Source organism: Cupressus sempervirens, chromosome 11 (genome assembly GCF_028749045.1).
Source record: "Cupressus sempervirens isolate cs-2001-9-10 chromosome 11, ASM2874904v1, whole genome shotgun sequence".
Classification (NCBI taxonomy): Eukaryota; Viridiplantae; Streptophyta; class Pinopsida; order Cupressales; family Cupressaceae; genus Cupressus; species Cupressus sempervirens.
In genome coordinates, this window is record NC_143128.1 from 399,107,352 (window position 1) to 399,395,709 (window position 288,358).

General features: G+C 35.7%; 1 protein-coding gene across 1 annotated transcript; it reads right to left on the reverse strand.

Annotated features, from left to right (window-relative positions):
- Positions 1-28,803: 28,803 nt before the first annotated feature.
- Positions 28,804-197,830, reverse strand: LOC149529866 (Protein kinase superfamily protein). Its single transcript, XM_089810115.1, has 9 exons — positions 197,594-197,830; positions 134,084-134,237; positions 86,095-86,185; positions 85,894-85,968; positions 85,715-85,803; positions 85,139-85,257; positions 84,361-84,501; positions 47,335-47,411; positions 28,804-29,202 (listed from the first exon to the last, which is right to left on the reverse strand). The coding sequence occupies exons 1-9, from the start codon at positions 197,706-197,708 to the stop codon at positions 29,056-29,058; spliced, it is 1,008 nt and encodes a 335-aa protein (XP_089666241.1). The 5' UTR covers positions 197,709-197,830; the 3' UTR covers positions 28,804-29,055.
- Positions 197,831-288,358: the final 90,528 nt, after the last annotated feature.

Here is a 288,358-nt window from a genome sequence, read left to right on the forward strand (position 1 = left end):
TTGGATTTCTAGATCAAATTCTTGAATTATTTCCATCCATTTCCCTCATCTTTCACCAAGTTCATTTTGCATCAACAATGTCTTGACTACTAGATCAGGTACAATTGCATATACCTTGCTTCTCAGTATATAATGGTGGAATTTCTTTACCACCTTAATCAAAGTAAATGACTATTTATTGAGGATGGAATAATTTAACTCAGCATTTTTTAAAGGGCAACTCATAAAGGCAATAGGTCTTTCATCTTCCTTTTCCTTCTTCTATGTTAGAATCCTAGCGCACAAGTGTTTTGAAGAAAAAGAGTATATTTTGAAAGGTATCCCATAGTAAGGACTCACCATTACTGGGGCTATAGAAATGGCCACTTTGATATCCTCAAATTATTTCTTAATCTCTGGAACCCATTCTATTTTAGCTCCCGTTTTGAGTAAATCATTAAGGGGACGAACTATCTCTACAAATCCGCTTATGAAATTTCCCACAAAATTTATCTTCCCAAAGAAAAACTTGAGTTCTTTTCGACTATGAGGAGGCATTAGCTTCAGAATAGCCTCAATTCTATCAAGATCAATGGAAATTCCATCTTCAGAGATGATATGGCCTAGCAGCTTTCCTTTAGTAACCCCAAAGGAACATCTCTTGGGATTGAGTGATATGTCATATTTATGACATCTATTAAATACCTGTCTTAAATCAGCAATATGAGTGCTTCAATCCTTAGAAAAGACAGTTAAATCATCCATATAGATAACTATACACTTGTTTATTAATCCTTTAAAAGCTTCGTCCATGGCTAGTTGAAATGTAGCCTTTGTATTAATCAGCCCAAAAGGCATTCTTCTGTATGCAAAAGTCCCCCATTTAGTTGTAAAGACCATCTTTAGCATGTCTTCTTCATCAACTATTACCTGATTATATCACAAATATCCATCCAAGAAAGACATCATTTTTGAACCATTTACAAATTTCAAAACCTCATCTAATGAAGGTAGAGGATAGTTATCCTTTTGAGATGCAAGGTTCAAGTTATGAAAATCCATGCAAAGACAAATCTCTCCAGTCTTTTTCCGTACAGGAACCAAATTAGCCACCCATGTAGAATGGAAAATGGGGAAGATGATCTTGGCATCAAGTAACCTTTTAACTTCTTTCACTATCAACGGTTCAATGATAGGTTTAATAGGTCTTTTCCTTTGATGAAAAGGTTTAGCATTTGGTTTCGATGGAATGTCATGCGTAATAATCTTGGGATCATATGTCTTTAGCTCTTCATAGCTCCAAGCAATAACGTCCTTATATTCTACAAATAATTTAAACATGTCTTCCCTTTCTTGTGCATTGCACACTTTTCCTATTCTTAACATTCTAGGATCTTCATCAGTACCTAAGTTGTAAGAGTCACATTCCTTGATCCCCTTTTCTTGGGTCATTCTTCTATTAAGTGTTGATTCATCACAATCAAAAATATGTTCTAATTCAACCATTCCCTTAGGAATAGTGCTGGTCTTTAAATTTAGGATCTCATCTTCATCTTTCAGGTTCATCATTCTCAGGTTTGTCATCTAGAGTGTCATCAATCTCTTGTCCTTTAAAATAACCATTGCACATGATAAATTTGAGTATATGTTGATCGTCTTGAAAGACTTGAAAGTTTGTAATATTGCTCAGAATAGATGGAGCAACAACCAATTCTACCAAAAAAAAATTCAATTTGGTTCTCTCTATTGATTGTAATGCACTTGCTGAAATCGTGAGAGCATTTGCTACCACATTTTTCCTTCTTGGAATTGACTTTATATTCAAAACTTCAAAATGATCCATTAGATCCCATATTCTTTTTCTGTAAGAAAGAAACCTCTTATCATTGCAAGAGTATACAGATTTCACTTGTCGTATAACCAATGGAGAATCTCCCTCAATTATGAGAGCTATGATTCCTTTCTCCAATGCGAAAAGAAGTCCTCGGATCAATACTTCATATTTTGCAACATTATTGGTATATCTAAATTGTAATCGATATGCTACATAGAAAGACTTACCTTTTGGGTTGATCATCTCAATACATATGTTGGCTCCTAATTTTCATTTGGAACCATCGAAGTGAAGAATCCAAATTGGATCTTCCTTAGGTTTTCTAACCTTATGCTTATTCGTCCTTATTTTCTCGTTCACTTGGGCCTGACAGGATTGTTTCTTGGGAACCCACTGTAATTTCTCACAAGGTGGACATGGTGATTCTCCATTGTGACCCCTTGATAGAGGAAGTGTATGTTTTTCTTATCTTTCATGAATTTCCCCTATCAATTCTTTAATTTAATCCACTTTGGGTTTAGGATAAATGACTATTGAAGTCCATCCTTGACCTTTCACACATCGTCTTCTTCTCTGAAATTTGATCATTCCTGGTGGAGGAGAAGACAAACCTCAACCATCTGAAGAGATATCACTATATGAAACATTTAGGTCTTCCATTTCCTCTCCAACCTTTTCCATAGATTCAGATATGTTCATGGGACCTAGGTTTTCTATGGGTCCATCTTTTGGGATGTTATCGCCTTTTATTCCCATCATCTACATTAATACCTTAGTGACTTCTTCTTGGCACAATGAGCATTCAAACTCTGAGTGGCTAAATTTATGTAATTGGTAAAATACTAGGAGAAGTAGGATATTGGGTTCATCTTCTTCTCCTAAACATTGTAAAATAGCCACCATGTTATCTATGAATTGTGTCTTGATCTCATCCTTTGGAATCAGAATCTCAGATTTTCCATCTCGATCATCTAATATTTTAGTTGAAATTGTATCAGATGCCATCAATTTGTAAGATCCTAGATTTGATTATAAGAATTCCACCTCATTTGGAACATTATATTTCGTAATCATTATTTTTAACTTTGGCTCTACATCTATCTTGATTTGATTGTTCAACCCTTTCCATGGTAACCATAACTGAGTGAAATCTATAGAAACCCATCCTCTTAGGCATTTCGTCCATTCTCTACTTAGAAGTAATCCATATATTTCGAGAATATCAACCACATGTATATCAATGACATCTTGAATTTGGGGGTCAATTGTCAACTATATCCGAACATCTGTCAACACACCAATGAGTTTCACCTTTGTTTTATCCAACTATGTCACTATTTGATTAGAAGGTTAAGGAATGACTCCCAACCTTTTCCCTATTGATAGTGGCATGACATTACACGAGGATCCTGAATCAATTAGGAAACTATGAAGATTTTCCCATATATCCTTATGCCAAGTAGAAACAGGGGCACCTTGACATTGTCTTTAAACATAGTTGGCATTACCTCTGAAGTGCTAACTTGTTGAGATGTTGTCTTTTGAGGGAAAATATTTGTGTTATGGGGTACCTTTGTATGAACCAAAGTATTCATGAGTGCCTCTCGCTGATCTGGGCAATTTTGCAACATGTCAAACATGGACACATTGGCCTTTGTTCATTTCAAATCTTCTACTACACTATACTTTTCAGTAGACCAAACATGATTTTTCAATATTGTTGGCACATTCTCATGGTTTTGATTTTGGTGTCCTCCATATGGTGGCCTAATTGGTACTGAACTGCTGCTTGCTCTTGGATCGGGAAGAGTCGGTTATAGTGTTGGAGGAATTCCACCTGTCTTAGGTTCTTTTCTACTTTGTAGATTGTAAGTATTTTGATTGCCATTGTGAAAGGAAAACATCTCTTCAGGCTGAAGGTCTAGTTCCTGACTAAATGGAAAAGAGAATTCTTCATTGGGCGATTATTCCACCTATATGTTCTGTGTAGAATTGTAAGATTCTAGTAACATAGCATAAAAATGTAGAGGAGGAGCATTTTCATTCACTTGTTAATTTTGATTCATCTCTTGGTTTCTATTATAGTATGAACCATCATTGTTAGATGTATTTTGACCATTTTCATACTGATTGATATCTGTATACTAAACATTTTTGTTGTTATTGTCTACAGGAATGCTTCCATTATTTGAACGAGTGTTCCACTATCAATTATGTCTTTGGAAGCCATTATTATGATAAGGAGGATTGAAGTTATTTCCTCCATTATTGTTTTGTGCATTGTTGTTCCCAATATTGTTGTTTCCACTATAATTCTTGTTATAGTTCTGACCATAATTATTGTTGTAAGGACTAGCATTGTTTCTTTGAAAGTTGTTATTTTTTCCTTGTGACAACCTCAAATGAGTCAGTTTGTTGTTCATCTATGACATGGTCTTCTTCATTTGGCCAAAATTGGAGGCAAATTTGTTTTCTGCCTCAATAGAAACTGTTGCTTTTTGTTCAAAGAAGACAGCTTTTGGAGGTTCATACCCTTGATATGTTAGAGTGGAGTTTTGTGGAGCATGTGCCTATTGTAATGGAATTGGATTCATAGGTATGAATTGGCTAGGCATCATAGTTGCTTCAATAGGGTATGTTGACATCATTGTGATAGCTTGAGTTGGAAGCATCAATCTCCTCCATTAGGATTGGCTTGCTTACTGAAGGTAATCGCTTCTACAAAAACTTTATCCAATGTGTTGATATCTATTGTAGGAAGTCTTCTTAGAAAGATAACAGTAAGATGGTCCATAGCATTCAGATAAATTTGAATAGTAGATTCAACTGGTATAGTGTATGGCATTTATAGCTTGTGATATGTCATATGAAAGCGATGGTTGAAGCATGAAACTATCTCAGCTAGGTCCTTTTTGATTGATATGAATTGTTGATGTATTATAGTTGGGTTGATGAAAGTTTTTAATTGTTCCAAGAAAAATCTTTCGAAAGTATCCCAGTCTTCAATACATCTAGGTGGAAAATTAACATACCAATTAAAAGCAACCTCCCCCAAAGAGTAGGGAAATAAAAAAAGAACTAGATTCTCATTAGCAATCTTCTTTCAGTTGCAAATTTATTTCAATACTTTGATTTGATCTTCAGTAGTTTGTGTCTCTCCATAGGTGAACCTTGGGCAAAACATCTCTGGATTCTTAGGAAGGTCATTGGGTACACCTACCAGGTTGATGGGTGAGTCAACAACATTTGCAAAAAAGGCCATTGGAGGATTTGGTGGAATGAAAGGTGGTTTTTGTAGAGGTGGAACTGAAGAAGATGATGAAATATTGAATGGAAGTGGTTGTATTTGAGGTATTCCTTTGTCACTGTTGGGCTTGCGAAAATGGCTAAGCTCAAGGAACTCATGTGCACTTGGTGAAGATCTTGAAGCTCATTGAAATGGGAATTCTATATCAAAATCCTCCAGTTTGCATCAACTCTGGAAAAAGTGCACCTTTGTAGAAGTACACTTTCTCGCAAAATAAGGTGCACCTCAGAATTTAGTGCACTAGCGCACCTAGCGTAGCAGCACACCTCAAAATCTCAAAAACTTATAAAAATTTTGAACTTGTAAAAAGTGCAGAATTTTGAATTTTTGCAAAAATTTTCTTCTATTTTGAAAGTCAAGAGGCCCTCCTTCTAGGGCCACTTCTATTGAGCTATCATTTTGCTACGATGCTTAATGGCAAGAATTCTTTCAAACTCCTCTCTTGAAAAGTTAATCTTGGGGATCGACTCCAAGGTTCTAGGAAATCTTGTAACCTACTAGAACCAAGATTAAATTTTCAAGAGAGGAGTTTGAAAGAATTCCTTCCATTAAGCATCGCGCAAAACGACAGCTCAGTAATAACCAACAGAGAGAAAACACCACTTGGCATAATCTTAGTAAAAAGCCATAAAAAAAAATTGGTTGCTGACAAAGGAACAATAGCATACAAACCTTGAGAAGGCAACTAGGTCACATAGGGTCCTAGAGGAACCCTAGAAGACCCAACATATATGAACCATCACGAATGGAAACCACATGACAAAGAAAAATCACGTCTGTGTTCATGCATACACTCACTTTTAATGGTCAAAAAGAGAAACTATTATTAAAAATGATTTTTTTAATATTGGAAGTTGTCGATCTAGTGCCTTTAAATGGGATCTTAATGTGATTAATGATGAGATATTAACCTTACTAAACCCTCACTAGCTCACTATGAATAATGTTCCATTATTATTGTGGGCATTAATTCCTCAAATTCTTGCTTTTATTGGCAATATTGTCAAAAAGGATAGCCTTGGTGTTACCCTTCCCCCCATCGAAATGATAGAATTTTTTTAATTTTTAATCAATCATAGTCTACAGAGATGAGATAAAATTGATATTTCCCTCCTTGACAATGTCTATGCCTATGAAATTGAAACCTTAGGCAACGTCAAGATTTCTTTCCTTTGTAGAAGAGAAGGGGACAACAAGAGAAATCTCCCTATTCTTGGTTCTAAAAAATGCAATGACCATATGCAAAATGTTGAAGCTCATCCTCTTCCCAAGCACCTACCTCCTTCATTAAAATACCTTGTCCACACTTTGCCTAGGAAACTACAATCCATGGATGTCACCTTACCCTCTCCTATTGTTCAAGTCACTTCATTGTCCTCCCTTCTTCCTCTAATACAATGAGGGCACACCACTAAAACCCAATTTTGATCCTAACTTAGCACATGAATCACATCCTAAACTAGGATCAAAACTTGTCAGCTAAACCCCTTTTCTGTCCTTCTAAATTATTGATTATCCTTGGAGTGTCAGGTTTTAAATGCTCCCTAGAAGACCAATTTGGTGAAGCTCTTTCCAACACACTCTTCTCTTAGAGAACAATCCTAGTGTTGAAGAAGCATATAGCTTGGTGATACATACAAATGAAGTTCATATCGATAGCTCCACTTGAGCTCCAAAGGGAAAGAAATAGAAACCACCCTTCCCAAATGCTTTAAAAGCTTCAGGGTGAACATGGAGATCACACATTTATTTTCCTTATGGGTATGTAGTGGATATCCTAGAACGTTAGAGGGCTTGAGTCCCTTGACATAAAATACAATTTTAAAAGATTAATCAATAATATGAGCAATAGAGATTTTGAATTCTTACAAGAAGTCAAGTCTACTCAGTTTGTGCTAGACATTAACCTCAAATGCATCTAGTGTCATGCCACCAATTCACCACAGACCACTTAAAGAAATAGGTGGATCTTGTTGGAATCAAGGAACACTAGGGAGTGAATCAATTCTCTACACTTTTTTAACTTTATTAACCTAATTCTCTAACTAATTAACACTTATGATGAAAAGTAAAATACTAAAGTATAATTCAAACATATAGAATACCAAGGATTTTTACTATGCAAACCAAGCCAAGGGGGAAACTGGAGTAGGGATGGACCCATAAATTAAAAAATACTCTGTAGAAATATTATACATTATTAGGAGCTAACAAAATGGAATGCACATGCATTAAAGTAGACTACTTAGAGGTCACTACACAAATACAATAAGGTTTATTTCCTATATGAAAACTACAATGTCACAATAAGATTGAACTTAGAAATTGTATCTGCAAGATGCAAAAATATAGTTTCAGTTATGTAGAAAATATTAATTTCATACACTTCATAACACTATTGACCTACTCTGATCTGGACCTCAAATTATCATATTGTGCACATGAACTACACATCATTGATAGATCCACACATTATATACATCAATGTTAGGAAATATCGATCTTATATATCCACAACAAAAGATTTTAATCATTTACATCTCGACTAATAAGCACTTATCAAAATGATGAAGTGTGTATGATTAGTCGGCTAGATCTTACTATAGATCATAATGTGAACCAAAATAATTCAACACACATTATCCCGCATGTTGGCTAATCATCCTCGTTCATAAAAACAATCACCACAATTTCTCTAGTAGATCGATACGAGGATCTACCAAAACCTAGTTGTTCTTCTCTATAAGTCAAAAACTAACATATGAAACCTTGTAATGCACACACCTAATAAGAACGAACTACCAAAATCTAGGATATGGTAGATTGGACATCCATGAATCTTCCCTAAGATCTACACTAAAAGGTATTGACCTGAGAGCTCATACCAGACCAAATACCAAATATTGTAACGTACTCTGTTCACTATCATACTTAGAAAAAATCCACGATCTGACTTCTAGTTTGAACAAATAGCATCATGCAGATGGGTGGAATGATATGAGTTGCCATTAATGGAAACATCTAAGCACTTGAGTAGTTCCCTTGCCAACATATCTTCTATCGTAATTACAAATATATGGTCTAATAAAGTCCAAGAATGGGGCATGTATCCATATACCAAAGATGTTTGGATCATTATTGTGTTAATAAAATAGATATTGGTCTCTACTCAATCTATGCCCCAAATGATTATAAAGAAAGGATTGATGGAAAAATCTCACCAATCTGAAATATGTTCCCTAGATATTGGATGGGTATTTCAATATGATTGAGAGGCATGAAGATAAGAGGAGTGAAAACAAGATGGAGTGGAAGGGGAATGAGCAATTCTCAAGTCCAAAGTAATGGCCAAACCTAATAAATTTAATCCAATGGAAAAGAGAAATAATGAACAAAGTAATATTTGGTTCATATGGTGTGATTTCAACAAGGCCATAGAGAATATGTGGAGAACTTGACAGATTTTATGTCAATAAAGACCTTTTCAACTTTATTAACAAAAATGGTAATTATGTTATCTAAGCACACCTATCTATATTGTTTGATCATTACCCAATTGTGGTAAGTATTCAAATTTTTAACCAGAATACTCATATCCATGGAAGATTTGAAATTTATTTTGAATACAAACCTATTAAAACAAAAGAATTAATGTGATGCTAATATTGTGATTTGGCAAATTAATAATTGGATTCTTAAATATACTAATGTTATTGAGAGACGGACCCAAAATATAAATGGTTGGAAGATCATTTTCAAATTATTGGTAAGAAAAAGGCCCTAGATCATAGGTCATAATCCACCCTTAATGATAACATTTGTGACTTAGAGGAAAAATTTACGATCATTTTATTGATTAATCTATTAACTATGACTCGGTAGAAACAAAAAAATGTACCGATAAGACAACAATATTATAAAAGCCTACCTTGTATTGGGTTTTAGGGTCCCTTCAAAACCTATTGTCACTTAATAAAAAACAAAATCATAAAAGAAATTATATGAAAATAAAATCCTAACTTAATTGGATGAATCATGTACATAAGGGGTCTCAGCACTTCTTCAATATGTTGAATAGAAAGCAAGCTAGAGATAATATATGTAAGATATCTAACAAGAAAATTATAGTATAGGATCAAGATGGTATCAAGAAGTTGCTTACATGTTTCTATAAAAAGAAATCACATGTGAACACAAAAGCGATCAATGTGGGCATGCTAGAAAATTTTGTGAATTTATCATTCCTAGTAAATTTGACAAAGGAAACTGGAAGGAGCTTGACAATGACATATCCCTCTTTTAGGTTCAAAAAGTCATTTGTGCTCTCAAGAACGATAAGTCCTTGGGTGATGATGGGCTCCCAATTGAGTATTACAAAGCCAATAAGGCTTGGATATCAAAAGATCGGTTCACTGCGTACAAGAATGTCAAGCTTAGAGGCACCTTAGGAAGAGATATAAATAGGGGAATATCAAGTTGTTTCCCAAATATGGGAACCAAACACTCATTAAGAACTAGTGTCCCATCATGTCATTGAGTGCATTTTACATGATGCTTTCGAAAGAGTTAACTATGAGGCTTATAAACATGCTGACAAAATTTGTGAGTAATACTCAAACAAGATTCATTGAGGGTAGATACATCCTATAGAAACTCATTATAAACTAGTGTCTCATCATGTCATTGAGTGTATTTTACACTATGCTTTCCAAAGTGTTAACTATGAGGCTTATAAACATGCTGACAAAATTTGTGAGTAATACTCAAACAAGATTCATTGAGCATATACATCCTATAGAAACTCATCACACATTTGGAAGCCATTAACTAGGCTAATCAAGACAAACAAGTAGATATCTTCCTATTGGACTTCAAAAACTACATTTGATAGAATTGAATGGGGATTCTTAATGATGGTCTTGAGAGCCTCTAACTTTCTAACCTAGCTACTTTGAATGGCTAAATGTATTATTAAAAATGGTAAAACTCAAATTAAAATTAATGGGGAGAGGATTTTTATCTTCAATTTTGAAAGGTTCATAAGGAAAGAGTGCACACTAGCACCTTCTCTATTTATCATTACTACAAATGCCTTATATCCTTAGAAATAATAGTATCTCCCCTAAATTAGACCATATGAATCTGCCCAACAATGAAGAGCATAACAATCCACAATTTGCACATGATACTGCTATTTTTGTCAAGTTGAAATAATCCAATATGCATTACCTAGCGCTCAAGATGAACACATTTTATTTGGCATTTGGTGCCAAATTGTCGTTCTCTAGATATATCATGTTGGTCTATAATCAATGCCTCCTTTGTCTCCAACCATGAATCTAAATGGGGTGGCCCAACCAAATTGGTCAGCTACTTGGGCATTCCATTTGCAGTCAACTCATATCTCAAGGATCCATGAGAGTGGATTAGAAACAAAATGATGAATAAACTTAACAGATGGGATAAGTAACAACTCTGCCTTGCAGTTAGGTTGCAAGTATGTCAAAAAATTACTTCATCGTGTAACATCTACTATTCCTTTATTTATCTTTTTAGTGGATATAAAAATGGATGATATTGACAAAACAACAAAAATATTATTATGTTGAGATGGAAAAGGAAATATAAAGTAGCATGCTATCAAATGGAAGTCATGTATTATACAAAAAAGTTGGGGAGGACTTAACTTGAAAGATATAAGAAATGAGGGCATGGTCTTTGTTTTAAATTGGGTTGTTATGACTATTATTGGTAACAAACCATGGAAAACACCCATTAGACATATTGAAGGTTATATGTGAGTTGCTTTTTTATTTGATTGTGTGGGTTGTTTTCTCAAATCCAAAAGAAACTCACATGTCATCTTATGGATTGTTGAAATCTACTTGCTTTTATATTGAAAGTTGTTCCTAAAAGAGAAAATAAATGGAAGGACCTCCCCTTATTAGCCTCCTAATATGATCTTTCCATGTTTCCCTCGATGGGTCATGTGCCTTTAGGATCATATGAAAAGCTTGGGAGTGTTTTAAACCACTCATCTTCAATGGTTATTCAGACTCTAAGATACCCAAGGATGCATCTACATGGTGGATTTTGCATTATAGAGGGAAAACCCTTGCTCAACTACAAGGTTGCTCAATTAAATGGTGGTGTTAATGTTTGGTAGCTTTAGTTGGATAAATTATAGTGAAAATATACATATTATATCTATAAGTGTCAGATATAATTATTGAAACAATTGATTAATTGTATATTGTATTTGATGTTACACAAAATGAAATATCATTATCGGTCAGTGTATGTCGAGGTCACTCAAGTATTGATGATGGTTTTCTATAGCTACCGATCGTTCCAGAGTTTGTTTAATTCAGATGGTAGTTTCTACTGAGTCAACTTAGGCACCATAGGAAAGTTTGAGGAAGATGAATGTTAATCGAGCTCACTTGGTTAATGAAGGAAATGTTGGATGGAACCAGTGTTAAACAAGCTCACTCAGTTACCAAAGGAAATTTGCAAGTATCCAATGTTGACCGAGTTCACTTGGTTAACACAGGAAAATCATTTCTGAGTTACTGTATACTAAGCAGGGTCGACTAACAAAGGATTTTCTTGTTTTGGCATATTAATTTCAATTGATTTATCTGTTGGTTCTAGCCGACTAAGGAGATGAATACTAATTATTGTAAGTTATATTTGAGCTGACTTGACAATATGAAAGATATAAATAAAAGATCAAATTGAGTGTTAGAGTGTGTGTGAAGTGTGAATACATGGAAAATAATTGAAGATTTGATGATGCTAAGAGGAAGCGAATTAGAAGGATAAAGAAAAATATCCTTGTGAAGCTAAAAAGATATATTTAATCAAGAAGGATCAAGTATACAAGCCAGAATTGAGATCTGTAATCAACAATTCAGTTGCATCCAAATTAGGTCATGTCATTGATACTCTCTAACTATTATAGTAGTGATCAAAATCTCTTAACAGAGTTGGCTTGAAAATTATTTGTAAATCCTCTAACAAGATGACATTTCTATTGAAGTGTCTAAAGACCTCTAACAAGGTCACTCCTAATCGGGTGATTCAATCCTCTAATAGGGTCACACCTAACAATGTGTTTTGTAACTTTTAGCGGGGTTGGCTCCTAACATAGCTCACTTCTAAAGAGTGAAAAATGGTAACTAGTTGCAATTGGTGGTTTTTCCCAAATTGGAATCCACATTAAATCTTGGTGTTAAATATGTTCATGGAATGTTATTTCTTTCATGTGTTTGTAGCTAAGTTAAAATATTAAGTAATCACAGATAACATCTTAATATTTTCATGTTAAGTGTTTGTCGAGCATTCTTAGTATTTATCGAGTTACATCATTTTTAGTGTGTTTACCAAGCATCAACATAGTTCAGTTTTAGAGATTATTTTGTACTGACATCTAAGGGATCTAGGATTTATTTTTATGGTAACTGATTCACCCCTCCCCTCTCTTTTACTCCTCTTAATTTCCAACAATTGTCATCAGATCTTTTAGTGCTTGCAGTGAAGGTTTCAAGGACCTGTGCTAAAGATCAGGATGTCTTACATAAGAGAAATTCTCAAGTTGAACAGAGACAACTTTGCAACATGACAAGGACTTATGAGGTTACATCTAGCAACTATCTGTGATTCAGGTTGTATATATCTTGATACCGAATACAAGACTCCTTCTGAAACATTGTTAGTAGAAGATATTGTTGAAAAGAAAAATCATAACATCTTGATGATTGATATTGCATCTGCTCTTAGTTATGTTGAATTTGATGAAGTAAAAGATTGCACTACATCTCATGCAATGTCGATCAAACTAAAAGACATTCATGGAGGAGATGACAATGTAAGAAGAGCTAAAGCAAAAAGTCTCAGAGATCAATTTGATCAAATGAAAATGATGGAAGATGAAAACATTGCAAAATATGTGAAAAGAATCAAAGCAAGTGTGAGCGCAATCAAAGCATCTGGAGGAGACATTGATGACAAAATAGTTGTAAGAAAGGTACTTAGAACTCTTCTTCCTATTTATGAAATTAGAGTGTCTGTTATTCAAGAGATGAGATGTGATCTAAATAAATAAAAAACTTTGGATGCTCTAGTTGGAAGATTGACATCTTTTGAGTTGGATAACTATGATAACTATGTTCCTATTTCAAAAGGTATTGAGTCTACACTCGAAGCCAAACTCTCACTCAAGAAAAAGAGTAAGAAATTAAAGGCCAATCAATCAAGAAGTGAAGGAGAAATAGAAGAAAGATGTGGCAGTGATCTTGAATTTGTTGAAGCCCTACTTGCAAGAAAATATTCCAAAGGATGAAGAAATTACAAATGTAAAATTCCTCTAATTTTTTTTTGTTGTGAAGAAGTTGGTCACATTGTTGCTAGATGCTCAAATAGAGAAAACAAGGATGAAAAGAAAAGAAATAAGCACAAAAGGCAAGAAAGAATTCAAAAACTTCAAGGAATACAATGACAAAGGTAATAAATCTTGTTTTATAGCTAAAGATTCTGATAATAGTGAAGATGAAATGGTATATATTGTTGTAAAAGATGAATCTAATCATGAAAGAGATGAGATGGCACTTATATCTTATATTAGCAAAAATAATATATAGATTATTGATAGTGGCTACTCACATCATATAATTGGAGATAAAACAAAATTTGAGCATATGGAATATTATGATGGTGGTAGTGTGAGACTTGGAAAAAATGAACCTTGTTGCATAAAAGGAAAATGATGTATTTCATTAACCAATGAACTTCTATGTGATAATGCTTATTGGGTTGAAGGACTAAAACACAATCTACTGAGTGTGGCCCAATTGAACAACATTGGATTCAAGGTAGAATTTATGAATGAGAAGGCCAAACTATTGGATGGAAACAGAAATCTAGTTGGATCTAGCAAACAAACAAAAGGTAACCTTTTTTATCTTGATCTTAGTGAAAGTTCATGTTTTATTGTTCAAATAGAAGAAAGTTGGTTATGGCACACAAGATTATGTCATGTAAACTTTAATAATCTAGTTAAGATAAGAAAAGACAAATGAGTAAGAGATATTCCTAGCTTGAGGAAACTTGATATGGATCTATGCAAAAATTGTCAAATTGGTAAGATGGGAAAGACTAGTTTCAAAAGCAAGAACTATCATTCTGAGGAAGTATAAGAACTTGTGCATACAAACTTATGTCAACCTATTGGAATAGAGAGTTACAATGGAGAAAAAAATTGCATTCTTTTTTATTGATGACTATTCTAGAATGATGACTATAATGTATCTAAAAGAAAAATCAAAAGCTTTTCAAAAATTCATGTGGTATTTGGCAAGAGTAGAAAAAGAAACTAGAAAATAGTTAAAATGCTTGAGATCAAATGGAGGTGGTGAATTCATCTCCAATGAATTCAATGAATTGTGCATAAAAAAAAGAATTAAAAGACAAGTATCAACTTCTGGTATGCCTGAACAGAATGCCATAGCTAAAAGAAGGAACAAATCCATCATGGATTGTGCAAAAACATTGATGATAAAAAAGAATGTTGCAATCAAATACTAGAAAGAAGCTATTAGAACTGCAGTCCATACTTTGAACAGAGTATAGCTGAAGGAAGACTCAAATCAAACTCTTTATGAACTATGGTATGACTACAAACCTAATGTAAGTTACTTTAGAGCATTTGGTAGAAAATGTTACATCTTGAATGAACCTAGGAAAGGAAAATTTGATGTCAAAGGTGATGAAGGCATATTTCTAGGGTATTCCTGTAGAAGTAAAGCATACAAATGTTTGAATTTGTCTACTCATAAAATCATAGAAACTACACGTGAGAATTGATGAGTTCATAGAAAAAAGTGAGGAAGAAACAAACAAACAACTTGAGGATTACATAAGATTTGTTTATTATGAACCCGATACCCTACCAAATCTCCTTTGAGGAAGAAAAGCAACAAAGAGCCTGAGGATTATAGAAGATTTGTTTACTATGAACTCGATACCCTACCAAATCTATCTTGAAGAAAAGAGACTTCACCTTTCGAGTCAGCTACCGAGTTGTAAACATGCAACCCAAGTCACAGTCTAAAGGACCCTAGTCGCAGTCACAAGCTACTGAGCTAGTTCAAACTGAGTCTGAAGGACCCGAGTCACAAATAGTGGGACTTGAGCTTGATATTGAAGTTCATGATGGAATTAGTGAAACTTATTCCAAATCCAAAGAACCTGCGTTAGCAAAATATGTCAAAAGGCATCATGCACCTGATCAAATCATTGGAGACAAATCAGATGGAACAATGACAAGAAGCAAATTGAAAGGTACATGTTTACTTGCTGAATTTGAACGTAGAAATGTTAAAGATGCATTGGATAATGAAAGTTGGATTGAAGCAATAAATGAAGAAATAGAATAGATAGAAAAGAACAAAACTCGGACTCTTGTTCCTAGACCTAAGAATAAAAAAGTAATTGGCACAAAGTGGGTATTCAGAAATAAGCTGAATGAAGATGAAAAAGTTTCTAGAAACAAAGCAAAGTTGGTATGTAAAGGCTATTCTCAAGAAGATGGTATTGACTATGGTGAAACTTTTGCTCCTATTGCAAGATTAGAAGGTGTTAGAACTTTACTAGCATATGCAATTCATAGAGGATCTAAAGTTTATCAAATGGATGTAAAAAATGCATTCTTGAATAGAATTCTTAATGAGGAAGTCTACATTGAACAGCTTGAAGGTTTTGTAGATCTTAGCAAAACGGACATGGTCTGCAAATTACACAAGACATTATACGGACTCAAGCAAGCTCCCAAAGCTTGGTATGCAAGACTTCATAACTACTTAATACATATTGGTTTTTAAAGAACTAATGATAACAATAATTTGTATATCAAAGAAGGATCAGACAAGAAGATTGTGTTGGCAAAAATATTTGTTGATGATACCTTATTCACAGGAAATGATGACTTGTGCAAAGCATTTTTAGAAGAAATGAGTAAAGAATTTGAGATGTCTATGCTTGGTGAGTTAAAATTCTTTGTTAGATTGTAGATTCAATAGAAGAAAGATGGTATCTACATTACTCAATCTAAATATATCGAGGGGATACTAAAGAAAATTGGAAAGGAAGATTCAAGACCAGTTGAAACCCCTATATCTACTAGACATAAACTTTCCAAGAATGATGATTCCAAAGAGGTAGATCAAACCACATATAGATCAATAATTGAAAAATTGCAGTATGTAGTGCACACAAGGCTTGATATTGCATTAGTAGTTGGTATAGTGGCAAGATTCTCAACAAATTCCAAAGAAAATCACATGATGACAATTAAAAGAATCATGAGATATATGAATGGCATTGAAGAATATGGTTTATAGTACAAAATAGGAGGCAATTTGAATTTAAAAGTATTCACAGATCCTGATTGGGCAGGAAGTATTGATGATAATAAAAATACTAATGGTGGAGCATTCATTCTTGGCAAAAGACTAGTGTCTTGGACTAGCAAGAAATAGAATTGTATCTCTCAGTCCACAACAGAGGCAGAATATGTGGCAACAACACTTAATTGTTCTAATATTTTTTGATTCAAACAATTGTTGGTAAGTATGAAGATAGAGATCAAGGATCCAGTAGTTATATATTGTGATAAGACTAGTGCAATCAATATATCAAAGAATCCAGTGATGCACACCAAAACAAAACACATTGCTATAAAATATCATTTCTTGAAAAAATTGATCAAGATATTTTTATTTTTATTTTAAAGTCAAATTGGAATATGTGAATACAAAAGAACAAATTGCAAACATATTCACCAAACTATTACATAAGAATGCATTTCTATATCTAAGAGGTAAGCTATGGGTCATTCCCCTATCTAAAGCTCACTAAATGAATTTTAGTGGTGCATCAATCAGAGCATATTGAAAATCAATCAGTTGGTGCAATATTCACAAAGGCATATTGCAAATGAATCAGTACTTGAGGTACATTGATATTCACCGAGTATTGTCTTTGGCATGAGATGTCAAAGAGGGAGAATTTTGCTATCATATCTCAATTTTTTTGTAAAAAGATGTCAAAGCGGGAGAATGAACTTGGCAGAAGTTCTAGTAGACAAAAGTGTTTTGACATAGGGAGAAACTGAAGACAGAAAGAGTTCACACTAATAGAGGGAGTTCTCATGGATGAGAATCAGAATGAAACTAAGGATATGTTCATTACTTTATTCTCGCTTCAAAATTTTATTATGTTATGACATGTTATGGTGCCATCAATGCCAAAGAGGGAGATTGTTGAAACAATTGTTTAATTGTGTATTCTCTTTGATGCTACACAAAATGTCATATCATTATTAGTCAATGTATGTCGAGAGCACTCAGGCATTGATGACAGTTTTCTGTGGCTACCGAGCATTTTAGAGTTTGTTCAATTCAGATGACGATTTCTACTGAGTCAACTTGAGCGCCATAGGAAAGTATGAGGAAAATGAGTGTTAATAGAGCTCACTAGGTTAATGAAGGAAATGTTGGATGGAACTAGTGTTAACTGAGATCACTTGGTTACCAAAGGAACTTTGTGAGTATCCAGTGTTGACCAAGTTCACTTGGTTAACACAGGAAAATCATTTCTAAGTTAGTGTCTACCGAGCAAGATCAGCTAACGAAGGATTTTCTTCTTTTGGCATATTGAGTTCAATTGATTTATCTGTTGGTTCTAGCCGACTGAGGAGATGAATATTAATTATTGTAAGTTATATTTGAGCTGACTTGACAATTTGATACATATAAATAAAAGTTGAGGGTTTGAGTGTGTGTGAAGTGTGAATACATAGAAGATAATTGAAGATTTGATGATGCTAAGAGGAAGCAAATTAGAAGGATAAAGAAAAATATCCTTGTGAAGTTGAAAAGATATATTCGATCAAGAAGGATCAAGTATACAAGCCAGAATTGAGATCTGTAATCAGTAATTCAATTGCATTTAATTCAAGTCATGTCATTGTTACTCTCTAACTATTGTAGCAGTGACCAAAATCTCTTAACGGAGTTGGCTTAACAGCTATTTGTAAATCCTCTAACAAGGTGGCATTTCTATTGAAGTGTCTAAAGACCTCTAACAAGGCCACTCCTAACAGAGTGATTAAATCCTCTAACAGAGTCACATCTAATAGTATATTTTGTAACCTTTAACAGGTTGGCTCCTAACAGGTCTCACTTCAGAAGAGTGAAAAACAATAACTAGTTTCAATTGGTGGTTTTTCCCAAATTGGGTTTCCACATTAAATCTTGGTGTCAAATGTGTTCATGCTATTTCTTTTATCTATTTGCAACTAAGTTAAAATATTAAGTAATCATAGAATAACATCTTAAGATTTTCATGTTAAGTGTTTGCCGAGCATTCTCAATATTTACCGAGTTACAATATTTTCAATGTGTTTACTGAGCATCAACAGAGTTCAATTTTAGAGATTACTTTTTACTGACATTTAAGGGATCTAAGATTTATTTTTGTGATAACCGATTCACCCCTCCCTTCTCAGTTACTCCTCTTATATTTCTAACAATAATATATACATATTATATATATAAGAGATATTTATTTGTCGTTATATTGATTAAATACCAATGAATAGGCATGTCCTATAAAGAGACATGTCTATCCATACTTCATCCTATATTAGAGAGATGGCTACAATTTGGAAAGACTATACCAAAATAGCAATGCAACTACATTTGCAGTGATCTCTGGAAAAAATAACATGGTATCAGAGCCAAGTTGCAAGTGCAAAAAATGAGATGAAAATATAGAGATTATAATTTTCTAGAGAATTTCAAGATAATATTTTGAAGAGATGAATTTATAAGAAGATTCTATCCAACAAGAAGTCATTCTTTGATATTTACATCCAATTTGGAAGGATCAAACTGTAGTGATGTATCCAAACGTTGTAAGCAGTTCATGTCATGACTATTTGTCAAGAGGTATTGTATTGGGCCCAATAGTGTGTCATCAAATAAACAAACAAAAGGAAGAATGATAGTAATATTGGTTGTGGAAAATTAAATTAAATTTTGTTGGTGAATTCTAAATGGACTAGGCCTAGTTGACTATGGTGGTAGTCGCTTAGAGACTATGTTGTTATAGTCCATATTATCTCGATGATGCGGTAGATTTGACTACATTTGTAAGTTTGAATTATTAAATAAGTAAAAACTTGCAGTGCAGAGATGCAATATAGGCCAAATCTAAGAGATTACATACAGATACTAGTGCTACCTCCATCAACAAAATAGAAAACAACCAATCATTTTGAAACCATAGATCATTGTATATAATTATATGTAGACTAATAACCGCACGAAGTGAGAAAGGGGTCAAGGATCAAATAATGAAATTGAAGAGTGAAAAACATGATAAGGAAATACATATAGGATAATTTTTGCCTAACTATGGAAAGACTTTGAATATTTATTTGTTTGATTCATTATTGAAACCTATTTTCCTCATTGCTTGATTAATAACCATTTACACTAGTGCACAAAAGAATGAATGAAGACAAATAAATAGTAATGTGGTTATCAAAGAGAGGTAGAGTGAAGTAAAGGAACTTATTGGATATTACAAAAGGAGTATCGAGTCCATCATTCATTTGGATCATTTATTTGATTGGTCTTAAGGATGTTACTTATAATTATTGGCACAGATGTTAAGTAATTTTATTTTATTTTTAATTTTGGAGGAATCAATCAATGGGGAAGAAGAGTATGGGTAGTGACTAAGATTGGTCAACATCCAAGGCCATTGCACAATATAATAAACTATAAACTACTACCTATAATATGAGCCACATAAGGAATATAGTGATATGTGATTCTCATGCAATGGAGAAGGGATCAATCCTTGGTAATAGTTAATTATCTTGGAAACAATGACTTAATAAAAGAAGTCATCTGGAGGGCACTATCTTTTGACTACATAAGATAAGTATTCTCTTTTTAGTACAATTTCTAAGTATTGTATTTCTAATATTGTAAATCTCTTTTATTTATTTTTAAACATGCTATAAGAGTTTTTTTTATCTTGACCTTCTCTCGAGAATGTTATTGCAGGAAAAAAGGAAGATTGATTTCTGACTCAGAGGAAGATTGAGATTCAGAGGGAGCTTGACATTTCATTAGATGCAACCTTGAAAGAGAGGGAGGAAATAGAGGATATGGTTTCTTCAAACTTCAGTGATCTCGTACATATTAACTCAGAGGGAGTAGATCATGTTGAGCAGGATTCTCCAATTATCAATTAATTGTAAATAGTTAAGCAGACTACAATTTATGAATATTGTTCATAACCATATGGGCCTATCCCATGTCTACATCATGGGGAAGTGAGGACTTCCAAATGATTATCACTTGTATTTGCAAAAGTTATTGTATGTTGGTCTTACAATGACTTCATTCAAATGTTAAATGAGTGGACATTCAAATGTTGAAAGAGTTGACATTCAAATATCAAATGAGTTGACATTTAAATGTCAAATGAGTTGGCATTTAATAGATCGAGAAGTCAAATAAGTTGACATTCTAGAAACCATTTCTACGTTGAGGTAATATGGTATTCATATTGTGTATGAATCTTGTTTATCCTCCCTAGCTAATAGGGAGTGTTAATGTTTGCCAGCTTTAGTTAGATAAACTATATGCAAATATACATATTATATATATAAGTATGAGATATATATATATATATATATGAGATATTTATTTTTCATTATATTAATTAAATACCAATGAATAGACATGTCCCTTGAAGTGACATGTCTATCCATACTTCATCCTATATTAAAGAGATGGTTGCCATTTGGAAAGCAAATACCAAAATGGCAATGCAACTACATTTGTAGTGATCTTTTTAAAAATAACAAGGGGCATTAAAAGACTCAAAGACATCATAAACAATGATTACCTTAAAGGTTAGGCTAGCCTCAATAAGCATACCATGTACACATTTTTGGACTTATACCACCACGAAAAACATCCTTACTACTGCAAACTCTCCTAATTTTGTCCATTCTAAGAATATACTATAGAAAAGTATGATAACAAGATGATGCCAAATTGATCAATGTTTCTTCTAAAAGGATTTATAATTTCTTATGTACCAATGAAATGTTTGAATATCTCAATCAGAAATGGAATATCAGTCTATCTAATAGTGGTTGGCAGGATATATTAAATGACTTATGGCAAAACAAAGTTTCACCAAAGGCAACCTTCATATGGCTTTCACTTCTGAAAAGGTTCCATTCTGAATCTTAATATAGGAGGACAATCTTTGTAATATTTGTAGACTTCTTGACATAATCAAACACATATTCTTTGATTATTACTTTTCTAGATAAATGAAGGAACATTTTATGCTCTAATTTTTATATGTGGCATGGTAATACTAATTGGTTTGATGCATTGGTTGGAAAATTTACTCATATTACTAAACATATGAATTTGTTCTTTGTATTGAGATATTATGGCATATTTGACAACTTAGAAAATAAAGAAAAATATCAAGGAAAATGAAGATCAGTTACTAATATTTATTTTAAAAACTCACTTTTTAAAAACATTTATGTGCAGGTCATTGTAACAGTAAAGATTTCAATGAGATGGACTAGTCATGGTGAATGCCTCAAAGATTCTATATGGATAGACATGGGTGAACAACAAGAAGGAAGATCAACCCTTCTTGTAAGGTCTTCTTAAGCTTGTCAAGTAGTACAAGAGAGAGAATCAAGGCAAGAAACGAAAGAAGAAGCATGCCGAGGAGGGAAACAATAGTGGTCACTAGAATAGATGAAATACATTGAATTAGCAAGACTAGTAGTTTGATATGATACTAGAAATAATAAATTATATGCCACTTTGAATGCTCTATCATGTTAAAAATTGTGATACAAATCCTATTTAGATATTTGTTGTTGGTTACATGTCTAATCAAACCTCAAATTGATAATATTGTTGAATCTTTTTTATAATTAAGATTATAAAAATATGATTAAAAACCAAAACTTTGTTGGGTCATAAAAGGTGGCCCAAACAATGTACAAGGAAACTAGACAATCAAATAAATACACTTGAGATGGTCTTTGAACTTGTCTATCCTCTAAATCCAACTAGAGATGAAATTGACTATATAACATCATTGTGAGAAAAAGAAACTCATATCTTCTTAGCCATTCTTGAATCGAAGGAAGAACTTAACATAAAATAGGAAAGGTGTAAAGCTTAGCTGTAAAAATCACATCTTGTAGGCCCGCACTAGACGTGGATGCAAGTTGGATGTGCATAAGATGCATGCTTAGCCTTGCACATGTACATTTGGATCCAACTACATGGTAAGGCATGCATTCTATCCATACCCAACTCACATCTGAGAGTATTATCAAACATCAAAAGGAAAACTCAACGAAAAAAACACTTAAAAAGAGTTATTTATTTTATTTTTCTTCTTGGCCTTAAAATGGCCCTTTATGAGGTCTTTCAGCGAAAAACATATCATTTTGCTTCTTGTTTCTCTCAACCTATTTTGTCTCTATTTTGGCATTCCAAAGGGTTTAGGATTGTATTATAAGGGGATCATTTCGACAGTGACAAATAGTTCCAAAAAAAAGAGATTTGAGCATCTAGGATAAGTATTTATATCCTACTTTTTAGTCATTTGATGAACTTTTTCAAGATTTTATTGGATTTTTTCAAGTTTGTGGAGAGATTTCCAAGTTTTCTTTTTATTTCTATATATTTTTAGATTACAAAAATGGTTAGAAGACAAAGTTCAATGGGTGTGGAAGGAAACCAAAAATTCATAATTGACAAAGGATCTCCTTTATGGACACCACAAGGATTTCACAAGATACAATAGGTGGGCAATACATATTTGATAGTGTAAGTTTTGTAATATACAATATAATAGCTCTTATTCTTGAGTGAAAATTCATTTTATCAACCCCAGTGGTAAATGGATTAATATATGTAAGGGCCCAAATAAGAAGGGTTTGTCTCTTGTACAAATAGCAAGATTTATAAAAGAAGAAGAAGATGTTGGCAAATAGGTTGCAAAAGAAAAATAGAGTGCTTATACTTCTAAAAAGTAAAAAACAATGGATTTACTCTCTGATACAACAATGGCCTCCAAACATCCCTTCTTGCCTACAACCTCTTTTGAAGATGATGAAGAAGAAATTCCCACTAGAGGTACATTGGACAAGGTATTTAAAATGGAAGCAAGAGATCTTGTTCAATAAAAAATTGCATATTGCCTATATGTCAATGGTCTTCCATTCAACTTGGTGAGATTAACCATTCTAGCAAGATATGGTGTTAGGAATCAATAGTGTGCCTCTTGCTTTCAAAAGTCTCGAGTGTGAAAAAGTTTGTACCACTTTATTGCAAAGAGACAAGAAATGTGTAGCGACCTCACTAAAACCAATTAGTGATAATAGGATTAAAACATGTATTTATATTGTTTTTTTATGGATGGAAAGATTACAAGAATCATTCATTGATAAATGTTATTAGGGTGTCCCCTAAGGAGGCAATGTTTTTTAGGATAGTTGATTGTGAAGGGTTTTTCCCATGTGGTTTTCTCTATTTTTCCAGTTTACAGAGATTTTCTTGTATTGAGTACCTGATCAGGCCTTGTTGTCGGGACTCATTTTTTTGCTCTCATAGTTATGCTAGGTTAGCTTACCTCCTGAGCTTCGCTTAAGGGGGGTGTTAGAGTAATTAGTTGTTTACACTTATTAATTAAATCACTTTGATTTAATTTATTAAGTTGCCTATTATTCTAGTTTTCTTAAGCTATCTTGTAGGTACATATAATTAATATTTTATTAATTATAATGTGCAACCCTAGCTTTTTTAGGCTTTAGGTTACTCTTTTCGAGTTTCGATCTCCTTTATAAGGATTGATCTCTTTGTAAATTTATCAAGAATCCGTTGAATAATATTTTTCTTCTTCATCTGAGTTTTTCAAATCAAACCCTTGCCTCTTCTTGTCTTTTTCTTCTCCGTGACAGGTTTTCTGCATGCAGGTTTTCTTGGGCTTCATGGATTTGTTATGCGCTTTTGCTCAAATCCTACAAGGGGCCCTCACAGGAAGAATGACATCAAAACTAGCAACAATAGAAACAACATTAGAAACATTAAGAGATTTACTAGTAGACTCACTTAGAACAAATACAGCATAAGAGACACGTACTAACTATCCAACATCAAAACTACCAGCAACAATGCCAGTAGTAGCAGAACTATGAGGAGATTTACCAGTAGACCCAACAGGAACAGTTCCTACAGAAGAGAGACTTGCAGACTGTCCAATATTAGAAATACCAACAACAATGCCAGTAGACCCAAAAAGAATAGAACTAGTAGAAGGGACACCCTCAAAACCGACACTACCAAAAGACTCCTGTATTTTTTTAACAATAGTATAATGTTCAGAAGAAGCACCCTTCCACCAAGAAGCATACCTCTTTTCCTTAGCCTTCTATAATTCACATTGGGCCATCAAGTGACCCATTTTAAAGCACTTCTTACATCTGAAGGTAATTCTTTCACAGTCCAAAGTTTGTATCCAAAAACACTTAGGAGTTCTCTAACTTAATCATTTTTGGTAGCCCCCTAGATATGTCCATCTCAACCAAGATTCACACATACGTAGAGTGCATAATGTCAAATGACACATCATCCACCATCAATAAATATCCAAGAGACTTTCCCACCACTTTCGAAAGGGAGTCAACCCAAATACGAAGAAGAAGATAGGGGAGCCTCATCCAAATCAGAATATTATTAAAGATTTCGTAAGAGGGGGGAAAATCAAAGTACCCTGGTTTCTCCATTAGCACAAAACTATTTTCCTAGTGAAAGAATGATTGCACATGATCAATTTTCTATCATCATCATTATTAATTATAAAAATAAAAAATCCCCTAGCTATAAGGAACATGTAAACAATACCAAAAACTATAAGTTCCCAATTAGAAGATATCCACTATTGCAAATCAAGAAGGCTCAACCACAAACCTATGAAACAACAAATCACCACAGGAGGAAAACACAGAGAAAGAAAAATATCTTCCATCACCTCCTTATCTAGAAAGACCCAAATAGGGTTCAAAATAAGGAAAGGTCCCTTCACCTTCAAACCCGAGTCACCAGACCCCTAGAATGAATGGTTGAAGACCCAACCAAGACCATACTAGCATACGACAAGGTTCCCATAGATAGAAAAGCACCAACAAAAGGTGAGGGTCCATTTGACGACGAGCCCCTACAACCAAAAAACCAATCAAAGGCCGACCAATAGATAAAAGAGATCAATTAGAAAATAGTGCACCCGCAACTAAAAAAGCCCCAATCGAACTCCCATCAAACTGTAATCCTCTAGCTGTAGGTTGCAACAGCCCGGTCGGTAACAAACTGCCAATAGATGATAGATCCCTATTTGCACATGAAATAGTCTCAATGGACGAAGAAACCTCAACAGATGACAAACCTTATGACAAAATCCCATCTTTAGGCGACAAAACCCTAGTCGAAGCCAGTAGAATCCCAGTAAACAACAAAGCCCCAACAGGCAACAAAACCCTAGCTGAAGTACATTCAAACAGCAAAAACCCTTGAGCAAATGACAAAATCCTAACCGAAGCCTACGACCTATTAGACAACAAAGCTCTAGTGGAAGTCAAAACCCTAGCTGAAGCTCTTATAGCCAGTGAAGCACTAGCAAACAACTCCATGTCCAACAAGAAGATTTGTGATTACACTAAGATGAGTATTCTTCATGTTTCATAGTTGGAACAAGATGACCATGTCATTGCACCTCCTTACATTTGCCCTATCTCTGAGGTAGTGTAGCACTATAAATACTTTATATCCTAAGAAAAGTACCACAATAAGAGATTCTAAAGTTACAAATGGGTACAAGTGGGCATTTAGTACTCTTCCAAGATCTAGAAGCTGAGGAGAATGTTAGGGAATAATTTGACTTGTTTATCTCAAGAAGAAAGCATACTTTTTTTGTTAAGGATCTATCCAAAACATATGTTACTACATAGTGGTACCTCCATGTCAAGAATATATGTACCTCTAACCTCTTGCAATTTTTTCTTTTTACCACTTGTATCGTAGAACTTAGTACTTTAACATTCTTTAATTTATTTTGCATTTATTATTTTAATATTTTATTGTTTTCCTCTCCGAAATTGCATATTCTTCTATTGTTGAATGGAATTGGAGTACACACTCCTTTATTCACTTAGTGAAGTGTAACCAATTGGCTACAAAAAGAGTTGAAGACTTGTTGTATATTCATTCCAATTTGTATTATCTGCCACGTAAGGATCCCCAATACAAGGAAGGGACAATAAAGCTTTGGGATGTAACCTTGAGTGCACCACTTGGATGCAGTCGTTGAGGACCTTTCTAGAGCCTCTATGAATGACGGTGACGATGATGTCATACCTTTTTCATGTTGCATCTAATGCAAGTCCAACGACTATGGACTCAAATGATCTTGAACTTGTGGCGGTTGAGAATGAAAATCCAATAGATGATAAAAAAAAATTCAATAATATTTTTCATGATTGATGAATCATGAACTACATTCTATATTTGTAATGATTTTCATTGGAATTATGAATGTAGACATATATGATGCCATTGGTAAGCCTTATTTGAATATTTTTGAACTATGGAATTGCCATATTATACTTTTTGGCATTTGAGATTGATTAATGATGAGGTATCATACTATGAAATGATTTAACTTTATAATTGTATACGTTTATATATAAAAACTTCTCAATGCATTACCATATCAAATTCTCATACCTGCATCTAAATTGATAGCTAAGGTGTAAAGCCACCATACAATTTGATGTAAGTAGATCACATGGTTCTCACAATCCCTAAACTCCCCCTAAAAAGAGGAGAAAAAAACTTTTTTTGGAGTTTAAATCTCAAATGTTCCTAAAAAATAGTGGAACAGTCCTCCTGGATGGAATCTGAATACTTAAAATGATTGTGGAAACTAAAGGTGAATTTGTATTGTATTTGATATAACTTCCAAAAATTTGAGTTCATAATAAATGTACTTGGAATGAATATATTTGAGAGGTCTTATTATCCAGTAAATATAAAAAAATACAATGAGTTATAATAATTTTGTATTATGGCGGGTGCAAACTAACTAGCACATAGTCACACCAATTCTTGCAAAAGTATCAAACAGGGGAAATTAGAGAAAACACTTGATGTGCTTGTTGGAATGCAAAGGATAAAGTTAGATATAGCTGCAAATTGGAATAGTTGAGCATCAATATACATCATAAATGAGTTCAACCCCACTTGTGATCAACTCGAAAAAGTGTACATAGGAGCCAACATTTCTTGGAGAGCTAAAATTCTTATTGCTCAGCTGAGAACCAACTCTCACCAACTTTGTTGTGAGACCGGGCGCTGGAAGAGGCCAAAGGAGGCTTGGGAAGAGAGAATTTGCAGATTTTCTGGAAATTCTGGATAAGTTTACGGATAAGTTTGCAGATACTATATGTGACAGTTCCTGGCATAACCTATTCAACGAAGAGTACATTGAGCAATTGGGGGGGCTCATCATTAGTCTACACAAGAGGCGAACAGCGCTACTTAAGTCTGCTTGAGTTGTCTTGTTGTCCCATAGGCTTTTTTAGCCTCGTGGACGTTAAAATTTTATCTATCTATCAATCATACCCCATTGTCTAATGAAATTAAATGTTAAAAGTCTAACCACGACAATCCTACTTTTTAAGGTTGTGACTACTATTCTTTGAATTGCTTTACTTTATAAATTGTTGTCACTTTTTTTATGGTTGTTAATTCTAATAGCAAAAAGATCATAGATGCCCAAGGTAGTTTTATTATTCGAGCATCCACATCTATGCCCAGCTGTCCTATTTTCCCTCAAGAGAATCCACCTTATCATTGGTGAAGTACAGTATCAAAGATGCAGTGCGAAACATTGCCAAAATACACGCTTCATGCTTCAATAGAGCCTGAAATTTTGGACCATGATTGGAAAGTGAATTAGTTTCTTGAAAGTTTTTAAATTTGTGATCAACGAAGGATCTATGGTCTCACATGGAGCCGTCTATCAAATCATAAGGGCAGGGGTAGCCAGTTGAAACATAATTTGGGTAGGATCGATTTCTCATATCCCTGCCCATGAAATTAAATATAAATGCTAGCTGAGATAACTTAGATTTTGAAGACTGCATAAAGAAATAATTCTCAAGTGAGACTAAGTTACATTCAATCATAACATTCAGGCAGCTGTATAAGAAGTTCAGAACGTAGCAATCACTTTAATCCAATTTTAGACTAGGTAACATGTCTAAGATATAGGCAGCTGTATAAGAAGTTCAGAACGTAGCAATCACTTTCATCCAATTTTAGACTAGGTAACATGTCTAAGATATGTTTGATTGATATGTATTCTTATACGTTGCACTCGTCTCATTTAGCATGTTTATATTCTATAGAAGAGCTCAATGAAGCTTAGCAAACATGAGAAAGAGAGTAATTGATGGGGATCCTACTTAGTTGAAATTACAAGTGAAGAACAAAGAGAAGTTTAAGTAGGAGATTCTTAAAAATTAAGAAAGCTTTGTTAAAATGATAACAAGAGATTGCAAATAAAACATGCACCACAATTAACAACTTTGTGGTTTGTGCTGCACTACTATAACCATGAGTAAAACTAATCATTGATCATTTTTAGTCAATTTTAACACTCCAATAAAAAGTTTATGCTATTCACTTTTATGCTTTTCATCATATATAAAAGAGCAGCTTACATATATGATAGTACTTGAGGATTTTTAAACATTAAGCATTTGAAGATATCTATCCAAAATGGAAGCACAAGACGAACGATAACTAGAACCAAACATGTTGTAATGGTTCAAGTAATGATATAACATATACAAGTTCCTTCGCACCTCAAATCCTTCTTGCTTAGGCATCACCTACAAACACAAATATGATAATAATATATTGTCATGAAACTAACTTTTTTCTGTTCAGTACTCAACCAAGATAAAGGTAACTTGTATTGATATGGATTACCATAGTAAATTTTCATTTATGCATTACTGAACCACACAATTGCAATTGTGTAAATGTATTTCAATTACTCCATCTTAAAAAAAGGAAAAAGTTGAGCAACTTTTTAAAAAATAGTGTGAGAATGGAGAAAATAATATTTATTTCAATTGAAGTGAATTGAGATAAATAATAAACATTGTAAATTTAAAAAATGAGTACAATTTTCTTTAAAGAAAAACTAGTTTGAGTTTTAATTTTATCCAAGAGACTGTAAAAATTAGAAGGGTTACCATATAAGTGAATTGAGATAAATAATAAACATTGCAAATAAATAAAAATGCGTCGGATTTTCTTTTAACTTTTACTCAGGAGATGCGTAAAAATTGAAGAGGTTATCCTAAATACTAGGCTGTAACATAGCACAAAAGGGCCTACTATTTTAGCCTTGGCAGATACATGTGTTTTAGATAAAACGGTAAGCCTCATTAGGTGATCAGAAAACTCTCTAAATTAGTAGGCTTCTAGAAGCCAAAATTAGCACTGCAAACAACAGTGACAGAGAGGGAATAACAGATCAGACTAAGAATTCTACGAAAAAAGAATTCCACATAAAAGACTCCAGATTGTATCCTTCCTTCGATTGCATCCAGAAAAGCCCTCCATGCATCCGATAATGTTCTGGAAGGGGTTGATACAATAGAAATTATCATTAAAGGTGTAAAGCCACCTTGCATCCATGCAACCTTGAATAATAGGTATGGACTGTATTGTTATGCTGTGATCCTAACAGTTGATGTTCATTTCATGAAGTATGCAGGCACAACATAAAGACAAGTCGGGTATATAATTTATTTGTCTAACAAATCCCCAAGGTTCAGCAACACCTATTTACAAACATGCTCTCTGCCCTCGAGACAAATTTGGTCAAACATGAATGTAAACATTGTCAAACACTTTAAAAGAAGACAATAGCTATGCTCGATGGCATTTCTGGAAGAGGGACAGTGGGATGGTAGGATACATGTTTCCAACATGCCAATCCAAGGGAATATACAGACAGAGAGAGACAGGGAGTGTCTCCAATTTCTGCAAGTTAATGAACAACTGTATAACAGTAGCAATATAACATGATAGCATTAAACTGATGTTGGATGATGTCTGCAGAAGATTGCATGCTAACCACATTAAAAGAAAACTAACTGTTTGTATTTCTCAAGCAATCCCACACAGTACTAGAATATGCAAGTGTACCTTTCATCTCTTGTGCAACTGACAATAATAACCAACTCCAATACCATATCAATAATTTTGAAGTTTGATGCTTTTTTGAACAATAAAATCAGAAAACCATTTTGTTTATTAGTCAATTAATGACTTACATCACTAACTTTGAATCCAAAACACAATATATTTATCGTTGTTGTACTACAGTTGTTTCTATCACTGCTGTCATGATTAATTTGATTGTTGTTCCAATGCTGTAATGATATATTTAACAGTCTTTTGTTTAATGCTATGAATGGCATTTTTATAAAACATTATTTAGAATTGCATTTCAATACGGATGCTTGGCCATCTTTGAGTCAATCAAGGGGGATCTGAAACAACCCCAGTTGCTTCAAGGACAGTCCAGCACCCCTGTGTGTTTCATGTTGTCCCCAATTTATGGAGACACGTTCCAAGCTATGTTCCACGGGGATGCATCCCCTATTCTTAGCCCTCTAGGAAACATCCTAGAAACACATCCCCTTCTAACCCCCCATCACCATCCCCGAAATGTCGTTGAACATTTTAAAAACCAACAAGTGTCAATGTTTTTCTTAAGACAGCAAATTATAAACAAATCCAAGTGGACTTTGACATTAACTAATAGTTCTGAGCTGCATTAAGTTGTCTATATTTCATGCATGCACCAAAATGTTCGAGTTCCAGACTTATATTGTGTCTCAAAAAAGAAATTTTCTAATTTCACCATAAATGTTGTCATTAAAGTTATATAAAATATAAATAATATAATATATTAATATATTTTCAAATTTTCATAGGCACACACACACACATATACATTGATGTCCCCTACTTTACGCCCTCTAGAAAATGTCCCGAAAATGCATCCCCTACCATCCACTCGTCCCTATCCCCAAAATGGCATGGAACATAGGTTCTAGGACATTTTCACATCCAAAGGATGTCCCCCAAAAGGTCCCACATCCTTGAAATGCCAAGGAACCAACATGACAATGATGGCTTGATGGATAGGGACACATCCCCATGTAACACAACAACATAGCAGTAGACAAATCCTCAAAGTAAATAATAAATCACAACATGGCTACACTCTAATGAGTTACTGCATGTTTCACCAACTAGGGGGCACAATACTTCAATCCACAAACAATACTAAAAATCATTCATTGCCTCTAAAAAAGTCAAAAACCATTTATAAACATGGTGACACCCAAATTGAAAATCATCCATTGCCACTAAAAAAGTCAACAACCATTTATAAACATGGTGACACCCAAATTGAAAATCAGGTGGATCCAAATCTGATTCCCATTGTGTTTAATGGCAGAACTTCTCCTAATGCAAGTGGGCCTTTGACATCATCAATCCCTCTTACTGCTCCTGCCGTGAGTGCCGCTCCTACTAGGGTTTTATCTGCCTTTGGTGTGCCTGTCGGTAGTTTTAATGGATGCGTTTCTACACCTGTCGCACTGGGAAACACAAGGGTGTCAAGAATGGTGTGGCCCCCTTGCTTGCTAAGTCAACTAGGACTCCAGCGCCTAGGCTCTTGGCAAGGGTCTCCCCTACCTGAGGGTCGGTCTTGTAGTTGTTTGCTATTGCAGCATCTAAGCTGCCCGTCACTGATTCTTCATGGCCTTTGGTGGTGGGGGAAGATTCTAGTGGCCAGGCTGATTGTTGTTTGCCTTCTTCCATGGTGCCTCCTTCGATGTGTGTTGGTCCTTGTGTTTCATTTGCAGTTGGCTTTTGGTAGGGGTAAGGGTTATGATCTCGCTGATTCTAAGCCTTTCCCTATTCTCCAATCTATTGCTATTAATTTAGAAGTTGAGATTGAGTAGGTGTCTCTATCCTTTCTTACCATGCAATTATCTATCAATTTAAGAGTTTTTCGTTCAGGTGTCTCTAAAGAATCCTTTAGCCAAGGTGTCTCTAACCTTTCTTACCATGCGATTATCTATCTCCAAGGAAGCTCATCATTTCTGATTCAGTTCAGATTTTCACCTTGGCTAAAGGATTGTTTATTGCCAAGTTTGAAAATGTAATGAATAGAAAGATAATTCTTTGTGAGCATTTTTTCACATGGGAGAATCACTTACCTTTGATGATGAAACCTTGGTATGAGGACTTCAACCCTATGTCTATATCCTTCTGCAAGATGCCTATTTGGGTTAGACTCTCCTACCTCCCACTTCATCTTTAGGTTGACTCTCTACTAGAGGAAATAGGTCAGGCCTTGGGAGACTATATTATGGTGGATCTTTCTTATGGTGGATGTGGACTCTTCTAACATTCTTCATTCTACATAAACTCGTATTTCGGTAGGTATATACTTTTAAGGGGCTGCTTCTGGAGTTCAAACTCACATCTCCTAAGTGCTCTTAGACTCAACCACTAGACTACAAAGGGTTTCCCTTCAGATGCAAAAGATGCTTCAAGAGGGGGCATGTTAGCTACAAAATGTGATTTAAATAAAGTTAAATTGAAGAGGCCCTCCTGATGGTGGAAAGGTGTCTCTTCTCAACATTATACAGTACTCAAGTTTTCTTAGTCGGATAGACAAGGTAAATCTTTAGACCTGGATTTGGGTTTTGATAGTCCTACCCCCTGGTTCATGCTCCTGATTTATCTTCCATGCAGATTTGGCCTCCAAAACATGAAACTGAGTTTGTCACTTGCCTGTGATTGATGCTGGACAACCTAGGCCAAATGGCAATCTCAGATTTCGAGTCCAAGTCTTCAAAATCTGCATGCCCTTGTTGAAGTATAAGGGTAAGTCTGAGAAGTTCTTGGCAATTGTGCTGAAGTATATACTATTGGCCAACATTCTCCCACTATATTTTGTGTGCTAAGGAGAACAATCCTGATTATGACATTGAAATTTGTATTTTCTCATTGAGAATTATCGAAGTTGGGTTACAACTTGTTGCTGAGGTATAACAGGTTGTAAAAATCCTCCTACTGTTTTACTGTTCAAGAAGGTCAACAAAGTGGAGAGACATTGAGACTTCACCATTAAATTATTCTGGAAATTGAATTGGAGGTTGATATAGCTAGAAGGTAGAATTTTGAATCTGTTAGCATTGTGGATGAACATCAGAAATGTTTGTGATCTATAGCATTAGGCGGCTAATGTGGTAGGGTCTGCAATTACCAATCAGAGGGAAATCGAGCTAATGGAGAGCTAGTGGTTGGGGCAGGACATCACTCCTAAATTGTCCTACGATTTCTTGTGGCTTGCAATCTGCAAGGGAAAGGAACTACACCAACGAACAAAGGTGTTACTTGGCATTTAAGGTGGACGTTAATCATCATTGGGAGCTCTGCAAATTGTGACTGGGCCTGCATTACACTCTAGCAGCCATGTGGGAAGTATTTGGAAGCCACGTTTCAGCACCAACTATGCACGCCATTGTTCTCACAACCTTCCACATTGAAGACATAGGTGTATGTGGTTGGGTATTGGCAATAAGGAGCTAACGTGGATAGTAGGAGGGCAATTTGGTGAGACGGCCTATCAAATGTATATTGCAATCCGGGTGCCATTTAATAATATGTAATTTTGATTGATGATAATACCAAATAAAGTGCAATGTGGTTTTAATTCCCGATTACAGTCTGATTTCTCATATTGGCATTTTAAATTTCTTGAAGTTGTTGATACTATGGTTTCGAGAATCGCCATGAAATCGCCTGAATTGCCAGTTTGGTGATTCGATTCAACCTGGGCGATTTTTCATGAGCCGTGAATCATTTTAGACGATTTTTTCTCATGAATTGCCAATTCATGCAATTCATGGAAAAAATACTTGAATCAACCGCGTGGAAGCACATAAAGTGGACTTATTTTTTTAATAAAACACTTTTTTTTTGTTTTCTTTTTGGCCTGAGGTTTTAACCCTAAAGGGCCTTCTAATAGTTAAGCATGAGTAGAAGAGAGGGAAAGTGAGAGAGAAGAAGAGAAAAGAAAAACCACAGATTTCCAACCAACAAGAAGTAAGAGCACCAAAGAGATCAGAAGTCCCTCTGGGGAGGCCATAAATTGCATTAAGAGCATTAAGGAGTCAATAGCAACACTTCTAAACTCATTTGCAAGAGGTGAGTGCTGATTTTTTTTGTGCATGTTAGTGTACTATGCATTTTTTGTTAAATATTTTTAGTTTTCATTTGCAAATCTTAAATGTTTTTTAGTTTCACTAAATTGCAAATTAGGGTTTGTTGTTTTGTAGCTTTTGTTTATTAGTTTCAAACTTTGATGTTTTACTTAAATTTTCTTATTGCAGCAGCCCTTTGCTTTCATTTTCCGCAATAGGTAAAAAAGATGAATGTTGGAAATATACCAAAAAGTTTCTTGGAATAAACAAATTTCAAACGAAATGTATATTTTGTAAAGAAATAAATTCTGGTGGTATTTATAGATTCAAATACCACATTGCTACTATACTTGGACATGATATTACAATTTGCACTCAACAAACTGCTGAGGCAAAATGGACTTGTTTAGTGGCATTAAAAAAATATGAACAAGATAAATTGAATAAGAAAATGCAACTTGAAGGGTTAAGGGCTATTGGCTCCCATGCTTCCGTAGCCGCATTTGCATCTACATCAGCTTCCGCATTCGTAGGTTGTGTTGGAGAGGGTTCTCCCAAGCCTCTTTTTCGTCCTAGTTCTAGTGCTCATGCGAGTGCTAGTGCTAGTCGGTCTTATACTGAGATTGAGTGCAACTCCAACCTATTGTGGCCTAGAGTGCAGAAAAACAGATTGGATAGTTACTTTGTGCCTCACACTACTCCTAGCTCACAACCCAGGCTTGAGAGCATGGGTTTGAACAACGAGATTCATGATGCTTCCAGAAAATAGATTTACAAATTTTGGTACTTTTGCAACATTCCATTTGTTGCAGCCAGGTAATTGATTCTTTTTTCTTTGTTTTCTTTAAGGTTAAACTTAAAGTAAAAATTTAATTATATCTACTTATTTTATGATTCATTGATTAATCATTGATTCCCTTTACAAGCTTACATAATGATTTGACATCTAAATTTCTAATCATAATCTATTTGTGATAGGGCTCCTTATTGGGAAAACATGATAGATGCAGTTGCTATTTGTGGTCCGGGGTTTAAAGCCCCAACTGAGGTTGAGTTGAGTGGATACCTCTTGGATGAAATGGTAGAAGATATGAAGGTTGAGCTTGAGGAGCACCGAAAGGAATGGATCAAAAAGGGTTGCACCATCATGACTGATGGTTGTACAAATAGGAGGAATAGAACACTCCTCAATTTTCTTGTTTCCTATGAAGGTGATTGATTATTCTACTTTCCAACATACATAATTGTGAATAATGATTGAATATTTCAAATTTTAATTTGTTGATTGCTAATTTGTTGATGATCCATTATAATTCATTGTTTTGTAGGATATACCATGTTCCTCAAATCCATTGATGCTTTTGCTCATATAAAAAACACCACATGCTTATGTGAGGTTATTGAGGAAGTCATAGCAGAGGTGGGGAACAACATGTGGTGCAGGTGGTGACAGATAATGCAGCAAGTTATGTTGTTGCAAATAAACTTTTAACTTTTCAACGTTTGAAAATAAATTCATTTAAATTTTGAACTTTTTCTAATTCTAGCTTTCCTAAGTTCTAACATGTTTGAAATTTCAATTTCTAATTAACTTATAATTGTTGCAGGTAAAATTTTGATGGAGAGGCACCCGCCATATTTTGGTCTCCTTGTGGGGCACACTGCATTGACCTCATGTTGGAGGAAATTGGCAAGCTTGAGTGGGTCAAATCATGTGTCAAAAGGGCAAAAAATATATGCAAGTTTATTTATAATCATTCATTCATCCTTGGCACAATCAGGAAGTACACAAGAGGCAAGAAGTTAGCTCGTCCATGCATCACAAGGTTTGCCTCGAATTTCATCACATTGCAGTTCTTGTTGACATCAAGGGACGATTTGAGTAGCATGTTTGTTGGGCAGGAGTGGATTTCATCTTCCTATGCTACGACCACTGCAAGAGTAGATGTGGTGAATTGCATCTTAAATGATGATGGTTTTTGGAAACTTGCTAAAGAAATCCTTAAGGTAAATTTATTACAATTTAACATTTAGTATTTTACTATTTAATATTTATTATTTAGTATTTAATTGTTTAATGATTTAGTTTTACTTTAAGTTGTATTATTTTATATTTAAGTTTTGACTCAAATATATTTTTTACATTATATACAGGTCACTAAGCCCCTTGTATCTCTCCAACGAACTGTTGATGGGGAGAACTCGTCTATGAGCTACATATATGAGGGCATAGATAGGGCCAAGGAGACTATTAGAGCCCAGTATGCAGGAGTGCAGGAGAAGTATGCCCCTATTTGGGATATCATTGATAGGAGATGGCAGAATAAGCTCCACCAACCCATCCATGCAACAGCTTACTTTTTGAATCCGGCATTTCGTTTTCGTCCTAATTTCAAGGCGGATGAGGAGATTCTCACCGGCTTATATACAGTGATCCAGAGGTTGAGTAGTGATGAGGATAGCGCACCTGCAACCATTGAGCTTGACAAGTTCAATAATAAAGGAGGACCACTTTTCTCTGGCAGGATGGCCATAGATGCTTGGACAACAATACAGCCAGGTAAAAATTAAATAATATATTCATGACTTATAAGTTGTGCATTTTAATTGTTGATTATGTATCTTTAAAGTTGTAAATGAGACAAATTGTTTTTGTTTTCCCTTATTTCAGATAGATGGTGGTAAATGTTTGGGCCTACAAACCCAAAACTTCAAAAAATTGTGATCTGTATTCTGAGTCAGCCAAGCAGCGCTTCTGGATGTGAGCGCAGTTGGTCCATGTTCGAGCACATCCACTCGAAGAGGAGAAATAGGTTGATTGTGCAGAGGTTGAATGATCTTGTCTTTGTTTATTACAAACTTTGTCTTAGGATAAGACAAATTTTGGGCGTTGACTCCTCTCCAATCATTCTGGAGGAAATTGATCCAGAATCAGAGTGGCTCACTGAGGCTGTGGATCCAGTCTTCATTGAGGAAGACCGTGAGTGGGTTGACTAGGTGGATAGAGAGACTGAGATTGTGGCCATGGCAGAGAAGGCAACTAGAGCACGTTCAGGCACTGGTAGACGCACGTAGAGACGCAAGCCATAGTGATGATGTTCGTGAGCCCATCTTACATGCAGGGGATATGGCTCGACAATCCTCTAGGACCTACCTTAGACGCCTTTCTAATAGGAAGACTAGATACTCAGAGGCTGAGGCTGAGGCTGTGACCGAGCTTGAGGATGACAATGAAGATGATGATGAAGCTTGAGCTGGAGCCTTGTTTTTTCATTTTGTTTACAAATATTGATTGATGTACATTTCATGGATCTTCATCTTAGATTCTTACATACATTTATGATTTGATGTCTTATGGATCTTCATCTTACATACATTCTATGATTTGAATCATTATGATCATATGATTTCTATTTACTTCAGCTATAGCCTACAATTTACATTTTATGCAGTTACGTGTGTGATGGATTTATCATTTATGTTCCATGTTTATGTATGTTAACTTTTATTTGATGATGTTATAGTGTGTTTAAGTTATATTCAATAAAGGGTGCATGAAATAAGTTTTAAATTGTTAAAATCTCTAAATTTCAAAAAAAAAAAAAAAAAAAAAATTTGCCAATTCATGGGCGATTCATGGCCGATTTATGATTCGATTTGGCCTTTCCAATTTCGATCCAATTCTGATTCTAGTTACTTTGGTTGATTCATTTCCTATAAAGGATATTTAAAATTCACAAAATGTCAAAAAACATAAGTTGTGCATCAACATTCAAACTAGAAGTCAGTCAGGGTTTTTACACTGTTTGTGCTCCTTCCTTAAACCCTCTATATCCCATGCAATAAAAATCTCCAATAAACTTCCACTACTCCAGTGTGATTGAACGTTGCCATGTACAAAGTCATCAAGATCCCATTGAAACCAATCATCAAACACATTGATGCTCAAATCCCAAGCTTTCATGCTATCATGCCAATTAATCACTTCAAACAATAATGGTTTGGAACCTCAAAGTTGAGATGCAACTTGTTCTTCCCATGAGGAAGCCACTCACACAAAGAAATTACAATCATGCATGCCTCATGCCCAAACAAAGAGTAAACTCCATATTCAACCAAAGCTAGAGATTGCTCCTGCAAGGGATCATTAATAGAGTCTGTGTCTCCATGAAGTTGAACCATTCCTAGCTTGACAAAATTCATAGGAACATTAACTTCACTCTCCACTTGAAGGGACAATTTTTTTCTCTTGCTTGTGCATATCCTCCTGTGGTTCGAGTGAACATGTCAACTTGTCTCCATCTTCCTTTTGCTCATGATGTCACTAACTTTCTCACAACTATACATAGTTTGACCTTTCAATTTTGATTCAGTTCCTAAGAAGGTTCTTGCACCTGTGAAACTACAAACAAAGACTCAATTCCAACTAGAACAGCAAATAAACAAGAAATATAAAGTCCACCACAATGATTACCTAAGATGCTAGCCAATGAATCATAAAAGCCTCCAAGAAGTTTATGGAGAGTTACAATGGGCCAACATCATTTTATTATTTTGGCCCCTTTTATTAACAATTAATTTAATTAATTAAATAAGTCCTTATGATATGATTTAAATTTTAGAAACACTTAATTAATTTCTTTAATTAATTAAGTCACTTTATTAGAATTGGGGACATTACAGTCCTCTGGGACCAAAGATTGTTTTCCCTCAAGCAATCTGTACACTATTTGTCTTTTGACAAGCTCCAAGATCCCAAACCATGCGTGGACACCAATAGCTATATACATTGAGTATTCATTCCTCATCATGACCATTTGCGCTCCCTCCTTAAACCGTTTGTATCCAATGCCGTAAAACTTTCCAATAAACTTCCACTACTCCAGTGTGATATAAATGTTGCCATGTAAAAAGTCATCAAGATCCCACTGAAGCCAATCATCAAACACATCGATGCTCAAATCACAAGCTTTCATGCTATCATGCCAATTAATCACTTCAAACAATAATGGTTTGGAATCCCAAAGTTGAGGTGCAACTTGTTCTTCCTAGGAGGAATCCACAGTCCACTCATACGAAAAATGGCAATCATGCACACCTCATGCCCAACCAAAATTGAACTCCATATTCAACCAACTCTAGAGCAAATATAATTAAATCCAAACTTATAAAGCTGATCACAACCAATTAGAACACTGATGCACAACAATAAGTATTCATACACCATAACACAATGATTTTGTTGACTAGCGAAAACCTCGGTGGGGATGGCACCTACAAGATAGTGTACTAATATATGAGTTCCTTGTTAAAGCATGTGACCTTGTTAAGAGTCAAATATAGTTCACTTAGTAGAACAATCCCTATTAAAAGACTGATCCCTGTTAGGAAAACTTGAACCCTTGCTAGAAGGTTCTAACCTTGTTAAAGGTTGAAAAGAACTAGACATTGTTCAAATGTTCTGACAAAAGTGCAAGAAGGATCTTTTACGATAACATATCCAATAAGCATGAATTGATTGATTTGCAACTAACATGCTAAAACACTTCCTTTGAACTCTACTAACATCCAAACAACTTCTTTGCTTTGCTCTGATAATCCAACATCAAGGCTCGCATCATCCCATCACACTTTATACATCCAAACAAGGAAAACAACTTTCCTTTATACACAATACAAATAATTAATTAGGTTGGCCCATTAAAGCTTCCCCAATGTACAATTAATTGCATTGGACAATGTTAAGGCATACATGCCTTCATAAGCATCTATACAACTATTACATAAAGTGTCTCACACATTATAATAAGAATATAACATTTGCCAATGACAATTCATATGCTACAATAACCCAGTTAGCTACCAGTAAAATGCATCACACATTACACATCAAAGACCTTTCCAAAGTAAGCCAAATGACTCACAAATTTGAGCACACACACACAAACACGTCTTCTACCATCTTCCATGCTCATTAGCATTAATTCATGCTCACCATTAAGATATAGCAAAAACTTTGCAGCTGACTCTGTTACATTTTCCTGCACACTGATCTTCTTCCAATCTTCACAAAATATGTTCTAACTCAACTTGAATATGACATGAAGTACAACAAACATAGACACAATGTCTACACTTATTCTTCTATGGAAATGTAAGCTTGCATATCCAAATATGTCAACGATTGTCTACGCTGAACTGATAAGCAGCCTGTGATATACAAAATATGAGTTTGTCGTGAACCAAAGAATATATGTCAACATCAATGACATACCCTATCATTAATACATCTCTGCAACACTCCTAAGTGCCAACAATATCCTCTATTCCTAACAATATCCTTGTTTGGTATTGATGGAAACATATGGTGAAAAACTATCAATCCAAAAGTGATCATCAGAATACAATTTTTTGAATATCCTCAACATATACAGTCTTCAAGATTCTCATGCATGTACCTTTCAAGATGAAAGGTTTTTCATAGATTCTCTCCTCTGACACATACGGAAAAAGAGTCAATATTTCTGATCTCAATATCATAAGCAATCTCTCCTTAAGAAAGTCTTCTCCCCCTAAGGTAATAATTTCTCTTCAAAGTGTTTGGATTGGATCAAGCCATTTTGCACCAAAAATTAATGTCAAGTGCCAACAAACACTATTATATAAAAATCATTGCATAAGAGCTTTAGAACTAGATTTGCACCATGCGACCACTTCCCCTAAGGAACAATACCAAGCATCACATCCAGGTTAATGGATGTGCTCTCAATACACTGGAGTGATGCATTCCTCCATTAATTACTCTTCATAAAGAGGGGCCATCACCCCAAGCATACCTTAGAGATATTCAAAAGTGTCCTTAGTCAAAGATTTAGTAAAGATATTTACATACCTCGCACACCAAGCTCTTGGAGCTTGCTTCAATCCATCAATAAGTTTCTTTAGTTTACATACCATGTCTTCTTGTTGTGTTACTGGAAATCCATCTAGTTGCTCAATGCATACCTCTTCCTCCAATTCTTCATTCAAGAAAGCTGATTTAACATTCATTTGATACACTTTAAATTTCTTGTTAGCTGCATATGCCAAAAATAGTCTATCTACTTATAATCTAGCTACAAGAGCAAAGGTTTCTTCAAAATCAATACTCTCTTGTTGTGAGTAACCTTTACATACCAGTCTCGCTTTATTTCTTACCACTTCTCCTCATTCAATCATATCGTTCTGAATACCTATTTAGTTCGTATAACATTTTTGTCTTTAAGTCTAGGAACCAATTCCCATGTGTTTTTCTCAATCTGTTTCAATTCTTCCTTGAGAGCATTAATCCATTATTTATCTTTACATACTTCATCAGTATTTTTAGGTTCAAATTGTGAAATCAAGCATATATCATTCCTCATTCTACCTCTTTCCATTACTCCACTACTTGCATTTCCAATAATTTCTTAATCAAGATGATTTATAGCAACAAAACTTGGTGTTCTTTGTTCTTCTCTAGGTTCTTCAATCTGAAGATGAATTCCACGCTCAATTTCAAAGAATAGTTTATGTCCGCATTCTGATTTTGTACTATTCTATGACTTAGGCTTGCTCGGTTTGTATTCTCATTTGAATCATATTCAAGAGTTCTTTCTCGCACCTGAAATATTTCATCAATTCTTACATTTGCACTTTCAATGTAATGTCCCCTTTTTGGGACATTAGATAACTAAGGACATGTTCATGTAATAGTAAATTGACTTATGAGAACAAATGATTGAATAGATCATTATAAATAATTTGCAAGGTTACAAAAATTAATAGTTTCTAATAAGAAACTTAAGAAAGTTCTTATCTACAAAGATTTACAAATATTACATAGATGACCATTAAATAATATTCTAATACCCTACCTAAATGGTCAATCTATCAACAACACCAAGCTGACCCCCTAAATTTAGCAAACTCATCTGGACCAAGAGGGTTGGTGAGAATGTCAGCAACATGATCCGCTATTGGAAATTCTTGATTATCAAAGAGCAAGGGAGTCAAACTTACTTGAGATAAATTCATATTTGCAAGCATCTGACAAAATCAAACTGCTTCACAAGCTTCCTTAATAACTCTTCAATACTTTTCTTTTTTGGAGGAAAGTAAGACTGCACATTGCTTTTTAATAGTCAAGGTGAAAGCAACAGATCCCAAATTGAACACATATCTAAAGGTTGATGTCTTGTCGTCAACTGAACCTACCCAATCTGAATTTTTGAATCCACCGAGTCTGGAATCATGACACCTATTATAAAGAAGTCCATAATCAAAGGTTCCCTTCACATAATGCAACACACACTGTGTTGCTACCCAATTGTCAACCTTGGGGTCTATCATGAAGTGTGAAATGTAACTCACTGCGAATTTGAGATCAAATCTAGTGGTAGTGATATAGATGAGAGTGTCCTCTAGCTACTTGTAAGTGGTTTCATCAAAAGGAGGAGGATTAGACTTGGTTGAGAACTTTTCTTTCTCCATAGACATACGTGAAAGCAAATTTACAATCCTACATTTGAAACCTATCAAGAAAGTTTGTAGCATACTTAAATTGAGAAATAAATACGCTACCATTAATTTGCCAAACTTCAACACCTAAATAGTAATGGAGAGGCCCCAAATCTGTCACATCAAAATCCTTGCACGGGTCTTGTTTGATCTTTGCAATCAAATGTGCTAAACTATCAATAATGATCAAGTCATCCACACAAACAATAAGAAAGAGAATAGAGCATTTGATATACAGATTTCTATCATAAGGGCAATGCTAATACCCATGAGAAATTGAGTACCAATCAATCTTGATGTACCACAGTTGAGAGGCCTATTTGAGTCCATAGAGTGCTTTCTTAAGACAACATACTTGGAGGTCTTTGCCAACAACCTTGAAACCAAGTGGCTACGTCATGTAGACTTCTTCCTACAACTCACTATTAAGTAAGGCACTCTTTTGCCATCCATCTAATGGACTTTACATCCAAGGTGAGCTGCAATTGAGAGAAGTCGAGTTGTACCCATCTTGACAATAAGAGTGAAAGTCTCCTCATAGTCAATGCCCTAATGCCATGTGAGCCCTTGAGAAACTAATTTGGCCTTGTATTTATCAAAAGTGCCATTTGCATGATACATTGACCTTATACACCCATTTGCAACTAATGGGCTTCTTCCCTAGAAGAAGATTAGAGAGAACCCAAGTGTTCTTCATAAGACTAGTATTCTGCATGCATAGCCTATTCCTACTCTGGAATCCCTTTTGCCTCTTTAAATGTTTGAGGCTCATTAATACTATGATGGTTGGTCATGAAAGAAAAGTTAACTATATTTTGTTGCTTGCCCAAATTTCTAGAAGATCTACCCTCAATGAGCTTATCAAGACAAAAAGCACTAATGTTCTTAGCCTACCATTTAGGTTGGAGAGTAGATGTGCCAACATCAAATAGAGGGATAATATCTAGAGTTGGATGAAGAAGAGGATCAAGACAAGTGGAAGATTAGCATCATCAAGAGGAAACTCTTATAGTGCATCACCAAATACCCAATCTGCATCATCCCTCCCATCAAGTGAACCCAATCGCAAACAGATGCCCAAATTAGAAGCCTTGAGAGGCTAATCATCAATATTCTACTCAAATGAGGAAAGATTAAATGGCCCTCATTCTTCATTGAACACAACATCGCGACTGAAGATAAGATGATTAATGTCTACATCAATCAACTGGTAAGCTATATGGTTGTCATTGTATCCTGTAAACAAAAGCTTCAAACTCTTGGAATCCAACTTGGAGCATTCGGCATTTGAAATCCATACATATGCATAAAAGTAAAAAACTTTCCATTGGTTGATATTTGGTTTGCGACCAATCCAAGCTTTCTTAGGATTCTTCCCCTTAACAACAAGTATGTGAGACTAATTAAGGAGATAGACCACAATAAACACTTCTTCTACCCAATATTTCTTAGGAGCATTTTTGTGTTCCATCATAGACCTAACCATTTTTGTAGGTGCAATTGCAACATTCTACAACACCATTTTGTTAAAGAGTTGTGGCTAACTGACATTTGATGCCATGCATATCACAAAGAGTGAAGAAAGTAGTAGAATAGAGCTTCCCCCCCCCCCCCCCCCCCCCCCATTGTCAAACCTAAGAGATATAATAAAACCAAACTCTTTTTCTACTAAGACCTTAAATTTCTAAATACAGTAAAAATATATGATTTCTCTCTAAGAAAGTACACCCACATTTTACAACTAAAATCATCAACAAAAAGCAAGAATACTTGTACCCAGTAATAGGAGTATTCATTGGACCACATACATCAACATAACCAACTGTAGTACCTTAGAGGCTCTCAATGAATCACCATCCTTGAACGATGCCCTGTGCTGCTTTCCAACCTAGCAAGATCCACAAACTCACTAATTTTGAGTTTGAGTTTCAGGTAGGCAAGTACTAAATCATCCCAAACAAGTTGAGCAAGACAGTGTATGTTCAAGTGACCATATCGTTGATGCCATAGACTATTGATAGAAAACTGAGGCAAATGCAGGTACTGACTCCAAAAAATAATGTATGGAATACACTGAATTCAAGAAAAAATTCCAATTGACCTAGAAAAATATGATAAAGACCCAGAAAAGATCTTGAAAACCCAAAAAGAATCTGAAATTAAAATAAAAAATTCTGGCTGATACGGAATTTGAGACATAAAAACTAACGCACCCACAAAATTCTTACAACGACCCAATCGAGGTTTTGAAAAAACCCACAAGGAACCTACAACTAGATTTTTAATCCAATATGGAAAAAAAGAGTTTCGAATGAAACCCTAGTCGTCTATGAAAAACCTTCAAAAATAGCAGAACAAATCCCTTTCTCTAAATAAACAACAGTAAGAATGGTCAAAATGATGAAGGCAGTTAGATATTCCCATCACAAAAAAATGGTTAAACAACCGAATGAATGGTCGAAATGATGAAGGTAGTCAAATATGCCCATCACAAAAAAATGGTAGAAAAAAGAGTTCTCAAACTCATGTAAGTTGTAGACCCACAGGGGTTTTTGAGAAAAAGAAAGAACAATTTGCTAAAGAAATTGTTGACGTAAAAAAAAAACCATCACAGATCTATGGAAGAAAAAAAGCACCAAGAAAAAATGCAAGCAACCGTGGGAGTGCAAAAAAATGGTGATGAAAACCCTAGTCAATTTCAGAGAAAAGAGCCACATAAACCCTACACAGATTTGAAAGAAATTTAAGAACAAATTCCCTAAATGAATGGAAACCCTAGACATAAGAAATTAATTTCAAAAAATTTAATACAAAAAATTTCAAAAGAGATTAGAATTTTTTTGAAAAATGTTTAAGCCAGCTTTGATACCATATTACTAATAAGTGGCAAATTATTTGATGTATTAACAATTGATCAAATAGATCATCACACAGAACTTACAAGGTTACAACAATAGAAAGTTTCTAATAAGAAACTTAATAAAACGATCTTATCTACAAAGACCTACAAATATTACATAGATGACCATTAAAGTAATTAAATAATATTCTAATAGTTTACATCTGCTATTATATCTCACAATATTCATTGAATTCCTTAGATTTAACTCAATCACACAAACCCTTTTTCCCTTGAAAGGAGGTGACCTTTCATAAATCATGGGTCAGCCTTCATTACTAATCATGAAGACGGTGACCTTTCCCAAGAGAGGCATCCTATCATTACTAATCATGGGCCAGCCTTCTTTACATTTAATTACTTTATTGTTTAAGACTCCCTAACCAATTTGTTTAAGCCAAGATGGTCAATCTTTAAACAAGGTAATTCCACTCTTAACCCAAGTAAGGGCATGACATCATGCATAAAAAATCAAAGGATGTTATCCCTATGTCATTATCCATCTATTACTTACCATCACTTATCATTCCTTACCATTCAGAACCACTCATTTCTAGCATTGTGCCTCTAAGAACCTCTTGCCCATCACAACACCACTCTTCATTGGCTATTTGTCATCAAATTCCTAACCCCTAGCTCTTGCACTAAGTCATTGCACCACTCTTTTCACAAATTGTTCAAGTTTCTGTCACAAATTTCCATAGCCACATCATTGTCATTTTAAATGTCTTCCAACTTTGTCAAAAACAATTAGATCAGATCCAGCGGCTTGATTAAGGAGATCTTTGCGAACCGGAGCTCCAGATGGATCACTACCACTGGTTTTCATTGCAAGGTTAGACACACAATGCAAACATTTTCTGGTATGGAAGGTTGTAAAATATCAAGATTGAATCCATGGTCGAATGACATTTGCACAAGTCAAAGATTAGATCCATCGACTCAGAGATCACTTACACATTACAAAAGTGGCCCTAGTTGGCACACGATCAGAGAACTCACATGTCACAGTTTTCCCTATTTATTTGTGTCAAATCCAACATCAAATTATAGGTAGCAGCCATTTGTCAAAGTCAATTTATCTCATTTTTATCAATATCAAGGTATGCATTCATTCCTGTTATTCATTGTATTATATAGAGTTCTGAATTGGCTCCTATATCAAGGGTAATTTGATTATTATTGCACATTCATCATCATTCTCTAGATATTTTTGTGGCAAGCATTCACTTCTTTCCATTTTTTTACCAAGTAAATGGAGAAAAGTAAAACAAGTGTACCTCAAAGTAAGAATTGTAGAAGGATGCTCCAAATCCAGCACACCATGACATTCCAAATTCTGCCTCATTGTGGCCATCTACAAAAGCATGGGATGAAGAATTAAATGTAAAGGCATCCTAATAGCCTGATGGCAATAAAAATGATAATAAAATAGATACAAATTGGTTTTCTTGATGATAAATGTAATTTTCCTTTTAGCAAATAAAAAAATGAAATGAAATATTATTCTACAACAATGTAAATATTACTCATCCTTACTCAAATGAATCAAGTTCAGTTCAAGTGAAATCCTATTCCAAGATTAATGACGAGAAATGATAAGTTACATCCTGTAATATTCATTGAAGTCAACACCACTAGGGAGGGTACTTTTAACTATCAGAAAACCTTGAACAGAAGCATAATCCATATAACATGCAGTATCAAGTAATACATAAGGCCCTTGCATGGGAAGTGCTCACATTGTAGATTCATGAGTTGTATCATACTCCTATGAGTATATAATTCCATGCTGCATTTGTTACCTTGGTGACCCTAATCAACAGGTAAGATTAGAGTGTTAAAATAACAAGGTTGCTCCATGCCCATACCGAGATTTGTAACAAGCAATACTTTCTAAGAACCTAAAGCTTCCAGTTCAGAAATCGGAAGAATCGAAGGTACACAATTTTGTATAGATATATTTGGATGAATTCCAACTAAAACAAGAGCAACAATGATAAGACACATTGTGAAATAGTTCCGGATGCCATAATCACTAGGGAATGCATGATCATCATCATCAAACCTTGTACAAGCATCGAGCCCCTATATTCACTGCAACTTCATAACTGTTTATGCCTCTCTTATTGGAAATACCTCACTTTCTAGCTACCCTGTTCATTATCCTTCCGTGGGCCAATAATGAGTTTCTCAAGTGTTTAATTCTTAGAGCAGCAAATTAAACAGTGAATAGCTGGAATTTAAGACTTAAATTTTTTAATTGTAAGTGAAGACTGAAGATTTAATGTTTCTGCAACATTGACTTAAAGCTTTAATTATAAGAAGGTAGCTTTAAGAGGTGTCCTTTTCTTGACTTAAATGTTTGGTCAAGACAGACCTTTCTATCATGTGATTACCAAATTCTACACAATCATATACAGTATTTTTGCTTCAGCATACATGCCATGTGATTCTGTCTATCAATTGCTATATATGCATGTGCGTGAATGATCAAATATTGTGCATATATCAATCAATATCAATGCTCATTTGACAGTTCAAACCTTGAAGGACTTTACATTGGTCAACCAAAATTCACAATTGAGAAAGGTACATGTTAGTGTATGTTTCAGACCAACTAGAAAATTAAATTCAGAAGACAGTTTGTGGAATGTTCCAGACAATCTAGAGGGGTGAAAGATCCCTGATAAATTTCACAATGCAATATCCGAAGGTTTAAACAATATTTTTTCACTTTCTCCTGTGTATTGAAAGGAGTCTAAGTTTTACTATCTTTTTGGGATATTTGAATTTTGTTGTGTTTTTATATTTTCTGATTTATTACTTTGTATTTTTTCAATAATATGAATACACTTCACACGACTAAAACTGAGACAAAATTACTATAGACTAATTATGCACAAATCTGAGACAAATCTGAATTCTATTATTTTTATACAAAATGACAATATAGGAATCTGTACCAGGGATGATTTGTATGAGAATCGATATTGATAATTTCTACAATTCAGACAGTGATTGTTGATTGTTTCTGATAAAAAATGGAATGCAATATATTTTTTCCTGTCACAAACTTACTGCCAAATTTGCTGACATCAACTGCTGTCTCAGACTGTACAGCCAGCATACAGATGTAGTGTTTCAGCATACAGATGTAGTGTTTCAACTGGAAAATATAGCTAGCTGGTAATTATAAAACACTACAAAACTCTGCAGCAACCAACCTGAAACAATTCAGCAATTTCTGCACAACTCCCAATCTGAAACAAACAAATTTACCCTAGTTGGTGACATCAAATTCCAGTTCAAATCTCAAGGCTTAACTCATTTTCAGTCGAGAAATATTGATATGTTTCCAAAAGTACCACTAAGTTTTGAAAGGGAGAATATCAAATTATTTAATGAAATCATTTTTGATATTTTTAAGTAGTTAATTTAATATGATTCCCTTCGTGAGTTTGAAATTTAAACTTTTTTAAAAGCCGTATTCTTCCAAAAGCTATTTGTGCTTAATTATTCTCCCATTTTGTACAAATGTTTGAAATTCATCAACTTGCTAAATCAAAGAAAGATTAATTGACTCTTTGGAAACCCACAAAATGTAAAAGTTAGTTAACTCTTCTCAAATGCGCAAAAGATTAATCAACTTTCCCAGCTCCATGAAAAGGTCAATTAACCTTTCTATAATGCGAAAATATTTGTTGTTAATTAACCTCTTTGTATTTAAGTTCTTGCCCTCTCTTGTCCTCTTTATGCACAGGAACACACTTCTGCCGCAGCATTAGCATAGAAATAATATGTTGAAAAGGTTCTCAGAAACTCAGAGCCAATGTAATTAGTACTTGACAATGCTTCTGTACGCCAGCATGCATTGCAAGCTGAAACAGATAACATGACCATTTTAATCAATTTCTTAAAGAAATGTAGTTGCATGCGGTGCAAAGATTGTAAGATTTGTAGAAAATAGAGCTTTTGAGATAATTTCAGAGCAAAAGAGTTGGCATAAATGTATGTCAATATGGAATCACGAACAGTGAGCTTGAATTGGTGGGCATACCACCTCAAAAGGGCTAAGGAATGAAGTGATCACATGGTTTATAGAGCATGAGTTTGTTGATAAGAGTTTCCATCTCAAAGAACATAAGTTTTGCTTGATATGTTGAAGAGCGCAATCATACTCCTTGCTGCACTTGAAAGAGGACTTCGAACAAAGTATTGACATCCAAAAAGCATAAAGAGTAGAAGATTCTTGTCAAAATTTGTGATGGAACATTTTATGTTAACAGTTATCATTCATATAAAATCTGCAATCATGGACAACCAGCTGAGTGGATTGCAATGCTTGTGCCATTAATAATAGTTGTCTTCTCAATATTGAAAATAATCTTGAAGTCCTATCGATATATGAGCTCTGCAGGAGTATACTTTTGTGGGTCTGCGTCACTAGTGGTGTGAGAAGCACTAAGCCAGAAATCTAAACATTAGCATCTAGAAAAAATACCTCATAGCATGAATGATAACAGGTTTTGGGAGCTGCTATGCAGGTAATGGATTGTGCAAGCAGTGATTATTTCACTTGAGATGAATTTATGGACTAGTTTCTGGCCAATGTTGTCCTGGAGATTTTGCAGTAATAGAGGGTCGTGAGCTTTAATTCACATTAACGCCAAAGTTATTAGTGGAGCTTACATTGCTAATCTTTAGAATTTCAAATACTTATTGATGGTCGTGATCACTAATATTATTGGCTATTCATGAAAAGCAAAATTATATTCCATGTGGACAAATAAAAAGTTTGGAATATATTTTATATATCCTGAAAAGTTCATTTGTTTGACCATTGTTGTGAAGAAATAAATGTTTTTGTTGCTGAATTATTATCAACACTTTACAAGATTGCAATCACCCTGACTGGAAATTATTCATTGTGATTCAACATTTCTGTAGCCATACCTTGGAAATAATATAGTCTTGGGTGAAATAATTGTCTTTACTGGAGCGCTTGGAATATTGGTTGTTCAGAGGTGTTATTTAATCATTGCGAGAAGATTATTTTTTATTTTTGTCATTTCTCAGACTTCATGAGAGAGATTGCAGTCTGCCGGTAACAAAGAACATTCCGTTGACAAGACAGGGCAACTTGATTGGTGAAGTCGCTAACATATTCACATGCAATGGAAAGAGTTTTTCGAGCCATAACCATTCACAGAAAAATCAAGGTGCTCCAATATAAGGGTGGAAGGAATAGACTGCCCTAAAAGAGCAGTTCATGAACAAATTTTAAAAAACTACTTCTCAATGACTTTCATGGCTAATCTGTACTGCTGAATGGAACACACAGATATACATTCATCTAGCATGCAATATTCTAAAGTCAAAAAGTTCTAATCTATGTTAATGAAGGATTCAGGTCTGTTGGAAGTTGTTATGTGATAGGCGGAGATTGACTGTGTCATGATTTATCTCGGCATGTGTCTATGTCCATGAATGTTGTTTTGTTTTCATGTTAAGGGTCTGTATGCTGAAGATTACCAGGCTCATATTTGTCTATCAAGAAGAGTGGTGGGTGATCAACCACAAAGTGTCCTTTGGAAATCCCTAGTTAGCGTAGCTTTAGTAGCAAATGGTGCTGCTATGATCACTAGAGGTCAGAATAGCTCATACTCGAATGGATAGTCTATCAGGAGGGATTCGCAGTCTAGTCAGCTAGGTAGTTGACAACTCTAACACCAGGATGCTCAGGAGATGAAATGGTGTGCACGTGCCTTATCGTGTGCAGGGTAGGGCCATTCTCGGTTGAGAATGAGTGGGGATTACACTCGGTCCATGGTTGGGAGGTTAAACCTCTTTGAATGTTTTTCCTCTCCTTTGAATGCCAAGACTTTAAAAAGAAACAGATCAGATTCTAGTCCACTTTACATGGTGTGATTTGAACCTTGCTAGTATTGTTATCACTTGAAATTACACCCTTGCCAAATTCAACAATAACTTGACATTTCAAGACAACAACGGAAACACTCCTAAGTTGTGGGTGACCTATAAATGGAGTCAATCTCCGGATAAGGCCGGCTCCTAACTTGCTCACACTTTAAACTACTTAACTTTCCAGGAAAAGGGAAGAGAGAAAACTTAACTATTTACCATACAGGGTAAACGGTTTATTAATGCATGCAGACAATAGACAAGAACATGTAACAGAAAAGTATTCCTTTTATTATTCGCATGTATGCAGAAGACACTAGAATATTTGATATGATTGATATAATTATCATGATGATCCTTACAAAGTCCATTCCGGACAATGTACATATACCTTCCCGAAGGAGTGGCTCAACCATCACGCGCCCGTTTGGATACTATTCTACCCGTCAGCTACAATATAGATTTTACCGACATCATCATCCCCCCCCCCCCCCCCCCCAAAAGAAAAGTCATCTCTGGGTGACAATTACAAAATATCCGAGACAGATTAACAAAACCGAATACATGAACTGACTAACTATAACAAGATAGATTTGTTTCCGTCACATCACATTCACATTCCTCCCGTGCCTACACCAAACTAGTCTCCAAAAACGCATTGCATCTGTAGCCTCTGCTAACACAATATTGTCTCCCTAGCCAATCTGACCTTGATAGCCACTTGTGCCGCCTTCTCTGCTTCCACTCCTAGGTACGCTAAGCCAAGTGTTGCTCTACTGCCTCCAACTAGATGGTTAGCTCCTCCGAGCTCTCTATGCATCCATCAAGATAGCCTCCCGTCTAACACCTACTCCGAGTGCCTCAAACCGTAGCACCCTTCTCGAAAGGCTTGCTCCAGTGCTCTCTCCACCTCTAGCATACAAACACTCCATGCCTGCAACAGCTCCAGGTCTCATCAACTGGTCACACTTCCCACGATTGATAACTGCACTGACTGGGAGTAGCGAGGTCGAGGGGCAACGCCCCCGCGGGAACCAAATTAGCCACACAAAAGTCCATTGACCACACCATTTTTGTGATATTCTTCAAATCCCATACTCTTTTTGCGAACTACTTGTGTTTTACTACCAATTTATGTCTTTCCCTTCCCTTTAGTATCATACATTATTCATTCTCAACTCTTTTGATTTGTCGACTTTTTTTGAACCTCCTATCACCCTTCCTCTGTGTTTACTGGTGTACTACAATCTGCTTCCCTTAAAGAGAGACTGTACGGTGATCTCAGACTTCTGTGTTATTTTACAACCTTGCTGCCAATATCGTACGATGTATGAATACACAATGGATTGCTTCTACCATAGCCGTACCATCTTCTTGCTACCATACGGCCTCACCACTCCAACTATTGCTACCGTACGGTATAATTATCCTGTTGCCAATGTACGTATGAGTTCGCTGTATGGTCTCTCTCCTTCGCCATACAGTCACCCAACCTCCAAGTAATCTGGTCGTATGGTCGTACAGTGCTCTTACCTTTGCTGCAACTTTCCCAGCCATGGCCGTATGGTGTATCCTGATTTATTCCCCTATTCTCCAAGTCCGTACAGCATCTTCTACACTAGATGGTTGTACGATATGCCCTCCTTTCTACTTTCCTTAAGTCGTACGATCATGTTCATACGACTGTCATAGGGTGCAATGCTTAGACATGGCTTCCCCTACATTTGTTTGTCATAAGTCCATACAATACACCTCCAAGTTCTTGCAACTCCCCAACTGTACGGTGCACCTCCAGGTCTCTTCCTGCAGATTTCCAACCATACAGTGTATCATGTACAATATCTTCTCCTGTCTGGCCATACGATGGATCACCTGTGATTTCCTGCCGTCTTTTGCCTAATCATACGATGTCCTTCCTAGGTCGTACAACGTTTTGTTTTTCTTTACTGCCTTCCTTTCTTACTTACGCTCCTGATAGGTTGTGCAACCTTGTTTTATGGCAAACGTACTCCCTTCTACTCTCCTCCATACGTGCCAGTACGGCCGGAATTCCTTTTGACACTTGTCTATACAGTGTACTTGCTTTGCTTTCCTAAAAGGCCGTACTATTTTAAATGCAATTGTTTTTAATACTAGATTCCAGTTATCTCCCACCAGTATGTTCTTTGGTTCGGTATCATCTCCCAAATTCATGGTTTGTACTATGGCCTCTTCATATTTTATTGGCTTTTCCTTATTGAATGCATGTGTAGGTGTTTCATTCAGTTGTGCATTCCCTTCTTTTATTTCCCTAAATTCTTTTGGAAATCTGTCTCCATTGCTTTCTTCGTCTATCATTAGTATGTTGCAGCTTTGGAAGAGTTCATGATCCTCCATCTGCTAGTGAAATAGACCGTTCACCAAATCTAGATGGTCTTCCTTCGATCCATCTTCCAACCGTAGGACTCCTTCCTCATCTGGTTCCATTTGCTTCTTGCCTTTGTCTTCTCCTTCTGAATCGGAGGATCTGGCTTCTTCTCCCACCATCTGTGTGTGTAAATCAATAATAAATCTTCGTCCTCTACTCTCCATTGATAGTGTATTCTTCTTCCAGTCATGTTTAACCTTTGCTTGTACGAGCCATCCTCGTCCAAGAATGGTGTCATATACCCTTCTTTTTAGTGGGATGACTACAAAGTTGAGCAAGAACAACTGTGTTCCAATAGTTACAGGTTGTGCCATCAATATCCCTAAAGGCTTAATGCCATGTTGGTTTGCAATTAGCAATTGGAACATGAGTGGCCACAACATCGGCTGTCCCAACTTCTTATAGGTATCTTCTAGTAGGACATTTACCCCTGAACCTCCATCCATAATTGTGTTTGAGAGGATCATCCCAATATACCCATTTCTACGACCATCAGATGCCTTCCTGATGTGAGGGCTAGCAGCATTGGGTCTGCTACACTTGTTCCGCTTTCCTTCTCCTTCCAAGGTTCTTCTAGTAGTTTAGCAGCCGAAGCCATGTTCGTGAGTGTTGTTCATAGTTAGGGCATTGTGAGGATTAGATCATTTAATTTTACTGGCACTTCAATTTGTAATATACGCCTTATGATGTTTTGTTCTGTGAGGTTCCTCATTGAGGTACTCGCAGTGTCCCCCTTCTTTGTTTGTGATTTCTCTATCCGCATCCCTTTCTCAATTTCCGCCCATGCTTCTTCCAATCTCTTCTTTTCTTTTGTTGGGTCTGCGTACAACTTTACCCATTTACGTGTAATTGCCAGGACTTCCTCTTCGTCCATTCTCGATTTGATGCCGATCAAATTCACTCCTGATTTTGATTTCGGGCACTTGGCATCTTCATGGTCTCTAGGACCACACCATCTACATAACAACTACGGTGTGTTCGTCGTTGTACAGCTTCGTGCAAAGTGGCCCCACAAGTTGCATGCCCAACATTGAACCATCGGTCAGTTGTTGGCATCATACTGAATCCGACTGTGGCACCTGTTATTATTATTGTTGTTGTTGTTGGTGGTGTTGTTTTGTCCCCTTCTGTTGTTTCTGTACCCACCCGAGATGGCAACGTCATTGTTTATGTTTCTGTTCCCCCCTGACTTGGATGCTTCTGTGTTAGGAGCACTTGTTGATGCCCTCTTGTTTTCATATTGAACGGGCATTCCTTTGTAGAATGTCCCGCAATTTGGCAGATATCACAAAACTGATTCTTCGAACAGGATCCCTTAGTGTGACCTTCTGTCTTGCATTTTGTGTACCATAGCTCATTTTCTTTGGTCTAGCTATTCCCTTTCTGCATATTCTTAAACTCTTTCATCATCCTGATCATATCCTTCTAGAGGACTCGGACCTTCTTACTACTCTTTTCATTACTACTGCTATCCTCAGAAGAGGATTCATCTGAGTCGGATGATCTACTTTTCTTCTTTTTTTTGTTTTTTGTTCACTTTCTAAGTCCATCACTCGATTGTATGCTTCAGTATATGACGATGGCAGTACAATCTTCATTTTCCTTTTTAACTCCCAACGTAGTCCTTCTGTGAACACTCTTTTTTTTAGCCATCTGCTGGCTTACTTTCCATTTTATTTACTAATTCTTTTAGTTTTCTAGCATATACACGAACTATTTCATTTTTTCTTTGTTTTGTGGTGTAGATTTCTACTACTATCTCATTGTCGTCTCATAGAAGTTGAAACTCTGTAATAAATTCCTTCTTTATGTTTTCCCATGTGGTTAGCTTTGCCGGATTGGTGTCCAAAAACCAATCAATTGCTACACCTTGCAAGGTGGCTGGAAATAGCCTTGCCCATTCATCCTGGTCATTTTCTCCACTCGCTATCCAAATGGTCTCACAAGTTTTGCGGTGTATGATTGGGTCAGCCATGCCATGCCCGTCAAACTTTGATAACTTTTCCTTTGGATTGGTGATTGGTACCCTTTCTTTTGTTAAGCATTGCTATCAGTACCCGCATTGTTTTGTACTCTCGTATCGCTCTGAACACCCGCATTACAGACACCTACGTTCTCGAGTGGCGTGAAGGCTTCCTCAAGGACTTGGTTGTTTCAACCAAACTATATTTTCTCGTCAGGTGTCTCAGGGACGAAGAGTTCACCCCACACTCGTGTTCCTTCAACACTCCAAGCCGTGTTGGTCCTTTCCCTTCCGTCTGAATTCCCCCTTGGCATACACTAGTTTGCCAATTCTTCCTTTGTTCCTTTGATCACCCTTCGCCTTTCTTAGGCTTCTTCTATCAACCTCTCCCTTGATCGACTTGGTGACTGCACTCCGTTCGTCAGTGCTCCCATGGTACTGTGGTCACCTCCTATGACACCACTACCATACCCTTTAGTGGGTTTTTGGAGTCTGTGCCTCTGGCCGCTTTGCTGTGTGCGGTTTAATATTTCTTGTGCCACACGTATGTTGTCATCTTGTGGATTCTTATTTCTATCTTTATTCAATGTGTTCGGCATTCATAGCACCCGGTCCTTATAGGCAATGGCGCTAAATGTTTACTATACAGGGTAAACAATTTATTAATGCATGCAGATAATAGACAAGAACATGTAACACAAAAGTATTCCTTTTATTATTTGCATGTATGTAGAAGACACTACAATATTCGATATTATTGATATGATTATCATGATGATCCTTACAAAGTCCATTCCGGACGGTGTACATATACCTTCCCAAAGGGGTGACTCAACCATCACACGCCCATTCGGATACTATTCTACCCATCGGCTACAATATAGATTTTACTGGCAACATTAACTAAGATGCTAAAAACTAGGAAATACATAAAACGTAAAGCTTGAACTAACATTAATCTTAACAAAAAAAAACAACTATGAATGATAGTCTCAAATGCGAAAAAAAAGAAAATCACAACTTATTATGGACCCCAATGCATAAATATTTCATTAACTTGTCTGAACGATACAAATACTAACAAGGAAAGATGACTTCCACAAACTAGTACTTGAAAAACTTGTATGACACAGCGAAGAACTTGCACAAGAAAGCCACTTGCAATAAGATGAGGATGAAGAACTCTACAAATGAGATAAGACTTGCAAAATATATTCAATCTTCCACTGAAAATGAGTTACTGACAGATAATGCCAAAAAACCAAAAAAACTTAGTCTCTCCAAGTCACTACTTAGAACTGGATACAATATAAGTTCAAAAACTCACTTAGTACACATCAAAACAACCCTTGGGTCGGATGCCAGAAAATAGCCACCCAAAAAGGACATAGAAACCTCCAAAATAATGTCAAATTAATCCCTCAAGCCCACTAAGTCATAACAAGACCTATGACTCATTGTTAACTGTCCTTAAAAGGCTCAAATTGACCATAAAGACTTCTTAAATGACAAGAAAAAATCAAATTCGACCCTTAAACCCCTATATACTCTCCACATGTTCTCAAACGGAGACATAACTCATAAGTCAAACATAATATTCTAAAAAGCACTAAACTCCACATGTCATGTTTGATCTTTTAATGCATTTGGAAATAACAAATGTATTTAAATGGTTTATAAATACCATTAAATAATTTGTCTCACAAGATTGTAAATGCAATAAAACAACGACATAGGATGACTAGGATATGTGGAGAAGTTGTTTTTCATTACTTCTACCCCAATGAGAGCTTTCCCTTGCCCACTGGTTTGTGGGTTAATGTGTAATCCTCGCATAACTTCGAATGCTCTGTCTTGGGTCTTCCTCACTTTTTCCCCTGTTTCTTTGAGTCCCTCGTCAACTTCTTGAATCATCTCCAACTTAAATTGCATGCTTTGAAGCCATTCGAACAGAGGCTCAGTTCCTTTCTTCAAAATCTTTGCTTCAACTGCCTCTTTTGCCTTCATTTGGATGACCATTTTCAGGAGAGAAATGCATTCATCACATCTTGCCTTCTCTGTAGCCAAAGTGTTGTGATTAGATATGATATTATCCTTCTCAGTTTCCAATCGAAGGATAACATTTCCAATTTGATCGATCAAAGCAATTCCATCTGCATTGAGTTTCTCAATCCATTCTCTTCCAATCTGACCAAAATGCCTATCTTTCTGAAGCTGTGAGATGAAAGCTTGCACTTCCTCTATTGTGGGGTTCTCAGTAGCAGGCACACCAGTAATGGTTGCCAATGGAACAACTAACTGCCTGATAAATCTTTTCAATTCTTCAATCTCGGCCTTCATCTTGATTTTTGACAATTTGAGGCTCTCCAACTGTTCTTCTATCACCTCATTACTTGATCTCCATAGGCCTACCTTTGTATCATGTCTAGCCTCTCCAAGATCAATTGAATGCAAAGTGAAATCATCGGGTGTCATGTCTTCAATTCTCCCTGCTTTGTTTGGCTTTGCTATCTCCATTGTTAAGTGTCTTGTTTCTGGATCTTGCCCAAGTATTGATAAAGTCTTTTGCTTCTTGGCTTTCACTATTGTAGATCCAGAGCGAACTGCTTGAGACACAGTATCTTTTCCAGGGATGCTCTCCTCTTTCCTCTTTCTCTTCCTTTCTAAGGTGTCTTCTAGCCAGGACTGTATTAATCACCTTAGAAGCAGCCCCAAGTGACTCTATACTAAACATTTTCTTCCTCACCGGAGTCACTGCCACTGTAGCCACAGAAAAAGGATTCTTTGGATCTTGAAAAAGAAGCCTAGATGAACTCGGGGCTCTCTCTTCCTCTTGAGTTTTCCTCGTAGCTTCATCAGATTCAGTGGACTCGCTACTACCGCTCTGTTCATCCCCGATCTCTACTATCTGAATGGGGGAACCAGTTGGCCTCAAAAGGGGAGCGCTTGCAGATGGACCAAGGCTATGATGAGGAGATGGAGTTGAAGTAACGTGAGGAGATGAGACTGGAGCAGTAACATGAGGAGGTGAGACTAGAGCAGTAACATGAGGAGGTGAGACTGGAGTAGTAACACCATCTTTCGGCCCTTCAATCCTCTTTTCTTCGGCACTAGCTTGGGCTCCAATAACTAGTAGAGGACTGCCTTGGCAAGTTGGAGCTATTGAAATGTTTTTTTCCCGGGGTTGGTCACCTCCTCCTACAGATTGAGTAGGCCCTTGAGCGGCTGTAGTTGTAACACTTGGTGTGGCACTCTGAGAAGAAGTGGGAGTAGCAACGGCTAGAGAAGCTTGAGTAGTCTTGCCCTTACTCCGGCCCTTTTTTGCTGTCCACTCAAGCCATTTTCCAGTTCTCTTGATGATTCAAGCCATCATAATATCAAAATCTTCTTCTATATCCACATAAGGCTCAGAACTGATAGGAGTATTCCTTAATTTGGTCAAATATGTATTACTATACATATTTTGCCCATCATCTTCCAGTCCTTCTACATTGAGATCAATGCCATATGCCTTTCTCTATTCCACCGTGAGTCTGGCAAATGCACGATCACGACTCTCCAACTCATCTCTGCAATCTGCCCAATAATCTTCTTCAGTAGTAACATGCTTGATCATGCTTCCAATTTGAAGCACATCTCTGGCATACCCATTTGGGTCAAACATAGGCCTCACCACTTCATATTCTTCTAATTTGAACTTGTTCTTGAATGCCTTGAGCATGTTTTTGGCATCTGATCGGGACTCACAACTATAGGCCCCAACTTTTATGGGAAATTCGTATCCCTTTTTTCAGCACATTCACTTGGATTGTTTGTCTCACGATCTCAACGAGCACGATCATGTCATCCGGATATCTCGGCAACTTCAAGGGAAATCCATCAAAAGCCGCAAGACGTAAATATGAAAAGGATGAGAATTGGATGAAATAACTGCCAAATTGATTGATGACTGCCATTGCCTCTGGGTTGAATCTCCGCTCTAGACATCCTTGGAGCTCTGTGCATATTCTCGTTGTAAACACATCATTTACTCGGATATACTCCACATAACTATTCTACAGTTGCAGGCATGGATAAAATTCATAGCTTTTCACGTCATCAGGGAAATTCTCTAATCTGGGGAGTCCCGGCCACAATTGTAGGGAAGCCAACATATATATCAAGAAAGAAGACATATAAAATGAATTGTAGAACTTAGCCGCACTGAGAGCCCTAGATAGATGTTCACTTACCTCATATGCCCTGTCAATATATTGTGTATCCGAGCAAATAATTTGCACCAAAAAGAAGTATTGTTCTACAAAATTAAAGGCTTCTACCTCACCTTTAAGTCGATGCAAGAGGACCAGAATGTCCACAATCTCGAGCTTGAGATCAATGCCGAAAAGGGTTTTAGGGACCTTACTCTTAGCTCCCCTTGGTTTTTGGAACCAAGAATTCATGATCTCCTTTCGCCACACCATCTTCTTCAAAGAGAATTCATAGAAGGCTCCTCCAATCATTAATTCAGAGAACTCCTCTCATTTTGGAATACGCAGGCACTTGACTACTGCTTGCCTATCAATTGAGATTAACACCATTTGATCAGGCAGTAAGATTTTCTTCGTCTCTGGGTTATAGTGATTGATACATTCAATAATCAGCTCCGGGGCTTGTACTGCTATGGGAAATCATGCTACTTCTACCAGCCCATTTCCTCGAAGTTTCTCCGTTATGGGATGGATTGGTTTCGTCCTCAACCTTCTTTGAAAATCTTGCATGTCAAAGAAACGGAGTGAAGTGTCTGTAATATTCTGCCTTGTAGACTTGATTCCACCCAATCCATCAAATCCAGCAAACCTTGTTGCCATCTCGACTGAGGTAGAGATAAATTGGAAATCTTAAAACTCAAAATAGGATAGAGAGTAGAACTTTGTAACTGTGGGAATTTCGAAATCAATAGTCAACTCAACAGCATAACAGTTCAAATAAGTAAGTAGTAGTTTGAAAATCCGTTATGTTCATCTCTATATAGAAACTCCAATCCACCCGTTAATCTTTAAGATCCGCGCCACACAAACGAATTAAATGATAAATCCGTTAGATTAGTAAATGTGGAGGTTACAACGGATTCTTTCTTGTCTTTTCATTGTTTCCGTTGGCCCAACGGTTACTTTCCTTTATTACAGTTTTACTTTCCCATTTTTCACCAAGCTGCGAAGAAGAACGGAGTACTCCATGAGTAAAAATCCGCTCAGCCAAATTTTGAATAGAATACCTTCCTCAATGTGATCAACATGCTTCCCTTATCTTTTTTAGCCTCTTGTAATCGATTTGTCAAATAACCATGCTTGCAAGAGTGATTTTCTGTTGGATGCAAAAAATTGCCTTCAAGGGTAGAAACCCCACAGAGGAGAAGATGATTTCCACTTTTCCGCTTTTGCCCTCATTTTACCTTCTCTGCCCTAACCACTTTACTTTAAGCCTTCGGAAAATATAAAATTGGCTTCGCAAATGAAAGATGGGACCCACTGACTCACTTTATTCTTTCACAAATGCTCTTTCGGAAAACTGACTTCTTGTTTCGAAGCCCGCCTAGGAGAAGCTATTTCTGAGTTTTCCGCCGATGTCCCTTTTTTATCATCTTAGTGAGTTTTGAAGGGTTCCCGCAGTGAAAACATGGCGATACTTGAATGATCTATCCATAACATAATTCACTTCTCTTCATTTAAGCTCGCAAGTCGCATTTGTGAATCTCGGCGCAGTTTCACCTTTGAGGTGCGAAAACCCGCCAAGGAGAAGACGAAACTGGATTTTCCTCCAGTTCAACTTTCTATATATTCGGAACAAAATGAGCTGCAAGTAAGTTCATCTGAAGTAACATAATTTAAGAATCTCCATCAAGCAAGGTCCTAAACTACCCCAAAGACTCATGATGATAAATAAAACCCACCTGGCCATACAATGTGAGAGAAGAGAAAAGATGAAAACCCGATGGAGATACTTATCACTTGAGGAAGAAAGGACCAACTAATTCAACCAAACTAAACACAATACAAGTTATTTTCCATTTTGCAAAATTGGTATATGATGAAGTGGGGCAACAGGTTACAATGTTTGAACACATGCTATTAGGCACCATAGAAGATAATGGGCATATGGCTCCATTTACTCTTGCTTCTCTTCTCACTTCAACTTATACATGTTGCTTACCAGTGCAAATATGAGGTTTTTTCTTAAAAAACTTTTCCACTGTGATTTAAATTGATGCAGCCCACATACCATTTCTAGGCATATTCTTGTCAATTCCTAGCATAACTCTTTAAATTGTTGTTTACCAAGCCACTTTTCCAAATGCCCGACTGTGCAATAGTTTTTTGCTATTAACAAATACCTCATTGATGGAGAATGGAAATGTTGTCTTCAGAGGCACTTCTTTCAAAGAACCAATATTACTCCTATATTTTGTTTTTAACTACAAAACATTCTTGAACATATGGATTTTTTTTTTGTTCTTTGCAATCTCATGTGTTGATACAGCTCCTTGAACAAACTCCCCTTTTCCTTGATCAAACTTGGAATGAGACTTGTTGTTTGGTGTCAATTCAAGCATATCATTTCCAATTTGAGGCCCTGAAGTTTTCTTGTTATGTATGAACAAGTTGTAGTCCCTTTCATGTGATCTCAAATCCAGGTCCATTTTCTTTAAGACAGGGTTCTTACCATCTAGATGGGAAATTTTTTCTATTTGACCCCACAAATTTCCTTGATAAACATTGCTCCTCTAGCATAACTTGCTTTAAGGGTTTCTTCATCTTGTGTCTCATGAAAGTTTTCCTTTGCTTCTGTATTCTGAAACTAGCTATTGTTCCTTGCTTAATCACTTGGTTGTTGTTTATAATGCATATGAAGCAAAACAAACATGTGGTTCTTCCTTTCCTTTCCATAGCTGAAATGATAGATGAATCTTATCAAATCTGATCCTTTTGTTTTCTTGAGATGCTTGCATACATGTGACTTTAAAAGACACACTGCTTTTCATTAATTCTTTGTTTGTTACTATGGATGTACTTCATTTCCAAGCTGTTTTCAAACAAGAATGTACTTGTAACTGTTTGGCAAAAAGATATTGCAGCTCACTGTAAGCTTTCAAACTAATGTAAATCTGTCCCTTAAACAATTAGAAAATACTATGCTCTTTTCTCTTACTGATATAAATTGTTGTAGCACTCTTTGTTTTTTAAGAATAAAAGGTTTCATAAATGAATGCATCCCTTTGATATCCTTATTGCACTTTTGATCAGCTCTGATGATCCAACCTCTTACAAGCACGCCGGGCTCAATAACCCTTGTGGAAGCCTACAATTATATCCGTGTGCTTATTAAGAGATTGGATGCTATACAGGAAACAAACATGTTATTAAAAAAAAAATCAGTATCTTAGGATTTTTGGATGTAAATGCATATGCGGGGTAGGACGGTGAGTTTTTTGGCCATTGCTTAGATCATTTTGATCTAACTCATCTTTGCACTTGTAAGATTTGGAGCAGGAGCATGGTAAAGCAGGACAACGGAAGCGAGCGTGTGGACAACCAACAACAAGCCAGTCATTCTAGGCAGTGGCTGGCAACTATGAACCCCTTTGCTTTTCTGTTTTTCTTTTCTGCATTTGTATTTATATGGCAAAATCAGCCTCTGATTTATTTTTCTTTACTGGTCAGTTTCACGACCTGTGTGGAACACTATGGACATTTAATGAACAAAATTACCTTTTTGGAAAAGCTTATGATAATTGTTTTTACATTTGCTCTTTGGTAATGCTTTTCGTCATAAAATGTAATTTATAGGCATGGAATACCAAGTGTTTGATAACAAATCATTTCAGCAGTATGACCTTTCCATTTGAGCTGATAGGTTAAATAAATAACAAGTACTTCATTGTTCTGTTTTTTAATTACTTTATATGTCATTTTCAGCTATATATCTTATTGTAGTTACTTTTTTGTTTATATGAAGTGGTAGTTCGAATGTTACAGTTAGATATTGTTTTTACTTATCATGTGTGATATAAATGGTTAATCTATTTTGATCATTTCTTCTACAAATAGTTAATCTTTCAGTTGGTAGTTAAGGCCTTATCATGAATATGCAGCTGATCTGTTATAATTCATTATTCCTTTTCATTTGAATAGGTATCTAGCTTACTTTAGTTGATAAGATAAAGAGCATTTAAGGTTTAGAAATTTTAGTTGTTACAAACATGGTACAATGGCATTTCAAATTGTCCCTATCTAAATGAGGCATTCTATACAAGAGAAGGCCCTAAGGACCAACAAGAAGTCAACCACAAGAATTCTGATTTTTACATCAGCAGCTATATACCTTCACAATGTCATGAGGATAAAGATGAATCGAGTGATACTAGTTCTGAAATTTCGTGTGATGGCGATGTTTTCATTAATAGAGATAAAAACTTGATTGATAACACTTGTGATGAATTAGAAACTTTAGAGTTGTCCTCAATGCATACTGAGGGCTTCTACAGTTCAGCTAGAGACCTAACACTGAGTTTTTATAATATGGTGGCCCTCTATTTATTGATTGGTGACTTTATCTCTTACCCCTTTTTTAATTATTTGTGACTGTCTTGCTTGGTCTATTATGACATTTTCATATTTCACTTGGCCTATGGAAGTTATTGATTCGCATGGGCATTTGCAGAGATATGAATATGTTAGATAGTGCACAAAAGATAGAATTGTTTCCTATACATGGGAATAGTGATACCCTCAACATCTGTTTACCATACAGGGTAAACAGTTTACTAATGCATTTAGACAGTAGACAAGAACATGTAATACAGAGGTATTCCTTTTATTATTCGCATGTATGCAGAAGATACTACAATGATTCCAATGATTATGATGCTTCTTACAAAATCCATCACGGAGGTGTACATATAACTTTCCGAAGGGGTGACTCAACCATCACGCGCCCATTTGGATACTATTCTACCCATCGGCTACAATATAGATTTTACCAACAACATCATCCCCCACCCAAAAGAAAAGTCGTCTTCGGACGACAATTACAAAATATCCGAGACAGATTAACAAAATATAATACACTAACTGTAACAGGATAGATCTTTTTCCATCACACCACTTTCACATTCGTCCTATGCCTGCACCAAACTGGTCCCCAAGACACGTTGCATCTATAGCCTCTACTAATACAATATTGTTTCCTTAGCCAAGTTAGTCTTTGATAGCCACCTGTGCCGCCTTATCTACTTCTAATGCCTAAGTACGCTGAGCCAAGTGTCGCTATACTGCCTCCAACTAGATGATCAGCTCCTCTCGAGCTCTCTATGCATCCACCATGAGAGCCTCACGTCCAACACCTACTCCAAGTACCTCAAAGTGTAACACCCTTCTCGAAAGGCTTGCTCTAGTGCTCTCTCCACCTCTGGCATACACAAACACTCTATGCCTGCAACAGCTCCAAGTCTCATCAACTGGTCACACTTCCCACAACTGATAATTGCACTGACTAGGGGTCTCAGCGGGGTTGAAGGGCAGCACGGGGTCCTAAGGCAAAGCCTTGGGAGCGCTCCCTAATTAGCACTCTCAAACCCACACAAAAGTCCATGGAACACACCATTTTTGTGATTTTCTTCCGATTCCATACTCTTTCAGCCAACCGCTTACGTTTTACTACCTTTTATGTCTTTCCCTTCCTTTCGATATCATATATTACTCATTCTGAACTATTTCGATTTGTCGTCCTTTTTTTTTTTCTCTAGAACCTCTCCTATCACCCTTCTTCTATATCGTATGGTAGTCCGTCTTGTACTGCAATCCTTCCTTCCAATCCGTACGATATACTTATGTATCGGCCATATGACAAATAGCGTACGGTACTTAGCTACTCAATCTTCCAATATTCTGACCCAGTCCGTATGGCATATTTACCTCTTTTAACTGGCCGTGTCACGCTCTATCTAGGCCGTACGGTATTACTTCTTAGGCTGTATAGTGTCCTCAAGCCGTACTGTGGCCTCTTGAATCTGTACGGTGTCCTGTAGCCGTACGGTATCCTTCCAAGCCGTACAGTATCTCCCAAGCCGTACGTGCCTCTTCCAACCCTCTCTTGTCGTACTGTTGTCCATACAGTGTATTAATGTCGTTCACCATCTTCCTCCTATCTTAAATGGTGCAGCTGTACGGTTCAATTTCTTTCTCCGTTTGGTAATTTCACTTACTCCTTCAATCACCAGGCCATACAGGATTGATCTTTGTATGTGCCGTACAGTAATTATTTCACTTTATGCTCTTAATAGGCCATACTTGTTTTCATTTTCCTCCAGACATGGCCGTACACTGTCTACTTTTACATCATCTCCCAATTCGTACGGCGTTCTGCCTTTCGGCCTCGGAGGCCATACAGTCCTCAATAGTACTTCTTCCTATAGCCGCATGGGCTTCCGTATGGCAATTGTGTTACTCTCTTCAGCCATAAAATGCAGCTCCAAGTCTCTTCCTACAAATTTCCAACTGTACGGTGTATTCTTCTCTTCTCTGCGTGAGTCAAAGCTCTCGCTGGATTTTGGTACAATCTTTCTCGAACATGCAAATTGTCGTACGGTCTTTGTGATTTCTTTAAGGCCATACAGTGCATTAACTTGTGTTCTCCTTGAGTCCGTATGATCCAATTCACTAGTTGATTATCACTCGTACGGTGATACTTATTCCCCTCTTGAGCCATACGGTGTGTCATGTACAATATCTTCTCCTATCTGGCCGTACAATGGATCACCTATGATTTCTTTCCGTCTTTTGCCTATCCGTACGGCGTCCTTCCTAGGTCATACAACGTTTTGATTTTCTTTACTACCTTCCTTTCTTGCTTACGCTCCTGATAGGCCGTACAACCCTATTTTATGGCAAACGTACTCCCTTCTACTCTCCTTCACATTTGCCCATACGGCCAGAATTCCTTTTGACGCTTGTTCGTATAGTGTACTTGCTTTGCTCTCCTAAAAGCCCGTACTATTTTAAATGCAGCTATTTTTAATACTGGATTCCAGTTATCTCCCACCAGTTATGCCTCTTTGTATTTTATTGGCTTTTCCTCACTGAATACATGTGCAGGTGTTTCATCCAACTGTGCGTTCCCTTCCTTTACTTGCCTAAATTCTTTAGGAAATTTGTCTCTGTTTTGTTCTTCCTTTATCGTTAGTACGTTACAGCTCTAGAAAAGTTTATTATCCTCCATCTGCCAGTGAAATAGTTCGTTCATCGAATCCAGATCATCCTTCGATCCACCTTCCAACTGTAGGACTCCTTCCTCATCTGGTTCGATCTGCTTCTTCCCTTCGTCCTCTCCTAAATCGGACAATCCAGCTTCTTCTCCCACCATTTATGTATGCAAGTCAATTATGAGTCTTCTGTCTCCGCGCTCCATGAATAGGGTGTTTCGTTTCCAATTATGTTTTATCTTTGCTTGCACCAACCACCCCCGTCCAAGGATGGCGTCATACCCTCTTCTCTTCAGTGGGATGACCACAAAATTTAGTAAAAATGGTTGTCTCAATCGTTACCAGCTGTGCCGTCAAAGTTCCCAACGGTTTTATCCCATGCTGATCTGTCGTAACTGGAAAGTAGGTGGCCACAACGTGGGTTGTCCTAGCTTTTTCCAAATATCTTCCAGTAGCACATTCACACCCGATCCTCTGTCTACAATTGTATCTGTCAGCACAGTACCCAGAATGCCCATCTCCACTACTGTCAGATGTCTTCCTATCACAAGTGCCAGTAGCATCGGGTTTGCTGCCCTTGTTTCATTACTATCCCTTGTTTCTTCCATCATATTCATAATAGCCGTATGCAATTGTGGCATCGTGAGAAGGTAAATGCCTCATCATGTTTTGGGGACGGTGTCATATTCATAATAGCCGTATGCAATTGTGGCATCGTGAGAAGGTAAATGCCTCATCATGTTTTGTTCCGCCAAGTTCCTTTTCGAAGTTTCGGCTATGTCGTTTACTTGTGATTTCCTTGTTTTCATCTACCTTTCTATCTCTGTTTGTGCTTTTTGTAGCCTCTCCTCTTCTACATCAGGGTATTTCACTTTCTTCGCCTACTCCCATGTGACTGCCAATACCTTCTCATCACATGTTTCAATGCTTAATAGATTTACCCCTTGTTTTGGACATTTTGAATCTTCGTAGTACCCTAGACCACACCATCTACATAGTAGTTGTGGTGTCTCCTTCATAGTACAGTCCCTAGTGAAGTGGCCACAAAGATTGCATGCCTGGCACTGTATCATCGGCCATCCACTCGCATCGTACTGTATTCGACTCCAGCCTCCATTTTATTGTTGTTGTTATTGTCACCCCTTCCGGATCTATTATTGTTGCAATATCCCCCCGAAGTTGTATCGTTGTTTGTGCTATTCCTGGTAGACACTTCCTGCATTAATAACACCTGCTGGTGTCCTTTTGATTTCATGTTAAACGGGCACTCTTTTAGGGAATGTCCCGCAACCTAGTAGATGTCACAAAATTGTTTCTTCGAGCATGAGCCCTTCGTATGGCCATCCTCTTTACAGTCTGTGCACCACAGTTCTCCCTTCACTATGTCTGGATTCTTTTTCAAATTCTTAAATTCTTTCATCATTCAGAGCATATCTTTCTGTAATGCTCAAACCTTCTTGTTTGATTCCTCGTCACTACTGCTACTTTCAAATGATGAATCCTCTGAATTCGACGATTTATGTTTTTTCTTCTTACTTGTCTTTTGTTCACTTTTTAGATCCATAGCACGACCATACGCGTCGGCGTACGATGGGGGTGGTACAATCTTCATCTTCTTTTTCAGGGCCGGCCATAGCCCCTCCACAAACCATCGTTTTTTCAAACCGTCTGCTGGTTGACTTTCCATCTTTCCAACCAGCTCTTTCAGCCATCTGGCATAGGCCCAAATTGTTTCATTCTTTCCTTGCTTGGTACTATATATCTCCACTACTATTTCATTATCGTCCCATAGCAATCGGAACTCTGCTATAAACTCTTTTCTAACATCCGCCCATGTAGTTAGTTTCTGAGGGTCAACGTCCAAAAACCAATCAATTGCCACACCCCGTAGGGTTGTTGGAAATTGTCTGACCCAATCTTCTTCGTCCGTCACGCCATTTTCCGTCCATATGGTTTCACACGTTTTGCAATGTCTGATTGGATTTTTCGTACCATCACCATTAAACTTGGGTAATTTTTCTTTTGGACCAGCCATCGGTACCCTTCTTTTCCTTTGTTGTGTACTATTGTTTATACCTACGCTGTTCTGTACTCCCGTACCGCTCTAGACACCCGCGTTGTTCTATACTCGCGTGCCTCTCTGAACACCCGCGTTGTTCTATACTCCTGTGCTGCTCTGGACACCTACGTTCTCAAGTGGCGTGAAGGTTTCCTCAAGGACTTGGTTGTCTCAACAAAACTGTATTTTCTCGTTAGGTGTATCAGGGACGAAGAGTTCACTCCACGCTCGAGTTGTTTTGACACTCCGAGCTGCGCTGGTCCTTCCCCTTCCGTCCGGATTCCCCCTCAACGTATACAAGTTTGCCAATTCTTCCTTTGTTTCTTCGATCACCCTTCGCCTTTCTCAGGCTTCTTCTATCAACCTTTCTCTTGATCAACTTGGTGACCACTTCATTCGTTAGTACTCCCGTGGTACCGTGGTCACCTCCTGTGACACCATTGCCGTACCCTTCAGCGAGTTGTTGAAGTTTGTGCCTCTGGTCGCTTTGCTGTGTGCGGTTCAATATTTCCTATGCCACACGTATGTTGTCATCTTCTGGATTCTTATTTCTATCTTTATTCAATGTGTTTGGCATTCATAGCACCTGGTCCTTATAGGCAACGGTGCCAAATGTTTACCGTACAGGGTAAAAGGTTTACTAATGCATTTAGACAGTAGACAAGAACATGTAACAAAGAGGTATTCCTTTTATTATTCGCATGTATGCAAAAGATACTACAATGATTCCAATGATTATGATGCTTCTTAAAAAATCCATCTCGGAGGTGTACATATACCTTTCTGAAGGAGTGACTCAACCATCACACGCCCATTCGGATACTATTCTATCCGTCGGCTACAATATAGATTTTACTGACAACAACATCATTCTTGATGCTAGCATATCTTACAGCAGCAACATATAGTGGTCTTATGAGTTGATCTCAGTGCATATTCGTGATGTTTGTGGTATTAGTAGAGCGATCTACTTGTTTAGTTGGCTGATACAGGAGGATGGTAGATTTGTGAATATCTGTTTCTACTCCTAGGATCAAATTGGTAGGCTGATTTGGAGTCTAAGAGTTGGCAAGATTAGTGCTTTGCATTTTGTGGATTACAAAGAGTTGCTTTACAGCTTGGGGCATAGAGTTATCTTCAAAGTAACACAACAAGGTGAAGCAGAGTTTTTTAGGCTGACTTGGGTTCCAGGGATCTTATGGATGGATGATTTGCACTTGGACACCTTGCTTCACAATATGACAGAATTTAATTTCAATTGTTCTAGATTTGGTTGTAGAGCTACTAGCAGATTTATATGGGATCCTAGTATAATTGCAGGATTCATGATTGTTTGAGGACAAGTAATCTCAAAAGGGAGGGGATTGTAATGTCCCCTTTTTGGGACATTAGGAAATTACAATTCCACTTCATCAAATAATTAAAAAATGATTTATTTGGAGTTGAGTGCACATTATTTAAAAGGTCTTTTTAATTAAAATGGTGACAAAAGGGGAAGAGGATGAAAGACAAAGAAAGGGGAAACCAAAGAGTCACAACTAGATGCATTAAATGAAGGAACGGAGACTCATTTGGTATCCTTGATTATTGGTTTCGTTTTCATAATTCTTCTCTAGAAGAATTGGAGTGCAACTTTAGGCAGCTTTGACGACGGAAACCCTCTAGCTGGAAGACAATGGACAAAAACCCATTGTCTGTGGGAAACATCATATCAGGTGTCTCACTTGCACTTGAACTTATCTCTTGTTCTCCAATCTAGCTGCTAGGTTCTATATTTAGGATTGGGGCTAAATATCAATCTACTAAAGAAGTTGATTGTAATGTTCATTTTGGAAAAATCGTATCGTTTATGATATTTTTTATGTCCTGCTGAAAAGTGGAAATGGAATAGTAATTTTCTGAGATTATTGTTTGCTGGTTTAAATCTGAAAGTTGCATGAATAAATTGTTTGTATTTTGAGAATATTTGTGTGAAAAATTGGGAAAGAATACCCATCTAGGATATTTCCCAAAATTGGGTTGCATGAATTAGCAATAAAAATTCTGATAAATTTCCGTTATGTTTGTGATGCTCCAAAGTACGCAGGGCTGAGACTGTACTGAAAAGAACTGTTTGATGCCCATGTTTGATGCCTATACAAGGTGTCTTGGTAGGGGTCGTACAGTATACAAGGCACAGGAGTGACCATACGGAGTCTATGCTCTGGCCGTATGGTAGCAAGATGACAACAACGAGGGGTACGGTCAATGATGGCCGTAGAGTGGAGGGGGTCAATGATGGTCATACAATAGAGGGGGAGGGGTGACATACAGTATGGGAGTAGCAACCATGCGGGAGGGAGTTCAATGAGGCCATATGGGTTGATGGGTAACCGTACGGTGAGAAATAGCAAGGTCATGCAATATGGAGAGTTGTTGGTCGTACGATGTGGTGAGGCTATGAAGATTGACTAGCCGGTCGTACAAATGGGGGTAGAAATCCATATGAAGGGGTTATGCTGTGGAAGATGTGCTGCATGTTGCAGATAGCAAATGGAGTACGGTTGGAAAGGGGTTTCAGTCTCTCAAACATAAACTTGTAGTCCCAAATTCATCAGATAAACTCCAGAGAATAATGGAGATTGAATACGAATAATCCTTCAATATTAGTATATGTCAAAAGATGGTGCTCCGATTTACCAGATCTAAGCGAAGTGTTACAGGCAACGGAATAGGGTGAGGGTTGAATCACACCAAAATCGGAAAAAACCAAATAAGGAAGGTCTTTCACTTTCGAAATGGCGACCAACCGAGAACTCCAACAGGAATTCGCAATATAGAGAAAATAATCCAAATTGCATACCTAACTACTACCTACAAGCCGTGCTTAAATACCCATCGGGAAAGCCTTCCGAGGGTGTACAAAGATAGTCGACAACCAAACTACCTATGAAAACAATTAAACTAAAAATGGGTCCGAGATATATTAAATCAATCAGCCCATTGACAAGGTTCAATAAAATATATTTATTTTATGACGGGGACATTACAGTCCTCCCATTCCAAAATTTGCTTGTCCTCCGGCTATAAGAAACGTTCCATTATCAGCTTCTTCAATCTCGAGTCAGGTACTAAATAGATCTTCCCACCGAAGTAAATGATGTTAGCAATAATTTTGTATCTTTCATCGCGTACATAGCCATCCATCAACTAACATGCAAAAGTGTTCTTGGTATACTCGACCAATAGACGGCCTCGCCAATTATCCAAAGAATGGGGTAAGGTGTTGATTGTCATGTTTTTACTTGCAGTGTCTAGGATCCAATCATGATTAAAAATGAACTCCATCTTCTTGATTGTGACTTCCCTCGATCCTTTATTCAACATTCCTCTTAGCAATACCTTCTTGCAATCCGTCTTGAATCCATCCTTTTGAAACTTTGGGTGTACTGGTCAAGAGTTTTCAACCACTGGATGCCCAAAATGATGTCAATATTAACCAAATCTATGACAAAGAATTCATCTGTCATTGTATAGATTCCCATGGAAATTTGTAGCCGTGGGATCACATGAGTGCAAGGTAACAAGGTTCCTCCTACAACCTTAATCTCAAATCCTCTATGCTCAACTTTGTGCAAGCCTTTAGTAGTAACCAAAGGTGAATTGATGACATTGAGTGTGGCGCCAGCCGCGCCACTATCAATCATGATTGGGACTCATTTTCCGTGAAGTGTGCCACGAACTCTGAAGATACCACTTCCAGTTGTTTTTGTGAGGGTAGCAATGAAACCCCCTTTTTGTATCAGGGCATTTATTCTTTCCTACTAGGTAATTTCTTCATCAATTGTTGCAAGTATTTGTCCTTCATCGTCACCAGGAATCACCTCAATGTAATGAATATTTCCATTCCTAAGGCAGCGATGACCAGGTCCCCATGGTTCTTTGCACATGAAACAGATCTTTTTCCTTCGAAGCTCTTGCCGAGAATCTTCATCAAATTGAGGTTTTTTCTGAATTGGCTCCTTGTCTTTGTCTTCTTCTAGGGATGTTGGTGTAGGTGCGTGAGTTTTGGAAGAAGATGCAGCCATGTCAAGCGCCTTCTTAATAGCTTCGTTGAGTGCACATGAGTTGAACCCTTTGACCCAGGCTTTCAAGGGCTCTCTCAGCCCATCCATGAATAACACAATTCGACGTCTTTCAGAGATGTTTGTGACTAATATTGATAGCCTTTAGAACTCAGTGATGTAGTTGTCTATCGTGCCTATTTGCTTTAGCTAAGCTAGATCTATAAAGCTTAGCTTAGGATCCTTCCCATCAAAGAAATCAATGAGTCTCTTAATGAAATCGACATAAGAGGTTACTTGGTTGTGACCGAGAGTGACCAATCGATGATGCCACCACTCATACGCCACTCCTTCAAAATGAAGTGCTGCGAATTTGATTGCTTCCTCTTGGAGCATCACATTGAGTTGGAAATAGGTATCTGCCTTCAGAACCCATGACTATGCGGTAATGGCTCCAGATCCATCAAATGGCGATATGTTTACCTTTCTGATCTTTCTCCTGAGATCATCATTAAAATAATCGCGATTTCCCCCACCAGAATATCTCATTCTTGGATCAACATAGTCTCTATAAGATATATCACCTTCCATATTTGCGGTTCACCAATCTTCCCAAAGTTTTTATTGCAGTTCCTGAAAAGTGGGCTCTCTTTCTTTGTCTGGTGCTTTTGTCCTTGGAAGAAAGATGGGTATCGAGGGTCGAGAGCGAGAGGGTTGAAAGTTTGCCCTTCCTGAAACCAAGTCATCGCTATGCCCATTTTGTTCTCCTGTTGTCTTTCCCTCAAATAATTTCTATAGTGTTTGTTGCATCAGCCTTTGGGTTTCATTGATTTGTATTTGGTTTCTATTCAACTCTCTTAAAAGATTCATGAGTTCTGTCATAGGATCCTGATGATTTGACATTCTATCAATGGGGTTATTTTGCCTTCTCCTTCGAGTATAAACTTGCATTCACTTCCACAGGCTGGCAAAATCAAAAGCTCTGATACCACTGTGATGTTCCAGGAGGGCTGAGACTATACTGAAAAGAACTGCTTGATGTCTATACAAGGTGCCTTGGTAGGGGTCGTACAATATGCAAGGCACAAGAGTGATCGTATGGAGTCTATGCTCTGGCTGTACAATAGCAAGATGACAGCAAGGGGGGGTACAGTCAATGATGGCCGTATGGTGGAGGTGTCAATGATGGTCGTATGATGGAGGTGGAGGGGTGACTTACGGTAGGCGAGTAGAAACCATGCGGGAGGGAGTCTAATGAGGTCGTAGGGGTTGATGGGTTACCTTATGGTGAGGAACAGCAAGGCCATACAGTATGGAGAATCGATGGTCATACGATGTGGTGAGGGTGTGAAGATTGACTACCTAGCGGTACGGATGGGGGTAGAAAGTCGTACGGAGGGGTTATGCCGTGGAAGATGTGTTGCATGTTGTGGATAGCAAATGGAGTACGGTTTGAAAGTGGTTTCAGTCTCTCAAACATAAACTTGTAGTCCCAAATTCATTAGATAAAATCCAGACAATAATGGAGATCGAATACGAATAATCCTTCAATATTAATATATGCCAAAAGATGGTGCTTCGATTTGCCAGATCCGAGAAATGCATTACAAGCGACAAAATAGGGTGAGGGTCGAATCCCACCAAAATCGGAAAAAAAATCAAATAGGGAAGGTCTTTCACTTCTGAAATGGTGAACAACAGAGAACTTCAATAGGAATTCGAGTATAGATACCTAACTACTACCTACAAGCCGTGCTTAAATACTCGTCAGGAAAACCTTCCAAGGGTGTACAAAGATAGCCAATGACCAAACTACCTACATAAACAATTAAATTAAAAATGCGTCCGAGATATATTAAATCAATCGGCCCATTAACAAGGTTTAATTAAATACATTTATTTTATGACGAGGACATTACAATGTTTAGAACTTTGGCATATTTTTTATAAATCAAAATGTCAAAGCTAAGTTGTCTTTAATGCTCATCAATCACTTCCATTTGGAAACCCTAACATGACTAACCCTAAGTCACTTGAAACTTACAAATTCATAAAGGCTAGTTATTACTGCCTTCCAGAATCGTTTTTTGGTAAGTAAAATGCTAAGGTTTGGGAGCACATTGCAAACTAAAGTAAATCTGCAAGGTACTAAAAAGGTTTTAATCTTTGAAGTGAGAAATATTGGCTATAATAACTGAAACCTATATAGTTCATCTTAGACAAAAGCACTAATATTATTTTTAATATCCTATTATAGGAGGATTTTAATTCCTCCATTAACCACTCCTCTAAATAGATTGAATTTATCTTTTAGCAACTTGATACAAAACAGATATTCATATAACCACATGATATTTTAACAAACCCAATTATCATACTAACTACAAGAATGATGTAATTTTCTCAACAAACCCATGTAAGAACTAATTGCTAACACCCCTCCTCAAGGTGAACATGGGAAGCAAATACATCACTACAAAATCATATGCCTACGCATAGTTTAGGTTTGCATACTACAATATGGATCTTGCTGCATATAATGGCCTACATACAAGAACTTATCCCGCTTTCACTTCCAATGAAATTATCACTAGCTGACCATATTTATAAGATCTAGCAATTAGACAATCTCTATAGGCAACTACTCTCATATACAGTTGTTTACAATATTGATGATTAATATATTCTCTGTATTATATCAATATGAACAAAAGATGAAATACTACATGGACTAAACAAAACAGTCCTTTTGGAGACTTTGATGAAACACCTTCAACAATTCTCCTCACTGGCCTACAAAACCCCAAATAGAACTCATCAGGGGATCTCCTCCCCTCTAGCATGAAAAACTTTCATAAAACATGAGGGAAAATAAATATTCCCATCCTCCATGCACAAGGATAGAACAAATTTCCTCCAAAAATCCACATCTCCAAATGTGTCAAAATCCCTCCTCCAATGTGATGAGAATCAAATCCTTGTGTTCTACACAAAAGGAACACACCGAAGTTAATACATGAACTGCACCCATAAGTGTTGCTAAAATACCATGACCCCCTCACTTCATGAAGGGACAATGGACAGATGAAATGGGTGCTTCTTATATAATGCATCATCTCTACACAAGATGATATCTTGAGATGAAAATATACCTCTTGCCTTTGATGCTTCCAACTTCCAATTGGTTTGCTACTTAGAGATTTTGGCTTTGAAACTTAGTCTCATCAATTTTGAGGAAAAGAATTACCACCATAGTCCCACAATACATGGAACTCCATAAGGGAATGCCACTATCACCGTGCTCATCTAACATAGAAGTACCCTAACCAAATGTAGCCTACATCTGACAAGCTACATCAAAATGCTCTATTATCCAACTAGATCATGTCTCTGAAATTCATGATTCTCATGCAAGCTCTTTCAATCAAAGTCTTCACTATGATATGAGGTTGCATTATCATTGCTCACTATATGATAAGTAACGTCATGTGTGCTATTGACTTTGCACACAATATCATCAAAGGTATTGCTGCTATGGAACTCATAAGATGGCTCAAAAGACATTGTAGAAGTTGTTTTAATAGTACTTTAACGCACTTCTTCCATAGTAGCTATATGTCCATTTGAAAAACAATCCTGAGACTCATTGCTAATAAGTGAATTTTCTGATGCATTTTCTGGATGTTGTAGAAGCCTACATAAATTTTAATTATAGTTTTGAATGGCCAGCATGAGCTCTGGCATGAGATCCTGTGAAGACTTCATTTTACCTGTGCTGAAATGAGACAAAAGTGCTGGTCACTCTACTATCAACTGTGTGATCAGTATGAGTTTTTAATTTCGAACAAAACTGCTATATACCACTGTAAGAACCCCTAGAGGTTCTGACTCCACAAACCACTGATTTACTATGCAACTCATATGTTTGCCTTGGAATCCAATAATTATATGAATTTTCTTGAAATTCCTGGCTAAATCTGACTTGAAGTTTTCGTTTTGGGCTCTTAGGAATTTCGCCAAAAACTTGTCATGTGGATTCTATGCTTGCTGTTGTAGTTCCCTTTTGATGTTTTTGGTGTTGTCAATAAACATATGCATTCAAGAGGTTGAAGCAAATATATGCAGATGTCTAATGTGAAATGGAAGTGCAATGCAAGACTTTTTATTTGTATTTCCAATGGATTGTGATGACTGAAATAAAAAGAATTTCTACAAACACTTGGCATGCATACTAGAGATTCCATATGAGCTGAAAAGAATAGCTGCAGGAAAGGAATTTCGACAAACAATTGAGTCGTAACCTTGTAACTCCTTTATTTGATTACAATCTACTTTCAAAAATGCAAAAACTACTAAGCACATATTATATAAAACCTGGTAACAAACACACCAGATTAGAAAGACCAGCAACCATCAAAAATTGACTCCACAAATGTATTGCTATCATCAAATGCTCAAACCAAATTGATTGTGTCCCAAATGCCAATTGATATCTCTTAGATATCAAACGCTACCTCTAGAATGACTCACATGGGAACAGATATGGACCTCAGCTAGCATAAATATGAAATGGCAAGCAATAATGACACATAATACAGCTCCTCCAACCACATTCTTTGCAATAGCTGGTTACCAGATGCGATTTGCTGCTGATCCTTTCAAACTTGAACAATTTTTCATCAAATTCAATTAATTTAAACTCAATGACTCCAGGTTGAAGTCATTCTTTGTTGCACAATTCATTGGTTATCTGCGACCAAATTCGAAGTGTTGGAACTTTGAGAATTACTAATTCTTCAGGTTCTTGCAATCTGAAACCCTTGGTTCCAAACTCAACACACACAATCACCAAATTCTCAAATGCACAATGGATAAGTTTGATTTCTCTCCAAAGCTTTTAATAATATTTTCCTCTATAAACCTTCACTACCAAGGCTCACAAAACATTTGCATTTGTTCACATTGTAATACGTCATTAATAAAGCATACTTTTTCATTGAGTATTTATTACTGTCCAAGGGGTTTAGCTTAGTTGCTTGAAGCAATGAGTTCTCATTGTGGAGACCCTAGTTCAAATCCCAAGAGGGACATCTTTGTGGAATTCTAAGTTGTCATTGGTCTTCTATTGTGTAATGTCCCAAATTTTAAATCTAATAATTTAATTAAATTAATTAATTAACTGGTCCCAGAATTTAAATAATACAATAAAAGAACCTTTAATTAGTTACTTTAATTAATTAATATGGGGTCCAAGTTAATATTTCTATGTGTTGTTCTGATTGATTTAATATATCTTGGGCCCATTTTTGTTTTAGTTTCCATTGGTAGGTGTTGCCATCGGCTATCTTTGTACACCTCGTAAAGGTTTTCCTCAAAGGGTATTTAAGCATGGCATGTAGGTAGTTGTTAGGTATGCAATTTGGATTATTTTCTCTGTAATATGAATTCCTGCTGGAGTTCTCTATTGTTCGCCATTTCAGAAGTGAAAGACCTTCCCTATTTGGTTTGTTTGGTTTTGGTGAGATTTAACCCTCACCCTATTCCATCACCTGTAACACTTCGCTCGGATCTGGCAAATTAGAGCATCATCTTTCAGCATATATTAATTAAAGGATTATTCGTGTTCAGTCCCTATTATTGTGTTTGGATTTCATCTAAATCTATTGTGTTTATGTATGAATGAGATTGCATTCACAGTTGGCGGTTTATCATTTCTGGCTCAAACACCTAACCATATGGCTTCCAAAACATTCACGTGTTGCTTCCTCATTTTACCGTAAGACCTTCATTCTGTCTTTCATACATCATCCACCCACACCTCCATACGACCCTCTCACCATACTACATCTGCATACTATCTACCGTATGGACCCCATACCATACAACCTTCACCTCCAGTCTACTGTACGACCTGCTACATCATAGTACGGATTGAGCTCCAATTTATCGTATGGTTAGTTATCTTCCGTACGACCAAGACTTGGCCACCATACAAACACTTTCCCTAATACCATACAGCATCTGAACAACACTTTCCAGTAGATCGTACGCCATTGTTCTCTCGACGGTTTTTCCATACGGAGGGGAACCGGGTCATTATAGTGGTATCAAAGTTGGTGATTTTGCCAACCTATTGGGAGAATGGAGAGCTTTGACTTGGATGACGCTATGGCTCAATTTCCAACCGATTAGAGAGCACATTTGTTAGTCGAATACTGCAAGAATATTTTTGCGTGCCAACTATTGGATGGACAAGTGCAAGATGACAAAAAAAAGGTGGTTGGCGATATCATTTACCACAAAGATAGAAACTATTTGGAACCCGAGTCAAAGATGAAGGAATGGATTCTAGAGGAAGATACCGACACAAGTATTGTCAAACCAACACCCAATGATCATCTTGATGAAAATTTGGGTTCCGTCAGTGGCCCCCCAAATGAGAAGGTTCTATCCATGGTTGTTCAACCTCCTGGAGATGCTATGGTCGATTCCTTGATGGAGCAACCACAGTTGGTTGACTATGGAGTTTACCCTTCAGTGTTGCCTAAGTCATGCATGACTACAATATTTCTGTGTGAAGTGCTTCCACATAAAAATAATAGAATCTACATGTGTTGTGAAGTTCCTGAGGAGATTGATGATTACATGAAGATTATGGATCTAGACATCAATGTGTTTAATGATTGGTGCCCTTGGGATCCTAGTGGTTTTGGATATAACAATATTTCTATTAGAGTGGCATAGCAAAGCCCAAATGGCGATCTACTCATCTCAATTGAATTTAATTATGCACATGTGATCTTGAAGAAGCATGGAGTTTTCAGTAGATATAGCAATCTGCATCCGTGCATGATTTGGGATCCTAGAGTTTGCGTATTGCTTGAGGACAAGCAATCTTTGGCCGGCGAGGATTTGTGATGTCCCCAATTTTAAATGTAATACTTTAATTTAATTAATTAACTCACTAGTCCCAGAATTTAAATAATACAATAAAAAGACCTTTAATTAGTTACTTTAATTAATTAATATGGGGTCCAAGTTAATATTTGTATGTGTGGTTCCAATTGATTTAGTATATCTCGAACCCATTTTTATTTTAGTTTCCATTGCTAAGTGTTGTCATCGGCTATCCTCGAAAAGGTTTTCCCCGACGGGTATTTAAGTACGGCATGTAGGTAGTTGTTAGGTATGCAATTTGGATTATTTCTCTGTAGTGCGAATTCCTGTTGGAGTTCTATGTTGTTTGCCATTTTGGAAGTGAAAGACCTTCCCTATTTGGTTTGTCCGGCTTCGGTGGAATTTAACCCTCACCCTATTCTGTCGCCTGTAACACTTCGCTTGGATCTAGCAAAGTGAAGCATCATCTTTCAGCATATATTAACTGAAGGATTATTCGTGTTCAATCTCTATTATTGTGTTTGGATTTCATCTAAATCTATTGTGTTTATGTATGAACGAGATTGCATTCACACTTGGTGGTTTATCATTTCTAGCTTAGACACCTAACCGTACGGCTTCCAAAACATTCACTTGTTGCTTCCTCATTTTACCATATGACCTTCATTCTGTCTTCCATACATCATCTGCCCACACCTCCATACAGCGCTCTCATCATACTACATCTGCATACTCTCTACCATACGACCTTCACCTCCAGTCTATTGTACGGCCTGGTACATCACAATACGGATTGTCCTCCAATCTACCATACGGTCAAATATCTTCTGTACAACCAAGACTTGGCCACTATACAAACACTTTCCTTGATACTGTATGGCATCTGAACAACACTTCCAATAGACCGTATGCCATTGTTCTCTCGACGGTTTTTCCACACGGAGGGGAACCAGGTCATTACATATTGGTTGTATTTGTCTCCTTGTAAAAGGTGGATTCTAGGTTGTGACTCTTGGTCTTCCAATTGTTGTTTCTAGTGTGGTTGCTCATAAGGAGTTTGAATAAACTTGTAAGTCTCATGTTGTTGCTTGAATAAGCACAAGATTTGTAAACGATTTCAATATAATAAATGAGTATATATTACTCATTACCTCAACATCGCCCCCACTGTATTATAAAGTCAATTTATAAATTTATAATATAACTTAAATAATTAAACATCATTAAAGGCCACTAATATAAAAAAATCTCACTAAAAACTTATTATTTTGACAAGCTGTCTAAACTAGAGTCAATCATCACATCCACCATGCATCCAACTATGTTACTAAAATTAGGAAGGGTCCGCCTCTAACATCCACGAACTTACTATTAATAGTGCCACTCAAAACATAACCAGAAACCTCTGAATTTAATGCCTCCAAACAGAAGAATGATTCAGTGAGATAAACCCTTACAATGGCCACCTAAAGAGCTCCCAAAGTATCATCAAATGCTCAAAATGAATGGATTGTGTCTCAAATGCCAATTGATATCTCTTAGATATCAAATGCTACCTCTAGGATGACTCACATGGGAACAAATATGAACCTCATCTGGCATAAATATGAAACGACAAGCAATAATGATACATAATACAGCTCCTCCAACCACATTCTTTGCAATAGATAGTTACCAGATGCGATTTGCTGCTGATCCTGTCAAACCTGAACAATTTTTCATGAAATTCAATTAATTTAAACTCAATTACTCCAGCTTGAAGTCATTCTTTGTTGCACAATTCATTGGTTATCTACAACCAAGTCAAAGTGTTGGAACTCTGAGAATTACTAATTCTTCAGGTTCTTGTATTCTAAAACCCTTGGTTCCAAACTCAACACACACAATCACCAAATTCTCAAATGCACAATGGATAAGCTTGATTTCTCTCCAAGGCTTTTAATAATATTTTCCTCCATAAACCTTCACTAGCAAGGCTCTTTAATGAATAAAACATTTGCATTTGTTCATGTTGTAATACATCATTAATAAAGCGTACTTTTTCAATAAGTATTTATTACTCATTACCACAACATGGCCCACACTTAATTATAAAGTCAATTTATAATATAACTTTAATAATTAAACATCATTAAAGGCCACTACTATAAAAATATCTCACTAAATACTCATTATTTTGACAAGCCATCTAAACTAGAGAGTCAATCACTACATCCACTATGCATCCAACTGTCTAACTAAAATTAGTAAGAGTTCGTCTCTAACATCCATGACTTACTATTAATAGTGTCACTCAAAACATAACTAGAAACCTCTGAATTTAATACCTCAGAACAGATAAAGGATTTGGTGAGATACAATGGCCACCTAAAGAGCTCCAAAACTCCCAAACTAGACTTTATAAAAGTGTTCCCGGAGTCTGCGAGTCTGAACAAGACTCTGCGAGGCAAAGGCGGCCTTTCGGAGGCAAATGGCCTCTAGACTCTGACTCGGCCGAGTCCTGGCAGAGTCCACGTGGACTCACTGAGTCCCGAGCCCAAGACTCTCCCAAAAATTTCTTTTTAAATTTTTTTTTTTTTTTAAATAAATTATTTTTTAAAAAGAGATTTTTGGAAGGTGTTTTTTTTAGTCTATATTAATTCTGAAAATGATGTTGTGGTTACTATCTACACTATTTGGGTTTCATTATGAAAGTCGCTTTCAGCATTGTCTTTTAATAAAGTTATAAACTTTCAGACTTACATGTATATCTGTTGCTAGCTATGTCCTTGATCATTTTCTTGGCAAAAAATTGTAAGCCAACTATAATTGTTATTAAAAGACTTTTACCATTAAAGGTTGTGGTTCACCAAGTAAATTGATAGACATACTTGAGAGCCCTGTTGTTGTCTACAATGCGCACATAAGCTGTAACAAACATATTTCTCAATGTCTGAGTCTTCCATAACTTATCTTAGGCGTATTCGTAGGAGGGCATAGGCTACTATGAACCTTAGTCTTCTACACTCTAGCTGATATTTTGATATATGTTTTCAACTTTTGATTCCATGGATTTCATTCATTGTAGACATTTGACAGTGACACTATATTTAACTTTAGATTATGTTATTTAGTTTTTTTCCTTCAGAAATTCGCTGTTATACTTATGTGATCTATGCAAAATTGTTTATGAGTGTTAAGTAGCTTCTATTTATCTCAATTATTGTGTATTTGATGTTAATTGACTAGATGATGCATGAAAAAATCTTTAAATCCTTTGAAATCTTTCAATTTCATGGTTTTTTCGATTTTCCAAGTCCTAGCCGAGTCCGGTCGCCAAGTCCGAGTCCGAGTCGGATTTTAACTTTCCAAGTCGGAGGCGAGTCCAAGTCCCATAATATACTTTATTATCCACCATACTAGCATACAAGGGTCAATTAATAGGCTAATCACTCAAACTTTGATGCTCACAAAAATGGGGACATTACAGAAATAATTTCTAAAAACTAGCTAAATCTGCTAGACTATGAATCCTCAGCTCATGCACAAAGCAAGTTTATTATACAAATTTTCCATGCTTTTTTAGGAGACCTTCAAATAGATTTTTTATAGGTATAATTAAAATGCAATCTGGAAGAGCAGCAGTTCAATGATCATATGAAATCATTGAGGAACATAGTCATATTGTTCATTGGTTCCTTGTGACAAAAGTTATGGAATATAGAAAATCTCTAAGAAATGCCTATAATGCAATGTAAAGATACATACAAACAATTGCAAATTTATAAACTTACAATAACATGCAGGATCAAGTATAACAGGCTCATTGTTCTTATCAGAAGAAATATTCCCACTCCAAAGATCTCCATGAAGCAAACAGGGTTTTATCTCAATCCCCTTGAATAGCGTAGGCAGATTCTTTATTAACCTTTTCCCTGTCCAGGTAAGAAGTACACCATCATCACAGTCACTTGTCTCTATTCAAAGACATGAATATTTTGAACAAATAATACTCCCGATAATTACCTTGAATAAAATTAACGACATTACCAGTTTGGCAAACAATATTACTGTACATTTACTCTGGAAACGACTGAGAAAAAGAAATGAAAACTAGGAGAGAAAGAATTACGTGACAATAATTTATTATTTGAACTGCTCTATTTGAGCCATTATCAATTAGAATTTACCACTATTGTAAAATAACATTTAGCATCCAGCATATTCTGCGGCATGTCACTTCGAGGATTCCAGACATAAACAAAAACATAAGAAACCTTTACGGAACAAACTACGATAGAATACGAAATTATACACAGATATTGAATCCAATATATTATCTAAAATTTCAAGAAGACAAACACTTGAAAATATAGTAGCATAAAGAGACCATTGTCTCATTTCGCAGTCCATGACTGGATGATCTTATATACAGTATGTAATTTAATATAGAATGAGATTACAGGAGGTCTTTTCAATTAAGAATTCAACTTGGATCCATTTTTGTCATATCTTATGACCTGGTAAAATTGATCAAATTAGTTTTGGATTGTAAGTGTTTAAATTCACTACCTTTTGCATAGATATCATTATCCCTATATTGTTCTTGAGCCAGTTGAAGCTGATATCCTAACCGATGCTCACCATAAAATGTTACCCAATCTGATGTCCAAGAGTTTACTTGGGGAGTACTGCACAACATATAATATCTTTCACTATTTTGATGAAAATCATGAACTTGGCCAGAAATTTAAGGAAATCTACATCAAACTAACAATTCAGAGATAGTTTTAGCTTATCCAATGTCATAGAGTGGTATCATTCAGAGAATCCCTAAAGAAGAGAACACAGCCAATATTTAGCTGTTCTAGATATATATCAAAAAAGAAATTATCAGAAGACTACGATTTTGAATCCAAAAGAACCCCAGCAGATCCATTTTCTGTTTCTGGAATCATTTGCAGCTCTACTGTAACAAATAAAGCTGATCTACTTTTATTTACAATTTACAATTAGTCGTGTTAACTGAAAACTTTCTCACGTTGCTAGCCACAAATTCATTATACAATTATTTAAATAAATACAATCAAATTAAGGAATGATTTTTAATATTTTGTTCTCAATACTAATCAACGAAAAAATAAGTACCTGCCAATCGTATTGTCAACCATGAATCCAAATCCCTTATCAGATATACCAGCTTTATGCATTTCACCAAGCTTCCTTCCTAACTTTGCCTTCACAATAAAAATTTGACACCACTAACAATTCTTACATACAAACTAATTTGAGAATACAATTTATTAATGGAGTAGTATCAATCTAACCTGATCACTTCTGGATGACCCAAACTCAATGAATTCCATGATAATGTAGGAACCCCTTCCCAATAAAGGTCCAACCTATTAATAAAATGTTAGATTAGTACTTTTAGCATGCCCTTGTTCAAAATTTTACAGCCTGAAACACAAGAACACAACCAAATTCAACACCAAGAAAATTTTCCAAGATTGGATCTTTTACCAGACCTTAAATGGTTTAGGCACACGGATGGTATTAGTGGAATACATTGCATTCAAACCAATGGCCTCTGCTTCAAACATTGGGGGACCTACATCCCTGAAATTCGAAAAAAACATAGTTCCTTAAGAGCCAAAGCAACACTTGCAGAATAGACGAATTACATGCTTTTGGCACTTTTAACTTGCCCACATGCATGGAAGTACTGCATATGTAATGGCTTGCAGGTCAAATATGCATACAGACAACAGCATGTTTAGTTTATTACAATCAGATTTGCAACTGACTTAAGTAAATGAGATGTAAATGACAAAATTCATATATGTATATATGTATCAAAAGAAATGCATCGGTTGGATGATACAAAAATTATGTGTTCTTCATATAGGTGGTGTTTACATGTATCAAATTATGGGATAATGTACCAGGATTCAAATTTGTACTTTTTATTCAATTTCCTGCACTAGAAACTTTAGAGTCCATGTGAGTTTCTAATTTTAGCAAAACGATGCTTATAGGGAAAATCACATGTACTCTGGCAAAAATATCAACAGTATGGAAGCCTAAGTCATTGTGAAGCAGTTACTTCCATCAGTAATTGAATAACTCTTGATTAGTTCCCAACTCTGGAGATTTCAAAAAGGACCATCTAGTTTTTTGCTTTTATAAACATGACCTTCATATAATATATTATAATTAAACTTGTCATCACTGCTCTAAACTTTCATTTTTGGGGGGTTCAGAAATTTGTATGTAAGTGGAATTCTAATGAAATACAAAAAGTCAAAACCCAATAATGGCAAAATGTTTAAGAGGCTGATGGTTCATCTTGAATCAGAAAAGGAAACAATGGATGGGTGTGACAGAAACAAAGACCTTATTCTATGATAAAAGTTTTCCGCAGATGTATTTCATGAAAACAATTAAAGAAAGTGTATGTGGATACCATTGTTCTACCAACATTAAGTGCAAACTTGACAGTTATGGAAATTCAAACAAGTAGCTGATAGATCACTCAACTTGCATTTGAATCAAACATATGTGCAGAAAAGATATAAAAATTACCTGGTAAAATAGCTGTTAATGATTCAAAATGGATAAATGCAGGTTGGCTTCAAAAAACAAAGAGAAAAAGTAGGCAGTTCATGGAAAATCAAAGAACAAGTACCTGATAGATCACTCAATTTTTGACACTGGCATTTGAAAATAAAATGTGATGTGCAGAAAAGAGATGAGTCCTACCTCGTAAATTAGCTGAAAATGAAGCAACACAAATAAATGTGGTTTGGCCTCAAACAACAAACGTAAGAGATTTAACTTGTAACAGCACAAACAGATAGGTTATTGCAGTTATATTTTCACAACTACTAAGGATGTTTTTCCATTTGTATGAGAAGTTTCTCAAGAATCATATTGCAGTGCCCCTTCACAACTGTGATCAATTTGTGGAGACCGAACGTGATGTCCACTTTTCTGCATGAGAATTCAATAATTAAATAATAAAATTATGTAATTAAAATAATTATAGAAACATGTAAAATATATGTTGTGAGCTATTTTTAATATAATAATAATTCTTAACTAAGACAATATTATAATATAATAATGATAATATTATTATAATGTAATTCATCATATATTAACAAACGAATATATTAAAATAATAAATAAACAATACAAATTAATATAGTAAATGATGGCCAAAGATTACCATAAAATAAAGGAATTATCATATATGAGAACATGATACTCTATGTACATAACATATATCAGATGTCAAATAAAATATTTACCAAACAAATGATGGATTAAATATGGGAGGGGCAGATAGCCCCATAAACAGAATATACAAAGACATTACAGATTGACCCAGTCATGGGTGATAATGGCCACGTATTGAAAACAACGAATAGTCTTAAAAATAAAGACTGTGTTTACATATTTTCATCTTGGTCTACAATGACTCCAACCCCTAGCGATGTCTTATATTATACTGGTACTTGCAGCACGTTGCTCGCATCTTTTTTTTAATGTATAAGATGACAATGAAACCTAGAGAAGAAATACTACTTTAATAGACAGCATGGAGTCATCATTGTTCCAGTATGGAATTTTGTTGCACTTAACTCATGCCGAGTCGACACATTATCAATTACAGCAAGAAAATGATTAATCTGTAAAGAATACTGGAAGGTCAACTAAAATCAAATAATATTTCATTTAGTCAAAATGGCAGCGACCTCAATATTTAATTGGTGATTGAGGATTTGAAAGGATAATTGGTTATTTAAGTGAGGCCATTAACTTAAAATGGAATATGAATTAAGAAGCAACACATTCTCTTGAGTTTTCAAGAGGCGCAACCAATCTATAAGATATATATTGGAGAGTCAGCAATACATTGAGGGGATAGAAATTTATTGGATATATTACGGCATAAGAGCGCATACTGCAGAACACACAGTGATTACCTGCCATACATTCACACCAGCAGGAAGATACTTTACTATGACCACCCACACTTTGGGAAGACGTTGATGATAGGAGGGTATATATATATGGTCCTGAGTTTACAATATAGAGGGAGATATGTAAACAAGAAGTCCCAACATTCAGGCCATTAGATAGCAGCGAATGGACAAGGAATTTAGTTCATTCATAGGATTATAAGGAAAGAATTCAGAAAAAGAAAATCACAAGACTTAGGCAATTCCACATTAATCAGAATTAGAGCATAATTCAGAAAAATCAGAAGACTCGGGCAATTCCCTATCAATCAGATTTAGAGCATTTATGATCATCAAGATGGAATACAGTGACACAATAATCTTGGACTGATTTATACTTTCATAAATATTATATTTCAATCGACACTTTTAAGAAGTTATAAGATATACATCTCTTTGAATTTACTTAAATATCTCAATCAAATTCATTATACAATAATCATAAGTGACCCCAATGCATCTGCAAATCAATACAACAACTTAGCCAATAATAAGTGACAGTTATTAGAGAGCTCACAAGGGACATTACAGAAGGATAAAGAAAACAATAGAAGAAAGAATTATGATAGGCCTTTTGAGAAATTTATAAGAAAATATGTAAGGGAGAGTGAATGCAAAGTAAAAAGAATATTGTTAGATTTAAAAAGATCTTTTCTAAAATTTTATGATTGCAATATAAGGAGTTTGATATTTGTGAATATCCTATTGTTATCATTCCAACTCTTTTAATTGAATTTAAAGAAATCAGTCCTGAACTCCATAGATCAGGACTGGGATCATTACAACTAAATGTCCAATCCTGGTTTTGGTTCGAATTCTAAATCTGGGATTCAGCATAATTGTTTTGGAGGCAGGTTCCAGTACATATATTTATATATATATATATATATAGGGGCATCTTCAAAAATATATATATGTATGCAAGTATATCCATATAGTCATACATGTAAGATGTCAATGTTCATTCATCATTCGTTCAAAACCTCAAACATTTAAGAATAGTAATAAGTTAGAAGTGTGATTCTCATAGAAAGATAAATCCATAATTGCCAACATATAATTATATCATATTCATAATTTGTAAAAGTCTCAAAATGTCCTTACATGATGAACAAAGCAAAAATGGTGAAAAATGCTTGAGAAATGAATTAATGACCCTTCAATGACCAATTTTATGCTTTATTGGTCAAAGTAGGGTTTTTGAAGCCTTTTAGTTTCAAAGAAACAAATAAATAATTGGCATGTGGGCCCATTTTTGGGCACGCACATCCCTTGATTCCTATGAATTCTGCCAGCAATCCAATGGGAATCCAGATTCTCTATGGATTATGTGCTTCTCTATGGAATCCAATTTCATACCATCCATTATGGGATGGATTAGCACCATCTTTTGCAGATGGGATCAGCAGCTGCAAGTTAGATCACTTGCAGTATCGACATACCTAGGACAATTTAACAGAGGTTGGAGTTGATGATAGTATTTCAAGTACCTATGGTTGTTACCATCTCTTCAATGCAGTTGGGTGTCAATGTCAATTAGATGGGGACTCAGGTGCTGACGGAGATGGTGTATTAGTTGAGTTGAGTCTCGACGAGTTGTTGCCTCCATCACTGCCTACCGTCAATTTTTAGATGATTTTTTTATTGATGTCTATTATTTGGATGTTGGTGCTACAAGAGCCAGTTGTGTGCGACAAAGATATTGCATTGTTTCACCTCTAATCCAGGTGGACCATGGTGTATATCTTAGCTCTAGAATTGCTTTGGGACAAGGAGTCTTAGGGAGGGAGGACTGAAATGTCTTCATTTTTAGCAAGTTCCTATAGTTGGCTTGATTAGGTCATCATCGTTACCCTCGTGAGCTAACAATGGGATTTGAGGGTCTCCGATGTGGAGTTATTAGGCTTTCTAGTGGCCTATGGTGAGTTTTGGCTCTGTTTTGAGGGACTTACTATTTATAGTAAGTGAATAGTTGGTTCCTATGAATTCAGTTGCGTAGGAGATGAGTATTTTTGGCTTCTGGTTTGGGCTCCAAGAATCTTGAAGGGAATGACTATTTATAGTAAGTCTCATCATGTTCATTCATCGTTTTTCTTCATCAGGATCACTTTAGTGTTGTTAGATTTCAATTTTGATGCTTGTTCAGTCATTTTTGTAAGATGGGTGAATTATTATTATTATTCAACTAAATATGTGGAGGTTGTTATTTTTGTTGGTATCGTATTTGGCCACCTTAGTGTCATAGCCCGTTGAAACTAGGTGATAGAACATATTTGAAATTTTGTTCATAAGTATGCATTTTCCCTAATTTCGCCAAATCGGAATGAAAGAAAGTGCAAACCTCCAATTTCGCAATTCTGGTATACGGTTTAGGATCACTTTCCGATTTCACAATTTTGCAAGAACAAACTCCCTTGAAGAGAAAGGACGGCTCAATTCACCAATTTCGGAGTGACCTTTAAGTTATGATTCCGATGTTCCACAATTTCACAATTCCGAAGGAGAATCCAAAAGCTGACTCCGTAAGGGCGAAATTAATATTGAAAGATATGGAAAAATTAAAATATTAATGATCACACTTGAAACAAAAGGTTGAGTACTCGATGATGTGACATATGGAGCAAAGCATGAATTCTGAAATGCGCAAAAAGTCATGGGCATTAAATGAGGAATGTCTTGAAGCTGAAAAATCATTGAGAATGAGTTATTTTGCACAAACCAAAAAAAAGGTGGCACGAAGAAGAAGATGGCATTTTTGGAGTTCCCCTCTCCGAGCATTTAACTTCCAAAACAGTATGTTATATTTTCCTCCTGTCTGGCTACAATTCTCTCAAAATGCCGGTAAAGAAAGATGTTAGTAATAAGGAACATAAGGAGGAACAAGTAGAAAAATTGATTCTAAAAAATGATGTTAGAAGTTTTTTCCGGGTCTTCTTCGAGTGGTCAAATGTCTATATTTCAAGACGAAGTCAAAGAGTGGGGATGCAAAATTGCCTTTGCATGGTAGGTCCGGGTCTTCTTCGAGTGGTCAAATGTCTATATTTCAAGACGAATTCAAAGAGTGGGGATGCAAAATTGCCTTTGCATGGTAGGTCCTTGTTCTAGTATTTCTTTGCAAATAGAAACGAGAAGGAACCCTAAAACAATCCTTGGAGACTTGACCTAGGAAAAGTAATTGTTCCTAATGTTTTTGTGGATGTTAAACTTATAAACGGACTGGCAAAACATTATGAACCCGCCACCAGAACAGTGAGAAAACTGGATGTCATGCCCTTGTTAGTAATTACCATGTCATGTGTTGAAGAATGTCTTGGATTGAGCACCCAAGCCCTCACCCAAAATGGACAAAGAACATTTCAAGAATGAATATTAGAAAATCATGAAGTTTGGTAAATATAGGGAAATTGGTCACTTCATGTGTAGGGGTCATAACAATAAACTGATGTATATGGACAATATGGGCCCTCGTCTAGTTGATTCATTTCTGAACCTTTTTTAGAATACCTTCTATGCATGGCTTCAACCTTTCAGAGAAGATGAAAAGCAAAGGATTCCCTTGGACCACATGTACATGTGTATGAAGATTCAAAATCCACATACCTACCTAGAATTTGACTTTGCCAGTGAGATTGAGAAAATTTTGCACAATCAATTAGTCAGATAGAAAACTTCAAGGTCATTCAAGAATTATTTACTATTGTGTCACTTAATACTATACCAGAATGTTGACCAGTTCAGAAATTCTATGAAGGTAGTAATTACTGATGATGATGGTAGTCTTATGCCCATTCAAAGGTGGTGCCCACTTTGGGACACTCATGCTAGAGATGGGGACTTCACTGTTTTCAAAGATGTATTTGTGCAATTGATAATCAGGATGATCAGAGAACCCATTATGAGAATTCCTCAAGCAATAAAGAATATGTTGAGGCGTAAAGATTGTCAGCCTGGTAAAGGTTTTCTTTTCAATTTGGGAGATTGGATTGTGAAACCCAAGTATACATTGCTAAGGATATACGGATGTAGGCAACCTCCTCACAAATTTCCATTATTTGTTCCAGAGAGATTGGGTTTTTTGGAATTCATTTGGCAGATGATGTGGGTAGGAAAGGATATAACCCAACCGAGAACGAAGGGTAATATGCTCCCACATCTTATTCAATTTCATGGCTTTATTATTGGGTATAATATGATTCTGGAGGTATAGGAGTCTATTAAGAATGGTTACTGGTTGGCTAGTGAAAAGAATAGGGAATATAACCCTGAAAGGTACATCAAAAGCATTAAGGCTAGATACACCCATCAGCTGAATATAGAAGATGATGCTATCAGAAATTGTGATAATATGGCCCAAGTTTATCAGAGACTAAAGAGATGGCATGCCTTGTCCAAGATTGGGGAACAATAGTTAAGGGTATGCCCCGGTTTTACTCAAGTGCAGACTTAGAATTGATGAGAATTAAAAAGTGTATTCAAAACTTTGATGAACTATACCAAGAGTATGTGAAGCAAGAAGAGCCTAAAGATATTAAGGAAACATTAGTGTCCCATCAAGCTTAAAGGAGAAAAGTGGACACAATTGAGCGTAGCTCTAGCACTTTGACCTCCTTACCACAGCAAAAGGAGGAAGCCACCATATCATTATTTTCATATGATCATTCTGATGATGAAGCATCTGCATAAATGCTCAACTTCTTGAGAGCTTGAAGAATGATAAAGAGCTTAGACTCTCAGGGCCTTCACTCAAGTATTCAGAAGAAAAGCATGGATATCATGCCCAAACAATAGAGAATGATACAATAATAGATATTGAGGATGAGAGAGAAGCCATTTCTTTATGTTTCATTCAATAGGAAAATTTTATTCAATCATAGGAATTCAACGATTTTTGGATAAAATACAAAATGAAGGATTTTGACGAGAAAAAGGCCAAGAGACTTGAAGGGGTGGATGAGGCAGAACATGTTGCAATTATACAGCAGATGAAGGGTGAATTGAATCTGTATAATATCACTTGCACTAAGGAAGAAGCTGGAGAGATAGTTGAGTGATCTCCTAATTTAGCCAGGTTTGACTCTCAAGGAGTTGTTCTTACTTGACAAGATAAGGAAGCAGGAGGATTCTACTTTGGTGTCAGAATTTGAGTCACTAGATAAGGTGGAAGGAACAGGTTATGATCCAAGAATGGAAACATTGGCTGCCTGGGTAACATTCAAAGGAAACAAGCCAAAACTGATTGACATTTCACAAGGTGAAAAAGGAATGGCCCTAATCTAGACTGTGGAGAATACAGATCCAGAACTTACTACTGCAAGACTCACTCATGAGTCAATGTTCAACCAAGCTCAAATTAGGCATATGAAGGAAATGATTGAAGTGTTGCAACAAAGAGAAATGGACATGAATTCTATTATTAATAGAATGCATGTAAAGATTCGAAGGCTAGAAAAGGAATTGAGTGAAAAGGGTTCCAGTGAAGTTTCCAATGCAGTGGTTGTTCGGAAAGCTCCTGTCATTGCTAAAGAAGAAAGTCCTAGCATGGGATTGATTGATCATCATGATTGTGTTTTCAATAAACTGAAAGAAGTGCTCGTGTACAAAGCAAATGTTATTTTAGAAAAATGTAAAGAAGTTTTTGAGGGATTTAATAATATTTCAAACATGTTAGATTTCTTCAAGAAATGAATATAGAAGTTATCTGAATTGGAAAGAAAATGGGGTCTATCAAAGTTCAAATTAAATTAGTTGTTTGAAGTTACAAAAAGTGACCCTAATGCACCTATTCAGATTAGGAATACTATTGATTTCCTTGACACAAAAGCAAAAAATCTGGCTTATATGAATCAATTAAAGCAGAAATTCGAAGAGAAGCAAAAGGCAATCTCTGTTGTTGAGCATTCATGTATTCATTCAATTGTTGATAAAGATGGAAAGGTTAAATCACTCGAAGATTGGACACACGAACTCTAAATGTTTCCACAGTTAGTGATAAAAGGATACAAGGATGACAAGACCTTTCAGATGGATAAATTTCACAAATTACTTAACAAGTTGATTGCCATGGAGAATAAGTTTGCCAAATTCATCAATGAGATCAAAATAGCCCAGGGAAAGAGGTGGAGTGATCTACAGGCTTTCTCCCGAATTGTTTCTACTTTCATATGGCCCACTCATGCCCAGATAACCAAATCAATTGAAGTGTACATGAAGGTGCCTGAGGAGGTCGAGGATGTGATTGTTACTGCAGAAGAAGAGGCCAAAGAAGCCTGATGACAGTTGTACATTTATGTCTTTGTTTTTGCATTATTACGTAATTAGTTTTAGTTATGTAAAGGTCTGAAGCTTGTTTGCACCATTTCATTTTGCAAGGAAAAGGTACCAAGACCTACATTTATTAGAGTGGCATTTTGAAACTAAGAGGAGACAGGAATATATTGGAGACAGCAGTTACAATCTTCAATATGAATTAAATACTTTTATCTCTGTGTATTTATTGAATGGATCTTGAATCCGAACTTCTCTTCTCTATTTCCTTATCAAGAAATAGAAACAGTGATTGTTCCTTTGAATCTCTTTTGGCTTATGGTGTATTAAATATCTCATGTTCTTCATTATTTTCTTAGATTAATACCACTGCATCGATGAATGGAAATAATGCATGACCTTGTTCTACATTGATCTCCTTAAGTTAGGGTTTAATTCATCTAGGCATAGGATTGCATTTATCTCTCCTTTATCTGATGGTGGATGGGGTGTACACTATCTCTAAGGATTCAGATAATAAGATTATGTAGGAATTGACTCTGTTTGTCCAAAAGGACTAAGGACTGGTCATTGTATGTTTCTTATAAGTGTATATGTAGGGTTGTAGGCTAGTGAGATTCAATCCATCAGTATTGCACAGATTACCTCATAATACTTTCATTCTCTTCAAAGTCTTTCAAAGCACTCAGATTTCTCCTTGAGAACCTTTGCCAACTCAAGAGCATCATTAAGTCTGCACTTGCAACTATTAGCCACCTCTAGCATAGGTACTGTTGGTTCCCAAAACCGCAAATTGGAAATCCAAGAGCCTGCCACTTCTCTGGTAGGATCTCTCAATCAAATTTTGGCCAACGAACGGAAATCGCTTAGATTCCCCTGCACTTCGAGCTCCGCTACACCCAAGCGGGTAAACCTTCACCTTGAACACTGACTACTCAATTCAAGGGTTTTTTATAGCGAATTTAAACTTTGCGAGTTTTCTGGCTGGCAAGGTCCTCGAACTCAACGAAACTAAAATTGGATGCTGAATATTTGATAATTGAATGTTTTTTATATAAACTTTGTAAATACTGGAATTGATGCTTGCAGAAGGAATATATTGATTTTCTGACTTCAACAAAAAGACCAGTGCTTTTGCTCATCCGGGCGATAGAGTCAACTTCAGAGAATTTTTACATACAACTTCATAATGTTTAATGCACTTGTACTACCAATAATTTTGATAATCTAGATGCGACAGACCAATTATGATGCAATCTTAAATTAGTCCAGATTGAATTTGAACTCCACTAAGACAAACTGGACACAGCTGCGGAAACAATTAAATATTTCACAACACCTATGATGATCAAATTTAAAATGCTTAATTGACCACGTCCACTTATCTAATAACAAAATCATATACAGAATTTTAAAATATAATTATGAAGGACGATTCCCCTCAGTTTAAATCTCTATGCCATTAATAATAAACAAAGAACATTTATTTTATTATTAAAATAAAATAATTTTATAATAATAAAATAATGGAATTTTATTATAAAATCATATTGAACCCTTATTCCTCCTTACAATAAAATATAAATATGAAATGCCTCTTCTCAATCTGAATGTTCAGATATCTCCAGGCTTCTCATGGCGATGATGAAAGGTACCTTCTCCAAGAAAATGAACCAGTAAAAATAGAATGCAGGAAATCAATCCACCAAAATATTATTAAGTGACATAACTAGACAGCGAATCCTTGATAGGCAGAGAAATGCAATGTCACTAGCGCTGAAGACCTTGTCTTGCTCTTGACACTTTTATGGTTCTGCTATATTAGAATCTGTTGTTATAATATTTTGATCCTCTCATCCTAATCTCCTCAGCCACAATCCATAAAAACTTTCCATGTTTACACAATCTTAATAAAAATTGGAGACTCAAATTTTGAGCTCTACCAGGTACAACCACCTAGGTCTTGCAAAGCCTAAAGTGTGAAGGTTGAACGAACAAAGATTCAACCTTCTTCATTGACCAAAATTGTGTTGAATTTCCCAACATCTCGTAGGCAAGCTTGTAGGAAGTCAACCAACAATTTTGTGCACCAACACCAAGTTGAAAAGTTTAAAATCTTGGGCACAATAAACAAGACCTCGCATTTCAAAATATCTTGATATGGTTGAAAAAGTCAATTTTGGGAGCCAAAAGTAAATTCATAAATTATATTATGTGCCTAAGTATAAAGCAAAAAGGCTTTTAAGTGAAAGGTGTGTAGTTGAACCTAAGTTGCACAATGGAGATTATATATATGGCTCCCATTATGAGAATTGATCATCCAATTGTCTATTTGATTTTATTTGTCTTCATTAAAGTTTTTGAGGTTGGTTTCCTAGCTGAGGTATAAGGGTTTGAAGTTCAGTTGTGCATTTAATCCATAGCCAAGGTATTGTGGATTAAATTCTGAAAACCATTATTATCTTCTTGAAGCTATGATTACTGTGGTTGGAAGAATTAATTGAGCTGAGAATTATTGTGACTTCTTCCTATTCATGTTGTTGCTAAGAAGTCAATACTTGTGCTGGGAGTTAATTGAAGTTTGATTGCAAAATTGAGGAGTCTTCATTCAGTGTTATGCTGCATACTTCCTTGACACTGCTACTGGGTGTGTCTTATTGTGCAAAACGTTGTCCATACTGTGACAGCCGCGTGAACAAATTAGGGCCTGCAAGCTAGCATTTATGAATGTTGTTAAGAAACAACGATCTTGGAAGGTGAAATGTGAGCATTGGAGGCTTGGTTTGGAAGTGTAAAGTACCCTGCTGCTGATGCATGTGGCTTATCACAGGTTCATTGTGTATCAAATTGTAATTGTTGAATGTGTTGAAACAATCCGTCAATGTTATTAAAACTCCAAGTGGGCTCAAGACAATGTGTTATTTTTTGTTTGTCAGTAGTGTTGTTAGCTTTCAGCATTTTCCTTGTCGAGCCTCAACACCATACGACCAACAGACACTATACACCCCTTCCATCACATTCCTTGTACGCCCATCCACTCTCTCATCAACATACTCCACACTACACACCAATAACCAACAATACTGAACATCATCCTATTCGGCCTATTGCGTACGTACCCCCTTGAAGTTGTATGGCCTCAACCTCATACGGTCACCCTTGTACTCATACGTCCTCAACCCACTATATGGTCAACTCACAACCTACGCAGGTTTTCCATTGGCCGACCCACTTGGTCTGCAAATTTGACTTGGTCAAGGGTCCCAGACATTACAATGGTATTAGAGCTGGTGTTTTTTGCCAGCCTATCAGGTATTAAGATCAAATCATGGCGCTAAGTGATGGTTCAAGTGAAATATTGAGAGAGATAAGAAGTCAACAGAAGCTCCACAACCGGACAAAGGAAACACTCAGCCTCTTGGTGGGCACAAGGTTGTTGATGACGAGTTTCACTCCTAGGGTCGAGCATCAGGAACTATAAACGCCCACTTTGTCTAAGTCAAAGAAAATCAAGCAGGATTAGGTGACTGGTGGATGGGAGAGGGACATGTCTCTAAAAGAATATAGAATTGTGAATAAGTATCCGCCATCTAAGCATCGTAGTTTGAAGAGGGAGATTGATAGGTGGCTACAGGTTGAAGTCAAGTGACAAGCAACAGATTCTAATTGTCCCTTTAGATGCAGAACAACAAAAATCTTAAGACAATCAGAAGATTGAAGATGGAGAAATCATTAATGATTCAAACAAGGTTGATGCCAGAGAAATAGTTGAGGTCAAGGAACAAGACAAAATAGCAGATCGGAAGTAGGATGACGACCTAGCCAATGTTAAAGCGGACCCCCATAATACCGTCAATGTGTGGAAGGAGAGCAAGGCTACAAATCTTCGAAAGCATATGGGTAATGATTTGGAGTAACATAAATGGAATCATGAACCTAGGGGTGGAGGCATTACCGACAATCATTTGCAAGAACAATTGCTACCATTATTTGATTATGAAGTCTATCCTCCACTGGCAATCATGAAGGATTACATCGATGAATTTCAAGATTGGTGTCTTTGGGATCCTAGTGACTACGGACACGATAATGTTTATATTAGAGAGGCACAACGGAAGTTTGTCGACAGTGTGACACAACAAAGGTTTGATGCCAATTCACTCATTGCACATGCAAAATTAGTTTGGGACCCTAGAGCTAATAGCACTTCGTTCGATTACGGATAGCTTGAGGTAAAGCAATCTTTGGGTGGCAAGGATTTGTCATCTCCCCAATTTATTGTAATAATTAAATTAAAATATTTAATTGGTCCCAAAATCTAAGTAATGCAATAAAAGGATCTTTAATTAATTATCCTAATTAATAAATATTGGGTCCAAATTAATAAAGTAATAAAATAAATTAATAATGTCGACCTGGTGTAAATCTCTAGATGCTTCTTGGAGGTCTTTATAAGTAGATGGTTGGGGATTGTAAATCATCATGGATTGGATTCAATTTGTCTTTGTATTTTCAAAGACTGAAGGTTGAGGATGTCAGCTATTTTTGTACACCCTCGAAAAAATTTCCTCGACAAGTATTTAAGCACGGCTTGTAAGTAGTCATTAGGTATGCATTTTGGATTATTTCTTTGTACTACGAATTCCAATTGAGATTCTCTGTTGTTCGCCATTTTGGAAGTGAAAGATCTTCCCTTCTTGGCTAATCCAGTTTCGATGGGATTCAACACTCACCCTATTCCATCGTCTGTAACACTTTGCTCGGATCTAGCAAATCGAAGCACTATATTATTTGTTGATGCATTTATTTATCTCTGGTACAAATTGAATCAATTACTTTGGTATTAATTAGCAGATGTATGGTTCGGTTTTGGCACTAAGCATAGTTCAATTTCACATTCTGTACGAATCACTATCCACCCGTGAGCTCAATTAGTACCTACAGTGCAACCCAACTACTCTCTGTGGTACAACTGCTCTCCATGCACCATACGGCCTTCCATTGCCCTCTCGTGCATCATCTACACCAACTCCCTCTTTCCTTATACCATACAACCATCAGGTGGAGTCCATACGGCCTCTTCCTTCATCCTACCATACGGCTATCAAGTATACCATATGGCTCTGCTAGCATATATGACATCCTCCTTCACTCTCACCATACGGCCACCAAGTATACTGTACGGCCTTGATATCATCTGCTTACTGTCACCGTACGGTGCCAATATCACTCTTATGTCATAAAGAACCCAACCCATCCATTGTCATACACTGCATTCTATACAATATTGTTTGAGTTGCATCCAACTAGCATCCGGAGGTCAAGAACATTACAATATACTGAATCGAAGGGAAAACCAAAACCAAGGGATTGAACAAAACCAAAAGACCAAGGGCAAACAAACACACTAAAAAATGAGAAAAAGGACATTAAAGGCTTCAAAAATCAGGCATAGGCTTAAGAAAAAGAAAAAGAAAAATGAAAACGACTTGACAAAAGCCTTTAGTAAAAGAGTTCATTATACCAATTAGGGTTGATTAATTGATCAATGTTAGCCAATTAAATAATGAACTATCTAAGAGAAATACAAAACTAAGTCGAAAAATTTTCGTACTGTTACCTACATTTTGTGGTGACAAAATGCAAGACAACACACCATACACCCCTTCCATCATATTCCCCGTATGCCCATCCACTCTCTCATCAACACACTCCACACCACACGCCATCAACCAACAGCACCGAACATCAACCTGTATAGCCTATTATTTACAAACCCTCTTGAAATCGTATGGTCATGCTTGAAGTCGTACATCCTCAACCCACCGTACGTAGGTTTTTCATTTGGTGAACCACTTGATCTGCAAATTCAACTTGCTCATATGTTTGGAACATTACATCTAGATTTAATTGTTTACTTCATTTTAATGAATTATTTTGCTTGCATTAGGATTGGGGATTAAGAACTAGTGTTCCCCCTCATTTTCGTGCAATTTCATGACTTGATCGGACAAGTGTGTTTATTTATTTTCATGTTTGGAAAATGAAGTTTTTCCCTACTCTATTAGATTTTGCATGTGCCTGGAATGTAAATTTTATTTGATTTTTGGGATTTTGGATGGATTTTCGAAGTGGAATTTCCAATTTCATTGAATTTTGAGTTGTTTTATTTTTGGGTGTTTTCCCATGGCCTTATTTTGTGTGTTGTATAGAATTGAGCTAGGATTTTATTGTGAGAATTCAGATATTGGAAATGGGTTTTCCTCCATGTTTCCAATCATCCTATGGTTTTACTTTGTGGATTTTGGCTTCGTAGATGAATCCATACTCCCAAAAAAGTGTTTGGTTGAGTGTCTTTGTCCTTTTCTCGTCTTTTTTTGAATTCCTTGAATCTAGCCCCTTGCATGTTCTATGTTTCATTGACAACATGGAGTTGGTTGTTCCCACCAATGAGCACCTGATTGCAAATTCCTTGAATCTAGCCCCTTGCATGTTCTTTGTTTCACTGACAACATGGAGTTGGTTGTTCCCACCCATGAGCACCTGAGTGTGCCTTTGTCCAGAGCTTGTGAGACTTGAACTCTTAGATTTAGGCGAATTGACTATTTGAACATTGGGGTTGGATTGGGAATTAAATTGTCTTGTGGCACACGTATGAGAAGAAGGCTATGTAGGGTAGCGGGGTGGAGTGGCCTCCCACGAATATCTCAGCCCCAAAGTGGGCCAACAAGGTAATGTGAGGAGGTTCTAAAAAGTGATAACCAAATTAAAACACATGGGCTAATAAAAATTAATGTAAGATAAGTGATCTAACCACATGGACAACATCCGCGCATCTTGAGCGCGCTGGTGCAAGGGTAGTGTGTTTGACGATAGCCAATCTTTTGCGGAAGTTGGTGCAAGGGCATGGTATAAGGCCTCTCAAGGAAGTTAGATCCCACATACTACTTGGGCTAGTGTGAGCTAAGTGATGACACTCCCCAAAGTCCTTACACAGTAATCCTATAGTGTGACTTGGCATATGACATTGTACTTCATGAGTACATGTGTATCTATGAGTCATGCATTGGTTGGTGACTTATGAGGCCCAATTTCCCATTTGTATTTCGGTGGAGTTATGATCATTTGGGGTTGGGTTGGGAATATGCATGCCTACGAGCACTCATCATTGGATGAGCATGGGTAGGGTACGGTAGCATATGGAGGGGGCTTCTATCTCACAGCCTGATGACATTGCCCAAAGGGTTAGCAAAGGAAGTTTTAAGTAAGTGATAACTAAATAAAACATTGGGTGGTAATAAAACTTAAGCTAATAAAATGTTTAGTGTGAGATCCTTCCATTGGAGAGTTGAGTCCGCACGATCCGAGCTTGGGCTTTCCAATGCCAAGCAACTCTCCATGCTGTCAGCCCCTACATAGTAACCCTTTGAGTGTCTGACCAAGACCTGTAGTGCTTGCATTGTCTCATGATCTTGGTTTCAGTCATCATTAAAGCCTGGCGTGAGTGTTAGCCATGGACGTTTGCTTTATGTGTGTTTGTGGTTGGATCATTATCTCCATCCCATGGCAGGAGTGGACCTATGGGTTCTACGTGGTTGGGAAGCGTAGCTACCTTCACCATTGTTGGGGACTGGTGTACAGAGACGATCTATTGTCTTAGTGTGATCGTTACTGGATGTTTTCACTTGGTACTTCGGATTCCGAAGTATGCTTTCTTGTGATTTATTCTTTCATTGGAATGCTTCCATATCATGTTTAGATGATGTTAGTTTATTTGACGCATTCCTTTAATATGATGTTTAGTATATGATTAGATGATGTGATTTGCTTAGATGGAGAATCTTTTGCTTATTGGATTAGCATGTTAGATTTCTTGTTCTTATGATGTTATTACGCTTTAGTAGTGACGTCCTCATAAGACAACTCTGACTATCTAGTTGGTAGTTTGGGATGTTACGCACAGGGGATGGCTCGGACCTTTGAGGTCTCATGATGTTATTATGGTTGGAGGGAACTGCGCACAATTTTTGGTTGTGCAGGTGCTTTATTGTTTATGTTTTCCTTCTTATGATGTTTGGTTTATGAACCATGTTTGTAAATCGCGACGTTGCTTTCCGCATGTTCCTTCATATGCTATTATAGATTAGATGGATAGTTTTATTCTACTCCTTGTTGCATGGTGTTGTGTATTTCTTGTGTTCGAGTGTCCAAGCCTCGATTTGTGGATCCGGTACTCCCCAGTTTGAGGAATTGTCCTTTCTAGCTTTTATCCTTTGATTTTCTGGTGTGTTGTTATGGTTCCTCACACTAGATTGTACTTACTCACGCGAGATTGTGGAAGTTTTGCACAAGGCCTTGCATTTACTCACGTGACTCTTGGCACTTCCTCGTGCAAGATGGTGTTTCCTCGCATGGCTCAGCGTACTTTCTCGCGCAAAGAGGTACTTCCTTGCACGAGACTGTCAATTGTTAATTCTCTCGCACGAAAAACAGGGCATCTCTGTTGTTTTCCGAAGAACACAAATCGGACTTTTGAGTACCCTTTAGGAATGCTAGTGGTTCCATGCTTCGACAGATCGAAGATTTTGTGTTGTGATGTCGTCTTTGGTTTTTTGTTCTTCAATTTAGTAGTGTCAGTTAGGCAATGGCATTTGGAGATCCGTTGGTTGCTAGGATTGTTGGTGAAGTCTACCATTGCAATCTTTGTGATCCCTATATGATGTTGTCATGTGCATTCATACTTGTAAAAAAAATTATATCTTGGCTTGTATTGAGTCCTTGTTCCAAGGATCTTCGAGTGAGGCATTACAGACTTAGCCTCCATGTTTAAGGGTTGGTGCCTTGAGCTTGGTACGAAGGCTTAGACAACGTGGTGGATGACCCAATGTGTTTAAGAAGAGTGGCGGGGAGTGGGTGTTGAGGAGTTGTTTGTTAGAACGAGTACAAGGGAGGGATTAGTGTCCACAGAAGGAGACTAGCTACAAGTGGGTAATGTCATTCAACATTACGCCAATTCCTCATATGGATACCCATGGTGACAAAAAGATTCAACAAGTGGCAGCATAGATTGGCTCAAGTGCCATCAAGGATTTTCTCAAAATAAGAGAAGCTCATGCTCATAGAGGAAAATTAGTACCAACGTAGGAAGGGCTAAAGCAAAAATGTAGATGACCCCTTGGAAGCAAGAACACCAAAACACTGAGATGTTGAGGACATGCTTACCAAGGGTAGTAAAAGATAATGGACTTTTGGCATATATACAAGTTTTTGGTTTCAAGTTTATTTGGGGATTTGACTGTGAATAGTCCATATGTTTTTTTTTTTTGAAATTGTGACAATATATGTCTACTCATAGGTGCAAGAGGATCTGGTCCTTTTGTGAACATGTATAACATTTTTATGTATGCATTCTGGTCGAAAAGTAGCAGGAGTCAATAGTAGTGTCCATGCATGGGTTGAAAAGTAGCAGGGGTCAATAGCAGAGATCAAAAAGTTTTTTTTTTTAATCTATAACTATGCATATACTGTTATTTTAAAAAACTATATTAAAAAAATCACAGATCAAAACAAACTTGAATTTTGTTTCTTTTTCCCAAAAAATAGAATTCAACTTGAAAAAAAAATCATCAAATACTTGCAAAACTAAAAGATTCACTTAAAACACTTTCCTTGGATCTCTAGATCTCTTTTCTGCAAGTTATATTCACCCCTTTCGTACTTTGTGATAGATCTCCTTTGAAACAAAACTAACCACCTTTCAAAATGCAAAAATGGCTTAGGAAGGGTGTGGTTGAGTGAAATGAAATCGTGTTTAGAATAAGAAATACAAGTTTTAGGTTTAGGGAACCTTTTAGAGTTTTTGTTTTCTATCTTTTATTAAAGAGGTTTTTTTTTTTTACGAAATTGCTTCTATGGGTTTGGCACCTACGTGATAGATAGATAGATGAAATTTTAACATCCACGAGGCTAAGCATAGCCTATGGGACAGCCTTCCTACTAATAAACCAACTTAAGTAATTCGGTTCTTTTTCTGTGCAAGTTCATAATGAGCCCACCCAATTGTTTAGCGTTCCCCTTGTTTAATAAATCTATCTTGGAAGCATCTTGGCCACCCCAGGCTTCCTACAATTACATCAGCATTGTACCCACAAGGAATTGAGGCAGTCAAAATGCACCCTAACTTCTACTACCGCTCTCACTCCCAAATCATTTTGGCACTCTTCTGGATCCCAAAACCAATAACTTAGTTTCTATGTTAAAATTTATAGAAATATTTGCATAGAATTTTATTTTTTTGCAAAATGTAGCAGTCTCCTCTATTTTAAATTGCTGATTACATCATCAAAAAAGGCAAGCCATCATTGTATTTAGCATAGATATCAAACTTTTTATGAGAATGGCATAAATTAACAAGGTCATACCAATCTGAACTCTTGGGTGGATATTTTGCAACCGACAGTTTTGGGTGAAATCCAGTCGCAGAATAGGATGACCAACCACAACGTGTGAGACAGAGTCTCTCCTACCTTAAACGGAAGGCTCCCCCTTCTCAACATTCCTTAGATCAAGTCAAGGTAAGCAAGAAGTTGAGAGATTTTGTAAAGAGAAGTTACCAATATTCTTTCCTTTTAGCTTTTAGGAAACAATCCACTCATCCAGGGAGTGAATAATGGGCAAGATGAAACCTCAAGCCATACTTCTATCTAAAGTAGTAAAAGGTGATACCAATAAACCAACACTAACTCAAAGGCCAGCTAAAACTGTACTAGTTTGGCTCTAAGTTTTGTTTTAACCTATTATATAAGGATAACCTCTACCAATGGAGCACAAAAACTTCTAGAAGTAAGGAATTCTAACTATTTTTTGTGAATTTGAGATGGTAATACAAGCTACAGTCAAAGCTCCTAGTCTATGTATTGCTACAACCACTCCCAATCAAAGTTCCGGCTCCGATTGTTTCTTAAATCACTATGCTCTATTATTGAACACACAATAATAACATGAATCAAAGGCAATAGACACAAATTATGGTCAAAGCTTCTAATTTGCTCTATCACAATTGCTTCCAATCAAAGCTTTGAATCCAATCACAATCAAAGTTATGCTTGCACAAATGTGGCAAAGCTTTCTTACATACAACAAAAGATGATTTTTACAATGAGGGGGTACTCCTTTATATAGGCACAGGAGTTGAGAAAAATACGGAGGAAAAAGTGAGAGCAACTCAACCAACTTTGACCTGGTCTAACTAATGAGAGAAATTATTGGGTTACATGCAACTACATATGCAACTCACATTACATGTAATTACATCCTTTCATTCAGTGCATCCTCTCCAACTACAAACATGAAAGAAGAAGAAGAAAGACGGAAGAGCATTGAAAAAATCCTAGGGATTGTTCTGAATAGCCATGTACTTGGCGATGCATTCCTAGATGATAACAGGATCAAGAGTTCTTGTATTTTGTGCCACTGCATTCATCTTGATAACCATGATGTTGCAGCTTTTGATAGCTTGACTCTCTTTATTGAATTGTTTGTTGTCATTTGAGAACTTGATGTGATCAAGCTTTTCTCGCTCAAGTTGTCGTGAATTCTCCTTTGTAGATCAGCACAAACTGGACTCTCTGACACTTTGAAAACCTTCTCAATGGTGTCTAGATGTACACTCAAAACAAATTTCCATCAGCACCTTTAACTTTTTCTTTTTTCTTTTTTAAAGAAAGTGCTTGGAAGGATGGAAATGCTTTGAAACATGAAAGTCAAACGAATGGGAATGTGTGTGAATGAAGACTCTTGACATTAACAATTAACTTGGGCTTTCAAGATGTCATTGCACGGAAAGTGGATTACATGTACATGCAACATGTAATCAGGAATGAAAAGTGAGATGACATGCTAATGCATAATGACACGGCAAGTGGAATGACATGTATTTTTCACATGAAGGTATAAATGCATATGGAAAGATGGAAATGCAATGCAACTTGAGGCGAAGTGAACTTTATAGCCATCTTTGTGGAAAGGGGAAGTCAAAGTACATGAGAAAACATGCACATGACATTTTCAAGATGCAATTACATGTAAAAGAATTTTCATGTAATCATGTCATGCGAGTGGATACGGAAAATGAGATGAGTGGAAATGGAAATGGAAAATGAAATTACATATATGTGTGGATGATGAATGAGATAAAATGCATGTAATCACATTTGACAAATGAGGTGCGAAGTGTTGTGGCATGGAAAGATGGAAATGGAATGTGGTAATGCTTTTGCATGAAATCGAAGGTGAAGTGAAACATGACCAAGTTCTTGCAAAAGAATTTGCAACTTCTCCAAAATGAAAAAAAAACGAAAATGAAACAAGCAAAACACAAACACAAAAGAGAAACATACCTTTGGCAAAAGACTCAAGCATGTTAACAAGCAAACCACTTCAACATGAAAAAATGAATTTGGAGTTTGGGTAAAAAACCAAAAACAAGAAAATGAACCATTTCATCATTTTTAATGGAAAAATGCACTATTCATCGCATAAATTTGGACAAATGTGCAACAACAAGCCATAATATGCATGGAAATAACGAAATAAGTACGAATTGATGAGCAAGTTTGAAAATATCCACTTACTTGGAGGTCAACGAACCAAAATAGCAAGAATCATAGACTTTGAAGACCTAATGAGCAATGAAGGGTTGAATTGACATGAAAATGCCAAATACATGGTTTCCAAAGACAATTGCACGAATTAAAACTCAAAAAAGACCCCTCTTGATCCAAATGTATGGGCTGAAATGCCATTTTTTGAGATTTTTAAACAAAAATATGACTTTTTAATACAAAAATCTGGGCTATTTTTGCAGAAACATGGCCAAAAAATGCATGTTTTTAAGTGATTTTTGACTTATGAATGCAAAAACGACTTCCCCAAATGCTAATACATGGATCCAAATGCAAAAAAGTGACTTCAAAATGCATAAAAGTGGATAAAAACCCCAATTTTCTGAGTGATTTTAGCAAAAACGTGATTCATAAAAGGCATGAAACAAAAATGTTTTGACTTCCAAACACCAAAACGTAAGCCAAGATGCAATACAAACAACTAAAAATGTCAAAGCGTTTCCTCCTCTTGTAAAAATGTGACCCAAAAATGAAGATTTTTGGTGTTTTCCTCCAAAACGTGCTCTTGAATGGAGTTGAAAAAAATGATTTTTAGCAAGAAATTTCAACATTCAATGTTTGAAAACCCAAAGATTTGCAAACATGCCTCCAATAGAGAAGATTTCAAGAAAATCCATGGAGGAAATCAAGCAAAATCCTCAAAAACATGTTCTTGAGAGCTCTTTACATGTATTTTCTCCAAAAATGGGTTTTGGAAGGGCATGAATATGATTTTAATGCAAAACACACCTTTTAGAGGTGAATGCATATATTAAAAACTCACTTTTAGTTCAAAACTCACCTTTTGAATCTGAATGCATATTTTAAAAACTCACCTTTTGGGGGTGAATGCATATTTTAAAAACTTGTAAATACATATTAAGGCAAAAACATACCTTTTTTATGTGTATGCATATTTTAAGTGAAAATTCACCTTTTTGGTTCAATGGCATCTTTAAGTTATAAACTCATATTTTTGATGTTATTGCATGTTTTAAGTGAGTTTACATGCAATGCCATCAAAAAGGTCTACCTTAAGTGACTTTATACTCTAAGTTAACTTTTACATGCAATAGCATAAGAAAAGTCCACATTTGATGAAATTTTACATGTAATGACATATAAAAGGTCCACTTTTGTTGCCTTTAACTGATTTAATAAGCACATGTCAATTTAATTTCAATAAAATATTACTTAAGTGGGACATAAATCATATTTACATATCATGTTAACAATATAACATATAAATATCATTCAAAAAATTAATATTGATGGCCATAGATCTTTATGTGCAAGAACTATTGAGGGCCAAGAGAAGGTTGGAACTCCTAGAGGCTAAGAAACAAGAAAGTTATCGTAATAATCAGGTGTTAATTGCAGCAAATAAAACTCTTGCAGATAATAACAACATTTTAAAAGCTCAAATCTCAACGTTGCAAGAAACACTTTTAGCAGGGAAGCTTGAATGGCAGAACATGAAGGATGAATGGAAAAACCTGAATGCTACATTGGAAACAAACAAGGTCACAACATATATCGAGTCATCTCATTATAAGGAGAGACCGATTCTTCACACTAATTCGTTGGGAAAGGCAGGGGTTGGAGAGGAGAGGAGAAGTTTTTCAGAAGTCACCAAAACTTGGGACAAAAACAGCAAACACCTTGATATGGCAAGAGAAGAGGCAAAGATTCGTGTGAACACACAAGACAGAGAGGTCAAGGAAAGGCAGCGTAGGGCATCCAATATAATTATGAAAGGGATAAAAGATTATGGGGAAGGTGAACACACCCTCGACTTAACAAGGGATTTCCTACAAGATGTGTTGTTGTGACAAGGACAAATCTGTCAAGCTTGGAGGGTTGGCAAACCACAAGCTGAGAGAAATAGGCCAATCAAGGTAGTCATGCCCAGCATTAGCGACAAACAAAATCTACTTAACAAAAAACAGCTCTTGAGGGGTTCTCGCTTCATTATAGAGGAGGATTTAACCATGAGACAGCAAGTAGAAAGAAGAATGGAAATGGAAAAAATCAGAACAGCTAGAAATGAAGGCAAAAGAGCTTGGATGTTCAAGGGAAAAGCAATTATTGCTCATTTTGGCTACCGCTCCAGTGAAGGGCAGCAAGAAGGCAACAAAGGTGTGACAACAAACACATTAGCATGCAGCAATACAACAAGATCAGCAATCACGCTTAGCGATAATAACTCAACTTCGAGTCTTTCACATCAAAACAAATAGCAATCAAACTTAAACCAAGCGTCCTTAAGTTTAATTTGTTGGAATTGCAGAGGTCATCCATGGAGACGTGGGCCTGGGTTAGGACCTATTGCGGAAGGCAAAGACATTATTTGTCTCATAGAGACACATGAGCATGAGGGATGTAAGACCCCATTGTTTGAAGGCTACTGGAAGATGGCAGTGTGGAATGAGGTAGTGGGAAATGGTAAAGGTCATGGAGGTATAATGGTTCTAGTAAAAGAAAGGGAAGGTCATGTCATTCAGTTGGAAAAGACTGATTCTAATAAACAATTTATATGGCTCAAAATTGTGGAAAATAACACTCTTATCAGGATTGCAACTTGTTACTTTGCTCCACAAGTATCTAAAACTTATAAAAAGTGTGGCTTAAATCACAATGACCCCTATGCTACGTTAAAGAAAGATGTTGCTATTTTTTCGCAGCATGGGGATGTTCTTCTTGTTGGAGATTTCAATGCTAGGACAACAAATTGGCAAGCAAGTATTTTCAGCTCCAAAGTAAATGATAACCCTATTTGGCTCACAGAAGAAAGAAATCATCAATGGGAAAGAATATCCGAAGATGCTAAAGGCTGCAATCATTTTGGGGAAGAATTGATCACTCTATGTGGCACATTTGATCTCATAATTTGTAATGCTTTGGCTAGATGGGCTAAGTCAGGCACTTTCACTTGCAACACATACAACGGGGCAAGTGTGGTAGATTATGTAATTTGTTCGCAGAATTTGTATAAAAATATTAAAAAAGTTGAAATTGGAGAACACATTTGGAATCTCAAATCAGATCATAGACCGCTGTACGTAAATTTGTATTGGGCAAAGGATAGGCGGATTGGAGCAAAAACCCAAGGCCCTCAATACCCCCCTTCTCAAGGCAGAATTTTGTTAACTTCAGAAAAAGTAACACTTTCAGAACTACTCTTGAGGAACTTTGTATAGGACACCCTATGTATAAACATGGTGTTAACAGTTATGATTTATCAAATCTAATTCATGAGGCTCTTTCAAAATGCAAGAGAGCAAAAAATAGAAAATCTAAAACTAATTGTTTTCTAGCCAATGCTTGGTTTGATAAGGAATGCAAGAGGGCTAGGAGAAACCTAAGGGAGTCGAATAAAACTAACCTTGACATTAAGGCCTACAAACAGATCCTAAAGAAGAAAAAAACTGATTTTACGTTCACAAGGAGAGAGGAGCTAATTTTCTTGGGCAGAAATAACCCCAAACGTTTTTGGAAAGAACTCCAACCAAGGAGAAAACAAACTGAAAATAATAATATTACTGCCACCCAATGGTTTGAATATGCTAAGAAACTTTATGAACAAGAGGGTGGAGTGGGACAGCCACCTTTGGTCAATGATGATACAAATCTTTTCACTATGCAAGAGATAGAGGCAGGGATTAAGAAGTTAGGTGGAGGTAAAGCAAAAGACCTTGTTGCGCTCCAAGCAGGAATATCTAAAGTGGGGTATGAAAACTCTTGCACCGCACATCACTGAAATTTTCAACAAAATTTGCCAAGAAGGGTTTCCGAAAGATTGGACAATCAGCCTTGCAATACCACTTTTTAAGAGTGGTGATGTTAACAATCCCTCCAACTACAGGACTATAATGATCAATCCCCTCTTTGCTAAACTCTTTGGCAGCATGATAGAAACTAGGATCAGCAAATGGGCAGAAGAAAACCATAAACGTACTAAAGGGCAAGCTGGTTTTAGGCCAAAGCACTCAACAGTGGATCACTGTGTCACTTTGAGACTCATTACTGAAAAAGAATGTGAGAAAAAGGAAGAGGTATTTTGTTGCTTTGTCGACTTTAAAAAGGCTTTTGACACCGTCCAAAAAGACAAGCTTTGGTTTAGGATGGAAGAATTGGGGATTCCTATGCATCTCAGAGCTGTTGTTCATAGGATGTACAAAGAGGTGAAAGTTAAAATCAGAACTTCAGATGGCGTTTCAGAATGTTTTAGGAGCGATATCAGGGTCAAACAGGGCTGCCCTTTATCTCCTACTTTGTTTGGTTTATATATTGACAAACTGGAAGAGTGGTTAAACATGCAAAAGGGTGAAGGCATTCAACTAGGTGAATTTGTTATAAAGTTGCTCCTATATGCGGACGATCTCATTTTAATTGCCAAATCTGCCTATGGTTTGCAAGATCATCTATCTTCTCTTGAGCGCTTTTGCGAAATGGTGGGGATGCAGGTCAATATCAACAAGACTAAGGTTATGATTTTCTCTAATAATAAAAAACAACACCAACATGAATTTTATTACAATGGAAGTGTTCTTGAAGAAGTTGCGGAGTATAAATACCTTGGCATTGATTTCAACAAAAAACTAAGCTGGTCTAGCTGCAGGTATAAAAGTATATTAGGTGGGTGGAAGGCTTTTTATGCTCTTCAGAATAGGTGCCGTGAAGCATAGTTGTGGGATTGGAAAACTATTCAAACCTTGTTCTGTCTTCTTGTGCTGCCAGTTGTTCTTTACGGGTGTGAATTATGGGCCAGCAACACTACTATAGAACAATGGAAACAAATCGAAGGAATCCAAAAGTGCTTGATCACAAGCAAGTCTAAAATCAAAAGCACTGTTCCATATGATATCATGCTAAGTGAAATGGGGGCTGCTCCTATTGAGGCACTTGCTATGGTTCGCCTTCTAAGTTATCTAAAAAGAATCGAAAAAATGGAAGAGCATAGATGGCCTAAAGTGGTCTTTAGTGATGCACTATGTCAGCGAAAAAGGACATGGATGCAACAAAACATCAAATGGATGAGTAAATGGAATATTCAATTGACATGGATGCAACAAAACATCAAATGGATGAGTAAATGGAATATTCAATTCAATATGTGCCCCACAAATAATAAAGAAATAAAGGTCTTTGTCATGGAGAAATTCTACAAGAGAAATTGGGGAAGCGAGATCGGAAGGAAGAAATTATATTATATAAATGAGTTCAACCCCGCTTGTGATCAACTCCAAAAAGCATACATAGGAGCCAACATTTCTTGGAGGGCTAAAATTCTTATTGCTCAGCTGAGAACCAACTCTCACCAACTTCGTTGTGAAACCGGACGTTGGAAGAGGCCAAAGGAGGCTTGGGAAGAGAGAATTTGCAGATTCTGCAATTCTGGGAAAGTGGAAACTGAACAGCACTTTATTTTAGAATGTGAAACCTACAAGAGTAGTAGAGATAAATTTGCGGACACTATATGTGACAGTTCTTGGCATAACCTATTCAACGAAGAGTACATTGTGCAATTTGGTGGACTCATCATCATCCTACACAAGCAACTAACATTGTTACTTAAGTCTGTTTGAGTTGTCTTGCTGTCCCATAGGCTATTTTTAGCCTCGTGGACGTTAAAATTTTATCTATCTATCTATCTATTTACTAGAGCATTTGATTTAAATGTCAAAAATTAAATTGAACTATATAGTTAATATAGTCACTTAAGTGAAAAATCAAAAAGTAAACTCAACTTAGAAATATAACATAAAGTGCATTGTAGTTACTTTAAGTGAAAATTTAATTGATAAAATAACTTAAAAACATAAAGTGAATTTAAATTATATTTTTCACAAGTGAATGTCAAATTAAAAATATAACATCATATTTTTAATTTGTGTTGTTGTATCAAAAAGGTCCACTATTTTGGGCACTAAAATTGCCATATCTTTTGACTCACAACTCCGATTAAACTCTAGTTTAGATCAAATTGAAGGAGAAATCGAAAGCCATGACTTGAGCAAAACCAAATGACTAAAAACCAACAAACATACACTCAAAAGCAAAGAAAATGGTAATGAAAGCCTCAAAAATCAAGCATAGGCTCGAAAACAAAAAAACAAAAAAAGAGTTGATGAAAGTCTTCAGTAAAAGAGTTCATTATATCAATTGGTACTGATTGGTTGATCAATAATATCCAATTAAATAATGAACTAAACTCAGATAAATGCAAAACTTATTTTAAAAAGTTTCATACTCTTACCTACATTTTGTGGTGACAAAATGCAGGACAACATAAACTATACTGCAGCAGAGTAGAAATAACTTGAAATTTTAATAGTGCATCAATTTTAGATCAACACATCAGCCATTTGACAACATAGGGCAGTATTGACAACATCCTTTTCTGTGGCAAGCGTTTTGGGTAACATTTTATCTGGCTTTCAATTTATGTGACAACTGTCAAACAGAATGTTTCTATATCAATTGTTGGCTGAAGGTTAAAAACAATTGTACTTGTCATATTTTGATACGTGAATTGTGTTGGGTGGATATTTTGCAACCGACAGTTTTGGGTAAAATCCAATAACAAAAAGGTTATAAGACTCCTAAATCAAAGTCACCACTCAACTTCTTTAATGTTGGTTCAAGATACAAAGAGAAATAAAGAAAATAAAAGGGAAATTCTATATAAATCGCAGAAGACTGTCAACATGCTACTTATGATGATCATTGTCTTAAGAATTAAATGGACTATATACTTAGCCGGCAACAGTGAAACTTACATTCAAACAAAGGAAAGAATAAATCAAAGGGAATACTTCATGACTTGATATGTATAAAGATCGCAGCAACTTGGCTTATGTCCGACACCCTCTGAACTTGGTAGTCTAGCCGGAAATCTTGCTCAGTTCATTTGCAACCCACAAACCAACCAGGGTTTAATTCGAAAAACTCAGGGCGCTAGCGGATGTATGAAAATCACTATGAATTCTAGGACTTGGCTTATTGCAAAAGGAATTTGGGAATGGTGGCAGAAAAGATGGTAAGGAAAATGGGAATGGTCGTGTCCGACTCCCATCACGGCTTCTAGTAAAAAGACTAGTCGTGGCTTCTCAACTTCCATCGATTTCAAAGAAAGAAATCCATTTGAATTCCAATTATTAATTCGATTTAACATGCCATATGTTAATTGGTTAAAAACAAGAATATTAAAAAGAAAAGAATAGAATTGGAAGATTATAATACGAATATTATAATAATTCGAATGTTATTATAACTCAAATATTATTATAATCTTATATTTATATATGTACATGTAAATATATTAATAGGTTGACAACACTTTATTAAATTATTATAATATAATGATGCCATTTCAATTTTATATCTCTATGTACGTATATACATATATACATAATAATATGATGAAAGATCATCAAAAATCCTTTCAGGTACGTTTTATATTTTAACTCACTTATTTATGTCTCTCAAATTATTTATTTAAATAGCTCATGCGGGTACTACAGATGTATCCTATTTCAAGTCACTAGGTCCTCAACCCATCTACCCAGTGATGGTGATGCTCCTATGCCTAATTCTTTTGTGACAATGCTTCCACCCCTTCGACGTATTTCTTGCAAGGAAATTCTCCACAATTAGATCATATTATCATAACAAGTTATAATAATCATAACGGCTAGCTGCCTTTTTAATTCCATGAATTCGTGATAAATAATCCACTAGCATGTTATCTTCACATGAATTATAACGACTAACCATCTTATCATTTCACAAGATTATAACCAATTTAACTATCAACTGACTTCATGTGAACCTCAATGGCTATATTTTAAATTAGGTCAAAAATTGGGACGTAACATGACTGTTGAAGTTGGCGTTTGAGATTCCCATCAGCTTGACGCCAAGGTTGTGAATTGTTGAGGTTTATTTGTGCCACACGGAATTGTACCAAGTGGCATTCGGAATTAATAGCCTGCGACTTGTGAGTACTTGGACGTCTTTCCTCTTCCAGCCGCAATGTGCTATCGGGGCATTCTGCAATAACTACAAAGGGTCTGACAGTGTCTTCAACCTGCATTTGTGGATATCCTTAGAGACATGTGTTGAGGAGCTGCCGTGGGACTCATATTTTGGTCTTCACTTTCAGCTAGCAAGCACATCGAATTAAGCTATAAGGAAATCAGGTTCCTTACTCAATTAATTGGTGGAATTCGATATATGTTCTTTGTATTCCCTTTCAACATAAAATTATGTAAAATGTTGAAGTTGTCTTGTTAGCATTCCTTGTGCACTTTTAATGTATTCTGAAAATTAATTCTAATAAAAACAAGAAACCTAACAACATTATTCAATTGGCACTGAAATTTCTATTAGAGCATACATAGAGTTTTTACAGTGGTTTCCTGCCAACCTATAGGAATTGGGCTCAATTCTTATTTTATGCCGTGCTGACTTTGAAGATTTTCAGATCTAATTTCTAGAGTGACCAGCACTTTATTATCTCCAATTATGGACAGACATAGGACTTACAGTTCTAGAAGTCAATGGAATAATGAGGAAGTTAGCTAAAAATGAATGCCTTGCAGGAGAGTTTGGAGAAACTGAAGCTTCATCAACAAAGGTTGGCGGACAGCTTGTTAGATCCCACGACAATTGAGAGGGCAGCGAGGCATATGGTTTTCGCCTTCAAAAGGCCAACATCAAGATTGCAAGGAAGGAAGCCTGAGTTTTCTCCAATAGGTTGTCATGATGCTGATGTACCTATATTTAGTACAGCACCAGCTAGCCCCATCTGCAGTGTTGATGATGGACTCATTTCATAGAGATCAGTAGATTTGTCAATACCCTTGATGGATAGCAACACTGAGCTTCAGCAGGTTTGAGGCTCCCAAGGTAGTCGCTATGGTTAGTTCAGAGGTAGTTGATGATGTAGTTGCCACTAACTTTTCAGACTCACCGGAGGACGTAATTGTTTTTGGCAACTTATATGTCAACTACTATAGTGTTGCTCTAGTACAGGAGGCAGTGCCTTCCTTAGGTGGGACCGAGGCACGTATGGAGTCACCCAACTATTGTGTTGGTGATATAGGTGTTACAACGAAGTTGGGAGATGTGGATGCAAATGGTATGGACGCATCTGATGATACTATGAGTTGCACCAGGTATGATATTCCTTATCAAATATTACGTGATGACTTCGAGGAGGTTTTTGATGAGTCCCAGGATCGATGTTTACATGATCTTACGTTTGAGGTGGAAACTGAGACGTGAGGAGATTAATATTGCGAGGGCCTCCATTTCTTTTGATAAGGAGTTGTGCGAGGCACGTAGGAGTGATCTTGTGGTGGGCAATTCTAATTCAGTTTCCTATCATAGTGCAGTTAGTGAGACAAAGAGATTGCATAGGAGTTAGGGGTTACAGAGACATCATAAGACCAGTCAGTTGAAGGTGAGTGATAGTGACATTTCTTCAACTCTTGGGCATCATGATGTCCATCAGATGCTAGCTACATCTAGTTGGGGTGCTCCTATGTCTGATGAGCGCAGTGATAGTACTTTTTCTCTAGCAGAGGTTCATGTGCTTCAAGAGGTTGTCAAGAACTTGAAGTATAATTACTCGCAACTAGTTGTTGACTGGAACCTTCCGGAGTGGGGTAGCACCTATCATGAGACATTGTTAGAGAAAGAGGAGGTGGTGGAGCTCACCCAAGAGCTTGAGGTGATTGTGGACTTTCTTCAGTGTACTCAGTGGGCTCTTCAAGAGTCACAGTTACGATTGGATGAGGTGACCGTGGAGTTGGAGCATGTTCGGACCACACCAGCCCCAGATCCAGTTCAATTGCATATTGTGGTTGGTGGTGAGTTTACTTCTACAGTTGGGGATGATGGACACGATGATGTGGCCGATACATCCGTCTAGGATATGGGTGCAGTAGATATAGATGAGATGAGAGTATCAAGGGAGTTGGGCTCTCATGCTGATTTGCTTCCTTCTGCTGGACGCGAATCCATTTCTTCGTCTCATATAGCTGATAAACAGTTGGCAATGCCACATTTTCAGAGGGATCAGCTGTGGGTCGCAAGGGAGCAGGTTGATGCTTCCACATATAGGTTCATGGAGTATCTATTGGAGAGTTCAAATGCGAGGGAGGATTCATACAAAGTATCTGAGGGTACTCTCATCTGAGGCTCTCGTGCTATTCAAAGGTTGGTGGGAAGGATTACAGAGACTCTATCTACTATGCTTCCCCACAGGGATTTCGAGGTTGGGTTTGCTGAGAGGGTTGCCCAGGATCCTTCTTGACCAATAGTTTGGAGTCAAAGATTGAAGCCATCTTCTAATTCCCAGTTTGATGATCATGAGCCCTTGACAGAGATCGGAAATTTTTATCGGCATTATACTATGAGGAGTGCTCATCACTTTTCTTTCGACCCACAGGTGGAGGACTTGGTTTCATATCGTTGTAGGTTGGCTCCAATTTCATACCATCCATTATGAAATGGGTTCGCACCATCTTTTGCAGATGGGATTGACAGTTGCAAGTTAGACTCCTTGCAGTATCTACACACCCATGACAATTTGGCAAAGGTTGGAGTTTGTGGTAGTGTTTTAGTTACCTATGATTGTTACCATCTCCACAATGCAGTTGGGTGTGAGTATCAGTTTGATGGAGACTCAAGTGTGGACAGAGTTGGTATTTCAGTTGGATTGAGTTCTGATGGGTTGTCATCACCATCAACGACTACAATCAGTTTCCAAATGATTATGTCATTCATATCAGTTATCTAGGTGTTGATGCTACAGGAGTTTCGGGATAGTACGCAGTTCTACCTTTGGGATCCAAGGGAATTGTGATGTTTATTTTGCTTTGGGAGTGCTTGGGGACAAGCAATCTTAGCGAGGGAGGACTGTAATGTCCCCATTTTTAGCAGGTTCCTGCAATTGGCTAGGTCATTTCATCACCATGACCCTCGTGAGCTGACAGTGGGATTTAAGGGTCTCAGTTGTGTGGTTATAGGCTTTCTAGCAGCCTATGGTGTGTTTTGGCTCTGTTTGAGGGACTTTCTATTTATAGTAAGTCAATCTGTTGGTTCCGATGAGCTCAATTGAGTTAGAGTTGGAGGGTGCTCTCAATTTTTATTTCGAGCTTCCAGTTTGAGCTCCAAGAATCTTGGAGGGAGTGTCTATTTATAGTAAGTCACCTTGTCAAGTTCATCATCTTTCATCATCAGGATCACTTTGGTGTTGTCAGATTTTAATTTTGATGCCTCTTCAGTTGTTTTTGCAAGATGGGTGAATTATTATTATTATTCATATAAACACACTGAGGTTGCTATTTTTGATAGTATTGTTGGTTGGTCACCTCAGTATCATAGCTCGTTAGAACCGAGATGAAAAGTTTTAAATCAAGGGAACAAGAAACAGTGGCCTTACATGTCAGAATTTTAAGTTATGGTGGAAAAGGTCATTTTTGGAGCCATAAGCAATTAATAAACTAGTTTATAATGGCACTTTATTATATTTTAATTTTATATGTGGGAAGCTTGCTAAGTGAAGTTCGTTTGGGAAACTTTTTGCCATTTGGAGATTATAAATATGAGCTTATTTGATGACTAAAGCATCCGATTGATTATATATTTGGTTTTGTGCCTTTGTGGCTTTTTCCTGGCTACTTAATTGTATGCCCTTGCTGATGTATAAGGGTCTCTGAAGTTTGTAATGTTTGGAGTCACTATTGATGTATGGTGATTTCACTATCTAAATCTCCTATCTGTGTTTCCTATGTCTGGGAGATTGTTCTGGTAATTTAATTGTAAATTGTGCTGTTATAAACAATTTGCCAAGTCTCGTTATAGTAATCATTGTGGCTATGGAGATTGATCTTTTGAAGGAAATCGATTGTATTATGCTACATACTGGCAATCAACTTGATGAAGTTTTGAGGAATTTGGTGACTACTGAGGTTGGCGTTTGAGATTCCCATCAGCTTGATGTCAAGGTTGTTAATTGCTGAAGTTTATTTGTGCCAGGCGAAATTGTACTAGGCAGCACTCAAAATTAATAGCCTGCAATTTGTGAGTAGCTAGACGTTTTTCCTCTTCCAGCCGTAATGTGCTATGGGAGCATTCCGCAATAACTACGAAGGGTTTGACAGTGTCTTCGACCTGCATTTGTGGATATTCTTGGAGACGTATGTTGAGGAGCTGCCATGGGACTCATATTCAGGTCTTCCCTTTTAGCCGGCAAGCACATCGAATTAAGCTATAAGGAAATCAGGTTACTTACTAAATTAATTGGTGGAATTCGATATATGTTCTTTGTATTTCCTTTCTACATAAAATTATGTAAAATGCTGAAGTTGTGTTGTTAGCATTCCTCTTGCACTTTTAATGTATTCTGAAAATTAATTCTAATAAAAACAAGAACCCTAGCAACATTGTTCAATTAGCACTGAAATTTCTATCAAAGCATACATAGATTTTTTACAAAGAGGTAGGGAAATCCTAACTATTTTTCATGAATTTGAGATAGTAATACAAGCTATAGTCAAAGCTTCTAATCTATGTATCACCACAATTGTTGCCAATCAAAGCTTCGGCTCCGATTGTTTCTTAACTCACTATGCTCTATTATTAACACACAATAGTAACATGAATCAAAGACAATAGGCACAAATTACAATCAAAGCTTCTAATTTGCTCTATCGCAATTGCTTCTAGTCAAAGCTTTGAATCTAGTTTGCTTTTTTTATTCATTTTTCTCCCAAATTTGTACTACACAATCAAAGTTATGCTTGCACCAGTTCGATTGAGCTTTCTTGCATACAACAAAAGATGATTTTTACAATGAAGGGGGTAATCCTTATATAGGCGAAGGAGCTGAAAAAAAAGATGGAAGAAAAAGTGAGAGCAACTCAACCAACTTTGACCCAATCCAACTAACAAGAGAAATTATTGGATTACATGTCATTATACATGTAAGTCATATTACATGTAATTACACATTTTCATATAATACATCATCTTCAATTACAAACATGAAAGAAGAAGGAAGATGGAAGAGAATTGAAACAATCCTAAGGATTGTTTCGAAGAGCCTTGTACTTGGCAATGCAATCCCCAATGATAACAGGATCGAGAGTTCCTAGATTTTGTGCCACTACATTCACCTTGATAATCATGGTTTTACGTCTTTTGATAGCCTCTGACTCTCTTTGATGAATTGTCTGTTGTCATTTGAATACTTGATGTTATCAAGTTTTTCTTGTTCGAGTTGTCATGAAATATTCTTTGTAGATTGGTACATCCTAGAGTCTCTGACACTTTGAAAACCTTTTTGATGGTGTCTGGATGTAATCTTGGAATAACTTTCCATCAGCACCTTTAACTTTTTTCTTTTTTTTTGAAGCGAAATGCTTGAAGCATTCCCACACAAACTCAGGTTCTTAGACAACCATTGGGAAAATGGAGACCAAATAAATTACCGCTTCTTTGATTTGAAGCACGCCTTCTTTACTGGAAGTCATCATTCTTTATAGAAATCCTGGCATATTTTGACTTGCTGCAACATGAAAGTTTCAATGGGATTGAATTCATCATTAGAAGATAAGGATTCTAACTCCATGAGAATATTGGCAAAATGGATTTCTAAGCAACAGTATATGCAAAGCATTGATTAGATAATCATGGAACATATGTAATGAATTGGATGTGATATGGAAAGTACATGCAGAGCGCTAAAATGGGACTTAGGAAGATGAATGGCATGTAAATGCGTATGGCAGAAGGACGAGTTCTTATAAAGATACCTTGAGGAATGAAGGCTACGCACATTGGAAGGCGTGAAAATGATAACTTTTGACGTGATCTTTAGTTAAAAATGGGTTCTTTGGATGTCATTACACATAAAGTGGATTACATGTAAAACAAACATGCATTTAGGTTTGAAAGATGGAAAGACGTGTAAATGGGAACAAAGGATGAGATTGAATGTAAATGCAGATGGAGAATGAGATGTAGTGTCTCATGACATGAAAAATGGAATTACATATAATTGCTTGTGAGGTGTAATTGCATATGAAAGGAATGGATGCAATGTGCCTTGGCATGTAATGATGAATATGGAATGAAACAATGCACTTGCACAAAGAGGTGGAAGGAGCAGTGAAGTGAAACGTCCTCAAGTTCTTAGGAAAGAACTTGAAATTTCTTCCAAAAGAAGAAAAACGAGAAAACAAGCACAAAACAAACACATTCCTTTGGTCTTAGACTCGAACATGTCAACAAGCAAGTTGTTTTCATGTGCAAATTCAAAATTGGAAACTGAGGAAATTCCAATCACTTAAAATGAATGTTTTCATCCTATTTAATGTGAATTTACACTTTACATGTCATACATTTGGACAAATGTGCAATAACAAGCCATAATATGCATGGAAATAGCAAGATAAGCATGAATTGATGAGCAAGTTTGAAAATGTCCACTTACTTGGATGGATATCAAAGAACCAAAATAGCAAGTTTTATAGACTTGATGACCAATTCTCCCTCAAATCTAGATTTTCAAACAACTTTTTGACTTTCTCCACATTTGCAAGTAATAGACATTCAATGGTTGAATTTAACATGAGAATGCCAAAAACGTGGTCTCCAAAGGAAATAGTATGCATTAAAACTCAAGAACGACCCCTACTGATCCAAAGGTATGGGCTAGAAATGCAATTTTTTGTGTTTTTTTAACAAAAACGTGCCCTTTTCTTGCAAAAATCTGGGTCGCTTTCGCAAAAATGTAGCCAAAAAATGCAGCATGTAAATTGCTCATTTTTTATTTGAGAATGAAAAAACGTCTACCCAAAATGCATATACATGAACCCAAATGCAAAAAAGTGACTTCAAAACGCATAAAAGTGGATAAAAACCTCAATTTTCTGGGCATTTTTAGCAAAAACGTGATTCATAAAAGGCATGAAATGAAGCTTTTTTGACATCTAAAGGCAAAAACATATTCTTCAATAGCATATATATGGATTAAAACCTCAAAAAGACTTATATTTAAGCCAAAAAGCAATCAAAACTGCCCCAAATCTGGGCATTTTTCACAAAAACGTGACTAAAAAATGCTTATATTTGAGTAATTTTTGTCTTGAATATGCAAAATCATGACCCCCCAAATGCATGTATATGCATTAATACTCAAAACACCCCTCTTGTGATGGATTTCAAGCCATTCTATGGACAGATATAAGCATTTTTGATGAAAAATGTGTTCTCGGAAGAAGAAAACATTAAGTTTTTTTCCCTTGAATATTCAATTTCGGGTTTCTTGAAGACAAATGCATGCTCTTGGAGACAAAACACACCTTTTGGATGCCATTGCATGTAATAAAAGCTGCAAAAATGACATATTTATCAAAAATGCACCTTTTGGGTGCAAAGGCATGTTTTAATTTGAAGTTATTAAGCAAAAACGCACCTTTTAGGTGCTAATGCATGTTTTAAAAACTTCAAAAATGGCTCAATAGGCAAAAATGCATCTTTAAAATGCAATTGCATGTTAGCAATGAGAGCCACAAACAAAAACACACCTTTTAGGTGCAATTCCATGTTTTAAATTTTGCACAAAAATGAATGCACATTTTGGGTGCAACTGCATATTTTGAAAAACATACGTAATATGCACGTCTCACCTTTTGGGAGTCATTGCACATTTCAAAGCACATGTAATAACATGTTTTTTGTGTTTTTACATGACATTTGCATTCAAAATCACACCCTTTAGGTGCAATTGCATATTTTTTATGAAAATATGCTTGTAGACATATTACGCACAACTTAAGTGATGAATTAAGCACATGTCAATTTAATTTTTGAAGAAATATTACTTAATTGGGTCATAAATAATATTTACACTATATAGTTAATATAGCATGTGCAAATATCATCTTAAAAGTAATACTTACTAAAATGTTTTGATTTAAAACTCATAAATTAAATTAAACTATATAGTTAATATAACATAAAGTGTACTATAGTTACTTTAAGAGAAAAATTGAAATGATAAAGTCACTTAAAAACATAACATAAAATGAATTTATATTATATTTTTCAAAAAGTGAATGTCAACTTCAAAATATAACATGATATTTTTAATTCATGCAGTTGCACCTAAAAGGTCCACTTTTTGGGCACTAAAATGGTCATATCTTTTGACTGCCAACTCCGATTAAGTCCTAAGATAAATTGAATCAAAGGGAAAACCGAAAGCAATAACTTGAACAAAACCAAAGGCCAAAAACCAACAAATACATACTCAAAAATGAGGAAAATGATGTTGAAGGCTTCAAAAATCAAGCACAGCCTCACAAACAGAGAAACTAAAAAGACTTAACGAGAACCTTCAGTAAGAGGAATCATTATATCAATTGGGGTTGATTGATTGTTCAATACTGACCAATTAAATAATGAACTAAACTCAGAGAAATGCGAAATGAAGTTGAAAAAGTTTCGTACTGTTACCTACATTTTGTGGTGACAAAATGCAAGACAATAAATTGGTTAAAGTATATATGTATATCAACACTAGATGTATAAGAATATCAACTATAGCATATGCTTGCAAATTGTTTGTTAAATTGACTATGTATTGTTTAATGGATGCCAATTGTTTGTAAATTTACTATTATTATTAAATATTGTTGCAACCTTTCCTAAGCTCAACACTTGGAAAATTGAATCGTTTAATGTCTACCAACTGCTACACAAAGTACTTCTAAGTGGGAGATCAGCGAAATTTGCAAGTCAGTTGAAATATTTTGGTAGGAACATTATAGTGGCATTAGACAAGGTTTTCATGTTAACCTGTTGGGGAATTTAACAAATTGATGTAGACATTAAATTCATATGCAACCTAAACAAAGAGCTGATAGTTATTATCAAAGGAATCTCAAAAGAGAGGCGATACAATTTTCCTGAATTCTAAAGATAGATTTCCTTTTACAGATATGAAAGTAGATGAAAGCATGGCCGAATGAAAAAGGAGGAACAAAGGAAATAGCGCAAAGCAGATACTTGAGCATCTTGCTCAAGGATAGAAAAAATTGGCCAACTGATTGACAAAAAATTTACAAAATATGAATTGGCCTAGGGTTGTTCACAATAACAATGGTTAAGTAATTAATTCTGCAAACAACCAGACTAACAACATGAGAAAAGTTGATGGATGAACATCAAGACCATTAATGCCTAGTTTTTTCAATAGAGAAGAAGTTATGGAGGATAATGAGGGACAGAAAATGATATAAAGAGTTAAATAATTACTTACGTGAGTACTAATCCTAGGGGAGCAGATTCATACAAAATTCATCTAGAGACTAATTGACAAGTTTGACAAAAAAGGATTTGGAACTACATTTAAGGGACAGATAGAACCTAGTTGACAATTATGTAACTGAATTTTGGAGGCTGTTCATAATGGTTCCTAATATATCAAAAATGAGACTAGTTTTATTTATTGAGGGTTTTATCTAGCCACTTTGGGATTCAATGAACACATTTGAGCCAACTTCATTATAGGATGGAATAAAAATATGTTGTTTTCTACACCCAAGATAAACTCTAGCCTAAGGCATTCCTACCAAAGAAAAACAAGAAACCTTCTCAGAAGGAATGGCTTAAAAGTGAAAGCCTAGATAAGGAGACAAGGAATGAGTTGCGGAGAAAGAAATTATGTTTTTCATGCAAAGCGTTTTGGGGATTACATCACAAGTGCCTTGGAAGGGGCAAGGTTCAATATTTTGAAGTTGTCTTAAATAATGAAGAAGAAAAGGAGGAAGCTGGTCAAGAAGTGAACATGAGGAGAAAGATGCAACCTAGGGAACCAAATGGTTTGAGCAGTTACAGAAGGAACTTTTGCTATTCTTTTAGGTTGTGATGTTCCACCTCCCATAGAATGTCAAAACCTGTGAATATTTATTAGTAAATCATAAAAGAAGATTGGAAAGATTAAATATAAAGAAAAATTGCTATAAGATTAAATCTATATGTATATATTTCTTAAATTAATTTCTACCCAGCTACCCTTTTCTAATCCTCCGGAGGAGTCCTTCCTCAAATTATCTAATCCTCTGGTGAGAACTGCATCTTGATTAGGTGATTATCATAGGAAAGGGCATCCTCCTTAGGCCTCTTGGGATCTCTGATAATTCACTACTTGGTAGAGATCCCACCTCTAACCAAGTCTCTGGCATATGCATATGTTCAACCACTACAATATATATATTGCCTCTAAGAGATTCCCTATGAATCTCTCTCTGGGATCTTAATCCCGACATTCATTACTGAATGCCCTCTAATCTTCGAGTCCCTTTGTTAAGGAAACTCAACATTCCTAATGAATGTTCACTGATGCTCAGGTTGGGAATTTGATATCCATCACATGAATATCCTTCCTTCCCTGCGGAAACTTAATATATTCTCACTGTATTAACCATCCATTTTAGGTAGCTATATACCTCGGAGATCTGAATATTTGATGTGCTAACTGGATATTAGATTTGAATCATAATTAGGTTAGTGTATCCTTTACACTGATTCTTTTCGGCTTCAATGAGTATTGGCGGATGCGCAAATTGATTAGTCTTCTAAGCCTTCGAATTCCTTTCACTTGTTTGACCCGTCACAGAGGGGTGTTTCAAACTTTCGTTTATTACCTAGGTTATGTACAGAGTTTCGTTCCTTGCTACCCTTATGCTGTTACAGTGTAACTTCAAATTGTATTCCTATTTCTAGTGCGGATATGACTGGCTCGATTTTCGTTTGGTAGTGATTTGACCTCCATTTTCCTTCTTCTGCAAACACAGAGATTTCCCCGTCTTGTTTCCGCGTCTGATATTGGTGTTGATGTCGTCGGGTTTTGCGCTCAACACTTTAGTGATTTCCGAATCTGTCTTCCCTCATTTGTTTTTGGATTTGTTTGATATATACGTGTTTTACACCTTTTGGCACATGCCGTTTATGAGGTAGCGTTTGAAATTCGATGGCTTAATGAGTTGTAGTTTTAATAATCTATGATTTAATTATTCCTTTTTTATACATTATGCTATACTACGATTTACTTATTTGGAAATTTCTTTTATTTAATATAATGTGTATGCCAAGTTCTTCATTCATTAAGATCTTAATTCATATAAGTAATAAAAATAAATAAATAGATAAATGAATAAAATAAAATTATTTTCCTTTTATTAATTCATTTATGTACATATTTCTTAAAAATTTAATTTGTTGGGTTTATTACAGTCCTTCTATCTCAACATTACTTGTCCTCAAGCAATTTGAGGTGACCTTTTTCCCATGTGGCATCTTCAGTTGGTAAACCTTTCCATCTAATTAAGAACTCCCTTATAATTTTATTCCTTAGTACTTTCTCTCTGATATCCAGTATTACTTCAGGTTCTAAGATGAGTTGCCCTTCATCATCAAGAGGGGGTAGTTCTATGCAAGGGGTTGTTTGTTGGCCTAGGACCTTTTTTAGCCTGGATACGTGAAATACATTGTGAATTCGACTATTGTTAGGTAGCTCCAACTCATAAGCTACCTCGCCAATCTTCTTGAGTACTTTGTAGGGACTGTAGAACAGAGGTTTGAGTTTCTCCTTCCCATTTTTCTTAATAGTTGATTGCTTGAATGGTTGTAATCTCAAATGTACTAGGTCTCCTTTTGTGAATGAACATTCCACTCTGTTTCTATCTGCATAAAGTTTTTGCTGGTTCTAAGTGGTGTGTAGATTCTCCCTTAATTCCTTGATAATATCAATGCTTCTTTGGATAAATTCTTGCGCACTGGGTACCTTGCTTTCAGGAGTGAAGATGTCCCTGAATGTGGCAGCTTCATAACCATATAATGCTTTGAAAGGACTCATCTTTATGGACATGTGATGGGTGGTATTATAACAATACTCTCCTAGGTGTAGCCATCTGATCTAGGCAGTTTGGTGTCCCGTGACATAATTTCTTAGATATCCTTCTATTCACTTATTTACAATCTCAGTTTGACCATCAGTTTGAGGATGATAGTTGGTGCTAGGAGTGAGCGAGGTTCCTACCAATTTGAACAATTCTTGCCAGAATTTATTGAGAAATTTGTTGTCTCTGTCGCTTATAATGTTTCGTGGTAGTCCATGGGGACGAAAAAAAATTTAAAAATATATTTCTGCTATTGAGGCGCCTTGTACTCAGTTGAGATAGGGAAGAAATGTGCAAATTTTGTAAGCCTGTCTACTACTACATAGATGTTGTCCTTCCCTTGAACCTTTGGAAAACCTGTAATGAAGTCTATGGATATACTTTCCCATTTTTGATTTGGAATAGGTAATGGCTGTAATAATCCTGCTGAGTGTGATTGTTCGGTCTTGTTTTGTTGACACATTGTACATTCTTGTACATATTTTTGAACATCTTTCTTTAATCCTTTCCCTGAGTATCTTTCCCTGATACTTTTATATGTTTTGTAGTATCCGGGGTGTCCCGCTAACGTATTGTCATGGTATTCCTTCATAACTATTCCCTTTATCCTGGATTTTGGAGTCAAGTAGATTCTTCCTTTGTAGAATATGATGTCGTCCGCAATCTTGAAATCTCCACTAGGGGCCTTTCAATCTAGTACTTCAGTAGCCAATTGATCCTTTGCGTAATCCGCTCTTATTTCATCTTTCCAAACTTAAAATATACAAGAGATAGTGCTGATGTGGGGTCTTCTAGATAAGGCATCTGCGGCTCCGTTATTTACACCTTTAACATACTCTATGTCAAAGTCATAGGCTTGGACTCTGCTTACCCACTTTTGTTGTCAATCATTCAGGTCTTTCTGATTTAAGAAGAAACGTAGGCTGTTATGATCCGTTTTGACTATGAATTTCCCACAAACTAAGTATTGCCTGAATTTTGTCAAAGCATGCATTATTGCTAACATTTCTTTATCATAAATGGAGTAATTTTTTTCGGCTCCTATAAGTTTACGACTTCCAAAAGCTATAGGGTGTTTTCTTTGCATTAGTACTACCCCTATACCTTCTCCTGAAGCATCACATTGCAGCTCGAAGGGTAGAGAGAAATCTGGTATGGTTAATACCGGGCACAAACTCATAGCAATTTTAAGTTGTTCAAAAGCTTCTTGTGCCTTTTCATTCCAAGAAAAAGCTCCTTCCTTGGTCAAATCTGTAAGAGGGCCTGCAATTTTTGAGAAGCCTTTAACAAATCTTCGATAATAACTGCATAGTCCCACAAATCCCCTAATTTGTGTAAGGCTTCTTGGTTTTGGCCATTCCTTGATAGCTTTGATATTCTCCTCATCCACACTTACCCCTTCTTTATTGATTTTGTGTCCTAAGTAAAGTATTTCTTGGAGTCCGAATTCACATTTTGAGATTTTAGCATATAAGGATTCTCTTTCTAAAATACTTAAGATTTCCTGAATGTGTTCTAGATGCTCTTCCCAAGTCTTACTATAAATCAAGATGTCATCAAAAAATATGAGGAACTTCGGTAGCTGCTGCCTAAAGGTATGGTTCATACATGATTGGAAAGTTGTTGGTGCATTTGTGAGCCCAAAAGGAAGTACCAAGAATTCAAAATGTTCGTAATGGCATCTAAATGCTGTTTTGGGTACATCTTCTTTCATCCTGATTTGGTGGTATCTTGACCTCAAATCAATTTTTGAGAAATAACAAGCCCCATGAAGTTCATCCATTAGTTGATCGATCCTAGGGATGGGGTATCTATTTTTTATTGTCTTCTTGTTTAAGGCTCTATAATCGATGCAAATTCTCATAGTTCCATCTTTCTTTTTAACTAACACTACTAATGATGCAAATGGGCTGCAACTAGATTGTATATGTCCCATGTCCAAGAGCTCCTTGATAGTTTTTTATATTTCTTCCTTATATTTGTGAGGATGTCTATAAAGAGTAGTGATTACGAGTTTTGCTCCTTCTAATTCAATGGAGTGTTCAAAACCTCTTTTAGGGGGAAGCCCCCGGGGAATATCTTCGAACACCTTTCTATATCTTTCAAGAATGGGCTGAATCTCCATATGGACTGTTTTTTGTTTGTTGGGACTATTATCCAAAATCATACATTGAGCAATCATCTCCCCTTGGTCATGTTTTAAAATTCTCTCCATTTTATTACATGATACTACCCTTGCTGCCCAATCGGGCATCCCCTTCAAGGTTATGTCTTTCCCTTCATGTTTGAAACATATTTCTAAATCGGGACCATCCATGTTGAAACGTCCTAGGGAATTAATCCATGGCATCCCTAGTATGATATCATTTTGAATGTTGGCTACATAGAAGTTCCTTTTTATGACATGTCCTTTAGTAGTGGTTTCTACTTGTGTGACCATCTTTTTACAGCAATCTATTGTGCCATTTGCTAACTTGACTTTAAAACCTTCAAAGTCTTGAGTTTCCAGCCTTCTTTTTGCCACTAGGTGTTTGCTAATAAATTTGTGAGAGGCTCCGGTATCCACTCGTGCGATTACTTTCTATCCTTTAAGCACTCCTTTAATGCGAAAGGGTCTATTTTCAGCTTGCGATATAATTGCTAATGTCCCTTGTTCGGGTTCTTCCATCCTTGCTCTTTTCCTTGTTTCTTCGATTTGGTTTGCTTGTCCTCTTTTACATCAGTGACCCTTTTCCCCAGGGTTCCCTACATTTAAAACATAGATTTTTTTGCATTAATTCTTCTCTTTGGGGGCACTTGTGCCCACTACTCCATGGCTCGTTACACAAGTAGCACGGCTTGTCTTGGTTATCCCTTCTAGTGATTTCGATACGGCAAGAAGTTTTGGGAGGAAAATTTCGAGTTCTTTCTTTATTGTTAGATTTGACCATTTTTGCTTTTCTTATAGCTTCTTCTAGACTTTGTGGTTCGTGGGGTTTTACCATAGTTCTTGTAGATTCTTTAAGACCTTCTATAAACATAAGTGTGAGCCTCTTTTGGGATAGATCTGGAATCATGACAAAAATTTCTTGGAATTGTTTAACATAATCGGGTAAAGTCCCCATTTGCTTAAGGTGTGTTAGCTCTTGAAAATACCATTCGGTATCCTTCTCATCAAATCGGTTTATGAGTTTTTGGGAGAATTCCTCATAAGATTTAACATCTTTGTGCCCTAATGAGATGCGCCCCTAGGTCCACCAATCATGTGTTGCTCCCCCTAATAGGATTATGGCAAATTGGAGGGCCTCTTCTTCTGTCATCGGATTCAAGATGAAGTAGGTATTCAGCTTTTCTAACCATTGATGGGCTGAAATCTCTCCGAACCAGTTAAAAGTTGGAATTGCAACCTTGCTCACCTTCCGTCTGAGATCCTCATTCACATAACCCCTAGGCATTTCTCTCCTTTTGTCGGCACAAAATTCCCTAAAAGAGACTGCCTCTCTAATATGAGGTTCTAGGGCTGCATATGCTCTTGCGATTTCTTCTGTGCTAGATAAGGGTTGTTCTACTCCTTCCTCCTCTCTTAGGTTGGCCCTTCTAGGCAAAAATGTGGGTTGGGCAAGACTAGAATTTGAAGTTACATTATTATTTTTAGAATGGATTGAACTGGTTTCTCTTCCACCATTTGGTTGCCCCCTTATATTATTGATGGAGTTTCCCATATTCTGTAAGGCTTGTAGGAGGGCCTGATTTGATTTTTCCATTTGGTTTAAAATAGTTTGATTGGTTTAATTTGTTTGCTCCATGTATGATCTGACTTCATTTGTTAGGTCATTCATTGTGGTTTTTGTTCTTCTCTCATAAGTGTGCATAGGCTTTTACTCACAGGATGGCAAGATTAAGGCTCTGATACCACTGTGATGTTCCACCTCCCGTAGAATGTCAAAACCTGTGAATATTTGTTAGTAAACCATAAAAGAAGATTGGAAAGATTAAATATAAAGAAAAAATGCTATAAGATTAAATATATATGTATATATTTCTTAAATTAATTTCTACCCAACTACCCTTTTCTAATCCTCCGGAGGAGTCCTTCCTCAAATTATCTAATCCTCTAGTGAAAATTGCGTCTCGATTAGGTGATTATCATAGGAAAGGGCATCCTCCTTAGGCCTCTTGGGATCTCTGATAATTCACTACTTGGTAGAGATCCCACCTCTAACCAAGTCTCTGACATATGCATATGTTTAACCACTACAATATATATAGTGCCTCTAAGAGATTCCTTATGAATCTCTCTCTGGGATCTTAATCCCGACATTCATTACTGAATGCCCTCTGATCTTCGAGTCCCTTTGTTAAGGAAACTCAACATTCCTAATGAATGTTCTCTAATGCTCAAGTTGGGAATTTGATATCCATCACATGAATACCCTTCCTTCCTTGCGGAAACTTAATATATCCTCGCTGTATTAACCATCCATTTTAGGTAGCTATATACCTCGGAGATCTAAATATTTGATGTGCTGACTAGATATTAGATTTGAATCGTAATTAGGTTAGTGTATCCTTTACATTGATTCTTTTCAGCTTCAATGAGTATTGGCGGATGTGCAAATTGATTAGTCTTCTAAGCCTTTGAATTCCTTTCACCTATCTGACCTGTCACAGAGGGGCATTTCAAACTTTCGTTTATTGCCTAGGTTATGTGCAGAGTTTCGTTCCTTGCTACCCTTATGTTGTTACAGTGTAACTTCAAATTGTATTCCTATTTCTTCTAGTGCGGATATGACTGGCTCGATTTTCGTTTGGTAGTGATTTGACCTCTGTTTTCCTTCTTCCGCGAACACAGAGATTTCCCTGTCTTGTTTCCGTGTCTGATCTTGGTGTTGTTGTCGTCGGGTTCTGCGCTCAACACTTCAGTGATTTCTGAATCTGTCTTCCCTCATTTGTTTTTGGATTTGTTTGATATATACGTGTTTCACACCTTTTGGCACACGCCGTTTAGGAGGTAGCGTTTGAAATTCGATGGCTTAATGAGTTGTACTTTTAATAATCTATGATTTAATTATTTCTTTTTTATACATTATGCTATACTACAATTTACTTATTTGGAAATTTCTTTTATTTAATATAATGTGCATGCCAAGTTCTTCATTCATTAAGATCTTAATTCATTTAAGTAATAAAAATAAATAAATAGATAAATGAATTAAAAAAAATTATTTTCCTTTTATTAATTCATTTATGTACATATTTCTTAAAAATTTAATTTGTCGGGTTTATCACATAGGTACACCAATGTACAATTAAATTTTAGCACAAAAAAAGCCCTTTCCCAAAACCCCGTTGTTGGACCTATAGAGTATTATCTACCTGACCTGCTAGTAAGCATTTTTCGAGACTCCTAGCATGCACTTTCACAAAGCACCCATTATTCAAATTGAGGAACTCACCAATATTCAATGCCAATGAAGGATACCATAACTGGCCTAGATTTAAAAGTAAATGGCAGGAACCTCTCAACACATTTGGAGCCATGCTAAGCATTAATTTGTATATAAGGCAAGCCACCTTCAATTGACATCATTCTTTCATGACATGAACCATCCCGAAATCCTAGATGTAGCACTTGTGTTCAAAGATTGGATCTAAAGATGAGACCACTTGGATTTAGAAATCATACGATGATATCCCTTAAGTTTCTAGAGGGTAGCTTCATACAGAAGTTGCATCAACACTTCAGCCTGCAGAATTTTAGCAATAGTTGGATGATTCAGCAGTTTGATGATATTAAAAATATCTTTGTAATGATTGCAGTTTTGATTATCAACAAGGAATTGTAGTAGCAGACCCAAATAATCATATGAAAGAAATTGTTTGTTCCAACTGTTTTTGAAGTGCTCATATATTTATTCTATGTGGGTACATCAAATCCAAGTATTTTGCATGAATATTTGACGTTGATTTTCATTGCATTATTCCAAATCTGAGCAACTTATATAAATCTTTAGATACGAAGTCAAAGATGTTTCATACTGATTATTACATACTCTTTTAATGAAGCCTGGCTTAATTTGAATATATTATAACACAAGTTAGTTGTACTTTTTTCTAACACCTTTTCTAGGATAAAATAAATTACTCCTCTAAAAATAATTTGAAATTCGAATCACTGTACTAAATGTGATTTTAGTTTCTGCACTTGTAATTTTAGTTTTCTTTTCATTGCAATTATTATATGCACTTTGCAACATGAGGCAACAATTACATTAAACAAACTAGAGAATAAAAACAACTACTATTTCCAAGGATGAAATCTGACCTATGTCTATTGATCTGCTTAACTCTATGGATCTGCTAATGTATTTTCTCATCATTGGACTAATGTATTCCTTCGTCATTTTGAATATGCAATTATGCCCACAAAAAAGTAATATTAATTGAGATTTAAGCCAAAATGTAGTATTCATGATTTGCATATTTTGTCATTTTCTACTGTTTAACTATTTAATCTGCATTTATTAATCTAGAGGCCCGCATTATTAATTCGTATGTAATTAGGTGACGAGTGAGAAATTCTAAACCAAAAATTAGACTGACCCATTTGTCTTGACAAAGAAGGAGTTGACATCAGTATCATAACGCTTTGCAACACTTATGCACCCACCACCAATTGGAATGACCCGATTAATCTTTGTTGCACCGCCTTCCCCAAGAATCCATTCTCGAACAGGATCTTTCTCTGAAGTTGCCACTGTCATTTCAACATAGCACCAAGGTTACTATTAAGAAACACTTGTATCCAGTGCTCTAAGAAACAAGACATCGATGTGATCATTGTTTATAAATTTTATTTCAGAAACCATGAGAAACTTCCAATAATATTGGATAATATTTTTAGGATTGATGAAATATATTACATTTCCATAGATCAAAACACACAAATAATACATTCTATCATCTACATATAAAGAGAAAAGCTAATCCAGAAAGGATCCAAAGGATGTGAAGAACAAGAATTGAAACTCTTTCTGGACTTTTGATAAGTGCAAGTAATCCATATCTTGTGAGAGTCAAAATTGCCAGTTACCATTAAGAGGTGGTTTCAAATAGGAATGGTGGTATTGAAAATTAGGTTAGTCTAGTCATTTAAAGGAGGTCTTGCCACCACTACAGTAACTTTGACCATAGAACGTGGTGATTTCACCACAACAAAAACAGCAATTGGGAAAATAAATGGTTGTGACAGTTACAGCTCCAAATTACCAAAGAAAGCTTTAAAGACACAAGAGCTTTACAAACAAGCTCATACAATCATAAGAAAGTCAATGCAAGGTTCTAGGGTATTGGAAATACATTTGTATCAAACTTCCTAGGCTCAGACTCAGCAAGACTGACTTGACTCATGAATCGTGACTGCAAAAATCAGCAAAGTGAAAAAAAAATAAGACAGTTTCAAGGATTTAAAACTTGTTTCATGCACCCAATAGTAAATAAAGCTTAAAGACACAATAACATGATCAAATATAAGCTAATTTGATCACATATATTAATATGCATCGGTCACATAAGTACAACTGAAGGAAATGGCAAGTATAGATATATAAAACTATAAATATTGTCAATGTATATAAAGCTTGTGGAATATGAAATCCATGACATCAAATATTCCAAACATATGTGAAACAAAAACAAGTCTATAGCTTTGGCTCAGCCTTAGCCTCTAAGAAGCCTACATCCCTACTACAAAGGCATCTAAGGTAGATCCTAGATGACTATACAACCATAGTTTGTGCGTGTGAGACTCCACTTTGACCAACATCAAATGTTCATCGTGCTCTACCCTGTTATGTTATAGTCATGACCTCAACCTCTCTATCCACCTAGTCATTCCACTCAAGGTCCTCATTAGTAAAGACAAGATCAGTAGACTTAGTCATCTACTCGGATTTTGGATTGACCTCCTCTAGCACGATTGTGTCAAGGTTACTATCCAAGTTCTAGAATGAAGGTTGTAATGGAACATATACTAGATCGTTCAACCTCTACATGGATAGTATATTGTGCCTTTTCAAGTGAAGGTACTCAAACATGCTCTAGTTGCAATCACAACCCAAGGCATTGCATGGCTGGCTCAATATGTAACAAGCTATTTTTCTCATTCCTAATTAAACATTTGAGTATAAATAAAGGATACATTACTATTCATATTCACATAAATGAGAGATAGTTATAACAACTACTTTGCATACTCGCTTGAAAGAGTTTAACAAATAATCGAATTCTAGTTACACAAAAGAAACAACTTAATTAACTGCTTGTGCTGACACATCTGGAAAGAGAGAAACAGATGGATATTCAGGGACAAAGAAACTCCTTCATGGGTTGTGGGTCTTAAGATTATTAGGGCAGTTAAGGAGAACCTCAATTCCCATACTAGTGGCAAGGGGGACTTTAACATCTGCAACCCTTATGTGAACCTTTTTGTGCAGCCTCAGTCAAAAAGGGATCAGGCAATTTGGTTATCACCTCCCAATGGACGGATTAAAGCAAACTATAAGGTGTCTGCCAAAGGTAACCCCAATAAAGCTTGATGTGGTGGAGTTCAAAAGATCATTATGGTTGAGTAGTGGATGTTGTTGCAGTGCCCCTTGGTATTACTTCCAGTCACATTGTTGAGGCATCTAGTGCATTGTTTATGGTCAGAATGGCAGTGAAATTTGGTGATGCGAACCTTTGGCTGGAAGGAGATTCTCTTAATATTATTAATACTTTAATAATAAAAATGCTATATCTTGGACTACTAAATATATTATTTCGGAAATTAAGGAGCTCCTCAAAAACTTTAATAGAGTTCATATCTCCCATAGTTAAAGCGAAACTAACAGGGTGGCGGATTAGATTGCCAACGTGGCCATGAGCTCAAGTAAGCAGATGACGTGGGAGGATGACTTAAGCATCCGATCGGAGCTTAAAGAGTTAATTAACATTGATGTGATTAATGCAATTGTGGGGAGGAATTGTTAATTATTTTCTTTTATTTTGAGGGTGCTACTATAATTATGATGGGAAATTTCAAATTTTGAGGTGGTACCTTTTCATTATTCCATCTTAATTTGGCACGTATTCTGAGTGTCCTTGAAGGCTTTTTGTGGTCTAAAAAGATTATTACCTTTCTTGAACAACATTGCCTCTGGTTTTTTTATCTCTACTTAAGATCAATCTGAACCAGATTTCTATGATGAGGGTTGAGCCAAGGAAACAGGAACTGTCAAGCTGCAACTTCTGGAAGAAGAAGAAACCGATATGGGAACAACTTTCTAAAGGTAAGGTCACTTGTTACCTTGAGAAACTCCATGGATTCAAGCCACATGTTACAGAGGGGTTCTTTAGGAGCTGGACTAGGAGCTAATTCCATCAGAATGATCCTATCAGTAGCATACCTAGGTAAGGTATATAGCTCTCCTTTAAAGTATCCAACTCTCAAGTAAGTGAAGGTTGGAAACGGGATAAAGATAAAACCATACTGATTTACCTTTTTCCAAGCTTTATCAAATACCCATTTGATGGATAATTGTCTATCAAACAAACACTGTAAATGCCCAAAGAAAGCATCTTGAACTCTTCTGTAATATAACTTACTATTAGCCAGAGTGATCTGATTATAGTAATCCCAAACTCGAATCTGAAGATGATCTCCTTTGGTTGAGAGTCCAGAGAAAGAACCCATGGCAACAACAATATAATCAAGGTAGGAATTCATGTAGAAAGGCACTGAAGTCTCTACACTGAACAACTGTTGACAAAGTGCAGTGCTAATCAGTTCTCTCCAAAAGATATTCTCCATAATCTAGAAGATGAATTTGTACATCCACGGTTCAAAATCGATGGAATCTTTAAGGCCACAAATCCTGCTAAAAAGAATGATAAGATCTTTGTACTCTTGCTTGAAATTAAATTAGTGAACGGTCTTTGGCCATCTCGAGAAGTTGTTTCTCTTAGTATCTAAGTTTTAACCAATATTGATTTACATACTTCTGATAATCTCCCTTTTTCTCATTCCATATTTCCAAAGATGATTCTTTGGTCAGATCAATGCATTCTTCATTATGCTGTACTTTGAAAATTTACTCAATAACTTCCGGATCAAGACTAATAATAACTCTACCATCAACATCCTTGATCGTCTTTGACTTTGGGCTGAAACGTTTTGTGCATCCGAGAACAAACTCAGGTTCTATGGCAGCCATGGAAAATGTAGATACCAAGTGAATATGACTTCTCTTAATAGGTTTCATCTCATGACCAACGGAAGTTTCTACTCTCTGTATAAAATAAGTCATATCTACATGTTCAATCTTTGTGTCTAACACATTGTCAAGAATGGATGTGACATGAGATGGAGTTGCATGAGCCAACTCTTTATCAAACTGGTATTTCATTTTGCCCTTGGATTTAGATGGTGAGGGAATCTCTTGCACTTGTGCTGCAATACAAAAATCCCAAAACATAAACACATCATCAAAGGAAATTGCCATAAAGGTTGATTCTTGATCAGCAACAAAGGTTTGAGTATAGATTAGATACTTACGAGGACCCGATGAGATGATCTCAAAAAGAGATATCATACATATGTAGTGGATGAAAATAGAAGGTGGACTGAAAAATTATGAAAATAGAAATGGAAGGAGATGAATATGTGTGAAGGTGGAATGCATGGGAATGCGTGTGAATGAAAATTGCTTACTTGCAAAAAGTGACTTGAGCTTTCAAGATGTCATTGAACGGAAAATGAGTTGCATGTCTATGCAACATGTAATGAAGAATGGAAAGTGAGATGAGATGGGAATGCGGATGGAGAATGAGCTTACATGTAAGAGCGGATGATGGATGAGATGAAATGCGTAATGACACGAGAAGTGGAATAACATGTATTCGCTCACGGAGGTGTAAGTGCATATAAAAGATCGAAATACAATGTAACTTGAGGCAAAGTGAACTTTATAGTCATCTTTGTGGAAAGGTGAAGTTAAAGTTCATGGGAGAACATACACATAACATTTTTTACCTTTAAAAGTGTCTTTAAGTCAAAAACGGGTTTTAGAGATGCAATTACATGTAAGACTTTTTATGTAATCATATTGTACGATTGGATGCGGAAAGTGAGATGAGTAGAAATGGAAATGGAAAATGAGATGCGAAATGTTGTGGCATGGAGAAATGGAAATGGAATGTGATTATTCTTTTCCATGAAATGGAAGGTGGAGTGAAGTGAAACATGACCAAGTTCTTGGGAAAGAACTTGCAACTTCTCCAAAAATGAAGAAAAACTGAAAAGCAAACACACAAAACACAAAAACAAACTTCAAAAGAAAAACATATCTTTGGCAAAAGACTCAAACATGTCAACAAGAAAAGCACTTCAACATGCAATTTTGAATTTGGAGTTTGGGAAAAAACCAAAAACATGAAAATGAACCATTTCATCATTTTTAAAGGAAAAATACACTTTCCATGGCAAAAAAATCAACAAGTGTAAAACATCAAGTTAAAACATGCACAAAATCAGCAAGATAAGCACAAATTAATTAGCAAGAAGGCAAATGTCTACTTACATGATGATTGTATGCCAAAAAAGGAGGAAGAAGCTCCAATGTTGAAAAATTCTCCAACAAACTTGGATCTTTTCAAACTTTGCAAGAGGAATTCATAAGGGGCAGAAAATGAGGCATTTTGATGCACAATGCGAAAAAAGTGCCCTAAAAATGCTCCCAACTTCAATGTTTTTAGCAAAGCAAGCTCTTGGGACAGTTTTGGAAAAAATAAAACGTGGAGTTCCAAGTGCATTACATGTAATGTTTTTCACTTTAGAATGCAAAAACATGATCCTTAGTGCATTGAAAATGGTTAAATATGCCAAAACGCCTATCCTCCAAGCAAAAATCGTGATCCTCAGTCACTCTAAAACAGGTTTTTTTCAAAAAAGTGGGTCAATAAGAGCATGAGAAATAACGTTTTCAGCAAGGAGATTCAACATCTTTACCATGAGAACACTTAGATTTGCAAAAACGACCCTAAAGGAGAAGATTTGAAGATATTTCATGGAAGAATCTAAGCAAAATCATCAAAAATGTGTTCTTGAAGGCCAAATGCATGAAGTTTTTTCTTCAAACTCCAAAAAGGTGTCTTGAAGGGCAAATACATGTGTTTGAATGCAAAACACACCTTTTAGAGGTGTTTGCATGTATTAAAAATGCAGCATAGAGAAAAACTCACCTTCTAGAGGCCATTACATGTTTGTAATGAGCTCTCCCAAGGCAAAAACGCACCTTTTAGGTGCATATGCATGTTTTAAAAACATGTTTTTTGCCCAAAAACGGATTCTGGGAATGCAATTACATGTATTTGGTGCAAACAACACATTTTAGATGCAAAGACATATTTAAGTTATTTACACATGTAGCTTAAGGCAAAAACTCACCTTTTAGATGCATATGCATACCATTACACATTTAAGTTGAGTTTATATGCAATTGCATCAAAAAGGTCCACTTTTAAGATGTATTGCACATTTAAGTTATCCGTTTAAGCATATGTTAATTTGATTTTGATAAAATATTACTTAAGTAGGACATTAACTATATTTACAATATCATATTAACAATATAATGTGTGAATATCATTTAATAAGTAATATTTACTAGAGCATTTGATTTAAATATCAAAAATTAAATTGAACTATATAGTTAATATAGTCACTTAAGTTAAAGATCAAAAAGCAAACGCAACTTAAAAATATAACATTAAGTGCACAATAGTTACTTTTACTGAAATTTTAAATGATAAAGTAACTTAAAAACATAACATAAAGCAAATATAAGTTATATTTTTCTAAAAGTGAATGTCAAATTAAAAATATCATGATATTTTTTATTCATGTAGTTGCATCAAAAAGGTCCACTTTTTGGGCACTAAATTGGTCATATCTTTTGACTAACAACTTTGATTAAGCCCTAAGTTAGATCAAATCGAAAGGAAAGCCGAAAGCAGTGATTTGAGTAAAACCAAAGGACTAAAAACCAAGAAACACACACTAAAAAACAAAAGGACGATGAAGCCCTCAAAAATCAAGCACAGACTCGAAAAACAAGCCTTCAGAAAAAGAATTTGCTACGTGAATTGGAGTTGATTGATCTATCGACATTAACCAATTTAATAACAAACTCAACTTAGAGAAATGAGAAACTAGTTTGAAAAAGTTTTGTACTGTTACCTACATTTTGTGGTGACAAAATGTGGACAACAAGTGGGACTTAGGTAAATAAAATAGTCCATTCGGGCTAAGCTCTATCTATAATTCCACTATTTCTTATTCAAATTCCAAGCTAAAATTCCAGAGCCTTATCATATAGCAAATTGAAAATAAAAGTGCAGAAAGAATGCATGGCCTGGCAAAGGTATTATCACTCCCTTGTGCTAGTGACAATCTGAAAGGCTTGGCACAACTCCTTGCTTGTAGTTTATAGCACTCACTAGTAGTTGAGAAGCAAGATTTTTATTGAACCACAACACTATAGGTGAAATCATAGAACATAGGAATATAAAATGCAGTCTCCAAATAATGATTTATGCACTATATGAATGCAATTCTCAAGGATTAATGCACAGCACTATATGTGCCAATCACAGATAAAACAAGCCGACATGGAAGGTAACCTTAATATGAATCATGACACTTGTAAACGTAGTTGCAGATGGTGATGGAATTTGTATATGGAGATGCAAAAGCAATACTAAATGGAATGCAACGTACAAATAGAATATCATTGATAGCAAACGTGAGAGAGATCTCTAACATACAATGTGATCGATTGGTATCAAAATGCAATCGCAAGCTTGTCTCTGTGTTTCAAATGCATGCTCGGTTATGAGCAAGATGAGAAAAGGTGGTAACAAAATGAATTACAAACAAGAGCCATTAAAAGGCCAAAAATATATATGGCAGCACAAATATTATAAAGGTCCAATGAGAAAAAAAATATTATTAAAAAATTTGGCCGATGACATGAAATAATATTAAAATCATAGCGATGGATGGAAAAGAAAATAATAATGATAACTTCACTCTTAATGTGTTAATATAAGGACGTCATCTTGTATCTACCTATACTCGTATATGCACATACCCATGTACATGCGTAACATTCTAAGCATACGTGTCTTGTGTATACGTCATGTTTTAAGTAGGCGTATACGTTCATGTACGTCTTAATTGACTTAGACAAATATACATGTATATGTACATACAAGAACATATAGGTACGATGGTGTCGTTATATTAAGACATGTCTAACACGACAGGAAGTTCCAAGACAATCCCAACAAAATATAAAGGTAACCATTTGTTCTAGATCAATTAATTTATTATCTTATTAAATGCATAGACCAATCATTGTGATCACTTGGTATACCCTTGCTCGCATAGTCTAGTTTACCCTTGACCAAAGTAGTTTAGGTTCCATACATGTTAGCTCAATGGTAGGAAGTGCCCTCAAGCCCTTTCTTGTTCTAGCAATGCTTTCCCCCTTCGTCACATTCCTGCAAAATAAGTTTATCAAGGTAATTACATATATACATGTTGTTTAATCAAATCAAATAATCACATTAGCTGAACCACTTGTCGTTCATTTAATGTCATAATGAAAACCATTATTTCAATTTCTCCTGAAACATAACGATCAATGAACTCAAAATTTCACATGAAACCATAATGAACAACTAACACTTCATTTCACATGTAATCAAAAAAAGTAACAATTCAACCAGCCAACTCAATTTCATTTGAAGTCTCAACGATTATATCAACATTTTTTTAATTGAGCAAAATAGGGGATGTAACACAATATGTGGATGCCAATTCTTGAGGGCTTGGGGTTGTAGGCCCAAACATTTGCCACCATCTATCTTAAATAAGAAAAAAAAAAAAAACAGTCTCAATTACAACTTCAAGACTATATTATAAATCAAATTATGCACTCAACATATATTTTCACTTGGTTACAATTTTGTGCAAGCGGCTTTGCACATTTGATTACTGATACAACTCTCCTATTGCATTATCAAATGTCTATATTTCATGCAATGTAGCTCTAGTATCACTAGAAGATATTTGTTATATTGCAAAATAGAGCCCACCAAGAAACTCCTCGTCCACCTTTATATCATGGCGAAAATGGTATGTCAACTTAAGGTAATAAGAAGCAGCATGGATGGGTCGATGAAGCTGAAGATTCTATTTCTTGTCAATTATCTCCCAAATGGAATAATACCTATTCTCATCTCCTTCATATACAAACCTAATAGCCTCCTTCGCCCTATCCATGCACTCATATATGACGCCCATTGAGGGCTTCTCCCGATCAACAACTCATAGAACTCCAAGGGCTCGGTGACCTACAAATATCATGAAATAGTAACATTTAAATGTGCATGAAAACAAGCGAAACTACAAAGTTGCAAACAAAAGAAAAATATGTGTATAAATTAATAATAAATACTAAATATTAAGCTACATTACTTGTAAGAATTTGTCTTAGAGAAAAATTCACCCAAGATCAAGGAGCACAAACACAAGCACAACAGTAGATCAAGAGTATGATCAATATGAGAATGCTCACTATTATGTCGGAAGCATGTACATACACTCTAGGAGAGCCTGTATATAAAGGCCTCTAAGATGCATCTAGAATGTGTCTAGAATGTACTAGGAGATAAGCATGACAACTAAGCACATATCCTCCACAATAAGAGGATAAGCATGATGAGGTGTCTAGAATGTTGTAGACACCATGTGCTCAAATAAAGTGCTTACTCCTATGTGTAGACACCATGTGCAAAATTAGAGTGCTAACTCATGTGTTGTCAACGTGACAACTCACAAGAGTGCGCATACTCCTAGGTGACTAATAAATAAATAATTAAAATATGCATTAACCTAAGTAACCTTAAGTAAGTGTAAATAGTAAATACTTATTTACACCAACACCCTCCCTTAAGTACAACTTAGGGGAATGCACTTAAGCTCACATAATCTAGGATGAAATGCATGATGGGTCCCGGCTACTAAGCCATGTTAGGTACCCATGTACATAATGCAAATGCAATCTCTCATAAAGAGGAGAAAGAGGAAAAACCTCATGGGAAAAACCCTCCCCCAAAAAGAGAGATGAAAAAAACACGATGTATGGATGGATGGAGTAATTAAGACCCCCCCATTATGACATACATCCACTATATACAAAAGAGAATAATGAGAAGAAGAAGAGAGACAGGATAGTCTCCCCCCCCCCCAAAAAAGAAGAGTACCAACAAGTGATAGATGCTTCAATGAAGAAGTTGATCCAAAACTGCAGAATGGTGTTCCTCCCCTTTGGAAGAAACAATGCCATAGGTACAAATGAGATGCTTTTCCCGTGCATAGAAAGAATCACATAGATAAGTGTAGTCTCTAAAACCTGCTCAACTGTCCCTGTGAAGGATGAACGTCGAACCTGTCTCAAAGAACTGTTTGTCTCCTCTGCTGATGAAGAAACCCTCTATAACTGCTGGTCATAAGTATCCACAATCACTTCAACTTGTGACGATCGATCATGTAGAGAATGAACAAGAGGGTCAGATGGATCCCTTGTGACAACTGAAGAAGGTGTTGCTTCATCAAAAAGAAGAGGCAAATCATCAATATTGTCTCCCAAATCTGTCACTGATGCTAGACCTGGAAGACTAGGTGTACCCTGCTGTGTTGGACCTATCACTGTGGCGATATATGCATGTGGAGAATACTGATGTCGTGACCTCTCGCAGCAACTATTAATAGAACCCTATGTGTTTGAATCTATTGAAGTACTATCATTGGTGTCACTATCAATTTCCACATAGTATGATGTGCGGAGAGGATTAGAGGATAAGCTGGGTGAACTTTCCTCAAAGTGTACATCCTTCTCCACAAAGATCTGATGTGTCTCTGGATCCATGAGTCTGTATGCCTTCACACTGTCTTCATAACCAATGAAAGTACAAGGCCGAGGTGATGGTGCCTTGCAACCCCTAAACGATCTGTTTTCCCATGCCGAACAACCGAAGATTTTGGAGTGTGTCACAATTGGTTTTCTGCCGCACCATGCCTCAAAAGGAGTTTAAGCCATCTAAGGCTGGATGATGAGCCCGCTTAGAATGTGAGTGGCATTGCTGATTGCTTTGACTTCAAGTGATGAATCGAGAGACTTGGCCTGTATCATGCAGCTCGCCATGGACTTACGAGTGCGGATCTTCGATGCTGCAACATCTGTCTTGTGCGAACTGAATGCTGGTGGATTCTGAAGATCAATTCCCTCAAGTCTGCAAAAGTCTGTAAGTCTTCTGTTCACATATCTGCTTTCATTGTCCATTTGAAGAACTTTGATGGCTTTCCTCGATTTCTGTTCAACATGAGTCTTGAAGGAGAGAAACTTGTCCAACACTTCGTTCTTATGATGTAGAAAGTAGACCCAACCGTATCTTGAAAAGTCATCAATGAAAGTATGTAGCGACCCTGGCTGACTGATGTGACTGCAAAAGGTCTTGCTAATACCATATGAACCATCTGTAGAACAACTGGTGCTCTTGAAGACTTCCCTTTATGTAACTTCTCCTCTGGATGCATATCCACTATACCTGTTGAACATTCACCTGTGGAAAAATTGATTTTGCATAGACCTTTGACATTCTGTTTGTGCAAAGTTGCTGAAGATAGTGGAAGGAAAGATGTCCATACCGCTCATGCCATAATTGGATTGTTGAATTGGATTGAGATAACAAGGCTTGTGAAGGAGACTTGGGTACAAAATGGGGGAAAGAGTACAAACTTTTGTCATGATTAACTTTCCCCACTAAAACCACTGAATCATCTTGCAAACTATGCACCTATACTAAGTCAGGAAGGAACTCAACTCTATGACCATCTCCAAGGTAAGTGATTTGGTAAATCGATAGGAGATTAATACTTTAGGTCTGGAACATAGAGAACATCCTTGAACTCTCCATTTTGTATTTCCACAGTTCCTTTCCCTTCAACTTCCATTTTTGTATCATCTCCCACAAAGATGTGCAGTACCTTTGACTGCTTCAATGAAGAAAAATCCTCTTTTGAAGAACCCATGTGATATGAGGCATTGGAGTCAAGAATCCATTCTGTTGAAGAATTTGAATTGGCCATGAGTGCTTGCCCTTTGCCCTTTGAATCTAAAGAAGACCCTTTTTTCCTTATAAGCATTAGGCAGTGAAACATTATGTTTCTTCATGATATTGGTCAACTCATCAATCTTTTTATGATAACACTCATGTTCTTCATGACCCAATTTCTTGCAATAGGCACACTTTTTCTTCTCATTATTATTGTCCCCCTTCTTGTTGGAATTTGAGGAAGACTTGCCTTGTTGATTGGATGAAGGTGTTGTCTTTTCTGCATCCTCTGATTTGTTGTTCTTCCATTTCTTATTCTTGCCCTTTCCTTTATTTGAAGACTGTCCAGCTGAATTTTGAGAACCCTCATTATTGGCCACCAATGCTTTAGACTTAGGTGAATTGAGAATCCTCATTGATATCAATTTATTTTCTTCTTTCTCCAACAAATCAGCATAATCATCAAAGGAGACTTTCTAATAGGCAGACCCTAAGGTAGTCTTTGAGGTGTTATAAGAAGAAACAAATGTAGAATACTCCGATGGCGGCTTATTATGAATAAAATAGACCAACCTGTCATCTTTAATAGAGTTCCCACAATCAGTAAGTTTCATTCTTAATTCATTCACCTTTATGATGAAATCCTGTATGGAATCAAATGTCTTTGGATCTAAGGAGACTAGCTCATCTTCAATTTTGAAAACATCTTCCTCAGACACTTTACCATATAGGTTGTTGAGGGTATCCCAAGCTTGCTTGGATGAAGACTTCTGAATCTAATACATGATCTTGTCATCAACCCCAAAACATATATCACCTAGGGCTTTCCTATCCATTGCCTCCCAAGCTAAGATATCACTTGTTGATACATGATCACCTGCTGATTTAGGAAGGGTACCATCTACATATTGAGAAACTCCATTATGCATTAAGTGACACCACATTTTGATGGACTGTGTAGCATAGTTATGTGGAGTTAATTTTGGAGACTTAAAATTTTTCATGATGCAGAAAAAGAAGGAACACAACACCAAGAACACCCCCCATTTTCACTCAATCAAGAAACTCCCCAAAATAGATGCTTTCGGCACTTTATAAATAGTGCATTTACAATAGTCACTTGCCAATTTTGGCCTTCATGGACTTTTGATTTTGTTGTTTACAACCTCTTAATAGATTACAAGTCTGGAACTTTACAATGTACAACAATTTTGAAGTAATACAAAGCAAAGAAAGGCCCTATTTCTAAAAGTGACACTTTTGTCCACACAACCTTACAATCTGATTGCAGATCTAGAAAGCAGATGAAAAATAACGCACTTTCAAAAAAGAACGGAACCTATTTTTGAGTCTAGATGTGCCCGTACGGAGCAATTGAAGTTGCAAAATGCAAGATTGGACAAGTACATTCGCCAAAAGACGCAATTTCTGACAAATCTATGCACCAAAACTAGAAAAGAGCTGCACCACTGAAAAGTTTAGGAAATTCTAGCCAAAATCAAAAAAAATTGCACTTGAATTGGAGTCCAAATGACTGAGATATGGCCTCCCAAAGTCGGACTGCAAAATCAAAAATCAATCTAGAGAGGGGTTGCATCAGCCAAAAGAGAGGGTTAAATTTGACGGTCATACAGTCGTCGCAGCAATTCTATTTTGCCCCTGAATGACAGTCAGACGGCCGTCAATTTTGAGCTCATGAAATGATGATGTCAGTGTATCCGGGCCCTGGATGACCTTAGCATCATACGATACGGACTGTACGGGAATGGCATGTCCTGGTACGTACGCTGACGGGGATTGCTGAGTCGGATTGCCGTGTCAGTCCAGCTGGCTACTAACATGGAGCTGACGTACTAGCTAATGACGTGGGCGGCTGGGTCCGCTGTCAAGCTATCTTGCTAGCAAGTGCGACGTGGACTGCTGCAAATATCGCCGCGTGTCTTTTTTAAGCAGGTCGGAGCTTGTTTTAAACGTCGCCAAAAATAATTAATCTGTGCCAAAGAACAGGACACTAACGCCGAAAAATGATTTGGCGGGCCCAGGATTATTTTAACGGTGGTCGAGACTATTTGTTAGTCACACATTCGCAGTGGGTATGCCTGCGCATCAAAATAAATTGCAAGGCCTACACAAAAGAAATAAAACAGGCCGCTTGGATGTTGAAGCCGCCGTGGAATATAGTGATGGCTAGAAATGATAGAGCCGGATTTGGCCGTCGGTATCCTATGGCCGGTTGGTGGAATAGATTGTGATGCCGCCAAGAAAAATTTGTGCGGTCACCGGGAAATATGCAGTCGAGCCCAATGCTAGAATTATGATGAAGCCACCTGATAAATAATGAATATTCCACCCAAATTATAGGGTCGGGTGTGACTGCCCGGTTCTGCTAAAAAAAATTCTCTGCTAGCCCGACTAGGCATAAAAAAATTTCGAAAATAGAAATTCGAAAAAACAATGCAGAGAATTAATTAATTCAGAACTGAAAATAAATGCACAGATCGATTAAAATGACCATACCCAAATTGCAAATCAGTGCCTTCGGGTGCCGATTTGCAAAAAAAATCGCCTCACGATCGATTTTAGCCCAGCATAGGCGAATTTATAGCCAATTTTTATCGAATCGACATTCTAGACGCAATGGCGAGGTCCAATTTGGCTCTAGACACTCCCAATTTCTGTAGATTCTTCGGATTCGGGTCAAGGTGCTGAAGCAACAATAGTCTCGAACGGCTATGTGTAGAGAATCTCCCCGAGCTCTGATACCATGTAAAAATTTGCCTTAGAGCAAAATTCACCCAAGAACAAGGAGCACAAACACAAGCACAACAGTAGACCAAGAGTATGATCAATATGAGAATGCTCGCTATTATGTCACAAGCATGTACATACACTCTAAGAAAGCCTGTATATAAAGGCCTCTAAGATGCATCTAGAATGTGTCTAGAATGTACTAGGAGATAAGCATGACAACTAAGCATATATCCTCCATGATAAGAGGATAAGCATAATGAGGTGTCTAAAATATTGTAGACACCATGTGCTCAAATAAAGTGCTTACTCCTATGTGTAGACACCATGTGCAAAATTAGAGAGCTAACTCCTATGTTGTCAACATGACAACTCACAAGAGTGCGCATACTCCTAGAAGACTAATAAATAAATAATAAAAATATGCATTAACCTAAGTAAACTTAAGTGTAAATAGTAAATACTTATTTACACCAACAATACTAAAACATATTGTAAATTCTAAAATTTATAAAAAAATAACTATACAATCTCAATACAAGGGGTCCAAAAATCTATCTCATCAAAAATGCAATCTCCCACATCCATCCCTACAATGGTCGTAGCATAGGATGAGGAAGTCTACAACTCGCCAACAAACATGAGCCTCAAAAATGCCTTTGATTGCATCAAGGATTTGCATGTGATAAAATTTGAGGCGAACCTTGTGATCATGACGAGCCGACTCCTTATGCCATGTATATTGCCTCATTATGCTAAGGACTAATGCATAATTATCAAAAGGTTGCATGGGTACTCGTACCCACACCCTGGTACTCGTACCCACGTACCCAAGTACCGGGTACACGTATCCCACGTACCGGGTACTCGGTGGAGAGCATCATAGCTAAGGACCTTGATTAAGATTCTGATTTTTTTTTTTGGTTTTTTGCTTTTGTATTAGCTTGTTGTTTATCAAACTTAATTCAATACCAAATCAGTTTGAAACTTTGATACTCATTAACAATAAACTTTATCACTGTTCAAGTCAAAAGTTTATCATTTGCAATATGTCATTGTCATATGGTTTAGGATCTTCTTGTTCATGTTTAAAGTCTGCCTTCTTTGTTATGCATCTAAGCATTTATCATATGTTATTTTTTCAAACATATAGCAAATCTGAAACTGAAAACAGTACATTACATTTGCAAACTTTATCACTGTTCTTGTTTTGAAAAACCATTGTCATGACTCATAAAATCAGATTTTTTATAAATATAAAAGTGTAATTTTTAAATAAGTTTGACATACCCAAGTACCTTTGTCCCCTATTATGAAAAATACTTTAAACATTCAGCAATAGCATATATATATATATATATTTGACTTATGGCTTATATTTTCAAATTTCTTGTTTTGAATGCTCAATGTCATGACTCATGACAGATATTTTGATTTTTATATTTTCTATAAAATATTAATTATATAGAAAAAATTAGGCTTACACACGTACCCCTATCCCCTATTTTGAAAAATATGCGTACCCGTACCCGCTCCCGTACCCGTACCCGTTCACGTACCCACGTACCCATGCAACCTTGATAATTATAGATAAATTTGCTGATGTTTTGGCCTTATCAACGTATGTTTTTAACCATTCAAGCTCCAATACGAGGTCAAGGCAATGGGCCGCACATGGAGACCAAAAAGAATTGGGTGCTTCTCCATCAAAAGTCTATTTGTAGCAACATAACTTGCTACATTGTCTATCAACACCTGAACCACATCTTCTTCCCTCGCCTCAATATGACTTCCTCAATAGCCACACATAAGTATGTGGCATTTTTAACATGTGAGGAAGCATCAATGGACTTAAGAAACATGTAGGATCCTAAAAATAAAGAAAAACAATAATCAATCAATAAATCATAAATTACAAAATTCAAATACTAATCAAATATTAATCACTAAATCAAATTCAAATTATTCAACTAAGAAGCATGATGCAAAAGCAATGGGGTTTAGGGTTTTACTAGAGAAAGCAATGGCGATCATATAGGAAGATAGGCCAATGGCAGAATGATAATGGCAGGAGTGCTTTCAAACGTCATGACGGTTTTAATTATAGAGAACCTGACAAGAGGTTCTAGCCATATAATGGATGTGAAAGACAAGGTTTTGTCAGGCAAGGTAAGGCTCAAATGGAGCCACAAGGGCATTGCGGGATTCAGGGCACAGGTGGTGACAGAGAAGATCAGGGTCGTTTAGGGAAGGAACAGGTAAAGCATCCTATGACTAGATTTATTTCTACTAATTTGGGTGGAAAGGTTGATTTCAGTTCAATGGCTCAAAAGTTCTAGAGACCCAAGATAGTAAAGGATCAGGAGAAGGTAATGACTGAGGATCCAGTTCAAACAAGATGCATGGTGGTAGGTTTGGACTTGAATACAGTATGGGAAGATTCTGTTAGTTTCTTAAAAAGCCATGCCTTTTTTATGTGGAAAAAGTCAAAAGCTGGTGTGATAAACAATGGGGATGGGTTAATGGGTTTAAAACTCTAGAAAATGGCTTTTATATGGTGTCTATTGGTTGTGAGTATGAGAGGGATTTGATTTTGAACAAGGGGTCTTATATGCTTGAAGGTAAGGGTTTTTATATGAATCCTTGGGGCACAAACTTCGACCCCACAAAGGAGGCCATTCAAACTTACCCGATATGGGTAGGAATGAGAAATCTCCCGCAGGAATATTGGAATGAAGATTCTTACAAACTAATAGGAGATAAGTTGGCTGGATATGTGAAGACGTTAGAGATGGTTGACAAGGCTACTCTACAAATGTTCCAACAAATATGCATACAATGGAATGCTTGTCATCCACTTCCTAAGCTCCTAGAGATACACACCAAGGAAGGTGTGTGGAGGAAGTCGATGTCCACTGAGAAGAACCTAATATCTGTATGGAATGCCTTAGAGAAGATCAATGGCTGCGTGGTAAATGGGCCTGGAAAAGGCTTGGAGGATGATAAATTATTGCAAGGGCAATCCTTCTCTCAACCTTAGAAAAGGCGAAGAAAATCTCTTCTTGCAAGGAACTACTAGGCATAGCAGCAACATGGGAATGTGAGATGCTAACCAAGGAATTATACAGAACCAGTCTAAAGTCTTTTGGTTGTGGGTAGGATGAGAAAGAGATGGACCGGCATGAGTTTTTCACTACAAACTCGAGATTCTGAGCTCCCCTTAGGAATTTTTTCGAGAGAAGAAAGAACAAATTAAGGAATACTCATAGACAGAAAGGGTAGAAGACCTAATTAAAGCAGATGGGGTTAGAACTCAGATAGATTTTGATGATGGTTTGCTTGATAAAGATAGGGACCTAACTGATCTGTCTCTCACCCCTCAAAAGAATGGGGACCCCTCACCCACAAAAGGTGGGCAACAAAGCAATGACCATTGGTCATGCAGTGGAGAAACCTAAGGAGGATATGCAAGAGGTTAGGAGAGATGAATTCCAGGAGGTTGGTAATAACCGGGCAAAAAGAGCTTAATAGGAGGACAAAGGCATCAAGGATCCCCTTAGGAATTTTTCAGGAGAAGAAAAGACACATTGAGGAGTACTCACAGACAAAAAGGGTGGAAGACCTAATTAAGGAAAATGAGGTTAGAACTCAAATAGAGTTTGATGATGGTTTGCTTGATAAAGATAGGGACCTAAATGATCAGTGTCTCAGCCCTCAAAAGAATGGGGACCCCTCACCCACAAAAGGTGGGCAACAAAGCAATGACCATTGGTCATGCAGTGGAGAAACCTAAGGAGGATATGTAGGAGGTTAGGAGAGATGAATTCTAGGAGGTTGGTAATGACTGGGCAAAAGGAGCTTAACAGGAGGACGAAGGCATCAAGGATATTCAAATCTCTCCCATAAGAAATTTGGAAAGCTATTTTAACTCGGTCAGAGACTCAAGTGACCACATGATGGAAACTGACTCGGAGGGCGGCTCAAAGGAGAAAGGAAAAGACGATGTCCTTGGGCTAGATGAGGTTTGTGCTTTATGTGAAAAGAGATCCTTGTCTCAAATTGATGCAAATGATTGAAAGGTGAATGTAGGAGAGAAGAGAAAAAATGTGGGCAGAAAACCAAAAAAACTCTACTAACGGAGGTTGGAAATGCGATTGGATAGAGAAAACTGAGATCAAGAAGGGGTTATCCCTCTTCCCAAAAGCAATGAGGCTCATTTCGTAGAATGTCAAGGGCTACAATGCCCCTATAAAAATTTCCCTGATCAAACGAGGTCTTGATTGGGTGAAACCGGATATTGTTCTCTAGCAAGAAACTAAGATTAAGATGGTTGATGTTCCTTTCATGGCTAGATGTTTTAGCAAATGGAAAAGTTTATGGAGCGATGCTATGGAAGCCTCAGGTGGGTTGGGGTTTTTATGGAAAGAGGAATCAATGAAGGTAGAAGTTGTTCAAAAGGATTAGCATTGGCAATCAGTAAGTGTTTTCTCTAAACAGTTAGGTGCAGGTTTTAATCTTATAAATGTTTATGGTCCTATTCAAGACAAGCAGAAAGAGATCTTTGGAGGGCTTTAATAAGAGTGCTAAATGTGATTGAAGATGAAATTTCTCTTCTACAGGGAGATTTTAATGCAATTCTCATCCCGAATGAAAAAAAAGGGGGAAGGGGTTGGATATCAGCAAGCCAAGTTGATTTTAACAACTTTGTGATGGAGAATGGGTTGTTTGATATTCCCTTTAAAAAAGGGGAGTTCACATGGACTAATACATTTCCAAATTTTGTTAATATTGTTGAGAAGCTTGATAGATTCCTTATGTTTGGGATTGGTCTAGTTTCAGATGGACATGTGATGCTGATATCCTACCTATTCTTGGATTTGGTCACTTCCCAATTGGCCTAAGGTAATAGGAAGAGTGGTCTTCGGATAGGTGCCCTTTCAAATTTGAAGCTATGTGGCTGAGAGCGGAGGATTTTCAAGATAAGGTGAAAGAATGGTGGCAAAATGCCCCATATTTTGAAGGTAATAAAGCCTATTATTTTTTCAAGAAATTGCAATTCCTAAAAGAGAAGTTGAAAATATGGAATAGAGAGCACTTTCTTAATATTTTTTATAGGAAATTGGCTTTAGAAGCTTCCCTAAAAGTTTTAAATGATAAGGTAATCGGTTTGGGATGAGGGAGGAGGATTTGGAAGCTGAAAAATCCCTTAGCGAGGAGTATAAAAAGTGTTGTCAAGGGAAGAAGTTTTTTTGAGACAGAAATCGAGGGAAACATGGTTGAACGAAGGTGACGAGAATACAAAATTCTTCCATAACTCTGTTAAATTGAGAAGAGCTCTCAAGAAGATTTACTCCATAAAAGTTGATGATGGTAGGATGCTGCAAACTCCAAAGGGCATAAATCAGGAAGATGTTTTTTCCGAAATAAAGGTCAGAGAGGAGAGCAGAATTTAGAGGAGTTGGATGAGGTCTTGGATGTTATTCAAAGCCAGACTTCTAGTAGTCAAAATCATATGTTGATGGATAAGGTGACTATGGCAAAACTTAAAATTGCATTATGGGGCTTAGGTAAGGATAAAGCTCCAGGCCCAGATGGTTTCCCAACACTTTTCTTCCAAGAGTTTTGGGATGTGATTGGTAAAGAGGTTTGGAAGTTGGTGGAGGAATCCTAAAAGGGGGGTATGTTTAAAAGGATTTGAAAAACACTTTTATTGCTTTAGTCCCAATGAGAGAAGCTTTGAAAGAGCGATTGCTTTGTGTAACACTATTTACAAGGGCATTTCAAGGTGATGGAAAATAGGTTAAAGAAGGTTTTAGACTCTGTAATCTCGTCTGAACAAAGTGGTTTCACCTCAGGTAGATCGATTTATGAAGCTGTGATTATAGCTCATGAAATGATTCATTCTATAAGAGTGAGGAAATTGGAGAAAATGATGGTGAAACTTGATATAAAGAAAGCTTATGATGATAGAGATTTCTCCTTGAAAGTTCTTCCGAAGTTTGGGTTTGATGTGAAATGGGTGGAGTAGGTAAGGAGTTGTATTTCTACCCCTCGTTTTTCAGTTTTGGTAAATGTAAGTCCTCGAGGTTCTTTTGATTTGGAGAAATGTATTAGGCAAGGGGACCCCCTTTCCCCTTTTTTATTTATTATTATCACTAAGGTTTTAGGAAGGTTGATCACTAGGAAGAGAGTGTTAGGTTCATGGAAGGGGGTGAAGGTGGTAGGTGTAGAGGTTGTTTCTCAATTACAATTTGTAGATGATGAGTTTTTAGCAGGAGAGGGAAGCAAGGGTGATGAAAAGAACTTTGGACCATTATGGAAGGGTTTCAAGTAAGAATATTAACTGGAATAAGTCGTAAATCTTATTTTTCAATGTCTCGACTAGTAGGGAGAGAGCTATTGGTATGATTTTAAATATCAGGTGTGGCTCTCTCCCAAGTAAGTATTTGGGCATTCATCTCTTGCAAGGCCATAAGAAGGCTGATTTGTGGAAAAAATTAGTGGAAAAATGTGTGAAAAAGATGGAAGGGTGGAGAGGTAGGTGGCTTTCTTTGGTTGTGAGCATTTTGATATTAAAAATGGTGGTGTCAACAATCCCTATTTTTTCGATGATGTGTTTGAATATCCCTAATAATGTTTCCAAAGTCATAGGAAAAAAAATGAGGAAATTTTTTTGGAATGGGGCAAGTGAAGATGATAAACTTCCTCTATTAACATGGGAGAAAATTTGTCAATACAAAAAATATGGGGGTACAGGGTTAAGGGATTGGCAGTTGATGAACATAGCCTTGGGAGCAAAGTTGGTGTGAAATATGTATGTGCTCGGATCAGCTCTAGGTGAAAATTCTTCATGCAAAATATTTGGACTCCTAGGAGCCTAAGAGGATTTTAACTATTAGAAACCCCTCTCAAGATCGGCTATTTGGAATTTCCCATTATCATGCACATTTGTAATTACAAATCATGTTTCTTGGCTGGTGGGAGATGGGAAGGAATCTAAATTTTGGGAGGGCTCTCGGAAAGGCTATCCTACCCTTGCTGAAACCCAAGGTATGCGGAAGTGAAGGAGGTTTTGTCTAGACTTTGCAAGGGATAGGGTGGCTGATTATATGGAGAAAAGTTGTAGGGCCTTATGTCGAAGAGTGGCATTTGAAATGCTATGAAGGAGTTTATTTATTCATTCAGCAAAAGATCTTTTGAAAATTGTTGTTCAAACTAGAGAAGTATGCAGAACTAAAGGGGGACAAGGTCTTTTGGTGTGCCTCATCAACAAGGGATTATTCGGTGAAGTTGGGATATTGTTTGATTTCAACTAGAAGGGGGAATTGTTTTGAAGGAGGTGATTTATGCTGGAATAAGGGCTGCCTTCCAAGGGCAAAGGCTTTTGCATTGCTGGCTATGCAAGGCCGCATTCTAATTGACAATCAGAGAATGAAATTGGGTTTTCCATGGTCCAAGCATGTGTGTTATGTGCAAACAAGACGAGGAACCGGTGGACCACCTTCTTTTGCAATACCCGGTTGCACAGGATCGTTGGTATATGATAAGGATGAAGCTAGAATGTTAAGTATGTCATGTCGCCTATGACTAGCAGAGTTATGTGAATTAGCCTATCATGGTGATCTCGTAGGCTAGCAATTGTGAATAGAGACTCATACAAGATATTGAGTGACTGGGCTTGACTTTACATGCAATTGGGAGCCAGCTAGGTGCAGTTCCTTGATTTTAGGGGGTATCCCTACATTTTAGGAGGATGTGGCAATTTCCAAATGTGAGGTTCCAAGGGACCATTCCATGGTTTTAGTTACAAGATGATAGGGTGTGTTCCCCAGTTTCTAGGAGCATCCCTAGATTATAGGGAAGGGACTGCCAGTTGACCCATCTCGTCCAGTATCAGTCACAGACAGGTGACATGGTCAGTTTCACTTTTATTAGGTTGGTTTGGGCTTTCAGAGGCAAAATGGAGAATATTTTAATATATTTAAATATTTCTTAAATTAGCATTTAAATAATTTATAATAAGGCTATTTATATAGCCATTTCGGAGTAATAAGGGGAATATGGCTTCATTTGGTCAGATGTGCCCTTGTGTTATAGCTCATTGGAAAGGTCTTGAATTATTATAAACTATTTTTGCTATCCGAAGACCTTTTCGCACTTTGAATTATGACATTTTAATAAAGTAATGTTTTCCCTATAGCCTAGACGCCTTTATTTGGGAAAATGTTATTTTATTATAAAGTGCAAAATGTAATTCTCATTTAGGGTTCGATTTGCACTTGGAAGGAGTTATAAGGAGATGAAGACCTAATTCTTTTGACATTTGAAACTTGTGATATTGGACATCACTCTAGTGGAACGATTCAGAGGCTTGGGACAAAAACCCTAAGTCTAGAGTGTTGGGACACAAACCTCAACAAAGATTTGGTGATTCAATATTGGAGTTGGAAGGTACTATTCTTTTGTGGCAAGGATCGACATTCTTCATAGCACCATATATCAGAAGGAAACATCACATTCATCTAGGCAGCCAGACTATTTCAGCTTGGGCGTTTCTTCCAGAGGTAGCTCAGGCTTGTACTGTGGGCACCATTCCTTACTAGCAGTCACGTTTTGCAATTTGGAGATCATATAGGGGTTTGTGACAGCAAGCTCTCCATCTTTTGTGATTGTAAAACCCTTCTACATTTGGCGTCAGGCTCATTGTAGACATAAGGAAATCCATTTGATCTATTTATTTCTTTGGCTGGAAAAATCTGAATATGATGCCTGGTACGATTTGAATCATTTCCAAATTGTTAAGTGTTTTGAATATATGAATGCAGCTCATCATTCTTAGTTCGAAGTATTTGTTATTTGTTATTTACTTGCATCTATCTTCTGTTAAGTACCAGAATTTGCACCCAGTACTGAACTGAATGAGTTCTATAATTCTGGTATAACATGGGAATCACTTCGATGTGGGACGTGCAATTGAAGTGAGACCCACGGTTTCTAGGCCAGTTCCTATCGGATGCTTCACTTAAGACTTGAAAACTTATGAGGGAAAGGGATAGAAAGATAAAGGAAAACATAAACTAAACCTATGGTGATGCACCTAAAGTTTGAATCAATGATATTCAGAGAACTTTTACACTTGAAAATCTTGAAACAATTTTCAAACTCACACAACTTGCCTAACACATGCATGCACATAAATATTTTGCAGAAAGGTTGGAAAGGATATTTTCTTAGTAAAGGAAAATTAATCTTTCACAATAAAGAACACATTACATCAACTCTACACAACCTGCAACCTGTGCCATACATTTATCACAAAAAAGGTACAAAACTGAGCCTGAAAGGAAAATAAGGTTTTCAATAATAGTTTGATCAAATCACACGAACACAACTCTGCAAATGACAAGAAAATGATAAAATTATGCCAAAATAGTCTCCAAGGTAGCTTTCCAATATCACCGAGTTGCAAAATCATACTGAAATTCTACTCACAGGACCAAGAAATCATGAAGAGCCCAAAAAATGCATAAGAGAGAACTCCTTAAAATGAGTTGCCAAAACTCCTTAACTACAAACTCAAACTCCACTTCTTGTCGTCGAACCCAACCAGAAAGGCCAAAAAATAGGAGTCAAAACTCACTGAAAAGAAGCCCTCCTTTTGGAAAAGGTCAATACATCCAATAAACAACCTAACAGCTCATCAAAACTGACCTTAAAACACTGCAACTACTCTTAAATGGCCTTTAAAAACTGGGAGGAAGTCAAATCCGAACTTCTTAGAATGACTCCACAACTCTTAAATTTCCCTCCATTTGTTTTCAACAAATTGAACTTTTCCTTCAAACTAGGTCCCCTTATCAATGCAAATCCAACAAAATAGGAGTCGTCAACTCGAATTTGGAAGTAAGCAGTCAAAACTAGGACTCTCATGACTCCAAAAAGATGTCAAACGTCCTTCTGACTCACACTCTATCATGTGTCTATGATGACAAGTTAACTAACCCAAAATATTCTCCAAAGATGCCATCTATCTCTCAGTCAACAAATGTTTTTTGTTACCTATAATTTGAATTTTGAAAAATTCAAGACTCCTAATCATTATTTTGTTACATTAATATTTATTATTATATAATTGACTTATAAATCATCAACTAAAAAATAATAATTACATTTTTTTTAAAACATTTGCAACAAAATGACCACCCCTTTATTAATATAATAACACATAACTTTAATTGTATAAGATTATGCATTATCATATTAACAAAAAGAAATATTTTACAACATTTACATAAGGGCAGACCCGAAAAGAGTTTACAAAATGACTAAGGAATAAATAAAAGGTAAAAATAGTGTCATTTGTGTCATTTGAATGTCAAATAATTTTGAAGGAAGAAATAGCGGAGAAGTCTTGAAACCCTAGTTTTCGGCATTTTTTATGGGAACAACTACGAGTTTCTCCTTGATTTCGAGCTCGAATTGGGTCTTTGACCTCTTCTCTACTGGTGTCGGTTATGGGGTGAACTTCGGCATGACTATGGGTTCATCTTTAGTGTTAACTGGAGTTATCTGCAATATTTAGGATATGTTGTTGCATTATCAGTTTTCTTCTTTGTTGCCGTGCAATGTAATTGAGAATTCGATGATGTTTGCTTGGAGTTTTAAGCTCGAATTTTGGCATAAAATTGGGTCTTTGAACTGTTGAAGATTTCAGTGGTTGTTTGGCCCTATTTATGAGCTTGATTTCAAGGCATTTCTACCGCCACTTTAGAGTAACATTGGTTTTACAGTTTAGCCATGTTTATTTGTGAAGGAAAATTGTCTAAGTATTAGACAATATTACAACAGCATGACAAGATTTGTTGATAGTGGAATATTCTCTTGCGCAGTCAACCAGAGATGCATGAAATCATCTTGATGATGCATACCAATGCACATGTTCGTACGATCAACCAAATTCAAGTTATGGAAGAAATACTAATGCAGATACCTCATAGTGCAGAACAGAGCATATCAGCAAATTGACTTGTACAACTTGCAGAATGGTTTTGACTATTAATTCTTGTTGAGCCGACTCTAAGGATGATATGTGAGCCGACTAAGGAAGAAATTATCAATGTGTTTGGTATATGTAAAGAACTTCAATTGTGAAGTTAGTGTACAATATGTATGATAAAAAATGCTATGCAAAGTAATGTTATGTGATGAGAGATATGCTATAATTTGATATATGTGCAATTACCCCTTGTATGAAGAATTGACAATCAGAAGAATTGCGAAGTACAACAAGTAATTCAGTTATGCGCAATTACTGACAAACAGAAGATTTGCAAAGAACAGCAAGTGATCCAGTTTTGTATGTATATCTATTCTCTTGAAGAACTCAATTGTATAGTTGCATGTTAGGGCAGTGGGCTCTTCTTGCACACATTTGTATATGATCTACCAACTCCTAACAGGGTTGAGGCTTCTAATAAGGCCTAGGTCTCCTAACAGGGACTCGAGACACTATACACTTTTCATAGACTCCTAATAGGGTCAATATCCTTAACCGGATTCTTTATATAGTGAATCATCTTGTGGGTTCCATCCCCACTGGGGTATTCCCTTGGCCAGGGTTTCCCTAGTTAACAAAATATGGTGTTATGAGCTCTCTCTATGTATGGTTGTTTATTTTGTTTAGTACTATTGGTTCTCTTTCTTATGCTTGTGGAAAAGTAATTAATAATATTCAGTTTTGGGTAAAAATATTGAAAATAATGATTCACACCCCCTCCCCCCCCCAGTATTATCTATTTCTAACAATTGGTATCAGAGCCTACTTATTCAGAAAAGGCTTAACAACTTGAATAAGATCCCTATGGATATGGAACAATTGAAGAAGAATCTTGATTAAGCTCTTGAACAAATTGATCTCCTTATTGATGAAAGAGATGGCCTAAAAGATAGATACAAAGATGCAAAAGCTTACATTGGTGAATATAAGGACAAGATAGATACCCTAAAGCAAGAAGGACCTAGTGAGCAAACCAGTGATGACGATATTGAAGATCTAAAGAAAGAAAATGAGATCTTGAAACATGAGTTAAAAATAGTTGAACTCAAACTAAGTCTTAAGAAAAATGGAGGAAAGAATGACTCTGAATTGAAAGCTAAAAATGCAGATCTAAGATCCCAGTTAAGCAAGGTAACATCTGAATTGGAATCTATCAAATTAGAGCACGTAGAATTAGGAAAATACAACACTATTATAAAAGGTGAGTTGGTGCAAACCAAATAGCAGCTTGAGAAATTATATACTAGTAATGAAAAGATTGAAGAACAAATATCTGTACAAAGACCTAGTTATGACAAGACTGGACTTTGATTTTTCCTTGGACAATCTGCCAAGAAATCTATTGAGAGAAAAGAACCTGATACTCCGGAAGTTAAAAAGGATCTAAGCAAAACAGATGATACATCAAAAGACAAAGAATGTTACTCACTCTGAGAAATCTAAAGAATCCGATCAAGATGAGGATAACATAAAAAAGGAATCTCATGCCTGGTGTGATGAACTTGAACATACTAGAGACGATTGCAAAGGTAAGTCTTTCAAACCTATTTCTAATTTTTATTGTCATGGATATGGACATTATGCAGTAGATTGTAAGAAACCTAAATTTGATAGTAATAATGCAAATAGTAGAATGTTTAGGAACACTAACCATGCAGGAAACAGAAGAATATCTCATAGCAATGAAAGTGGAGAAAGAAGACAAATTGTTTGTTACAGATGCAACAATCTTGGACACATTGCAAGGAATTGCAGAGCACATGACGATCAGTAGAATGAACAAAGAAAAAATGCACCTGTATGCCAATTGTGTAATAAATTTGGACACACAGCAAAGTTCTGCAGAATGGATAGAAGAGACCTAAAAAGGAATCAGAATTACAGAAGGAACAATAGAAGAAATGATAATAGTATGAAGGAAGAAATGAAGGAGCAGACAGAAGAATTCAAGGAAACATTTGTAAAGGCAAAGGAACCTAAAAGCTCTCATACAGCTCTAGAAGATGTACCTAACAAGACAATAAAGTCACTTATTGTCTGTGACTCATCTTACCAGAATTAAGCATTCTTAGTGAAATAGCATGTTAGTTATTAATAACTGATGTTAGAGAGAATATCATAGGTTGTGCAATTAACAGCATGTACTAGACATTGAGAGGAGTCTACAATAAAGTGTGCATTGCTTAATGTGATCAGGATAAGGATATATAAGAAGAATAACCTTTCTGTTATACAAAGACAGTATACAGAACTAGTGGCAGATATGCATTTAATGCGAAGTACAGATTGTGAAAGATTTAAAGGACGCAAATTGATTTGCAAACATCATTTGCTTGTGCGAAGTCTTAAGTGCAAGATCGAAGCAAGATTTGGAGTGCTAAAGAAGTTTGTAGCTATGCGAATTCGCCGAAAGCCTAAAACGCGAAATCAAGGTATTTTCTGAATTGTTGAGTATATTTTCCAAAAATGGCAAGACAAGAAGTGTTTAATGTAAGCAATAGACCTAGGTATAATTTCAAGAAACACTAATTTGTCTCTCTGCTTGATGACCCTATTGGAGCATTTTCGCAAGTTCTGGAAAATGTTCTTCATGTCGAGGATATAAGAGGTTATATTCACAGCAAAATTGAAAGCTTAGGAGATACAGAGATTCATAAGGAATTGGAGAAAATGTGCAAAAACAATTTGTCACTAAAACCAGAACATGGATACCTAGAACAATTTAACCTAGTTAAGCATCCGTTCTACACGGACTTTGATAATCATGAATGGACAAGAATAATTCTAAGGAGAGTTTATGACGACCTTCTATGGTTGTGAGATTCTATCATATGTATTGATAATGACCTAATTCACAAGGTCACAGGTTTGAGTAATGAAGGATGCAATCCGGTAAACATAAAGAATGTGCGCAAGCTAGTTGAAACAAATCTCAACACATGTTTTGATGGAGGAAACATGAAAGTCAACACCATTCAAGATGATGGAGTGAGACTCATTAGTAAAATTTTGGGATACAAGTTCAACCATCGATCTAGAATAGATTCAATCCCTCTAAGATTTCTTCAAGCAGCTTACATGGCAATAAAGGGTGAAGAGGTTAATCTATGTGACATTATCAGAACACAGTTGTTGGATAACATATCAAGAATCAAGAAGTCTAGGAGCACAGTCTTTAGGTTTGAATCCTTGCTGACACATATATTCTTCTACGCAACAAAGAAGTTTCCTAGTATCACTAATTGGGATGAAAGTGAGTGCCCAATGCAGATTATCACTCATGCATACAGAACCAAACCAAGAATAATCAGAGACAATGATATTGTCAGAATGATGAAGTCTTTCCAAGCTGAAATGAAGCAAAGGTATAGGATACCTCTTGTGCTAGTGGAAAAATATAAGGATGAATTATGCTTCATGGTAGAAACAAATTTCACATGTATGGAGACAGTAGTTCCTCGAGTTAAGTTCATTGAACCTATGGTCTATGAAATGAGTTAGGAATTGATTGAAGGATATGCGCATATAATCCTACACTCAGAAGTTGATTCTGAATGTCCTAGATTGGGGACATATACTGAGAAGATGAGAGAAGTTAAAACAAGCCAGATAATCAACGACTCCAAGAAGAAGGTAGAAAAAGTGATTGATTCTATCTTGAAGGAATCAGGAATGACAAGAAAGGAATTTGAAGAGGTAAAAGGGATAACCATGGAAATGAAAGCCAATGGTCAATCTGAACTATTGACACCCACACCTATTGCAGTGGTCGGACCTACTGAAGAGGTCACAGTTGCCCAGACAAGTGGGCAAGCACCTACAGTGCCTTATGCAGTAGTTGCGCAGCAGCAACCTCAGAGGCATCCAAAGAAAACAAAAGAAGCACCCGTACCAAGGAATTCTACAAGGCTTGAAAAGACCAAACCCCCTCCTGAGAAGAGAGTCAAACAAACTACAAGTGGTCCAAGCAAGAGGAGAACCCTGCAAATTAGTTCCTCTGAATTTGAAGAAGAAACTGGTGATAGATCAATAGAACCAGCAGATCAGGAAGCGAAGACTTCAGCAGGAAGAAAAGCATGAAAACAAAAGGTAGAGAATCTTAACATACAAATTATTAATGACAACAATTTTGTGCAATTAAATAAGTACTATGACTTGTATAATGATATGGATAGGAGACAGCTATAGAATGTTGTAGTTAGGAATATGATCCTAAAAGATAGAAGGTTTGATAGCATAAGAGGTCAGATACCTGAAGATTTGTACAATAGACTATTAAACAGAAAAAGCAAAGTAATTGAGGAAGATAAGCAAATAAGGATTAATATGGTGAAAAAGTTATGCATTGTAAATTGTGAGGAAGAGATAACAGAAATTTTGAAGGGAATAGCACCATTATTGAGGAATAAAAAAAGATCCATTCGCCTCATGGGAGGAAATTATGAAGAAGTAAATTTGGAAACTCGAAAGGCAATAGTCACATATATGTCTAGCGTAGCTAGAGAAGGCAAGCCCTATGCCTAAGGAATCTGAGAAGAGTGCATAGATAGAGGAAAAAAGTCCTACTGTAGTCAGTCCACCTCACAGTTTTGAGCAACCAACTAAAACACCAGTTCCAAGTGATTCACCACATATTACCATTGGCAGTGAATCTATGCAAGTGGGTGACACCAATGTGACAGTGGATAAAATCCTTATTTCTCCATTCTTTTGCCTTACAGGAACGATATTTGCCACCCATGTTGAATGACGTATCGGATAAATTATACGAGCCTTCAACATCTTTTCCACTTCTCTGAAAATAGCTTCCGAAACTTTGGGGTTGTAATTCCTGAGCTTCTATCTGAAGGTGGTAGCCCCTGGTTTCAACGGTATATGATGCATAAATTCACCGTTTCTGAAATTTTTTAAATCACTGTAACCCCATGCAAAAAATCCTGATATCGAATTAAAAGCTCAGACAATTTCTCCTTCTCCCTTGCAGAACAAGTTCGTCCTATAGAAATCAATTTAGGGTTTTCTGCATTTCCAATGTTGATCTTGTCAGGTTCTTCCTCCTTTTCATTAGAACCATCATCTTTCTTTAGAGCGCTATCATCTTTCCTACCAAAAAGATGTTCTAGGGAAACCAAACCTTTAGGAATCCTGTTTCCTGAGAGTTGGATCACTTCCCTTGTTTCCATTGATTCTTCCCCGATTGGCTTACCACAATGCTCAGATCCTTCGAAGAAGGTTTTAGCAAAATCGCCAGCGCACGCTATAAATTCTTTTAATTGCGCATCATCATTAAAAACCTGCCAATGATTAACATTGTCTGGAACCCTGGGTCTATAAATCATCTCAATCCTATCAGTATCATTTTTGAATTCAGGATGTGGTAGCAGTAATGATGCTGAGACAACTAAAGAGTCAGCTTTTGTATTTTGAGCACGAGAAATGAATTCAATAGAAAATGCTTCAAATGACTCGATTTCATCCCACACTAAATTTCTATAATGCCTCAACCTATCATTTTTTACTGAAAATTGCTTTCTCACCTGCTTCACAATGAGTTCAGCGTCACCTTTCGCCTTGAGCCACTTTATTCCTTTAGCTTTGGCTTCTTGCAAACCTAGAAGCAATGCTTCATATTCTGCAGTGTTATTGGTATTATGGAAGTCTAGCTTAAAAGAAAAAGGAAAAACTTCCCCGGAAGGTGAAATGAGAACTACACCTGCACCTGAGCCCAAATTTGAACAACTTCCATCGAATTCTAGGGTCCATAAAGCGTCTTCAGAACTTACTCCCTCTTCTCTGCATGGCTCCATCTCTTCTCTGCATGGCTCCTCCGGCAAAATAATATAATTCCCAAACTGACACTCTTCATACAATATCTGTGCTTTAGGGTTATCAGAAGGTACTACAGTATATTTATGCTTGGGCTCAGGTTCTAGCTTTATTTTCTTCTTCCCCACAGGAATATATGCTTCTGACCAATCCATTTTAATTTCCCCACCCATATCTTTGCAAAAAGTTCTACTGAGTAGCATTCCATAGCTAGCTGGGATATCAGCTACTAGAATAGTAAGTTTTACTCTTTTTTCAAGACAAGCATAAAGAACAGCCTGCACATCTTTCACCTGACCAACCAAGGGTACCTGCTTCCCGTCCATAGCATAGCAACATCCAAAGGTCTTTGTGAGCTCCAAACCAAGGGCTTTTGCGACAGGTTGGGGCATAATGTTATCTGATGCTCCAGAGTCAATGATGCAATTACTAAGCTTTTGACCATTTAATAACAAAAATATATAAAATGGATTAGGCTTTTTCTCCTCTATTTCCTTCTGGACAGAATTAGTAGTGGCTTCAGTGCTTTTTGTGTTTCTCTTAGATACAAAGGTGGGTTTGTCGACAACTTTTGAATCCTCAGAAACCTCATCTGTAACATGTGCATTAGTGGCAAAACCTCCCTTCACATATTGAACCAACTTGTCCAATTCCTTTGGGTTAAGTTTTAGATATTCAGCTAGAGAAATTGATATGGAAGAAGTTTTGCAAAATTCAACAATATCAAAAGTTGAGGTACTAGCTTTCGTTTTTGTTCTGGACAAGATTTTCGGTTCTATAGTTTTTGTTGTATCAGCATGTGTATGTTCTTTACCTTTGGAATTTGATACATTGGGGGTAGTTCCTGGGTAGGATTTCTGATTCCGTTGGCGTCTAGTCATTATTGTGCAAGCAGGATCTTGAAGTGTTGTATAAACATCGCCTCCTCTTTCTGAATCAGACTCATATTCAAGGAAATAAGAACCAAACTCTCCCCTCTCTACATTTTCATTTTCGGTCATTTGATCTGCTGCAATGGCATTTTTCGCTAGTTGAATACAATTTAGCCAATCAGGACATTCTCGTTCATCATGGTCTGAAGTCATATGAAATGAACACATTGTTTCCTTTGGAGCTTCTTCAATTGGTAGTCTTGTTTGAGGAGCAGTTAATAGGGGTGTTTTACCAAAATTTTGAGGCTGTTGCCGTCTGTGAATGTCCTGGTAAGGGGTCTGATACGGGTTATGGATTTTGTTCTGTTGTCTCTTCATCATTGATATATCATTCATCAACTTCTGTAAAACTAGGTCTGTGGGGGTAGAAGATGAAGCAGTTCCGGGGGTATGTACATCTCTTTTCCACTTACCAGCATTAATGAATGCATCTTCCAATTGAATAGCCAACCTCTAAGCTGCGTCTAAATCAACACAAGCATCTTTAATGAGGTGAAAACTTATATCCGCTGGGACAGCATTAATAAAGAATGATTTCTGATTTTCGGCACTGGGCCTAGATGTTGTAGGAATTCTTTGGACCAGTCTATTAAATTTAGCCACAAACTCTCTCATGGGTTCATGCATATCTTTCTTCATTTGACTGAGTTGAGAGAACAGAGAACATTCGTTTTCAGGGGTTTTAAATCTACTTTCAAAGGCATTCTTCATATATGAATGTTCAATGCCCCAGCATTTATAGTTTTTCAAATCCGAAGGGCCTCCATCAAAACCCAGCCCTATCGGATTAATACAAGAAACCGTTATTAAACTAGAACGCAGTTATCAAAAAGAAAGAGTGCCAACAAGCGACGGTTCAGTTCCCAGTATCTGCGTCGATTTTCTCCTCCTCTCCGACAGTTTGGCGCACTAGCTTCCAACTCCGAAACGTGGATATGAATTCCTGTGTGGCATGGGAGTATGGGTTTTTCAAGCTCATCAACCGGGCTCTGCATGTGTCTTTCTGCCACCTATACTCCTTCACTTTCAGATTCTGACGTGGCATCAAGTTCTCATTAAGACGCAACATGGATTCGATGCTTGCCAATGAGGTGAAATCGTCGGCCTTTGGCGATTCCTTGTCTCTGATCTGTTCTACTGCTCCGATGAAACTCCTGGTTAATGCTTCAGTGTCCATATTTCCTTCCTCAAGTTGTAAGATGCCTGTAGGATTGACAATCTTCATGTCTTTTACCAGTTCCTCGTGCATTCCTGTGATCTTATTTTCGATGCCTTGTATTTCTTTGATGGTTTCTTTGTAGATGGACTCCTTCCAGTTCATATTATTTTTCAGAATAAAAAGCATGCAGGGGTCTACAGTCTTCATAGGATTTTCATTCAGGAATTTGAGAACCCCGAATTTTTCAACCTCTGATACCTGGAGAACCACAGCTTGGCAACGTGCTAATTCTGTTTCCCATACTGGGATCAAGGTTTGAATCTCCCCTAGCAGCGCTTCACCTTCAAAGTAGATACTAGTAACTTCAGAAATAAATTTATTTCCCTGGTCTACTATGTTATTCGCCCAATTTGTCATGGCATCAGTTAGCAGTTTTCCCCTTTGCATCTATTTCATCAATTGCTAGCTCTCAACAGAGTTTGGGTCAAAAGGCTATGGTACCTGGATTATGGGAGTAGCCCCTAGGTTGATCAGCGAATCGATGTATGCAGCCATTGTCACTACCATTGTTTTTAATTCTTTCTTTTCTCTGGAATCTTTCTTTGATTGTGTGAGCATGTGGTCAGCAGAAAACTTAAAGAAATTGTTGCCAGTATTCCTATTAATAGCACCTAGTTCAAAAGAAGTAACTTTGAACCCTTCATCATCGATCTCCCCAGACCCTTTCTTTTGTTTATAAGTGGCCACCTCTACTATGATTTTTCCTGTTACCAGGTCTTTGGTGAGACAAGCATCCGTTTTTACTTTCTTTGTCTTAGAACCCATGGCCGCGTATCTAGTGACTATGTCCTTTACCGGTGTGGATACTGGCTGTAGACTCCACTTCTTATTGATTGAATTCAACAACCACGAAGGAACAGTAGGAGTGGTTGACATTACCTGAGTGTCTCTAGTTGGAGTTAAGAACTTGGGTTGATCTACTCTCGGGGCTTCAATGAATTGAACCTCGCCGTCTGCTTCATCAAGGGAAACAAATTTATCATCTGAATCCTGCCCTTGAGATGTCATTTTCTGTTTCTGAATACTAGGTTGCTTTGAGGCTTTGGACTTGGACTGGGATCTCGTCCTAGGAGCCGTAGCTTGCGAATGGGGAGGGATCTCACTCTCTTATCTGGAATCGGTGCGTCGCCTGCAATATGAGAAAATGGAATGTCAGATTGAAGTGGCCTTGGGGAAGAAATCACCTTAGGAGAAGACTCATTGATATTTCCTCTTCTTTTCCTCTGTAACCAATCATCTGTATAGGTTAATATAGATCTAGTTCTCAAATTAACATCATCTTCCTCCTCTTTGCTCCAGTCTACTACTAGGAACTTTGCCTCATTTGACTCTTCCCAACCGGGCTCAATTAGATATGAACCGTCTTCAATAATTCCCTGTGTTTTGAACTTCAATCTGAAAGAACTGATTTGCAGTAAGGTTAATCTAGAATGGTCTTTCTTCAAGACTTCTTCTTCATTTCCACAATCTCTCCATAGGTCTTCTAGATGAGGAGCATCTGAAGGGTTGACTTCAAGGCCAAGGGTTAGAGCTGCATATCCCTTACTATCAAAATTTCTCCTACTGTGGTAGAAACCAAGATTGAATCCCAGCAAATTGTTTCCGAGGATGGAAGCATTATTCATATTAGTACAGACTAAGGAGCCCAATGTGATAGGGAAAGCCATTTTCCAATTCTCCTGAGGAAGATTATCTTTGATGACAGAGAAAAGCTGTCTACATAATTCGGCTAAAATGAAACAATCAAGGGCATATCGGGGTAACTTCAGAGGTTCATCTTCAAACCCTCCAACTCTCAAGTATGTGAACCTAGGAAATTGAATGAAGTGACTCCCATACTGTTGAACTAGTTTCTGCGATTTAGAAGAAAGTCGTGGCATCTGAACACCCTTTAGAGTCAAATAAACACTTCCATACAATACATAATGCACCTTACGGAAATCCTCCAAAACTCTGTCTTTCTGCAACAAGGGACAATACTAGAAGACGGTTATCTCTTCGTTCCATACCCCATGTGGAAGGGTAGTGAGATCACATGTATAGGCAATACAATAAGTCAAATACGAGGCCATATAGAAATCCTCGCGAGATTCTTTGACCCTTTTGAGTTGATTCCTCAAGGAATTGGCAATGATCTCCGCCCAATCCATCCATTGCTCGCCCTTCAAGATAATCTCAATATACCTATACATCCACTCTTCAAACAAATATACATCAGCTGAATCCTTCACCCTGTGCAATAATACAACCAGGTCATGTATATGAGGTTTCATGTGATCCTTAGTAATGACTTTGGGCAGCCTAGACCCACCTCCATAGTTAACTTCGGTCCACTTCCTAGCAAGGGTGTTTCGGAAAATGCTAGGGGTTTCTTGGTATTTGGCCAAAGCTTGAGTAGGTGAAAATGCGGAAAAGGTATTTGCTGTTAATTGTAAAACAGATGAAATGGTTTCCCTTGAGATGGAAAGTATTGTGTTGCCATTCTCACTTACTATGCTTCTACTCCTTACATCGTAATGGTCAATGCAAAGTAGCAGAAGCTCAGGGCTTACGACAGCAGGAGGAAAGGCAGCGGCTTCAATTAACCCACTTGTTAACACTTCCATGCATCCCTTAATCTCCTTGGTATTCTCAAGAAAATTTGTTTGCAGCTTTTCCACACTCACCCCTTCTAAGTTTGTATCACAGATCACTGGTCTCTTACATTCAAGGCTAGAAGCATTGCCGAAAAAGTGCAAGACTGACTTCATTTTCAACAAAACAAGCAAAACCTCTGGCAGACAATCCTTTGAAAACAACAGATTTGCAGAATAAAACAAAGATTTCTAAACTCTCACCTGCTTTCCACTGAAAACCAAATAACTTCTTCTATCTTCCTTAACAGCTCCTTCTCTTTGAAATCAGTTTTTTGCAAAGTAATTTACAAAGCTACTGAATGGTTTTATTAAAGGAGAGGTTTACATGCGAAAGTATTGGATAATTAATAGGCATGATGACATATCACCTCATATCAACCTTGGCACGTTCGAAGCATCGCTGCATGAGCTTTTCATTTAATGATTTCTCTTCTCACATAAATTAACAATGATTGATTTTGTACAATATCCGATCATTCCTCAAATCGAAGATCTATTCTCCCACTTCTAATGGTGACGACTTTCTCCTCGGAAAAAGAGCAAAATCTTTTCACTCTTGATATTCTGACAAGACCCTCAATTGATTGTGAAAAGGCGGCGCCCCGTATTTTAGAAATAAATTATCGCCGATCGTTCTAATCAAGAACTACTTTGAACTGCTTTGAACTTAGATTCAAAGTGCTTCAAAGTGCTTCAAAGAAAGCCACCGCATAAAGAAAATTTCTTGCCAAAGAAAAAGCATTAGTATGAAAATCTTAGGTTGAACTACTTTGAACTACTTTGAACCGAGGTTCAAAGTGGTTCAAAGCGGTTCAAAGGAAGGGATCACAACTGCGGAAGCTTGCAACTTCGACCAACTACTTCAAGGAGCGGTGAACACATAAATGGTGAGGAAAAGACTTCGAACAAAAATAGGTAATGGAGAAAAAGGAGGTCCTCAGAAAAAGAAAAGGCAACTCTACACACAACTAACACAGAGTTAGCCACAAATGCTCTATGTGCGCTAATCAGTGTGTCTGATGCACTGAAAGATAGTTGGAAGAAACACCTTGTGCTGTTAAAGACTAACTTCAGTAATTGTTTTTCCAAGTTTTGATGCAGCTATCAAATTTTGACAAATTTTTCCTTTTATTGGCACCTTTGTCATTAATGTTAAAGGGGGTGAAATAAGGAAAATTGTAAATTATATAGTTATATTTTGAAGTACAGTAGTAAGTTTTGCTTTAAGCAAACGTTGTAATCGGAGTTATAAGGGATGTAAACCTTTCAAAACATGAATACTATATTATACTGTGTTATGGTTATTTACTTTGATTGGTATGACAGCATGTTTGGGACTTAGCCAATTTTCCCAAAATGTTGCCATCAATGCCAAAGGGAGAGATTGTTGGCAATATGTCCATTCAATCAAATAAGGCGAGATATGTAGTTGTCATTTATGGCAACATTTGTTTTACAGTTTAGTCATGTTTATTTGTGAAGGAAAATTGTCTGAGTATTATCTGAGTATTAGACAGTATTACAGCAACATGACAAGATTTGTTGATAGCGGAATATTCCCTTGGAATATTCTCTTGCGCAATTAACCAAGGATGCATGATTCATCCTGATGATGCATACAAGTGCGCATGTCCGTACGATCAACCGAGTTCAAGTTATGGAAGAAATACTGATGACGATACCTCATAGTATAGAACAGAGCATATCAGCAAATTGACTTGTACGACTTGCAGAATTGTTTTGACTATTAATTCTTTTTGAGCCAACTCTAAGGATGATATGTGAGCCGACTAAGGAAGAAATTATCAATGCGTTTGGTAAATGTAAAGAACTTCAATTGCGAAGTTAGTGTGCAATATGTATGATGAAAAATGCTATGCGAAGTAATGTTATGTGATGCAAGATATGATGCAATTTGATATATATGCAGTTACCCCTTGTATGAAGAACTGACAATCAGAAGAATTGCGAAGTATAGCAAGTAATTCAGTTATTTGCAGTTACTGACAATCAGAAGATTTGCAAAGAAAGTGATCCAGTTTTGTATGTATATCTATTCTCTTGAAGAACTCAACTGTATAGTTGCATGTTAGGGCAGTGGGCTCTTCTTGCACACATTTGTATATGATCTAGCAACTCCTAACAGGGTTGAGGCTTCTGACAAGGCCTAAGTCTCCTAATAGGGACTTGAGACGCTATACACTTTTCATAGACTCCTAACAGGGTCAATATCCTTAACCGGATTCTTTATATAGTGAATCATATTGTGGGTTCCATCCCTACCAAGGTTTTTCCTTGGCCAAGGTTTCCCTAGTTAACAGAATATGATGTTATGAGCTCTCTCTATGTACGGTTGCTTATTTTGTTTAGTACTATTGGTTCTCTTTCTTATGCTTGTGGAAAAGTAAAATATAATATTCAGTTATGGGTAAAAAGATTGAAAATATTGATTCACACCCCCCTTCTCAGTATTATCTATTTCTAACACGACATTCTGTTTCCGTGATGATTTCAAGGCAGATGAGGTGGTTCTTAGTGGCCTATATACTCTTGATATCAAAGATGGCCACTAATCCCACAGATATATTGCATGAGATAGATGCCTATAATAATGCAAAAGGGTCTATTTTTCAAGCCAAATCTGCAAAGGTCGTACAAAATTGCAGCCAGGTAAAAATTGCAGCTTAAGCCTTATGCACATTGCATATTAATTGTATTATCTAGTTTCTAACTTTCTAGCATTAAAGGTCAAAACGAGACTAATGTTTTTTTTTCTTTTCCTTTTTTCAAATAGATGGTGGCAAATGTTTGGGCCATCAACCATGAGCCTTCAACAAATCACCATCCACATATTGAGCCAATCATGTAGCGCTTCTAGATGTGAGTGCAATTGGAGCATGTTCGAGCACATCTACTTGAAGAGGCATAACAGGTTGTCTGTGGAGAAAATGAATAAACTAGTCTTTGTGCATTAGGACTAGGGAGATTTTAGATAGTGACACCTCTCCTATTACTCTAGAGGAGGTTGATCCAGAGTCTGGGTGGAATACTGAGGCTACTGATCCTGTCTTCAATGATGAGGATCTAGAGTGGGTTGACAAGGTAGACAGAAAGGCCGAGGCTGTGGCTATGGCAGCAAAGGAGCAGAGAGCTATGGTTGATCCTAGTAGCACCTCACAGGCACTGGCAATTAATCCTATAGGCACCTCACAGGAAAAGGCTATGGCTAATCAGTCATTTAGGACCTACCTTAGACACCTTACTAGGAGGCATATTATAGATTATTCTGAGGATGGGGACTAGAAGCCATAGTTGTAGACTTGTTTTAACTTTTTGTTTAACTTAACATATGTTTGGAACATTTGATGATGACTATTGATGTGATGGATTTCATAGACTTTATATATCTATGTTTGCTATTTCCTTCAACTACTATTTAGTAATTTACCTTTTACTTATGTAATCAATGTATGTTTATGTATGTGATCAATTTACCTTCTATTTCATGATGATGTTGTGTCTTTAAGCTTTATGCAATTATGTGTAATGTCCCCAGTTTTAAATGTAATAATTTAATTTAATTAATTAATTAACCTGTCCCAGAATTTAAATAATCAATAAAAGGACCTTTAATTAGTTACTTTAATTAATTAATATGGGGTCCAAGTTAATATTTGTATGTGTGGTTCCCATTGATTTAGTATATCTCGGACCCATTTTTGTTTTAGTTTCCATTGGTAAGTGTTGTCGTCGGCTATCTTTGTACACCCTCGGAAAGGTTTTCCCCAACGGGTATTTAAGCAAGACATGTAGGTAGTTGTTACATATGCAATTTGGATTATTTTCTCTGTAATGTGAATTCCTGTTGGAGTTCTCTATTGTTCGCTATTTTGGAAGTGAAAGACCTTCCCTATTTTGTTTATCCGGTTTCGGTGGGATTTAACCCTCACCCTATTCTGTCGCCTGTAACATTTCACTCGGATCTAGCAAATTGGAATATCATCTTTCGGCATATATTAATTGAAAGATTATTTGTGTTTAGTCTCTATAGTTGTGTTCGGATTTCATCTAAATCTATTGTGTTGATGTATGAACGAGATTGCATTCACAGTTGGTGGTTTATCATTTATGGTTCAGACACCTAACCGTACGGCTTCCAAACATTCACATGTTGCTTCCTCATTTTACCATACGGCCTCTATACTTTCTTCCATACATCATCCACCCAAACCTCCATATGGCCCTCTCATCGTACTACATCTACATATTCTCTACCCTACGGACCCCATACTGTACAACCTTCACCTCTAGTCTACCATATGACCTGGTACATCACCGTACGGATTGTCCTCCAATCTACTGTACGGTCAGATATCTTTCATACGACCAAGACTTGGCCAACGTACAAACACTTTCCCTGATATCGTACGACTTGTGAACAACACCTTCCACTAGACCGTACGCCATTGTTCTCTCAACGGTTTTTCCACACGGAGGGGAATCAGATCATTACAATGGTATCAGAGCTAGTGATTCTGCCATCCTATTGGGAGAATGGCGAGCTTTGACTTGGATGACACTATGGCTCAATTTCCAACTGATTGGAGAGCACATTTGTTAGTCAAATACTCCAAGAATATTTTTGTGTGCCAACTATTGGATGGACAAGTGCAGGATGACAAATACAAGGTGGTTGGCGATATCATTTACCACAAAGACAGAATTTATTTGGTACCCGAGTCAAAGATGACGGAATGGATTATGGAGGAAGATATCGACACAAATATTGTCAAACCAACACCCAATGATCATCTTGATCAAAATTTGGGTTCTGTCAGTGGCCCCCCAAATAAGAAGGTTCCATCCATGGTTATTCAACCTCCTGGAGATGCTATGGTCGATTCCTTGACGGAGCAATCACAATTGGTTGAATATGGAGTTTACACTTCAATGTTGCCTAAGTCGTGCAAGACTGCAATTTTTCCGGTGTGAAGTGTTTCCTCATAAAAATAATAGAATCTACATGTGTTGTGAAGTTCTCGAGGAGATTGATGATTACATGAAGATTATGGATCTGGACATCAATGTGTTTAATGATTGGCGCCCTTAAGATCCTGGTGGTTTTGGATATAATAATGTTTATATCAGAGTGGTATAGAAAAGCTCAAATGGTGGTCTACTCATCTCAATTGAATTCAACTATGCACATGTGATCTTGAAGAAGCATGGAGTTTTCAGCAGATATAGGAATTTGCATCCGCGCATGGTTTGGGATCCTAGAGTTTGCGTATTGCTTGAGGACAAGCAATCCTTGGCCGGCGAGGATTTGTAATATCCCTAATTTTAAATGTAATAACTTAATTAAGATAATTAATTAACTGGTCCCAAAATTTAAATAATACAATAAAAGGTCCTTTAATTAGTTACTTTAATTAATTAATATGGGGTCCAAGTTAATATTTGTATGTGTGATTCCAATTGATTTAGTATATCTTGGACCCATTTTTGTTTTAGTTTCCATTGGTAAGTGTTGCCGTCGGCTATTTTTGTACACCCTCGAAAAGGTTTTCCCCAATGGGTATTTAAGCACGGCATGTAGGTAGTTGTTAGGTATGCAATTTGCATTATTTTCTCTCTAATACGAATTCCTATTGGAGTTCTTTGTTGTTCACCATTTCAAAAGTGAAAGACCTTCCCTATTTGGTTTGTCCAGTTTCAATGGGATTTAACCCTCACCCTATTTCGTCAACTGTAAGACTTTGCTCAGATCTAGCAAATCAGAGCATCATCTTTCAGCATATATTAATTGAAGGATTATTTGTGTTCGGTCTCTATTATTGTGTTTGGATTTCATCTAAATCTATTGTGTTTATGTATGAACAAGATTGCATTCACAGTTGGTGGTTTATCATTTCTGGCTTAGACACCTAACTGTATGACTTCCGAAACATTTAGGTGTTGCTTCCTCATTTTACCGTACGGCCTTCATGTTGTCTTCCGTACATCATCTACCAACACCTCCATACGGCCCTCTCACCGTACTACATCTACATACTCTACCGTACGGACCCCATACCGTACGACCTTCACCTCCAATCTATTGTACGGCCTACTACATCACCATACGGATTGTCCTCCAGTCTACCATATGGTCAGATATCTTCTGTACGACCAAGACTTGGCCACCATACAAACACTTTCCCTAATACCGTACGGCATCTGAACAACACTTTCCAGTAGACCGTACGCCATTGTTCTCTCATCAATTTTTCCACACACAGAGGAACCGGGTCATTACATTTTGTCACTTTACAGAGTCATTGCCAAGTCGCGAGCAAGTTGGAGTCAAGTCACAAGTCGAGTCACTCTTGCCGAGTCAAGGTCAGGTTTGAGTCTTGTTACTTTGTATGTTACTGACCAAAAAAAATTCAAATTATTCAATGCATTTAGGGAAGTAGAATGATCAATCACCTTATAAACAAGAAAATTTAGAAGGGTCTTATTCCTCCTATCGGTTCAATCTATTCCTTCTATCGATTTAACCATCTATCATGATGGGGCAACCCTTTTCACTCCAAGACACTCAGTGGTCCTCTAATTCAACTTTTATATCTTCAACCATTTCTAACAAAAGGGGGCCACTTAACTCAACATCAGTAGGGACTTCAAACCCTACCCCACAAACAGTCATGACATCAACTGCACCTTACCAATAAGGAAACCAGTTACAACAGATTAAATATATGCAATAAAATTATAAAATTTTCATTAGGCGAAACAAAGTTCAAACTATTAAATTTTAGTTTTTAAAACAATCAAATTAAAAAAATTACCCGACTGCAACAAATGGAATGCTGCAAAAGTACCAAAACTTCCAAATTGCTCTTTTTACAGCATCAAGGACCTCCCTATTCCATGGCATGCTCTCAAGTAAGGGTTATATAGTGTGAAATAGGAGTAGCGTGTGGCACAAAAAGTTGTCCAACCTAGATTTCTGAACTCTAGGGTCAATGCTAACAATGTCACTGGAAGGAGCAAAAGTAGAAGCACTAGCATTAGCAAAAGCACTAGGCCAAAATGGAGACAATGAAGAACCCTCTACAACACAACCTACAAATGCAAATGAACGAGAACCAATATTAGCTAACTCTTGCCTTTGCCTACTCTTTGTTTCCTTTAATTCTTCAAATGTTTCTAGTTGTGCATAACATGCACAAATAGCCTTAGGAGGTGCAAATTTACATGAATCAATATCATGGCCACATATCCTGGCAATAGGATATTTCAATCTATCAATGCCACCATTATTAATTTCATTACAAAATTTACAATTCACTTGTAATATTGCTCTTCTAGGAAGTTCTTCAGTATAATCAGTATTAAAGTATGAAATCTAAAATTTGAAAGGAAAACATTCAACTTCAAGTTATTAAAAAAAAGATCGTTTATTAGAAAAATATGAAAAAAACAAAAAAATCATAAAATTTAACACTTACCTCTTTCAAATGAGATGAGAGCTCTTTGCAATTGCCGGTATGGACTCTTTGATGCTCTAAATGCAAGTAATACACTGTACCAATGTGATTTGTTGAGGATTTTTTAGCTTTTCCTCCCTACTGGTTGCACTCCTACGGACTCTTATTTTCCTTCTAATCTCACACTTGTCTCTTCTTCTCAATACAATGAAATAAAACGCTTTTTAAGGTTGCAATGAATCAGTGCTAGTACTAACTTCTTGCCAACTCCACAAGTTTGCAAAAATCTGGGAATATCAAAATGGGCAATTGAACTATTGGAAAAAAGCCACAAATCTATAGACTCGACACTGACACATCAACTAAGGGAGACAACTTCAAATCGAACCTTTTATCAGCACATGGAGATATTTCTTCACCCCAAACTAGGAATCCCCTCAAGGTATCTCTACAACAACCTTGGAATGAAAAGGATCGACTTGTCAGTTTACAACATTAAATTAAGTGTTTTTCAACACTATATATTAATAAATAATAAAATATCAAATAACAATATTAGATAAAATATTAAAGATTTTTATAATGTGATTCAATATATAAATAATAATGATAAGTACGAGATATTTTCCACAACAAGCCAAATTATGATATTGCTATTAGGATTCAACTATGTAGTTTTTAAGTCAAACTCATTGACACATGATCCATGAGTCTCATTCTTATGAACTACGACTCATGAAATATGGGTCAATGAGTTTGACTCGAAAATGACACAGTTGAATCCTAATAGCAATATCACAATAAATAATAATACAAAAATTTAAGCTCTTTGGTCATCTGAGATGAAACTCTCAAGGACTCTACGAGGTATGACAAAATCCCTACTCTCACAAAACAAATTTACAAAGTAATAAAGTAGAACATTGATTTTGATTCATTTATTTGTAGAAGAAGAATATCAGAAGAGGGAAAGAAAGCAATGCACAACAATCAAAGGGAAAATTTCGAGTGCAAAGGCAGACTACAGCGAAAGTTGTCAAAGCCAAATTCACTCACACAAATTGTATTGGAATAGCATTTGATGGAGATATTGTCATTGATGTCAACGGGTTATGAACTAGAATATCATGATTGAAGTCAAGAAAGCAATCAAGAAGGTATCTATTAGGTCTACAATCCAATTCAATGATATTGGACCAGTTACAATAGAAGATATAATATGAACAATAGAAAAGATGATGACCTTAGGAAAGATGAGGAATACATATGGAAGATGAAGCTACAGTGGTCATGCACACGGTGATAGAATCGCAAGTCTTGAATGAACAAAAACATGCCTATATGAAGAAACAATGAGATGCATAGAGTGATACTTATATGGCAGCAACTATACCAAAGGGTATGTACAAAGTCCACTTACAGTTTAATCCTACAGCAGCAACTACTATGATTTAAATGATATATTTAAAGCAACGATAGCAAAAGAAAACAATGAATATCATATACAACATGCAGCTAGCAAATTAAGATGGGGCATGATGGAAAGGTCAAATTCTGAATGGGTGAGTGTCCAGCAGTAACATTCACAGCAATATAAAAAATGCCCTCCGGAGTTTTTAATACAGCACGATAGTTAGAAATAAAATTACTGAGATATTAAATGAATGGAAGTCATTGAAACATACAGGAGAATATGGAGAATGTGCCCGCATATTATCTAGTAAACATCTACATTGTAGAAGTCATAACCAAGCAAGTTGGATTCAACTTGTTCTGACACAGCATGTCATATAAGGACAGAAAATATCTAAGCAATGTCGATAGTAAGAAGACTATGATCAAATAATCATCCCGTCAGCTAATGTAGAAACAAACATTGTGGATTCCCAGTCAACAAATAAGGAGCGATTTTGTTTATAATTTTGTTTATAGTTGGTTCCCAGTCAGCAGCAGAGGTATATATTTGACCATCATAAGGTATCTATACTAACAAAGCATTGTCAGCAATATGAATGATGAATCAAAAACAGCAAAGGCCTCATATATATTGATGTTAAACAATGAACTGTATGTAACAAATGACAGAGTATGAAGTCAATATGGAAGAGTAGGATTCAGTACCACAGTCGGTGAAGACCACGATGATGTCGGGCGATGAGATGGAGTCAAATTATCATTATCGATTAAAAGTTATTTAATGTGTTCAAGTAGATTGAACAAACAATATAAAATACGAGGTGTGCAGGCTCAATAAGACATCAGCATACAAATATATATCAGTTTACATATACAACCAAGTACCGTCTAGAATAGAAGAGTGTATCGCATATGAAGAATAATACAAAGAAAACAATAGGGAATTGACAAGTGTAAAGGAGATATAAATGGCACAATAAAAAATGAATCAACCTGAGCAAAGAATCCTGAGTCTGACAGTGATATGGACTTCCATGTCATAGAATAGACAGGGAGAAATTGATATCTGAAGTTTTCAATTGATACATATTACTCCTGAAGTGATGTCATTAGCATGTATAAGATGAATCAGCATATATAGTGATACAAAATCAAACCACAGCATAAGAATCAGAAAGGAGTCACAGTGGAATTAATATGTTAATATAAAACAAAATGACAAGATATCAGGTGCAAATGAAGACGACATACCTACCTTAGTTTTGTCTCATATCGTTGCTATGGAATGAGGAATAAATAAAATAAAATCTGTTTAATATTAAAGTGCATGATCTGAATAAGGATGGACTGAAGTCAACAATAAACACAGAGAATTAAGAGGCAACATCAATATTGGATAAAGGAATATAGATTTAAGGAAGCCGTACAAGACAAAATTCTGCCAAGACATCATCCGTAAGAGGCAATACATGAAGACAGTGTTCTATATATTAAAGGCAAATATATGACCAATATACAACAAGATTCATGGTGTAAAGTCAGAATTTAATATTATGTTTAGAAAAATAGGAATTGCTTGTATTGTTTAATTTAGTTAAGAAAGGACATAACCATTTGTCAAAGGTCATGTCTTCTTATACTATCATATAAATAAGGAGTGTTCCTTTTGTCATAAGATTGGGCGAATAAGAAGCAGAAGAGAAAGTGCAGAAAAGAAGAGAATAAAATGGTGTGGAGTTAGTATGAAATAGGGAAGTCAGTAATAGGATATGAGAAGAGTATGTAAGAAGTTGAAGAAGTAAGCAACAGGAAGTTGAAGAATATGTATGAAGTGCAATGAATAAGTGAACTCAGCATAGACGAATAAAAGGAGCAATTGAAGAATAAAAAGAAAGAATTGATTAAATATATATTCAGAATATAAATCTGATATATAAATATATAAGGAAGTAAGAGCCAAGGGGAAAGAGAGTCGGAGGAGTAATATAAAAGTATAATAAGAAGAATATATTCAAATGTATTGAATCTAATATATCAATATATATATTTGAATAGAAGTAAAAAAATAATGGTATTAAAATATATAATCAGAGATATATATATATATATTGGGATTGAGTTTTTGGATATAAAGGTGAAATGGTTGTGCCAGGGAGATATTTAGATTGATTCCAAGCCAATGGTGCAATCAGAATAGAGAAGTTCATGCGAAATGAGGACGTGTCAGAAATGTATCATTTCAAGTTTCAACTGCGCATCCGCCAAAGGAGCACTTCATAAGGCTTTTATCTGATGAGGTGTAGTTGATGGCAAAATGACTTATCTATAAAGCGGAATATTTGTCGCAAATTCCCAATTTGCATTATGCTCAAGAAAGTGACTAAGATGTGAGGAAGTAAAAGAAAAGTAAATATTGTCTTCTCGAGTTTTGAAAAAGAAGCTAAAGTGTTATGCTCCTGATCCAAAGGAAAATGGCCAGTTTTTAAAGCCATCGAGAAATCACCAAAACAACTATGCTCCTGAAATGACTAAGAGGATTGTTGCGGAAAGTAAAGATGAACTACTCTGACCTAATGAAGAGATAGTTCTTGTTTTCTCATGCTAGAATCTCACCTGAGGAGCTTATAAGCCAGGATATAGGTGACAGAAAATGTCATTTCTGCTACGTCGAAGCTTAAAGGTAAAACTTTATGAAATTTATTGTATGGATTACTCTTAAAGCCAAGATTTGATGTGAATAGAGTCATTTACCCACCACATTAATGAAAAAAAAGTCATTATGCTCCTGAAAGCCATAATTTGCCTAACTCCCCGTGCCTCACTCGTGTGGCGCGGGAAATCCAAGAAATAATGATCAGATTCGAATTGAATAAAATGGGATTGGTGGTGTTTCCATTTTCATCTTGCAACAGTACTATTTCTTCTTGTGGGCGAATTGCTTGTTTTAGATTACAGTAAAAGCAGGTTTTGAAGGGACCCCGAAACCCTTTAACAAAAAGCAGAAAGATAAAGCATTACAGCCCAACAGGAAAAAGAAACCTGCAACAAACTGTAGAACAGTTTCAAAATCAGGTTTTACAGGGACCTGAAACCACTAGAAAAGTCCAAAAACAAACCAAACCAGGTTTTACAGGGACCTGGAACCACTAACAGTCTAAACGAGAAAACCCAAAAACCAAGACCATAGACCCCAACCAGTAACCAGCACCAGACAGGAACAAAACCAGAGAACCCGACCCAAAGCCACTATTGCAGCTCTAAGATCATTTTAGCAGCTTCCTTACCAATTGCTACAGTCTCTTGAATGGTATCAGCAGCCGAAGCAACAGCAACTTTCATTGCACTCTTCCTCGAGCTCTGCCTTGTTCTTTTGCTCGGACTCTCAGCCGAAGTGATTTCTTCATTAGCCCTTTTGCCCAGGCTTGCAGCGGCCGCACATATACTCAAGGTGACCTGCTCCATCTTAGTGCCACTCTCCTTGATTAACATTCTGAGGTTCTGCTCATAGTTGTTAAGTTTGTTAGGGATGTCTCCCATCTGCCCTTCCAGTTGGCTAAGTTTGGCATTGATAGTGTCGTGGTTTTGTTGCAGAATTTCCACCTTTTTCTTCAAACCCATCATTTCATTATAGATCCAAGAATCTACTTTGAGCATGGTGTCGGCTTTAACCTTTGCAGAATGCAGGAAGGTGAGCATGGTATCCCTCTGTGTTGAATCGCTATCATCTTCAGCAATCTCGTGTGGGGGGGAGCGGACATTGTCATTTTTATCCTCCATTTCCGTTTAATCCTCCTTTCGAGCCCCGGTAGAGTCCTCTATGTAAGCAGAGTCCTTCCTTTTTTCTTCCTCTATCCCCTTGACAGGAGAAGCAGTCTTAGCCGTATGGTCCTCCTTACTCTTCTCAATAGGGTTCCCGATAGTGTTATCTTCCGCTTTATCACCCCCACTAGATATAGCCTAGTTACCCTCATTAACAGATTTACTCTGTTCAGAATTATCTTCACTATTAGCTTCCTCTTTCCCTTTTTCATTATTACCTTCAGTCTCCGGGTACCCGTCCAAATTAGAGCTTAAATCCCCGACATCAGTATCATCCTCATCCTCAGGGTTAATATTCTCACGGCTTTCCGATTTCTCGATCTCAGACTCCTCATCCTCATGTTTTTGAGAAGCCAAGGGTTTCAAATTCACGGCTTTATCTTTACCTTTAACAGAATCACCCTTCTTACTCTTAATGGAGTCCTTCTTCTTGTCCTTAGAGGGAGTAGAGGCAATGTGTTTATTTTTACAATACCCCTCAATAACAAGAATCAGCCCTTCATGTAAAATGGGTCTGGACTCCTTCTTATGGGCTTCTAAACTATGAAGTAAAGAAAACCGCAAATAGAAGGGGAAAGATATTCTATCTTTGTGTCTAAAGTGATTTAAAAAAACAAAGTGGCATTTATGAACTCTTTTACTTCTTTCATCAAGTATGAAATACTCACGAATACAGCAAAGAACATCCCTCCAGATCTCCTTTATCTAATGCACATCGAAGAAATCACCACTCTTTTCCAGTTGCTTCTCCTCATCTTCCATTTTCGGAAACTTTTTGTAGGCTGCATTTAAAATACTGGTTTGCTTGGTGAATTTTATGCCCGCCATGGGGAGCCCCGTGATCTCTGCAATAAAATCCTCTGTAAGTTTCACAGTAACACCATGGAGAGTGACTTTGTCATTGGATCAGTTCTTAAAGAAAGCCGTAATGATGTGTGGCTTAAAACCTTTGAGTCGCTCCAGATAACAAGTCACATTTCCTTTCTGCAGAATTTTCCATACATCCTCACGGGCCTTCCAGGCATCACAGTTTTTTGGTTCCTGCTTGCGCGGTTCGCCCCCCATCTGCAGAGAATAGAGAACGCACTCAAACCAGAGTAACCAGACGCAGAGAATGAAAGGGTTAAAATGAAAACTGTTTTTCGTCCCATCAAAAGAGACTCCCTTTTTCGGAGATAAGTGCGAAAACCACATCGCATTCATTTGAGTGTACTTCCTTGGGGAAGAAAATCTGGCAATAATATAATCCCTCCACGAAATCATTAACTTTCTAATCTTTACAAATCTTTCCCACTTGCGCATGGATGGCTTCATAATGAATAATTGCTTTGAGATCAACTTGGTTAGTTAATTCATCGGTCCACCTCACCATTTGCCCCGTTAGGACAGCATAGTTGGCTATCCAATCAGCAACACCGTTGGCCTCCCGAAAGGTATGGGATATGACAACTTTTTCAAATTTTTGAATAAGGTATTTGATCTCCTTGATTGTGGCCTCTATCGACCATGAGATAGAACTTTTATTATTTAGGATATTAACAATATTTAAAGAGTCACCTTCCAACCATAAATTCGAACATCCCAAATCCACAGCAATTTTCATAGTATAAAGGGCAGCCGTTGCTTCAGCAATGTGACTATTAGTCCAGCCTATAGGGATTGCTATAGCATCTTTAACATTTCCCATATGATCTCTCAACACACCTCCACAACCTGTACTTCCCAGGTTGCCCTTAGCAGCACCATCAAAGTTTCTTTTAATCCAACCATTAGGGGGGGAACTCCAAGAGATGGTCAATCTTTGGTTATCAGTTTGAAGTTTAGGATTTTCAGAAAGCATTGGATTATCAATAGGAAAGGTTTGATCAGGGTTCTTCAGAGATTTGAAATTCTCCTTAAAAGCTCTAATAATATTCTGACCAAGCACCCATCCTGGAACCTCTCTGTTTTTAAAAATTCTATTATTTCTTTCTTTCCAAATACCCCACCAGAGATGAGGAAGAGTAATTTTCCATAGGAATTGAACATCAGAATTCTTAGAAGGGCATTTCCAGCTATTAAAAGAAGATTCCACATTGTTTTGATGAACCCAGGTCAAGTTCCAATACATTAGGATCTCAGTCCAAACTTGTTGGGTAAAAGAGCAGTTCAGAAACAGGTGGTCTCTATCTTCAAATCCATTCTTGCATAAAATACACCTATTCACCAAATTTATACCTCTTTTCTGCAAGTTATCAAGGGTCAGAATTTTATTTTGAAGCAGGACCCAAAAGAAGATGTTAATTTTAGGAATGAGACCCTTAGTCCAAGCTTGAGACCAAAAGGGAAGATTTTCCTTCTCCTTACAAACAAAGAAAGACAAAACTTTGAATTGCCCACTAGGATCAGCATAACAAATAATCTCATCCTCAAAAGAAGCGTGGAGAGAAACAGCATTGAGAGATAATTGGATGTGATTGAAGCTTTGATCAATGTCCTTCAAGTTCACCCAAGAGTCGTTCTGCCAGTAATGACTAACAAGAGTGCCATATCTCTGCTTGCAGAAGTCAACTTGTGTCATATCTTGAACATCTTCAATCAGGGGGTGATCCTTAAGCCAGACATCTTCCCAAAATCTCACCCTAATCCCATTACCAATTTTCCAAGAGCACCCTTCTCCAAGAATTTTCTTTGTTCCCTGCACAGCTCCCCATATGGAGGAAGGATGAATAACATCAGATGAAGAGAAGAAATCAGAAAGAGAAACAGAATTAAGAAGGTACTTGTGTTTCCAAATGGTACTTCACTCTTTGTTTTCATGGAAAACACGCCGTCCTTGTTTAGCTAGAAGAGCTTTATTCATGCTTCTGATTTTCCGGATGCCCAATCCACCTTCCCTGACCGGTTTACAAACTTGGTCCCAAGCAATTAAAGGCATTCTCTTTTTTTCCTCTGAACCAATCCATAAAAAATTCCTTTGAATTTTGTCAATAGCCTCAGCAAATTTAGTGGGGATTTTAAAAAGACTTAAAGCATAAGTTGGTATACTTTGGAGAGAAGCTTTAAGAAGAATTAATTTACCAGCCTGGCTTAAAAGATTTCCTTTCCAACCAGTCAACTTCTTGCTGAATTTGTTAATAAGGTCTTCCCAGAAGGAATTCGGAGCCTTCAAGCCTAAAGGAAGACCCAGATAGGAAGAAGGGAAAGAACCTATAGAACATCCAAGGATTTTGGCAATTTTATGTTGTCTAAGAATAGGGGTATTGAGAAAAAACACAGCACTTTTATTCCAGTTAACCAATTGGCCTGAGGCAGAAGAATAAAGATTTATTGCTTGCTTCAAATTTTTGGCTTCCTTGACTTTAGATTTCCCCATAAAGATAGTATCATCAACAAATTGGCCATGCGAACATATAAGAGGATGGGAAGAAGGTTGCAATCCCTTAATAACTCCTTTATGCACCAGATCCCCAATGTACCTCCCCAAACAATCAGCCACAATAACAAAGAGGATGGGGGATAAAGGGTCCCCTTGTCTCAATCCCCGAGAGGGATTAAAAAAATGAGAAGAGCTGCCATTAACCAGGACAGCAATAGAAGTAGAGATCAACTAATGAATTAGTCCAACAACCTTGTTGTCAAAGCCAAAGGCAATCAAAATGGTTGAGAGAAAAGACCAATCAACTCTGTCATAAGCCTTAGCAACATCCACTTTCATTACAAATCCTTGATTGTTAGAACAAGATAAGGAATGAATATTCTCATGAGCAGAAATAACAAAGTTGAGGATTTGTCTACCTGGAGTGAAGCCATTTTGTTGGTCAGCAATGATCAAAGGGGTCACCAGAAGCAATGTAGAAGTAAGAACTTGGGAGATAATTTTATAGAAAGAGTTACAAAGACTGATCGGCCTAAACTGATCAGGCGAATCAGCTCCAATTTTCTTAGGAATCAGGCACAGGAAGGTGGAATTGACTTCCTTCAGCATTTGTTTTGCCCCAAAGAATTCCTTCACCGCATCACAAACATCTTTTCCAACAAGTTTCCAAAGTTTCTAAAAGAAAAACATGGGAAAGCCATCCGGACCAGGAGCTTTATCTCCTCCTAGAGAACAAACAGCTTTAAAAATTTCATCATTCTTAGGAATTGAGCTTAACAATTTGTTCTGATCCTTTGAAACCAGAGTGGAGATCACTTTGAGGAACTCAGCCTGGTGTTCCATATTGATGTTGGGGTCAGCTGTCATAAGACCAGAGAAAAAAGTCACCATTTCATCCATGATGTCCTTATCCTCCTCAATCTTCAAATCTCTCTTCATAAGATGTGAAATGTGAGATTTGGCTCTATGCTTCAGAGTGGATAGATGGAAAAATTTGGTATTTTTATCTCCTTCAGTCAGCCATATCAATCTTGATCTTTGCCTCCAGTAGATCTCTTCTTTAGTAATGATGTCATGGTATTGAGTCAGCTTTTCATTTTCTTCTAAAAGAAGGTCTGGGGTATATCCCTCCTTCTGAATTTTATCCTGGATTTTTTGGATATCCTCTTTCAATACAGATTTATCCTCAAAAATGTTCCCAAAGCAGTTTTTGTTCCAAATTTTGACTTTCTTTTTGACATTTTTAAGTTTAGAAGTCACTCTGAAGAGAGCAGTACCATCAATTTTGATGTTCCACCATTCTTCCATTTTTCTTTCAAATTGGGGGTGCTGCATCCACATCTTCTCAAATCTAAAAGGAAAATTCATCTTAGGACTAAGCTTATTAGCTGTGAAAATAAGATGGAAATGATCAGAACCAATTTTCTGGTGGGCTTCCAACTTGCAGATGAAATCTTTTGTCCAATCAGGAGAGATAAGAGCACGGTCAAGCCTTGCCTGAATACAATCATTGCCAACTCTCTTATTACTCCAAGTAAACTGAATGCCGTGAAGATCCATATCCATTAAGCCCTCTTTGTTTATAAACTCCCTTAGGTCCATTCTTCCTTCAAGCTGGGTAGCATTACCTCCCATTTTTTCATGGTCATAAAGAGGGACATTGAAGTCTCCCATGATTATCCACCGTCCAGAGTAATCCATACTTTTAAAATTGGATATAGAGTCCCAAACCTTCTTCCTTTGGCTTTTCATGTTGGGCGCATATATATTCACAATGTACCAGTCCTCTTTTTGATCAGCACTAGTAATTTTAGCAATCATAAAGAATTTACTAGCACTCAAAATAGTTCCAGCAAAGCAATTTTTTTTCCATAGCATCAGGGTTCCCCCTGAAGCACCTTCTAAACTACTAGCATTTATAGAGTAATTTTTAAAAGCTTTTATCTGCTCTGCTCTCTCTTTGTTCATCTTAGTTTCCTGTAGCAGAAGAAAATCAGGTTTCTGTTCTCTAACAAAATTCCTAACAACATCTAGTTTATGGTAACTGTTCAACCCCCTAATATTCTAGGTAATAATTTTCATTTCCATATTTCAGGGGTATAATCCAAAATAGTTGCTTGACAACCATCAGCAATATTCTGCAAGCTTTCTAACTCTCTGGTTTTCTTAGAAGATTTCCTTCCACGTCCATCTAGAGACCCAACATCTGGTTTCACCTTGGACTGCTGGTCTATTTTTTTTCCAGGTTTTACCAGGGTCGAAGCTTTGGGATTCACTTTAGTATGCAAATCTAATTTACTGCTTCGAGTCTCGACCCCCTTTATGTTATTCTTTTTTTCAGCCCTTTTCCTTGAATTTGGTTTAAGCTTTGAGATTACTCCATCTTCTTTGACAGCTTCTAGGACAGGAGGGTCCTTAATAAGGGTATCCTGGGAAAATAAAGGGTCGAAAACCTGCATCTCCCTGGGTTGAGTTTCATCTTCCTTACTATGAGCTCCAGATTCAGCCAAGAATTCTCCTTCCTCAAGCTCAATCATCTCATCAAGATCACCCCATTTATCCTCCATCTTTTGATAAAGAACAATTTGCTTTGATAAATCCGGCAGGTCATCTATACCTTGTTCAAGCAATATGGGATCTAGTTGTAAGCCATTCACTTCTTTTTCAGAGTTCATATTCTCCGTCTCATGTAGTGCCCGCCCCTAAGTCGCATTTCTGTCATCATTGCCAAACTCTTTTAGGCCAATTTATGTTTGATGATTAGTATTATTATTTTAGAGATTATCAGATGTTGTTTTACACTCAGTTTATTATATGATGAGATTACTTGGTACTCTATATTTCATGCATGTATGATGATTATTCAATGGTTTCAGTTATCGATGATGATTAGTTAGATGGTTTATTATTCCATGTGCTTCTTATGGATACTTACCCCATACTGCATGTGTATGGTGTGCGTGTTGTTTTATTTATGTATGGTGTTTCTGATGTGGTTAAGGAAGGGAGTCGTAGTCACCTGCTAGTCGGGATCTACACGATGCACCACTTCCTACCATTGTCTGTTTAGCTTAGAATATTGCGTTTGTACATGCGTGAATTTTTATGCAGGTTGCAGGTACCGGGTATCGACTTCCCTGAATTGTCAAGATGAGCGTACCCTATCGCACTGTCTCAATGGTAAGAGAGGGGAGATAAACTCTTAAGTCCAATTCCTAAACCCTTTAGCCAATTGTCCTAATTGATAATTAGGACAAGTATCTGAGTTAAGTACCCTCTGAATGCATCAAATGATGTAATTTCGGGATTATAACCTTTTTGTTTTGATTTAGTATATGCTTTTCGATGTAGGGTTTTCGTATGTTGTTATATGAGTCCTTGATGTGTTTTCTATTAATTAAGTCTAATTAAAAAGATTAATTAATGATTTAATTTAATAGAAAATTATTATGATATCTTTAATATTTAATTAATTGAGAAATTAATTAAATAAAAGAACTAAATTTGGAGATTAAAGTTCAAAGATAAATTTAGAACAGGATAATATTTATTTAATTTAATAATAATATAATTGGAGTTCATTTTTAAATAAATGCTAAATATTATTGTTAATTAAATTAATTAAATATGTTATCAATTAAGTTTCTAAAATTAATTTTAAAAAAAAAAAGTTGAAAGACATTAAATTATTAAGAATTCTAGATCGCATGATCTAAGCTTGAGTTTAAATATGAAAAATAAATTAAAAGTTTAAATAATAAAAATTAATAAAGTTATTTTAACTTCATAAAGTGCACATGAGATTTAAAGTAATAAATTAATTTAATATAGAAGTCAAGTGGAATATTAAATAAAGTTATTTAATAATTCAACTTAATGTGCATGAAAGTTGAATGCAAAATAAAAGTAAAGATAATAAAGGTTAATTGGGGAGTTAACTCAGTTGTGCAAAGAGTCTTCTTAGGTGAACGCACAATTAGTGCCCCGATTTGAGGAGAAAATTGCTTAACACAACTTTGGGGGTTCATTTTTGGAGACACACGAATTTGGACGGAAATTTTTGGGAGACAACTTTTGGAAGCGAATTTCAGAAGGCTGATACCAAGAAAGTTTTCCAGAGGAAGGATATTGAGAGAAGCGAATTCTCTTACAGTTCCTGGAGATTGCATAATAGCATCAGGATCAGGTAGGGTCTTGTGTTTTGATTATCGATTTATTACGCAATTATCCTTCCCTGTCTTCTTCGTGTCTGGGGTTTGTAAATTTGAATTCTCTGTGATGAATGTTTAAACATTACGATATTGGAATTTATCAGATGCTTGTCAATAAACTTCTGTATACATGAGATTTAAATGGGAAAGGGCTGAATCTAATACCGAAATTCTAAATTAGAAGTTCGGATGGTTGGCTATATTTTCTATGTTAATATAAGGAAGTAAACAAGTTTTAATATATTTATATATATTAAAAAGAATTACTTTATATATATATATATTTAATAGATTGATTATCAATAAATTTTATTATAATAATTATATTTTTGTTGAGATAAAAAAATAAATATACATATATGTAAATTTTAATTAACAAATCTATTTATATACAAGGTCTTATATAAATAAAATAGTTTTTTAAAAAATATATATAAAAAAAATAATAAAAGTATTGGGGAGGGGCGGCTTAACCACCCCCTGCCCCCTTAGTAATACGCAGCAGGTGACTGCTATACGCAGTTGTACCTGCTGACGCAGGACGACTGCGACAGCAGTCCTGCCCTGCGTATATGGCAGACAAGCGATTGATAATCGCTGTATGCACGTTTTAATAAAACAACAAGTATGCCATTCGAAATTCGGGTTTTGGTTATAATTTTTAATATTATAAATTATAATTAATTTTAATAATTTTTAATTAAATTAAATTTATGATATTATTCATTATTAATTTCATTATTAAATTTCATTAATATTTTATAATTGTTATATTAATAATAAATGTAATATATATTTAAATAAATATTGATTAATTTAATTAATTATGATTTAAATAATATTTAATTTAGAATAGAAGTTATTATCATTGAGGACTTATTTATTGATCTTAATAAAATCGTAATTATTTCATTTAAAACATTAATGGATATTATTTGAAAATTCGATTGAGATTATCTTCATTCAATAATCAATTATTATTATTATAATAATTTAATAAATGATTATTAATACTTTTAAGTCATGACGCAATTTTTTTTATTATAAGAACAAGATAGGTTTAATTAAACGGGATAACTGAGGAACTCATAGTAATACTAGCAAACTTAAACTTTATTGTTCTTCTCAAATTTGTATTTTCAAATCAAATCCAAACTGCGAGACTATGATGTTTTCTATGTGTTCTCTGTGTTTTGGGGTTGTTCTAGTATTAACCAGTTTAGGTAGTTACCAGAGGCCCGGGTTTGTGAATGTGAGGTTATGATGATTTGTTCTCGATCTTTTCAAACCAACCAAGGTAATGTGATAGTATGCTCCATGATGAATGTATTTACTGTTTGTTATTGCTTTCCAGTTTTCTTGTGTGAAGCTGAGGTGTATGTATTTGAGATACCTAACTTAACCATTTTTTAGTCTCGATCAGTTATATTTGATAACCATTTCTGAGTCTCGATCAGTTATACTTGTATTACCTTCTGGTTGCTTTGACTGAAGTGTTCGTTTAGATCTTGATGATGTCATGTTGTGACATGTTTTGACTTGACCATTTTGGAGTCTTCGATCAGTATTGTAATTTACTATTGGGTTACTTTCTGGTTGCTCATTGGAGAACCATTGGACTTTGTGATTTATCATTGATGCCTTCAGTTGCTGATAGAGAACTGTTGTGGTCATATGATTATTATTTGGTGCTTATCTGTTGCTCATGAAGAACTGATGTAATTTTGTGGCTTATCTTTTATGATGTTTTTCAGTTGCTTGTATAGGACTGAGGTGATTTTATTATGATTCTTTGATTTGTGATTTCATGAGCCTAGGGTAGGTTATCTATGTGTAGTGTCGGGAAGTGGCTTGCAATGGGGATCGGGGCCCTAAGAGGCTGCCTGGAGTAACCCATTGTAAGTTGTTTTAATAAGTGAAAACATTTACACTAAATGAGGAAAAATGAACCTAATAAGATAATTGTATATTCTCTCCCATGCCTTGAGTGCTAGTACAGACTAGGATGGGGTAGAGAGAACGCTTGGTTACGACCTTGCATTCCATAGTAGGCCTCGTCAGTAGGAGAGGATACTAGTGGCCGCAGGATCAGTAGGGACCCGGGATTCCTAAGGGATTGCTCGGGTAACTTCTACATGACTTTTGCGATGACACTTTCCCGCTTGCATATTAGGTTTCCTACGTGTCTTGTGGTACCTCTGGGTTTAGATGTCGATCTTTTTAGGAACCCTTGAGTTAGTATACTTTTAGGATTTCCAGACTTAGAGAGTACTTGTGTTTTGTGTTTTGATACCTTGTTTGGGACTTGAGACTATCTCCTCAGCGCGGTGGGAGTGGACCATTTAGGTTCCATGCGGTCGGGTGGTAGTGCTTTTACTCTTACCATTGAGATCCGTTCCGTGGTCACCGTGGTTGGAGTTTTCGTGATTGGCATTTACCTTCACTATGTTCTTGGATTATTATGATGGATGGTTAGATTTTATGATAGATGTTTTATCATTATGGATGTATGGATGTATCATGTATGGGGAATAGTTTCATATATTTTTACTGTACTTTGTATCATGGATTTGAGGATGTTGTATCTTTATCTTTACATATGTATATTCTTTTAAGCCTTTCATACCCTGTGACTTGTACTGTGGATGATTGAGCATTCCGAATTAATTTGTCGAGAGGCATTCGGAACAAATGTATATTATAGACATGGGACTTTCTGATTATTCTTTCATATGTATGTGATAGTTGTTAGACTTAGAAATAATTAAATTTAAACGTGACTCAACGTCTTGGGATCTTTAAGAAATGTAACTTACAATGTATGTTGTCGATGATTACATGTTATTGCTTCCGCTACTATGTGTTTGATGTGTATGTTATACCTTCTTACTTTAAAAAAAAAATGTTTAGCAAACTTAGTGAAACTTTAGGTTAATTCTTTTGGATCCCTTGGCGGGGCGTTACATCTCAGACACGAGCCTAACCCCATCCTCGAGAAGAAGCTCAGAGACATTATTCACAACTGCTGGTGGAGCTTTTGAGTTCTCATTCTCTTTCTTCTCTTTGAGATGAACGTTTTTAGGTTTCCAAACCTTCTTTTGCTGAACCTTAGTCTTTTTTACTTCCTTCTCACTACTCAAGTGGTTTTTACTCTTGGAGGGGCTGTTTTTAACCAAATGACCCTGTTTCTTACAAGCATAAGAAGATCTTCAAAAATGATTTCTTGGGTTTTCTTACCAAGCTTAGAAATTAAATCCACCTTTTCTGGGAGATGATTCAGATCCGCCACCTTCACATACAGTCTAGCACTGTGGAGTTTGGATCTGGTCGCAGTAGCATTATCCAGAGCCACCAGTTCACCAAAAGAACTGGCGATACCCTTAAAAATGTCCTCATGCCAGAATTCAAGAGGGAGTCCAGGAAGTCTGGCCCAAATCGGGGTAGTTAGGAAAAAGGAATCTGATAAAACCATATTAGGCTCCCATTTTTTGATTGTAAGAGAACTTTTTCCAAAAGACCAAGGACCTCCACAGAGAACCAGATTCATATCTTCCTTACAATTAAAAATAAACAGAAAGAAACCATTCAGCATGGGAGCTATGTCCACCTCCCCGAGTATAGCCCATTTCCTCTTAACCATTTTCCTTAGAGAATCTAGATCTGGTCTTGCCCCCAAAAATTTGCCCACCAGCGTGAAATCCATGGAGGAAACAGAGAAATCCACTAAGGGGTCAGGGATAAAAACTTGGAACTCACCTTTCTCCCAACTAGTCTTAGAAGTCACCGGCGGGAAAGAAGATTTGCCAGTTGGTTTCCTGCCGAAAAGTGATGACCAGGTCTTCTGTTCTGAGGACCCTACCTTCTCTCCAACAGAGGAATTAACTTTATTAGATTCCACATTATCTTTCTTTTCCTCTATGTCCTGACCCGACGCACAAGAAGCAAAGGCGGAATCCAAGGGCGGGTCACGGACACCACAAAATGTGTCTGAAACATGTCCAGACTTACCGTCATCCCCAAAAGCCACAGAACTCGACCCAACAATCTTCCCAGGTCCCCCCACAGTTCCTCCAGGGTTTGTACCTCCTGCCAGGTTCTCCCCAACCAGTTTCCTGCCTGAATGCGAGCCCGCTAATTCAAAAACTGTTAGGGCGCCCAGCATTTTTTTTATATCTAGAGAAAGGGATGCTAATGTTAAACACAAACTTAATTTTTTTGGGCGAATTGCTTGTTACTCTGAGCTTATATGTTGATTCATGGCCTTGAGAACTGATATGCAAGATAAAATGTCTGGTTTGGTGAGTAAGCTGAAGGATTACACGGACACTTCTTTCTGTTTCTACGACCTCTCTGATCTTCGCAGAAGGTTGAATTCGCAGTCAGTTCATCCGGTTACACAGAAACTCAAGGCGAGTGGTCTGGTTGAAGGTGCAGGATTCCCCATGGCCGTTCAAGCACCTGAGCTAGTACAGGAGTGTATTGCTCGATATGATCCAAGATAAAGAAAATAAGGATGTCGGATAATTCTGTGTTGCTGACATTTGATAGAGCCTTGATGCAGAACACTTTTGGGTTGCCAGATAGGGATGAGTTTTGTGACAGATTTTGGGTCTTCAGCCTCCATGTACAATGGAAAAAGGACTCTTAAGGCATGGAGATATCCTGAGCACGTGATTCCAGCTGCCAAGAAGTAAGAAGAGGAACAAGTTTAAAAAGGGAAATAGTAGATATTCTGGCCTTATTGTCAAGATTAAAGGGACAAAAGGAGGTACTGAATTTCAAGGAGCACCATTTCTTTTTTATGCAAGTTGTATGTACTGATGGTCAGTAAATAGATTGGGCACAGATAATATGTGATGAATTAACTAGCTGGATGAACTCAGCTAAGGCATTCAAGAAATTTTATATGTCATCCTATCTGATCTGCGCCTTGGCAACACATCACTTGTGGCCAGGCTTGCCCTATAATGAAAATTTTGATGAGTCTACCAAGGTACATGAGTTTTATCCCTGCCTACAGATGGAGAAGAGCTATGAACAGTTTTATCCTCTACTCATATTTATATACATTCAAATCTGCACTTGGAACACAGAAATAATAGGACGTGTCATTATATTTGCAGAGATCCTTTCCCTCAATAGAAGGGTCTGCTACTGTTGGGGTTAACAGTATCGCATTATTTTGTTAATGACATTATTGTTGTTAGTAAATGTGATGGTATGAATGGTGATAGAATTGTGGAGTGTAAGGATGTTGTGGACAGAGTTTTTATTTGCGATGATATTCTTGTTGTTGGTGAAGAGTTCCAGCTGCGTTCTCTCAGTTGAGTAGCGATTTGTTACAGAGATCACCTGGTGGATGTGAAAGAACAGACAAAGTTGCTTGATTGATGGTACTGGTCAAGTTGCTTTTGTGCAGAAGGATATTGTTGTTACATGTGTTGTAATGCAGGTATGGAAAGATGAGCAACATTTCCTAAGTAGGAAAAGATATGTATGCTTAAGGGTGGACATACTGAGAGAGAAGATGAAAGCAGATCTGAAAAGTTACATCTTAGAAGATCAGACTGCTATAGATCAAGCGATGGGAGGTGATATGCATCAGGTAGCTAAAGAAGTAACTAAGGGTGTACAATTGCTAAAGGATCTGAGTGGTGGATTCGAAGGAGCTGATGAATTCACCGTTGCTGATGAACTAATGACAGAGTATGGTCAGAAGTTTGACATGGATGGAGATAGGTGGATGAAGGTATCAAAAGGGTTTGTGAAGTGGAGTACATATTCGGTGCTTGATTGTCTTGCTGATCAGTTTGATCTTGTCTGTGGATTTGTTGTCTGGTTTGTTCCAGTGCCGAGGATGTGCAAATCAGATTAGAGAAGGCAGAGACTATTTGTGAGAAGATTCATGAGGGTTGGGAAACCGAAGGTTGAAATGAAGACTAATGATCCGATGTGGAATTCTTTTGCATCATCAAAGTGAGAGGCTCACTTTCTTATAATCCCAGGCGTTTGATGTAGCAGCATCTTGGGTTCTTGGCAATCTTGCATCACCCAAAAAGATCTCACTTCAATTTGTATGTTGCTCTGTTCCAGTTGGGCAGTTTTTTGTGTTTTAGGTAGCGATCAGTCCAGTTGGCTTGTTATCGTATGCGACCCTTCTGGTGTGATCTAGGCATCATAGAGATCTTGTTTTTAGCTTTGCAGCTCAATCCGATGTTCCCAGACGAAGTTATCTTCTGATTGGTCCTGTCCTATATTTGGTTTCCCGTTCTGACAATAGAGTTGGCAAGATTCGGCATGTGATGGAGATCCATGTCATACAAAGCCTAAAGGTGCATTGTTCTATGTTATTATACACATGGCAAACCTCCTTCTGTGTTCGCACATCATGATGTATCTATTTGGAGGTGTTCTTATGGAATTTGGTCCTGACTTATATGTTTGTAATACATTTCTTTATCTTGCAGATTGGATAAGCCGACTTGTGTATATAAATAGGGTTATTGTTCTTATTTATTGGCATGGGGGCTTGAGGGTAAGTATCTTATCTGTAAATAATAAGGCATGTATGCCTGGATTATAAGACTGCATATTTGCAGGCCAATTGGATATAAATTCTTGGTTCTATGTCAATAGAAATATCGGTCTAGCCTGTCCAAACTGTTTGTTTGGTTTTTGAGTTAGTTTAATTCTGTTGTGTTGACTCTAGCTGCAAGGTGGGACATCTCCCTTGGGGATTTTTGTTCCTGACTGCATCAAAAGAATAAAACCTATACACGTAAAGGGCTGTATTGGTGGTTTTCAATGGTTAGATAGATTACCCGAATAAGGTCCTAGCAAGCAAGTGGATCAGCGGACAGAATTCATATCACCTTTCCTATTATATCAATGTTGATAGCTCTCAATAAATAAACTCTCATGTGTGTCAAGGAAGGAGGGCGAACAATGCCAGAGGAAAATTTACAGTAGATGGTCAAACCCAGCAATGAAACTACTAGTAAACAATAAATAAAAATCAAATACAGAGTGTAAATTATTCTTCAATGATGGGAAACAAAAGTTAATAGCAGCTAACGAGACCAAATTCTGAGCATAGACAAGAAGGTGTGTTGCACAAAATAAAAGTAATTGTAAGGTAAAAGAGAGAAGAGGACGGGTTGCATTAGCATTAGATTAGAATTTAAATGAAAAGACTTACTCTTTCCAACTACGACTCCTCGGCGAGGAACAGATTGAGCGCGAGTAGCGCTATGGCGGTGGTGTAAGCGATGGAATCGTGTGAAGCAGGAGTGCCCAACCAGTGTCACTGCCATCAGGAGCAGCAGCCACGGCACTATTCTTATTGCTTCTTCCAATTGTTGTTGGGTTTCCGAAGCTCCATTTTATCTCAATTGCTTTCACCCCTACCAAGCAAGCTTCGGGAAAATTTAAAGCTTGAATAGTTTTGTTTTTTATTATGGCATTCATTTAATTCACTATTTTTTAATAGTTCAATCAATCAATTGTGTGTAGAACAACAATAGTATGGAATCACGTTTTTCTTATTTATTGATTCAAAAAGTAGTATTTATGTTTTTTGTATTTTTTAAATTGATTTATGTTAGGAATAGTTATTGTACAAATTAAATTATTATTTTTAAATAATTTTGTAGTTAATAAATGATCAAAAATATATAATTGTATGTATTTATAACAAATGTATATTGTTGATTTTTGTAACTTGTGGTAAGAATTTGGTAATGATATTGTTTTTTGGAAAGTTGTCTTACATTATAGTAAAAAATCATTCTTGACTCTCTTGTTCTCCTTACCATACTATGGGTGAGTTGTCTACCCACTCTTGAGGTGGGTTACTAGTTTCCACTAGTACATTGTTAATGGTCTTTATTCACCTTGGAGTAACTGCTTTTTTTGGTATGTCTTTGTAAAGGTGGCCCTTGTTTTATTGTTGTTTAATATCAAAACATTTGGTGTGTCACATTTGTGATGTCATTCATGTCTCTTTAATTAAATATAGAAAATTTTAAAATTCTTTTAAATGTTATATAATTTAAAAATGAATTTCAATATACTTGCTTCTGATTTGGTGATTACCTACCTATTTTATATATTATTTATCTTACAATTGATCTATTTATTGTTTTAAGTATTTTTAGTTATGCATTTATTATTTGTATAATATTGATACATTATTAATGTATGAAAATATATTAAAATGTTTAAAATCATTATATAGTAACTCTAAAAAGTAGCAACTTTTTATCAATTATGCTTGAAATACTCTAATTTTTTTTCATGGAAGATGTTTCATATATGGGAAGTATGAGGTATTTATTGAAATCCATGTGTACAAATTGAAAAGAAGGGTACAAAATCTCACAACTTATCTTTGACCATTTATTTTTCAAAACTAACGTGACTGCTTAAATGCAATTCAAACCTATCCAAACACACTTGTAGAAAGAAAGGATTCAAGTAAACCAAATGGATTAAAAATAAGATGGACTAAGAATCTATGCTCAAGTTCCTTATTGCTACCAACATTTGCCTTGTTAAACATCACCAAAAAATGGGAGTTAGAGTGTGTTAAAAAATCCATTTACTTTATCATTGTCATTAGCTAGTAGCAAGTCATGTGACTAATACAGAGCATCACAAAGTATAATCAACTAGATGACTCACTATGTACATAAATATTTTATGTATCCACCAGTGTAACTACAGCCATCAACTAGTCTACTTAAAAATAACTATTAAACGTAAACTTATAGGCCAGAACTATATGTAATATATCTCTTGTTATAAATTAGTGTAATGGTGAAAATTACCTTTAATTATGGCCATTTCATTTATACATTGGACTGGCCTTTCATTAGAGTTTAACCATGGCCATTTCATCTATATGTTGGGTTGGCTTTTCATTAGTGTTCTAATTAAAATAATCGATATAGGTAAAATAGATATCTTTTTATAAAGATTATTTTTCTAAATTGATTTTTAATGATAAATATAATAATTATGAAAGGTTTTAAATAAACAAAGACATGGGGAAAAAATTATGTGGAAGATTCAAGTAAAGGAGATAGCAACGACATACGGAGAAATCTATCTTTAGCAATTTCAAGTTTCACCACATGGACAAATTTTATACTATTAGGGGGAGATGGGGATAGCAATGACATACAGAGAAATCTATCTTTAGCAATTTCAAGTTTCACCACATGGACAAATTTTATACTATTAGGGGGAGAAGTTGATTGTGAAAAGGAAAAACTTCAACAGAATAGTAGTTGTCAAGAGAAAGGGGTGAGGGCTTCACTTTGGATGGGGAATGGGAACATCTTGAACTTCCACTATTAGAAAAAAAAAAATTGGAGGAAAGAAGGGACTTCATGAAACCTTTTAAAAGAAAATTCGTTGTCATATCCTTGAAACCCTATCTTGGTGATGGATTGTCTCAATGAATGGGATATCTTTGTTAAATGGTGGGACCAAGAATGCCCTGGAGGCAAATATTGGAATGATGGATCTAAAAAATTTCTTGAAAGGTAAGCATCAAATCCCTACCAAATTATTTCTTCCCAATTATATCATCTTAAAATGGATGCACTTGCATTGTAAGACCTTTTAGCCCTCCCTTTTGTGATATCCTAAGCCCATGAGTACACTTATACTTTGATTTCTCTTCTTCTCGAGTTTTTTGTTGTTATCTTTCTATCTTTGAGAGCTTGGTGTCCATCTTGAGGGTTAGATTCCTTGGGGTATGGGTTGAGGTCATGCTTAATCCCTAGGTAAGGGTGACCTCATCCCTGACCCCTGGTAAGGAATGAGGTACCGATGTATTTTGTCTTAGATTTCAAGCCTATTTTGTGTTTATCAATTGTTTCCTTCCTTCCTAAGTTAGCCATTTAAGAAATTGCTATAAAAGAAGGTCTTATCTCCTTGTTTGGTCATCCATGACAATCACATACACACACAAGCATTCCATTGACATCTACAAGCATCTAGTATTGTAGTTTGAGCATCAATTTAAGAGAAAGATTCACCAAAGGAATCAATTATTCAAGAAAGATTTCAAGGATCATAAAAGAGAATATCTTTATTAATGGATCTATGAGTTGGTTCTAGTGGATCCATTACAATTGTCAAGATATCAGGTACATTATTATTGGAGCAACATCTTTTTGGATAGAGGATTTGAGTCCTTCCATGGATGTTTGACAAGCAAGGTGAGTATTTGCATTTGTCTTGCTTCTTTATTTTTTATCATTTTAAGAGTAATTCCTCAATCGGAGATTGACAGGGCAAGCATCTCCCCCTCAAAATAAAATACCTTTTTTCTTACTTACAATTGTAGATCTACAATTGTTTAGAGCAATAAATTCAAATTTTAGAACTAGGGTTTCAGGTTGCAAGTTTGGCTCCAAATTTAAAAATTTTGCATAGAGCAAGCAAGGGACAACATTTTCCCTTACCTAGACATCTCTAACCTCCAATTCTCTCGAGATACTAGTTTGTCCCTATCTAGAGACCCTTAGAAGTATATAATTTATAAAGATCAGTTTGTACATTCCAGATCTAGTAAAAAATAGATTTTGATAATTTTTTATAGCAATTTTCCAAATTTGAGCTTTTCATCCTCATTAGCTTGTGAGTTTTGTGCTTTATGTTATTATTTCATAACATTTCACACTAAGATTTAGATCTGATTGTTGCATGCTTATAGTTGTTATACAAGTTCATTCATTGTTTGCATTTTATTTGGTCAATTTACTTGCACTTAGTAAACATTTAATCAAATTAATAGACAACATATAATCAAGAAAAAAAATTCATATAAAGTGGTCATGTTGGCTAAATTTTTTGTAAGTCATTGACTACAACTTACAAAACTATGACTTAAGGAAATGTTTCATGATATTTCTCTCTCCTCATAGTAATAGGGGAGGCTCGCTTCTTATCGTAGGTGGCTCTTATAGAAACTTAAATAAAAATTACAAAAAGATTCATTCTCTTAATCAATTCCTCTTTTTTTTAGCAATGATTTGCAAGAAACTATGACTTTCAAACTTAACACAAAGGTCCTATTGCTAAGATAATATCGATGTCTGGGGGGTTGACATAAGAACAAAACCAAAGCTAGTATTCTTCTTATATATTTTTGTGAAACATATACAGGAAGCCAAAGTCAAACGTGCTTGGCTCATGTGGATCTAAGCAGAATAGCCAATAAGCACAAAGTCTCTTCCTAGATCCTCTCAAATAAAAACACTTACAACTAAAGGCTTAAATCTTTAGCTCTAAGTAATTTTAGGCATTACTATCTATCAACATTTGTCCTTTTACAACAAAAAGTCTTCAAAAGTTCAAATCGATCCTAAATGCAACAGGCAGCTCAAAGTTAATTTCCACAATTGAATCCAAATCCCTCTTGAATCAAAGTATTAAAACTCAAAAGAAACTCAAGAAAATGTAACCACATAACAATTTGAATTGGCACAAAGTCTCAAAATAATTTTCCTCTTTTATTGAAAGCAAATAATAAAGTGTACATATAAACTAGTCCAGTTTTCTTGTGTTTCCAAAAGATAATTATTTACAATGAGCTCACTCCATTATACAGGAAAACAGTGGAGAGAAAGGTGGAGAAACAAGAGAAAATCCTTAACCACCTTGACTTATCCCCTAACAAACTTCTAACAAACTTTGACTTATTCACAGTTGAATGCCTACTATACTTATAACTTGACTGCACGTTACAACTTTGCACATGATAATTAATATCACATGCAATTACATCTTGTTTGTTTATTACATCTAATATAGTAATTATAAATTATAAATATATGATGAAAATATTATGTCTAAAAAGATATGACTTCTATTAAACACAACTACATTTGGGACCAATTTTTGACAACTTCTTGTTCCACTATGTGACAAACAGTCGTAGAAATACCAAAGAAATGGAAATGGGTCGTCACTAAACAAGCATAAGAAATAGTGAGAGAGACTGAATTTGTCTAGATTTCTATACCAAGGCTAGCCATTAAAATGAGACATCATTATAAAACTGACATCCTTTATGATTGATAAAATATGGGGAAGTAAAATCTATGAGAGCAACTTGACCAATGGAAGATCGACGAGGATGTTGATGGGAACCATCAATATTCTGACACTAATCAGCTCAAGAAACTGATGAGGATGTCATCAGGAGTATGGCATTTTTCGATGGTCAAGCATATGGAATCCTCATCAAAGAAAACATTGAAAATTGTTGAGGTGTCATTGAAAGTTCGATGACCTACTCATGGTATGATTTTTTTAGACAAATGATTAATTCGCAGTTAATGATTTCCATGTTGGTAGTGATATAGTATTATCTTGCCATAGACCATTTTTCTAAAGTTTGGCTTAAAAAGTGTAGAAATATTCTAAAATAATGCACAAATAATTATATGAGTTTTGATTGTACAAGTGGAATATATCCAACTCAATTCATAGTATTGGAATGAGAATTACTTAAAGACATTTATACAATAAACATATGAAATTAGCATTCATAACTATAATATTTACACATTTCCCATAATCAAGTCCACAAAATGCATACCATGACTTTAAAGAAATAACCATGAGAAAGAGAGTTTTGATAGGTCTCCAAGGCTCTTCAAACTTATGGTATGCATTTTGTGGACTTGATTATGGGAAGTCTATAAATATAATCATTTTTATTAAGAAAATAGGTTTTAAAGGGCCCCTAAAACCTTGAACATTTAGATTCAAAGATATAGCATTAATCTCTATTGTGCACAAAATTATATGTACCAGCTTGAGGCCAAATTGAAAATCACACCCTTGGAGGAGAATTGTGCAGTAGAATGCATAATAAGAGATTAGAAAGAAAGAGGATGTATATGCAAGCATCATAGCTGAAATTTATGAATGAGGGCAATGCATAAATAGTACACAACTTGCCTCAAGATGAGATTGTAGAGATATTGGATGTGCTTAGAAATGCATGTCGTTAGAGGCATGTATGGAGTTGTATATAGAGTGTTAAGATGGTAATAGGACAAGAGCACATTACTTTTAAGACTAAGAGTACAATTAGGGGTAAGATTAAGAAGAAAAGATTAATAAGAGGAATAAAGACATTGGAATATTTCTAATAGAGGGAGTGTTGAGTCTACTACATTAGAGGAAAAAAAGACAAGGAAGAGGAAAATAAATACTTTCTAGTAGAGACAAGTATAGTCTACTATGTTCAATTATTATTGCTAATCACACGTAGTTGAAACCATAGTTCACATACTCCAATTTGAAAGACCAATTTTATTTTTTCTGCAAAATTCAGCCAAAAAAAACACTTCAACAACATTTAAATTTCTTTGAAAAAGGTATAAATTCTACACAAAATGTATCAAATGTGTTTAGATGGGATTTGGAGGCCATCGCTTGTTGAAACCTATGGTTCTATTATTAATTACTGATTTGTCCTAGTATATGATAGGGAAGATAAGAATTGGGCTATGGTCAACAAGTCTAGTGTTGTCTCAAGTGAGGATACATGGAAGGGTGAAATACTTGGTCTTAGGATCCTTAGTAGGACAAAGAAAGTGTAGAGTTGGTTTCTATGTTGTGAGGATTTACTTTTAAGTACATGGTGTTGGGTTCATTTAACACTAGAGTCAAGACACGAGTCTATTTCAGAGGTATAATAGAGACGGTCATAGTTTACTATTTGAGGGATTCTTTGAGTTGATGATAAGACATGATTTTATCCTTAAGGGACATGAGAAATATCAATATCTATAAGTAGAGTGAATTCTTTCTTGTGGTAAGGATGGTTATTAATTGAGTGGGTGTTATCATAGGGAATAGGTGACTGGCATGAAGGATATGCAATCAGTCAAGTTGAAGAATGTGATCAAACTTGAAGATGAAATAAAAGTTGATATAATCCATGACGAGGGGAAATATTGGAAGGGAAGTTTGCGAATGATCTTGGAAGGCTAGATGATGTTGACATGATGTTGGAAGAGGGTAAATACAATGTAAATGTGGAGTAAGGTGGATCTATGATGTGGAATGATTCTTTTAAGGATCGTGTGATTATTGGAGAGTCTATTGGAGGTTTGTTTCAAACATGTCTCAAAATCAATAAGTAGTGATAAGAGAGTTTGATCTAGATGTGATTAGAGTTTGAGAAGGTTATTGACTTGTAGAGAATAGTGGAACCTAGGAGTACTTGACCATTATTATATCTAAGAATGGGAATGGTTGGATCTACTATATTATCTACCTTCACTTTGTTTTGGGAATAGCTATTCTCTACTTAACAGGGCCAACCACGTGAAAGTGAAAGTTGAAAGTTCAATTGGCTCCAACCTTACCCCCTAAACATAACTCTAAATTCCCCATTAACATCTAACATTCATCCATTCTTTCATCCACTAATAAAATATAACATTCATTCATTATACATGACGTAAAAAATTATGAGCATCTGTAAAGTAATCTCATAATATCCAAACCTAACATCCAAAATTCATTCTTTCTTGAACATTCATTAACACTAACACATAAACTCATAACATTGAATAATATTCATTAACATTCAATAACACATAAAAATAAATAACATTCATTAACATCAATAACATTAGCACATAAATGATTTAGTAACATTCATTAGCACATAACATTCAATAACATTAGTAGTACATAAAAGATCTAGTCATTGTCAAATAAAGCACATTATTTTTTAATTTTTTTTTTGTTTTCTTTCGTCTATTCTAAGTGAAAGCAATAAGTGGATCATCCATTTCTTCTTCATGTTCCTCTTCTATTGTCCTAATTGTAATTTGAGTCTAGGGACATACCTTCTCTTGCTAAGGGGGATTTTTTACAGTAAAAAAGAAATGGTTAAAATCCATAAGAAATTTGTATTATTATTACAAATGTTTGATTAATTTAAGGATCATAACTTTTCCACTCTTTACCTGAGGAGGAAACATCATCTTCCACAGCATTTTGTCTTCCCTAAAACTCATCTTGTTCAACTCCCCCTCAAGTTGAAATATAAAAGGTTGTGTTAATCAAAAAACCAATTGTAATATTAAATTTGTTTAAAGGTATAATAATGGTCCTCTTTACTTGACAGAGGAACTTCATTTGTATGTAGTGTGTAGAAATTTGTTCAACACTCCCCTCAAGATTTGTGACAAGGGCTTAATTGCCTCCCATGCACTATAAGTTGAGTGGTTGTATCAACCATTGATAGACCAGTCTTTTGATGCAACAACAACCCCACTCTAACAAGTGGTATTAGAGCCTAGTTATAGGTTGAAATCCTTAGACCCTCGGGTAACACTGAGGGGGAGATTGTTATAAAAAAATTCAGTGCTCCCCTCAGGATTTGTGAAAAGGGCTTAACCACCTCCTATGTACTATAAGTTGAGTGGTTGTATCAACCATTGACATATCAGTCTTTTGGTGCAATGACAACCCCACTCTAACATGCAGATCATGGTACACTTGTTCAACACCGAAAGCATACTCTAAAATATTAACAAAAAAAGTTAGATTAATTATTAGACCAGTTTCAATTATATATGTTTAATTATATTAATAATTACATTAAATTAATAGAAAATTATTACGTGCACTCCTAGAATCCAAATTGGGACCTTCACCATGTGTGGATTGTGCTCTACAAGCAACAATTCACATTTCAAGGTCATGTACACCATTATCATTCATTTCTTATTTAAAACAAATATAGTCACTTTATGTTGGAACATAACATCAAATAGACTATTTCTAGAGAAATGAAATAATTATCATTTAACTTGTTTACATCTGTGACAGATCCAATAGAACTTTAATAAAATATCCTTGATTAATTTTATAATCATGCTAACTGGGTCAATAGATTTTGCAATAATGGCATCATAGTCCTCCTCAAGGACTAGCACAAGTTCCTTTCCTTTTCCTCAATCATTTGTATGTGACAAGAATATTATTAACACTATTAAACTTACTCTAATATACTCAAGAAAATAACATGATAAAATAACATTTTTCTTCAATCTAATTTGAATAGTTACAATGAGGTTTACCTACCATGAAGAGGAGTTGAGAGTATCAATATCACTATCTATGCCATGTGGTTGTTGATCCATATCGTCCTGAGACAAAGGTCAAATATAAAAACATTAGCAAAAAAATTAACAATAAAATGTTGTAGTGAAAATTCTTACTATTCATAATTGTATTAAATAAACTATCTCTGTATAATGTATTGAATTATACATGTCGATCCATGAGACTATGAGGGATGCTCAGGAAAGGGGATTAGGTTCCTGCATATGTTAGCTAACAATTACAAGCATTCAAAAATGGAATCTGTCCATGACTTAGAATGTAAAATAATTTAGATTTACATTGTAAATGTTTTGAAATACCTATCCATTAAGATATGGGATTTAGCTTATATATTAATTTCATGAAATATGTTAGCTTAGAATTGCACCTAGATCAAAGCATCTGACCATTCAAAGAATAGACTTTTCCTTCTTGAAATGACTAAATGATTTTAGACATTGTACGAGCCAAACTTGACACTTTCTCCCAAAATTATTTTCACTTGACTTCTCAATTTACATCCATTATAAATTTGTAAGTCAAACATACTACAAATCTAATCAGATATTTGTGCTCTATAATATTTAAATATTTTAATTAAAATTCATCCTGGTATACTAGATTAACCTACAAATCACTAAAGTCCATTTGAACAATGTTTTTTGCAGAACATTCTAAGATCATTACATCAACCCTAATGATATTTGACCCATTGCATTCTTCCTTACTATCCTTAACCCATTTTTGAAAGCCACTATATTAATTTTAACTTCAATTATATCATCATCTTTAATTGTGGTTTTTGGTGCATGGTCGTCATCTTCCATGGGATCATTATCTTCAACTATGGTATTCACACCTCCATGTTCCTCCACTTCAAAAACCATATTCTAGGTTGTGGTGGTCCATATCATGCTCTTTAGGATGCTCAACCTATATAAAAATGACCAACATAAATAAACCATGATCATGATCTCATCATTAAGTAATTTCTTGTGCATTTAAATTATTAAAATGATATAATGAACAAGTTAACAATGGATGATAACCATATCCCCTACAAGGTGACCCTAATCTCTTCACGGTTTCTTGGCTATTTTGATTAGAGGTTTTCTAGTCTTTAATCCCTTACAAATTTTTTAGGACAATAACATTTTTCATCACCTCTTCTTTTCAAGTCAGACCACAATCTATGAATTATCTCTCTATTTTGTTCTTCACTTATATTATCTGACATGATCCTTCTTCGTAGGAAAAAAAAAAAATCTACCTATGGAAACTTTTGTCTATAATCTTCCCAAACTGAGAAAATTGATGGAACAAGTACACACATCTTCTTAGACCTAGCTATACATAGTCATGTTTTGATATAAACTTTGTGAGAACTTAAGCTAAACAATGTAGTATCACTATTGTATTTTGTATATCTTATCATAGCTCAAATCTATATAGTTATGCCCTAAAAAAATTTAAAAATAAAAAATCACTTATACATCATGGAAACCCATTATAAACTCAAACTAAAAGAAAAGAAACCCTTAGGAAGCCTAAATAATAATTAACAAAACCAAAACCACTAACTATAATAAAAAATGCATCCCTTACAACTCTAACTTGAGGAGTTGAAGAAATATAGCACACCTATTTATAGAGCTTAACGATTAAATGTGTCAATCTTTTGAATATAGAGAAATAATGGGATAATGTGAGAATATTAATTTCTATTTTATATGTCATTTTAGATGTGTCTACTAATAATACTTGGTCTCAATAAATTGCAATATAAATTTTCTTAGTATTAGCTCAAGTTAAGCGACAAGGATTATAGGTTAAGGGATTTGTATTAATATTAAGCTTTCTAAAAAATAATAGATTATGTTGACACAATCAGGAAGCTCAGCAAAATCTACCAACATTGAGATAATTATAAATAAAACTAGTTATGGCATGGGCTAGAAATCAAATGTTGGGAGAAGCATTTGGATGTAGACACGACCCAATCATGTATTTTAACCCAATATACCTAATTTATACTTGATTCTATATTTGTCACTTACTAGGACATAAGACCTCTTATAAAGCTAATAAAAGATCTTGGACATGAACAATAAATGTACAGATTCTAGTATATTCCTACTTCTACCATGATCTACAACCTACTACCTTGGGCAACAAAGTCATCAATGGACATACTATACGATATCCATGTAATAAAACACTAATAGAATATAATTTCATTAAGATAAAAAATAAATATCATATGTTAAAAAGTGGAAATGATAATCCATTTCAGATTTAGACTGCACTATGTAAATAATCAAATATTAGTCTATAAAATGGGCATACTTAATAATCCATCTAAAAATGCAACAACCTATATGAAACAAGGAAATGATCATTATGAAGTATCTATATTGCATTAGATATTTCCACACATAGATGAAACCCTCATTATGTTCGTGCCAGTGAATATGGTAAGAGAAAATACATTACCATGATTACAATATTTTCTAAAATCATTATAGACTATCATGGAGGCATACATTTACACAATGTGCTTAAAAAATGCTTTCTAATATTTAATAGATCTGTTAAAACACTTGCAAACAAAATTTTCAACACTTAATGTCTTAGAATCTCATATAGATATTTATAGACTAGACAAATAGCTCAACCATCATCTTAAGGAATGAAAAACTTGCAGCTATATCATTTGGATTTTCATGCCCTAATCCATACATGAAAATATATTTTAAATCCCCATATTTAAAATTTACCTACCACATTCATGTTGATTTATAAAACTAATCACTTAGAGTTGGCATGAGAACCATCATGATCTCAAATTTCAACCACTACATTTATTATTGCATGGTTGACTTCTTTTCCATCACTGGAATTATATGTGAACTCATATCTTTGAGATGAATAGTTATTTCCAAGAAAGAAACATTAATTGGATTTGTTGAATCAAATAAGGTCATTAATGGTTCTTAGAGTAATGTCAAAAGGTAGTTGGAGTTAACACTAAAATATGAAAGGGTTTTGGGGTTTCAAGGATCATGGGTACCTCATGAGCTACGCGATTTGTCCAGGATTTTTGGATATAGTCAAGGATGTGAAGGAATTCATCTCTTTAGACATGCACATAAGAACCCATTTAAAACTTACAATTTTAATTATGTGTTACAATTTGAGACATTGAGAATTGAGAGACTAGAGTACCTCCCACTAGGTACAAATGTTGAAATATGATTAAAAAGATCATTGTTGAAAGAGATTATTGAAAGAGGGAGATTGTTGAAGTAGAAAATGTGTTTCAATCATTGTTTTGTCACTGATGTCGAACCTACTATTTTTCTGATGAGACAATTGCTTATAAGATTTAAGTACTATCACTTAGTTGATTGATGAAGAGGATTTGATCAATAAGATGTAACAATAGCACCTAGAGGAAAGGTTGAGTTATGATTATGTAATGAAGTACAAGGATCAATTAAGACAACGATGAAATGATGTATTGATAATCTACTTGAGGTTACAAAGGTTGGTTACACATAGAAACTTCAAAAGAACAAGTTACACAAAGATTGTTTGCTAACCTTGACCAAGTTGATAGTAGGTGCTGAGTAAAGTTAGTGCAAGCCAAGCAGAAAATCAGTTGGAGCCGAGTAAAATAAAATTCTAGTGTATGTCAAGTAAAATAGTTGAAGCCGAGAGAATTCATAGTTGATGTCAAGAAACACAGAATGTGTCGAGCATCAGTAAAATTTAGTTGATGCGGAGTGAATTCATAGTTGATGCCAAGCAACGTAGTATGTGCTAAGCATCAGAAGATTGATAATGTCGAGCTACTGCATTATTAGAAAGATCAAAGATTCACCAAATCTGAGCCAACAAGTCTATTTTCTTAAAGTCTGTGAACCAGGTGGAAGATAAGGTTGATGAGCTGGTGGCACAGAATTTGAAGTAAACCATTTCTAGGAAAATTCAAATGGATACTAGGAGAAGTCTCTAGAAGAAAGATGGAATATGAGGTAGATACATTGTATCCCACCTAATTAGTTTAAACCCTAAAATGAATAATGGAAAATGACAAAGTATCTTAATTTCCTATTTATAGGACTATATAGTGATGAAGTAAAAATAAAAAATAAAAAAGAGGGTCAGAGAGGACAAGGAAAGAACAAAGAAAAAAAGGAAGACAAGAAGTCAAGGACTTTGCTTCATAAGGTGACCTAAAAAATGACTACATTGGCGTGCTAAGAAAGAAGGCTTAAGGAGATATATGCTTGAAGGGTGAACAAGCTGTCATAACTACAAAGTACGAAAGCCAAGAACAATTGAGGACTAAACAATGATCTGTAATCTACAAGAGAAGTTGTCGTAAGAATTTGGTATAACTTTGATACCATGTAAGAATTTGCCTTAGGGAAAAATTCACCCTAGACCAAGAAGTACAATAACTAGCACATAATAGACCAATAGAGTATGATAAAAATAACAATATGATATTCAATTGATTGTAATTGATTTGTACATACACTAGAGGTGCCTATATATAAAAGCCTCTAAGATGCATCTAGAATGCCTCTAGAATGAACTAGGAGATAAGCATGACAACTAAGCACATGTCCTCCATTGTGCATGAATATGTGTGCATCAATGAGAGGATAAATATGACAAGGTGTCTCTTGTGTAGAGATGTTGTAGACACCATGTGCTTAAATTAGATGCTAACGCCTATGTTGTAGACACCATGTGCTAAATTAGAGTTGCTTACTCTTGTGTTGTCAACATTAAAACTCATATGAGTATGTAAAATCCTAGGTGTCTAACCTAATAAATAATAAAATAATGCATTTAACCTAAGTAAACTTAAGTAAAGTGTAAATAATAATTATTTTCACTAACACCCCCTTTGAGTGCAACTTAGGGGAATGCACTTAAGCTCACAAATGCTAAGATGAAATGCATAATGGGTCCCGGCTACTAGGCCATGTTAGGTACCCATGTACAAAATGCAATGAAATCTCTTCACAAATCGAGAAAGAGGGAAAACCTCATGGGAAAACCCCTCCCCCAAAAAGAGAGATATATACAATAAAGAAGATGCGTGAATGGATGGAGTAATCAAGAAGCCCCCATTAAGACATACATCTTGCATATACAAAAGAGAATTCCTCCATGAAATCCCCCCCTTAGTGAAGGAACTCATAATGATGAGTGTCTAAAGACAAAATAAAATCCAATATCGACAAACAACATTTCTTCCTTTAGGAAGAAGAAACACCAAGTATAGGTACAAATAGGCTTCCCACTGTGGATAGGAAGATGGAAGAGGAATCCAAATGTAATATGTTGTGGATGCTACCTCTGAAGTCTACTCAGATGTTGAAAAGTCCTTGATGAATGTAGATGCCGCAAACCAATCTAGTGAATGCCCACAAGAAGGTGGCAAACAAGGAAGCATGTCTATGTATGGACCTGAATCAAGCTCCAAAGATGATGAAGCATCCTTATAGGAAGATGAAGGAAGAGAAGCAATGTCACCTCCCTTAATGATGGATGTACACCCTTGATAGAAGCTCGTTGATGATTGAAGAAGCTACACCAAGAAAGTTTAATGGTGTTCCTCCTTGTAGGAAGAAATGGTGCCATAGGTGTAGTAGAGAACGCTCCCCGACTGATAGGAAGAATCCTTATAAAATATGATGTCTGGGGAAACTAGAAGACAATCTCCATAGAGTGATATGTCTCTTCTGAAGTAAAAGAATCCTTCTCCATCTGTTGTAAAGAAATGTCCACAAGCATGTCAGAATGATCAAGTGGTTGAGGGTCAAAGTGTGCCCTCGCAATGAGTGAAGAAGACTCCTCAATAAAGAGAAGATAGATGTCATCAATGATGTCTCCCACATCTTCAATGTGAGACTCCATGAACAACCTGACAATGTCTAAAAGGAAGTCATTCCATGAAGCTAAAGTAGGAAGACATGGTATATCCTGATGCATTGAATCAGGAGCATATGTAGCTGGAACTAGATCAATAGAATCAATAGGAGCAACTCGAGGTGGGATCTCATTTGGAGTTGGAGGTACCATAATTAGAGTGATTGGAGGTAGAATTTCCTCTAGAAATGGAGGAATTATGGGATCTCCATATTCTTTCCAAAGAGCCATCCAAATATCATAAGATTCAATGAGCTTTCTAATCACATGAAAGCAATCAGAACTGATATTGAATATAATGATTGAAAAAATTATGTTAAAAGGTTTGGTATTAGGATAAGAGAGAAGTTCTTTGGAACATAGAAAAGGAAATACTTCCTTATGCTCTCTTCTTAGATGATCAATGCTTAAAGCACTCCATTTGTGATAGTTCCTTTTTGTCAACACAGGTCTTAAACCAAACTGACATATGTGACAAGACTCCATGAGATCAATCAATGTATGCAACCCACAAAATGCAAAAATAATCAATCAACCCCCCCCTCCCCCACCCAAATATGATTTGGCACTTTATACTTAGTGTGATTCCAATAGCCACTTGCCAATTTAGGGCCTATTTCTACCTATAGAAGCCTATATTCTAATTGTAGATCTAGAAAGTAGATGAAAAATTATTCACTTTCAAAAAAAATGGAACTTGATTTGGTGTCTAGATGAGCTTGTACTAAGCCTTTGAAGTGGCAAAAATTAGGATTTGCGATTTGCAGAAAAATTTAGGAACTGAGATCTCAAACATCTTGCACCAATGTGTAGATCACAAAATTCTACCCCAGAACAAAACAAAAATTGCTCAAAAAAAGGAGCCTGTATGAGGGAGATATTACTATTTGAAAATCACCTCTATTATTATTTTTCCTGAATCACCGCAGTCGCACCTCCAAAAATTAAATGACTCTAGATTTCACCTTAGATGTCTGATTTTGATGAAACAAAAGTCAATTTGGGGGGTTTTTTGACCTTTTGAATATGATGCCAATATCTTATCAGCACTAGCAAGCTCCAATATTCACCTACAAAAAATCTCTCCTACTAGCCTGATGGCCAAAAAAAAATTTAGAAAATAATGCAAATCTGAAAAAAAAAATAGCAACAATAAAAATGATAAAATATGTAGATCTAAAAATTAAATGTACATATCTGAAGTGATCTTACCAATTTTTCAAATCAGGCCTTTGGGTTCTTGGTTTGCAAAAAAAAAGCCTCAGATTTGACTATGGCCTAACATAGGTGAATTTATAGTCAAATTTCACTGAATCGACTCTCCAAATGCAATGGTGAGGTCCACTTTGGCTATAGATGCTCCTAATATCTACGGATACTCTGTATCTAAATCAAGGTGTCCTTAGAGAGGTGAAGCAAGAATAGTCTCCAATGGCTATGAAATGACACTCTTATGGCTCTGATACCATGTAAGAATTTGGTATAGCTCTGATACCATGTAAGAATTTTCCTTAGGGAAAAATTCACCCAAGACCAAGAAGCACAATAACTAGCACAAAATAGACCAATAGAGTATGATCAAAATAACAATATGATATTCAATTAATTGTAATTGATTTGTACATACATTAGAGGTGCTTGTATATAAAGGCCTCTAAGAAGCATCTAGAATGTCTCTAGAATGAACTAGGAGATAAGCATGACAACTAAGCACATGTCCTCCAGTGTGCATGAATGTAAATGCATCAATGAGAGGATAAGTATGAAAAGGTGTCTCTCATTTAGAGATGTTGTAGACACCATGTACATAAATTAGATGCTAGCTCCTGCATTGTAGACACCATGTGCTACATTAGAGTTGCTTACTTATGTTTGTCAACAGGAAAACTCATATGAGTACGCAAACTCCTAGGTGTCTAACCTAATAAATAATAAAATAATGCATTTAACCTAAGTAAACTTAAGTAAAGTGTAAATAATAATTATTTACATGAATAATTGTAAGCTGTATAAGATCAAAGCTCTACTATTACTCTATAACAATTGTATCAGTTTAGGGTAAATTCTTTGGATTAAGGTTGACCTAACAGTAATTTGAAAATCCTTTAATTGGGTGGCATTCCAAATGAATGGCCTAAAGTCCTCTAAAAAGGCTCACTTCTAACAGAGTGATTGAAATCCCTTAACTAGGTCACATTTAATAGTGTGTGTTGTAACCTTTAACAGGGTTGGCCTTTCATAGGGCATCTCTTTAGAAGAGGGAAAAGGAGTATCATGTTACTTGTGGTTTTTCCCAAATTGGGTTCCCACGTTAAATCATTGAGTCAAGTGTGTTGATGTTTCATATTTACATTTTTGCAAGTTGATTTAACATTAACTTGCAAGTTTTAGTGATTGCTTGGATGCATGCATAGATATAAATATTTTATAGGTTCACTAAGCTAAGTGAAAAATTGTATTTGTACATCTAGACCTTGAATATTCATCCCCCCACTCTCAGTTATTTTGAAGAACTCTAACAATTGGTATTAGAGCCATCTGCTAAAGAGGACTAATTTGAAGGTACTAGAAGCACAAAGATCAAGATGTCAAAAAGACAGGTACCCAAGCTTAATAGAGACAACTTTCTTGCATGGAAAAGTTTGATGAAGCTGCATCTGGGAGGAATAGGAGATCACGCACAATCCACCATCTCAGTGGAACATGTTGATCCTACTGGAGTTCTAACTATTGAAGATATGAAGAAAAAGAAAGCGCACAATCAGGCAATGTTGGAGATTGCCTCTACCCTAAGCTATGCAGAATTTGATGATATCAAAGGATGCGACACTATAAAGAAAATGTGAGATGCCTTGCACACCATCTATGGAGGAGACAAAAATGTTCAAAGAGCCAAATCTGAGAACCTCAGAGGTAAATTTGATGACATGAGAATGGAAGAAGGTGAGAATATTGCTCAATATGTTGCTAGGATAAAGGAAGTTGTTAGTGCAATAAGAGGAGCTACTAGTCATATAGATGATGATACTATTTTAAGAAAAGTTTTAAGAACACTCCTACTTATTTATGCTATTAAAGTTTTTGCAATCCAAGAATTGAGATGTATTCTAGGAAATAATCTAACTCTTGAAGGTCTGGTAGGTAGATTCACTACTTTTGAGATAGCTAACTTTGACAATTACAAACCAGAGAGTCTTGAAACTGCTTTCAAGGCTAAGTTGTTATTGAAAGATTCTAATGAGAAGAAGCAGAACAAGAAAAAAAAGATAAAACATGTGTCTAGTGATAGTGGTACATATGAAGAAGATGTTGAACAACTGGAAGCACTATTGGCAAGAAGATTCTACAGAGGAAAAGGCAAGTTCAAAGGTAAGTTACATATCATTTGTTTTAATTGCAATGAGATTGGTCATATTGATGGTAGATGTCTAGAGAATAAAAACTACAGAGGAATCCACAAATACAAAGGTAGAAGAAATGAAGACAACAAGGATTACAAAGACAAAGGCAAGAAGTGCTACATTGCTGAAGAGGATGATTCTGATGAACATGATGATGAAGTAGTTTATGTTACAATGAAGGATGAATCTGATGAAGATGAGGCGACTGCACTTGTGACTTGTGTGAAAAAATGATAGATGGATCATTGACAATGGATGCTCGCATCACATGACAAGGGATAAAATTAAGTTCGTTACCTTAAACTATTATGATGGAAATAGTGTAAGATTTGGTAATGATGCTCCATGTACGATAAAAGGAAAAGGTTCCATCAAAATCACTGATAAGATCTCATGTGACAATGCTAACTATGTTGAAGGAAAAAATTATAATCTATTTAGTGTGTCACAACTAAAAAATTTAGGATGCAAAGTTGAATTTTGAAACAAGACTGCTAATATATATGACACAAATGGAAAATTGATTGGAAAAGGTGATCAAACTAGAAGTAATCTATTTTACCTTGATATAGAGGATACCACTTGTCTTGTTGTGAAATTTGATGATGTATTGCTATGGCACAAAAGGTTATGTCATGTTAACTTTGATAATTTGTTTAGTATCAGTAACATGAAGAAAGTTAGAGGTTTGCCCAAGTTGAAAAAGCCTAATATTGTGATATACAAACAATGTTAGCTAGGCAAAATGACAAAGTCAAGCTTAAAAAGAAAAACTTATACTTCTAAAGAGATACTAGAGATTGTTCATATTGACTTGTGTGGACCAATTAAAGTGTAAAGCTACAAGGGAGACAAGTACATAATGTTGTTTGTAGATGATTATTCTAGAATGATGACAGTCATGTTTCTAAAACAAAAATTTGATGCTTTTCAAATGTTTAAGTGGTTCTTGACAAAAGTTGGGAAAGAAACAAGTAAAAGTTTGAAATGTTTGAGAGAAGAAAGAGGAGGATAATTCACATCAAACAAGTTTGAAATGTTTTGTAATGATAGAGGAATCAAAAGACAGACATCTGCACCTAGAACCCCTCCAAAAAATGGAATTGTTAAAAGAAGAAATAGGTCAATAATGGACTGTGCCAAGACACTTATGATGGAAAAAATGTTGCTATGAAATATTGGAGAGAAGTTGTAAGCAAAGCTATATATACCCTGAACTGTGTGCAAATCAAGAAAGGTACTCATTCAACACCTTTTGAACTATGGTATGGATACTCACCCAATGTAAAATACTTTAAGGTATTTGGGAGAAAATGTTACATTCTTAAAGATGTTAGAAACATAAAGCTTGATGCAAAAAGTGAAGAAGGTATATTCCTTGGCTACTCCACAAGAAGTAAAGCATACAAGTGTTTGAATACTAACACTAACAAAATTGTGAAAAGTACAAATGTGAACTTTGATGAATATAAAAAGTACATGATGTTGAACCTATGAAAAAGTCAGAAGAATACAAATCATTTGTATACTTTTATGAAGGAATGCTTACTGAAGAAGAAGCTGCAAATCAAGTTGGAAACCAATAGCAAGTTTTAGTAACTATCGAGTCACATCGTGAGAATGCCAAATTGAATTTAGGAACCGAGTTGCATTCATATGCTAAGTTACAGAATGAAGGAATTGCACATTCTAATTTTGAGTTTAGTGTACATGAAAGAGATGCTTAGATACTTGACAGAAATATACATAGTGACTCTGATGTTGAAAGACAAAATGAAGAAACGGGATTGAGCCAAGATTGTCCAAATATGTCAGAAGACATCATCCTGCTAATCAAATAATTGGAAACAAAGATTCTAGACCAATGACAAGAAATAAATTGAGAAGTGGATCATGTTTGTTGAGCATGAAAGATCCCAAGATAGTAAAAGATGCATTAGAAGATGTTGACTTGTTGCAAAGCCATGGAAGAAGAGATTAAATAGATAGAGAAGGAAAAAACTTGGAGTCTATTTCCTAGACCAGAAGACAAAAATGTGATTGGCACCAAGTGGGTATTTAGAAATAAGCTAGATGAAAATGGTGAAATCACAAGGAATAAAGAAAGATTGGTTTGCAAAGGATATGCACAAGAGGAATGAATTGACTATGGAGAGACAATTCGCCCCTATTGCAAGATTGGAAGGAGTAAGAACTCTACTTTCTTATGCTGCATACAAAGGATTCAAAGTCTATCAGATGGATGTTAAATCTGCATTTCTGAATGGCATACTAGAAGAAGAAGTTTACATAGAACAACTGGAAGGATTTGTTGATAAGAACAATAAGAATATGGTATGTAGACTGCACAAAGCTCTTTATGGTTTGAAACAAGCACCAAGAGCATGGTATGAAAGATTTCATATTTATCTTGTGAAGATTGGATTTGAAAGAACTGATGATAACAACAATCTATACCTAAAGATATAAAAAGGTACAGGTATTCTATTATCTGAAATTTTTGTTAATGATCTAATATTTGGAGGACAAGATGCTTTATGTAATGATTTTGCAAATAAGATGAAACATGAATTTGAAATGTCAATGTTTGGAGAGATCAAATTCTTTGTGGGATTGCAAGTATATCTACTGAAGTATGGTATATTTATCACTCAATCAAAGTACATCAAGGAAATATTGAAAACTTTTGGACTGGAAGATTCAAAACTAGTAAGTACACCTATGATAATAGGACACAAACTATCAAAGAATGATGATTATGTTGAAGTGAATCAAACACTGTACAGGTCTATGATTGGCAAGTTGCAATATGTTGTACATAGAAGATCTGATATTGTATTATCTATAGGGAGAGTTGCAAGATTCTCTGCAAATCCCAGGGAGAACCATTTAATGGCTATGAAAAGAATAATGAGATACTTGAAAGGAACATAAGAGTTTTCCCTATACTACAAAAAAAATGAGAAGTTTGACTTGAGAGCCTACATTGATGTTGACTGGGATGACAATATAGATGACATAAAGAGCACTAGTGGAAGAGCACTTTTCTTAGGCAAGAAACTAGTTACATGGACTAGTAAGAAACAAAGTTGTACCTCACAGTCTACCACTGAAGCTGTATATGTTGCTGCTGCTATAAATTGCACAAACATTGTATGGATCAAGTAGCTAATCAAAGGAATAAGGGAAAAAATCATAGAACCAGTGATAATTTATTGTGATAACACAAGTGCTATTAATATATCAAAGAATCGAGTGATGCACACAAAGAAAAAACACATTGCAATCAAGTATCATTACTTGAGAGAGCTAGTTCAAGATAAAGAGGTGAAGATGGAGTATGTTAACACAAAGGAACAAATTGCTGATATCTTCACAAAACCATTACCTAAGGATGCACATGAATATCTAAGAGTTAAATTGGGGGTGATACCCTATCAAAGTCTATCTAAGTAACATGAGGACTACCCTGCATCAAACAAGTTGATTGCCAAATGTCACAAATTGATGCACAGGATCTTACTTTAGTTGTTGCCTGAAGTAATCAAAATGCTGAAACTCTGAAACATTCACAAGCAAGGTGATAGAGGGAGAAACTGAAGATACTACAAAATTCTATATTTGCATGTTAATATGAAAAGATGACATGTCTTTGGCATTGTTGTCAAAGAGGGAGAAAGAGCATTAAATTGATCATCATCATAGGGAGAATTGATCATCATAAGAGGGAGTTACAAGATACAAAAGATATTCCACTGATTAGAAGGGAGAAAGTATCAGAAGAAGATATCAAGAGATTGCTATCTCAGAGGAAGTTAATTGTTGATATTGCTAAAGTAGGAGAACTTGTAATCTACCTAGTAAGAGGGAGTTACAAGAAGAAACTTAGAGGGAGTCATAAGAAATAATTTTGTAACCTAATCAGAAGATGGAAGTTGCTGATAGAGGGAGAAATTTTGATACAAGTTTTCTTTTTGGTATTGCCTTACTGTTTTAACTAAGTCAGTTTGGTTGGACAAAGTGTTTTACCACTCAGTTGACTTGGTTGATCAATTTGGTTTGTCATTAATGCCAAAGAGGGAGATTGTTGAGATCTGATTGAAAAGATCATTACTGAAAGAGATTATTGAAAGAGGGAGATTGTTAAAGTAGAAAATGTGTTTAAATCATTGTTTTGTTACTGATGTCAAACCTGTTATTTTGTTGATATGATAATTGCTTATAAGATTCAATTACTATCACTTAGTTGATTGATGAAGAGGATTTGATCAATAAGATGTAACAATAGCACCTAGAGGAAAGGTTGAGTTATGATTATGTAATGAAGTACAAGGATCAGTTAAGACAATGATGAAATGATGTATTGATAATCTACTTGAGATTACAAAGGTTGGTTACACTTAGAAACTTCATAAGAACAAGTTACACAAACACTGTTTGCCAAGCTTGACTGAGTTGATAGTAGGTGCCAAGCAAAGATAGTGCAAGTCAAGCATAAAATCAGTTGGAGCCGAGTAAAAGAAAATTCTAGTGTATGCTAAGTAAAATAGTTGAAGTTGAGTGAATTCATAGTTGATGCTGAGAAACATAGTATGTACCAAGCATCAATAAACTTTAGTCGATGCCAAGTGAATTCACAGTTGATGTCAAGCAATGCACTATGTGTCAAGCATTAGAAGATTGATAATGTTGAGCTACTGCATTATTAGAAAGATCAAAGATTCACTGAATCTGAGGTGACAAGTCTATTTACTTGAAGTTTGTAAACTAGGTGGAAAATAAGGTTGAAGAGCTGGTGGCACAAAATTTGAGGTAAACCATTTCTAGGTGAATTCAAATGGATTCTAGGAGAAGTCTCTAGAAGAAAGATGGAATATGAGGTAGATACATTGTATCCTACCTGATCTATCCAAACCCTAAAATGGATGATGGAAAATGACAAAGTATCTTAATTTCCTATTTATAGGAATGTCTGGTCATGAAGTAAAAGTAAAAAATAAAAAAGAGGGTCAAAGAAGACAAGGAAAGAATAGAGAAAAGAAGGAAGACATGAAGTCAAGGACTCTGCTTCATAAGGTGACCTAAAAGATGACTACATTGGTATACTAAGCTAGAAGGATTAAGGAGATATATAATTGAAGGGTGAACAAGCTATCAGAACTGCAAAGTATGAAAGCCAAGAAAAATTGACTAAACAATGATTTGTAATCTACAAGAGAAGTTGTAAGTTGCATCAGATCAAAGGTCTATTGTTACTCTCTAACAATTGTATCAGTCTAGGGTAAATCCTTTGGATTAAGGTTGACCTAATAGTCATTTGAAAATCCTTTAATCAAGTGGCATTCGAAGTGAATGGCCTAAAGTCCTCTAACAAGGCTCACTTCTAATAGGGTGATTGAAATCCCTTAACCGGGTCACATTTAACAGTATGTGTTGTAACCTTTAACATGGTTAGCCTTTCATAGGGCATCACTTTAGAAGAGTGAAAAGGAGTAGCATGTTATTGGTGGTTTTTCCCAAATTGGGTTTCCATGTTAAATCATTGTGTCAAGTGTATTGATGTTTCATGTTTACATTTTTGCAACTTGATTTAACAGTAACCTACAAGTTTTAGTGATTGTTTGGATGCATGCACAAATATAAATGTTTTACGAGTTCACTAAGCTAAGTAAAAAGTTTTATTTGTACACTTGGACCTTGAATAACTGATTCACCTCCCCTCTCAGTTATTCTAAAGAATTCTAACAACAAAATTAAGGACAAATCACAAATGAACCAACAATCATTATAAGATAGTGGAATGAAAAGTGTCAACGATTAGATTTGAAGATACTTCCTACCTTGTACCATATTAGAAGTTTTCCAACATCAACTTTAGAAAATTGTTTAGAGGAAAATATCAAAAAAATCAAACAAGGATACCAAGGAAAAGACACCTAAGAAAGGGGATGGCCAAAATTAATCCTAATAACTTAGTATTAAACAAGAGGAAGTCAAATTTCCAATCAAAATCCTACAAGTGTGATAAAATTTAAATTTGAAATGACAAAAAAAAGTGATTAAAATAGTGGGAGTTGGAATGGAAGAAAATAAAACTTGGATATCCCAATAGGGACAAAGGAACAAGGTACGTGAGTTGGAAGGAAGGGAAAAAGTAAGCTAGGAAGGAAAGGTATAAAACTCAGACATACAACACAAAACCTCCTCATGTAGAATGCTTTTGGGATTTTTACAACTTCTAACACATGTAGCCACATGTAGGGTGACAAGGAAGAAAACTTGATAAATTCTTGGAACAAGGGAGAATCATTAGATATTATCTCACATTGGTTGATGTGATGGGTGAAATGAGGCCCAATGACAATGGAGCTATGCCTCTAGCAAAACTTGGCATTTCCAAATTGAGTCCCACCACATCTCACCCAAGAATTTTTTACAAAGCATTCCCAATTGTCCTAATAGTATTCTTTAAGTTATAATACGATAGGATACTTCAATGATAAATAACTTGTTGGAAACTTGGAGAAGGTAATATGATAGTTATTTTCATTAATGGAAACATTATGCAATATTAAGTTTATTGAAGACAAGAGTCAAGTTTAGTATGAGATTACTTAGAAAAATTATCTAAGTATAAAGTAAGAATAAATGGTACAGTCAAGTTTTTATGTTCAGCAAGCTTCACAAAAGATATATATGATTATGTGGGATTAAGGTAAGTTATTTTGGACATCTTAGAAGACTTATGCAAGGCCACTAAACCTTAAGATTAGTTTTAAAATTTTGGTAGGTTTTCTAGAGATAGATTTGTTATTACTGAAATAGAGTAGTTGGTAGTATATTGGCATTTTGGTTAAGGAATTGTTTTAAATTGTCAAAAAAAGAACTTGAGAAGGTAGGGATGATTCCTATATGTTAATCCTCATATAGAAAAATTAGATATCAATTTTTGGTAATGTGTGAAGAGGAATAAGGCTGATAGATTTAAAAAAATTGTATAAAGGAATAACTTTTTGATTAAGAAAAGTATGCAATTATATTGTAATGATATGATTGTATTATACATACTTTGTTAATGCTAGATAAATGTGAAATCAATGATAAGGTTATATCAGGATATTCTATGAATATTTTATATGTGAGGAATTACATGGACTAATCAAATATTTAGCACAACCAAGGTTTTTGCATTTATCTATAACTTGTAAAGTTGTATATGTTTGTTTGGGAAGTGAGCTCAACTTGTATTTTGTATAACACTTACAAATCCTAGCAGGATTGAGGCTTCTAACAAGGCCCAGTCCTCTAACAAGGACATATACACCATATGCATGTAATAGATTCCTAACAATGTCAATATCTTTTATAAGATACTTTTGATTAGTGGATAATTTTGTGGGTACCATCCCTACTAAGTTTTATCCTTGGCTAGGGTTTTCCTAGTTAACAAAATTTGGGGCTATGAGTTATATTGTGCGTGATTTTACTTTTTAGTTTACTCATATATATGAGTTTAAGTTTTGCAAATGATATCCATACTTGGGAAAAAGTTGTTTAAAGTTTGTCAATGATATCCATGGGAGATGATCCTATAGGAGCATTCTCACAAATTTTGGATAGACTGTTACATATAGAAGATATATGTGCATACATCCATTTCAAATTTGAGACTATAGGAGATAGTGACATCTTTTAGACCTTGATAAAGCTTACAACAATGATAATAAATTTAAGAAAGCTTTTGAACATTTAGGTCAACTAAACATCACACAATATATATTTTATGAAGGGTTTGATCAACCTAATTTGATAAGAATTATACTAAGTAGATTTTATGATAACATGCTTTGGATTGGTGATCAATCTATAATGATCACAAATGACCTTACTCACTAATTTTCTAGACTAAATAAATATAACATTGTCCCCATAGCTGAGAAATAAGTGAAGAAGTTAGTTGAGACTAACATGAGTTGTTTGGGATAGAAGAGGAATGGAATTAGATACAAGAAGGTAGATAGATGTAAGTTTAATTAGCAACATAATTGGCTATAAGAGAAACTATAGTTCAAGGCCTAATTTAGTATCACTTGAATTTATCCATGCAACATACAAAATGAAATTTGATAGGGAGCAAGTAACCATGTGTATAATCATGAGGCAATAACTGATTGAGAATATTAGAAGGATTAAATAGGACAAGTATACACCTTTTAGGTTTAAATCCCCAATTATTCATCTATTCTTCTAAGTACTCAATAGATTTATCAAGTTTCCTAATTATGGATCGACAACTAGTAAATGTATAATGGAATTGATCACATATCACTATAGGAGGCAACCTAAAAATAGGATCACTAAGGATAAAACTATAATGGTTAAAGCATTCCAAACTTAGATGAAATGGAGATTTAGAATCCCAAGGTCTATTGTTGAAATAGATTTTACATGTATGGAGGTTGTTGAACCAAGGGAAATTTCATTCAACCAATGGGGTACAAGGTAAGTAAAGAATTACTTGAAGGATATGCAAAAGGACTATTGGAATCAAAGAGGGACACTAAATTCCCCAGACAAGGAACCTATGAAGAAAAATATAGAGAAGTTAGTGAGAAATTATATGTTAGAGAAAGGGAATAAAAGTTGTAAAACTTATGGAGAAAATTGCTAAAGATTCAAGGATGGCTAGAGAAGAATGGAAAGAAGCCAGACAAATAGCTAATGAGATGCATGCTAGTGGACAACCAAATGTGCTCTTAGTAAAGCCACTAGAAATTGAAGGCACATTAGCAACAACATAGGTAGTAATAGTAGAAAAGGTAGTTGAGGAAACACACATTTAAGACACTCATCAATCTATGGCGATAAGGAGATTCACTAGAATGTTTCTTGTAGTTGTTAAGATAGAAGCTATGGAAGAAAATAAGGAGGAAACTCCTAAAAGATCAATAAGACCTAAGGATATGGCTCATGCCCCTTCACCTAATAAATTAAAAGTTATAACTAAGTTCAAAAGTATGAAGAATCAAGTTAAAGGAGAGGAAGCATTAGAAGGAGAAGCCACTCAAGGTGCTAAGGAGAGAATTGTAGAACATCAAATTGAGCAAGAATCAAATCAACCTTATAGAAAAAGGAAGCCATGAAAACTATAAATTGGAAGGCTAAACACCAAGATAATAGATCAAGGAAAATTAGATCAGCTAAACAAGTTTTACACCAAATATGATGAGAATTAGTAGAGACAATTGGCAATTGTAGTGATTAAGTATCTTTTAAATTTTAAGAAGTTAGTTATTGAACTAAAAGGTAGTATGTCATATGATATTTACATTGAATTAAAAGAAACAAGGTTAAGAGAAGTTGAAGAGGGCAGAAAGATAAGGGAAGATATTATAAACATATTATGTACAATGACAAGTAATGGTCACTTGAATAATATTTCTAAAAATATGGAGCCACTATTGAGAAGAAATATGAGGCCTTCTAGATAATAAAAGGAAATTATCTTGAAATAATAAATAAAATAGAAAATGTAATAACACAAGCCTTGATGGACCCAAATTTGTCAAAGCCAAAATCATTTGGGATAACAATTAGAGAACCAAATATTTTGACAAGTGATGATAAATATATTGAGTAATTTGCAAGTATTATTCAACAACTTGACATATATATTGGAGGTGTCCCAATCACCCTAGATACTAATCCAAATGAAGACTCTTTCAGTGGTCAAGCTATTGTTAGAAATATGGATGTTAAGGTGACAAAGGATGTCAAAGATGACAGTAGTGAACATGAGGAATAAGATAAGGATCAAATGGATGTATAAGTTCAAGTCATTAATGCACAAGGAATAGAAAAAATAAGAGGAGGTTACAAGAGGGAAAGGAACACATGATCAACATGATCAATGTATTTAGTGAAGTACAGAGTAAACAAAGTTCACAATGTTATCTACAACTAATGAGGACACAACTTTATTATAGTTAGCACCAAATAAAGATATGTTAGGATGAAGGGAAAAAATTGAACAGAAAGACATAATAAATCAGAAGCTACTAGAAGAGAAAAAGATAAGGGAATTAAGGCAAGGTACTCAAATTAAAGTGTTAGTATAGACACCTACAAACTCAACTGATAAAGTAAGGACATTGCAAGTACACCTTCTACATCTACACTACAAGATTTGCTAGCAAGTCTCATTTTTGTAGGGGATATTAATAAGTTGATGAAGGAAGATTTGGATGAGACAAGCTACATGGAATCATTAAAATTTTCTTTCACAAAGGAAATTATAATGTCCCTTTTGCAACCCTAATTGTTTATAATGTCACCTTCTAAAATATTAAATAATTTTCTTTATAAAACCTCTGAATATCCCAACCAAATCTCAATTCTCCTTTTTATATGGGAGAAGAGACCTTCTAAATGTGACAACTCTTCATAATTGTCACTATTCATTTAAAATAATATATGCTTAATAATAATTTATACACATATTTAATATATTGATTACTATTTATTATTGTATATTAAAATGTTGGATGGATATTTCACAACTAACAGTTTTGGATAAAAATCTAGTCACAAAATAGGATGACCAGCCATAGTGTATAAGACAGAGTCTCTCCTACCTTGAAGGGAAGGATCCCCCTTCTCACTGTTCCTTGGATCAACTCAAAGTAAGCAAGAAGTCGAGAGATTTTGTAAAATGGTTGTTACCAATATCTTTTCTTCTTATCTTTCAAGGAAGAATCCACTTACTCATGGAGTGAGTAATGGGTAGAGTGAATCTCCAACTACACTTCTATCTAATGTTGGAAACAATGATACCAGTAAACTAATACGAACTCAGAGGCTAGTTGAAAGCGTACCAGTTTGGCTCTAAGTCTAGTCTTACTTCTATGTGAAAAGAATTACAATTAGGGCACAAAGACTCCTAAAATTAAAAATAACTTAACTATTTTGCAATTTAAGAGAGAAGTATAAGCTACAGACAAAGCTTCTAGCTATATATTTCCACAATTTCTCCTAGTCACAGCTCTGGCTCCAATTGCTTCTTAAGTCTTTTATATTTAATTATCAATAAAAATTACCAAGAACACAAGATAACATGAATCAAAGATAACTTAGATGAATTATAGACAAAGCTTATAATTCACACAAGTAACAATCTTACTTAATCAAAGTTAAGTCTCAAATGCTCCTTTGTATTCACTTTCTCTCAAAATAGTGTTTACACAAACCAAGTTATGCTGGCACAGTTTCTCCAAAGCTCTCTTTCATAAAGATAACTTAGATGATTTTTATAATGAGGGGACACTCCTTTATACATGCATAGGAGTTGAGAAAAAGATAGAGGAAAAATTGGGAGCAACTCAACCAACTTTGACCTAGTCTAACTAGAAGAGAAATGATAGGGTTGCATACAACTTCACATGCAACTCACATCACATCTTTTCAAGTACATGTAACTTGCATTACATGTAATTACATTGTTAATGTAATGCATCCTCTTATACCTACAAATAGAAATAAAAACATAAACAACAACCTTAAATATTGTTTCTTATTGTCTTGAATTTGACAATGACATCACGCATTGTGGGAAGATCAATAATTTCCATTATTTTTCATATGGATTTAATCCTTACATCATCTACATATGCTAATCATACAACCTTGAAATTTATTTCTAGAAAATTTAATAAGTGTTTTGTCAAGGATTTATACAAGATAAGCTTGTTTATTATGTGCAAACCAAAGTCTTCAAAATCTACATCAACATTAATCCTAATTGTATAATCTAAGATTACCCTTTCAACTACAATGAGATTACCTAATTCATCAATAACCTAGCATCTCGTCTATTCCAAATCACAAGTAACACCTATTTCAACTGCTTGACAATCTCCAAGGGCTACTTGCAATTTTGTAATTAGCTTCCTCAATGTTTCTTCTTTGTAACTAGTAAGTCCTTGAAATCTGAAGAACATTTCACATGATAGAAGAATGTTACATGAGACCAAGGCATCTAGATAAAATCTTGCCATCTCATTTCAATCATGGAGGATTTCCTTCAAATCATTCACTTCTCAAGTCAAAGAACAGATCAAGTTTCACTCCATTTTATTCATCTCTTTGACACACCTAAGAAATGCAATTATCTCTATGATGGCTCAAACTCCTTCCAAGATGATTTCCCCTATCCAAGGCTTGGTGGCTTCAATAAAATTTCTCTCCTTGGATGTTTGAGACAAACAACTACACTCTAAGAAGATTGTTTTTTAATGACCTCATTCAGGTGAGAAACCTCCCGTTTGAGTTGATTTTTCTTCTCCCATAGTTCATGATTTCTTTTTAATACATTAGCCGATGCATCTTGAGCATCTTATAAGCAACTCAGATGTGATTGTTTCCTGATTTCAACCTTAGTAAACTTGTAATTAGAACAAGTAAGTTCTTCAATAGGTTTGTCCACCAAGGGCTTAGTAACTTCAACAAATTTGATTTTATCTAAATCTACCAAAATCCTTGAAACAATCTTGTCTTTCAAAGATTTGGATTTGGTTTTCTTGACACGAAAATTATCTAGAGGTACAACCATTTTTCTTCTCTTTGTTCTTATTTTTCTCAACCATGTAGGCAAGCTAAAAATTTCATCCACAAATGTAGGTACAATGTAGACCATTGGCATTGATCTAGATTTTATCTTCGTTGTGATTGAGCAAGATTCAATCTACATAGCTAAAGGAATAGGAGCATGCTAAGAGTGCTTTGTCATGAAAAGCTCAAAACTCATCAAAGATGTATCATGTTGGGAAACTTGACCACTTGGAAGAATTAGAAAATCCTCAAACACATTTACCAAATGCTCATATTGTTCATTTACAAGGATGAGAGGAGCAACGAAAGAAATATGAAGAGCCATTGTATTGACTTCCAAAACTGGAATATAAGGTGTGAAAATAGTAGAGAATGGATCCACATCATCATCTACTTCATCCAGAAAAGGTGCTTCATGTATAGATGGTGCACGAGTTTGTGTATGCCTTGGGGGAGATATGATCATGACTTCCCCTTCTTTATTTGTATGTTCTTTATCTGATTCTGTCCCCAGTTCCTCTTCTAATTATTCCTTTGATTCTTGAACTAGTTTAGATATCCAAGATGACTTAGATCCTTTTCCACCCTTTAATTTGAATTTGAGGGAATCCTTAGCATCAGAAGAGGAAGCACCATCTTTCCCTATAATTTCTAGTTGTGACTTCCTTCCAAGAGGTCAAAGCTTCCACAATCCAAACCCATCTTAGGATTTACTCTTTTTAGACCTTTAATCTTCAATCACTTGTTGGTGTCTACCAAAATGGATTGAAATCTATCCAAGATAGATGTAACATCTTTTTGTTGCCACTGAATAGGAAAAGGGTACGTTTTATCAAAATTGACTTAATGAAATTATGGATCAAGAATGTTGCCATTATCTTTGACTTAGAAATATGAAGGAATCTCCAACATGTTAAGATCCATTATTTGTTGCAAAGTCAATTTATAATAGTCCATCTTCATTATATCCATCTCTATTTTCATATCAATCCAGACATCCTTAGTGTGATGAACATACGTGCAAGCTCTTTTCATTTGAGAATTCATTTCTCGATAATCAATGTAGAATTTGGCTTTGAACTTCTTCAAGGTGATCAACTACACCTCCTCTTCCATGTTCTTTTCTTTGTGTATGGATTTGAGTTACCAATCACCAGGGGTTTGGCTGAAGTAATACTAAAACCAGGGCTATCCATAGTATGCTGATCACTCTGCACATCCACAAGCTATCTATCTAACTTCGTCAAGATGATTCTATCTTTTCCCATTGTACATCGGATACCCTCTTGATGGATAAATATCTATCAAATAAGTACCAAAAATGACCAAAGAAAGCATACTAGACCCTTTCATAATGAAACTTATTATTAGCCAGAGTGCTTTGGTCATAATAATCCCAAACTAGAGTCTGAAGATGATCCCCTTTGGTTAAGAGACCAGAGAAAGATCCCATGATAGCAGCAATATAGATGAGGTAAGAGTTCATGTAAAAGGGTGTTGAAGTTCCTACCTTGAGCAACTATTGGCAAAGTGTAGTGCTAATCAACTCTCCCCAAAAGATGTGTTCTCTATTTTCCATGATTTGGAATATGAATTTGTACATCCATGGCTCAAAATCGGTAGAATCTTTGAGACCACAAATTCCCCTGAGTAGAATGATGAGATCTTTGTACTCTTATTTGAAGTTAGATCAATAAACAGTCTTTGGCCATCTTGAGAAGTTATTCCTTTTATTGTCTAACCAATATTGGTTATAATATTTATGATAATCACGTTTCTTCTCATTCCAACTTGCCAAAGATGATTCTTTAGTTAGATTTGCACATATTACTTATGTGGTACCTTGAAGATCTACTCAATGACCTCTAGAGCAAGGCTAATGATAACATTAACTATTAGAATTCTTGATAGTCTTTGATTTTGGACTAAAGTGTCTTGCACACCCAAGAATGAAATCAAGTTCCATGGCAGCCATAGGAAATGTAGACACCAAGTAAATGTGACTTCTTTTAATGCACGTCATCTCATGGCAAACAAGAGTTTCAACTCTCCGTAGAAAATCAGCCATGTCCATATGACCAATCATTGTGTCCATTACATTATCAATAATAGATATGACTAATGATGGAGTTGCATGAGCCAACTCTTTATCATATTGATATTTCATCTTTCTTTTGGATTTTGATTTTGATGGTGAGGGTATTTCTTGTGCTTGCACTGCAACACAAAAATCCCAAAATATAAACGCATCATCAGAAGGAATCACCACACAAGTTAATTTGTGATCAGCAACAAAGATTCAAAAATGGATTGGAGACTTTGTAGATCTAACGAAATGATCTCAAAAAGAAATCATATGCATATGCAATGAATGAAGATGAAATATGAATGGAATGCAGAATGAAGTGTTATGAAGTTGGAAAATGGAAGATGGAATGAAAATATGTAAAGGCGAAACACATGGGAATGTGTGTGAATGAAGATTGTTGATTTTCAAACGTAACTTAGGGTTTTCAAGGCATCAATGCATGGAAAATGATCACATGTAAGTGTAAAATGTAACAAGAGATGAAGGATGAAATGTGATGCAAAAGCGAATGGAGGATGAGATTTTACATGTACATGTGAATGAAGGATGAGGTGCAAAGTATGAAAAAATGCAGAAACATGTATTTGCTCATGAAGGTGCAAATGCATATGGAGATATAGAAATAGAAAATAGAAGAGGGAAAATGAATTTTATAGTCATCTTTGGTAAAAAGGTGAAGTCAAAGTACATGGAAGATGAAAAAGACATCTTTTTGACTTTTTAAAAAGTGACTTTAAGTCAAAATTGGGGGTTTGAGATGTAATTACATGTAAGGCTTTTCATCTAATTGTGTTGTGCGAGTGAATGCAGAAAGTGAGATGAGTGAAAATGGAAGCAGAAAATGAGATTACATGCATGTGCAAATGGTGAATGAGATGGAAAACATGTAATCAGATTTGTTAGATGAGATGCAAGGTATTGTGACATGGAAGATGGAAGTGAAACATGATGATGCTTTCACATGAAGTGAAACAAGAACAAGTTCTTGGGAAAGAACTTGTAACTTCTCCAAAATGGAGAAAATCAGAAAGCAAGCATACAAAACATAAAAACTCAAAATAAAGACGTACCTTTGGAAAGTGACTCAAACATACCAATATGCAAAACACTTCAACACACAATTTCAAATTTGGAGATTAGGGAAAAATTGAAAACATGAAAATGAACAGTTTCTTCATATTTAAAGGAAAAATGCACTTTCCATGGTATCGATTTCAACAAGTGGCAATCATCAAGCAATAATGTGCATAAAATCAACAAGACAAGCACAAATTAAATAGCAAGAAAGAAAAAGCCCACTTACATGGAGAGTAAGTGCCAAAAATGATGGAGGAAATGGCTCCAATGTTGAAAATTTCTTCAAAAACACTTTGAATCTTTCAAAATTTGCAAATTCAAATGGGAGAAGGCAACAAAGAAGGAATTTTAGTGGGAGATGCCAAAAATGTGCCCTATCATTGCTAAAAAATCCAACATTTTTGTATGCACATGCTTATGGGACTTTTTTTTTTAAAATGTGTTTCTTCAAGTCAAAAGATCAAAACATTTTGGTTGTTAAAGGTCACAACATGTACCAAGATGCAATATAGAACACCTCAAAAGCCAAATCAATTCATCCTTGGGCAAAAACATGAGCTAAAAATGATGCATTTTGGATTTTTTTATTGTTAGAAAATCTATTGATGGGAAAAAATGACCCTATTAGAGAAGATCTCATTAAGAATTATGAAGTAAATCTACCACAATATTCAAAATTGGGTTGTTCGAGGCTCTTTGCATGTGTTTTTCCAAAATCAGGTCTCTTGAGAGCAAATAAGTGAGTTTTAGTACAAATCAAACCTTTTAGAAGGCATGACATGTTTTAAAATATGCACAAGATGAAAATTAGACCTTTTAGGATTGATTGCATGTTTTAAAAACTCCCCATAAGACAAATTGCACCTTTTGGGAGGCATGACAACTTTTGAATGAAAGCTCATGTTTTTGATGCAATGACACATTTCAAGTGAAAGTTCACAAATTTGGTGTAATGACACCAAAAAGGTCCACTTTTGATAACCTTATGCTTTTGAGTTGAACTTTATATGCAATGACATGTAAAATGTCCACTTTTGATGGATTTTACATGTAATAGCATATAAAATGTCCACTTTTGATAACTTAAAGTGGTTATATAAACATACATCAATTTAATTTCATTAAAATGTTACTTTAATGGGACATAAACCATATTTACATTACATATTATAATTATAACATATAAATATTATTTAAAAAGTAACATTTAAATGAGCATTTGATGTTAATATAAAAAATTAAACTGAACTATATAGTTAATATAGTCAATTTAAGTGAAAAATCAAAAAGCAACTCAACTTAAAATTATAACATAAAGTGCACTATAGTTACTTAAGTGAAAAAATTTAATGATAAAGTGACATGAAAACATAACATAAAGTGAATTTAAGTTATATTTTTAAAAAAGTGATGCAGAGAAAAACTAAGTGCAATTGCAACAACAAACACATAGAAAGTGACCAACACTAGAGAGAGAGAGAGAGAGAGAGAGAGAGAGAGAGAGAGAGAGAGAGAGAGAGAGAGAGAGAGAGAGAGAGAGCAATATTCTTCTATTGGTTCATAAAGTTTTCAGCATACATGCCCAGTTGTAAGGCCTTCTGGGTTGTGGCCAGATACAAAATAAACTCAAGATCTAAGATCTAGCTTCATATTCACACTTTCCTATTTTGCTCACCAATCATCTCTCCAAAATTTGCCTAACTCTAAGCCCAAAGACTCTTTTTATACTTGCTAAGATGGTCTACAAAACATTCTAGATTACTACATAATAGGAAAGCCACCCTAAAGAGATCTCTTGCCAAAATGGCTTATAGAATGCTCTAGATCATTATAGAATAGGAAAAATGACCCCACAATGGTCTAGACACATCCCAAGAAAAGATCTTATCATAAAAGACACAATCAAAATAAATCCTACAAGTTGGCTCGCACCAAAAATGCAAAAATTGGGTCTAAAATACTGATGCTTTGCATCAATAGGATAATTTAGCACATGAAGAGTCACTCGGCATACACTAGGTAACTCGACACATGAAGCAGAGCTCGAAACACACCATGGAACTCAGCACACGCTGCAGAGTGAGATGGGATAACACGTGAACTAGAGTGTTAACATGACATGGGATAGCCTAAACTCGGCTTAAACTATAAAATTATTGGTGCTCGACAATTGCTGCAACTCAGTCGTGATTGAAATGTGACAACAACCTAAAGCATGATGGATATATGTACATGTGGAAAATGAAATTAAAACTTGAAAAAAACTCTTTATGTGGGTGCTCCTGCACCATACACCCTAGGTAAATTTATCTCAAGCCCACTTGAGATGAAATCTTGTAGAGTGGTACCCTTCTTCTTGATATCTTTATTTGTCATCCACACAACATCTACATCAGAATAGCCTCTAATTTTTACCAAGTACTGCTTGTACTCCTGCACCCACATAAAGAGTTTTTTTTTAAAGTTTTAATTTCATTTTCCACATGTACATATGTCCATCATGATTTAGGTTGTTGTCATGTTTCAATCACGACTACGTTGCAGCAATTGTTGAGCACTAGTAATTTTACAGTTTAAGCCGAGTTTAGGTTATCCCATGTCATGTTAACACTTGGGTTCGCATGTTATCCCATCTCACTCTACAGTGTGTGTTGAGTTCTACAGTGCAAGCCCATCTCTCCTTCATGTGTCGAGTTACCTCGTGTATGCCAAGTGACTCTTCATGTGCTGAGTTATCCTATTGATGCCGAGCATTAGTATTTTTGACATGATTTTTGCATTTTTGTTGTGAGCTAACTTGCGGGATTTATTTCGATTGCATCATTTATGATAAGATCTTTTCTTGGGATGTGTCCAAACCAATGTGGGGTCAGTTTTCCTATTCTGTAATGATCTAGAAAATTCTATAAGCCGTTTTGGCAAGATCTAAAACATTCTATAAGCCATTTTGGCAAGAGATCTCTTTGGGTCGGCTTTCCTATTATCTAATAAACTAGAATGTTCTGTAGGCCATCTTAGTAAGTATAAAAAGAGTCTTTGGGCTTAGAGTTAGGAAAATTTTGGAGCTGGCAAATTTTGGAGAGATGATTGGAGAGCATAACTGGAAAATGTGAATGTGAAGCTGGATCTTAGATCTCGAGTTTATTTTGTATCTGGCAGCAACCCAGAAGGCCTTACAACTAGGCATGTATGCTGAAAACTTGATGAACCAATAGAAGAATATTGTTCTCTCTCTCTCTCTCTTTGGTGCTGGTCAGTTTCTATGTGTTTGTTGCTATGGTTGCACTTATTTTTTCTCTGCATCAAAAAGTGAATGTCAAATTAAAAATATAACATGATATTTTTAATTCATTTTGTTGCATCAAAAAGGTCCACTTTTGGGGCACTAAAATGGCCATATCACTTGACTAACAACTTTGATTATGCTCTATTTTAGATCAAATCAAATGGAAAACTAAAAGTCATGACTTGAGGAAGACCAAAGGACTAAAACCTAACAAATAAAAACTCAAAAGCAAAGAAAATGACAATGAAGGCCTCAAAAATCAAGCATAGGTTCGACAAAACAAAAAACAAAAAAGACTTGACGAAAGCCTTTAGTAAAATGATTTAATATACGAATTGGAGTTGATTGGTTGATCAATATTAAGCAATTGAATACCAAATTTAACTTAGAGAGACACAAAACTAGCTTGAAAAAGTATTGTACTGTTATCACACCACAAAATGTAGGACAACATAAATATAGTAATATTAGAATTAGATTTGATATTATTATTAATGCTGTTGTTAGTTTTTACTATAATTAAATATTCATCAATAAAATAATATTAAATCATTAATATTATCATTATCTATTTATTTCATTAACAATACATTATGGTTAATAGTTGGTATACTAAAACTTCTATATTTATATTATTTCAATATCTAATTAAGATGTAAGTATGCATAGTGATTGATAATATTTATTTTATTATAATACATAGAAAATTATAATTCATATTAGTATTTACCTATTTTTGGATGTATTATTTATACTTTTAACATCATTAGCTTAACATAGTTATTTATTATTAAATCATATCTCAAGGTGTGGATATCATAGTCCTCCCCTCTCAAATTTGTTTGTCCTCAAGCAAAGATAATTTATACATATAATTTCTTGTAGCGCTAATATTTGCAACATATAAATGGATGTAAGAAAACACAAGGAATTCATGAAGCGTAGATTCGGATAAAAATGCAAAACATGCACAAAACAAACATAAGTACATAAAGACATGAAGTATACACATGAATGCAAAAGACACAATGTAGACACACAATACATGCATTTTAATTTTAATGTCTCATAATTTAGTATTTGTAATGAATTAGGGTTAAGAAATCACTTTGACTTCTTCAATAGAATCATGTAATCAAAAGTGATTATGAGTACGCATGTGTGTGTGTGTGTGTGTGTGTGTGTGCATATATGTATGTATATATATGTACACATGATTATAGTGTTCCTTAATAGAATTATTTACATTTATTTTTAACACTCATATCAACCTCAATAGATGGAAGGAGTTGATGTTATCCAAGTTGCCTAGATGCCAAATGTGTAATCGATTCCCTCAACATTTACAAGTCCAAGCCTGTGCCTTCAAAGATCATGGGTTGCTGACCCCCACCCTATCTTGGGAAAAATATCCAATTTCTTGGACTTAGACGAGACCCTCCTCGGTAACATCATTGTCTTCTCTTATTGGCCATATAGGAAGTTGTGTATGCAAAAACCTAACCTGTCGAAAGTACGCATAAACAAGCAAAAATTAGTTTTAAAATGTGCATATGAAAACTTAGAAATGAATGAAAATACAACAAAAATCAACTTAAGTTTAACAACTTATGCAACCACAAATTAAAGTCCTCACACAACCTCAAAGCAGCTCAATAAGAGCACCCATAATAGGCCTTTTTGGTGTGCTCAAGTGTAAGGGATGTAGATGCACTCTCCCTAAACACAACTATTGAATCCCTTGTTAATGTAAATGCAACATGAAATGAGCCTATGCTAAGATGAGTGGAGAATACTTTCAAGAAATGGCTATGAGTGAGCCAATCCTCAAAGGATTCTAGAAGTGAGATGGAAATACAATGCAAGCAAGGAACCTAAAACATCATACTACCATGAAAACTAATGTAAAAACTATAAATCTAAGTAATGCAAACAACTACCAAAGGTTAGTTCTAAGCATAAAATCTTTAAAAAGCTCTAGAATTATACTAGCATGATAACAATGCATATCGAGGAGATGATCAAATGCTTGAGACAAAGGCTCTATTTATAGGTTTGAGAGAGGCCTTGGGGAGGTGGCATCCATGTGGCATCCACATAGGTGCCACAAGGAAGACACATGGGCTAAGGAGACAAGCCATGCAAAGGTCAACAAAAGCCTTTTGGATGAAAGTGATGACTCAAGGAACCTAGGAGAAAGGCAATGGGGACAAATGTGTAAGAGATGTAAGAGGTGTAAGAATAAAATAATAAAATGGAAGCTTTATTGAATCAAGAGTTTCTCACACATGTGTGAGAAAACACTTAGGAGCTAAAAGGTGTTTAGCAAAGTATTTAAGATAAGTAAGTGGGTTTAAGTAGCGGGTAGGCTTAGAAGGATGAGGGTGATGGGTGTAGACTAGGTTTTTAGGATAGGATTGAGATTAAATTAAATAAGATTTAACTTAATCATAGGATTAAAGAAATTAATAAAGTGGAGGGAATTAAATAAATTGAGATTTATTTAAAAGGGGATTTATGGAGCACTATGCATTAAATAAATTTAACACATTAGGAAGGCGGTATTTAAATTAAATTTAAATACATTAGGAAATGAACCTATTTAATTAAATAAATTTAATTAAATAAGTAGAAGAGTATGAAAAAATATAAGTAATTAATAAATAATTAATTATAATGCCAAAGGGAATATTAAATAAATTAATATAGCATTTAGGACAATTTTAAGTGTCTACATAAGTAACATTAATTCTTATATATATACCTAACCGCATTATTATTTCAAATAATTGAATGATAGAGTAGATGTTATTATAACAAATCATGATCAAAAGGTATAAATGTTATCCAAGTTGCCTAGATGCCAAATGTGCAATAGATTCCCTCAAAGTTTACAAGTCCAAGCCGACATCCCAGAGGATCATGGGTCACTAAACCCTACCCTATCTTGGGAAAAAGATCCAATTACTTGGGCATAGACAAGCCCTTACTTGGTAACATCAGAATTTTCCTCCCACAAATTAGATTATAATTATTTACTCTTAGGTTTTAAGATTCTTCATGTGTAATTAAGTCATTTAGACACCAATCTTTAGGCAATGTTCACTTAAGTTTATAGTTTCAAGTTCATTTCATGACGATTTACATAATTTAGACCTCCACTCTCTATTGGAATACATCCCATTGGTTGGAATTTACTCAAATTGCATCCAAGACTTTGTTCCTCAATACAAAGTAATTTTACAAATAAATAGTTATAATGATTATATTAAAAATTAGTATTATTAATATAATATGTATCTTCTAAGTATGTGTATATATACCTTATAAATAATCATAACAACATTCTTTATTTTATACATTCCATAAAAAAAATAGAGTAACATCTTAATTGTATATCAAAAATATTATATATATATATATATATATATATATATATATATATATATATATATATATATAAAATTACGTATAGAAATTAAAAATATCTTCATTCCTTATATTACCCTTTCATATTCACGTGTAACTTGATAGGTCTCTTGCATAGTATATTTTCTCCTTAAAAACCCAAGTCAATTGGTAGTGGGTTCCTCTCTGTCCATGTGGCCATTTATCTTTGTTTGATGGCTTGTAACAAATTCTCACTTTCATTTTTTCTACATTGGCAGTGTTCATGTGAGATATTTTTTGTATGAATAGAAAAAAAGCCTATTATATTAAAAAATTTAACCCAACTAGGGAACTTGGCAAAAAAGTGTACATTGGAGATGCTATTAAAGGAAATGCAAGGTTATAGTGGCACAACCGAGGATGGGATCTCATCACCTTGGGTGTGAGATGAGAAGATGGAAGAGGCCCAAAGGGACTTGGGAGCAAAGAACTTGCATATTTTGTAGGTTTGGAGCAGGTGAAATGAAATGACATTTTCTCTCAGAATCCACAACATACGACAACATTTGATCTCTCTATGATGTCATCTTGAGGGTGGACAACATGCATAGTTTATTTGAAGTAGATAAGATAAAGTAAACTACTAGTTTTTTGGTTAAGATATACACCAAAGACTACTCTAGTCTTGTAGATGTCATTAAAAAGCATTCATTCATCCATTCTAACCTTATACGCTATGCATTGCACATGTCTCCTATTAAGTGATCAAATTCCTAAGTGTTGCCACTCTATAGTAGGTTTTCGTTTGTCTCTAGGAAATATTGTTGATAAAATTTAGTATTATGCTTACTTAACGTAAAAGGGATCAGAAAGGAAATTTTATAGTCCATTACACTAGCCATATTTTTTGGGTTCACATATGGCGACAGTGATATGGGACTACTTCGTACTCCTTTTCGAGAGGTACCTTGCTACACTACAAATGAGTCATACATACCCTAGCCCTAGTGGGATTTGAATTTGAATTGGGGACTAAGAGGTCTACGGAGATGACAGGATGCATCCTATTGTCTTTGTAGATGACAATAGGGAAAAGGGGGGTCAGAGCTAGGGCAAAGATGATGATCTTTGTGTCGTCATCTCCAAAGATGACAATTGGGCAGTCATCGACGGGAATCCAACATCTGCACAGCTACCAAAGATGTCGGATCAACGTCTCTGCAGTTCATCATCTCCGTTGATCCATGTCTGCATGGATTAGTGTCTGCACGGATCGGTGTTTGTGTTGATTCACGTCTTTACTAATTAGGAAAAATTGGTGAACAACAAGGGTAGGGATGACTGGGGGTGAATAGAGGAGGATGCCCCATACTGAGGGAAACATAAGATAGAGGATACTGGCCATGTGCATGTCTATGTTGCAGATGGAGATGGTGGTATTTCAGTCGTGGGAGCACTATCTGGTGATAATGGTGCTAGGTGACACACTAACAGAGGTAGAGTGGAGCCACATAAGACTGTGCGGCATAGAGCATGTCCATGAGTGGCCTGATTTGAGGGCACACTTAGCGCAACTCTCAACACTGATAGAGCGGTGACACACACTGACATCTAGTTTCCATCTGCCTACTAGAGAGGCGATGATTACCTTGTTGGATGTGTGGTGTATCTTGCAAGTGTCGATCTATGGGGCCTACTTGGAGTATGTGCTAGAGGGCATCGATCTGTATCTAAGAGAGTGCTTTGAGCGCTGACGGCAGAGGCTACCTATACACAAATCATGGTTAACATAGAGGGATGCTATGGAGCAGGGATTTCCATGACTGCTATTGTACTTTCCCTCACTCATATGGAGGATGGTATCGGACCATGCTTGGCATGGATTTCTGATTGGTTGGACACGGGTGCTTAGCACATTGTTACAGGATGATGGTGCAATCTTTTGCTAGGGCCAGACTATTTTAGTTGAGCTATACCATGGCCCGCACATGTGTGCCTATAGGACACAATAGACTATAGGTCCAGGGTTGACACTACTGATGGTGTGGTCTTGGGAGCACATAGGTGTCACACGCCCCATTACTAGATGAGAGACTCAATAGCTTGGTGAGCCATTCACATGCCATTACAGGCCACCAATCTAGTATACCTCCACTGAGTCTGCCAAGTTCTGGAGGAGATGCTTAGACGAGATCATCATGTTCAATTGGACACCATATGATGGCGTAGAGAAATGGGGGAGTACACTACTAACTAGGGGAGGATGACAATAAGGATCAGTTGTACCTTTGATACATGTAGACTAACTATTGGTTGATCAAGCAGACCATGTACGTCGTGATGAGATATATGCCCTCTAGGGTGCAGCAATAGTTTGGGAGGATGCAATGCCTGACAAGTTTGTATATCCAGTGGTATCTTGGGAGTATGACAACGTGTGGGGTCATGAGACCACCCTAAGGATAGCCAGGATATCTTGGCAAGGGATGCAACCAATACCATGGGTGCATGGACAGGACCGAGGAGATGCAAGGATGACACCTACATATGCACAGTGGTGGGTTGCCCATTAACCCTTAAAACTGATAGTGCCTGGAGTGCGACCACCATCAGAGCAGGCACAAGGTGAGGGTGATGGTGCGAGGGATGGAGGGAAAGGTGCACAATAGGGTCCTCAGGGGTGTAGAGTTCACCAAAGGAGGGTATCAAAGCTAGTGGGGTCATCATAGGTACAGGTATAGGGCCACAAGCACAAGGGCCATAAGGGCCACATGCACAGGGGCCACAGCCACAAGGAGAGGATTCAAATATGGTCAGAGCAGAGTGGGATAGCCTCCAAGTAGAGGTTTCCTATCTACAGGGCATATCATAGGTGGAGCAGGTGAGGGTCTATAGCATTATAGGCTGAGGTATAGGCACAAATAGCAAGGGCAGACAATTCCAAAGAAGCCTTGGTGGCCTTGCAAGAAAGGATAGATACTGGAAAGTTCAACAATTTTGGGATGTAGGTGGAGGTAGATCAGTTGGCAGAGATAGAGACCCTATGATGAGAGGTGGCCATGCTATGTGCAAAGCAGGGGCACACCAGGTATAGGTGGATGAGTATTGTCGATGGCAGGACTTGGCTCGATAGATGGTACAGCCTGGGGCAGCCATGACTATGAGGTAGGAAGCCATGGTAGCCCACCGAGCGAAGACATGGGCCATGCAAGAGGTAGCCTATTATAGGTCTTTATATCATGATGTCGTGCCTGCCGAGTAGCAGCAACCAGATTTTTTGCGAGGCATCTAGTTTATGGACCATAGAAGGTTGGGAGAGGTCAGAGCAGTCAGTGGGATAGGGTAGGCCTCTACGAGGAGGGGGTACAAGAGGGGTCGGGCCCTCATATCTAGTTTTGTGATTGCTATAGTGGGCAGTTTTGATACAGTGATGTAGATGCAATGAGTTTTTGATGATGCATGATGCATGATACTACATGATTCTTTTTGTATATCGAATGTACAGACACTGATTATATATATATATATATATATATATATATATATATATATATATATATATATATATATATATATATATATATATATATATATATATATATATATATATATATATATATATATATATATATATATATATATATATATATATATATATATATATATATATATATATGACATGATTCGATGGCCCTATATGTACATGGATGATTCTCTCTTATGCATGTGATTGCTATGATGTGGTTACTAACATTGTGGTGCAGGATGTGTGTGATGTGATGTTTCTTATGATGTATGTATGATTATTGATGTGTGGGTGATGCAAGTTTTATGGTGATATATGAGATATATGCATTTTGTTTTTACATGTATGGATTTACTATATGCTTTATGAGATGTATCATGCTGGATACATTACTACATGTGATGAAAAAAATGGATAGAGTAATGTAATGAACAATGAGATCTAATAATGAATGAAATTTCTAATGCAAGGAATGTACCTAAGATGAAAATGAATGTATCCTAAAGGAAAATGTCAGTAAAATAAAAGAACCCTAAATGATGCAAATGTAAAGTGAAATAATGTAAATTTAAAGTGGAAACATGAGATATGCAAATGTAATATAAATGAACCTAATGAATGTACATGTGTCAAACTATTTATGTGTAGAAGTCACAAAGCTTAGCATAGGAAGGGGGGGATATACAGAACCTTTGTCTCAAGTAGGGTGTAATGAAATCCTAGCTACATGAATCCTAACTACATGATACCGAGGGATTTAGTTGTGTTTATATGGGAGAGCACACCCTAGTTTGATTTTGCAAAAGGAGTTATGCATTATATGCTATAGAAGTATAAATGACATGGTTCCTTTGCATGAACTAGACTCACAACATAATAGATACTTTAGGATAGTATGTGTAGTTTGCATAGTCATATGGAACAAATGTCATATATGTTGTGGAGAGGTCTAGGCACACCCAAAGTCTTTTTAGGGATCTTTGGTGTAAAGTGTACTAACTCGTTGCCCCCAGTGTGCAATGCATCAACATAACTTGAAACTAACACATATGTACTAAAGCATCAAATATAGATCATACTACAAACAACACGTGTAGTCAATGAGAGCTATTCAGGTGATACTAAAATATCGAAGATCAAGGCACACCATAAAAGGCTTCCACTAATACACAAAATGAAATCAACCAAAAAGAAATTGCATGACCAAGTAGTCATTCAGTCCATAGTTCCTACCAAGAATGTTAAGGCCTAAAGGTGAGTGTCTGATTGCCATGTATAGGAAGGATTCATCCTATGAAAGTTTGTGTGTCTAATTTTGGTTGTCACAAATGTTTGTTGGCAAGGGTTGTGAAAAGAACAATTTTCTTGAATCATTAAGTCTTAAAGGTGATTTTGTTTAAGTTTTGTTGTAGTCACTATTGTGGAAAAATCTCAGTGTAATGGGATTGTGACGAACACTCAATGGGAAAATGCCTCATAGACTAGAGGTCTTTTGAAAAAAATGTGAGTGAAGTGAAGCCTTGCAGACAGGAGGTCTTTTATTGGATGCATGAAAAGTGCAAGTCAGATAGGATCTCTGCACAAAGATGGGATGGTGGAATGGAGTGAAGTGAAATGAGCCTTATAGATAGTAGACCAAAATACTCTTTTAGGAACTTTTTCTTCTTTTTAGTCATTTCTTTAGGAACATTTTACAAATATTTTTGGAGTTTTTTGATTTATTTTTATTTTTGTGGAACTATAACAACACTATATAGGAACTACAAGATTCAAGCATAGAACTGCTTGAGATGTTGGATATTTACAGGCTCAAGGAGTGGATCTCCCTCTAAAGTGGCAATCTGATATGTGCTAGAACCATATTTGGTTGTAATGATAAATGGACCAAGCCAATTAGCCTCAAAGTTTCCTTTCTTTTCATGGCCTTGAGGTTCTTCATGTTATGCTGCAAAACTAAGTCACCCACCTCAAATTCTCGTGGTCTAACTTTTTTGTGAAACTAAAGCTGAAGGCAATTTTGATACACACAGAGGTGGTTTAGGGCATTAAGGCATCTCTCATCGAGGAGTTGCAACTCTTGCAAGAGAGAAACTTGATATTCTTCTTCAGACATCAGATTCTTGAGAGAGATTCTGAGGGAAGGGAGCTCAATTTCAATGGGTAAGACACCTTCAACACCATAAACAAGGAAAATTGGAGTGGCTCCTATGGCAATGCAGATGGAGGTACGGTAGGCCCGAAGGGTAGGGGAAATTTGGAGGTGCTAGTCACAGCCAACTGCATCAACAATTTTCTTTAAGATTTTCAAAATGGTTTTATTGGTAGCTTTAGCTTGGCCATTGCCTTGGGGGTAGTATTTGGTGGAAAAATGTTGGGTGATTCTAAATTTCCTACATAATGTGGCAACTTCTTGGTTTTTGAAAGGAGTTTCATTATCAATCATGATGTCCTGGGGTATACCAAAATGAAAAATAATGTAGTTCAAGATGAACTTCAAAATTTGTTTACCGGTGGTGTAGGTTAATGGGATAGCCTTGACCCACTTTGTGAAATACTCAGTGGTGGCAATAGTAAACTTGTGGCCATTTGCAGAATTTGGATATATTTGGCCAACAAGATCGAATCCCCCATGGGAAAAGGGCCATGGAGTGATGGTGGGCTGAAGGTCTTGGGTGGAGGCATGTATCAAATTGCCATGTTGCTGGCAAGGAACACATCTTTTCACAAAATGATAAGCATCCACTTCCATAGTAGGCCAATAGTAACCTGTTCTGATGAATTTTTTGCTAATGTAAGGTCACTGGGATGGGCACCACAAATTCCTTGGTGGACCTCTTCTAATGTTGTTCTGGCTTCATCTGAACTGAGACATCGGAGGAGGGTCCATCGAACTATTTTTGAAAAAGTGTATCACCTAGGATAGTATATTAGGTAGTGCAACGGATGAATGTTTTGCTTTGGTTCGTGGAAAGGGCTATGTGGATGGTTTTGTGACAATGGTAGGAAAAAATGTTAGTGTACCATGGAGATTTAGGACCAACAATCTTACACACCAGCTTTGAATTAGTTTGCTCATAAGCAAGAATAAAAAGATTCTCAACAAGAAACTTACACTTAGGACTATATTCAGGCATGTCAATCAATGAACCAATGGTGGCCATAGAATCTGTTGCTTTGTTATTAGTCCTTGGTATCTGCTAAAAGACTATCTCTATGAAGTGTTGTTTAAGATCTTCAACTATCCTGTGATATGGTAATAACTTTTCATCCTTTGTTTGGTATTTGTCTGTGACTTGTTTAATGACCAATTGAGAATCCCCAAAGACAAAAAGGCTTTTGATATTCCATCTAATAGCTTGACAGAGTCCTGTGACTAATCCTTCATACTCAACAATGTTTTTTGTGCAAGGGAATGGAATTTTATACGACTTAGGAATAAGGTCTCCTTGCGGTGTAACAAATAAGATTCTTGCCCCCAATCCCTTTTGTGTATAGGAACCATCAAAATATAATTTCCATTGTGTACTAGGGGTAATAGTCATAATGGTATCATTTGGAAAATCTGTTATGATAGGATAGTCTTCTTGAAGAGGAGTTTCAACGAGCTGGTCTGCAATTAATTGTCCCTTAATGGCTTTGCGATCCTTATAGACAATGTCAAACTCACTTAAAATGAAGACCCATTTTGTAGGTCAACCATTGAGGGAAGCTTTTGATAGAAAATATTTAAGTGGATCTATCTTGGAAATGAGATGTGTAGTTTGATTAAGCATATAATGGTGTAGCTTTTGTGTGCAAAAAACTACTACCAAACAAGCTCACTCAATAGTAGTGTAGTTCAACTCATAGCCATCTAGTGTTCGACTGAGATAGTATATGGCCTACTCATTATCTTTGTCATCCAATTGTGCCAAAAGAGCACCTAAGGCAACTAAAGTGGTGGAAATGTATAGTATCAATGGTCATCCTACAATTAGGGGGACTAGAACTAGTAGATTAGCCAAGTATACCTTAACTTGCTCAAATGCTTTCTGGCAAAGGCAATCCCATTGAAACTTAGTGTCTTTTTGAAGCAAATGTTGAAGTGGATGGACCTTATCTGATAATTGGGATACAAATCATCTAATGGATTGTAGCCTTCCTTGAAAACTGCGGAGTTGTTTCAATGTGATAGGGGGAGGCATGTCCATAATGGCTTTCACTTTGGCGTTATCTACCTCAATTCCTCTTCTTGACACTATGTAGCCTAATAACTTGCCTAATTTGACCCCAAAAACACACTTCTTTGGGTTAAGGTGCACTTTATATTTCTCCAACCTTTAAAAAATGGTGGTGAGTACATCAATGTGGGAATAACGTGTCTTTGACTTTCCTAGGATGTCATCAACATAGTCCTCCATTATGACATGTAGAAGATCATGGAAGACTGTAGTCATTACATTTGTATAGGTGGCGCCAAAATTTTTCAAGCCAAAAGCCATGACTTGGTAACAAAAGGTCCCCCATGGGGTAGTAAATGTCATTTTATGTTGATCTTCTTCTGTAATTTTGATTTGATTGTAACCGGAGAAACCACCCATTAAAGGCAACATTTCATGTCTAGCAGTCAAATCCACTATTATTTCTATGTTAGGAAGTGGAAAATCATCCTTAGGACATGTGAGACTTAAATCTCAAAATCTAAATAGATGTGGTTGCCCCTAGATGTTTTCCCTATAGGAACAATGTTGGAAACCCACTCAGGATAATCAATAGGTCAGATGAATTTTGCCTCTAGCATTTTCTACAACTCTGCCTTGACCAATAGTGCTACCTTAGGATGCATCTCGCATAACTTTTGTTTTACAGGTTTAATCTTTGGATCTGCTGCTAAATGATGGATAGCCAAATCTATGTCTAAACCTGGCATGTCTTTGTATGTCCATGCAAAATTGACTTTTCCCTTTTGTAAGAACTCAATCATTGTCTTTTGTTTTTCAGGACTTAGGGTAGTTGCAATGTAGGTGATTTGTGGATTATCTTTCGTACCTAAGTTAACTGGAATCATGTCCTCATTAAATATAGATGACTTTTCTGGTGGTAAATATCTGAATGGCAAGTCAACCTCTCCCTCTTCTAGCACCTCCAGGAGGTCTTCACTAGAAGTTGCGTCCTTTATTTTATCTTTTTCTTCATCCAAAAGTGCCCCAAAAGAGTTTTTGCTAGAGGATGTTTCATCTATTTTTCTATTTTTGTTTTCTTTTTCATTTTTGCAACTAAGAGAATTGACTTGGCTACCAAAGTAGGCTTCCTCGTTGTATTGTATCTCATGCTTGTAATCTTGGAGATTCTTAAGGCCAAAGAGGGCCATCACTACTTCGTCAGAGTTAAAAATATCAAGAGTTGGTGGTGTGTCTTGAAGATCCCAATCTATCATGTTAGGGTTGGTGAGAGGTAGGTCGGTGGATGAAAGGTCAGCTATGGTAATGGCACAAACATGGTTATCTAGGTCATCCTCAATGTATTGGAAGTGTACTTCAAAGAATTCCTCCTCTTCAGTCACATAATTAGGTTCAACCATACAATAGTTGTCAGCAAAGGATACCTTGGGTTCAATGGAGCCCAAACCATGTCCTTTAGGATAGCTATTAGCCTCAAGGGATTGTTTGATTCCATCTTCTTTAGGTCCAAGGCTAGTACCATGATATCCCATGTTTTTAATGATGGGAAGAGGCTTAACATATTTATCTTTAGGGAATTCCACAAGTTCATCTTTTCCATCAAAATATAGCCAATCTAGGATATTAGATTCCATGTGTTCATCACTAAGTGAACCCCAATGTTCAAATGTTGTCTTATTAACATGCATAGCATCCTTATTTGTAGAAGGTGGTATTTGGGAAGTTTTTCCAAAGGATCGAGAGGAGATTGGCAATTGTCCAACACATAAGACATTTTTGAACTTATACTCCCCCATTCCTTGGTTAGCAAAAGTAACCTTCTTCACTATAGTGTTAATCTTAACATCATCAACCTTCTCTTTTCCTTTCAGGATCTGGAATCATTATTGGATAACTCTGGCCTTGTTGTGGAAGTTGATTCTATTATGGTGAGAGATTTAGGTATAACCTTAGCAAACTCACTGATTGGACAAAAATTTGTTGGTGCACCTTCCAATCTATTACAAAAAGAAAAAGGCAAAGGGTCGCTTGGAATTGTGACCTCTCTTCCTTGGTGGGGAAATTTCAAGCATTGATGATATGTTGAGGGGACCACTTTGAGGATATGTATCCAAGGTTGACCAAGCAAGATGTTATATGGAAAATCCAAATTAGGACATGGCATTCAGTATTTATGATAGTTGGCCCAACTTTTAGCGGTAGCATGATAACTCCTTTTGATTCTCTTTCTCTTTCATTGTATGCTTTGATTGTTATCCTTTTATTTATGTTTAGGAGGTCTTCTGGAAACCCCAAGAAATGGATCATCTTCAATGTACAAAAGTTAAAACTAGATCCATTATCTATAAGGACTCATTCTATCTTATGTCATTGTATAAGGACTTCAATGTGGAGTGACAAATTGTGGTGTTGGCTAGGACCTTGGAAATATTTGTCTATAAAGACAAGGTGTTGTTGTGTGGAAATATTTCCAATCATGGCAGTGAATTGGGACGCATTAATGTTTTCAAGAACATGAGACTCTAAAAGAGTAGTCTCCAAAATCTCTTTGTGGATGGGTGATGTGATGAGAAGCTCAAGAATGGATATTTGTGCAGGAGTCTTCCATAACAAGGATAATACATCATAGAGAGAAGTGGGTCTTTGTGAAGTGGATGGTGCAGTAGGCGCATATAGAACTGATGGATTAGTGGGGTTGAGAGTGGCAACTTGCAAAGTAATTCTTCCCCGCCGAGTGGTTGCATCACAATCAACTGCTTGTAAGACAAGGGTATTCACATGAGTGTCTACCTCTTCAATGTGACCACACATGGAGTCAAAACCACATATATCATTTGTTTATATTTTACCACACAAGGAGTCAAATCCTAATATGTGGTTAATAGAATAGTCATAGTGTAATGCATTTGATGTGGAGGCTCAATTTACATTGTTCATATTGTTGTTTCCATTATTGTTATTGTCATTCTTGTGGTAAGGAAATGGCTTTTGAAATATCTTCAACTTAGCATTTTTAGAGGGTGGTCCTCCTTCTACCTCAATTTGTCCATCATCAAGAAGATTTTGAATGAAGACTTTGATTTTTATACACTTGTTTGTGTCATGTCCCTTGATGCAATGGTATTTTCAATATTCATTTTCCCTATACCATTTTGATTTGGGTTGATTTTCATCGGAGCGTCTTGTGTTGGGGAATACCATCAAATTGTGATCCACTAGTTTTTGGAATATGGTACCCAAGGGTTCATGAAAGTTAGGGAACTTCCTATTGCGATCATAGTCACGGTTGTAATTGCTATTGGTATTATTGTTGTTGCAAGGAAAAAATTGTGTTTTATTACGGGATTCCTGGTTGTTTCCGATTATTTTTTTGATTCAGATTATCATGGTTTGAATTGTTGTTTTGGTTATGATAATTGTTGTTGTTGTTGTTGTTTCCACCTTGGAGATTTTGTACACTTTTAACATCAGTGAAACCATCATGTGTGACACCTTTATTTTTGGACAAAAATTTGGGTTTTCTATTATTGTTTGTGTCATTGTTTGAGGATGAAGAGCTATAATTTTTAATGGCACCTTTGTCTAAAAGGTCATTTTCAATGTTCTTGCCTTTCTTGACTAATGTGGCAAAGTCTTTAGGACTAGCCATTTTCATGTGGAAAGACATCTTTGGTATCAAAATTTTGATAAATATATCCACAAGATGGGAATCCTCAATTTTGTATGGCATGTGGTTAGCAAGATGTCTCCATTGTTGTAGAAAGTTAGCAAATGTTTCACCATTTTTTTGTTGTGTTACACAAATCACTCAATGAGGCATGATGTTCAATGTTGTAAGAGTATTGTGCTACAAATTTTCTCGTCAAATCGTTGAATAAAGTAATGGAACCCATGGGTAAGTTCATTAACCACTCAAGTGCGAGGCCTCCAAGAATACGTGTGAAGAGCCTCTTAAGATAATCCTCACTATAGGCCACTTCGTGACATGAGACAAAAAAATTCTTTGAGATGTGTCATAGTACATGTTTCTCTTGTGTATTTGTCAAATTGAGGAATCTCAAAGTTTGGTGGAAATAGTATCATGTTGATGGCTCTATCAAATAGAAAGGGGAAAATTTCCTCATAAGAGAAATCCCTCACCCCTTTGTTGCTCATGGTGTGGACCAAGTTTCAAAGCTCATGTAACTATTGGGCTAGATCTTGGTTTGGTTGCATTTGTGATTGTTGGGAATTTATGAACCCATATCCAAAGTTATATGGATTTCCAAATGTGTTGTGAGGTGGTGGAGGTGGTGGTACACTACTTTGGCCAATTTATTAATATGCAGTCATTAGAATTGGCACAAACATTTTCATCATACTTGTTGGCATTTGCAAATAAGAGAAATATATCAGTTGTGTTGGAATTGCCATTTGTTGTGTAGGTACTTGCCCAATATTTAAGCACCCTACAGTTGGACCTGTCAAGGTTGACTACGGAACACTAGCATGTGTGGTAGTGTTGGGCATAGCGCTAATGATTTGTTGAATATGTTGTGCACTCAATTGGAACATTGGTTGTGTTGAAACACCTTATGTAGGTATGTCACTAGTTCTCATTGTAGGCTCTTTTTCTTTGATAACTGCTTGGACTGTGTTTAAAGTTGGTAATACAGGAGCACCACCCTTGGTAATTTTTCTAAACAAAGTGTTCTCATCAAAACTTATAGGGACATTAACACCATCTTTAATCAAGTTTAGGAAGATCTTAGTCTTGTTTTCCCTAGTAGACTTCTCCATAATTTCCAAGTTGTATGGATCTGAAAGAAATGTTTGGACATCACTAGGGATGTTATTGTTATCAATGGGATCTTCCTCTTGGTACACTTCTTCATCATGTGAATTACTCCCTAGAGTGGTGTTTCTGAAAGGATTCTCTGGTTCTTGCCTAGACGTGGAACTAGGCATACCAAAGTTTATACTAGGGGGAAATGTGTTCCCCAATAAGGTTGATCGTGGAGGAAAAGGATTATCCATCTCTTTTTGTCTTAGTGATTCCAATAAACATGGCATAGGATTAAAGGTGAGTTTTCCATATTGTGTTTGTACCATAAAATTGTGACCAAATCAATGGGTGGAAGGTTGTGGAATAAAATAGGAAATGTGAGAGAGCAATTGAACCTTATTTGATAAAATGTCCAATAACCTAAATGCAAAGAAAAAGATCTTGTTGATTTGGCAAACCAAGCGTAATGGAGTATCTTTCCCCTACCAAAGATGGACAAGTGATCTTTAGGCAAGATAGGATATTGAATTGATTACCAACTATTTGGAGATGGACTCGTGATCCCAAATAAATGAGTGTAATTATGATAATAGTTTGCTTATGGCTAAAGGTTTTAGTGTCGTAATCTCGAAAGATGTTCTTATGCCAAAAGATTAAGGTGCAAATGATTGAGCCTCTAGAGGAATTCTACAAATGGAAGACTAGGGATTTTGAATATAAATTGATGTGGAAAATGAAGGTGTTATGGCCACTATGTGGTTAACTCAATCTTCTCTCACTGGGAACAAAAACCTTGGGTTTACTCTAGGGAAAGCAAACCAATTTCAAATTTTTCCATTGTATTCAATTCTATCATAACAATCTTATTCAGCTTCTTCTTTCTTGATGTCTCCGATAGCATATCAGAATTATTTATCACTATGTGTTAGGTTTTTTCTTTCCTTGTAGGCAAATGGTTTGGACAATTTCACCTTCTTAGGTTTGACTTTTTCGGTCATGGCAGAAATAAAACAAACCTAGTTCCAAGCACAAAAAACATTGCAAACAAAATTGTGACTAAAATACCCAATGAAACTTCCAATGGTAGATCAAGTATAGGAATTCTTGAAAAATAACTGTGAGTCAAAAGGACCCACTTAAAACTATTTCACTCACTGAAATTTTAGCTCACCATTTCACTCATTTTGAACTTTTTTGATGTTTTAGTATTGGTTTTGGATGTTTAAACAATCAAGTACGTTGAACACATCAACAATCCTAACAAGGCTGCGACTAGGATGTACAAGGATTATCTAAAGGGCGTCCTTGATATACACAAGGTATGTGAGGCCCAAATCTATAGATGAAAGAAAATAATGCCACATAGCCAGGGGGAGACAGTAACCCAAATCTCCACCTTCACTTCCCAAAGGTATAAAGTTCTTTGGGGCTTAACCAAGAGTGACAAAATTTTGCTTCCAAGAGAGGTATCTTTTGATTCACCTCCTGATATTTATACTCCGCCAAAACGCTAGAGTTGAGGTCATCCCAAGGGGTGATGAAATCCCTAGGTAGGCCTCCTAACAAAAAAAAAAGACCACTTATTTCTTGTCCACTCAAGATCACCCTAAGGCGTGAGAGGAGAGAATATGTAAGTGACCTCGGGATTAAAAGACACTTGCTCTTTCCCAATGGAGCTTTAGGTTTTGTAATCTACTCTTGAAGACACTTATGTTTAAGCATGTATTTGTTCTTTCCAACTTGACAGCTTCATCAACATAATGAAAAATGAGGATTTGTCAACAAAAGTAAATCGATCATGAACATAAGCAAATTGCTAAAAATGAAATCAATTTCCTTAATTCATTCAATATTGAGTGAACTCATTTTAATCACCAAGTCCAAATGTTTCATAGCAAGCTCTATTAACCTTAGGCATTCAAGAGTGTATTTTCTATTCTAAACATCCATTCCAATGAAAGCATGTAAATTTTCCTTAAGGCACTCAAGATTGTGTTTGACTAGTCTAAACATGCATTCTAATAAAAAGTTTGTTAATTTATTAATGACATTCAAGAGTGTGTTTGAGCATCATCTATTCTAATAAAATGTGTGTAAATTGCCTTAAGGCACTCAAGAGTGTGTGTAATGTTTTTAACTTAATGCATTCAAGAGTATGTTTGGTGTTTAGGTATTCGCTTGCAACATACATTTCAAAGACAAATGATTATCTCATACAAATTCATTCACCATCTATTCCTACAAGTGATCAAAATCACTACAAATTGTCCAAGTGATTAAAATCACTATAAACCTTTAAGTGATTAAAATCGCTACAAATTTTTAAATGATTAAAGTCCTTAAAATGAAGTCTTCCAAAGCTTGTTTCCTATAGTAAAAACTGGTTAGAAATCCCTGCTAATCAATCAATCAACAAGTTAAGTGTTAAAAAATATTTTAATTTGCCAAAAAGTGGAGACAGTAGACACCAGGCATAGATGACAAACTGCATTGATGCCAAAAATTGTAGATGATAGAACTTTGTAGATGCCGAAACTCATAGACAACAAAAAACTAGGATGTACGGTTAACAATTCACTAGTAGGTTCTTAGTCACAAACGACAGAAAATAGTCACAGACGATAGGAATCAGAGATGCTAGAATATGCAAATGAAAAAGTACTGACACAGGTAATTATAACACACAACATAGATGACAAAGTAAGTAGCAAAGATGATAGAACTCTGTGGAAATCACAGACGACAGTTTTAAAAAAGAAAGTATTAATGATCGCCTACAATGCGGATGACAAAAAGGTAAATCTACGCAAATGAAAAAACTAAGTTTTGAGATGCTAAAACTTAGTTTAAGTGTAGTAATAGGTGGATTTCAAAATGACCATGGCGGAGACGCTGATTTGCACAGATGCTAGTATGCACAGACATTGATCTGCAGAGATGACAGTGTCTTCGCAAATGACGCTATATCCTAGTGGAGACAATAGTGTGCGGGTTTAAATGGCAAGTTAATAGTTTTTTGATGCTTTTTTGAAGATGGAATAGGGACGTGGGTCCCACTGGGCATGCCAAAATGTGTATGCAAAAACCTAACCTATCGAGAGCACGTGTAAACAAGCAAATGTTAGTTGTAACATGTGCATATGAAAACTTAGAAATGAATGAAAATACAACTAAAATCAACTTGAGTTTAACAACTTATACAATCACAAATTAAAGTCCTCACACAACCTCAAAGTAGCTCAACAAGGGTACCCATAAAAGGCCTTGTTGGTGTGCTCAAGTGTGAGGGATGTAGATGTGCTCTCCCAAAATACAACTATTGAATCCCTTGTTAATGCAAATGCAACATGAAATGAGTCTATGCTAAGATGAGTGGAGACTACTTTCAAAAAATGGCTATGAGTGAGCTAATCCTCAAAGGATTCTAGAAGTGAGATGGAAATGCAATGCAAGAAAGGAACCTACAACATCATACTACCATGGAAACTAATGTAAAAACTAGAAATCTAAGTAATGCAAACAACTACCAAAGGTTAATTCTAAGCATAAAATCTTTAAAAAGCTCTAGAATTATCCTAGCATGATAACAATGCATATGGAAGATATGGTCAAATGCTTGAGACAAGGGCTCTATTTATAGGTTTTAGAGAGGCCTTGGGGAGGTGACATCCACGTGGCATCCATCTAGGCACCACAAGGGAGACACATGGGCTAAGGAGACAAGTCATGCAAAGCTCAACAAAAGCCTTTTGGATGAAAGTGATGGTTCAAGGAACCTAGGAGAAAGACAATGGGGACAAATGTGTAAGATATGTAAGAGGTGTAAGAAGTGTAAGAATAAAATAATAAAATGGAAGCTTTATTGGATCAAGAGTTTCTCACACATGCGTGAGAAAAAACTTAGGAGCTAAAAGGTGTTTAAGACAAGTGGGTTTAAGTAGAGGGTAGGCTTAGAAGGATGAGAGTGATGGGTGTAGACTAGGTTTTTAGGATAGGATTAAGATTAAATTAAATATGGTTTAACTTAATCATAGGATTAAAGAAATTAATAAAGTGGAAGGAATTAAATAAATTGAGATTTATTTAAAAGGGGATTTATGGAGCACTATGCATTAAATAAATTTAACACATTAGGGGGGGAGTATTTAAATTAAATTTAAATACATTAGGAAATGAACCTATTTAATTAAATAAGTAGAAGAATATGACAAAATATAACTAATTAATAATTAATTAATTATAATGCCAAAGGGAATATTAAATAAATTAATATAGCGTTTAGGATAATTTTAAGTGTTTACTGAAGTAACCTTAATTCTTATATATATATCTAGCCGCATTATTATTTCAAATAATTGAATGATAGAGTAGATGTTATTATCACAAATTATGATCAAAAGGTATAAATGTTATCCAAGTTGCCTAGATGCCAAATGTGCAATAGATTCCCTCAAAGTTTACAAGTCCAAGCCCATGTCCCAGAGGATCACGGGTCACTAAACCCTACCCTATCTTGGGACAATGATCCAATTGCTTGGGCATAGACAAGCCCTTACTTGGTAACATCATAATTTTACTCCCACAAATTAGATTAGAATTATTTACTCTTAGGTTTTAAGATTCTTCATGTGTAATTAAGTCATTTAGACACCAATCTTCAATCAATGTTCACTTAAAGTTTATAGTTTCAAGTTCATTTCACAAAGATTTACAGAATTCAAACCTCCACTCTCTATTGGAATACACCCCATTGGTTGGAATTTACTCAAATTGCATCCAAGACTTTGTTCCTCAATACAAAATAATTTTACAAATAAATAGTTATAATGATAATATTACAAATTCGTATTATTAATATAATATGTATTTTCTAAGTATGTGTATATATACCTTATAAATAATCATAACAACATTCTTTATTTTATGCATTCCATAATAAAAATAGAGTAACATCTTAATTTTATATACTTAGGGATCTTGTTTGTTGTGCTATGGGGGTCATGATCCTCCTCCTTGCTAATTATTTGCTCCTCCATTTTTTTAATGAGCAGCTTAATATTCTCATTGGTCTCTTTGAGACTATTATTGTTTTGTTCCACTATAATCTACATAGAGCTCTCCATTGTTTGAACCCTATTCTTGACCTCTTTCACTCTATTGTCCATGCTCTTTTCTTCCTCTGATATCTTGTTCTTTAAGATATAGTTCTCCCTTTCCAGGTTGCTTACCCTATATTTAAGCTCTTGGATTTCATGAAAAATCTATTTGGTGGTGCAGAAACTATCTACCACATTGTTTTTGGCATTGTTGAGGACATCTATTTCTAGGTATTCTTTAGTGGTGTCACTAAAAATAACCAGGGCTAGGTCAATCAATTCTTCCATTTGTATTTTTCCCTCTTCACTCTCTTTGAGTAGAGTTCTGATCAACTCTCTATTAATCCCCATTTTAGCAGAAGATGTGTCCACATTCCTATCCTTTCCCTTGATTGAGCATCTATATATGCTAGTTCCGAATTTCTCATTGCCCTGCTCCTTTTCTTCCCTCTCACTCTGATTGATATCCCCTTCCATCCCCTCCTTCTCCACCTTCTGTTTATCCTCCTTGGCCTTGTAGAGTTTTCTTTTTTGGTCCTTGGATGTCTGGACGTAGTCCTCTTTGTTTGTTAGCATTTTGATCGTGATGACTCTCTTGCCCTTCTTCCTCTCCAAACTCTCCCCTTCTCTAATATCCTCCTCACCTTCTGCACTATCTTCCCCTATATCCATACCTTCAATCATTTCATTATAGTCCCTATCCAAGGAAGAGTAAAGGTCCTACTTGGGTTTGGGGAGAGCATATTTCTCCTTCCTGTCCATTTCAATGGTTTTTTTTTTTTTTTAGACAACCGAGCTAGGGCCCCCACCCTCAATGGTTTTTTTTTTACCAGAGCCACTTTGTGGGGAATTATCCCTCTATGAGTCAGTATGCATATCAAGGCTTTCTTTTGTATCCAAAGGCAACTAGTCCTCTTCTGACTCTTTAGAGTTCCCTCTACCATTCTTGCCCTCCTTCCTAATCTTAATTTGTTTTCCCATTGTCATAGCTTTAAAGAATTCATAGATTAATAGTAACAACCCCTCATGGAGCGTCAGATTCCTAGTATGCTCCTCCTGATAATCATTAATGTTCTTATTCATAGAAGAGTAGAGGTAGAAAGGGATATAAATCTTTGCCCCATACCTAAAGTGGTTGAGTAACATGAAGTGTTAGGTGCAAATGCGATCAAATCTAGTGTCGAGGATGATATACTTGATGATATCTCACAACACAAACCTCCACAGTGGCTTGATGGAGCTTAGCAGATAATGGGTTCCTCTCTTCACTAACACCTTTTCTTCTTGTTGATCCTTTGTGAATTCCACCACCGCTTGCCTCGAGATTTTCCCATTTCTGTAGAATTTCTTTCCCAAGATGAGAATGCTAGTAACAATGGAAAGGACATTCTCCATCACCATGAAATCCACCCCATCAATTTTATATATTCCATCATTCTAGCTCTTAATCATAGTCTTGGTAACAGAGTGTTTCCAACCATGGAGCTGATCAATGAAATTTGCAATTTCCTCTTTTTTAGAATGTTCCACATCTTGGACTGTCTTCGCCATTTTTGGGCTTTGTCCTCTGGTTCCCTCCTATGTCTTTCCCCTACCATGATATATTCCTATGTGTAAGCTCTATAACCAATATCGAAGCCCTTCAAGTCTTGAAAATTTTTAGTGCTCCTTATATTCTTGGACCTTTTTTTTGCCTTATGAATTATCTGCCCGAAGTTGATCCTAGAAGTAAGTTGATAGATATGGTTGATGTGAGAAGTACAATTGATATCGTACTTCCACATCACATTTATACACATTCCCCATAAATCACTAATAATCATAATAAATTTACACGTTATATTTCTGGCCACTCGTCGTAACTCATTAGCAATCATAATGGACTTTTTATTATACACAATCTACTTGGGATCCTTTCCCTTTCAATCAAATCATTAATTTCTGATTGGAAATTATAACCATTTTTCCACTTAGCTACTTCATTGTACTTGACTACCCAGTTTGCCAAGCTTTCTGCCGCTTGGTTATCTTCCCGGTGCTCATGTACCACATAGGTTTTTTTGAAGGTCTTGAGATGTTGAATGCATTCATCAATGATATTCTCAGTCGTCCATGCTAGCTTGTTCTTCTCATTTATTAAATCAATAATATTTTTCAAATCTCCTTATAAATGTTATCAATCAATATTCATTCTATACAAATGATCTTAGAAGATGATAGTCATTAAGTAGTAGTAGATGTTATTCTTCAGATGTTGAGGTGACTATTATTATGATGCTATTAAGAAGATAGGATACTCTCTAAATGGTGACACATATGACATCCTCATTACTAATGTAATTACTTATTAGAAAAATCCACACATTGTGTTTGTTGAGTGTTATAATAGTATTGTTAACTGGTGTTCTTCCTGTTGACTTCTTTGTCCAATATATAGTCTACTTATTGCATGCCAACGTACAAAGGTTTTACATGTGTGTATAGTCAACCATGAATCATTTGGAACCTTGCATGAAGATCGAATCCTTATTCATAAACCATTGATTGTCTATTATGCATTAGACAAATGATATATTTGTTGAGTTGGATTCTGAGTAGATATCCCTTTAGCGAGTTGTATCAGTGTTAATATATATGTGGTTGTCTCTATTTGTATATATGCATATTTATTTACTAGAGATTGGGAATTTGGTAGAATCTCCAATTTTTTTTCTAAGAGATGGCAATATCATGCTTTGATACCAATGGTAATGTCCCTTTTGCAACCCTAATTATTTGTAATGTCGCCTTTTGAAATATTAAATAATTTTATTTATAAAACCTTTGAATATCCCAACCAAATCTTAATTCTCCTTTATAGATGGACGAAGAGACCTTCCAAATGTCACGACTCTTCATAATTGTGACTATTCATTTAAAATAATATATGCTTAAAAATAATTTATACATATATTTAATGTATTGATTACTATTTATTATTGCATATTAAAATATAGTAATATTAGAATTATAATTGATATTATTATTAATGCTATTGTTAGTCTTTATTATTATTAAATATTAATCAGTAAAATAATATTATCATTAATATAATAATTATCTATTTATTTCATTAATAATATATTATATGGTTAATAGTTGGTATACTAAAACTTCTATATTTATATTATTTCAATATCTAGTTAAGATGTATGTATGTATAGTGATATGATAATATTTATTTTATTATAATACATAGAAAATTATAATTCCTATTAGTATTTATCTATTTGTGTATGTATTATTTATACTTTTAATATCATTAACTTAATAGAGTTATTTATTATTAAATCCTATCTCAAGGTGGGGATATCGCATTAATGGAGAAGTCAAGAAAGAAGATAGAAAATAATAAAAAAGTATTAGACATTTCTTTAGGAAAGCTTCAGAAAACCTAACAACCTTTAGTAAACATTGGAGAGATTCATAAAGAAAATAAGTTAGAAAAGGTTGTTGAAAAATTTGGTGCACATTACTCTACAATAGAGGAAGCAATAAAAAAAATGTGCAAGAAGACCATGGTATGAAATTGTTTAAGTAGGCATTTGAAAATGTTTAAAATGATCTAATTGTTATAGATACATGCATCAAGGATATAAGGAAGTGTATTACTGAAGAGAAGCAAGTATATGTTGAATGTGCAAGAGCACATAAACATACTTCATAAGTAACAAAGGATATCAAGGAGAAGGAAGTAGAGACAAAGAAGATAACAAATGAAATAAAGGATAAGAATGTAAATATCATTGAAATTGGTCAAAGAGTGGGTAAGGCACATGAAGAATTGAAATCTTTGGAGCAAGACATAAATAGGTTAATGGGAAGATTAACGTTTCTTAGAGTTCATTTATCACCAAGAATTGACTTGTTAAAGAAGTAGTTGAGCACACTCTTAGATGCAAATAAGTCATATGAAAAATTTGCATGTATATATTTTAATGGAGATAAGATTGCAGCCTATGGTATATGTGGAGTGATTCATGTTGGAGAAATTGTTAAGTCCACATGGGGTACAAAAATTTCAAACTTGAAGACTAACTTTGCATATTGTATGACACTTTTGGCAAGCACCCAGTTTGAAGACTCAAATTTTTGATAGGTAAATCAATTTTTTTTCCTACACTTTGTCATTTAAGTCAAAGGGGAAGAAGTAGACAAAAAAAATCTTGTAATTACTACTAGGAGTAGTAAAATAAACTTTATGTAAATTGAGAAAAGTAGGATAAGTAAACATGTGTAGACTATACATTAAGGGGGAGCATTTTTAGATATAGAGTATTATCAAAGGGGGGTTACAATAAAAGATTATATGGTTAGATTTAATATAATGATGATCCACAATTTTGAAATTTTGTATTGGCCACATGTTTTTGAGTTTTGTGAAATTTGAAAATTGAAGATTTTGCAATTTTGAAGGAACATGAAGTTGTACTTAGCCAATTTCTCCTTATGTTGCCATCAATGCCAAAGGGGGAGGTTATTAACAATTTTGATAAGGTAATATGATAGATTTTGTCATTAATGGAAACATTATATAGTATTAAAGCCATTAAAGGCAAGATTCAAGTTTAGTATGAGGTTACTTAGAAAATTGTTTAAGTATAAAAAGCAAGAATAAATGGCATAGTGAGACTATTTTGTTTGGTGAGCATCACAGAAGGCATATATGGTTATATGGGCTTAAGGAAATCTAGTTTGCATATCTCATAAGTGTTGGAATTCTATACAATAATTGGTGGGGGGGGGGATGGGGGTGAATCAGTTATCCAAGGTCCAAATGTATAGAGAAAACTTTTCATAGCTTAGTCAATCCATATCCATAAAACATATTCATGCATGTATCCATTAGATCATACAATAATCACTTAAACTTGTAGATTATTGCCCTAGGTCAAAACAACTTTGCAAAAGTGTAAATATGAACATAACAGATTCAATAACACATTTGACAGAAGAAGTTTAAATGGAAACCCAATTTGGGAAAAACCACTAGTAACATGCTACTCATTCTCACTCTTCTGAAGTGATGCCCTATGAAAGGCCAACCCTGTTAAAGGTTACAATACACACTATTAAATGTGACCTAGTTAGAGGATTTCAATCATCCTATTAGGAGTGAGCCTTGTTAGAGGACTTTAGATCATTCACTTGGAATGTCACTTCGTTAAAGGATTTACAAATGATTGTTAGGTTAACCTTAATCCAAAGAATTTACTCTAGATTGGTACAATGATTATAAAATAATAGTAAGGCTTGATCTAATAAAAAATTATAACTTACTTGCAAATTAAAGATCTATATTTAGTCCTCCATTTTGCTTGGCTTTTATACACTTTAACTCTGATAGCTTGTTCACCCTTCAAGAATTCATACTCTTAAGCCTTCTTTCTTTTCTTTCCAATAACAATCTCTTATGTCCAATCATTGAATGAAGCAATACCTTAGACCTCTTGTCTAACTCAGGTTCTCAAACATGACCAACCTTGCTTCTGACCTACCATCTCCATAAATATAAAATTAAGATATTTTTTCATTCAACCTCTATCATCTATTTTAGGATTAGGTAGGATTAGGTAGCATTCAATGAATCTAACCATCTTTTCATTTGAGTGCCTTCTAGAAACTTCTTCTTCAATCCTCTTTAAATTTGCCTCAAAATAGTTTACCATGAATTTTGTGCCACCAAATCATCATAGTTATCTTCCACATGCTTCACAAAATTTAAGCTCATCAAATCTATCATTTATCATGAATACTGGCATTCAACATCAATATGCTATCACTCAGCTTCCAAACTACTCTTCCACTTGTCTTCAACTAGATCACTTAGAAAACACTAAAGTTTATTGTGCTTGGCATCAACTAAACTTTACTTGGATTACATTGTATCACTCACCATACACTGAATTTTCACTTTTCTCGGCTCCAACTGATTTTCTACTTAGCTTGCACAAACTTTGCTTAGCACCTAATATCTACTTGGTCAAGATTGGCCAATTTAATTCTTCTTACTTGTTCTTCTAGACTTAGTTAGTGTATCCAACCTTTGCAGCCTTAAGTAGATAATCGATACACTATAACATCATTGTCTTAATTGATCTTTATACTCCTTTTTCTTACCATAAATCAACCTTTCCTTTAGGTTCTTTTGTTATCTCATTTGATCAAAACCTCCTCATCAATCAAACAAATGATAGTACTCAAATCAACTAGATAGTTGTCTTACCAACAAGTATCAAGTTTGACATCAGTGACAAAACAATGATTGAAACACATTCTCATACTTGTATCAATCTATTTTCAACAATATCCCTCTTTAGCATTGATGGAAAACCAATACCAACAAAAATATGAAAAAGAAAATAATTCCTTGTATTGAAATCTCCCCCTCTATCAATAGCTTTCATCTTCTGTATAGGCTACAAAATTTTGTTCTAATTAACAAACAATCAACTCTTGTAGGACTTCTCCTTCTATCTTTGCTGATTAGATTCTCTTTCTAATATTTAGGTATTTGTCTCTATCTATTTTGTTCTTATATCTCCCTCAGCACTATCTTACTCTTACTAGGTAGATGTATGTATTGTAATTATTTCTCCCTCTATAGTAACCATTAGGTACACTATCTCCCTTTGAGTAGATATTCCATGTTTCTCCCTTGTTCTCACTATTTTTGGTATTCTATATTTCTCCCTCTTTGACGGCAATGCCAAAGACTTATCATCTTAAGATGCAGATATGAACATTTTCAGTTTCTCCCTTTCTCACCTATCTTGTGACTGATCTACAGCTCCAACTCTTTGATTACTTTAGGTAGCTCCTAAAGTAAGATCATCTCAATTGATCTAGGGCACTAATCATGCTTCTTAAATAGCCTTGGATAGGGGTATCAACCCTAATTTATCTCTGATATACTCATGAGCATCCTTAGGTAATACTTTTATGAAGATATCAACTATTTTCTCTTTTGTATTCACATATTCCATCGTCACCTCTTCGTCTTGAAATAACTCTCTCAAGTAATGATATTTGATTACAATGTGCTTAGTCTTTGTATGCATCACAGGGTTCTTTGATATATTTATAACACTTGTATTATCACAATAAAGTATCACAGGTTTAGTGATTTCTTCCTTTATTCCTTTGAGTAGTTTTTTGATCCACACAATGTTTGTATAATTTACTATAGCAACAACATATTTAGCTTCAATAGTAGATTGAGATATGCAATTTTGTTTCTTGCTAGTCCATGTAACCAACCTTTTTCCTAAGAAAAATGATCCTCCACTAGTTCTCTTTCTGTCATCAATATTTCCAGCCCAATCAACATCAGTATAGGCTCTCTACTCAAACTTCTCATTTTTCTTGTAGTATATACCATAGTCTTTAGATATCTCATTATTCTCTTAACAACCATCAAATGGTTCTCCCTAAGATTAGTAGAGAATTTTGCAACTATCCCAATAGATAATGCAATATCAGGTTTGCTATGCACTACATATTTCAATTTTCCAATCATAGACCTATATAATGTTTGATTCACCTCATTCAAATCATCACCCTTTGACAATGTGTGTCATGTCATCATAGATGTGCTTACTAGCTTGGAATTTTCTAATCCAAAAATTTTAGTATCTCCTTTACATACTTAAACTAAATGATGTATATGCCATATTTTATTTGATGTACTTACAAACCTACAAATAACTTGATCTCTCCAAACATAGACATCTCAAATTCTTTATTCATTTCATTTGAAAAGGCTTTACATAAAGATTCTTGATTTCCAAATATGATATCATAAACAAAAATTTTAGACAGTAGAATACCTTTGCCTTTGTTTATCTTCAAGTATGGATTTTTGTTATCATCAGTCCTCTCAAATCCAATCTTCACAAGATAATTATGATGCCTTTCATACCATGCTTTAAACCATATAAATCTTTGTGTAGTCTACATACCATGTTTATTTTGTTAGCATTAAAATTCTTCTAGCTATTCTATATAGACCACTTCTTCCAATATGCCATTCAAAAATGCAGATTTAACATCCATTTGATAAACTTTGAAACCTTTGTATGTAGAGTAAGCAAGTAGAGTTATTACTCCTTCCAATCTTGCAATAGAGGCAAATGTTTCTCCATAGTCTATCCCTTCTTCTTGTGCATACCCTTTGTAAACTAATCTTTCCTTATTCCTTGTGACTTCACTATTTTCATCTAAATTGTTTCTGTACACCCACTTGGTGCCAATCACATTTTTATCTTTTGGTCTAGGAATTAGATTCCATGTCTTGTTCTTCTCAATTTGTTCAATCTCTTCTTTCATGTCTTTATCCTAGTTCTCATCTTCTAAGGCATCTTTCACTATTTTAGGTTCATGCATGCTAAGAAAACATGTATCACTTCTCAACTTGTTTCTTGTCATTGTTTTTGCATCTTTATCTCCAATAATTTGTACAATAGGGTGACGTCTTTTGACATACTTTGAAAATCTTGGTTCTGCTCTATTTTTCTCATTAGGTCTTTCAACTTCTGAATCACTATGTACTTCTCTATTAGGTAATTCATCTCTTTCATGTACACTAATCTCAGAATCAAAATGTGCCTCAACTTCAGTCTGTAACTAGACATCTGACTGTAGCTCAGTTCGTGAATGCAACTTGACATTCATTATATGTGACTTGGTAGTCACTGAAACTTGTTGTTGATTCATAATTTGATTTACAACATCTTCATTAGCAGACATACCTTCATAAAAGTATATAAAAGATTTGTATTCCTCTAGTTCATTCATAGGTTCAGCCTCATGTACCTCTGTATATTCATCAAATTTCATATTTACACTTTCCACAACTTTGTTAGTGTTAGTATTTAAACACTTATAAGCTTTACTTCTTGTGGAATAGACAAGGAATATGTCTTCTTTACTTTTTGCATCTAATTTACCATTCTTGAAATCTTTGAGAATATAACACTTGATATCAAATACCTTAAAATATTTTACATTGGGTGAGTACCCATAGCATAGTTCAAAAGGTGTTGAATGAATACCTTTCTTAACTTGCACACAGTTCAAGGTATAGATAACTGTACTTACAACATCTCTCTAGTATTTCAAAGCAACATTCTTCTCCATCATGAGTGCCCTAGCATAGTCCATTACAAATTTGATCCTGCTTTCAACAATTGCATTTTGTGGAGGGGTCCTAGGGAAGATGCTTGTCTTTGATTCCTCTGTCATTACGAAACATCTCAAACTCATTTGATGTAAATTCTCCTCCTTTGTCATAGCTCAAACATTTTAGGCTTTTACCTATTTCCTTTTCAACTCTTGTTAAGTACCACTTAAACATTCGAAAAACATTATATTTTTATTTTAGAAACATAACTATCATCATCCTAGAATAATAATCAAGAAATAACATAATGTACTTTTCACCTTTATAGCTTTGCACATCAATTGGTCCACACAAGTTAGTATGAACAATCTCCAAAATTCCTTTAGAGGTGCAAGTCTTACTCTTAAAACTAGATTTTGTCATTTTGCCTAACTGACATTGTTTGCAAATTATATTGTTAGGTTTCTTCAACTTAGGAAAACCTCTGACTCTTCTTATGTTATTGATACTAACCAAGTTATCAAAAATAACATGACATAATCTCTTATACCATAACCACACATCATCAAATTCTACAACTAGACAAGTAGCATCATTCATATCAAGGTACAATAGATTACCTATAGTTTGATCACCTTTTTCAATTAGTTTTCCATCAGTATCATATATCTTAATTATGCCATTCTCAAACTCAACCTTTCAACTTGAACTATTGAATTGTGACACACTCAACAAATCATAGTTAATTCCTTCAACATAATAATCAGTGTCACATAAAATCTTTTCTGTGAGTTTGATATATCATTTTCCTTTTATCAGACAAGGTGCATCATTACCAAACCTTACATTATTTCTATCATAATAATTCAAGGTAATGAACTTACTTTTATCTCAAGTCATGTGATGTGAACACCCATTACCAATGATCCATCTATCATTCTTTTTCACACAAGACACTAGTGTAGTTGCCTCATCCTCATCAAAATTATCCTTCATTGCAACATAGACCACTTCATCATCATGATCATCAGATCCATCTTTGGTTTCCTCTTTTGCAATGTAGCAAGACTTCTTGCCTTTGTCTTTGTAATATTTTTTGTCCTCATCTCTTCTACTTTTGTATTTGTCACCACTTCTATTGTTTTTTCTTTTCTTGACATCTAGCAGCAATATGACCAACCTCATTGCAATTAAAACACATTATAGGTAACTTACCTTTGAATTTTCCTTTACATCTATAAAATCTCCTTGATAGCCATGCTTCAATTTTTTCTACATCCTCCTCATCTGTATCACTATCACTAGAAACATATTTTACCTTTTTTTTTTCTTCTTTTCATTAGATTCCCTCAATGACAACTTAGCTTTGAAAGCAAACTCAACATTGTTAGATTTGAAGTTGTCAAAATTAGATAGCTCAAAAGTAGTGAGCCTACCTACAAGACCTTCAAGAGTAACATTAGATACTGGTGTACATCTCACTTCTTGTATTACAGAAACTCTAATAGCATAGATGGGTAATAGTGTTCTCAAAACTTTGCTTAATACAATATCATCATCTATCTTACTAGTAGCTCCTCTTATAGCATTAACAACATCTTTTATTCTAGAGCAATATTAAGCAACATTCTCACCTTCTTGCATCCTCATATCATCGAACTTACCTCTATGACTTTCAAATTTGGCTCTCAAAACATTTGCATCTCCTCCATAGATGGTGTGAAGAACATCCCACATGTTCTTTGCACTATCACAACCCTTGATGTCATCAAACTCAATAGAACTTAGGGAAGAGGCAATCTCCAACATTGCCTAATTGTGTTCTTTCTTCTTTTTAAGATCTTCAATAGTTATGGCTCCAACAGGATCAACATGTTTAGTGATGATGGTAGATTGTGCATAGTCTCCAAGAACTCCTAGGTGTAGCTTCATTAGACTTTTCCATGTAGAAAATTTGTGCTTGTTAAGCTTGGGTACCTTTCTTTTTGAAATCTTGATCTTTTGCTTCCAGTACCTTCAAACTAGTCCTCTTAAGCAAATGACTCTGATACTAATTATTAGAATTCTTTAGAATAACTAAGAGGGGGGTTGAATCAGTTATCCAAGGTCCAGATGTACAAATAGAATTTTTCACATCTTACTGAACCCATATCCATAAAACATATTCATGCATGCATCTATTAGATCATATAATCACTTAAACTTGTAGATTACTTTCCTAGGTCAAAGCAACTTTGTAGAAGTGTAAACATGAAACATAATAGATTCAATAAAATATTTGACACAAGGATTTTATGTGGAAACCCAATTTGGGAAAAACCATCAATATCATGCTACTCATTCTCACTCTTCTGAAGTGATGCCCTATGAAAGGCCAACCTTGTTAAAGGTTACAATACACACTATTAAATGTGACCTGGTTAAAAGATTTCAATCACCCTATTAGGAGTGAGCCTTGTTAGAGGACTTTAGATCATTCACTTGGAATGTCACTCGGTTAAAGTATTTACAAATAATTGTTAGGTCAACCTTAATCTAAAGGATTTACCCTAGATTGCTACAATGATTTGAAAGTAACAGTAAGGCTTGATCTGATAACAAATTACAAACTCACTTGTAGTTTACAAATCTCTATTCTGCTTGGCTTTCATACACTTCAACTTTGATAGCATGTTCACCCTTCAAGCATTCATACTCTTAAGCCTTCTTTCTTTGCTTTCCAATAGTAGTCTCTTCTGTTCGATCACTGAATGAAGCAACACCTTAGACCTCTTATGTAACTTAGGTTCTCAAACATGACCAACCTTACTTTTGACTAGCCATCTCTATAAATAGAAATTAAGATCTTTTTCTATTCAATCTCAATCATCCATTTTAGGATTAGGTAGGATTAATCAAGATTCAATGAATCTACCCATCTTTTCATTTGAGTCCCTTCTTTCAACTTCTTCTTCAATCCTCTTTAAATTCACCTCAAAATTATTTACCATAAATTCTATGCCACCAACTCATTATAGTTATCTTCCACGCACTTCATCAAATTCAATAAAATAAAATAGTCGTCTTAGATTTGTCAAATATATGATTTAACATGAATACTAGCATTCAACATCAATATGTTGTCACTCGGCTTCCAAATTGTTCTTCCACTCATCTTCAACTAGATCACTCGATAAACACTAAAGTTTACTGGTGCTCGACATCAACTAAACTTTACCCAACTTACACTATATCACTTGGTATATACTAAAATTTCATTTTTCTTGGCTCCAACTGATCTTTTGCTTAGCTTGCACTAACTTTTCTCGACACCTATTGTCCTCTCAGTCAAGCTTGGCAGACTCAATTATTCTTACTTGTTCTTCTAGACTTAGTTAGTGTATCCAAACTTTGCAACCTTAAGAAGATAATCAATACACTATAACATCACTGTCTTAATAGATCTTTGTACTCCTTTTTCTTATTATAAATCAACCTTTCCTCTAGGTGATTTTTTAATCTCATTTGATCAAAATCTCCTCGTCAATCAAACAAATGATAGTACTCAAATCAACTAGGCAGTTGTCTTACCAATAAGTAGTATGTTTGACATAAGAGACAAAACAATGATTGAATCACATTCTCATACTTATATCAATTTTTTTCAACAATAAGATATATGCAAGGCCGCTAAATGTTATGATTACTTTTGAATATGTTTTGGTAAGTTTTCTAGTGACAAGTTTTTTATCATTGAAACAAAGCAGTTAGTCTATTATATTGGCATTTTGGTCAAGGAATTCTCTTGAACTGACAAAACAAGAACTTGACAAAGTAGCGATGACAACCTAGATGTTAAACCTCATGTGCAAGAATTTAATGTCAATTTTTGGTAATGTGTGAAGAGGAATAAGGCCGAAGAATTAAAGTTTTTGGTATAAAGAAATAATTTTTTTACTAAGAAAAGTGTGTAATTGTGTTGTAATGGTATGATTTTATTATGTGCACATTGTTAATGTTGGATAAATGTGAAATTTATGACAGAGAAGAGAAGTATGTTGTATGAATGTTTTATTTGTGAGAATTTAGAACAACTAATCAAATATTCAAGATATTAGCACACTAACGGTTTTTGTCTATCTATATAACTTGTAAAGTTGTATATGCTTGTTTGGGTAGTGAGCTTGTCTTGTAATTTTTACTCAACTTACAACTCCTAACAGGGTTGAGGATTGTAAGGCCCCTTCCCCACTACTCTATTATAAATCTTAATAGAACAAATATGGTCAGAGCTAGGAAACATAAGGAGATGAGATGTCATGTTTTTGTCTCGTGGGTATAGAATGTGAATTATATACTGTTACCATACACCTTATGATAGAACGATGGTAAGAAGGTTCTAAGATCTAAGTATGCCATGATTGGAATTTTCCTTATCAATAATGAACCTGAGATCTTATTGAGACTGACATACATTTTAGTCATTGTTGTACTAAGTATCATATTCAAAATTACATTAGGTTGATAAGCTAAGTCCCTACAGAATAAAGGCTCGAGGTGTCATAACATAGAAACTATGTCGATGGGTTCATGATATTTTAGGGCCTATTAGGATAATTGAATTAGATGGTTATTATGGAAAGATGAATCAATACCCACCCTTATGATATTACCAATAGTCATAAATGAAGATTGTTATCAAATCAGATAAGAGTCTATACAATAGAACTCAATATGATGTAATATAATGAGTTAATCGTTGTTTAATTTGTATTAGGTTGATATGTTGATATATGGATTTATTCTATGATTGGTTTTGAAACTATGTGACTATGCAAACATCCTGATTACCTGACATGATTGATACACCTTATGATGCATTATCTCATAATCATAATGGGATATTTTTAATAATAAAACTATATTTAATTGAATCAAAGGATACTAGTTGTGATGTTTATCTTTTGGTGATTTTAACCTAAGATATGTATTCATAACTAATTTAATGTTGGCTAATTAACAATATAGATTCAAAATTTCATCATTGTGATAGGAAATGAATTATGATGTGGTTCAGAATGTCAGTTGGATCATTGAATTAGATATTAATGTTGATATGAAGATTCTGATACTTTAATGTTTTAAATTCTTTATAAGAAAATGATTAGAAAATAAAAATTGATTATAATATTAAGGTAAATTATTTAATATGAAATTGTCATGCACCTATATACATGCATTTTATATGATTTTTGATTGGGCTACTAATGTTCGAGTTTAGTGTGCAGGAAATTGAACCATGAAATTTAATCAGGGGAACAAGGTCCAAACTTATGTAACAAGGTCCAAACTTATGTGGACCTAGTATAGCCAAGGTGAATCTTTGGAAGATTCAAACGCCTCATTGTGATGTGTTTATTTCATAAATGTAATCTTGCATGTGTGTGATAAACTTAATCTCATAAATACATTAGGACATGTCATGGTGATGGGTAAAGTATTTTAAATGTGTCACTTAACTCTTGTAATTGTATGTGTGTTAATGACATGTCACCTAGGGTTTTGGTCATGACAACACTTAACCTTAAACTAATTGCCTTTTAAAAGATTTAAGCAAATCCACTTGGAGAAAGGATAGAATGGGTCACCATCAAGGGGAATTTCGAATTTAAAATTGGTAAGGATTTTAGAGGGTCAATATGTGGTCCCTAAGTGCTATTTTTGTGAAAATAAGCCACTCATATGTTAGCATAACATGTTAGAGGCCTACATTTGACCATTTTAGTGCTTAGCTAGTCTAGGAGGGCCCTTAACCAATGCATTCTTCCACCAATTCGAAAATTGAGTTTCCCCATGAGTTCATCCCCATCTTTTCACTTAGTCAAAAGTAACAAATTTGATAGGCACAAATTTGTAAGAGATCGTAGCTTGATGTTTTTGCCAAAAAGAGATAGTGGGTGAGTCTTTTTAGTGGACTTGGACAAACTAGTGAAGTGTTCACCCACTCTCTAAGTTTAGAGACAATTAGGGTTTGGAAAGAGGAATGACTAAGGAGAAGGGAGCTCTACAAAAAATTCATTTTGCCTTTAGCTTGGACCAAGGTTGGTGCCCATGCCATAACTCTCATTGCACTTGTTGAATGATGTTGTTCTTTTTCATATTGTGCTAAAATTCATGTCATGTGTTTGTGTTGAGATTGTTGCTATGTACCATTACTATGATGGATTTCACTTGCAAATTTTTCCTTGTTTTTGTGTATGAATGCTAATGGGTGTGAAGGCTTCACTCACCCTTGGGAGGGAAGAGATGCCTTGGGTGAAGGGGTTAGTTGGGCTCAACATTGAAGTTGAGATATTTTCCTCTTGGAGAGGGTTTTGTTGTTCATGGAGTATGGGCTCCATTGAAGCCATATTCCTTGTTTGTTAATATGAGAGGTACCAGTGTATTGATGTGATGAGGAGGATGTATTTTGATATTCTTGAAGAGGCATTTGTATTATGGGAGGTATAAGTGTATTGATGTGATGAGGAGGATAAATTTTGATAGCCTTGAAGAGGCATTATGCAATTGCAAATGTATATGTGTATATGGATATGACATTCTCCTCTTGGAGACCTCACCTTCACCCTCTATTTCATGATTCCAATGGTGAATCATTGTGCTAAAACTTGGATAAATTGTATATGTATTGTGAAGTGTTGTTGCATGCATTGTTAGCTGCTTGAGTGTAACCCATTTGAGATTTATTTCCCTAGCTCATTGGGTGGCTTCTTAAAAGCCTAGGATGGGAGGTGAGCCTCCATGGTTATTGGTTTGTTCTTTTGTAGGTTTGTGAGGATGGGATCTATGAAGAAATTAGGGTTTTACCCTTGACATTGTTGAAGAATCAAGTTTTGTGTTGTTGTATCATATAGTTGGAGGAGTCAATCCTTCCCCTGTTATTTTGTAATATGTCGAGATGGAGAAATCTCCATTGTGGTTTATGTATTGTGAAAAGGATTTACATCCCATTGTATATTAATGTGAATGTGTAAACTAAGATTGAATGCTATGCATATAGATGTAATAGAGAAGAAAGAATTCCTTTTTGTATCATAATAGACATAGTTGGGTATGAAGGAGATCTTCAATTTATGTACATCATTTTGAAATGTAATTTCATGGAAGAGAGAATAATCTTGGGAGATGATTATAGTTGATTGCATTATAAGTTCAATCACATTCATTGAAATGGAAGGATTGATGTAACAAATAGTCTTAGATGGGATGTAAAATAAACTCACATCAAAGGATAGTTCATTGTTTTTGCTACTCATGTAAGGAATATGCATTGTTAGTAACATGCTCAATTAAATCATGAAGCAATACAAGAGATTGCATTTCAATTAGATGGTCCATCAAGATACATTCCACTAAGCATTAGATTATCATTAAATGACATTCAAATTCCACTATTTATAGAAAAGAGTAATTCTTTTGGTTTCATGCTTGATCATGTTTCAATTCATTTCTTGTGTTAAAAAATTGTCCAAGTGATTTCTAATAGATCCACTAAACTAAGTAATTACATTGGAATATGGAAGTAACATCAAATTCCTATCAAACTAATATTCATAACCTCATAGTTGAGAAGAGGAGAAAAATTAAACCAATCACAAGCATAAATCACCATGAGAAAATAAGCCTGTACATGCTTATTTAACTCTCTGGATTTTGAATGGGAAGTTAAAAAAATAGAACCACTATTAAAACTCCTATTACAGACCAATAAAATATTAACTAGAATATTCCTTGATACCTCCTAGTAGGAAACCAATAAAATAAGAGGTGACAACATAGATGGACATAATTTATAAGCATCTTGTGATTATTCTTAGGAAATAAGTCACCATCAAAACATTATAATAATTATGCCCCATCGATTTCATGTCATGCAAAAGTAAAGGACCACATAACTAATAATAATTAAATAAATAGGAAATGAGGGAAAATAATTTGTTTTAAACTAAATGAGAAAGGAGAGTGACCTTTTGGGTTGGGCCCACTTCCCCATCCACCCTCAACTCCTATAGCATTGGACAAGTTGTGTACTTGCTGCTGACTGCCCTTCTCGACCTAGCCACCACCCTATCCTCTTCTGATTGCCTCCTTACCAAGTTGTAGTGCATGCGAGAACCGAGGCAAGCACTCGGGCTAGTGCATGAAAGGATGCACTCAGGTCAAAGGTAATAGACAAGGGCTTGTGAGTGGGGTGGGAAATTAAGATTAAAGGGGCATGTGAGTTTGGGAAGATGGAAAGCATTAGGAAAGTAAAATAGTGCTTGGAATATAGGGTTAGGAAGAGTGTAGAGAAGGGAAAGGGTGGTGGGCCATGTGGCCTAATAGGGAGTTAAGATTGGGTGTAAGTAGGTAGGGTGTTAGAAATTTGCTCTTGGAATGGGGTTAGATGATTAGTATGTTTAGTGTGGGAAATATTCATAAGTAAATATAATTACTTATTAAGATTTTATTTGTAATGTAAATAAATAAGTTAATTTTAGAATGAAGAATAGATTAGAATTTTTTTTATAATCAATTAAAGGTTGAAAACAAGTTGATAGATTGTTAGTGAGCGATAAATAGATTTAAGAAAAGAAACATAGTTGGTTATTAATAGATTTTCAATTTGTAATTATCGACAGTTTGAAAATTCTAGATTAGTTTATGGTAGTTTGAGTAATTGGCATAAGTATGGGTTAGTAATTATTTGCATTAACACAATTACAATTATGAAATACATATTAATTCTATGCAATTCAATCATTCTATAACTAATGGTAAAGCATGGAATGTAATAAACATTGTTATAGGGATGAAGTAAAACACTATTATTAAATGAGTACCCTTAGGACATAATATTATTATATAACCCTAGTGATTTTTTTTTAGTAGTGACATGGCTTGTGATAGTAAAGTCATCTGTCGATGATGGTAATTAGATTGAGAAGTTTAGTTAGTATAGTTTCAATTTAGTTTCTATCACACACGCACACGCGCGCACACACACACACACACACTAGTGGTTGTTTTGTAAATGAATAAGATAAGACCTTAGTATCATAAATAGGCACAATATCTTGGAAGTTAGAAATGTTAGTAAGTAGACAAACTACTTCATAACTTGAGGGAGGGTAAGTTAGTCGAGATCATTATATAGGTTTGGTGAATTAACTACATCACTCATGGTGTATAGTATGGCTACATACACACTTATAAAAAGGTTATCATACATAGTAGCCATACCCTAGATGGAAAATTCTAGTTCATACCTAGTTGAATGCCCTAACATGACGCTTAGTAATCCCTATTGAAATTAAACATCGAGGACTTTAATGTTGAGTACTTCATGTCTAAAATCATGTTGTTGTATCCACTAATCCCAGAGGTTGATTAGGATAGATCCTTCCACCAACCTAATTAAGATCTTTTTGGTTAAGATAAAAGGGTATGTTGCAACTATATAAACATAATCGTTAGGTATCTCAAACTCTTGACCATTCAATAACCTAGCTAGCAATGTATAGTTTCTTCTTTTGAGAATCCCTAAATTATCTTTCAAAAAAAAATTGTGGCTGTGTTTTTGCCTTGTAAATTTTGGGCATGACAAGGATTCTAAAAAGGTCTAGTTAGGTATAACAAGGACATATACACTATATGCATGTAATAGACTCCTAACAGGGTCAATATCTTTTAAAAGATACTTTTGATTAGTGGATCATTTTGTGGATACCATCTGCACTAGAATTTTCCCTTGGCCATGATTTCCCTAGTTAGTTCAAAATATGGTGTTATGAGTTTCTCCATGTTATGCATGATTTTACTTTTCAGTTTACTCATATATGCAAGTTTAAGATTTGTAAATGATATCCATAGTTGGGTAGAAAGTTTCTTAAAGTGCATAATAGATTCACCCCATCATCTTAGCTATATTGGTGGAATTTACTTTCTAACATAACTATTATGGACTTCCAACTACAAACATTATAAAATACGATTCTAATATAGTCATTTTGTAGATAATGGTAAGGTAAAGGGGGTGAAGTGTTAGTTGTGATACCATGATTAATGCCCCATTTAAAAGAAGAGGAATGAAATATAAGGTATTGATGGAGATTGAGTTGGGCCAAAAATGCTATACTTGGAAATATAGAAAGATAAGAATGGAGTGACAATCACAAAACTATAGATGTAAAAAGAATCTTGCATCAACAAATTGATGAACTTGGTCAAACAAACAACAGAGAACAATGCAATTAATACTAGAACTCAAGAACATCCATGTAGATTCAAAGAAAACACCAAAAAAATAAATTATACAGATGAATATTTTGTACTCAGTAACATCATTTGTGACACGTTGACTTAATTCACTTTGAAATCCCTTTAACCAAATCATTACAAACTGTCAACACTAGTGACAATAAAAATTCCCCATCTTATTTACTAAATGGTATCCATTCTAAATCACCCTATAACAATAATGAACATCCAAAAGATTTTTTTCACACTTCCTTTATACCTTAAACCTCACCATCTATCAACTATTCAATCACATAAAAACAAGACCTTGTTGTAACTAGCAACCTATGATAGAATAACCTATGATTGTGTTTCTATGTACCAATCCTTTCTTGGGCACCTTAATCTTCTTAGAATCTTCACAAATGTTCTAATATTCTCTCTAAACCATCCTCATAACCTCCAAGGTAATTATTGATAATATACATTGAAAAAAATCCTTATCTTCCTTATGAAAATAGATACTTGCATAATAATTGTCATAAACCTAATGCATCCTCCAATTCAAGTGTAATATTGTGTGCATGCTTCCTCTACAATGACCTTGATAACTATGCTACATTGTATTCCATCATTCTTATCCATGATGGGATTTATTGTACATTTATATGAATGGAAACTATATTATTAGTGACTCTAGATACTTTAGTGACTCTGATGACATTATATGCATATTTGAAAAGGTTATTTGGATAAGCTCTTTGCATCAATTGGTATCAGAGAAAAAGGAATAGGTTTTCGAGGGATTAGGAAGAAGCATGGAGCCTAGAAATTATTTGGAAAGAGAAGTTGAAGAGTTCAGAGAATCCTTAGAAAAGGAGAAAAGGGAGAAGGGAACTTGAATCTGCTAAGGATAGAGATGATAGGAAGAATAAGAAAGAGAGGTTAGATATTTTGGCAAGAATTGAAGCTTTAGAAAAAGAGAGACAAGAAATAAGGATTGAGGATAACCATATGGAAGAGATACACAATGTTGATGAAAGATGTGAAGAATAAGAGGAAGATAATGATCCTAAGGAGAGAAGGTTGATCAATGTTCTGAAAGTAATACAAAGGGGGATTGTGAGAGGTCCTATTTATTTACCATTATACCAAGGTGAGATGAAGAGTGAAGAAGTGTTGGGTTGGTTGGAAGCCCTTGAATATTTATTTGAACTTGAAGACATGGAGGAAGAGAAGAAGGTTAGGTTTGCTAAATCAAGGCTAAGAGGAACAACATTGACATGGCAAATAAGCATTCAAACTGAGAGGATGGATAGAGGATTAGAGAGGGTTACTAGTTGGGAGAGAATGAAGCATATGGTGAAGATTCAATTTTCTCCTAATGAATCTGTAATTCAGACCAAAAGAATGAGATAATATTTGAGACAAAGGGAGATGGATGTAATGACTTACATAGAGTAATTTCATAAGTTGGTTATTAGAGGAGGTATACATGATGAGGATGAGAAGATGGCAAGGTAAACGAATGACATAAGGTTTAATATTAAAGATGAAATAAGGTTGAGTGTACCAATAACTCTGGGAGAATGCTTTCAACTTGTTGTTAGGGTAGAAGAAAAGTTGTAGAGAAAGAATGAGAGACAAGGAAATAGTGGTGGAGGAGGGTGAGCAATGAGAAGAAGTGATGGAAAAGGAAATCCCAATTTACAGAACAATAATGACAAGGAGAAAGGAAAACACTCAATTTAGAGCAAAGAGGAAGATATAATTTTAGAGGTGCAAGGAATAGAGGTAGAGGCTCACATGTGTTTATAGGTAGATGTTATCACTATAATGGGGTTGGTCATCCATCATAATAATGTCCAGGATGGGGTGATGAAAATAGAGATAAAGAAAGGAGAATAGCTTTGGCACAAGAGGAGAAGGAAGAAGAGCATGTAGTGAAAAAGGACTATCTAGAATTTAAAGGGGACTTTCTTATGATTAGGAAGCAAGAGAAATTATAGTAAACAATTTCCATCTTTAAAATGATTAGTGTTGGTAGTTGTAAGGTTTATATTGGAAGGGATTATTCTTGGGAATAAAAAATCCAAATTAAATAATTATACTTATATTCTAATCAATATTAAACAAAAAATAACTCAAGATACATAATATGTCAACATCTATCATAGTGCAAGTGCTTACTTCTAGCCTTACTTGTGTAGTTGTTTAAATGTCAATTTGGATAACATTATGTGATGCATCATCATAGAGGGAATAACAATGTGTGTGTGTGTTTTGTGAAGCATGTTCCTTAAGAAGAAAGGGGAAAGGTCATGACCATGGTCTGCAATCCACATGCACTCCTCTTCCTGATGATGTATCATGTAGTGTGATCCTCAATATTAATTTTAAAAATACTACACATGTAAAGCCAGATCCTTGCACCAACATAAATTCACTTAGAAATTTGCATGTGAAATTCTTGATTATAATTTATATGCATCTCAGTTTTTTAATTTAAAATAATAATAAAAGGTTGAAGCCAAGATTAATTATTATTGAGTATATTCGAACCCGACACCTCCTAGATAAGAGGCTCACAATTTACCATTGTGTTGTAGGCTCTTGCCTAATATGTGTACACTCAATTTTTGCACTTTTCTAAACCCTTCTATCCAAGTTAGATCCCATGAATTGGAACACTCGAATGTTGGCTTAGAGCTCCATGTCCATGGAGTGCAAAGGTGTGTGTTTGTGCATATGAGAAGCTCTCAACCGAGCCTTAGAGATACAACCCTTACTAGTAAACCATGCAATGAGAGATTCCTTAGACAAGAACATGAGTGTAAATGTCCAAAGGAGTTCTCAAGCATGCAATGCAAGAATGAACTATGCTAATATGGAGTGCAAGAATGCAACTAAACTAAGCAAGATGAGCATATTACAACCATTTTAATTAAGCTATGTGATCTAAGCAATTGCAAAAGAAATTAGACTATTTGCAAATGAATTTAAACTAGTATGAGGATGGTAACGAGAGAATTAGACAAGAAGCAAGTTCTCCACAAAGCTTTTAAAAAAATCTATCAAGAAACCAACAACATAACATTAGCTCAAAATAGGATCCTTAGAGAGGGAGAGAGCTCTCTCTTTTAAAGGTGGACAAACGGTTGAGATCAAGATCAAGAAATGGATGATTAAGGGTGGGGGTTCACTTTTGGCATGATCCATGTGCAAGATCAAGTCAACCAATGAAAATGAGTTGACTTTTCATATGAGACAAAAGCCTTTTCTTTTAATTTGTAAATAGGAAAAAGACTTTATGTGTGCACACTGAGTGGGTTAGAAGAATGAGGTCTTTTATTTAATTAAAAGGGGACATGTTCTTTTAATCAAATATGGACTTAGGATATTATAGTCAAACTATAGGTTAATATCAAATAAATTAAATTTTAGCAATTTGGCCTAGGCAAATGATTAAATAAATTAGCCAAAATGTTGAGAAGGGAGTTAATAGTCTAGATGGCCATTGTTGGGTGATTACAATATGCATCTCAATTACTAGCAATATTGAGTTCAATGATACATTCTTTTGCAATATCCTCTAAGACAACTTCTATGTAGTACCCAAACTAACTCATTTATTATAATTCCTTTTTTGATCGGTAAGAGGCCAAAGCCAAGATTGATTATTATGTGTTTTGATTAATTATTATTACTGAGTATATTCGAGCCCAACACCTCCCATATAAAAGGCTCACAATTTACCCTTGTGTTGTAGGCTCTTGTTTAATATGCATCTCAATTACAAGCAATATCGAGATCAATGATACATTCTTTTGCAATATCTTCTAAGTCAACTTCTACATAACACCCAAACTAACCCATTTATTATAAACTTTTTCTTTTAATCGGTACGAGGTCGAAGCCAAGATTAATTATTATCTATTTTGATTAATTTATTATTGAGTATATTCGAACCCAAGACCTCTCAGATAAGAGGCTCACAATTTATTGAGCTATGTTGTAGGCTCTTGCCTAACCCATTTATTATAATTACTATTCAATTAAAAAATAAAAATTAATTAATTGAAAATTAAAATACAATGAATATAACATATTTAATTAATAATAAGTTTTTGATTAAGGGAATACAAGTTTTGAAGGGCCTTGAAACCCAACACAAGGCGAGTTTTAAACAAAGGGACTTGAAACTTAAAGTGAAAGATATACAAAGAGCTCCACAAAGACAAACATATCACATACAAAGCATGACAAAGAAGAAGGAAGGGGGCAAACAACACCCAATCCCTACAGACACCAACTAGCGGTTAGAAAAAATAAGTAATAGTACAACGGACCGCCCAAGAAAGAAAGACAAATCAACATAATTAAGATTTCCCCTTAGACCCTAGCATGTGGGATCTAAATCTAAGGGCCATATCAAAAGGAGAGGGATGCTTAGAATGCTTCCCTTTAATTGCAATCCATTCTTCTTCAATCTTGGCCGCAATAGCATGCTAAGCTAACTAATCCATATAACTATTAGCCCCAAATTTGATAGGCTTGCTTGAAGAAGCAAAGCCAACACCAATAGTGATAGGTCTGCCAGAAGAAGCTGAACCAAGACCAACAAAGATAGGAGTAGAACCAATACCGGCAGAGACACAGACATAACCAACACCAATAGAGATAAAAGCAGAACCAACACTAGTAGAGATATAAGCAGAACATGCACCAACATAGGTTGTAGGCTTCCCAAAAGAGACAAAACCAACATCAAGTTAATTTGAATGTTAAATAGACAATAATATCTTTGAACACAAATATTATTACTTTAACACTTCCCTTTAATATGTAAACCTTCCATAATGCATTCACATAAAGAAAACCTATATGCTCCTCCTTTGGATACTATTCATAAAATGAAAATCGAGCTTTATATGCTCCTCCTTTGGTTACTATTTATACAATTTTAGCCTATTTTTTACTATTTTTAGCCTCGTAGATGTTAAAATTTTATCTATCTATCTATCTACAATGAAGATGGAGCATGTGCACCCATCATCGAACCAAAGATCTCCAAGGCCAAGAATCAATTGAAAGATTTGGGTGTGTGCGAGAATTGGAGAGAGGATGTGTGGAGCATTGGCACGGCTTCCCACGTAAGAGTGGTCGACCGTGGAGGTGTCATGCTTTCAAAAGAACGTGTTGCTGTGTTACAAAGCCGTGATAGAGCTCGCTGAGCCGTCGGATGAAACTAGGATCCAACGGTTAACGTGGGCTAGGTTTTTGTTTCCGATGAAACAATCTTATGACCTATATGATGTGTGTGGAATTCATTAGTGCAGGCAGGCAGGCAGGCTCAAGATTAGATTGAGGTTGTATGGGGCGTATGAGTGTGGAGAGATCACTCTAAGGCGTTAGAGGAAGCCATGTAAATTTGGTAAAGCAGATGATGAAATCATTGCACTGTGCAGGGTTAACTCTTGTAGATGGTTGCTGACAGAATGTGCACATCCTCTTCCACCACAGTGCAATTCCTAATCTCTTGAATATTGCGTTGTGGTAGATGAGGAGTGTGCACATTCTGTCCTCAATACGAAAGCTTTGTGAACTCTAATACGCCCTAGCCGTTTTACCATATTTACATCGCCTTTCTCTACCGTTCTTCTATGTGTTTCCCTTGAATAGGTTGACCTCTTCGCAAGAGTTGGGCGTCATCATGGGGTTGACGATCATCATTACTGTAAGTATTCCTTTCTTTGCTTATTTGTTGGATGTGAAAACGAGTCAGAGGAGGAACGATTTCTTTGTATTTGGATCTGCAGTCATGACAGGGTTAAGGATGGGATTAGTTCACATTTCGTTTGTCTGGTTATTTTCTTATAATAGTTATTTTTTTAATATGGAAATGATTATCCACTGAACGTGCAAACTAGATAAGGGTCCGTTTGGTTGCTGGAATAGGAATAGAAAAGTTGGAATACGTTTTCCATTTTCTGTTTGGTTAGTCACTTGGAGTAGGGAATAGGAATACGTATTCCATTTGCTTCTAAAATGAGCTTATACCCATTCCAAAAAATACCTGTTATTGGAATAGCCATTCCTATTCTCAATATTACATGCCTATTCTCCATTCCTATGCCTGCGACCAAACGGGCCCTTCACATGAATCAAATCTTGGTATTGTTATAGGATTTAATGGTGTATTGATATTAGGATTGAATGTGCAAACGAGATAAGTTCACTTAAATCAAATCTTGGTATTTTTATTAGGATTTATTGGTGTATTGTTATTAGGATTAGTTTTTGAGTCAAATTTTGATCCATCCATATTATAATAGAATTAGTAGTAGATCCATATTATATTATATTAGTAGTGGTTCACATGTACCAATCACTGAATGAAACACTTAACACTCACATTCAATGAACCTTACCACTCTCTGCTTGACCAAATAAGTGCAGTGTTAGGTGTTTCATCATGCTAAATGTTCCATTCATTCTTATATGAAAGATGAGTTTGTGTCAAAGATAGGTCAAATCCTAATGGTAGACATCTATCTGTGTTTGTATTTGTATTTCTTATTGGAACAAAAGAAATAATCAATTTTTTCACCCACTATCAATGATACATATCTTCCTCATCAATCCTCCTCTACCTCCTACAATGACTTTGCCTACAAGAATGTGTAGTCTCATAGTCTCGAAGTCAATGACTCTGAGATTGATGGAAGTCATAGAATAGAGGCATATTTTCAGCCTTGGTATGGATCCCTCAATGAAGGTGTTTTTTTTTGCCTTGGGAGGTTGGGACAAATTGATGCCACGAAACTTTCAAAGTATAGGGGATCAACGTTTGACATTGTTTATTCAAATCAACCCTTCATCTAACAAGAACATCTACACTCTATCTATAACATCTAAGAAGCTCTCATCTTCAAATTTTAAAAATTGTGGCCCAACCCGACGAAGCTTTAATGAATGGATGAACCTATAGTTGAACATGGGCTTTTTTATTTACCCCTCTCCAGAAAGGAGCGTTTATGTTTGTCTACAAGGTTTATTTGAGGCTGATTTGAACAATGAATGAAAGAAAGATTTAATGATGTCTATACGACCAATAATTTATGAGATCACTGTTAAAAGTCCTTAAACCTGAAACTAATTCCAGATCCGATCCCTTAAAGCCCTTAAGCCCTTAAACAATGAATTCCTAATTTTAATCCTTATACAATTCTCCAATTTGGGTTAAGTTTCTAAATTCTTAAAGCAAATCTCATTGATTTTAATCCTTGTACAAAACTCTTCATAGATCTCCAACCTAGGCAAATCTTCTAAATTCTTATTAGGTAAGTATTGCTCTTTAGTGGAGGCTCGCACTAGAGGAATATTTAAGACTCATGCCTATGAGATTTAGGGGATATGTCTTTCTTTGTTATCTAGCGCATAGTATTTTAGATTTTGATTCCTTTTTGTTTTAGCTAGAGTCTAGTGGTCTATTTATTGGGTCGATCTCAGAGTTTTCATACAGTGTGCAAAACTAGCCTCCCAATACAATGAGTGGTGGAAATGGGCAATACTTGGTTAAAAATCTCGTGTTTAGAACTTTGAGAATTAATTAATTTTTTTTCATTTTAAAATATTTTCGAAGTTCTTTAAATTTTATTATGGACTAAATGATCTCTCTTTTTTTTATCAAAATCAAAATGTTGTAATGTTAGAATCTTGTGTGTGAATGAGCTTCTAATATTGTTTACTTATCGAATAATGTTTATTTATTGAATTTTTGACACTTATTAAAGTTTTTTTAGTTGATTTGTGCAACACTATCACTACTAGTAATTTTTTGATTTTTTTTTTTTTGATGGAGGGTTCAAACTTACGAGGCAACCTGGTGAGGCATGAAGCCTGCGAGCTACCAACCAATGAAGGCCACCACATAGACTTTTTAGGGACCCGATACGGGCCCACTCGTGCCTGAAACCTCTTCGGCTTGAGTGTAGATTATTTGTTTTATTTGCATTGTTTGAATGAACAACAAAGTTGTACATATAATATACTCCCTACAATAGTTTTTAAATAAGAGATAAAAATACACTTCTTTTAATATATAATAGTAGTTTTGAATCCGATTTTAATATTAATATAAAAATTTATATTGCCTTGTCCACTTTTCCCCACAAAAAGTAATATACCTCTTTCAAACAATATAAGCTCACTAAGAATATATAAATTAAATTGTTCACATCTAAATATATAAATAACAAATTAATTCATATTTATAAATAATCAATAAATCTCTTGCTAAGTATTGTAGAAGTCTACAATAGTCTCACTATACAATATACCAAATTAATTCATATTTATAACTAATCAATAGATCTCTTCTTGGGTATTGTAGAAGTCTACAATAGTCTCACATGACATCTCATGTAATCATAAATAGGTAGAAAATAATTTTTGATTATTTTTTAATAGAACATCTTAATAGTCCTCAATTGGAGAGACCTCAAAGAGATTTGTCGAATCATGTAACAAGAGTTAACACAATGAAAACAACAAGAATTTGGAGACAACAAAACAAGATCAACATTTGATCATAGGAAATTAGATTTACATGTCAGGCTCACACATACCTACTTGCTTACAATCTTTAGTTAGAGACCTTAGATCCAATTCTAATGACTAAATCATGATATTTAGAAACCAATATGAAAATTAATGCTTGTCACAATATAATATATATGCATCACAACATGCAGGGTCAACCTTAAGATCCAAAACACTCCCCAAGAACATGAAACACATTACAAAAATAAATAGGTCTTGACTCAAATCATAAGGAACACAAAGTACAAGCGAAATGGAATCTTGCAGCTCTAGATTTAGTTCCTCATGATCCAAGAACATAGCTAGAAGCAATACCAAAGATTTACGAATGAAGATTTTCATCACAAGATCGAAATTTACCAACAATTTAAAAAACTTATAAAAACACGTTGCTTGAGAGAAAATGAATCACAACTTGAGCAACATGAAATCAAATGAAATGGTAATTGAGGAACACGAACAAGACAAGGTCTAGATCATACTCTAAACATGGGCATGTGCACCAAGATGGCGTGCAAAAAGGGGTATAAGTGGACAACTTTTTACTAAAATTAGGTAAACCTAATCTTGGAAGACCCATTTGAGGGTCATGTACTCAAAATGAGAAAAATGTGTAAGACACAAATTTTGTAGTATTCTGAATCTAGTTTCTAAACTACTAAGGTTTTTAAAAAATGGATAAGATTAAGAGGGTCAAACCCCATGCGCATAAAAATTTTGTGCATTTAACAAAACATATAGTTATATTTAGTATTTTGAAAGACCCTTTGGTGGGATGATATATAAGAGTGAGATTTAGAAGTTGTGTATTTTTTCATAATATTTTGAGTAATTTTTTCTATGATTTTTTGAAGTGACCCCATCCTGAAATTCTGGTACTTGTTCGTGCGTTGGACATAACTTGCATCAAAATAATCTAAAATCAACACATAAAAAAAAAGTCTACAGAATCAAGTGTAGAACAATAATATGTAATTTATTTTCCATTTGGTTAAGTAGATAAAAAGTTATTAAAAAAATGATAGACATGTCTGAGAAGATTGTCAAGAAAATGATATAGAAAAATCAACTTCACAATGCTAATCTTGTCCAAAAATTGAAAAAAAATTATATGATTAGAAAGGTAAGAAAATGTGCGACATTATGGTGGTAATTCTAGAGATACCCACTTCACCATTTGCAAATCTAATGAAGTCAAAGACAATAGTTGCTCTTAGAAGTTGAAAAAAAGTTTAAACCAATGGAAAATGGAGGGAAAACATCAACCCAAGCCTTTGGGTGGTTAAAAAGCCTATTACCAAACCTAAACACAATCATGTTTTTTTGTTAACAAAATGTGATCACGTTATTCTTCGTATCACTAAACTGTCATACTAGACATAATGTGATCACGTTATGTCTAGTATGACTTTACTAGACATAACACAATTGCATTATGTCTATGTAAAAGTAGTCAATTGTTCAGAAGCCTAATAGGCTTAATTAGGCCCAATTAATGAATCACCTACCGAAAAATAGATTAATTCCATCAAATAAATGATTGGGGGGATGATGGACAATGGGTTTTATACAAAGAAAGAGTGTGGTGGAGGGACGATACACAATGGGTTTTATACAAAGATTAAAATGCCAATTCTATCAAGGAAAATTTAGCTTCTAGAACTCAGAGTGTGGGTCTTGGAATCATTCAGTTTGTTGTTCATCCAAATGGAGACCCTTATGAGGAAGACCTAATTGCAATACACCAATCCAATGTAAGGTCAGGATATAGGAGAGCTTATTGTGGTTGAACTAGAAGATAAATCATCTTCTGAAGAAATGACAGAGACTTCTTGTGAAGGATATGAGGTTCGTCGATTCATTCCAATCAACTTTCTCTTTGATTTTTATCATGTAGGAAAATTTAGTGATGGGTTTTTGTGTGCATGTCAAGAATAGGAGGAAGGGTCTAAAATTAAGCCAAGGGTGCATCACCATGACAAACAAGGAAACCTACAACAATATTCTTCTCAAATGGCTAGACAAATTATTGGAGCTCTTGCCAAGTTGAAAGAAAAATTGATGCTCAACATTGATAGCCAATTTAGTGTAGATCTTGAAACAATGAAACATGTTGATAAGTGCTCTAGTGAATGTAGGTGCCATCTTCAGCACAAGTTTTCCATGACAAACTAGTAGTTAAAGGTGTCATCTTCATCACAAGTTTTGGATGACAATCTAGTAGTTGCAGGTGCCATCTTAATCACACGTTTTACATGAGAAACTAGTAGTTAAAAGGTATCATCCTCATCACAAGTTTTGTATGACAGTCTAGTAGTTACAAGTGCCATCTTCATCACAAGTTTTTTAAGTAAATGTGCATTGAAGACCTTCTACCACTACTTGAGCTACTAGTAGATGGTGAGTACTCATCATCATCATCTGACATAGGCTTACATATATATCATGTGTTAAGTGCAACTAAGGTGAATGTTAACTAGGTCTTCTCAGGCTCAATAATCTCAGGAATCACCCGAGCATGTCAATATGCAACCACCACCAGAGTTGGAGGGCATGAAAATCCAACCTTTATTATTGTATGCAGTACACTAAATTTCATATGTTGCAATTGTTTTGTCACTTGTAAACATGAGCTTGTTTCCATTGTGACAAATGTTTGTATAAGTATTTGGGTTTAAGTATGTAGTTATGACTATGCATGTTAATGAGGTATGTAGTATGGGTTAGATGATGTTATTTCTAAGAAATAAATATTACTTTTGGATTTATCATGAAGCTTATGTACAACCATTGAATCCTAATTCACAAAATTCTTCAAAGTGGCAAGAGCAAGAACAAGAACAGGTTAGTAGAGATGGACAAAGGTATCAAGTCAAGATAAAAATAATATTTTTGAATCAAACAAGGTTTGATATGGTTTTTGAAAACTAGAATGCTTTTTTTTTTTGTCATCCCTCTTGTATGTGTTTATAAGATCAGGTTAAATTGTGTTTCAGTGCACCTTTTTTTTCAAGGTATTTGTAGAGTTTATCACTGAACTTTAGATTTCTATTTTCATGTAGGTACTATAAAAGGACAAGGAGGTCTAGTTGGGAGAAAGTTTCAAAACCAACATGACATCAATTAAGTTGAGATATCTAAGATTATTGTAGATCCAATGAGTGTATCTCCTCTATTGACAAATATAAGTGCTTCTAGAGATGTTTTGGTTCTAATGTATCAAAAGGGGTCATGAGTGGTCCTCGTGTATTGAAATAGACATTAAGACCCCTTTGTTAGTTTGTGCTGATTAATTAGGGAAGTAATGTACATTCTTCATAATTTTTTTGGCTATTATTTGCCAATGGCTATTATTCGCCAATGTATGGCCGATTATTCGCCAATTTATGGCCGACATGTTGTAGCTAATTTTAACCCTAAAGTGGCAAAAATACTTGTATAAAAGGGCTTAGGGTTAGGGATTGTTGAATAAGGTGTAATGCAAAAATTGCTTCTTGCGGCAGAATTGAGCTGTAAGGGATTACAAATTGTAATCAGGTTGTAATCATTGGATTGTAATAATTGGACTTGCTCTTTGGTGGACGTAACCCAAGGTTTGGATTAACCACATTAAATCTTGGTGTCTTGTGTTCTCTTTCTCTTCTGTGCGATCTATTATTTTCTAATATTGTTTATATCTGCATGTAATTGTTATTTCTGTCTAAGGTTAATCCTAAGACCCTTAAGATCCCATAAGATCTCTCTAAATTTAGTTTTTAAGTACATGTGCACTGAAGACCTTCTATCACTACTTGAGCTACTAGTAGAAGGTGAGTATTCATCATCATCATCATTTGACATCAAAATCCATCTTCAACACAATATGATCACTAGATAGGTTTGTATGCTACTTCTATGATGGGATGTTTTCTATCTTGTTTTGTGAAGTTGAGCGATCCTTGGAATCCATATTTGCATATGTTACCACATGTATTGGGTATCTGTCACTACTTGAGCTAATAGTAGATGGTGAATATTCATCATCATCATTTGACATATGCTTACATGCATATATGTGTTATGTACAACCAAGGTGAATGTTAACTAGGTCTTCCTAGTCTCAACAATTTCAAGAATCATTATAAGATCCCTTAAAATATTGTTTCCAAGTACATGTACACTAAAGACCTTCTGTCACTACTTGAACTACTAGTAGATGGTGAGTATTCATCATCATCATCATCTAACATCTAGGCTCACATGCATATCATGTGTTAATTGCAACCAAGGTGAATGTTAACTAGGTCTTCCCAGTCTCAACAATCTAAGGGATCATCAGAGTCTGTCAATGTATGAGACTCTTGAGCTCAAAAACTATCACAAGTAGTAGAGAAAAAGGGGGTGTCCATTTCAACTGTAATCATTTTCATAGACTTTCAGTAGCAGAAGGTTTGTTAAAAATGGTT

Excerpts from the sequence above, each read along its gene's own strand:
- LOC149529866 (XM_089810115.1), bottom strand. The coding sequence starts at position 197,708 with ATGGCAGTGACACTGGTTGGGCACTCCTGCTTCACACGATTCCATCGC. Across the intron at positions 134,238-197,593 it reads AGGAGTCGTAGTTGGAAAGA|TGGCAACTTCAGAGAAAGAT; the intron begins GTAAGTCTTTTC and ends TTGAAATGACAG. Across the intron at positions 29,203-47,334 it reads TCTACAATTCTTACTTTGAG|GTGATGCCTAAGCAAGAAGG; the intron begins GTACACTTGTTT and ends TTGTGTTTGTAG.